The 288,358-nt window shown below is 37.1% G+C and overlaps 1 protein-coding gene across 2 annotated transcripts; it reads left to right on the top strand.

Moving 5' to 3' along the window:
- The first annotated feature begins 85,450 nt into the window (after positions 1-85,450).
- Positions 85,451-250,932, top strand: COL11A1 (collagen type XI alpha 1 chain). 2 transcript variants are annotated; one of them, XM_075156448.1, is made up of 68 exons: positions 85,503-85,884; positions 103,319-103,486; positions 107,838-108,051; positions 110,501-110,663; positions 128,249-128,377; positions 141,648-141,764; positions 142,034-142,180; positions 142,372-142,467; positions 144,666-144,911; positions 147,475-147,537; positions 149,063-149,104; positions 149,469-149,531; positions 152,307-152,381; positions 154,456-154,539; positions 154,792-154,848; positions 158,674-158,727; positions 160,100-160,153; positions 160,268-160,321; positions 160,909-160,962; positions 164,179-164,232; positions 164,345-164,389; positions 165,745-165,798; positions 165,887-165,931; positions 166,367-166,420; positions 166,889-166,933; positions 168,330-168,383; positions 171,273-171,317; positions 174,167-174,220; positions 174,302-174,346; positions 177,685-177,738; positions 178,670-178,777; positions 182,347-182,400; positions 185,499-185,552; positions 187,693-187,737; positions 187,868-187,921; positions 188,017-188,061; positions 192,067-192,120; positions 192,994-193,047; positions 197,226-197,279; positions 198,200-198,307; positions 199,082-199,171; positions 199,470-199,523; positions 206,094-206,201; positions 206,674-206,781; positions 207,846-207,899; positions 211,989-212,042; positions 212,778-212,885; positions 216,561-216,614; positions 217,552-217,605; positions 217,704-217,757; positions 225,481-225,534; positions 226,037-226,144; positions 226,334-226,387; positions 226,682-226,735; positions 227,934-227,987; positions 235,949-236,002; positions 236,429-236,536; positions 236,621-236,674; positions 241,301-241,354; positions 242,275-242,382; positions 242,954-243,007; positions 243,097-243,132; positions 243,242-243,295; positions 244,127-244,376; positions 246,614-246,726; positions 247,546-247,614; positions 248,282-248,515; positions 250,257-250,932. In XM_075156448.1, exons 1-68 carry the CDS (start codon positions 85,770-85,772, stop codon positions 250,401-250,403), a joined length of 5,571 nt encoding a protein of 1,856 aa, XP_075012549.1. In that variant the 5' UTR covers positions 85,503-85,769; the 3' UTR covers positions 250,404-250,932. The 2 variants fall into 2 exon arrangements, with proteins under 2 accessions (XP_075012551.1, XP_075012549.1); XM_075156450.1 differs by lacking the exon at positions 142,034-142,180 and having other exon boundaries at positions 85,451-85,884.
- The last annotated feature ends 37,426 nt before the right edge of the window (positions 250,933-288,358 follow it).

Here is a 288,358-nt window from a genome sequence, read left to right as displayed (position 1 = left end):
CTGTAAAGAAATATAACCTCTAAGCAAGCCTCCTCTTCTGGACAAAGCAAAAGTGCAGGAAGTAGACATAGCCTTCGGATTCCACTCCTCTCCAGGGCAGAGATAAAGTAAAGCTTGCTTTTAATGAGGTAAGCAGGAGAGTCTAGAAACAAGTGTTTCTATAGTCAAGTGATTTTGAAGTGTTTCCTCAGTTAAGGGTAGATTTCATCTAATTAGACTGTTCAGCCACTCCCAAGACCTACTTTTAACTTTTGCTTCTAATTCTACATGTTCCAGATAGACTTTCTGCAGAGCTAACGGGCACCATTGAGTTGTGGTCCTGCTTTTTAGCTCTTGTCTTACTTCACAAAAGTGTTGCCAGAAGTCCTGGCCACATGTTCTCTAGCATGTCCTTTCTGGACTCCATAGGAAGAGGATATGAAGAGCATGTCTCAAGGGTAAACCTAGATCCAGAAGATCAACTTTAGGGATTGCTGATTCACACAAAATTCCTGGATCATGCTTGCGACAGGTTTCATCAAGTAGCAAGCACTTCAACTTACCTAGCATGCTTATGACTGGAACTAATGGAGGTTACAGAGCCATCATATGGATTAATGACTGAACCCATGTAGAGATGGGTTGGTCGGTAGGCTCAACGTGTGTGGAATATGCTAGTTACCTATTCCAGTGGTTTATAGAAATGGCTCATTACAGGAAGGGATGGCATAAAATACAATGTGTATTTCATAATCCGTTCTGTGCTTAGTACTTAACAGAAGTAACAATTATATTCTTAGGTATTAAGAAAGGAACTAAGAATGAAACAGAAGCATTATAATGACAGTGTTTAATCCATGAGGCACACGTCTTGAATAATATGCATAGTTCTGGTTCCTCATCACAGAATAAACATGTACAGCCAAAGGTATATAGGACAGCAAGCATGCTGATACAAGACTGTCTCCATACAAGGAATGAATTAGAACTACACCCTGAAAAGAGGAAAAGGAGAAGGATTAAAATAAGTCATAAAATGAATAATGACATGGAGAAGGTGAATAAGAAATTTATATTCTCAGTCTCTCCTAGTACAAGATACAAGGAGCATCAAACAAGGCAATAGGATCAGACCAAATAAAAAAGCAATTCTTCACAAAATCCATAATTAAACAGTGGAACTCAGTGCCTCAGAGTGCTGTGGATTAAAAATACTTTATAGCTCACTCCTCTCTCTGTTAAAGAAAACCAAGTCATGTAAAAAAGGTTATTATCATGTAACTATTTCCTCAGAGCAAACCCCACGTTATGCTTCTGTAGCTACTCCATATGGCCCTTATTTTGGTGTTTTGGCTACTGTTTTCTGTTCTTCCCATCTGGTGACCTGATTCATTTGTGCTACCAGAAGATCTTGGGTAATTTTCCTCTTCAACTCTTCAGCTGCCTGACAAACAGGCAAGTGTTTCCTTCCTCCCCTACCTGTTCTTCTTGAAAGGATAGAAAGTGTGACAATTAAGTACAGTGGTGAACAAGAAGAAACTAAAGAAAAACATAGAATCATGGAATAGTTCAGGGAATAGTTCAGGGTGGAAGGGACCTTTAAAGGTCATCTAGTTGAAACCTCCTGCCATGGGCAGGGACATCTTCATCTAGATCAGATTACTCAGAGCCCCGTCCAACCTGACCTTGAATGTTTCCAGGGATGGGGCATCTACCACCTCTCTGGGCAACCTGTTCCAGTGTTCCATACTACTGTTCCATACTACTACTCAGTCTTCATTCAAGTCTTTTTCAGTCACATGGAATTTCAGAGAAGTGAGAACTGAATCTCAAAAGGAAAAAAATTATGAGGGAGAGCATCTAAAAGTTTCCTAAAGTACTTCATTCAGAATTACTAATGTTAAAACAGCAAACTGTAATTGGATAGTGTGAAAAAGCCCATTGTAAAATTAAATAGCTGTATTTTTTCCTCATATTCCTTTTCTGCCTTGGCTGTCCATCCACATTTGAGTGCTTCAGGGTGTTTGTTTTATACCTGGCACATTTCAGGAACACTATAGGCATAAACAGAATTATTGCTGTTATAGCGTAAGAAACCCTTGACTTCTCTCCGACGAATAACAGCTCTGTGACTCTGTCACTGCCTTATCGCTGGCCTGTGACGGGATCAGACGGTTCTCCTTTGGTTTAAATGATGAAGATCTTGGGAGAGCTTAAGTGGAAAGTTTGCTTTACCATTTTGCAGTTACACATAGGAAATCTCTGCCAGTCTGTATGTTAGACCACTGAGACAGAGTCTATGCAGCCAAGGAATCACTTCACCTCATCCCACTACTTACTGCATACAGTTTCCCACCCTGGATGATTAATAGTGTGCTGGCCCTACAAGGCAGCCTTGTTCTTCTCCAGAGTTGTTACACTTCAGTGGTTCTAAGTTTCTTTCAAAAGTGTCAGAACTAAAGACATGTTACAAATGCCCCATTTCGTTCTGTTTCAGGAGTCCATCCAGGTGCTATATTATCCAAGATGTACATAAAAGTTAAAAGACAAGCTGCTTTAGCCAGGATTCTTTTGCCCTTCCTTTCTGGCCTTCTCCATCAACATCCCTGATTTCTCCTTTCAGCACTGATGACTTGTAAACTAAATATATAGGTAAGTACAAGATTAGTCCAGACAGCTCCTTTAGCTGTTCAGTGTCTTTTATTTCATCCTCTCTCACCTAGTTCGTTGTTCAGTTTTATACTCCACTGGAAAAAAAAAAATCTTCTGACTGCTGTCTCTGTTACTGCTTTTGATTTTTTGTGCTGTTTTTAACAGTTGTGCATGGACATTCCTTCTACTGTCTTGCTGTTCAGGACTTGAAAAATGTTAAAGAAGCCCTGTTTCCCCTCTGATTTGCCCCCAGTCCCAGCTGTGCCTCAGATGAATTAGCTAAGTAAAGCCAAAAACTCAGAAATGCACACAACTTTCTGCTAGCACTAATACCCCAGTGTAATTTGCATCACACAATGATAGGAAAAAGGAACAAGAAATAAAAATCACTGAATGTAGAGAGAACACTGAACTTTTATGCAATATGTAGCATTAAAACTACTACATTGCAAGAAGTCTGTGTAAATTTGTTACGAAAAGAATTAATACATAGAATAATTAATAAAGCTCAAGTACAGGCAGTACTTTAATATCAAGGGAGCCTCTCATAATTTCAGCATTTACATTATTGTCTTCTAATTATGCTTTTTGAAAAATGCATACAGTAAGATTTTATAATTGTGCTTACAGTAAAATTTTTAAGTTACCTGGGAACAAAATATTATCGGTTTTCCTTTTAAATTAAAAATGAGCACCATTCTGGGGAAATACAATATTCATTAACACTGGGGTTCTTTTTCATAAAGGAAATCTGAGCTTATAAAGATTGTGGTTTGAAATATATCATAAAGAATGTTATCCCACTATGGTCTGCAGCTCTGATGCTGCTGTCTTGATTAAGATAATCTACAGCTTCTGTAAATTATCAGCTTCTCCCAGTCAATTTGGAGATGCTAGGGCTCCACATGATGCTGAGAAATAGGTGAGTGCAAAAAGTGACATTTCTTTCCATAGAAAAGCAGACATGAATATAAAGCAATAAATAATGCAAAGTGCATATATAGTGTATAGAGTTGATGATGATCCAAAAGACATTGCTGTTGAAGCCAGAGTTTTCTGAAAAATTGCAGTTAACTTCCTCTGATCATATAATGATCTAAGAGCAAATTTGAAAAGAGCATATAAATTCTTCATTGACAGCCCAGTTCAAATATATGAATATGGCACATGGGACAGCAATTAGTGAACAGAGTCACTATTATCCTCTGCAATCATTTCCAAACAAATGAAGAAAGAAGGCTGCAAAGCCATATGGTACATATATTATAAAGTAACCTGTTCCATTCTTTAGACTTACTATTACTGCTTTTGACACAGCTACAGGAAATAAAAAGCTACTGGAATGCAGACTGGGAAAATGTATTCCCAGAAGGCTTTGCAAAACTAGAGGCTGGAATCCTTGAGTGGAAACAGACTTTGCAAAGCAGTCTCCCATTCTCTGCAGCTTAGAGGATCTGCTCCAATGTAAAATACATTCTACAAATGTGGCCATATTTAGTAGCTGTGCTTTTAAGATGCTTATGGAAAGAAAGGAAAAGAAAGGAAAAAAGAAAAAGACTTTAAAAAAGGGGAAGTCTCCTCATGGAGGACTGGAATGTAGACTAGCAAAGAACTGTTTTCAAGAAAGGAAGCACAAAGTCAAACAATTCATACTTAGTATGCAAGATTTGATTATTTTCTTTCTCTATCATTCCTCTTAATGCACTGATAACCTTAATCAAGTATGTTCTCATTGGTAAAACTGATTTTTTTTTTTTTTGCCATCAGTGCTTTATAATTTTTGTTATTCAGCCTAAGCACTGGACAATATTATCACTTTGAGAATTTGGTAAATTTGCCTACTAGCAAACTAAAGTGGCATCTTTCCTCTCTTCTCTGAGACTTGGTGCCATAAAGATAGGATTTGTATGATGTTTCTAACAGCTACACCAAAAATACTAATATTAACAGTAAGAAGATTCTGGAAATTAACCTTTCAGAGCTTTTGTCAATCAAGTAGCATATGCATAAGAGAAAATCATAAAGTGCAGTGTTTAAAGTCACTTGGGTACTTAAGCACCCAAATATATGGGGAAAGAATATCTACAACCAAAGTTCCCTTTATTGATTTTTACTGTGTGCCTTTTCATACCTTTCATATATTGTACTGCCTCACCAGCTATAGTTAGCTGGACAATTTAAAGTAATATTAAGTCCACTGAAAAAAACCCCATGTCTGATAATGCCTTTGAAACACATTTTTCATCTCATCTGCCCAACTTTAGATATCTATTTCTTTTTCAGCAAAGTGAGACATGGAAAATATATTGCTGACACTTGATACCCAAACAACATTACATAGAGGCTTTTTTAATTTCGTAGAATTCCATTATGCAGGATTGCCTTTCCTGGACTGGCTTCTATAGAAGAGAAATTTAAAGAACAGATAAAAGAGTTATTTTCTCAAAGACCTATTCTAAAACCCTTTTTAAATTACATAACGCGTGCATTTCAAACCTATGTTTGTTGGTTTGAAGAAGCAGAACTTGGATGAGCTTGCTAAAGGAATTTATTTAGCCCCAGCATCATGTTACTACATATTAAAAACCTATGATCCACAAACCAGGTAAAAATTGCTTTTATAACATTGAAGAGTATGTTACACACACGCTGAGACACTTAAATCAATAATTCATTAGAAAAATATATTTTTAAATATGATTCTGCTTCAAGATACCTACCTTCAGTCTAACATCCTTGCTCTGAAATGGTAATAATTAAACTACAATGAAAGTATGCATACTATAAATGAAAGAAAGCTTGTGCAAAAAAATGATAGTTATACTTAATCTGCCATAATTCTGTATGTTGTGAAGAAATTAACAAAATCCTTACATCTTGTTATAAATATAGCCTAGAAACACCTAAGTCTTCATCAATAAAACAGCAATGGCCTGTGCATGACATTACATTTGTCATTTAGCTATATTTATCATACTGATAATTGATAGCATCGATATTGATAACATTGACAATACAATAAAGTTTGCCAAAAATTGCCATCTTGGCAAAATTAAGGTTCTTCATATGGTCTCACACCGAAGCGCATAGGCTTGTAAAAAACAGGTAATTTGCTGACTTATTTAAACACATCAGCAAATATTTATTGGAATCGTTTAAAGGTATCATGCTCTGCTGAACAGTCACACACGGCTGCGCTACACTTACAAGAACCAGTCCAAAAGAGGAGGTAGCTGTAGGATATTCTATAAACAGCTGTGTTGGCTGAAGAGAGCAGTATTCAGTGGTCAGTCCCAGCTACACTTTATCACCCTCTGCTAGAGGCTCCTACTCACCAGAATAGTGTTACCAAAGGTCTAAATTTCCCAGAATTGATCTTCTTTTTATGTCTGGAAATTCTGTCTCAGTACAAGCTATGGCCCTGCTGCTAATTACTATTTACTTCAGAAACAAAGGATCATGAAGTTGTTCTGACATAGGGAAAAATAGACAGACATTAAAATTTTCTGTATGTATTTTTTATCTTGTCAAGCTGGCTCAACAAGCTAAATGAAACTGGTTTGTTGTGGTTACTGTACAGAAAGAGCTAACCTCTCCCCTTGAAATATAAGATTAAACAGTGAAATACTGACAAAAGCAAGAGATCTCCAAGGTATTATATCAAAGATGTGGTCACATCCAGTTCTGCTGACACAGAAAATCATGAAAGGGGTTGCACCCCGAGCCCAAACCAAACTGGTTAAACACACAGTTGACCACCTGCTGGAAGGGCAGTGATCTCAGCTAGCAGGGGGCAATGAGCTTACAGGGTGTAAGCTCTCCTCCGAGATCATTTGCACCTGGAACAGGGGGTACGACCACAGACCACCTTTCCCCTAACCGCATCCCCAGCATCTCTTTAGTCATCTTACCGGAAACCAACATATCTTGATGTGAAAGGAAGGCAGGCCAGGCTCACTGCAGTGATGTCTTGGGAAATGAGATCAAGATGATCACCTGCTGAATTTTAACACTGGTATTTCTCTTTAGTCTGTCATCCCACATTCACTGCCTATGCTTTCAAGATGTCTGTGGTATCATAAATACACACAGAGCTATTCAGAATGTTAAAGCAAAGGTCCCAAAGATCCTACAACTAAGTTCACACAGGCCAGACAAAAAATGGGAAGTTCAGTTACTAGAGGGTGAAGAGTGACAACATTAGCTTTCCTTAGGAAGATTGTAAAAAAGAATTGAGTTTAAAAAGAAAAGTGATAGTTGTATACCAACAAAAAATTATGTTTTCTTCCCTCTATTTCATTGTATTTCCAAGAGACAGGGGTGGTAAGCAACAAAGCTAAGACAGGGAGGGGTAGGCAAAGGGAGCAGTAATGAGGGATATTAAGAAACAGAAAAGTAAATGGAAGAAAAAGAGGGTGTAGGCCAAAGCAAATTCTGTTTTGTGCAGCATCTTGAAGGTAAAAACAAGGAGAACGATGTGGGAAGTCAATAAATGCATTCAAGATGCTGAAAGGAAAAGTATTTAGAATAGAAGATTATGGTGATGATTTTGGCAGCAACACCTTAGACTGGAACGGGAAAGAACCTAGCCAGGGGAAGGAAAGAGTTGTCAAGGAGATGATGAGGATGAAGCAACAGCACAGGAAAACTAAAAAGAGTAGTAAGACTAAGTCTCCAGAAACCCATCACACTGGCCAGATTTGAATCTGCTTTACTGGGATGTACCATTTGACTGCTGTGGCTAATGTGGATCTATGTCAGGGCAAAAGACATTATTCTTTAGTATGACCCAGATTTATGCTTTTATAAAAGAAAAAAATCCTCTTTTGGTTGTGCCTCAACACTTCGTGAAAATGGAAACAAAGAACTGGAAAAGTGTATATTTTTTCAGTTAGTGGATAAATTTCCAATAGGACAGATGCTATTTGTTCAAAGGAATGAAATGTCACCATATTTACAACAAAATCACAGTTTGCAAAAAAGATGGTGAAGTTTCACTTGGTTGAAATTGAGGAATGCTAGTAACAACATTACCTTTTTTTGCAACTGCACCAAAATTAGTAGGTTAGAACAACTATTGCTGTCACCCATATTTCCTCCCTTATTTTAGTCACTGTGGTTCCAGAGATGCCAAATCAGCCCTTCTGGCTAAAAATTCAAAGCCTGCAAGAAGCAAAAACTATAAAGCCTTACAGCTAATAATGAATATCTTGGGTCTAATCCTACAAACATGCATGTAGGTAATTTTACTTGCACAGTGAATCCCATTTACTTTTCTGGGATTATTTCTGTTACTAAAATTCCCCATGTATATAGAAGTTTAAAAGCCTGGACCTGTTCTTCACTTTTTCTGCCATGTGCTGGCAGTGTTTTAGTAAGGGAGACACTTAAAAACGATCCCAGAAAGGAGCATACAGAAGTCCAAAGGGAGCAATTAAGAAATGGCCAAAGCACTGTAACAATTAGGATAGCAAGGTTTATTCTAACTAAAGCTGGTGACTTCTGCAGGAGCTATATAAATGCACTAAGAGCCATTTCAAAATTTTGCTCGGTCCTTTCCCTCCTTTTCACAAATAAATAGAGCTATTCATTTCAATGGAACTTTTGTCTGTGTGGGTCTGGAAAGCCGTCTGAGCAACTCGCACAACTCCAGGTAGCAAATGTTTGTAGAATCCCAAATGTTAGACAGCCTGTAATACTAATCTGGATGGCCTCAGCGCAAAATTAAGTGGCTCAGTAGAGATCACCCACTACAAAGACTAAAACAAACTAAATGATTGGCCATACCAAATAATTGGATACTTTTAATAGATTAGGAAAATGAATCAAAGAAGAATTGATCTTCCTTTGCCTAGGCCTAGGCCAATACAGCAGTATTGGCAGAGATGGAAAAAGGCACATGACTTCTAGGTGTTGATGTCAAGAAAGAAAATTAATGTAAGGAAGTCCATCATTAAAGATTCAATGTGGTCTTCACTAAAACAACAAAAACTAAGTGCTTACATGCTCTCAGATGCACACTCAAATTGAAAAATCTAACTCTTTTGCCACCATACGCACTTTATTTCTACAGCCTCCGATTCAGTTATAAGCAGGATCTGATGAAATACTCTTTAGCATCTGAAAAGACATGCCACGGATTAACATGACTAACTCATGCAGTGGAACACAGGACACCTGTAAATTTGTGACATTTATTGTTCTAATAGCTTCCTCCTCACACGCTTGGCCTGTCTCCCATCTAGTTAAGATTTCATCATGCTTTCAGAGCCATGAATAACTCCCTCTCATCTATCCATCATTGCCTCTATTCATTTTGTCCCTTTCTGGTCCCATCTCTTTTGGCAGCCTCTATACAATGTTTGCCACTTCAACTCAGGCTAGCCAGGGGGTTTGTTTTTCTTTTCTATGCAGCTCCCAATTCTTAGGAGTTATCCATGAAGATAGTTCCGCCCTGACATACCCTTCAGCAAAGCTGATAATTAGTGAAGAAGTAGAGAGACAACTAAGGAATAATTTTTAAATTGAAAAAAACCGTCCATAACAAATCATAACAAGGTCAATGCCTGCTTAATCATTCAACTTACACGTTGAATTAACCTTTTTTTCTTTCTGTTATCCCACGGTTTCCCTTCTGCCTGCATAGTGCCTAATACATTGCTGACCTTACCAGAGAAAAGTATTAAGAACGCATTTTGGAATTACTACATTTCTTGAGCTATTCCTTTGCATAGGAATAATTCCCCTGATATTTGGTTGCCCCCTAAGGAGGTGCATTTAAGACCCACGGAGCTCACAATTTGATATCTGCATGACAATAGCAAAAATAAATAAAAGATCTGTTTTCTTACTAGACCTTGGTTACACGGGTACTGTACGTGACCATCTCTTTCCAATATAGAAAGGTACCTGTTTGCAGTGAGAAATGATGCATTTTATTTACAGCTGGATTTTAATGGAGCAGGCTTAAGTAGCTTCCAGATGTCTTTATAAGGACTTGTCAGAACTTTCCTCTGAAAGGAATCTACAGATATTCAGGAAATAGCAATAGCTTTAATAAATCATAAACTGAAACCTGTGAAAGCTGAAACTACTTCAGTAGATGAGGTTGAAGAAGAAAGGGGAGAGAGAGAAAAGCAAGGGACAGAGTATGATTTGGGTTAAAAAAAGCATTTTGAAATATAACACCTCCTGTTGTGCAAAATGACACAGAAAGGCAACAATTATTTCAAAAATTGTGCTGGGGCACAAAGCTGATGACACAAAACATCCCTCCTTGCCGCAGGTGAGCAGGTTGTGTTTTGCCTGACACACCTCCCAGTGAATGCCTCTTTGGATGTGTACGTATACTTTCATACACAGCTGTATGTATTGGAGAAGATATAGGTATTTACAAAAAACATACTGTAAAAAACCCAGTCTTATAAAAAAATTCACTTATCTCTTTTAGAGATGTATTTTGCCTGAAGTTCTTGCTTTCAAATTTCCTCACTCTCTTGCTGGCTCAAGAACATCTTACAAAACAGGAAATATCTATAGTTCCTAGTGAGAGGCCAGAGCCAGCTCACAGGTACACACGAAGAAGTGTGAGTGCTACGGGCTTTTCTGGACTCTGCTGCAGTCCCATTTCCGCATTACTGAGGGAAAAGTGATTTGTTGCTGGGATACTCCAGAATATCTGATAAAATATCATTGCTTTATATCAACAACTTGCTTTTACGATTCTCTACTGGTATTCTCAGAATATGAATTAAGTTCCTAAGATGTAGCTTTAAAAAAACCTCGATAAAAATGGACTTTTATAAACCAAGTAAGAAAAGAAAATTCTTTTTCTGTTTATTATAATGACAGTCAGGAGGTCCGATTCAGTTATCCCCACATAACCCCACTGAACTTGCTCGATAGGGTCGCAGCGCTGCAAGCCAGGGCAGAGCTTCGCCCACTGCGTAAATTTCAGGAAGAACAAACCTTCGTTACAGAGCTGAAAAGAACCCTTGTGCTCTTCTGAAGGAAAGGTATAAAGGGGTGCTTGTTAATACTAGTCAACACAGTCCTCTTTCTGGAAAAAGAGGGGGGATCTTGGTAAGAACCTGTGGCGCTCATACCCAGCAAGGTGAAATTTCTCCAAGAGAAAAAATAGCCAACTAGAATTTTAAAAAACACTACGTGCTCTGTACATCTTTATAATTGTATGACACATTCCTACGGGATAGACTTTCTGCAGGAAAAATCAACAGCTCAGTAACTGACACGATCGTGTAGTGCTTTTAAATTTTCATCATGTTTTTCCTCTTTAATACAAAATTTGTTCTTTCCAGAACTCGACATGCAGGGTTTTGGGTTTTTTTAACCAAACCTTACATTGTGCAGTATTATCTCATTATCTGTGCAAGTCCTGTTTATTCCAAATCCTAGAAATTGCTTTAAACTGTCTCCTGGTATTACTCCAGAGGAGGAAAGAAGCAATGTGCTTGTGTGTGTGGAAGAGAGAAGAAGAGAAGAGAGATCTTTTATATGGCTTTGAGAGAAAATCAAATTTATTTAAAGAATATTGCAGTCATTTTATATCTGTAGGTGTCTGTAGGTCTGACATAAAACCAGGAGTGGATGGTACCCTATTTTATTTGGTATTTAGCCACCCTCACAAAGAAAGCTCATGCTCTCACCATGTCAGTCATTTGGTCTTGCTTACTGCCTGGAAAATATGCAGGTGAGATCCCTTCATAGGTTAAATAGTACAGCCCCTGGGCATGCCATACAGACCACGCAGGATGCTGGACCATGGATAGGGTTCCAGTTTGTCGCAGCTGCTGCCCTCGCTCCCATTTGCCTGAGAGGGCTTGTTGTCAGGAAACGGGCCGTCTCATTCCCTCCTCCTACCCATCAGCACCGAGTTAATAGGCTTCACGGTTTTGTGACAGGCAGAATGTGGATGGGTTTGTATGCCTGCATGGAGGGTCTTTTTTTTTTTGCCTCAGTGTAGACAAAACGTGACATTTACATTGTTTCTTGGGCTCTGCGTGCCTGCAGAGGGGGCCAGGGAATTTAGCAGTCTCTGCCTACCTAATCCCAGTGAATGTCTCATTTTAGCAAACCTGTGAAGTATATAGTACTTTGAACAGAGACAGTGGGAAGCACAATGCAACTCCATGTTCTAAGTATTGCCTTCTAAGGCAATCTGCTCATCACAGTTTTTACTTTAGTAATTCACTAGCCATTTTCAGTGCTCCTGACTCTTTGAAAAAAATACTAATTTTTCTTGTAATCAGTGGTTTATATTTTTCACTTTGGCTTTTCTGGAATGTGTACCAAAGTCTTAATGATCTTTGTATTTTTAAAGAATCTTGTCAGAAGTTAAATGCAATATGACTTTTCCAAAACAGTATGGAAAAAGAAAAGAGAAATCATGATCCATCTGTAAATTCTCCGTATACCACAGTCATTTATTACTTCATACTGAAATTTGAAATATGAGAACAAAGCAGAGGCAAAGCCAAAAAAAAAAAGCCACACCAGAAAGGAACATCTGCAAAATTCTATGAAAAAATGCACAAGTGTTATGAATTAAACCTTTTCTGGCTTTCCTTACAACTGTACAACTTCACACTCAGCAAGACAGGAAGGACTATCGAAATGTTTCCTATTCAATCTTAAGAAGCAGAAGTCCATACCATATCATTTATTGGAAACATTAAATAAAAGTCTGTGTGCTGGCATACTCAAGAAAATGTAACGGCTGATAAAGAATAAAAATGGGAATCATAAAATGCAATATAAAGTGCAAGTAATTTCAACTTTCATCTTTAACACAGTCTTTACTATGGCTGCAGTTAATTTTGCTAACAAGTGGTAAGGACCAGTGGAGAAGATGGTACATCTCACGTTGAGAGGGCATACAGAAACTTTTGCAAAAAACATTTTTTATTGGAAAACAGCAGCTTGTGGAAAATGAAAGTGCTCATAAGAACAGGCATGCTTCTGTGACTTTTAATTTTGGTAAAGAATCCTATGGAATTCCAAAAATAATGACATGTGCCTTTTCAAACACTTCATTTGACATACCAAGTCATTATTTTAGGGGGAAAAAGAGAAAAAAAAAAAAAAAAAAAAAAAAACAACAAAAAACACAACACCAAAAAAAACCAACACCACACCAAAAAAATCAACCAGGTTGAAATGGTAAAAATTCAGAAGTCATTTACACTCATCTGTAAACTCTTTCAGTCTGTTGGTTTATGGACCTCTTCCAAAGTTAAAGCTTGTCTTAATGTTTAGGAAAGGAAACCTCAAAAATCTGAAGAAATATCCCAGATAAACTGCTTCACAATCAGTAACTGGCTGCTTACACTGAAATACAGTCTGCACCACTGAAGTCAGTGTGAGAAGGATTGGGACTTAATATAAGGCAAAAATTTCTAGCCACAGAGCAGATACTACAGGGCAAAGCACATTTCAGGAAGATTTTTGGTGGTAAAATTCTAGATTACATACTTGCTGATTTATGGATTAGTGTAAGAAAATTAATACAGATATTTCTCTTATCAAGCATATAACATTCCTCAATGCACTTTCTAATATCAGCATAATAATTATTTTATTTTGACAAATATTAGTTTCAAATTCTTCTTGTCCAATATATTACCTACTGTACTGTAGGATTTTGCAGGCAGGTATTGTGTAAATGCATATGGCCACACTCTGCATCCAGAAGAAAGGAGTTTGAAAAGGAATATGATGTCTCTGAATCATGCTGTAAAACCTCTCTTTCTGCAGTGAAGAATGAAGAGTTGCTCATGCAAAGTCTTCTACCAAAGGACCCCTCAGACATCGCAGCTGTCACGGCATTTCTCATGTGAAATGCCCTGTGGAACTGCACTTTGAGTTTTCCTTCATTATACGTTGCTTTAGGGACCCTTAAGCAACAAAATATTTTGTTTCCAATAACGAGGTAGAAACTGGGTAGAAAGGATATCTACAATCTTTTTGGGTAGATGCACGATCTCCAAGGAAAGCTATAATGGAAAATAAACGCTGATGCTAGGGAGATGTTTACCAGTAGACAAAAACATTTCCTTATGCTTACGTATACTCTTACTTACAGTTTTGCAGGTGAAATCAGAATTTATTTATAAATAAAATACATCACTTTTCCCAAAAGCTAAAGCTATTCTAAAGATATTTGTGTTTCTAGAAGTGACACTGAAATGACAAGCAACAAGAAGAAAAAGTCCCAGCCATTAGATAAACTTTATACAAGGCGAACTTTATGTGTTTGTGTTAAACATTTTATACCTTTACCATTGCTATTAAATATAGTGAATGATGTATTTGTATGTAGGTTTATGCTTTTGACAAAAATAGATTTGTTTGTAAGCCAAAGGCTGGATATTACATTTACAAAGACTATGCTGTTACCAACACTGGAAGCACATGTCCATGTCAGAGAGTAAGAATCTTTCTTGAGAAATGAAACTGATGAAAGATTCATAAAAGCATGCATCAAGTGAAATCAAAGATTTGTAGGATCAAAATAATTAAATACAGAGAGAGCACACCAATTATTTTCCACAGCATATTAAAATCAGGCATAGAAATGAGCTGCCCGAGAGGACTGGATACAAACTAGGCTGTATCACTGTCCTTTTCATCACAGAAAGATGGGAGAGAATGTTCATAAGTGGTTATTCAACACATTCAAAAAACCAACACCCTGTTTCCTACCTCTGACTTACTCTTTCTTCAAATCTAAACTTACTGGGGTACAGCAGCACAGCAGTCCTCTGTCAGATAGCCCACAGCAGGAATGGAAACGCTAACTGACAATGGCAGTCATATTCAAGCCGATAAAGACCCATATATCAAAGCTGCAGATAGTAGTGACACCTTTGTCACCAGCTGTTAGTCGCATTCCAGCCTTTAAACCTTTATATATATAGCCAGGGTTGCAGTTTCATGATATTAAAATATTTCTAAAATCCTGGAGGAGAATTCTATATTACAAACATAAGAAAATGTGTATAGACTGCATAAATTGAAATGTTCACATTAATTTTCACAAATAGGGACTTCCCTTAGCTGGCTCAAGGGTTTATGTGCTTTGTGGTCAGGGTAAAGAGAATCGCTGTCTGTATTTGCAATTCAACTTGGCACTGAAGTAGCAAATAAACTTTGCTTGTGGCTGCTTTCCAAAGCAAACAGAACTTTTATCTCTACTTGAAACTTTTATTAAAACAATGAATATCACATCTAGTATTTATAAATTCCTTCTGTCCTGCACTTAAATGGACTATACAGAAGGATAATTTGGGTAATTAGCTCAAACTGAAACCCAGGACAGAGGAAAATTTGTGCGTAGTGCAATGTGTTAGGGTGGAGGGGTGATCAGATCTTGCGCTCCTCTGTTCACCCTCTTAACTCTACAGTCTCCAGAAAAAGAAACTTGACTCGGCTACAGTTCTCCTGGGAACCCTGCTCTGGCATGGCTCCTTTTCTTCCATTCACAGTGAACCTCCTTTTAAAAGTCATAATCTGCCCTGGAATCTGGTTTCGTATTTTGAGTCAGAAAAATACTAGCTCATTCTTCTATGTATTCCACAATATGTGATACACAATTTTTCTGACGGTATGAAGTATATTTAACACCCTAATAAAGGTATTGGGATCCACTTTTTGAATATGTAACTCTTATATAAAAGCTTAGACTTTTCTGTGTATAGAAAGAGCATTTACTTAAAGTTGGATCCTTGATATCTGACACTGGTAATATACCGTTCACTGTTTCCAGCCGTTCATGGATGGGCTCCAGATATTTCCCTGACACATAAAAGAATTTTATTTTATTTGAATACTCTTATAGTAGCTGGAAGCATTTTTCAACAAAGGACCTCACTCAGGGTGATATATTTGGTGAACAGACTTTCCACGTAATTCTTCATGAACCTGTACTGTACTACTGTATACTGATAATGTACATGTTAGAGCTGTTGCACTCAGCACAGGTGTTCCACCAACAGCAGTACTTCAAGTTGAGAAATTGCCATTAATCATACGTTATTAAAAAGAAACCCATTTTATCTACCAATCCACTGAAAACCAGTTTATATATCTACTGTTACTGTGAACAAGTAGCAAAACTGAAATAAATGTTACCATGTATGAAACTGAAGTAAAAAGCAAACTCCCAGTTTTGTGGACAAACAGCGGAAAGATTTTAAAGAATGCCAACTATAACGTCTTGGCTTCTGTTCCTTTAACAAAACAAAATCAGGCATTTCAAGTGCAGGCAGGCATCGATTTGCTTGGGGAGCTAGATTGTCTGAGCAATACTCAATTTTGTAGCACATGTGCTGCCTTTAACATGGCAGAGGAACTGCAGCGGGTCTATTCAGCAGCCCTGTCACACTGCAGCCATATCAGTCCCTGTCAAACCACAGTATCCAGGAAATTAGGGATGGAAAGATGCACTAGCTTTATTGGTTTGTCAGGGTATTTCCTTCATTCCTTGTCCAGGTCATTTGGAAGGACAAGAAAATTTCCAAAATCTCACATTTTTCTCCAGAATGCTCTACTGGTTTCATCTGTCACTATCACTTTTCTCCTATTTGTGCAAAAATCAGTACTTTTATTCCAGCACAGTGCATTCCCCGCTTACATCTGTGCTACCATTTCTGTTGCTGGAAGTCATCTGAGAAGAACACTATGTTACAGAAGATGAGAAGTAGGCAGAAGCACAGCCACACTCATCTGGGCATTACTGGCTATGTAGCCATGGCAAAACTCAAGAACCTACATAAAAAGCTAGTCAGATAATTGCATGTTAGCCTGAGGTGGTATCTGTGCTGCCATGACAGCAGAGGCAGCTCAAGACTGGCATTTGTCTTTCAAACATGACCTAATTGCCATTTCTTCCATTAGTGATAACACTGTTTTAACCAGTCCTTGTATATCAAGCTGTTCCTTATGTCAGTTGGATAATGTCTGCTCCCTGTTCATGAAGATGAAGCGTTTCAAGCTAGAGAAAATTTTCCTCATATAATGGTTCCTGTGAAGCATTTGCCTTGGTCTTTCTTTTCTGTGCACTGGGAAGAAGGGCAGCTTGCAGAAGCATGTGTTTTGCCTTGTCTACAGCCTGAGCAGATTCTCCAGGAGGAACCAAGAAGCAGAAAGGGACCCAGGGGTTACAGCAGCATCACTCAATATCCCCAGTGCCTCTCTGCATTAACACACTTGATTTCGGACCTCTGTTCAGGACTAGATTTATAGGGATGCTCCAGCCCTTTGGGTCTCAACTAAAAATAATTAAAAGATTCAGAGAATGCAACAGAAATAATACAGGAGTAACACAACTTCCATTAGAAAACTTTAACATAAAACAGTTTGTGAAGAGAGGGATTCTCCTTCCACTAACATGGAGAGAATCACACCTCTTTCACCATCTCATGATTAATGCAATCAGAAATTACCATTGAATGTCATGCATGGATATATAGAAAAAACAAAAGGCATTGGCTCAGTTCCCCTCTATTGTGCAGAATGTACTTCTGTTGTCTTTTTTCCTTTTTGTTATGGTATTGCCAATCCTGAATGAAAGAGCTTACAGATATATAAAAAGATTTGGATGGAAATATAAAACCTGCAGTTTTGTAATTTGTCATTTCTAAAAACCCAAAACACCCTGCTTAGCCTTTTTAAATTGAAATCTTCAGTTATGCCCCAACCACAAAAACAAGCCTATGCTATCATGTGGATCCCAGCAATTACAGTTTCTATGATCTTAACTATATAAAATCTGCAAACAGTTATTGTGGACAAAACATACTTCTATGTTGTTATTAAACCTTTTAAGATCACTTTCTATGAATTCTATTATTTCAATAAACAGGTTGGTATTTCAGAGGAGGTTAAAAAGTGGGTAATTTAAAGAACTTGATAGTACCTGATTGGCTTTGTTTTGAAGAATGCATTAGTAGGTGACAGTCTTAAACTAATGCAAGTATCTAAGTAAGGTCTGGCCAGCCTGTGGCTGTTTATGTCCCGCTCATATAGATATTGCCTCTCTAAGCTGCTCTAGAGGTGAATCCTCAGTACTATGGAGTATATCAAGCTCCACTGGATTCAGCTTGGATGCATTGGCGTTTGTCATGCTTCTGCCAGCTAAGATTAGAGACCTCTGTTATTAGGCATTTTTTTTCATGGTATATGTTATACTTCTTTGTCGCTTACTATTATTCCTTACACAAGGCTGAGTTCCTGCTGTAGTCTGGGTCATTAGAGGGATATTTGTTAATATATCTGCTTATATATACACCATACATTGATTTAACAAAACAGTAGTAAATTTTTTGCAAAACCTTCATTTAAAATTACATATGCTTCAAATCATGGCAGGATATATGAAAATTGGAAATAAGCCTTAGGAAAGTAGTTTAACAGGATGCTTGGGTACCTACCTAGCATTGTACACTGATGGTTTGGAAAAAAAAAAATATTATTTGAGAAAAAATTTAAGAAAACTAGAAAATTTTCTTTCATTCATGCAACCATGTTTTGCTAGGTGAGGATTCCAGGTAAAAACAGAATGAAAGTTAAAATTAGTATCATACTAACTCTAGATTAGTGTGGCATGGAACCAAAAGCAGAGAGTAGCAGGAATAGAGAAGATACCCAGTCTCTTTTCCAACAAAAATTACCTCTGCTAATATTTCTTATGAAATTTGTATCTACCCACCCCATTTTTCCCTGAGGGAACCTATTGGCTTGGAGATGACAGATTTGTTTAAAGAGATTTTACCTCAGTAAGCAAACATCATCTGCATTTGATAGGCATAATGCAAGAAAATAGGGAAGATTTTATTTTCTTGGTCTTGGCAATGACCTTTTTAGAGGAAAAATGCATATATTTTTCTTTGAATAGGGTGCTTGTATTATTATTGCTTACTCAAGCAAGTGCTTGCATAAACGTGAATATCAATGAACAAACTAGAATAAATATCAAGCTATGCTTTTTCATGCAGTAATATCAGTTCAATTGTTAACCTGTATTTTTTTTTTCCAGAGTTTAACTGTAAGCAGGTGTCCACATTTCATCCTAATCATTTTTTAACTTGTATTACCATAAACCAGCCTTGATGCGTTTATTCAAGCTAGAGTATTCCATAATGCCTTCTTATCAAACAATCTCTTCTTCAAACAGCAGGCCTGAATTTTGCTTCAGTATTGTAAATAAATTCAGCTCAGTGTTACATTTAAGCAGCATAAGATTCCATATACAAATAAAAAGCACGCAGCAACACATGACAGACAAGATTTTAGAATAGCAATGTATTCCTTCACATACCACTTTAGTAAAGATTAATACACTTTTTGTTTAAAGGTTTTTAACGTACTGCCTTCTGTTTGAAGTTGATTCCTGCAAAAATGAAATCAGTGTCTGTTTTGTTCTTTGTTGTATAGAAGATGATAGAGGCAGGATTCCACCTACCCCTGCAATTCCCATCCCATTAAAGACAGGCTACTGATTACCAGTGAAATCATTCAGATCACAGAATGTGTCTCAATCTCTTTTCTTGGGATGAAAAAGAAACAATAGATGTCTGTACAAAACTATGGCATCCTTTTTTGTGACTATTATTTTTAATTCCAGCTGAATTATGGATCCAAGTCTAGAAGCACAGTGTTCACACGTATAAGTGAAATAATGGAAGAAGATCTATGAAACTGGTTGAGTGACGCAGGACCATAAATGTATTTATATTCCAGTGTCAGAAAGCTCATCAAATAAAGGAGCATTCTGTTGGTATCTGATTCCATAAGTTTCTGAATTATGAGTAATTATATCTGATTTCTGGAGGCAATCATGTGTTTAAACATTACGAACTGCATTGATAAATAACTGAAAATAATAAATTCAAATGCAAATAGGAGGCAGTTGTTCAGAAATTTTGGTAGTTCTGACTCAGCTGGTTTTGGCTGAGACTTTTCTTGGCCTTGTTCTTTCAGCAACAAATTCTCATGAAAAATCAAATACCCCTGGGTATTTGAAAAGTGCAAGGATTTGGTGGCATTGGTCTTACATTTAATTGCCAGCCATGTTTGAGACAGAGATATAAATGTAACGGTCGTCCTGTGGTAGTGCAGCACGGTAATGACCTATGAGTGGTATGAGATCACTGTATGATAAAGTAAGCATAACAGATTAATTAGATCAGATCCTCAAATGCATTTTGCCTTTTAAGAAATGCCTCTGTCTTCCTCATAAAGCAATGCCAGGAGAAGCTATTTCAGATGGTAGTGTGGTTAACGCATACTTTCTCAATGTAGTAGCTGTTCTGACTTTCCTGTCATGAGGATATATGGATTTCATTTTGTCACTACTCAAGACTGAGAGCAGTAGGGATGTTCTATCTGTTCTCATGGAGGCAGAGCAAGGTCTTATGGGAAAAAGGAGCCTTATATTTGCACCTTTTAAAAAAAGTAATCTAAATAAATTGTAGAATAGAAAATTTTAGATAAATTCCTCTTAGCCTTTGACACTTAGTCTACATTTCCCTCATCTTCCAAGACAGATTTAATCAATAGTCCTCTTTACCGTGTACTGGTAAACGTCTGCATAACTTATAAGCCACAGGCATCCAGGACGGAGTGAAGGAACAAGCAGTACCTGGTTAAGACAGAAAATAGCAAGTGTTTATGAAAGGTACGATGAAGGTTTTCATGCGGCACAGTTTATCCAACTGTGAAAATATTATTTGGGATATTACTGAGCGGGTGCTCAGAGCTCTTTTGGCCGCTGACCAGGATAAATGGTCCAAGCAGAGGAGCTGACTGCAGATTAGTTGCATATAGAGAAGACACAAAGAAACAAGAGAAATGTGACTCAAGAGAGCAGCATGTGGGTTGAGAGATTAATCCAGCATTTCCCGAGTTATTTTTCCCTGAGCTCTACTCTTCTTCCCACCTTCTCAACTAATCCCAGCTTGCACTGTCCTATGGGTTTACAGCATCTACAGTTGCAAATGTTATCACATCCTTTTCTTCAGGATGCTCTCTGGTTTGAGACACAGTGGTATAATTGCTAGGGGAAAAAAATTATTGCAACACAAGGAGGGCACAGGGTTCAACTATATCACCACACCTTTTTGCTGAAAATATTATCTTAAAATCCCAGACAAAAACCCCAAATATGGTTTTTCTTCTTCATATGAGATCTCCCTCAATCACACTTCCACGACTTTTTCCACACACTGAACGCAATTCTCACATTTGATTCACTTGTGTGTAAGTTTGCATCCCAGATGGTCTTTCTGCACTCAGTACTTCAGACTCTCACTGAATACCTCTGAGACCTTGTCAGTCATCCCATTGCCGTTCTGCACTCTGCTCAAAGAACAATTTGAATGAGATTTATTTCAGACAAAGTGAGAATGAGTTTGTTTAGCTATCTTGACAGGCTGGAAAGATATCTATGTTCCAGGGTACTCCTTTGTATATTAGCTTTTCACCCTGTTTGGGTCTGGCTGAACACCTTTATACAAAGCCAGTATTTTGCCACAGTCTATAAAGCAATATTTAAAAATACTGTAACAAAATTATATCCTAAAACAAAAAGAAAGCTGACATATCCTGAAATCCATATGGAATTGGATGCTCTTGTTTGCTCTTGATTTTATAAGCAAACTGCTGAGATGCCATTCAAGGTACAACAACATGAAACATGAGGTATCTTTGGGTTATTTTCATTGTCATGTGTTAGAATGTTCTTTTCTTGCTGATAATTTCAGAAGCAAGCTGGAGATCATCCATTACTGTTTCCACTCCATCCAGCATCTCTAAAATATTAGGTATAGCATCTTTAACTGCTGAAGTAATATTGCACAGAAACCACTGAAATATAAGCCTACTACAGAGACAGCTGAAGTTTTGCAGCATTCAGGACATGCTCTGTTCAGCGCTTTTCATATCACAGAAATATACAACTGTAAAAGATCTTCCTTGCAGAACTCACACCTTAGTGCAATGAAGCGTTATCAGCTACACATAGAATAAGGTTTTGTCTGGCCTTATCCCCAAATGTGAAGGATTGCATAGCCTCGAAGGGTAGCCTGGTGTGTTTATTTCCTATTAAGGTATTCTTAATAGTTTTCCTAGTTGGGATTTCCTACTTAGTTTTCCTGACATATAAGCTAAATACTCCTGTTGTCAATTAGAGAGTTGTGTTCTTATGATTTTATAGTCAAAGGACATAGAGAATCAGCTCTCTAACAAACTTTTGTTATGTTACAGGGTGAGACCCTCCAGTGTATGTTTGATGACCTTTTTCACAAACCTTTAATTTTGACTTTGCCAACACATGATCACATTTTTAACTGTGCCACCTGCAATTTTTTCCTCAACAGCTTCTAATGTTCTCCTATGGAAAGTCTGATTTATGGTTTTTGTACACAGATAAACTGTATTTATTATTGCTAACAGTTGCATGTACATTAATGTTGCACTGGTGTCTCCATCAGTATGACATACTGTCTCTATGCTATCCCGTCTTTTAAATATTTCTATAAAGTAATTAGCGAAGTGCTAATACATACACCTCCACTTACATACCTGCATCATCACACACATTTCCACCTGTTACGCTCCAGCCTATACACAACCTTCTGCTCTGTAAAATGAACCTATCCTGTTCAAATCTACTGTGTCTATTTCTTTATGCTATTTAATTCTCAAAACAGTATGATTGACTATCAAGGATTTTCTATCATTCATTCTTGCTTTATTTGAATTGTATTTTAATTTGTAGAAACAAGTAAAGAACTCTCATTTTATTAGCAGCAGCACTCATTAGTGCTGCTTAATATGTTTTTCCAGGTAGTTCTGTATTTCACTGTTCACGCTTCAACACGTTTCTGTAGATGGTCGCTTTGCTATATGCATGCTGTGCTTCACACAACCATTTTAATGTGTTGTTTTTATTACAAACAAATCCGTTCTCTGCTGAGCATTTATCATTTGTTTTTATGATCAGTTCATATTTCTTAAGTAGATGCTCTTTTAACTCTCCAATTGCAAAATGCTATTTTAAGATACCCTTTAAATTCACATTTCTGCATTGCAGTAACGATGACAGAACACAAACGGAATTGTAATTGTGAGAAGGACAAGTACAAAGGAAAGGATTTCAGTAGGACTGTCACTATTAAAATTCCACTTTCATTCCCTTATTAGCCCATCCACTACTCTTCAAATTCAAATATTTGTTTTGCTCTGCAGATCTATACCATCATGGTTAATGTTCTCCTCTGTGGACCATTTTTAGTAGATATGTTATACCTTTCTCACATTATAATTTTGGGTGGCTTTCTCAAGTGATAGAAAAATTGCAACCCCCTATTCTCATTCTTTGCCAGGTTTCTGTTTAGATAGAATACTTTGATTACTCCATTCCTTCCAAACACTACATTTTTCATTTTCTAAAGATATTATAATAAAAATATGACTTCGTAGAAAACCGGTATGAGATAATCTTTCAGCTAGCCTAATTTCATAATATGTGCCAAAGCTATACAAAGTTATAATTCCAGCCTGGATAAAGGCCATATATCTTGGTCTTAACAAGTTTTAGGTATAACTATGTCAAATTCCTCTTTCATAAGTGAGTCTTTTTATTTGTTTGAAGACTTTTTTTTGGGGGGGATGGGGGGGTCCACAAAAATGCATGTCTACTTGGCATTATTTGGAAAGCTCATTTGAGAGGCCCAGAGGACCTTGAATTCCTTCAAGCTTATTTTCTGGCATTAAATCTCTCTTGCCAAATGCAAGTATAGAGTTGTATTTCTACTTAGTAAAGCATTTTAGGTATTAAATTATTGGTTACTAAATATTAAACTTGAAAAAGGAAGTGGTCCTTTACATTTAGCTAAGGTTAGTCGGTGAAAATTGTAGATTTGAAAGGTGTAGTTCTATATTTAAGTTAGATCCACTAAGCCACAAACAAATGGTTTTCTAGTCTCCTGCTTCTAGAAGATAAAACAGAAACTTGCAATTACCTGAACTGCGCACCATCTGCTACGACATATAACTGCATACTATCTTCAGGAAGAGACAGAGGAGCTAGAGGAATAGGTATGTCTGTGAAGTAGATTAGTATTCTTGAGGCTTAACTTATTTCAGAATAATTCTTCTTGTTAAAAATATTGTTCACAAGTGTTATAAATGAGGAATTGAGAAGCATTCGTGATGTGCTACTACTTGAGCTCCTACTGTCAAAAACTTCAGCACATAGCAATAACAAGGAATCCTTCAATTAATTTGTTTAATTTGGACAGGTCGGGGGGGGGGGCCGGATCATTTCTCAGTTCCCCATAGATTTTGAATTTTTATATGGTTGTAACAGTTTGTTTCTCTTTATCTGATTTAATGTCCATGGAAAGCTACTTAAACAGGTTCGTCAGTAACATAAGGCAAACCATATAAAATTTAGAACAAGCATTGGCATCTGTTAGCAGCTATTTTCTTAGCTTGGAAAGTTCAGAAAAGTAAGAGAAGCATAGAAACCAGAGAGTATTGAACATTTTGAGTAAGTCAGAGGAAACATTCTCAATGGCACAAAAAGGCAGCAAAATATCCCATCATCCCTTGAAAAGCAGTTGTATGCTTGTTTTCTGTTGGCCACTACTGAAAACCTTTCTTTGTATCTACTGTATAATCAGCTTCCAGTATGAAAACTGGAAAGAGCAACTTTTCTCTCTGTAAGGAATTTTTTTTTATCACAAAAATATTTTTACCCAAAAGTAAAATGTTTCAGCACCTTTTTGCAGACCCTTTAGATAAGTACAAGAAATTGATTACTAGAAACACTGTAGGCCAACATATTTTTTTAAATAAATACAAAATCCTGACATTGTCAAAGTGATTAAACACCCAATAAAGGCCTCAACTCAAAATTGCTTTGATTATTTAGTCTTCTTGATATATTTTTCTTAAGTTAACCTGTACTATATCTAATGGATAATTAATTCAGTCTGACATACCATTTGGGTATGTACTTATATTCAGATTTGTCTAGTGAAATAAAAACAAAGCCTGAGAAAAATAACAGATTTGGAAGAAAAATTAATGAAAGCTTTTTTCAGAATAGTCAACTATTAACATTCATGGAAGAATTAGTAGGGCATATTTCTATCACTTACCTCATGCTGGGTTTTCTTAAGTAATTGCTATGTTGAGTGCTCAAATTTATTTCCTTAAGTATTTCTTTTATTCTAAAAAACTCCTTTATTGTCAATTAGTTTATGAGCATATCCCATACAGATTCTGTCATAATGGTTGATGGAATTTGCATTTTCTTTAACTGAATTTTTGAGCTCTTGCATATTAGCAACAATGTTCAAAAATTGGAGATGAAGAATCTTTATCACCTGAGAAATTCCAGCATTTCAAAACCTAAATCGCTCCATCTCAATATAGATGATAGAAGAAAATAGTTTCAAAATGGTAATTCTGAAAAAATCAACTTCAAAATATGAGTCTTTTCATGTTACTTTTGTGATGTTTCTAGAACAGAATAGGGTTTTTTTCAGCTTGTGAAAATCACCTGAAATGTTTTGGTTTTATTAAATTAGTTTTAAAATTAATAAATTAAAACTGCACAATTATATCTGCAGTAGTACTGCGCTCCAGATCTTGCAAATCTTTTATAAGTTATGGGAACTATAGCCCACCGGCAAGTCCTATTTAAGATGATAAAGACTCAAAGCAATGTAGTGAGATAGCAGCACAGTTATGTAGTTTATAGGAGTGTTTTGAAATAAAACTTTAATTCAGATAAGAAATAATAAGTTCTGATCTGGGTAAAGCAGATTTTAAAGAGTTGAATTCATTTTGAGTTTCTTCATCTGAAAAAAAACTTTAAAAATTAACATCCATTAAAAAGTCTGGTTTGTAGAAACTGCATTATTGATTGAGATTATATTAGAATATATAGTCACATGAAATTTCCAACCATTTCTAGTTTAAACATTGTATAAAATGCTGCCTCTGACAATTAGACACGCATCAGTCCTTCAGCACAAAGCCATTTTACTATGTGATGTTCTAATGCAAAAGGCACAACATTCATTAAGAGCACAGAGTTTGCCAGAGAGAATATTTAGTTATTCTTTAGGTTGTCATTTGTGGGTTTATGAAAGAACAAATGTTAAAAAAGAGAGAAAGGCATTCTCTTGCAAGTAGAGGGTTACAGATGATTACAATACAAAGTACAACATAATCATATATTTACTGCACAAAACCAGCCACAGAAATATATAACAGAAATATATACATCCATTTTGAGAGTTACAGCAGATGTTCACCTATTTGAAGTGAAGGCCAACAGCTTTCCCCACCCCCTTAAAGCCCTGCCTAAGAAAAAAAAAAAAAAAAACAAACAAAAAACTCAAACAAAATCAAAACAGACACACAGACACTTTTACTATATATGGATCTCAGTTCCCCAGCTACTCAACTTGAGACTTTTGGGTTATAGAATGACCTAAAAGGCCTGAAAGTGTTCACAAGACGTAGGTAACTGCTTTATAACTTGTTTCAACCATTGCATTAAAAGAGTTTTGAAAATTGCCAAGCTGCAGTAAAAGCCACCCCCGCCCCACCTTCTTTTTAAATGTCACCTGCAAAGCAAAAAAAAAAGGAAGAAAAGTTGTTCCTCCCTTTTATTACCTAATGATTAGGTTATTTGCCCATGAAATTCCAAGCAGGTTCCTCTTCAGCCTGACAGGATTCAAATGTGTATTCCCAAGTGAGAGATGTGGATGTTGGAGCCCATTGCCATGACCAGCTGTGCATTTTCCATTAAACAGACATAGGCTAAAATTCAGAAAACCGTCTGGAGAGGGAAAAATAGAGGATGGACTGCACCAGCACAGAATAGGTTATGGACTGGCAGTGCATCCCCTGCGAGGCAGGCAAGGAGATGAACGCACTCAGGAAAAGAGGGGAAAAAGCACTCACTTCCTAGGCAAGTACTATTAACATTTCGCTCACCTGCAAAAAGGAACTAGACATGAGGTATCTATGCTTGAATGGCCAAGCTCTGGATTATAAAATCCTAAATCGCCCCAGGCATCTCCCTGCATCTCCGAGGAAACTGTTTGCAAGGCAGGAATTAAGATTTAAATCTGCCTTCTGCATTTGTTGTGAGCTAACTCCAAGCAGCTGCACACTGGGCTAATTCAGACAAAACATTCACAGATTTCAGTTGGAAAAAATAATCTTTAACCATATAAATTGACATATGATACACATTTACAAAAGGGTGCTTGAGCCTGAAATATATATAAAATATTAGAGAAGTCTGAGTCTCTGATTCTAACTCTAGTGAAATATACCACTAACATCGGTAGGGCTATTCATCTGAATGCTGCTACCACTAGAAATTGTCAGTGATGTATTTAGAGTCAGTATATGCCTCCAGAACCCATATCTAAATCAAACTCCTGAGGGAAGGAAGATTTGTGGTTTGGGGCAGAGCGAAAAATAGCAAGAACAGACTCTCAATCCTAGATGTGGCTACCATAAATTAAACAAATAAGAAAATAAATAGATTTTTAGAGCCTGTTATTTGATAGAACCTCATAATGGGCTTTTGAACTGTGATTCTGAAAAAAGTATTAATAGTCATACAAGAAATTGCAGAGATATTTGCAGTTAGGCATATGTGCGAGTGCCTTAGAGACAATTTATTGTACTCTTGCTCACGTTAAATAATTCCTTTACCTTTTAACTCTGCCTAGAAGAATATTCTTTTAGCTGATCTTTCTCCCACCTCAGTATTCTCTCAATATCAGCTCCATGATTAAGTATTTATTACTAATTAAAGAATGACTTTGGGGCAGACCATGCAGCAGTCATCACAGAAAAAAGCTTTTAACTTTGCCTATACTCTGGAAAAATATTCTATGCTGTACCTCAAGATACAGTTCTCCAGGGGTGCACTATTGCTTGATTCCCCAGCAGTGGGGGACAGCCCTCCTTTCCAGTCTGTATCTACCAAACTACACTAGATATCTCTGCTGCCTGTCCCTCTCTATTTCCTCTGAGAGGAAGCCAGGCTGGGCTCAGGGAATACTGCATGCCCAGATCTATAGATGTGAACAAAGATTAGCTCATCTGAATCACAGGGACTCACCCAAGGAAGTTACAACCTTGCTCTAGAATCACTTCAGAATTGTTTTATTCTTAGTATTTCCTTTTCCACATTTAATACTGATACGGAGTGTGGTATGAACAGCAAACAAGGGTTCCCTGGCCAAAAAGCTCTGAAGATGGTTGCTTTGAAAAATCTAATTATTCACAAAAGGAGGAGGTGACTTCTGCAGCAATTTAAGTGCTCTTCTACATGATCAAAGAGTATGTTTTTTGTTTCCGATTTAGAAAAAGGTCTGTTCATTAAGAATAGATTAAACTGCAAAAGGAACATTGATTTGACCTAAGGAAAAAAATTCATCTTTTTCCCCAAAATGAGATAGTAAGTCATACCAGTCTCTTTTTTAATGAAACCTTTGTGAGATGTGATATCAATGAACAGGCATTTTTAAATTAAAAACAAAGTATTAAAAGCTCCTGAACAGTTCAAAATACATATATTGTGCTATAGCTAAGGATTCTGAATCAATACCTCTCACTACAGTATTGAGAGCCAAAATAGTGAAACATTTCACAAGTTTACTCAGCTGTGATTAATGCATTTCCTAATCTCATGGCACTAGAGGAACAGGGGGAAAGGGATGAGTATTCAATTCTGAATTACCATTAAGTAGGAATGATACTTTTTTTCCTCCATGTTTCAATATTCGTTGAGCTCTATTCTGAATGAATATAGATTTTGGATTAGTCTGAAGGAAAAAAACCACAATAAAAGAGTAGATTTATTTTACCTTGTTATATTCTATAGTTATCACAATTTCCAACACCGCTAGCAGAGCTGGGCTACCTGACAGCTTCAGGAGAAAAATGTCTGCCTAGTTCTCTAGAAGATAAATACCAGCAGCTTTTAAGAATTAAGTCTAGTTATTCCAGGGTTACTGTGTGATAAAATAATAATTAAAGAGCCCATCAGTGTCTCATTTCCTGTCACTTTTTCCACTGAGTTGATCTCTTCCTTGTAAGAAGGAAGTCTTTCTGAAATTAGTGAGAGTATTTCAGAAATAAAGTACAATTTGACATACAGTGAGGATGCCAAAACTGGACCTTTTTCAAACAGGTAAATACATATTGTGTGCACACCATGGAAAACATGTGTTGATAATTTCCTTCATTCATCAGTTGTCCAAGCAAACTACAGGAGTTTGTGTTGTGGAAGTGCTACCTTCAAGGGACTCACCTTGCAAGTCTTCCATATCATGTATAGGACTCCGCTGCCTTTTGTGGGAGAAGCTTCACTATTAAAGGATGCTTGTGTGAGTAAAAGTGAAAAAAATATTCTATTTATCCTTTTGTTTTTCAGGACTAGACTTTACGTAAAGTCGTGAACAAGAAGGACCCCACAGGGTTTGTCACTGTGCAAACACAGAACAAAAATTTGGTCTTATATTTCAGAGTTTACAGCTCTAACTTTCTGCCACAAACAAAGTAAGTAGACCTGCATATATGTAAAACACACACATAAAATTGTAAAGGAAGCAAAATTAAAAGAAAGACTAGCATGGGGTCAATTCTGGTTTAAGCATGACTGCAAACTAGAAAAATTTTTGCTCGCTCTCTCAATAGGCAAACTGCAATTCACACACTGGCCTCATTCCTTAGTTCTGATTCATTAACTCATCAGTACAATTTCCCATGGCATGCAAGCAATATGTAGCAACTAAGAGAAAGCCTATTCTTCCCTGTCCCTGCCACTCTTACCCTAGCGCTCAGGTATGCTGAAGCAGGTTGCTCTGATGCCTGTTCATACCGAAGGCTGGCTATAGAAAGGACAAAACAGCTATCCACGTCACTTAGTCAATCCCCTCCAAATTTGCAGAGACAAAACACTTATTCTCCAAAAGCAATATATTCCTGTTAAAAAGTGTGATGAATTGAATAATTTTAGGGGTTTATTTGAGGGGGCTGTAAATAAAGGGTGAGGGCACTACTCCTGCCTTCCAACTACTGCTGTTGGCTTGATACTGCCAAGAGTGTTGCTAAGGCCTCAGCTTCTCATTGTTTGTGTCTATGTAGGAATATAAGAACAAGAATTTCTTTATGTTCTTTTTTACTTTTCCTGTTTGCCTTGATAGCTTTATTTCATTATTTTAAAGCCAGTGCATTACCACAAGTTTTTCCCATGTCTGCATTTATTTACTCCTTTTCCCATAAGAGGAGACATAAATAACTCTAGAAATGGATTGGACTCAGTTCATGTACTAATCATGATATATATACATACTGAAGAATTAAAAAAATGGCTTTGCTATTGCCAGTATCAACATAAACAATAAAGAGATTCTCAGATATGAAAATACAACATTTACCTGAAGGAGAAGAAAAAAAAAAGTTTTTTCATCTTTCTATTGTCCTTTTAACATACTCAAATTAAACAGCTTTGAGGGAGGAAAAAAAAATGCTCTAGAGATGCAATTGATGTTCTGGGCCAGCTAGTCACAATATGCTATGTAAGTCCCATTCCAGTCTTCCTTTTTTGCCCACCAAAAAAGCCTTCAATTTCTATAACTAAATACTGCTGTTCAATTTGTTCTTGGATACATAAAATGGTGTCTTCATTACTAAAAATTAATTCAGAGTTGCCAATTGCACCACCTGAAAATTCCATACTTAAAAATAATTTTCTCCTCTTGAATTGTTAAGAGCAATAAATTCATTCAGGAAAAAAAAGTAATTTTTTGAGATGTTGTTTTGGGAATACTAATGGAATCCTCTTATTAAACACAGATATATGTTTGCATTCACACTCAGCTAGATTCAGGTAGCTTGCCACAATGAATTATTTTAAAGGTCAAGGAGCAAGCAGTTACCATCTACAGAAGTGAATAATGATTGAATAATCTTTTTGGATGTTGCCAGTATTAAATATCTCCAGATTTTGGCTCATATATCTTTGCCTTAATGTCTAAGGTGACAAGTAAATTCAGCTTGAAAGGCATATGAAATACTAGTGCCAGCAAATAATGTCAGTAGACTCAGCACATCCATCAACACCACGTATTGGTCCTCAAAATTGGATTATGTATATTTTGTCCTTTAGGCCTCCTACTATGCATTTCTAAACAAAAGGAGTAAGAAACAAGATATTTCTCTGCCTTTTTTTTCTTTGCTTTAAAAAGCTGCTTCTTGTTCACCCACTTCACATAAGATTATTATCAAGTATGTACTCTGATGATAATGACCATATCATATCCTCCAGCAGTAATGAAAGGATTTTAAGCAATTGAGTGGTTCATGGGAACAGTAGGGATCCTGCCACCATGTATTTGCAGTTAAAGGAGACAACACACAGGCATGGATATAACAAAAAACCCAACATGTGTCCTTCAGTTTTGCTCTACCTTTTACACATATTTTATGTCTGGGTTATAATTATCAACCATTTTATGAATGCAACGCTTACTCTTCCAAGATGGGCTGGGGGGAATTTGGAGGTAAAAAGCATGTTTCAGGTAAGGACTTAAAAATTAAGACCATGTGCAGCGAGGCCTAATTTGAGAGGTCTAACATTAGGAAAGGCAAATGGAATTTTTTAAAATTAACATTACACATTTATTTGTCTCTAAACCTTAAATTTTCTGGTAGATATTAATTAGCCTTTGGAGGGTGTTTAGATGGAACCTGCCTTGTTTTAGCTCCCTGCAAGATCCCAGTCTGTAGATGAGTTTTTCTACAGATCAGTGCTGCCTGACCACATCGCAGTCTCTTCATTAGTATTTCTTAATTGGTATACGCTCTAATTAAATGTACATGAACTTCACAGAAAAGTACTACTAAAGGATTTATCATAATGAAAACTCTACCATAAAGGGAAAAGTGAGATACATACTTTCTTATTGACAAATAGGTTATACAATGAGTACAGTTTTGCTTAGGGAGGTAAATACACTTGTAATGTAAACTGTTAGGTCCAACAGCAAAATGAACATGTCTGGGTCTCTCTCATGACACTCTAGAGACACAAAAGAATACCCCCAGTAATACATAGTAGTCATTACACAGATAGTGATTGCTTAGCAGAAAATCTCAAACACATAAAACATTGCATTTGGACATAGGAAACATCCTACAGCAGGTAAATTGGAAGTTATTTTTACAGATCAGAAATATTTATTGTCAGTGTGCTACATGTCTATATAGATTTATTTTATTTCCCACCAGGATCAACATGGGATGCCAGGTAATAAGGTCTGCAAAGGCAAAATATTGTTACAGAATTCAGTGCAAGAGTTCCACATCTGAGTCTCTGTGCATTAACTATCAAAACTGCTGGCTACTACTTATTTCAGTTGCATCTGAAGTACTGCCTCTATCCAGAAATCTCTCAAATTTACTAAAATTAGTCTTTAAAACATGTAAAAATACACCATTACAATGTTTGTGAACTCACTTACATAGTTAATATGAATGAATCTAACAAAGAAAAGTTTACCAGATTACAATTAACAATGTATCAGTTTCATCAGGAAGTGATAAACACTTTATGTTGTACCTCAAAGCTGCTATTTTTTACAGAGGCAGAATGATCTTCAATAGAACCTAGGAACCACCCTACCAACCTATATATCCCTCAGACTCTACACTAATCAAAGCACCTCAGTGTTGAGAAATTGTCTCAAAGCAGTTAAATTAAACAGCTAAATTAATTTTAGTCTGGATACTGTCTAATTTTGGGCTAGCAATATCATCGTATTCTGTTATGGAACTGCAAGGTGCCTACCTCAGTGAGACACAGATTGGACAAAAGCCAATGGGAAATCTAAGTTTCACATCCTACTTTCACTTGAGATGAAATCCTGCCCCCTCTGGAAGTTAAGGGGAGTTTCACTCTTGACTTTAGTAGGAAGGATTTAATCTCTGTTAATAGAAGAAAACTTCTTTATTGAGCTCCTTTTATTTTGTATCCTGTTGGCTGATACCTTTTTAAAAAGGAAATGAGATCCCTGCAGTCACAGTCCTTAGTTTTGCAAAGCTCAGGGGGACCAATTAGAAGTAGAGAGAAATTTAAACAGCTGTATTTTGCCACTTAACCAAGGAAAACTATTTTGTACCAGACATATAAAAAGCACATTTAATCATGACAATGAATCTGCCAGCATGAAGGAAGTCAAAGTAGCATGGTTAAAAAGTAAATTCTCTAATACAGTACTGTTCAGTTTCATGGGCTTTTAAACTCTTATCTGAACTATTCACATTAGCTAACTGAACCATATAATAATTTATCATGATTTTCCTTAAGTAGGGCAAAACCAATGATATTTATTTATACTTGTTCTACCCATTTACTTGTTAGATTACTCTAATTGTGAAATCCAACAGAATTTCACTATTTAATGATTGACATCAAACACTGAAAAGCATTAATGATTCTTTCTGCTAGAGACATTCTAAATTACAAAAGGAAACAGGTTCAGTGCTGTTATTTAGTTACAGCCTAAGATGTTTTTTGAACTCTAATCATTTTATTCTCATAGACTGGATGATGTCTCCAGCATGACTAGTCCAGACTCTGGATGCACAGTCTCCTGACTTTATAACAAATACTGATCATCTGCCAAACTCAACTTGCTAGGGCTTCATCTACACTGTAATTGGAATAGAAAAAGCTAGGATCTCCAAGCAAAGAGTTTGCTACAGAAAAACAAAGAAACAAAACTCAGAAGGTAGCCAATAAAGGCACTTAAAAGATACCACAAACTTTTAGGGGGAAAGCTCAGCTGATAGAGTTCAGAATATGAGAAAAAGTTAAAAAGGAATCAAACATCTTGTTATCACTTGTCAAGTAGCTCTACTTGTAACATTCCTGTACCTGACAGATTGCTGTACTCCCAGGAGCAAAAAGACAATACAACCAATGTTAGAATTTACATTAAACAGGAAAAAATATCATGAACCACCATGATGGACAGGGGAGGAAGACCAGAGACTGATAAGCAGAAGCACTAAGCAAAGTAAGTTTTTGGACATGATCACTAGCACAGTCCACTTCCCTCAGATCCTCCTGGTGCTAGTGTTCTTTACTTTAATCAGGTCAGTTTAGGAAAGTCAAATATCCAATGTGTGGAAATAATTGTGTCCAAAGTATCTTTTTGGCAGTTCACTTTTCCTCAGAATGATCCCTCCAGAGTTTTTGAACCCCATCATTCACCTCTTATCATCTACTTTTACTGGTTTGTTCTCTCTCTGCTATAAAAGCTTCTTCAACCGTTTTGCCATAGTGCAGTCCAACAAATGTTATGGTGATTCCTGAAGTGTGTGACAATTTATGTGGAATGTTTCATGTTGATTAATTTAATTATTTTTTTTTAAATAAGAAAACTGGGGACTAGTGTGGGATGTTTTCTGCCAAGAAAGAATCTGACTCCCCGGAGTAAATTTTCATGAGAAAAACAGTGGCCAGCTCAGACTCAAGCATTAGACGAAAACAGATAACCTCTCAAGTAGAAAAATTTTAAAACCTTTCTATCGCTTCCTTTATGAAACATTAATTAAGACAAGTAAAATATGTCAAAACGAAGAGCTGGAAATAAGCAACGCTAAGCACAGTGGCCAAGTGTGTAATTTTTAGTATAGACTGTTGAACTGTTACTTTTGCACTTCTCTCAGCAGTCTGATCTGGACAAAGCATAACAGCTAAGTGTGCAGTGTTGGGACAAAGCAGAAATAATGAAGTGCTACAACCCAATAGGGAATGTAGGTTAAGGATTTAAACAGGCAAAAAAGCAAAATGGGAAGGGCTGATGCAGAACAGTTTGTCTGCCAGAAAAAGGAGTAGTCAAGAGGGAAGGGCTCCTACAGTAGTCATATCAGAAGAGGCTAGCCAGGCCTCCAGTCAGGATGGTGGCCAATCATTTATTAGTATTTTGAAATCTGATTTCAGTTTAAACTTCAGTAAAGCCAACCTAACAAATCCTGTTCACTGGATTGAACAGTGAATTTGAAAAACTGACGCGATCTGGAAAAGAAAAAGACAATGTGGAGCTGTGGATATCCCACGGGGAACTTTCAATGATGGCAGTACAATAATGAAAAAAACAATAAGATACACCAATGTATGTTCTATAAAACCACAGAAGAGGTCTGCAAAAGGTAATGACCTAAAATTATTCAAGCATCTATAATAATAATTATGCAGATCCAGTATAGGATAGTTAAAAGGATGAAAAACTGTTTACAATAACATCTATAAATGTAGCAACATGAGGGGTATGAAAATGTTTTTCTTTGGATCATTTAATCTGCAGGTTTATTTCCTTTCTTCCTGTTAGAAATATAATACTGAACTGAATGAAGCCCTGATGCAGAACTGAAAGCAAAGGAAGCAGGAAGGAAATTAAAATCCCGAAGGTAAATAGGTGCAATATGGAGAGAAAAATATAAGATTTAGATCTACAGTCTTACTCTCCAGCCAACTAAAGAAAATGCAGCCTTTTTTTCTACCTTACGCTTCCCCCAGCCCTAAGATTTTAACTGGGTTCCTGATAAGCACAAAAATGTTTGATGCATTTGAAGAATGCATTGAAGAATCTGAAGTTATTGAAACTAGGCATTAAAAAGGCAAGTGCTTTTGCCTGAGAGTGGCAGCTGTTAAATATACTAAAAAACATCACACAAAAGTTTAGGAATAAACAGAGAGGATGGCATGCAAGCATGAGAAAGACTGCAAGTGTGGCACTACAAAATTCTCTTGCCTCATTTCATGAGTGTAACGACCCAAAGTCGGAGACCAATGTCAGGTTTTGGGCACCAGAGTGGCACTGGCTAAACACATCGTAAAATTGCTATTCTCAGGCTTTAGACAGCTCAGCTATGCTAGATCAGCATATTCTGCTGTGAAGTCCAGGAGAAAAAAAAAATGGTATCTGCTGCAGAGGTAACAAGAAGGCAGCTTGCCAGAATAAGTTTTAGAAAAGCTGGGGAAAAATTAAACAAGGCAACAAAAAAGCTATATGTAATTGTGTATGAAAGCTGGGATCTTGTAATGATGTAATTAAAGTGCTTGGGATTTGTGAGCCTAGCAGTGTGCTAGAAAAATACTCTCTCGTTACAGTACAGCTAAGGATGGAATTGGTTCAATTGGCTGCTGTAAGGGCTTATCAAGAAATTTTTTTGTAACCGGCATTATTTTCATAAGTTGGCTTGCTGCAGTTGTATCTCCTAAAATGAACAGGGTAGGGTCATACGGACATACAAGAAATCAATTACTCTAATTAGAAGGGTACCCTGTGATTAAAAGTTTAATAACAGAAAAAGAACATAAATATCCAGCTGTTGAGAGCAGCCCAAGAGGTAGGTATCATCACAGGAGTAACCCAAACATTTTGCTACTCTACTGGAACATCAGAGGTGTGAGCTCTTTCTGTTCAACAGCCCAGCATACAGAAATTGTCTGCTTTTAACATTGTTTCCAGATGTACTCTTGGCCAGCTTTCTTCTTCTATTTGGACTGATCTGAATGACTTGAACCTTGGGAACACAATTATACTCTGGGATAAAAATATTATTCTCTGCTAATAAAGAACAAAATGTTGCAAGGCAAAGATATGTGGTAACTTAACATCTAAGCTGCTTTTCATCCCAGAATAAAGAGCAGCAGGAATTTTGATTACTCCACCCATACTTGAATTTCTATGCATGAACACACTCCAAAATATTCAGGAGGTTAATTAGGCAGCTTCTGATTCAGTCTTACAGCAATGAGTGTCCACTGAAGCACAGATTAGCAATTGTATTATTACGATACTGTATTTTCTTGGAGAAAAATAGACTAATTGGAAAAAATACAACCAAAGCAAATAATTAAATCAAAGCTATAGACTCTGTCTTTCAACAATGATAACTAATCTTTCTGGTAGGGCAGGCAGGACATATTAATATTATTAGTATGTGGACTATAACCCTAGTATGACACTAGTGCGTGTGACACACAGAGGCTGGAAATGGGCTGCAAGAGCCAAGACAATTAAACATGACCAGCTCCCAACAGCTGTCATTCCCCAGAGCCCCATGACTGCCTCCTCTGTAAAGCCAGACCTGCAGCCAGTGCTTGACAGGAGGGGACTGCTGGCTTCCCAGGAAAAGGCATCACTATTAGTGTATCACGGATCCGAGGAATTATCCCACTGACCCACAAAGACTCCACAAGCTGTAGTTTAAGCAATGTTGCTTTTGACTATTCAAATTTCAAGCAGCTGGGTTCCATCTTCCAATGAACCACTAAGCTAAGAAATCTACATTAGTCCAGTGGGAGAATATTTCTTTGGACCAAATGGACAAATGACTAGCCAGTTATAGTACGAGGAATTCTCTGACCTCACGTCACATACCAGGTACATATCTATCATCTCATAAAAAGTATATTTCATCACTATACAAGAAGCCATGTCAATAAAGAGAACAGCACAATACCAACTGCTAACCAGTTTTATGTCAGTCAGTCCAGCCCAATAAAGTAGTGAAATCTAGACAACACAACACTGCTCATTTAGCAGTGCCCCAAGCCTTACCAGTGTCTACTTTCATTATTGAGTTTATTTCTACCATTCGTATTTCAGTTGCCATTTTACAACTACTTTTATTTTAGATCTTTTACTGTATTGATTTAGGCAATCTATTCCAAACAAATTTCATTCAATCTACACTACCTACGGATGAACTTAATTTGAGCCACTTAGTGTATTAGAGGAATAAAATGCTGAGAAAGGGCTTCATCTTGCTGGTGGATACCAGGCTGTTTTTCAGAGTGAGTGTTCACTGGGAAGAAAGCAGTCCCTGTTTACACTGGAACCAGCAATCCTGCAGTGAGCTGAGAGGCAGTTTGACTCTCTTCTCTATAAGAATTGTTCTTATAAACCAAAATTTCTTCCTACTTTTGATGCTGGAGTCTGTGGGTCTGTTCTTTGTGGAAAAGCCATTCACGTGCAGCTCACAGAAAATCACAACTATTTAGATCATTGCCTGCAACTACCAGCTTCCCTTATATATGACTAAGTACGAATTCAGTGTTACCTAAACATCTAAAATGAACCCTCCTCAGCATTCACAAGTAGCATATTAAAATCACTTGACATTTTAAATTTAAGGTGCGATACACTAGTTTTTTGAAAATTAACTGAAAAGGTACAGCATTTTTTACTGTAAATACATCTAATTTGGTTATTCAAACAATTATCGTAAGTATCATTGATTTTCATTTATTCAAACAAAAATGTTGCTCCTTCCAGTGGAAGGCCACTATGAGGTCAAATATATTTCACACCTCCTTTTAATAATTGTTGTTTTCTTTTCCCTAAGGAACACCATTCGAACACCATAAAGTTAGTTTCCAAGCACTATTACTATTTAGCTCACTAGGAAAATGCACAGAATTTGCTTTTCCAAGCACTTGAAAAATCAATTCAGATAATATAGCTGCTGAAAGTGAGCATCATTATTCAAATTCCTATTACAAATACAGGTAGTGTTGCATTGCTTGGGTAGAATTTGAGAATAGCTTCCCTCTTAATGTCCAATTTCTGCAGCACAATTTTTTTTCCTTCTTGAGAAGGTAAAGCTGAAAAAACATGAGCTCTCCTGCCAGTGGGAATCTCTGTCCCATCAAGAAAGAGGTCAGCAGTTTACAGCTGTGGAGTCAAATATGTCTCTTTCAGAAATACTTCCCCAAAAAAACTCTTTTTTGTTTGTTGGTTGGCTTGTTAGTTGTTGGCATGGGGAACAATATTTTCAAAAGTCAAGAAAGAAATAATTGCACCACCATAAGGAGTTGTACATACTAGGAACTACAGTCTTTGTCTCATTTTCTTGATATCTATTAAGACAACCTTTCACATCCACCACACCCCTGCTCCAAGAAAAGTTCAGCAAGTATTTGAGAGGGTATGAAGATTTGTCATACCACTGCACTTCTGACCAGACACAGAGACTGATGATAACTGAGGTCATGCATCAGCCAGCTCCCACAGCATTTTACCTGGCTGTCTGAATTACTGTTGCCAAAAATAAAAGCATGAAAGAGAAGCAGAGAGCAGTGCTTTAAGTTGATTGTTTCCTGCCCATGCAGCTAGAGTGCTTATTTTGGTTTGTCTTTAGAAATGAAATAGGCTGATATGTTTTCAGTAGGCGGAGAATCAAACACACTAGACCAAAAAGTTAAAGTGAGTTGGATAAGTAAACAAAATATATCAAGGGAACTTAACTCCTTGGCAGTGGTACCAGTGGATTCCAGTGGAGCTTGTGTCTGGAAAATTGGACTCCAAGGCCCAAAGGGATTAGTTTTTCATATTTATTTTACTTTCCTGTTGCAGATATGGAACTTTGTGCTGTTAGGTCTCTCACTCATTTTCTCTCTTCCTCTAACTGGATGGCAGGTCAGGGAAAAAATTTGAAAATATGTACTAAATATGCAGTAGGTTGGAAGACTTCCTTTCAGCTTGCTACTATAAATAGGACAACAAGCAGATCTATTGACATTATTCACTATCAGAAAGGAAATTATTTCTGTGATTATTCCACATATACTGTTTTTCTAAAGTTGTATTTTAAATGCATAGTTACTACAATATATAATGAGTTAATAATTCTGTCACGTTACTGTGAAGAAATGTCATTTCACAGCATTTAAGACTACTTACAAACACTCCTAAAAAGAAAATGTGAGCACTTACATACAGTAAGGCCATTTACTAACAAGGACTGATAACAACGTCCTTCTGGGACACAGCCCATTGTTTTGGGAAACTAGTAATCTTAAATTCAAACTATAAATTACAATGACTGTTGGCATTCCATCAAAGCGAAGTCTTTGTTTGCAAGCACAGCTATTTTAGTTTTGTCTATTGGATTATCAGAAGAAACGAACTCTGGATCCTCTGTGCAAAAGTTAATCGGAAGAAACATGACAACTTTCAGACTGACAGCCTTTAGAGAAATATGTAAGGCTTGCAGCATGCTTTTTAATCTTTTATTTGAATGTCTGATTTTTAGGGCCTAAGCAAGTCTCATGTTTGAAGTGGACTTTTACTGCTAAAAATCCTTTCTAGTCATTTTATAGAATCATAGAATGGTTTGGGTTGGAAGAGACCTTAAAGACCATCTAGTTCCAACCCCCCTGCCATAGGCAGGGATACATTCCACTAGATCAGGTTTTTTGTGTGCAAAACCAGATAAAGTAACTAGAACCCCAAAATAAATGTTTAAGGACTTAATTCAGCTCATCTAAAGCAAAGGGAAAGATCTTCATTTACTTCATTATATCCTGAATGTAGCTCTAAATGAGTGCAAGCTAGCAGATAAAAGTTGGATACTATTACCTCATGGTAAGAACAGTCAAAACAAAATCCTATGGATGACTCACATGCATATTTGTATTGTTTTAACTAAAGTACGATTTTTAAGCTAAGTTCAGTGAAATTGGTCTTCTATTTGTAGACAGGTCCTTCATCATTAAGAGGTATTTTAAGGCAATACACATTATTAATTATGCCAGTTCTCTGTCACCAACATGACTTGTTCTGATTTGGCTGAAATTTTAATCAGCTGCTAGGAAAGCAAGTCCTTCCAGCTCTAATACCCAAGCTGCCTTGGGAATTAGAATTTACATTATTGTTATAGCTCTGAACACAAACACAATGCATTTTTGTCTTGCACAGCTGAAGATGCCAGTTTTCTATGCCTTGAAAATTAAGAGATGTTAATCTTAAGAAATAACTTCAAACTGTATTTACATTTAAATGGATAAAGTGCTACATGTAGATGCAGATAAGCAACAACTTGAACTGAGCTGAGAGGCTTTCAGAACAGCAATTACACTAAAAATCACAGATTGAACCTAAATCAAAAAGTTTGAGAAAGTTTTATTTGAAGATCACATATCTTATTTGGAGTATAGACAGGGATGCTGGACAAACATAAAATGAAATCCTTCCATTCTACAGAGCATAGGTAAAGACTTTGCCAGAAGGTCATATCACACTCTGGGCATCCCACTTCTTGAAAGATGTGTGGAGAGAATCCAGAAGGGAGAAAAAGTACAAGCTTTTCAGGTGTGCAGAAAGCTTGAAAGAACTAGATTTATTCTCCAAAGAGAAGACTAAGGAAAAGGTGCAATAAACCACTCTGAAACATGCTGAAAAAGCAAGGGAGTAACTTGCTCTTCATATCCACAATAAGACCAGATAACTCATTTTTAATCTGCAGCAAGGGAACTTTCTAGCTGTAAAGCCAATGACACTGACAAAAGAGAAGATTGCATGGTACATTCAGAACTTGTAGTTTTCCCTCCCTTGGGACAGAGAGGGAAACTACATTCTAGGTCCCTCGAGCCTTATTTGTCACAGACCTCATAATAAAACAAGATTGGACTCAAACATGTGCAAGCCTTAGATAACACATATAAATACAGATGTATATATAGGTATGGAAAGTATTCTCCTGAACAGAAATCAACAGTCACAAAGCTAGTATATAGCTACTTCTTCACAGAACATGACTTGCAACTCGCACCTCAGTAGGGCTTCATCAGCTTAAGACTTGCAGTCCCTCAGCACTATCACAGTAGTTGCTAACTTACCCCCTGCTTGAAGTGTTACTCAGTAAGAAGAGTGAATTACTCTGCTTTTAGGTCTGTATTCCCTTAAGTCTAAGATAATAGCATAATTTAGTTTGGAAGGGACCTCCACAGATCAAGTCCAACCCCATGCTCAAAACAGGTCTAATTAGATCAGGTTGCTCAAAGCCTTGTACAGTTGGATCTTGACTATCTTCAAAGATAAAGATCCCACCACCACTCTGGGCAGCATATTCCAGTATTTAACCACCCTCATGGTAAAACTTTTTTGCTTAATATTTAACTGGAACTCCCCGTGTTCCAGCTTGTGCTCATTGCCTCTCATCCTATTACTGTGCACCTCTGAGAAGAGTCTAGCTCCATCGTTTCTATATTCCAACTTAACAACCACAATCAAAATACATAAGCAGGAAGATAATGATCTTGAGTGCTAATCCAGTCCGTGGGGCATGGTAGTTTATTCTGGACCGAGAGACCACTAGAATTGCACCATTTCATTCTGGTAAGTAACAGAATATAACTAACCTTGCTGTTAAGTAAACATATATCTGCTTTTATTCACATATTAACATTATGTAGAGAGGGAATTTTACAGGACATAGTTCCTCTTCTGAAAGCTTCTCCACTGACAGTCTTCTCCAATAAATTCACCCTCTCTTTTATAACAACCAGTTTTTTCAAGCCTTCCTGACAAATTGGGGCTAGACCTTTAACTATTATAGGGCTTTTTATGAGTTTCACTTGCTTTTCTTACTTTGAGAGAGGTTACAAAACAGTATATATATATTCTTAAACTTACCTTCAGAGGAGTTAACACTGAATATCAAGAGATGTGCAAAAAAGCCATCACTACATTTAGCAACACTGCTAATGAGGTAGTTTTACTAGGCCCATTATAACATTATTACAATAAAAACTGCAGATGACTGATGAATTATTCATAAATGGTGTTTCAATGGGTAAGTATGACTAAGCTTGTTCTGCAGTAAGAATCATATGTTAAGCTTTTCTGGATTTTACAAGTTTAATTTTTAAAAAAATATTGCTTTTAATACATTTATTAGTCAATGTTACTAAAGTGTTCTAGAAGCAATTGGATATTCTCTCACATACTAAATACATTTATTTTTCTCAGCATTTATCAGGTCTATTTGGGTACTGTTTATTATGATTTATTAGATCATACAGTTACCCCCAAACTGGATTATGGAATCCTTAAACATTGCATGAAAGATGCAATCCAACTTCCAGTCAGAGTCTGGCATGAAATTGGTAAAGTCTGGGAATTGTAAATCTAAGCTTTTATACTGCACAACCAGAGAATTTGTGAAACAAAATTCAGCTTTGTTTCCAAATCTTACATCTGAAACTTCTGCTTGATTATTTCAGATGATCGTAATAAGTTTCCTGTGTATGCATCTGTGGCTTATTACCAGAAGTTAGCAGGGCTGAGTTAGCATGACACATATCCTGTTTCTTTGCCTGGTTAAGATATTTCACACCTCCCGCCCATGCACAAGCACAGCCTGGATATTCTATAACTAGTGATATTCATGTCCGCCACCTGCCTATGTCCAGCCATACTCTTAACTATAGAGATGTTTTCTGCTTTGTCTCTGAATTCTTATCTTTCTATAGCCTAAAAAAAGTAGAATCCTGTAAAGGTAAAAATAAGCATTTTGTAAAATATACACTGACTTCACTGTTGTCAACTTTATGGACCAATATATTCATTAGTAAAGCAAAATAAAAAAAGTTAAGTCCTGATAAGATTTTGTCACTAAGTTTATTCTGTACCAAATGCATTATAGAGGCATTCTAAAAGGGAAAGTAGGGATTCTCCTGGGTTCTCACAATTAGGAAATGACAGGAGCATATGTGAAGGAACTAAACAACCTTCATTCCTGGAATTCTTAAGTCTTTAATCATGTTCTAAAGAGAAAAATGAAGAACAATTAAGGTCATATGCTTTGTCTTCCTAAAATGTCTAGCTTAGTGCTTGTGAAATGAGGTACACTATACTCTTAGATGTACCTGAAATAGCTATGCAGCAAACCATGGAAATTGATTTTTAAGTACCAGATTTCGTTCATACGTTTTTCTTTCAGTGATTTATTTAAAGCAGTTGAAAGATACAGCAGTGGTTTTGCACTAATGAAAATTCCACTTCTTGTAGCACTTGTGTCTTGGCTCAATATTTGCTGATTTGCTCCAAAATGTATTACATAATAAAATGGAATTTCCAGACAGAAGTCAGTACTTTATAGCTAGATATGTATCAGGGGAAACCTCTTTTACACTTTGGCTGCTAATTATATGCTATTGGTTCTTGACAGAAATACTTTCTGGGTTACATTTATTTTTTGTTCCCATGAAGACATTTAGAGAAGGCTTTATAGGATACTTTCATTTTATTTTTCACACAGTTGTTAATGCAAAATCTATCTATCATCTTTTACTGGGACAAAGTGAGAATTTATAATGAGCAAGTAAATTCAGAGTCTAGACATCTTTTTTCACATTTTTTCCTAAAGTTGACAATTTGGGGGTTAAAAGGTGATTTCTGAGGAAGGCATACATCAGAAACAGCAGAAGCAGCATGCTTAGCAGCCAGAACAATCTAATAGTTGATAGTGGAGCAAGGAAGAACAATCTAATAAGTTGATGGTGGAGCAAGGAAGAACCACCATTTCTGAGTTGTAGTATTCAAATGTAAATATTGGATCCATATGAAATTCAAGATTATAAAGAAAATCCACAAAGAATTAGAAGAACTTAATTTAATCAAACTTTGTATATGGAATACATCTAAGAAATTCAGGGGAGGAAGTGGAGGCAAATCCCAATTTTATTTAATGTGAAAAAAACAATTAAATTTTCAACAAACAGTTGTATTGATCACAGAAAGTATCACTCCATTTTCAAAATATGTCCCAGTGGATAATCTAACAAGTAACCTGGAAAAGCTTGAACAAATTAGAATAATGTCAGCATAAACCATTATGTGATGATCTACTTAACTGTATGAAATATGAAGGTAAAAATATAGTAGCCTGAACATAGTCTAGTGAAGTCACAGATGTTCCAAACTGAGAGGAAGACTGAGTAATTAGTAGTTAGACCCAATTAACTTGGGTAATCAGACTGCCATAATGCATATAAAATGCAAATAAATCTACTATAAAATGCTCAGGTTCAGTGCATGGCAAAAGTTACCAAAAAATGCAATCTATCATATATCAAAGTCTATAGACCTAGAATATTTCGTAAAAGAAAATTAACCAGCAGCACTTGAATCTTCCACATCAACCTTTAAAATTTTTAAGTTACATCTGCTGTTACATCTTGCTTAAAGTCTAAGCAAGCAATAGATTTATTTGGAAAAAAGTCCCTCTCAGACATCAGTTAATAATAAAAATAAGAGATTAATTTTAACTGAAATTGAAAATTTTCTACAGAAATTGTGACCTTTTGATTAAAAGCTGTAAACTAATACGAATCAGGTTTTGTCAAAAGTAGCATGATTTACTTTTCACTGAAGACCCTTCAAAAAAATAAAAGTACTTTCTTCAACAGTAATATCACCAAAAGCTCTAATTTTTCCCACCAAAGAAAAATCCATGAAATGCAGAAGTTTCTCAACAAATAGGTTGTGATTACCACCAAAAAAAGACAAAATAGCTGTCCTCTGCAATGATCCTGTCAGAAAGCCAATTAAATAAAAACTTAACAATAAAGGCATCAGAGCCAATTTTATTATATTGTGAAATAAAAACTAAATGAAATGAAAGGATATTTGTAAAAAGGCACTAATAATTAATTGTTCACAAGTTTTCATCAAGTAGTTACCTCTGTACAAATATTAAAATAGTGAAAAATTTAAGTGATGTGCACCTGGTAGAAAGGAAGCCAAGATATCTACATCTCCAACAGAAACAAAGCAGTGTTGGGTGGAAGAAAAACATGAATGTTAAAGTTTTAAGTCATCTTGCTTTATGACAGAACTTCATAAATGCTTTGCCTCATGAATATTTGTCAATCATGTATGACATTTATTATTTCAACTTTTCTAGTATTTAAAAACAATTATGTTTTCATGGGTTCAGTATTTGTATCAGGGCTGTTTTACTTTATTAGCTCTAAACTTAGAGGAAAAAAATAGAAGAGAAAGTATTCATCAGCAAGTGATATCATTAGCAAAATTGGTTCTCCTTGCTTACATTTTCTTCAGGAAATGAATTTGTTCCCTCTCCTATCCTTTCAAGTTAAAATAAATACATTGTCATAATCTTACATCAGCTTCTTTTTTCTAGACAGAAAACCTCAGAGATGTCTTTCAGGAGATTCCTCCTGTGCGAGATACAAGCCTGGCATCACATGTTACCCTTAGTTTACTAAGGGGACAAGATGCTGGAATGCTGAAAAGTGAATAAAGAACTCCTACATATATCCAGTCCACTCCTTTGTACTTCTCAGTAAATGCAGATAAATCAGACTATTTTAGCCAGGTCTTGTCTAACAACTGAGTTAAAATGTACTTTCAAAATTAATTTAGAAGGCAACTGTGTATTGATCAATATTCATTCATCCATGTTTTTGACCATTAGTTTAAATTAAACCTCCAGCTGTTCTAAATATAGAGAGATTGGATCAATTGCTATCTCTTGGACTAAGGTATTTTATCAAGTTAAAATAATCTCCCTCCTTTCACTTGTATTTGGTAAAGAAGAAAGCTCCATCCCATTTGTCTGAAATAATACCACTTGAAATTCCATATAAATCCCAGGCATAAGATGCAATATAAACACATTTAATGTAATACATCTCATTTTTAGGAGGAACTTTTAAGTTACATTTAATTTTTGTGAAAAGAAAATAATAAGAAATGCTAGTATTGCAATGCAGGGAATAATCTGGTAAAACTGGGCAAAACATATTATTCAAGTGATCTCATACACAAAGGATACAGTTCTTGAATACTTTAGTGCTTTGTCTTCACCTGTATTAAGCCAGAACCACAGTGTTACCAGCACCACAGGCAGCATAGGTGCTTTGCCACACCACCAGGCAGGGTCAGGCTGTGGAGGATGGTGAGGGCCAGGGGAACATAGCCCTCCTGCAGCCCAGGGCTCTGCTCACACAGCTGCTACAACAGCCCCAAAGCAAGTCAGCCCAGGCTCATGCTGGTGCTCAGAAACCATAGCTCCAACAACACAGTTAATATCTCCAGAAAACTTGGGCTCCGCTAAGGAACTTCTAACACTGGGCATTTATTTCACTCTCCATTAAAAGGTGAACCTTGAAGAAGAAATTTAAAAAGCTTGGAAAGGTTGTTTGTTAGTTGGGTTTCGGTGGGGTTTGTTTGGTTGTTTGTTTGTTTTTTTTTTTTTTTTATTAAAGGCTCTTAAAAAAAAATCAAATTCTTTCCAACAAATGCCAGAGGAAACCATTTGTCCTTCCCAGACTCCTTCCTTCAGTCTTCTCACTCTCTTCCACCTTTCAGTTAGTTCTTCAGATACCATCCTCACCACAGGCAACTCCTAGCTCTCCTGCCTTGCACTGTGATACTGATACCTACAATTTAATTAAGAGATCTAGCTACAGTTGGATGTTCATGGTGGCTTTGAAACAAATGAGGAGGATATTCTTTCAGCTATCATTTTTCACACACACTAAGTTTACTTTTGCAATCCTTCCTGGAGGATTTTCCATAAACATAGAGTACCTTGAGGTCTATGTATGAAACTAAGGCATGATATTCTGAAAAACTCTATTTTCACTAATAATTAAACTTAACAGATCTACTAGCACTCTGTTTTTGGAAAGCTTCCCTTTTTATAACCAGAATCCTGGATCTCCTTTCCCCTAAAGTGTGAACCAAGTGGAAAGACTTATTTTTAACCTATCCCAAATCCAATCCCCACCTCACATCTGAGAAAGCTATCAAGCAGTCTACATGGTGTTCCCTGAAAAAAGTGAACTTTAAACATTTGGGTCCTATAAAGATGTTTCATTCAAAATAGTATTAAAAATGAAAAAAAAAAAAAAAAAAACCTAGAGATTTTCCATACATGTTCCCAAGCTCTCTTATTCTCTCTTCTTCCACCATAAAGCCCCACTGGAAGAGCAGTCATGCTGACAACAGTGCACAGAATAATAAAAGTGCATATACTTAGTATTTGGTCATGAACTTAAAATCTGAACTGAGCAAGCAGCATCACATTTTATGAAATCTCTGAATATCCCAGAAGGAAGAAGAGCCACCATTCTCTCTTAGGCCTTTTTTATTTTCCTGTCCCCCAGAGTCCACTCTGTAGACCTCCAATCTACAGCTGGCATAATGTTCCTTTGTCAGAAGTAGGTAAAGGCATTTCAGATGTAGTGAAAATAAAATTTTGCTTCCCTGTGAATGAGCCAGAGGTGATCTTGCCAGTAGATGAGGTAGAGGGAGCTATTGCTGCAAGATTAAACTCTTATTGCAACAGCTACTGCAAGTGCACACCTTTACATCCTTTACCTGCAACAGCAATGAGCATGGCTTTACAGGAATCTGGACTAGACACAGGTGTTTTGTCTGAGGTAGGTATCTACTTAGACCTCACCTGAAGTCAGTCCTCACCTCTGTTATCTCTGGCACTTAAGCTGGCTGGACATTACAAGGGAAGTCAACAGCCTGTATATGCTCCAATCACCTGGCAAAAATGAGTAAACAAAAGGAGCAAAAGAATAGTGCTTTAAGAATATTTTCAAAGCAGTTACAAAATCATCACTGGGCAAACGTTTTCAGCTAAAGTATTTCCTTGGTAAAATATAAGTTTGGATCAAACAGAACTCATGATAGTTTTTGAGATTCCACAGCTAGATGGCCAAATGGCCCACAAAGCAAGCTATAAATATAAATGGGGGAACAAGGAAAATTGACATCTGTGGGAAAAGGAGGAAGATCTCCTAGATATCGAAGGAGAGGCAAAAATATAAGACACCCTTATTTTCTAACTTAAGAAACAATAAGATTGGGCATCCAAGAATGTGTAACTGAAGACGTTCACTCATGACTCCATAGTTTTTCCCCCAACACTATACAAAGCCTCCTTCTGAGCGAGTTGCAGGACCTTTCTTGAACCTCGGGAGTAATTAACTTTTGATAGGTCTGATTTTAAAACAGAAGTAGAACTTCTTTAAGATTCCAACAGTAAATATCTATTGATCTTTACACCTAAGTGTTGTGGACTTTGTCCAAATTCTTGGAAGAATCTACTTTGTTTCATTTCCTTGGTGGCACAGAATACTTCCTCATTTGCAGAGATTTGTTTCCCTTTTCACTCAAGCAAGATGTCATATTTCTAGAGAACTTTTGGATTTCATAGGTTGTAAGTGACACATCAGCCAAGGTTTTGGATAAACAGTTCACATCAGGATACATATGAGCAGTATCCTACAAAAATTAAGAATATTTTGTCTTTAAGGAATGATTTCTCAAATGATATTCAAACATTTCTTTAAACTGCTGTGAATTAAAAATCTCGTTTACTTCCTGCTACTTCACAGTTCTTCCAGAGCAAAATGAGCCCAGTAGAAGAGTACCAGCTGGTCCACTCCTGCTTGACCATTAGGCAATGTTGGTGCTAGGCTGGCAGGAATCATGGAAGGACCGATGTCATGAGACTTACCCTGACTGCACCTAGAAGTTGGGTAACATTCACTGTTATCTAGCTTGCAGGTCTCAGGCAACTCTGCTGATCACTTATCCCTAATATTACCCATGACTGTTTCCTATTAAGCCATTCCTATTGCCCATTCCCTTTCTGAGGTCTCCCAGCTAAAGGAACAGAAGCAGTTGTCAAACCACTTAGTATTGTTTAAAAAAATTTCAGCCAAAGCCTCCTGTCTATTCCAATGAATTAGCTAGATTTTAGCATGCCCCACTGGGTTCATATCTCATTCTAAATTTCTAAATATGGCCAAAGTTTTCTGAAGAAACAAAAACCCAAACTCAACACACTAAATTCTCTGTTCACCTCTGCTTCTATTAGCCAGCGTCCCAAACTGCATCTTCTCACTTGGATTACATACATTTAATGGCAAACTTCCAGCCTTCCAATATAGGAAGAGACTTAGCAAATATTGCACTAGATAGCATTTCTAAGATTACAGAGCTTATATATCTGTAAGATCGCCTCCACAAAAGGAACTGGTTTAAAAGATTCTATACCTCTGTGTTATTGAAATATTGAAACAAACAAAAAATCAATTTACCAGAATTACTAATAAAAATATCGAATTCTAGAATATTTATGACTTGATCCTTTTCCCCCATTTATCCCACCTACTTGAAAGGTCAACAGTAATCCCAGGCAAGATGTTAAATATTTTAGATGGCCTGTAGTTTTTGCAAGCACATTTTATATTATACCTGAACTTAAACATGTGCCTCACCTAAATTTTGCAATATAGTCAAATGGTTAAGTCTTTGCAGCACTGTGACTACTACAGTCATGAAGCACTTTGCTGCCAAAATTAAACATCACTAGAAGATGAAAGAGTGGTTTTGGATTACCTTCAAAATCAGGGACTGAGAATTATGTGGCCCATACACAACTCATTCAACAATTTTTCCTCTCAGCCAAGTAAGAGATAAGGCTAAGATAACTTCTTCCTATAGTGTTACCTGTTGGTTTTTTTAAGTACCAGTTGTTTGGTTTGTTTAAGTAGAGCAACAGATTCCACAGATTTTGTTTAGTCTACAGGTCATCTTCTGGGCAACTGTTTCAAGAACATATGCCAATAGTTAGCTGAATAACTACTGTATGCCAGAGGCTGTAAGGAAAAAAAAAATCCTTCCACTTACTGTGATGAACAGAATAATAATATGAAACAGAAAACTATACAATAATATTCTTAAATAGATATTTTATGGCTACGAATCAACATTTTTTGCATTCTGAATTTGTCATGTCAAATATTTCACAAGTTGCCCCAAAGGCAAAATATTCAAAGTGCCTAAGGAACATAGGTGCCTTAATCAGGTTTTAACATGTGACTCAAGTTAGTTGGTTAGCTGGATACTTTTCAAAATTGTATTCTATCCTATATATTTAAGGCACATCATGTTAGTGACTGTATTAACATTTTATAATTCAAGTAAAACCACTTTGGTTAAGTGGCCAAATTCCCTCATATTCTGTAATGTCCAGAAGACACCTCAAATCTTTGTGATTTCATGTGCTTCAAAAGATTGAGTGCATGCAGGAAAGTTCACTCAAACGTACCACCAGTAGAACACAGATTCTACAAAATGCAGAAACAAGTTATCATGGGTACCCCCAAACTCTGGTTTCATATTAACACCTGCTTAGTGATATCCCAACTGCACAGGTCAGGTTGAGTCCTGTTCATGCTGTAACTTCCAGGAACTCATCTACAAAGTTCTCATTTTGGCTTCACTTAATACTTAGAATTTTGTTACTCAGAATGAGTCAAGCAAATGCATGCATAAACCATATAATTTGCTGATTGCTCTTCCCATTTCCCCTTTTTCCCCTTCCCATTTCCTCCCACCCCACCCCACCCCTTTTTGCTAACTCTGACCCAGCCTGTTTGTCCTCCTTTTGTCTTTTCAGACTTGCACTTATAAGCCACACCAAAAATCAACAATACCATCACCATCTTCCTCGTGTCATAATGGTAATAATTCTAATTTCAGTTCTTAGGTAGAAGTCCCTTTTCCAACATACATGCTTTACTTAAGATGTAATTAGAAGCATGAGGCAGCTTTTCTCACTTAATTCTGAAGCATCTGGCATTGACCACTATTTGCCTTCTGTATGTCAATGTATATGTTCCCAAAATTAAAACCAGACTAAGATAATCCTTGACCAAGCAAAATGCAAAAAATTAATTCCAGAATCCATAACAAATCTACATCCACTTAATGGCATAGGCACCCTCATCTCCTTATGAACCTCTGCCTCTATTATAATAAAAAAGAAGTTAAACCAAAGGCAACAAGTAATAAAAACAGTGGATAAGTGACAGAGCAGCCTGCTAGTGGAAGCATTTCTTTGCCTCCCCTTCATTCTTTTTTCTGTCACATTAATTTGTGCAAGCAGTAACAAGAAGTAGAAGAAAAAGCATAAAATCAGCATCCGCCACATCTTATGCAAGTGTTTCTAGTTATATTAGGCACAGAAAGAGAGAATTTACAAACTTAGAGTATATTTTGAAGTTATATCTGTTTCGCTGTGAAGTATATCCCAAAGAAAATAGTTTACCCCACCAGATAGCACATCATGCAGATCTGAAGTCAATTCATACCACCACATTTTCACCATTAATTCTTAAATCAGTTAATGAGTTCTACCTAAGAGGCCGCCAAAAATACACAAGGGCAGGTGACACTAGTCCAGGGCACAGAGTCCAGGCCCAGGCCTAACCAGAGACAGCTATGACTGCCCACTGCTGTCTATCTCATGTCTGCCGGCGCTGTGGAAAGCTGGCACAGCAGCTCTTGCTGTCCCAGAGGGGATCAGACAGTCCCGTTCAGGAGGGCTTCCTCTGCCCCAGCCCACCTCGACTGCCGGCAGCATGCCGCCACCACCTCCTCCCCAGCAGCCTTGCCTGGTCAGCTAAGAAAACTTGAGGTGGGTCTCCAGTTTCATGAAAGAAACTGAATCATAAATATGCAAAAGGACAAGAGAAATCATAAACTGCTAGGCTTTGGTTCATATTCGGTTATAGGGGGAGTCTTGCCAAAAGTTACTCACAGACATTATTCTCCTAGACTTGGTTCTATTCATCCTAGTTGTACAACAAAAAGACAAACCAATTTTCATTGCCTGTCTCATCCATTCCCTTCTCCATTGATATCTACAAGTTCTATTTAGCTCTCAGGAGGATTTTATTACCAGGAATTTAAGATGTTCCTAGGAAAGTTCCAAGTTCACATTTGTACCAGGTGTCTGTGGCAAGGTGCTGGCAGTGAGGGGCTGCAGGAGCAGCCTCTGTGAGGAGAGGCTGGGGCTGGACACAGCCGGTTCCAGCCGGTTCCAGCCAGTTCCACCAGCCACACAGCAGGGCACAGCCAGGGCCCTCAGCCAAGCTGGTAGCACCTCTATGAAAGCATATTTAAGAAAGAGCAAAACGCCAAAGGTAGTGAGGAAAGAAGTGTGAGAAACAGCCCTGTGACCCCCAAGGTTGGAGAAGAAGGGGGAAGAGGAGACGCTCGAGGCACCGGAGGAGGTATTTCCCTGCAGTCCAGGGAGGACCCCTCACCAGTGCAGCTAGGTATTTGATTCTTTACAGGCACTGCTTTTGCCAGTGACTGATAATATATTAGGAAGAAAACAGAGTGTGTTTGCCAGCATCCCTGCAAAGTGCTAAGGAGGCAATATCAGAGAAACCACCTGCCTCTTTATTAAAGCACTGGCCTTTGGCAGACTGCCCTAGAGCTCTGTTTCCACCTCCATCCATGTAAAACTCCAGCACAAAAATTCCTGCACATCAGGCCCTGTCCCCTGTGTACATTCCTCTTATAATCCAAACCTCAGTCTCCCTCTCATGTACCATCCACTCTCACTCATCTCCTCTGTGGGTGGTGGCGTCAGCATGTTGAGATGCCTCAATTAATAAATTACAAGTTTAATTCTGACATTTCAAATATGGCTTGCCTTGCAGATATTACCATGTGCATGCATCTGTGTGTGTGCACTCACACGAACACAAAGTTTGGCGTTTGTGGTAACTGATTGTTCAGCAGAGGAACATACAAAAAAGGAACCTAGAGCAAACTTCCAGAAAAGGATCACACATAAACCTTTTCTCAGTATAAACTGTTAAATTCTTCATTAAAAAACCCAAAAAATTCATTTTCTCTCAGGAAGGTTTGTTGTATCAAATACAGAGATTGAATTCAATTACTGAGAATTAAAAAAATAAATCTATAATATAAATAATGTATTTTTGAACAGCAGATTATCTAATGATATTTCTATAACCTGAACTATACATACCATAAAACTTTCAATCGCATATAAACACTTACAGTTTTTCTTTTTAAATTAATGTTATCGTTTTTTCGTGAGATAAAATGTTAAGACTATCTTGATAAGCAAATTCTGTGATATAATGTTATGAGGTAAATAACTAGCCGGTCCAATTGTGGCACATTTCTTAGCTAGACCACAAGTAAACTACAACTTCTGTTTTTTTCAGATGTGCCAAAGTGGATACCAGGTGTCCAAAACCATTAGTCTACTGTTGTATAAACAGCAAAACCATCTGAAAGTCTGACTGGAATTAAAGGTCAGTCTGCTGTAAAGAAGCTTGCTTGTGAGTACCTTCATAGTTATTGTTTCCATAACTAATAATTAAATAATCAGGTTAGTGTTTTATATGTTTATTTCTCTAAAGACAAGGCATGCTTTCAGTTGAAGATTAGACTTTTAAAGAAGTTTTCTTTTTCAGTATCATTTGAGAGCATAATTTACTGCAAAATACCAGCTTGTTACAAGTATATTCAAAATATATAATTTGATAACATTGGCTTTTAAACCCAAATTCTGACTGGCTGCACAGCTGCATGTATGCAAGCAAACTATAACATTCACAGCTGTTTAACAAGTTTATATACCAAGCCAGACAATTCACCACCTCACTGGGAATTACATTTACAGGAGTTTCCACATGGTATGCCTCTACATAGGTTTTTTGCTGCTTTTCTCATGGATAACTTGGATTGTACAATAATACTGTCTTGATGCTAGTTTTCTCACCTAGAACTGATGTTTAATTTTTATGGTAGAGACTGGGATCAACTGCCATTTGTTTCTTTTTCCTATCTTTGACATCCATATGGTGTTCAAAGATTTGACCTGTGTTCTGAAGGCTAAGAAACTCCCCATTAAGGTTTTTTTAATGGTAGCCTACTAGGACACCTGCTGAAACTGTTACATATAAAGTTTTCAATTTATCCATTTTGAATTAAATCATTAAACACTGTTTATTTCTAATGTTAATTCTTAATGAAGCAGAAAGTGAGCATAAAGGAGCTGGGTCCATAAATCATACATCTCCTCTGCTGGAGACATAACCAATCTTTCTATATGGTTCCAAGCACAGGCTATTCATTTCAATGTAGAAGTAACAAGTTTCACTAGAAATTAATCTGAGATCTCTATCCTATGCTCTTTGCTTAAAAGTTATTACATTTTTATCTTTGAATTCTACGGAATGTCTGTTCACTGAAGAGTCAGCCTCATGGCAAGTAATAAAGAAATAGGCACACGTGTATAGCATCCTTGTAGAAATTACCTGCATTAACTTCAACTTAAAGTTGTGTATCATTACGTTTATCTGTGTGGCATTCTGTTTGTTTATCCTTGTGGGAGATATGGTATCTGCCATCTATGCTTGTCTGTCAAATCCTCTCAGCTGCTACTTGTATGCACTTGCCAGAGACATCTTACAGGCTGTGCCCTGGGGAGGCTCACTCCCCTTTCTCCAGACAGGCTTCCAACTTTTGCCTCACTATCCCAACTAGAGATCTGCCTATGCAGCTCTGTCTTGTTACTGGTCAGTGTCCATTAATAATACTACTTCACATCATCTCGCTAATCCAAAACCCATCATTACTTAAATAAAACACAATCAAAACCTAATAGCATGCCACCCTTACGCTGTTAGACACAAAGGCAAGTCAAGAAAAACACATCAACTTAAGAAAAGAAACCCACAGAAATACCTACAAATAGAATTTACTAATGTTCTGATATTAGAAACATGAAATAAACCTAGCAGGATAAATATGCAGTCCTTCATAATGAAGTTTCTAAGGCCAAATTTTAGTTTTATTCATGCTGATGTGAATCTTCAGCAATTCTACTGTTTTCACAGATAGCTGCTCTGGATTTGCCCTGCTGTAGCCAAGATCAGCATGTGGCCTTTGAACTCCATTCTCTTGCTTAAAAGCAGCTGATAGGAAGCATGTACTTATTTTATTCTAAGCCTTCCAGCCTTCTATTAACTCTTTGTCTTTTGGGGGAATTTATTCCTTGGATATCACTTAAGTTACTATTACTCCTTTCCTTGGTAATTAAGATTTATATCTAGCAAGGGAAATAAGCAGTGTGCTGAAACAACTCTGAACAGTACTGAAGGTATTTTCTTAAATGTTTAATTTTTATAGGCTCAAGAGTACAAATGTTGCCCTTTCTAGTGTTTGCCTGACATTCCTGTTGGGTCTAGCACAATATTATCCAGCCTTTTACCCTACACAGAGATATCTACTGAAGCTGACAGTTACTATTACTGAAGAAGCCTTTAGTAAAAAAAAAACCTCCATCTGGGACCACTTTGCTATTTTCAGTTTTCCAGCTCTTCACTAGAATCAGAAAGACTCAGTTGCAAGAAAGAATTTTCCTTCTCTTGTTGAAATTCAGAAATGTATAGGTCAGCACCACTGTGGTTCTAAACTCAGCTTTCTGCTTGAGGAGCTGAACTGTGGTCACTTGTTCTCTGTAACTACCAGAGAATTCAGGAAAACTGTTAAGATCAAATTATGCCTTTTCAAGGGCAGGCAACTCACATGCTAGTGTGCTGAGCCACCACCAAGGAATGCTCTGGATTCTATTAATACAGGGGCAATTTTGTAGCATTTTCTCCAAATATGAGGCCTTACAAAAAAGGCTTATTTTCGTGTAGCTAACAGTGGAAAATGTGGCTAGAAGCTTTCTAGTTAAGCGTAGTAACTTTGGCTTGAGTAAAAGGAGAATTATTGTAAAGCTTATAATTCAGGAATTAGATCATAAAGTAGGCTACTAGTAAACATTAAGTATTAAGGATTACAATAATACATATTTCTTTGTTACTGACACCAAGAGACTAATTCACTAACTGTAGTATGTATGCATAAAATTATTAGACTAGAATTCAGTTTTGATGCATGATGATGATGTTTCATGAACTGGGTCTTCATTTACATCTTCATTTTTTCTAAAAATTGGGTCTTTCTTACATGAATGTGTGACAAATATGGAAAAAAGGATGTAATATCATATTACTTTTAAGATAGCAACACCTAGCAAGCTCTTGAAGAAAGAAGACTTTATAAGCATGTGTCAGTTCATAGTAAATGCTTTGACAGAAAGCTTCCAAACTGATTTCTCAACAGCTTTCTCTCACACAAAAATTCTGTTATATATACTGAAATATTTTAGATAACCTGGGAGGAGTATTAAATTTCTTAACTGCATATTACACCAATACATCTTTTCCATGGCTAATCAAAACTAGAAAGCAGTTGTAGTAAATCTGCAGTCAGTATGAGGGGTTTCAGACTGTTCATCTAGAAAAACATAGTTCCCATTTGCAATCCAAATTCTGCAGTGCTCACAAGAACTGCGACCTGTGAGATCTGCTCAACCCTCCCCTGCTACAGACACAGAGTTATGGTGTGATTTCACTGTGTAAAGGTGGCAGAACACTTAAGCCTTTGTAAAGAGACTTGTGTTCCTTAGACCAAATATACTACTTTAAATATGCACATAACACGTTGGGATCCAAACTATTACCAGAAATTTAATAGATCTTAGAATTACTCTGAATAATTTTCTGAAAACTATAGTTCAGTACTCAGATGCTGACAAAAAGACAAATACAAGTTAAAAATTAATAGGAATGAGATAACACGAACAAGAAAGAGATCATTAAACACTGACTAAATCCCCTAACACACACATCTGAGCACTGCTACTAGCGATCACCTTTCACAAAAGGATGTTTCAACATCACACTAAGTAGATGCAAGGTAACCAGTTTAAGCAGAATTATGGAATGGTTCCTAGACAATGATAGATTTAAAAGATCAAGACTCTTCAGCTTTGATATGACTGCTCTAGACAAAAAATTAGAAATTATAATAGAGAAAGTTGTCAGGAATTATTTCTTACTGTTTCTTATCATTCAAAAAACAGTCAATTACCTGAAGAAATTATCCATCAGTAGATTCAAAGTTAAAAATAGGAAATATTTTTTCACATATTGCATCTCGAAATGGTAGCATTTGTATCTGCAATATTTTGAATGCCAAATGTATAAGTAGATTCAAAAAACAGTTAAGCAAATTGGTGTAAAATAGGTTTGTCAGTAGCTTTCAGATGTGATGGTGAAGACGTTTCCACTTTAGAACAGTTTTAATAGTAGATCCCTAGAAGCTGGGACAGCACACTGAGATATTATTACACCCCTGTAAGCTTCCACTCCTGGCCAGTCTCTGGGACAGGATACTGGGTTAGATGGATCTTGGATCTGACACAGTGTAGCCATGCTTATTTTTGTTTAACTGCATGTGAATGCTACAAAACCATTCTAGTGCTTTCTAAAGCTAGTAAAAAAGGAATTTGCATGATCCAGCTGTTTCAATGATCATCAGTATTTAAATTGTAAGTCTTTACCTTAAGTTGTTCTGGCTACTGTATGCTTCCTCAATAGACAGGAAGTCTTCTCTAGTTCCTGAGTAGACACAAGAAGGGTCCTGGGAGTAGATAGAGTTTCAGAATGGAAAAAACTGAGAATTACCAATTCAAACAATCAGTTTCCTGTCTTTCAGGAGCCTCGTGCCTGGCTGTATAATACAATATAAACAGGACCTCTGTTTCCTCTTAGCATTTTCATTTCAGTTCATAGTAAAATCAGTCTCCTTATTCATAAAAAAATCCAATTAAAATGAAGTTAACACATTACTTTGGAAGTGAGTTTTATGCCAGTGATAAAAATGGATTACATTATTTAAAAGAACCAGTATTGGCCTATCATTTGTTTTAACCACAGCCTCCAACATGTAAAACTGACATTACAGAAACTGACAGAAATTAGTTATTTCTGAACTGGAGTTTTAGTCTGTAGCCTGTTCTCTCCCATCTCACATACTGTGCCTGCTGCCCCAGATGATGACTGGAGCCATCAGCATAGCTGCAGAGAGCCTCAGAAAAATCCTGCTAGCGGCCTGGGGCTTGGGTGTTGCTAAGAGGAGTCCTACCAATTCAGACTGCTGGAAAATAGAAGAGGAGTTGGCAACATAAGATCTCTGGCACTGTCTGGGCTAGGAATCAGGAATACAGTATTTTTCAGCTGATTTCCTATGGAAGGACTACATGGTCATGCTACATATCTGTGTGTCCATCAGATAGGTTTTGCTCAATTGCTCCTGGCCCTGGGAATGATGACCGAAGGTTTTATAGGCAGCTCTAGAATGCAAAGCCATAACAGGACATTTTATGAAATTGCTACAGGCCAAAGAAGGAGATGGTTCTTAGGAGCTGGCTGAAGGGAAGATGTTTTCTATATTCTGAAACCTGAACTTTAAAAAAAAGACAAGACTTGGAGTTTTAGTAGTCGTAACTCCCATCAGTCTACCCTGAGAAGCTTCTGTTAGAGAGGAGTTCAAACTCCTCCTTCTCATCTCTCTCTCCTATCCTGTGAGTGGGAGTTTCTCCTCCCTCGTTCTTCATTCTCTCCTAACCTTGTCTAGAGAGACTACCCCTTCCCTGCAGGGACAATTCCAGCTTAACAGCTTGCTTTCTGTCTATTGTGGCTGTTCTAGTGACTTGTGCTCATCACCACTAGAGCAACATGAAGTATTGCTTCCTCCAAAAACTGGAGGTGGGACTAGAAAATGGGATAAGCCACCTCATGCTTTAAAATTTTAAAACCCTTTAAAGGATTTGTGGATTTAATGTGTTTGCATTCCTTTGCAGATACAGTTAAATATCAGAAGTAGATGATGGTTAGGAGCCATCTATGCTTCAGAGTTTCTTTTAGTAGGACTTACTGCTAGTAAACATTTCTCTTAAATTGTACAGTTCACTTATATCTTAAGGATATAAAGCCCTGAATACTTTTATTCTCCTTTCAATGTTTCTTTCATAAGTTTTTTCAGTTTGTATTGTGTGTGATTTACACTGCAAATGCTGGAGCTATGCCAAGACAGTTTCTTCTTTTCCTTAAAATGAATGCTTCTATCTTAGTTTGTTTTTTTTTTTTTTTTCCCCTGTTTGTTTGGTTGGGTTTTTTGGGGTTTTTGTTGGGTTTTGTTTGTTGTTTTTTTGGTTTTGTGGGTTGTTTTTGGTGTTTTTGTTTGTTGTGGGTTTTTTTTTTTTTTTAAATCAAATTACTTCAACATATTCAGGCTGTCACTAAAAGAGCTAAGCACCCCTAGGACTATAATGCTTGCCCAGACAAATGCACATTCCTGTCTGTAAAGACCTAGCTGGAATGTCTAGCATCAGAATTTCACATTTTGTGCAGTCAATTCTATTTCGCATACTAAGCCACAAACCCATTATAGTTGAAAACAGCTGAAAGTCTGTTTTAAATTAGGTGACGCAAATACAGTAGTAACAGAAACCACAGAAAAAGCACAGATGTATAGAATATATGTACATGCAAGGCAACCAAGTATGAAAGGCAGGTATCAGTTAAAATGCTTTCTAAAGGATGAAGTCACAGTTTTTAGCAAATAGTACTAATGAATAAAGCAATATATTAACTGAACAAAGAGGTAATGCAGTGTTTTTACATTTCCCATTTACTGAAGTTCTACCAAATACGAAAGCAACAGAAACAAGTAGTCCCAGAATGTCTTCTATAAAGACATGCTATATTAAAGCAAGGGGTGTATTACTTTGAATGTACAACTGGAAGAAACAGTACAATACAAACTGCTAAAGAAAGCAAGCCTTGCAAAGCAAGTCATTTAGACTCACAGAGCCACAATCATTTACCACAAATAAAGCAGGACAAAAAAATGATGAAGGCACAAAATTAGACACTACTGCATTTTATACCATAAATCTAACTCCTTAAAAGAGCAAGATGCCTGCCTGCATCAATCTCATTTTTTACGAACAGAAATACCCGAATGGATCTAGCTTTCATGTGGAAACAGAACCAAATGGCTCACAATACTTTTTTTATAGAAGTGTTCTATTCTCTAAATAAGATTATGATTGATGTTGTGATTTGACGTAAAAAACCATTTGTTTACATGATGAGACTAAATCCATACCAGTAAATCAGTGGGTTAAAATAATTCAGTCACCTTTTAATACAGAAGTGCATGAAATTAATTATTTCTATTAATAATCTAATAATTTATTTTAATATTGAGAGTATTTGAAATGACTTGTCATTTGTCCAGCTCAGTTCTAGCCAGCTATGGTTCTAGCCATAGTACATTGTTCAGGGACAAAGGAAGTTATTCCTAACAGGTTAGTGTCTGCAGAATCTACATGTCTGCTGTAGTTTCAGATATTTTAGGCCAAGAAAAATTGCTTGTTGAGGTGATAAAGCCTTGACTTATATTAAGGAAGTTCAGTAATTCAAGAGGAGCTGGCACAAAGACTAAAGCAGCTGTAGCTATTCACAAAAAAGTCCTGAAGAAATATTGAAGAAAATAGTATTTGCAGTTTTTAAATCAACTTTGAAAACCCTGCAGAAATACTCTACATTGAAGAATGAAAGCAACTGAATCATGCACATTATGAAGTACTAAGTTAAATACTAATGATGCAACAGTTATGCAAAATTACTGTTGTACAATTACCAGTTGGCTCAGAACCAACTGAGAAACTAGAGTCTTTTCTGTTGAAAGATTGGCTACATAAAGCAAGTATCTCCTCCACTCCTTGAAAGGCACCACAGGGTATTTGTCTTGCATCAGTATTGACACTAGAGACAGATAGTACACTTTGCTTTAACGTCTTTTTTGCATCCCACTAAGGAAAAGAAGTCAAAGGATGTCTAAAATGGCTCATTTTTTGTTCTGTATCTATTATCCAGCTCTTTCCTTTTTCCCATGTCAGTCTCTTCCAGAAATTTATTTTACTTGTATTCATTTATTTTCCCTCCCCTATTTTTCTATAGTATTTGCTTCTCCTTTACATTACACACAATGTATATTTAAAAATCAATTCTTCTCATAGAAATTACTCTCGCAGATTCTCCAAATCCATGTGTCAATGTAGTTTTTATTTTAAATTCATGTGACACTTTAAAGATAGTCAAATATCATAAGACAGGCTAAGATGAGTCAACATAGCAAAAGAGGCAATAACATATTATTCTTAAAACTTACATACTTTTTGATAAATCAAAAATATTTCCTCTTCAAATATCACTGTAGCATGGTCACTACATAGTTCATCCTCGCTCATTATTCATTTTACCAAAGTAAATATTGAAGAATAATGTGGGTGAAGCTAGAAGTTAAGAATAATTAGTCTTTGATGTTAAAAAGAACATTTCAGTAGTAAGTTTATGGGGCCTAGCCTGACAGTCAGCCCATGATTCAAAAAATGAAGTGTATAGCATAGAACAGGACTGACAGAATAATTAAGTAGATTTTTACCATCTGTCATTTTTGTACCTGTCTTTGCACTTGGTTTCTGTGAGCTGTCTCAAATTGTCAGCTGGGGTAGGTTGGAAATGACATGGATGAAGGGGTTTCTCCCTCCCACTTTTAAAGTATCAACCATTCAGTGTTCTTATATTCAGACTTAATACATAGCTAATAAATGTCTTCCCAGCTGCACCTGTAAATAATCATTGAAATTAAATCAGATCTGTGTAATTTTTTTTCTTAACACAGCAAAGCAGGCATCCTTATATCAGGAAGTTTCCTAAAAAAATCCTAAATCTTTTAAATAGGTACTTCCCAGTGAAAGGAATTGATGAGATTTAAGCCTAAAGCAAGGTCTTTAGGTCTAGTTTATTATTATGTCCAGAGGCATGTGGGTCTTTCGGAAGCTTGGTTCAATTTTTTTGCATTTTCTTCACATTTTAATTAATTTCTGCATTTTAATGAAGCTGAAGTATAAACCCAATGGGATTACAGTTTTATCATCTATGCATTTGAAAAATATAGTGCAAACTGAGAACAAATCTTAGTAAATATGGAATAATACACATTTTGGGAACCTGTTGCATAGCTACCTCCTTCACACCTGTAAGGCGTGGGACCAAACTGTGGACTCTGGTATACTTTGTCAACCCACAAAAAAAATTTGCTAAGGGCAGCAAAAGTATGCAAGACTTGCATTGCACCAGGAAATTTGGTTCAAGACAATTCACTTCCTTTGAAACCAGATGTTACAGTAGGCTATGAATTTTTTAATGCATTCTGAAGGATGTTTCATAACAAAAATAAGAAAAAATACCACAAGCAGTATATATTATCAAACTATCTATAAGGCACAAGTATTCCAGGTAAAGTCTTTTACCTAAAGACCCTAAGCATTTATTTTAAAAGATGCATTCAAAATGAAATGGATGCAAAGAAGTATCAGGGAAAATGAGACTCTTTTTACAAGAAGTGACTAAAAATACAACCTGATTCCGTCCACCCAAGCTGATGTTAACAGAGAATATCATAACTTTCTATCAATATACCAGGTGAATGAGTGGCTGGAGGCAAGAAGAGTAATCGTGCATTCGCATAAAAAAATAGGTATAAATTAGCCATAACTAAATATAGTCAGCAAACTAGATGATTTTTTTTTAACATCAGAGGATGGATTTCTGTAACTGAAAGATTGTTCCGGAAACAACTGAACTCATCTGAGAGGAAACTTGATAAATCCACAAAAGAGACAGCATTTTAAGAGTTGCCTGAAATACCAGAGGATTAGACTTTGGGAAGTCTCTTCTCATAATCCTGTGGCTTTATTTCCATATTATTTGATCCCTACACATTCAAACATTCTGCTTGCTTTTTGAAGCTGGCTGGACTTTGAGCAAAGGACTTGATTGTACTAGAGCTAGCTAATAACTGCATATACTTTTAAAAAAGAACAGAAAAAAAGGCACTTTATAAATTATTTTAACTGTACAAAACCAAATGCCAACACTTCTTCACACCTCAAACTACTAAGGAGATGCCTATAGCAGCTGGAGGAAACAATTCTCTCCAAAAATGGAAGGACAGTAAGAGGGCTATTCTGTAGTTGTCAATTGTTGTCCCAGATTTGATGCAGCTGTGACAATTAGATCCTTTCGTAGCACAGACAGTGAGGGGAGATGAAGGAGTTTTTGCCCCCTCATGTTTCCACATACCAGTTTCCCCTCATGTGACACCAGCTCAAAATGCAGCCTGGGAAAACCACACTGAATCTCATTTGGTTCCTTTAACACGTGAAAAGTTGCTATCTTGAAGCCTCTGTGGATAGCTTCCATACTCTTTCTCCCACATTACACTTCTGCATGATAGGGCTATATCAAAATACATCAGAGGGGGAAGGAATAGAAAATGGCCTTATTGTGTGATTAATAAGAACACATGCCAGTGTAGGAGAGTATCTAAGCCCTTCTGCTCACACTGATGTGTGATCTGTTCCCATGTCCTCAGCTAGATTGAGAAATACAGGGAATCACTTGTCACCTATCTTAGTTACAACTCTTGTGTAAAGTTGCTTTATTTTCACGCCAGGCATTACATATATTTAATTTGGTATAGATTAACCCTGCTTAATTCTCATTCTACAAATAGAAATTAGCATTTTAAAGAAAAAAGTTAAAAATATCTATGAAACTTAAGATTTTTTGAGGTTTTACAAATTTATTAACCTCTCAAGTTCAGGAATACTTTCCTAATGTTTTTCTTGGTTATTCTTGGTTAATCTATGTTTTGTAGCATCCATTTTATGTTTCATGACAGCATAAAGAAAATGCAGGAAACTGTACATAATGATATGATTCTGGCACTGTAATTTTGGTCTTGTGCATCTCAATGATCACATTCCTTTGATATGCCATAGTAAGTTTTAAAATACTGCATTTAACAGCAAGTCTGGTAAGCCAGAATTGTAGAGCTTAGTAATGCTTGTTTTGGATTTGTAAAGTGAGATATCAAAGTGGTATAAGAACAACTTGCCATACTTGGCACCATCAAGTTTAAGTTAAACTTCTATCCTAGGTGAATGGATAGTCAAACAAAACCATCCCTCTGGAAATAGCAGGGTACTGTATACAAGCTACAAGAATTATTGGTTGTAAAGCACTCTGGACTGAATATAACAAACTCAGCTGGCTTGAGCTCAGGGAGCTGTTTCTTTTGCTTCATAACAGAGCTTTTGTTTCAGAAGCTGGAGACCTTATGTTTAGCCCAGCAACAAATTCTTAAATGAATCAACTATGTGTAGGTTTGATAGTGTGTTTACCAAGACTTCCAGACTTTGGTCTTTTTGTCCATGTACCTTATACAGTATGGTGTGGCTGTCTGTGTACTACCCTACACTAAAAATTTAAAATAAACCAAAGTCTTCCCTTTAAAATATCCAAAATCAATCGTGCCGTAAAAACACATTTCTAATCATCCAGAAGACAGACCTACTATCATACTAGCTCTCACAAAATGGCTGGTCTAGCCCATTCTAAAGCAATTCATCATGGGGTTTCCTTCTTTCTTGTTGGTAAATGGGTCATACTCTCTATGACCAATTTTTAGTTCCATATTTCACTTACCAACATTTTCCTTCTCCCATTGCCATTTTAATCTTCTTTCATAGCCTAAACTTACTTTATACAATCCAAGCTTCCCATTTCAGGTGATTACTATTATTTTAAGTCAATTTCCAACTTAAATACATACCCACCCTGGGCATAAATATAACTAGTTGAATGTGGAAGTACAAGTCAGTGTGAGGAAAGGTTATAGAAACAGTCCTTTGTACATTCAAATTTCAGACAGTGTCTTCCACAAAAATAACATTTGTGAAATCATTACTTCGGAGATGAAATAGCACAATGCTTGAAGCATTCAGCTAATTCAGTCTTGCAGCCCAAATTTATGATTTCTAATAATTACTTAAGAACATTGCTCAGGGACAGAATAAGAAAGACAGAAAGCAGCAAACTGTATCTATTTTATTTAAAATGCTTTTAAGTCAGCCATGACTTCATGTTCTTCACAATACCAGGAAGGGCTGGGAAGCTTTACCTAGAGATACTGACAACTGTAACTGGGGTTTAAAAATATGGTTAGATGGATGCCTGCCTGACAGCAAATAAAAGAAATTTTATTTGTATTGACAGACACAATTGTGACTTGTATTCTATACACTCCCAAGGGAGTTATGTACTCTGCTTTCTTGAGAATCACAGCATGAGTCAGTCTTCAAAACCTGTGCAGGTGAACAGAAAGACCAAGCACGAAGTCACAATGTTTACATGCAACATGGTGGCTGAAATATTTTTCAGCCCTGAGAAGGAAATCCAGTTAGGGTTTAGAAAAGGGAGTAAATAACTTGTCCAGTTTGTTAGGCAGGTTTTACAACAATCCATAATCTTGATTTTATCCATTTATGAGGTATTGGGCATTTTACTAAAATACAAGTTTATTGTATCACTCACTTTATTGCTTTGAATGAAAGCCTGGTGAGCTCCACTACCCAGTCTTACTTGCTTTCACCACTTCTGAACAAGGCAAGAATCTACTATTTTATTCCTTATCATATTACTGTAAACACCTATAGGGAATAACTCATCAAATGCAGACTACTATTTTACCTTAGAAAATATTCAGTGTCAGCCTATGGCTATATGGTTTGCTATGGTTTCACTTAATCTATACATTTCAAATCTCTTCTCAGCTTTCATCACCCCTTTCTTTCCCACAAACATGACAGCAAAAAGTTAAAGTTCTAAAATACTTGGAAAGTGCCTCTGGATTAATTATTTTATATATTTTCATGCGTAATTATAACAGGGTACTACTGCTACAGCAAGCATTTGCTTACCTCTCTTCTGATATTATAACATTACAGAGATAAACAATGTCGTGATAATGATTCCTTTGCTGCTTGTTCACCAAACCCATACTACCAGCTAATATCAAATGGTACATTTGTTACTGTGAAATGATTTTCCTAATGTTTCAAGTTATTTATTAATATCATATTTTATAGGATCATTAACACCACTATCTCAGTTATTTTCAGACATGAAATTGAACCTTTTCTTTGCAGAACAAAAAAGTTACAGATTCTACTGTGGATAGGTCACAGAGAACGCCCATTTTATATACCACTCAAATAATAGGAATAAACTAGCAATTAAGGACTACATCTAAGTCAATCTTTACAGGGTCACTTGGGAAAACAATTCAAATTAAATTTCAAAATTGCATTGCAAACATCATATCAAAAGGCTGACTAGACACATTTATTCAGAATTAGTCTCCACGATTAAGTGTAATTTAACTCACTTTCCTTGTAAAGCACATCAGAGTTATGCACACAGTTTAATTCTGAATGAGACCAGAGACCATTTTCTGGGAATAGATTTTATTTTTAACTTGTATCTTCAATAAATCTGAACTCATTTTTCCTCTCATTTTACAGATAAATTAAAAAATGCTTTTTTAACATGCAATTCAGTGTTAGTAACTGAAGAATACTAGAAAAGGAGGAAACTGATACTAGTAAATCTACATGGATGTTCTACACTGAAAACCATCTGGAATAGAAATAGCATCTCTGCCTAAATATTATTTAGGTAGGTTTTTTTTGTTTCCTTTTCCCTTCCTCCACCACAAGTGAGAAATGGGAAAAACACAACCAAAAATAGAAAAGAGCCCAGGAACAACTTCCATTTTCTCACTAAATCTTTTCTTTCTTCATGATTTTGGAAAAAAATGGTGATAAAGTTTATATATCATTGTGTTTGAGAACTCAAGCTTGTCATTAGCAGTCGTCTTTACCATCAATTCCTGAATACTTATTTACAGTATATATCTAGATATGATATGATTCTAGAGTGGAAGGGAAGTTAAGTCTATATAATTACATGAGATAACTCAATGATGAGTGATGAAAACTTCATGGTAAACCACACAGATATATATTCTTTTAGAGCAAGCATATAGTATTTTTAGGTATTTTCCTCACCCTAAAACATTTAGATTTAGTTATATTTTAAAATTCCTGTCATTGCAAAATAGACTGTCTTAGTCTGATGAGTCTCATTTTGCAGACTTTGGAAGAAGACAAATAGTATAACTGAAGTTGTATTTATTGGTTGCTTTTAAAAGCAACCAAATCTGTTTTATTTTACATAGGAATGTTAGGCTTTAAGTTCTGGCATCTCAGGACTCGTTAACTCAGTGTAATTTCTCCTTTTTAATGATATCAGTCTCCTAGTTCTAGCTCTCACTGCTTGTTTCTTGCTCTAACAGATTGCCTCAAAGCAATTCAACATTGGTCAAAAATGGATTATTGCCCTTCTAGGCTTCAGGTTAGCATAACTGTGAGATGAAACTCCATAGCTAGCACAGGGAAGGTTGGAAAGGTACATTTTTGTGGCAGTTTCTTTAAAGAAAGAAAAAGTCAGCTGACTGAGACTGCTCAAAGATTTGGAATGTTACAGGCATGTTGTGAGAGGCTGGCTGAAGAGGCAAATGCAGGTGAAATCATTAAAGACACATGATAAGTGAAGTTTATCATATGACTCCATAATTCATCATAGGGATACCAACAGCCATATGCTAACAAGCAGGCAAAGAGACAGTTCCAGCTTAGCTTCACCACAAGAATCAATATATTTGCCTTAGAGGAGACTGCTTTTATAACCCTGTGTGATAGGGTAGTAAGCAAGCCAGGACTTTAAGGCAGAATTCTCTGCACCTTTTCCTTAGAATTAGCACTTCAAAAGCAGTTAAAGGTTTTCAATTCCTAAGCTAGGTTTTAGTAGAACCCAAAGTGGAACAAGGTAGCTTTTCAAACAGAGGAAACGCAAATCTAGTGAAAGAGACAGGTTTAAATACAACATTTTGTAAACAATCTCCTCCCCACCCTTGGTACCTGTACATCCAAATACCTGCTCCCAGGTCCAGCAGTTTTCAATTCCTGGTGTAGCTACAAACTCAGCATTCCTTTTCAAAGCATAAGGAGACTTTCCTCTTCCCTTCTTGTGTAGCTATATGGTTGCCCCCTGCCTCTTATAAGAATTTGCCAGGTCCTCTGCAAACTCCCCAGCTGCTTGCACTGAGCTGCGGAAGCTTCACCAGCTGAGCATGGCCAGTAACACTCAGAAACTAATTTCAGGGAAGCCCCACCATCCCCTTCCTTTGGAAAAGTTCACCTGAACTGAATAAATCCCTCATCAGGCATATTTTCACTTTTTTATAAAATGTAGCACAGAATAAGCTGTGATCAAACAAGTGACACAATACACCTTCCATCACACCATGGATGAAAGACAGTGCTCAACTGTTAGTTGTTAACTTAAAAATTATGCAACTGCTGAATTTAGCTTGCCTACTTTCACAGTGCAGCAGGATGTTCTGTACCACTCAGCCCTCCCTGGTTGTGCTTCCTGGCAGTACCACAACAGTGGAAAATCCTTAGATGTTCTCATATGTGGTGCTCTACAAGGCTTTTCTTCAACATGTGCTTAATCAAGCAGAGCTCACTGATCTCTGTTCTTTTCACTTAAAATGAGACTTTTTAATTTCACACGCAAATATTTGCTGGATGGATATAAAAGCATAATTCTCTTGCAGGCAACAATGCTTTACTGGTGAAGGAACAGCAGGGCAGAGTTTGTTTTTTGAGACAGGTCATCTTTTCCCATGAAATGGCTTTTACTGGTATTAAGACAATTTGCTGTTTTGTTTTCTTTTTTTTAAACTCCCCAAACATAGGTTTGGCATAGACCTATAGAAGGCTGGCATAGGCTTTAATTTTTATTAACTCTTGAGACTTAACTTTTCTCCAAACAAATTATTAAAACTTGGATCTGAGTTATCTACCAAATTATAACCCTCAGAATACACAGTTTTAATCTGATTAAATAAAAGCAGCAAGTTTTTAAGAAATGAGGATGAACACATTTTTTAAGGTGAGAGACCTAACAAGTGAGAAAGGAAGCAAAGCACTGAACATCTATTTTTAAGAATTTTTCAGAAACAAAAGAATTCCTGCATTTCTTCCTGCTGTCATCTGCATAGAAAGAAGCCACTGTTTTACAGGCCAGACCATTTTGCCTTTGGGAAGGGGAAGTCAGGAACAGGGAAACTCCCTGTTGAAGGGACAGCAACAGCATTCCCATGCCTGCAGCCCATTCCTGTGGCTCCCACAGCTGGAAATTAAACAGAAAAAGTGGGTAATGCAAACTTGTGGTCAGGTTTCGAAGTTAGTAGACTGTACTAGCTTGACATGTTTGAAATCAAACTGTGCATTCTTTCATTCCATTTTTTATTATCTGATCAATGTAGGTGTTTGAAATTTTATGAATATCTGCTGTGACAGCGTACTATTGCTCTCTCAACCATCACAATTTTTAAAACATTGTGTTCCTCTTTCTCAATGCAGTATTAGATTAAATTTCACAATGTGACTAACAGTGTAAGGGCAACCAATATTAAATAAGTTAGCAGCTTCATTTTGTGGGGTAATTTCATGGGTCTTTCTAACTTATTTGTCTCAAAAACAGTAAGTCCAGTGAGTTACAGAAACATATCATAAAGATACGCTATCAAAAATTATGTTTCTAAACAAATAACCGGGATGACAAGCTACCATCTCTTTCCCATTACTTTTTATAATAAAGAAACAGCTCCAGAGTTTTCTTGAGAATTTAAGACATATTCAAAGCAGATAATAACACGTAAATTCCTTACGGGCTACAGTAAGCCATCAGGGAAATGACACCTTGGAGACAAAGTAGTTCTGAAAAATCAACCCCGACAGAGACGAACAAAGTGACAGACCCACAGGCAACTCTGAAGCCAGCAGCTCTATTGCTTGTGAAGTCTGCCAAAAAGCATAACATGCCCAGGTATTTCCAGCTGCCTGTTCAATATTCTCATTCCTGTCAAAATGCATCTTTCTTGCAACAGTCATTCACAAAACATTCACTTCAGGCTCCAAAGGCAAACAGGCCAAATTCAGAGCTCTAATAATCTGACATGAGTCCACTGAAGTCAATTGTTATGCTTGCTTATATTCATGAAGAAATTTGTCTCAATATCTTAAAATTCATGAAATTCTGATCCTATTCAATTAGGTGCAATTTACCATGGGTTTTTAGGAATTAAAGGGATTATTTCAAAAGTTAAAACTGCAAGACTGGAGCTTATCTTAGATACTATCTGAGATTGTTCTACTGGGTTTTAGCATCAGTATTTCATCAATTTCTTTCCCTGGGCATTAGCAGCATAGGCATCACTGAATGATGAAGACAATGTCCATTTTCATTTAGTGGTTCTTCTCTCTGCAGAGCACTGCAAATAAGCCTTTCTCACTCCCCTCTTCCTATAGGTATTTCCAGGTTTTTCAATACCATAATCATTTTGGGTCCAACAGAAGAGTACCTACAGTGAACTAATCACCCTTTTTTTTTCCTTTTTTCATCCACTTCAACTCTCCTCTAACTCAAAAGAATAGTAACATCAGCCCGGTTTATCTGTGTCTTAGCCACCATGCAGATGCCCAAGAAATATATATTGATTCTACTTTTCATATAAAAAACCCCACCGCTTACATACAATGATTTTAGAAATGTCTAGCTACCTTGTAGTAGTTGGAACTAGTCCTGCAGAGAAAAAGATATCTATATATAGATAGGTATGTATATATATATATACACACGCATGTACCCCAACGGGGTACACAGATATACTTACATACTTAAAAAGTAAGCCCCTGCTTAATACTAGAAGGATCAGTTGGCTTGCAGATGTGGGAAAAAATAAAGAATAGCCACAGTATTTATGGTTAAGATACGTTGGATGTTCTTACCTAGGGGAAAGTAAAAGACAAGATTGCTATCTGGAATGAATTTTGAGCTTTTTATGTACCTAAAAATAAAAACAGATGTATAAAATCCTATTGGCATAACAAAGCCCGATTTTGAAAAGGCTATTGTCTGCAAATGTGATGATCCTTAAGGTCTATCTTTAGGAGGACTGAAGGATTCTGAGCAATCTGGGGATGATAGTAAGGCAGCTAAATAATCAATATTTGGAGTCAAAGATATATTTTTTTCTCTCAATTTCTCAGTCTCGCTCTCATATCTGATTATAATTTGGTAGAGAATTAGAAGACTAAACCACATAATAAATTTTGAAAAATTACTGCAGTCATCACCTGGAATCAATCTGGATACAATAAATTAATCCTTAGCATATAATAGAGTAAACATAGCCTCCTACACTTCAGAATCTGCAAACATACACTGTACGTGCTATAAGCATATCTGAATCTTGATTTCTCCGAACATTGAGAATCTACACTAACACTGCACCTGGCACAGAGAAGTGACCTCTGGTTTCGATGTCTGACAGCAGTACAAATAAATAGGCATATTTCAACCTTCATTATTTTGCCCACTGTATTTCAGAAATTTTGCAACTTGTTTTATAGTCATTTGACAGTACTACATTCTGGAATGTACAGATTTTATTCTGATTGATATTTTGCTTTAACAATCTAATCTCAAGGCATTATGTATAAATTAATCCAAATTTTTTTCATTATACTTATAGAACTTGAGGTACATAAATAAGCAAAATATTTACATTCTCATAAACTAAGTGAAAATTGCCAGAATAAATTTAATTTTGAAATAATAGAATTCTGGACTCACTAGCATCTACTGAAGATTGTTATCGAGTATAAAATTTACTTATTACTATGATAAATTAATAATCAGTAGCCTAGTACTTTAATCTTGAGTGTCATGATCACATAACTCAAAATAATCTAGTAGTGGAAGAAGCAATGTAATGGAACTTGCATTTCTTTAACTAAGAATCCAAATATGAACTTTCATATTCCTATCTTTTTATTGCCTATTTTATAGTATGTCATGAAATTAATATTAATAAATTAAGATAGATTTTAATCTAGAGTTTTACATTCTGTTTCTAAGAATCTATTATATCTTTTTCTAGTTTACTGTTTTCATCTTCCTTAACTATCACTACGCTAATAGACCTCATTATTTTTTGCTTCAGTCCAGACAGGCTACAAATAAATCTAACTATTTTATAGTTTGGGCAATGTACCTGGCAGATAGCAGGGCTTGGACACCCACTGCTGCTTTGAAGATACATGTTGAAAGAAAAACTTGACATTTTTCTGATAGAGTTAATAATTTTCATGGTATTGACTAAAAAAACAATCACTTTCTGGGAAAAAAATCAAAATATGGGCAGTTGAGATTATTACAGACTGCAGTAGAGTTATTGAAGCATTGTGAGCACCTGTTTGATATGTTTTTTAAACTGTTAAGGGGAGATGAATACCACTAAGAGTAAATGAAGTAGCAATCAACATATTGATCATTTAGTATAACACACATTATAGAGAAAAAAGATATTTCAAGATATCATCAAATAGGATAAAGTGTATGCAAAGATGTTCTGCTGGTCCTGCATTTACTTATTCTTTTGTGATTCTCACAGAGCTGCTATATTCTCCTCTGTTTGTCCTAATATCCGATGCAAATATTCACATTTTATTACATTAAACAATGATTAAAATAATATTTTCAAGAGACTTGCCTTTTCAACATCCATACAAATGCACAAAAACATGTAAATACACTGCCTTTGAGAGAGGAATTACGTGTTCTGCAGATATCCATGTCCATGGATAGGAAGCTCAAGGCACATGCCTATGGACAGGAAGCTCAAGGCAATTTGGCAGTTTTAGTGCCATCCTTGTTTCATTATTCCCTGTCACTATTCAATGCCTTCTGGGAACTGCTGTTAACACACACAGCCCACTGGCCTCCTGGGACTGGTTCCCAAGACTTTGATAGGGCTTATGTATTGAAGGCTGCCTCACATTTCAAAAGGGCATGGTCAGTCCTAAACAGAGTTTTCAAATCTTAAACAATTAAAAGGCACCAAATCAAATTAAAAGCTTTGCTGTATCTTAATTTTAAAGCTACTACACATAACTCAACAATTTTCGTCAAAGGGGTTTCTTTTTTTTTTGTGATAAATATAGAATTATGTCTAACAAAGAATTATTACATGGCTTGATAATGCATGTGATTCAGTTTTCATCAGCTAGTACTATTAAAATGACCATTATTTTACGAACTGAGGTGGATAATGAGAAATATTTGAACAACGGTGCCAGCACTCTCATATTCCAAGGCAGTTGTCATTTGAAAACCCCTGTGAGTCCTTTGACAGGACGTGTTATTTTGGAGGAATATGAGTTAAATATAACGGAACTTAAATATTTATTGAATGGTAAACTGCTAATGCATTTTTTCTTTTATTTTTATTTATTTATATGCACATTATGTTTTGGTCCTCCTCTTCTCAAACTTGGGCAAGCGAGAGCGCAGGCATGAGACAGAGAGCTACCTGAGGCAGGAGACCTCCCTGAAATGTTACCTTTGTTTTCTCAGTGCTCTTTCTTCTAGAACAGGATAAACTTTTATTCTTCTCCGAAGTATTTTAACAAGTGATTCAGTTGCGAGGTGTCTATGCATAGGAAGAGGAAGTACAGGACTATTATGACTAGACATAAATTAATTTGCTGTTAGGTATTCACCTTCTTAGTTCAATCCCTGTCTTAATTTCCCCCAGTTAAAAGGAGCTGTGAGTAGCATTAGTGCTGCCAGAAACTAATAAACATGTTACAAGTGTGTGACACATGCAGACCATTAGTCTGTGCCTGCACTGCCTCCTTGTGTATTAGATAGGCCACCAGTACTCCCCCAATACAAAACAATGCCACAAAACAATGCAGAACAGGGACTGTAAGAGGCATTTTATACTTAAACATCTGCGTTCTTAATTTGTCACAATTCATAATTAAAAATGGACTGTGGTATGTAGATATTGGCCCACTACTTCAAGAACAAAACTGATTAAAGCAGAACTGGTCAGGGAGATTCTGTCTGATAATAACATAAACAGTTGGCAATGAGAGTAACTGAGCCTGTCCAAACTGTCCCCTCTTGGCTGCCCCAGCCCACGTATCTGGTCTGAAGCAAAAGGAAGTCTCAGATAAATCATAAAAACAAATGAATGAAGGAATCAATTAGATACCAACAATTAAAGGCAAATATTTGAAAGTGTTGTGTTGCAAAACCAGAACAGGCTTATAATTACAGGTAAGTTTTTGTTAGCCATTGAATAAATTCAGAAACGGCAATCAAAATGTAGATTTTTGACAGTTCTGGCGTGTAATGGCAGTATCTAAAAACTAGACAGAAACTGAGAAACTAACCCCTACATCAAATATGTATGTCGCATTTTCTGTTGTCTTAAATGAGGAAAATTCTGGTATCCTTAATATGCCATGTTTTCGGGATGTACTACACATTACACTATTGCTCTTTTTTTTTTTCTCTTGAATTAAGTATAATTATGATTACAACAGGTTATGATCCCAAGAAGAAATCCACACAAATGTAAAAAGAATGGTGGGTTGCTGTATCAATTACACTGTGCTGTGCTATAAAGTATCAGTAGGTGAACCTTGAAAGATTAGGGAGTTTGGCTGAAATAAGCCCCAAAAACTTCAACCGAATTATCAAGCTGAGCTGGCAATGCTGCATGATACTTGATACTTCCTGCTGCTCGCTGAACAGGATAGAAATGTTGTGCTGTTTATATGCTATTTCAGCAATATTTTTCTCTCTACTGAGGGAGGTGCAGGAAGATCAGACTATTCTACAAGACAGTCGTGATTAAGATCCAACAAAGTCAATGAGACCAGGAAGGATAGTGATTGCTGCTTTTCTTCAATAAACTGCATAGGTTGACAGAGTTTCAACATTCTCTTTTAACCTGAGGCCAATCACATTCCCAGAACAATTCCAGTCACAAAATCTTCCACTCACAAACATGTGGTCCTACAGATCCACAATCCACAGAGAAACTAACATCCCAGTCATACCATATGCTGTAGCTCCTCAAATAGGTCATCTGTATCAGCATCACAACAGTGCTTACTTTTGTGTGTGTTAAGGTTATGTAAAGCAAGAAAGGAAGAACTTCATAGAGAATTACAAATTTGTCAGACTACATCTATCAATGAAAAGAAAAAAGTTAATGAAAAAATTGTTCTCCTTAATTGTGGCAAGAATTTATGTAAATGCAGTTAGTTACTTTTCCTCTCATATAACAATATAGATGCACACTGATAAAGAGGGCTGGGGAGTAGAATACATGAAGGAAGATGACTGTGTGAAATGGAGGTGTGCATCAAAGTAGCAAGGGGGTAGGGAACTCAAGGAAAGAATACATGCCCTCATCTTGTCTGCACAGACAGGTCAGAATCTAGCAATAAACAAGTTTTTTCCAAACAACCCTGATCTCCATTATGACTAAGTATATAAAACCAACAGAAAAACTGAAAATAATGCATTAGCTTCTGCTAACAGTTTCTTTCCTCTCCCTTTGACGCACAGAGAATCCACATGGGGAGGGTTCTTCATCCTTCTTTTCCTAAATCACAACCATAATCAGAACAATAACCACAGCAAACATGAAACTAAGAGACTGACCCCTATTACTATCTCTGTGGCTCACACAAGATCAACTGATAATTCAGGCTCTCCAAGTGAATTCTTCTCAAGCCCAACAGTAATACATAGCTAGGTAACCAGCACTTACAACAAAACAAAAGATGATGCATTCTCATAACACTAGCAAGCCCTGCAGTGTCTGGGAAAAGCAAGACTCTTGAATTTTTATTGCCTTAAGCACTAAACATAACCCCAATCCTAAACATTACTTTCATTGCAGCAAGGTGGTGGATCTGTACAAACCATGCTAAGTTGTAACTTTAGGTGTCGTCTGTTGGCAACACTTACGCCATATCTGAGCTGAGACAACGGCCCATGAAAACATCAGAGCTGTTCTTATCTCAATGAGCTGTGCAGAATCCAACAATTATCCAGCATGCTCAAGTTTTCATTTCCCAAATGATACCTCCAAACACTACCTCAACCCCTAATTTTTATATGGATATATATGGTTATCAAAAAGAATACAAGATCATGATGATTCCATACAATATCCTATTCCTCCAAGCTTTGCAGAATCTGGCTAAAAGTGTGGGTCTTGAAAATATTCTTTTTCTACCCTAATCTTCAAGCCAATCTTATCCTAACCTTCACTGTACCCTGAAAACAAGGCATTGGCCACTGATAGCAATAAGTTTCTTGATATTCCCCAGCAAAAACCCAGTCTCCTGAAGTCATCTTTTGTAGTGTAACCTTAATGACAACTGTATATAGGCTTGGCAGATGAAAAAGATAGTAAACTGAAAATAAGATGCTGGATCTTGACGATACCAGACCACTTTGTATCTCTAGATCCAATCAGTTGGGTTGTCTATGAATTATGTTGTTGAGCCCTCACCTAAACCTCTCCTCCTGTTGACAGCAACCTTCCTAACTCTTCAGATCTGTAAGAACTGATGGTGAACTGGGGTCTTGACACTTCCCTAATCTTAATCTGAAAGATAGCAAATCATTACTGAAAGAGAACAAATGGCATCAGTTGTAGCATCACTGGTCTCTTTCCTGCCCCTAAGAACCTTCCAGAGACCAGCAACAAATTGAATTCTAGATAGTAAATCTAATCTCAACCCTATCCACAAGACCAGACACCTCAGGCTCACAGAACAGTCCCTGGCCCATTTTATTTAGTAGATTCAGTCTAAAGATTCCCAAACATTAATCTTAAATTCCTATACCTCCAATTCTAACTCTTGCAGTAGTAATAACTACAGGATCAATTACTAGAAGAAAAGCCAACCGCTTCTATTCATATGAGCTGAGTCTTATTAATTCTTATTTCTGGGAACACTGTAGATTTTACCATAAGGTATGCTCTTTATACTTAGTCATCCATTTCCAAAACTCTGCCCTTAACCTGTTTTAAACACTAACAACACTCTCCTAGGGCAAGTATTCCTACAGAGACTGACAGAGGAAAAGACAATATAAGGCTTCTAGCAGTATCTGCCCAATTTTCACCTCTGTAGCCTCTGCAGAGCCCAATACTAATTTGTAATTTATACATAGGAACCTACTGATGTAATATGAGACAATATCAGTCTCTGGTTTTCATTGGTACTGTTTCTATGCTTACCTGCAGGGGACCCTGTAGAATAGAACATTACTCAGGGATGCAGACACCTTATATTAAAAAACCTAACCTAAAATCTACCAAAAGCCTTGTTCAGATCTAGAGAACGAATTCCAACTGTAAAACAAAATATAGACCCTTAGCTTATTTCTCCATCTGGTGTAGAAATATTATTTTCAATTGAGGAAGAAAACGACAAAAAGCTTTGGCTGCTAGCTACATTAGCACAAAGCTTGCTGCCAAGATTTTTGCATTTATGAGAAATGAATTTACCTTTGATGCTTTATTTTCCTAAGCCTTAAACCCTCTGCCTAACACTAGACTTATTCTCAGCCTACAGGAGACTAAGGCATTCATTTCTGTCAATTGGTATAAGGCACTGGCTTCTGACAATGCCTACCTCCTTCTTATCTCCTTGTTTCCCACAGGTTCAAAATGCAAGTGGAAACTGTGACAATTTAGAATGCAAGTATCAGCATTAAACTAATTTCTAATAGTAGTTTTATTTTTAGGAAGGGCACCAATTTCTACAGGGAATTGCAACACAGTATATCACATTCTATTAATACCTCCCTGCTACTCATCTTTGGCAGTCTTGCATAGTTGAACATTACTCAGGGTTTCGAACAGTTTTGATTCTCAAACCCTAACACTATTACTAAAACACTAACTTGAATTAACCAGCACATAAGGGAGTAACTCCCATAGTTGAAAGACAATATTAGTCAATGGTTTCTACCAACACTCTTAACTTTGGCGGAACTTGTAGAAAGGTATCATACCCTGAGCTCTTTGCTAAAACCTTCAGCCTAAACCTAACTGTCATATCTACCTCCTAAACAGATAGTCTACCAGACTGTAGTAGACTGATACAGCTCAAGGCACAGGCTTCTGTCAACACAATTACTATCTCCAAGGGTCAGCAGGGTCCAGGAACAATCTGGTTTCTTAAGACTTCAAAATCCTCAGCCCTAACCCTGTGCCAAATCTTTTCCCTTTTCTTATTGTTAACAGTGACATGAATGCCTACAGGGAGAGACTTCATCAGGTATTGGTTTCTATCAACAGCAATCTCTGCCAAGTCTACAAAATTCAAATTAAAAACAAAAGAAAATTTCCCAGACTGTGACCAAACCCCATATATAACCTCTCATATATAAATTATAGAAAGACAAGGGCTAATCACTATAGTATAAAACTGTAAGGAGTAATGGGTTTTCTGACCCAGGCCCCTTCAAGCTTCTGGGGGGACTGTCAGATCCACATTAGAGTTCTTGATAATTTCATTTCCAAACTCTCTCCTATTTTAACATCCTACAATAAACTAGTATCTTTACACTTCATATTCCAAAACCCTGACTTAAACCTATCCTAACCCTAATTTTATGAAACCTGGCAGCTGAGTCCTAAAACTGAAGAAAAACACCATACCATAGAGTTCTCTCCCAGAGAACTCTAGAGGGGAGCAGGAAGTGATGCCAGAAGCAGAAAGAGAGGAGGATGTAGGAGCAGACAATGGGAAAGGAAGAAATGGTTACTGGGACCAGAAAGACAAGCAGCTACCAGAAAAGAGGCAGCTCCAAATAGGACCAGTAGCAGCTTGAATCTGGCCTTGCTATACAGAAAGGTTTGACAATCCTACATTGTAAGCTACATGTTACTGCAAAAGGAGGAAGCAATCAAATGGCCTAGAATTTGCCTCACTGGAGAAGACTGTGAAAAGGTTATAGTTAGGAATTTTGTATCACATGTTATTCTGCTTATCTTCTTTGTACCTATCTGCAATTCACTTTCAGAGCACAAAAGAAGGTAAATTTTCCTGGTTTTCTAGGTGAGGGCTTGAGCCTTTGTTTTATTACAAAACTCCCTTAAATACAAAAATATCCCTTGTTTCTGTCAACAAAGTTCTGGCAGAAGGATTATACTTATTTATTTATGAGGGATCATCCCTAAAGTAAAAGACAACACAGGCTATTTTCTTGCTTTTACCCAAACTTGTTCTTATCTTCATGATCCTGAAGAACAGGATGCAATTTTGATAGTTTACATTTTTAACTCCATTAACCATATCAACAAAAAGGGAATAAAAGCCTGCAGCAAAAGAGAGGTATAAGCTCCTACCAACTACAGCCCCCTTCCCAAATCAACAGATCGTCTGTTTCAAACAGCAGTCATGTCACTTAATCCTTTAAATCCCTAACTCTAACCTTAACACCAACTTTATTCCTTACACAGGCCTAGAAGTTTTAATCTCTCGTATTGGTGTTTCTGGTAGCAACTCCAATTAGTGCACATATAGTTTAAAAATGTGTCCTGGTTTCGTCTGGGATAGAGTTAATTTTCTTCCTAGTAGCTGGCATAGTGCTGTGTTTTGGATTTAGTATGAGAATAATGTTAATAACACACTGATGTTTTAGTTGTTGCTAAGTAGTGTTTACATAGTCAAGGACTTTTCAGCTTCCCATGCTCTGCCAGTGAGGAGATGCACAAGAAGCTGGGAGGGAGCACAGCCAGGACAGCTGCCCCAAACCGGCCAAAGGGATATTCCATACCATATGATGTCATGCTCAGTATATAAACTGAGGGGAGTTGGCCAGGGGGTAGCAATCACTGCTCTGCTGGGCATCAGTCGGTGGGTGGTGAGCAATTGCATCATGTATCACTTGCTTTATATATTCTATTATTATTATTATTATTACTACTACTACTATTACTATTTAACTTTATTTTATTTCAATTATTAAACTGTTCTTATGTCAACCCACGAGTTTTCTTACTTTTACCCTCCCAATTCTCTCCCCCATCCCACCGGAAGCGGAGGGAGTGAGCAAGCAGCTGTGTGGTGTTTAGTTGCTGGCTAGGGTTAAACCACAACAAAATATAGGGAATTTTTCATCAGAAACTGTACAAATTCAACCTTCAATATACATACAGCAACAAATACATATCCAATTTGCAGCCACATCACAGCCCTGCCTTTGGAGCTTTGTCAATGATCTGGATGAGGGGATCGAGTGCTCCCTCAGTAAGTTTGCAGACGACACCAAGTTGGGTGGGAGTGTTGATCTGCTCGAGGGTAGGAAGGCTCTGCAGAGGGACCTGGACAGGCTGGATCGATGGGCTGAGGTCAACTGTATGAGGTTCAACAAGGCCAAGTGCCGGGTCCTGCACTTCGGCCACAACAACCCCCATGCAACACTACAGGCTTGGGGAAGAGCGGCTGGAAAGCTGCCCAGAGGCAAAGGGCCTGGGAGTGCTGGTTGACAGCCGGCTGAACATGAGCCGGCAGTGTGCCCAGGTGGCCAAGAAGGCCAATGGCATCCTGGCCTGTATCAGAAATAGTGTGGCCAGCAGGAGCAGGGAGGTGATCGTGCCCCTGTACTCAGCACTGGTGAGGCCGCACCTCGAATACTGTGTTCAGTTTTGGGCCGCTCACTACAAGAAAGACATGGAGGTGCTGGAGCGTGTCCAGAGAAGGGCAACGAAGCTGGTGAAGGGTCTGGAGCACAAGTCTTATGAGGAGCAGCTGAGGGAACTGGGGCTGTTTAGTCTGGAGAAGAGGAGGCTGAGGGGAGACCTCATTGCGCTCTACAACTACCTGAAAGGAGGTTGTAGCGAGGTGGGTGTTGGTCTCTTCTCCCAAGTAACTAGCGATAAGACGAGAGGAAATGGCCTCAAGTTGTGCCAAGGGACGTTTAGATTGGACATTAGGAGAAATTTCTTTACTGACAGAGTGGTCAGGTGTTGGAACAGGCTGCCCAGGGAAGTGGTGGAGTCACCATCCCTGGAAGTATTTAAAAGACGTGTAGATGAGGTGCTTAGGGACATGGTGTAGTGGGTATGGTGGTGTTGGGTTGATGGTTGGACTCGATGATCTTAGAGGTCTTTTCCAACCTTAATGATTCTATGATTCTATGATTCTATAATGTTGCACAGTGCAGCTACATCCAGCCCCTCCAGCTTGGCCTGTGTCAACTGAAGAGGCTTCTTTACATTCTCACTAGAAAAAAAAATTAGTAATGCTAATGTTTCTGTAGTCTTTTGGTACCTGAGCTAATGAGTACCGAACTATGCTGTTTTGTATCAATTTTTTTTTTTACTGTCATCTGTCCTCCCTAATTCTTGGGCATCTGAAAGAAAGAATCAATGGACAGTGAGCCATTCCCTAGCCCAAAGAGTGTGGTGAAGCACAGAGAAAGCCTTGGCTTCATCCTTCGAAACCTTAGATAATGGAACTAGGGGAGCTCAGCGAAGCTGTAAGCTATTACTGGTAGTAGCAAATGGTATATTACACTTCTTGAAGATAGAATCATGGAAAGAAATACTGTCATTTATTTTGTCTATATGCATGCGTTCATATATTTCTCTCTCTTTAAAACTACAAAAAGAAGTCCATTAACATTGCACCTAGCAGAGATCGTTCCACCAATCTCCCTTTGTAAGACAACTTTTTTTACAAAGATTCACTTCACTGAAGCAGTGTAACTCACTTTTCTTCCGAGTATTAATCATACAACAGAAAACTCTTAGAAAACATGTATCTGCACCAGAAGTGAGACAAGGATTAAATACCCACCTACATAAATCAAAAGAATTAAAGTCACAGAGAAGGCAGTGGGTGATGACTTTTAAGACAGCCATTTATTTTGCAATATTCACTTCTGTGCTTGAAGAAAGAAGTTCAAGTTTTAGAAGGCATCAACATCAATGTGAAGCTAGAAACAAAGTAGTTTAACCAAGTCAATGTCCCTGAGATACATGGAAACCAACAATAAAAGCATACTCTTCCTTACAGTGCATTAGTTATTCCCAGTGAAATGACCCCTTTATATACAGAGAGAAGTCTCTTGCTTTTGGTGATGTTGAGGAATATGCTAGGAAAAACACGGTATGATTGCAAGACAAAGAAACCACATTTACAGTTACATTTCATTACAGTGCCTATAGTCTGAAGAATGTGAAAGTGGTGCTGCTGCGAGTTTCTTGTAAGCTATAGTGGTCCAAGGAAACATATTCTCTTCTCCATAGTTCCTATCCCCTCCCCCTCTCTGCCCCAAAACACAACAATGACCCATCTGTGCACATACAAGAGAGCAATTCCTAATATTTAAATATGGACTAATCTGCCAACGCTGATATATCAGGGACAGACATAATGAATGTCACAGTGCTTAGTCTTTCTTTTCACTAAAACTGTCTTGAAGAGTAATGAGGAATAAGAAAGCCGATGGAAAGAACAAACCACTGTGGATCACAGTTGATTTAAAAAATAACATTATTCACTTCTCTTCTGTTTTTCTCTGAAAACATTTTCATGTTTTAACCCTCTTTCAGATTCAAGAAAGAAAATATTTCTCCTGAAATTACATCTAAGTGCTGAAATTTTCTACCAAAAATCTTTTAAGAATAATTTTATGGTGCTCTTAACCTCATCTATGCTTTAAATCATTATCTATTCTTTGACATATTTTCATTGCACCCAGGCTGCAATTACTTCACTCTGGAACACCATCATGGCAATTAAGAAGATTACAAACAATAACTAAGAAAATCAGTTAAATGAAAATCAATAGTCCTTAAATACTGAATTTGACAGGCTGCAAGATGTGGTTCTTCACCTAAATGGCATGTAACTTTTCTCTTGTAACCGCAGAATCTGATGGTAATTTATTACAAGTCTGTGTGACTTGATATGCTGGCATGCAAAAATAACTGAGCTAGCTCTAAAAAAAAATATGGTTCTGGTGCTAGAATTAATATAGAATTATACAGAGATATACATTAATATAAGCATGCTACCTCACCTGGATTAATTTTTTTAATTTTCCTTCTAATGCCTTGTGGGGATCTAAAATTCTGCTAAATACTCAGCATTTTGTCCTATTTGTTCTGCTTTGGATTGATGGAGGACCACAAAAATCAGTGGGTATCTTTTCACTGACACTTTGGGGGCTGAACCACATCTCCTGAAATTTAAATAACTGTAAATTATTATTCTTTACACTGTGAGAATACCTGCTCTTTTTCACCATCTATCTGAAATGCTTCCATTTCCTCTCTTGGGCAGAGACAGAATTTTTTTTTTTTACTAGGATACGGTTTAGCTGTATGCATTTAGGCTAATAGGAAGGCCCAAAAAAAATGTCAGAGAGGCAATGTGTGATAAGAGACTAGAAGTAGCAAGAATGCTGGTGACAGAAAGACGTGTAAATTATAAGCATCAAGAGGAAACTTGAAACTTCATAGCATACGAGATTTTCCAATGACAAAGTATTAAGTAAAAATATAAATTGCCATTGGGAGTACCTACTGACATTGTAACAAAGGAGGATGAAACATTAAGGAATTAACTTGATCTGTTCTAGGAAGCATCTAGTAAATGACCGAGAACAACACAGACCCGTAGGGCAACAATAGTAGTACTAATAATTGGTTCCTGACTTTTGGGGATCTGTAGGTATTTAGGGTTTAAGACAGGCAATTGTAAGACCAGTTCCGAAGGAGTAAGCTTTGATACAGAAAAGCGGGATAGACGTGGCATTTTGGTGCTCCACAGCTGTATTGTGGCTAACTACCTGAAGTGTCAGAATAACCTTGTGTATCTCTTCACAGAATGGCACCCAATGCACAGCGTTTCAGGGAGCTTAGATGTCTGACAGTGCTATGCACCTCAGCCCCCTCATTTGTAAATCTAATGACAATGATACCTACTCTTTCAGAAAATGAAGGACAGAAAGAGCTAGGTGTATTAATACAGTGCAGTAAAATTAAAATATTGTAGGAAAGGATAATACACTTCTGAATTTTGACATATAAAAGTAACATGTATTTTGTGGCTAAACAGTATATTTATTAATTGCTGTAAGGCGTTCAAGTAGAAAGATCTCAATCAAGGCAAATTTAAAAAAATTTGTATACACTTCTGCTAAAATGTGAGCATAGTTTTCTCTCATTTCCCAGAAGAGCCAGGGCAGAACGTGATCCCTCCGGAGGATCTCGACCGGACCTGCTGCACGACTCAGCTCTGCCGGAGGTTTCCACTACCTACAGGTCGGTCCCCGTCACCGACTGCTGCACAAGTGCGATAGCAGGACATGAGTGAGAACGGGAGGTTTTCGGGGAGGAGCTGTGAAACCTTGCTCCTCGATTTCCAGGATATGGTGAGGCGGGAATGGGGACGGCTGTTTGGTGGCGGGCTCTTCCTTCATGACTCCGCGCCCTCCTTTCTTACAGCGTTCCTATAGCGAAGTCCCCGGAGGTCCCCCAAGGGTGTGTGAGAACAAGTTGCGCCTGGGAGCGGGTGTGAGGGCGTACGGGCCGCCGGGGCCGGACCTGCCGCCGCACCAACGCCAGCAGGCAGAGTTTTGGGGTGCCCGAAGGCCACCCCACAGTAGGCCTTCACCTCAGCGCCCCGGTGCCTCTCACGCACATTTCTCCCCTCAAACATCCGCCCCCCGCTCCCTCCCCACCCGGCGTCCGCCTCCCCCTGCTTTCCGCTTGTCCCCAGTGTCGCCCCCCTGCCCACCCCTCCGCATCCCCGTTTCGCGCTGCCCGCCCCTCCCCTCCGAGGGGAGCCGCCGCCAGGGCGGCCGGCACTGCGCATGCTCCGGGCGCGCGGGGCCCGGGGCGCGGTGCTGGGACGGGCGGGGGGCGGCGGCGGGACTGAGGGGGCAGCGCTGGCTCGGTGACGCGACACCCCAGCGGCGCCCTCCGGCTCGCTCCCGCCTCGCCGTTCCCCGTTCCCCAAGCGCCTTCGAGAGGGCCGCTCTCCGCCGTCCCGGGGGCCGGCTGCGCCGCGGGCGGCTGGCATCCGCAGAGCGGACGGTGTGCCGCCGCCGCGGCGGAGGGCGGTGCTGTGGGCGGCCGCGGGAGCCGCGCGATTGGCCTCCGCCCGACGGCTGGCTTGTCAGTTGGGCTCCAGGGGTGGCCCTGGGAGCCTCTCGCCCAGCCCTCTGACGGGATGAAGCCTTTAGGGGGATGCGGCGCTCTTTGCATTTTGATTAAAGCCCCTCATCTCCCTTCAGTTTGAAGGCAGGGCACCAGGGAGGACGGGTCGGAGGGGCCCGCGCAAGGCCGGGCAGAGAGAGAGAGAGAGAGGGAGGGAGGGAGGGGGAGGGGGGGGAAGGAGGTGAGAGAGAGAAAACCCCTCTTCGTATATCACATATGGCTCTATAGGAGAAATCATCTCTGGGAATATAGTGGAAAGGACGGGGCTGGTATAAACTGAAGGCGCCCGGGTTTAATTCACACTTGTGGGTGCCCAGCATGGAGATGCAGAGATGGTCCACAAGGTGGAAAACGAGAAGGTGGCCCAGGGACTCGGCTGTAAGCGTGCTCATCACCTTCACTATCCTTCTCCGGGCTGCAGAGGTCAGAGGAGGTAAGAAAGCAAAGGGAAGCCGGGGAGTCCCGTCGCCTCTTTTCCCCGCCTCGGGGAGAAGGACCTAGGGCACGGCTAGGGCCGCGTTTCAGAGGAATCCTGTCAGAGGGGCTTCCGATGCTGGGGAGGCAAGAGGGCACGAAGGGGCTTGGGGCCGGCTCGGGGCGCGGAGACCCGCTGAGAGCCCCTGGCAGCGCGGGCAGGGGACGTCCCTCCCAGGTGCTGCGGAGGGATGGCTCCCGTTCAGCCTCAGTGTTTAACTTTGGATGCGGTTTTAATGCAGTGAAGGGGATGCACTGGCGGGGTGGGAAGATGAAATAAATACTTGTTGAACAGAGTGATTCTCCTCTTCCAGCACTAAACTCAGTTTTGTGGAGTGTGTGTACGATTTTCAGTTTTGTTGAACTTACAGAGTCGTTACTCTGCTAAAGTTCACCAAGTTGTGGCTGAAATGGAGCGGCAAGTATCTGCCTTCTCCTCGGAGGGGCGAGGAAAGGGAAAGTTGGGGGATGGAGGCCCTCCGCTCTGATTTTCTCCATTCTCCGCTTTTTTTATTTTTCCCTTTGCAAAGGGTTACAGTGGGCAAAAAGTTTTCCAGGACGCGAGGGGAGGAGAAAATATATTCGAAGGGGCCCTTTGCCAGACGTTGAGGAGAGCAGCTCCCGGCGGTAGCGGCGCCCCGCAGGTGGTGTGCGCAGCGCCGGGTCCGGAGATGCCCCGGCGGGGGGGGGACAAGGGGGGGGGACTCGGGGGGCTTGGCCTGACGGTCGCTAGGCTCCACAGGGGCGGTGTCAGCGCCGGGGCGCCGTCCCCAGCCTCCTTCCGCCTTTGCAGCCTGCCCGAGGGGATCGAGTGGTCCCTTAGGTGTCCGTGGACCTGGTGGGCAGGGTGCAGCCCGGGGGGGACTTGCAGTGGGAATAAGAGCCAGGCAGCAGCGCAGCAGCTTCAGCAGAAAGGATTCGCTGCCCCCCCGCCCCCGCACCACCTCTCTCGTCCCCCGCACTTCTCCCGTCCGCACCGCTCCCCGGCACGGCTCAGCCCTCGGCCGCCCGGCGCCGGCGAGGCGCTCCGGTTTTTTGAGATGTGCTGGCACGTTCGCGGAGCTGCAGTGTGTAATCTCCGGTGGCGGGAGCGCTTTCCTCTCCTACCGGGGATGGAAATGCTGCCTCTTCCTCCCTCCATCCCTCCCTCTCTCCCACCGGAGCCCGCAGGCACTTATCTGAGAGCCAATCTGGCTGGCATTGAGGTTTTTATTTTTCTGTGGGTCTGACATCCACGAAGGGGCTTAGCTCTCCGAAAAGAAAGGTTTAATTTTCATGCATTTATTATTTTAACGTGGTATTTCTCGATCTGAATTTCCACTTTCTGAATCAACAGGCGTCCTAGAGGAAGCACAGTAAGGTGATCAGTTTCCATTCAAGCCCTTTATACCTGGGCACAACCTTGACGCTGTCAGATCAATCAGGGCTTCTGCCCCCTGCCGGCCCCGTTTCTGACAGGGATTGGGAAGGGTCAAATTTCATGCCTGTTGCAATTCCACGGACTCCAGTGGAGTTACACCCAGGGTGAATTAACCTCGCAGAGCTTCAAAGATTCGGCTCCTCATTACTATGTCAGAACAAAATTTCTTCAAGAAGCAATACTGTCTGCAAAGGCATGATAGATTTGTTATGCCACTTTTCACGTGACCATTCACAGTAGAACTGACTTAATTAAGTAGGATTTATGTAGATTATCTTTACATAATGGGTTGGATGCAAATGAAAATTTAAAAGAAAATCTAAACCCAAGCAGCCCAGGAAAAATCAACAGAAGTTATCTGGTACTTACTGGAATATATTCAGCAACATTAGGCAGACTAATTTGGTTTTGGTAACTTAAAAATTGAAAAGCTGTATTAAAAATCTTTTCCTTTGGTCTTCTGTATAAAGGACATTTTGGAAACAAAACTACAGGCTTCTCATCTTTGTAGAAGCATTCTGAAAAGAACTTAGTTCTTGAACTTTTCTGAAATACAGTGTGCCATTTGCTTAGCAACTACAGGGAGCTGTGTGTTTAGGGCTTGATCTGTTATTGAAGTCAATAAGAGTTTTTCCATTGACTACAGAGGGAGTAGAATTTGACCTAATTTCCCTAATGGAGTACAAGGGAGGTATTTCTGAGTCGTCTTTTATGTATTCTAATCTTATTTAAAGTAGTTAAAAGATAAAATAGGACATAATGATTCATATTTGAAAGTAGGAGAGGGAAAATACCGAGGAATAAAATAAAATAGCATACTACAACAGGTAAACAATATGACTAAGTGAAAATGCTGGGTAAAATATGAATCATTGCCCTTATAAACTCTGCTAAATTAAATCCTATATTCTTCAGTTGTCTTTTCATAAACTACCCTTATGTAACGAAAATTACATGGTGTGTTCATATAAAGTGTTAATCATATAGCAGTTACTTTTTTTTAAGACAACAGAATCCATTCCATGTAGAGAAACCTCAAGAGATTCCTAAAATTCTTGACTTTTTCTCAAGTTTCTTTATTTAACACAAAAAGAAAGAGAAGTAGGAGGTGTCTTTCATAGTACCAAGAAAGGGGGGTGTGTGAAGATCTGATTGGGCTCTTGAGTTATTTCTTCTTTAGACAGAAAAAGTTACAGAAGTGAGAAGCAACTGAATGAGAAAACTAGTGACTCATATTTGGTCAGCTCAGTGCCCACCAGCTCTTAAGCAGCTCTTTTTAGAAAATATTTTGCTTTATGACTTGGCTAAAGTAAACAAAATCCAGTATTTTAAAAGACATCCTTTGATTTCCTTTCCCCTTCCTCACCTTTAATACTAAATCTGTTCGTAATGTGTTTGGAATGAATAAACTCATTTAGTCGAAATGGCATGGCTTCAACACTATAAATTTTTGTAAGGGCCTGGCATCAATGCACTATTGTGATGCTGATTTAAATTTCATGGGCAAGAAATGAAAAATCAGTCTTTTTATTATTTATAAGCTTTTTCAAGCAAATGGAAATCCAGCTCTTAATCGCAGTGCAAAAAGATTTAAGAATCCTTACTGAAAATGAGGCTATGAAGCTATATATAGAAAATACACTTTGGACCTTCTGTGTAAGTGACAAGCAGGTTTGTTTCTAATATAGAATAGATACTTTTTACAGTCATCTTAGGAAATACAAAGGTTCCTTGTGCTTCCCCCACACAGGCTTGGAAACTAGTGGGAGTTCTAGGTGCAGAAGGAATGCAGAACTGGGCCCACTAGTGATGGCAAAAGGAGAGTTTTCTTTGTGGACGTACACTTAACACTGTTACTTATTTGTAATTGCTTAGTAAGTTACACTGGGAAGATAAGGATCTGTTTCTTGAATGAAAACTGTATCCGGCTAGTCTAAACCTGTACAAAAAGATGTTTTAAACTAGAAAAGTATCTCTTCTCAGAACTGTTAATGTGGTAAAGCACTTTTGTTTTTAACCGATCAATTCACTTTTAAGGTTGAAAAAGAATATAAACATTTTCATTGTTCCTTTATTTTACAGTGAAATAGTCTTGTGTGTTAATTTTAGTTTAACAAAATGCCATTAACCTTCAGAAGCAGAGGATGTATAGGGGTTTCTCAGATAATTATTCACAAAGTGAGCAAAAGTGATTAAATCAAAGGGCGGTTTCACTAGGTTCAGCTGATGGTCCTAGCTGAAGTTTTTCTGAGTCCCAGGGATCAGCAGGTGAAATGGTCCATTCTTCCCAGCATACTGCAAGAGAGACTTGCGTGTATATGTCTGTTTTGCTACATAATTTAGATTTTTAAAATTGTTTCTAAGGTAAAATAATTATTTCAACTTCAACAGCAGACATCTGGCAGAGAAAAATGACTGGTATGTGTTGTAGATTCTCTAGAGCGTGAATCTTTGCATTTAATTTAGAAGGAGACTTCACAAGGATCCCAGAAAGCACTATTCAGGCTGTAGGAAACTATGTCTTTTTTACTTTACTCTGCAGAAAAGACATTTCTCAACTTCAGTTTTGTGTATATCTTAACAAATGTAACTGTATATTAGTACATATAGGATACCCACAAATATTCAGTGGTTTTGGCTTGAAATAATCTCTGTGCGTAGCACCTATTACTGGAATGTCACTAGAAAAAATATTTTTTGCTATAAAACCTTTCCTGGTGCTATGGTGTTTTCTGATTACCAAAAAAAAAAAAAAAGTTGTAAATTGTAGGAAAGGAGTTGTGATACTCAGTTTTACAATTGTCTTGCCCAAAGTAGGGCAAATAGGGCCCTTCATTCTAACAAGGTTGCAGCATAATAAAAGAGCCATGACATTACTACTGGAGTGAAGTTATACCTAAAACACACTGGAGCAATTATGTCTCTCCCGGATTTGTTTTGTACAGTGGTGAACAGTAGGGTTTCCATCTGCCAGCAAGATTAAGACATTGCTTTGCTTTTTTCTGTAGAGCTTTCTGCTTCTTTTCAGAAGAAATCCTCCCAGCATTGGTTAATTTATTGTTGTTCTGAGTATTTGTTGATAATAGGGAGGAATAAATTAAGCAGAGCTTGGGAGAAATCTCTAATGTTCTAAGAATGTGAAGTCTCATGCAGTGATAAAGATTTGCCCACTGGATGGACACAATAGAGAGCGGTGGCTTAAAAGGAATTAGGTGAACACACATGCCTGTTGCGAGGGCTTATAACTGTACTACTCAGTATTAAATACCAAGTTTACAGACTATGAATGTAAGGATTAATTGTTGACCCTGTTATTACAATAGTAGTAGAATCTGGCAGAACTTAAATTCTTTTTAGCACATTATCACACATAAGGGGTTGTAAAAACCTTTGTAAATTCTAGGTCTGGGACTTCACTGTATGTCAAAGTGTTAATGCATACAGTATGTGAAATAGAAGTTATTTGGCAGAGCTGATATTATGGAAGCAAAGTGTTTGCTGCAAAGCAAATTGAAAGATGTATTATAAAATATGATTAAAAAAACGAAGATCCCGATCCTGCTATGAATAGTCACTGGTAGCTAAGCTTTGTCTATAATATGAATTAACTTGGTTCTTAGTCAAATTATAGTCACATTGTTAAAGTATTACTGTAGTCTAAGTTTTACCTACTCTGTCCCTTACCTGTGTATTTACTCAAGTTATCATAGTAATCTCATAGGTTATCAAACATTCCTAGTTTATAAAAAATTAAAATTCAAGGTTTTATAACCTTGCTGTCTGCTTCAGTGGAATTCCTGCTAATATCAGTAGGATACAGAATTGGTCTGAGTTCCTTGCATTGCTCTCAGAAGGGAGATAATACCTTTGACATTAGTGAAAGTATGGTGAAAATTTTTAGTTGTATGATTTAAAAAAATCATTTAGTTGCTTCTCTATCAAATTAAATAGGGTTACTTTAAATGGCACCATTTGTAAATTTTGTCCTTAGCTGTGTTTTGCTTTTTTTCTATGCCTATAGCTGAAAACTGTACAAATGTTCCATATTTGAAAACTCCCATTTATTAGAAGATATTTTTGAAGTCTATTGGGATTATTTCTGAATAAATACCTTGATCAACAAAGCTTTTAAGTGGGCTCGATTTCTTTCATGTTTAATTGCTGAGGGAACACCTTGTCTCTTCCTGTAGCAGTGACCATTTTTAGACTGTGTCTTTTTTTGGTATGGTAACAGAAACAGGATACTCCAAGAATTTAATACTTGTTTTGCTGATTTTCACAGTTGGAAGTACTGTCTCCACTGTCTGTACAAAAAGAACTTTTTTAATCTTTAGCAGAGGCCTCAACATAGTTAGACACTTGGACTGCAGTTCTGATAAAATCTGCTGTGGTGTAAAATAGAAGTAACTCCACACAAGTATTGAGACAGATGTTAAAATATTGTAAACTGATGGATCAATATAGGTCTGCACCAGATGATGAACTAGCCCAATCTTTTGTGGGTAACAAGTGAAACATTTTATGGAATCAGGATCAGGTCTTTAGTGCTTGACTGTAGTCAATGTTGCTGAACAAGTGATACAAGTACAACCTATCTAGTCTCAAAGAAGGTTTTAAGCAATAAAAAATCATGTTTTGTGGTGAAATACATAAAGAAAATATGAACTATCAGTTTCAAAATCTAGCTTTCACTCCAGAATTGTGCAAAGTAACAAAAACCAGAAAGAACTATTCTTATTTTTTGCTGAATATTTCCGGTAAATAAATAAGCCTGCAAGCTAACCTTATTAAATATCTGACTGTGTACTTGTATATAGGCAAGTTTTCCACTGGTTTCAATATGGGATTTAAGTGGTTTTTTGGTGTTTGTTTTTCTTTTTCACTGTATGAGTGTTAGAGATTGGTCTTTAAAAAGAGATATAGTTAGTAGTTGGTGAATATAAAAAATGCGTCCCATATATGCATAGACTGTCTTTATTGTCTTTGAAATACTATTATGTATTTAGTAGATTTTGCAGCATAGGAAGTCAATGAAAACATTTCCAAATAACTGGTGTGGAAACAGAAGTAGCCAGTTCTTAGCAGTTTCACACAAGCCCTCTGTTGATGAAGTAGTCCTTCATAGGTCGTTTAGAGCATTCCTGTACGCATCTGGATAATCTCTAGTTCTTGTAATCTTTAAATATGAAAGCACTGCAATAACACCGTCTTCTAAAAATGTCACCAACCAAGATCCCAATTAAATAATTCATCTAAAAACTAACACGTAGGAAAATTTTTAACAGGTAAAACAACCTTGAAGTATGTCTCTAGAAATATATACATGCGCAATATATATTCAGTTAATCTTATAAATTTATATTTAGGTACCTAGAAAAAAAACAGCTTGATTTTCAGGAGCGCTATGTAATTAATTTAGGCAGCTTATTTGGTTTCATTTTTGTACCTGGAAGATGCTCTGTAACTCAGTTTCACAGCCCACAAAACAGTTCATATTATTGAGTTCTGTAAAGTCCTCTGGTTAACATCTATGAAAAGTATTGGAACCTTCACAACGGACACTGCAGAACTGATGCTTTTGGTGCTTGCTCCCGGAACAGTCTTCTGTTACATGTCTGGGCTTTCAGTAGAGAGTTGGGAGGCATGCGATTCTCAGACTGCCAATCCCAAAAGCCTCTGAGGAAGTGCAGATCTGCCCAGACCTAGCCAGTAGGAAACGGTAAGGACAGAAGTGTGTCTGATGCTTTTCTGGTGCTTACACACCTACGGCAGAACTGCAGGGAATCATTGCTTGAGATGCAGAGACTAGAGCCTGCAGTGGGAAGGTAATAAAGTCCTTTCTAAGAACTGGGAATCTCAGTGAAGCATTTTGGGCATAACATGCTTCTGAATTCCTGCTCTTGCATGTTTATTCCTGTATTAATTCTTAGCAGATGAAGAACACAGTAAATTAATAAGTACAGATAATAATAATGATTTTAAAAGATACCCATCATAACTACCCACAATAAGTAAAAGTGTATAAGGGTAAAAATAAGAACAAAAATATTCCTACCACATTAGAAATAGCATAGATTTCTAGTAATAGATGGCTTTTGTGCTGTGTCCTAAAGGTCAACAAACTAACAGTTTAACAAATCCAGATTCTAACACTGCTAGTAAAGACTTCCATATTGATAATTTGGCAAAGTGGCAGCATTTATTACTTTTTCTGCTCTAACAAACTTAGGTCTAGCTGGTAAACTAAACTGCTTGTTAATTGTTGATAGAATCAGAAACTGGACTAATAATCTGGGAGAAGGAATGCAAGGAGGGGAAGAGTTACCAGGTTTCACAGTAGGAGAACTGCTGAAACAGCTTGACAGATGGTAGCTAAAATAAACCTATGTAGAAGAACTTTGACACAATCTGTATTTAAGACTGTTTTTAAAAGAAAAACATTTTTCCCTTTTTCTGGCCTGACAGCACTGTTCTGAGAAGTCAACAGCAGAAACTGAAGACTAGTTACCCCTTCATATGAGTTCTTCTTGTTCATGAAAATATTTTTATCTCTTACATTCATTAAGCCTTGGACCACCTAATGAGTGTCAGTTAGAAACCCTCATCGTAGTAGTTTTTATCTTTACCCACCTATAGAATACATGGAGAGTCCTTAGAATGAGCACTTATAGTTATGAAGATTCAAAATTTTAAGAAAAGTAAATAAACTAAATAACTGCAGGCTATTATGCCTTTAATAGGTAGCATAGTTTCAAAAAACTGTGAAGCAGCCAGTACCTTCTATTTAAGTTCCTAAATATGTTGAAATCTAACCATAGGTAGCCTGTTTTGAAAGTCTTGTCCACAAATATAAGGAGTCCCTTCATCAGTACCCACCAAATACACATATTTTAGCTTACCACGTTATAATAGCTTCTACTCTTTAAATGATCTGTCACGGTGAAATAAAACTGGACTAAACTTTAAAAAACCACTCCATTTAGAATTGAAGATTAATGTTTTGATGCTCTTAAGTTTTAGTTTTGCGGTGGTTCCATTGGAACAGATTACTGGCAGCATGAAACATTTTTCCATGGGAAAATATGAAGTAAAATAATAGTAATTTAGAAACATTAGTCTTCCTAAATTTCTTAGATAATTCTTTTTACTGGAACAAATTAAGCTCTTTTCTACTCCAGGATTGTATCTCACCAATTACAAGTTATTGATTGTAACTCTTACAGGCCATTTGTGGAGTCATCACTGATAAATTTTCACTTTCACATTAATCAAAAGAAGGACATTGCTGAAGAATTATGGTAACTCGAGAAGTTATCTGTCTATTATATCTGAAAAATATATAATACTGTTTATTATAAAAATACTCTTATTATATCTGAAAAAGGAAAAGCCACAGTTACCAAAGTTATTAACAGTATAGCAAACAGTTGCACACTCTGTTTGCTAAGGTATATCTGTAAAGTAAAGAATACTGGCTCTTTTTTTCCCTTGAGTTTTGTTGTTATTTGCATTTAAAGTATGCCCCCCAATCTGGGAGCATCTTGTAAATTATGTAGGTGAACATAGCCTTTAAATAGGGAAGGATCATTGTGCCTGAGCGCTCTCATAAAATTAAGAAACTAAGACCCAGGAGTTACCAGACCAAAATCTAAAGATAATAGGATTTCAACTTCTATGCTTTATTAGGCATTTGAACAGAAAGAAAAACTTTTTAGTCTAAATGAGTCAGCCCCTGAACAATTTCTTATGGGAATGAATTTTGTAGCCAGAAGTTGCCACCACAGTCACTTTCCTGTCAGTCCTGGAGAGTTTCACTTTGAGGCCAGACAGCGAAGTCCTTCCTTCTGAAAATGCAGATGATTGTTTCCTCTGCATACCCTATCTTCAATAAAAGTCTATCTTGAACTGTTTGGTCCTTAGTTACCAGCAGTTACCTTTAACTGCAGCTAAAAATGCTTTGCTGTACAGTTCATAGAAAGAAAACAGATGTCAAGTTTGGTATAGCCTATCTAAAAAGGTTCAGGGCTATATTCATTTCTCACTGCAACTTCTAAGTGGCTTGCAGTATGTTCTGTGTAGAACAGAAGAAAACTCAGGGTGTGGGACCTTCTAGATTAGAAGGACAGTTGTCCATTCTGACTTCCTTGGTTATCTCTTAAGGAATAATCAAATTCACTCAAAAGAACTCTCAATTCGATGAATAATATCTTTTCAATCTGCACATATTCCAAGTCTACTGAGGACCACTGCATGCATCTGTGATAGGATCACTCTAGATGTTTGACCACTTAAGACCTGATTAAGATGTGAAATACTGAGTAAGATCCACAGTATTGGGGAATTGCAGCCACTCATGGAATTGACCCATAAACTGCTTCTCAGTACAGCTTTATGTAGGAAAGGATGGTTAGAAACCTATCTGATAACCAATTAGCCTACGTAAGTCAAAAAGAATTTCTGAGGAAGCACTTACAAGCAGAAAATTTTTTCTTCTGCAAATAAAAAAATTTCTAGTAATAGAGCATTCAGGTCATTTTCTATCAATGAAATGAATCCGACACTGAATTTGTCAATTGATTTGTGACAGCAACAGACTTAAATTACTAGTAAGATACTGTGAGTGGAAGCTGATATGTATGCTAAGAAACAGGAGCTCAAGTGTTTCATATGCTTAAGTGTAAATTTATTGACACATACACATTAGCTGCTTAGAGTGATACGAGACAGAACATTCTACTTAGGTGAAACAATACAGCTCTGTTTTCAGTGTGTGTTAATGGCCTAACATTTACATACCTAGCATTTACATTAATGTCACTCACTAGATTGATTTGAGTAAACCTATGCGATTTGAGTAAGCCTATATGGAGAACTTCTTTCGGTTTTGGATCATCACATCAGTTGGTCAGTAGCTAAAAAATTGTAAAAAAGCATCTGTTGTAAATCAAAACATTTTCATAAATGCAAAGTCATTAAAATAAAGATAATTAACCTTAGAACGTGATTGTAGCTAGAAATATAATATATATAGATTTTACACTTTTATCCAAAAGATTGCTGCTGGTGTAATTCCAAGGATGACATTGCTGCCATTAGATGCACTGTTGATCCATCTTTTTTGTGTTCTGTACAGTTTGCCTTTGCGGGGTCAGATGGGCTTTATTGCAATGCAGAATTTTAATGGTGACTGCTGAAGCACAAACAAGAAATTTTATTGCCTATCACTAAGATATTAAGTTTGCCATGATCTCAGTTATAGACAGGATACATGTTTTATAAACTATGAAGATATGATTAAATACCATTCATTTAATTACCATCTGCATTTAAATAAATCCAAATGTTATGAACCAGACCTGACCATTCCAATGTAAATTTTCTTGCATCTGATACAACTTGTCCCTGTCATGTAATGTATATCCTTTTACCTAGGGCTATGTGGTCACCTACAAGAAGATGTGGAAATGCTAAGCATTTATACTGAAAACTGAGGTCATCCTTAAGACAAGGAGGCTTGATGTCACATATTGAATAAGTCATCAGCACATTCTGTGTGTCCAAAGGACTTCAGTTTCTGCATTTTTATACAGTTTCTCAGGCCCTCATTTCTCTGATATCATAACCTGTATTGTTATGGTACCTGGGACCTCCTCCATGGGCAGTTTCCACCAAGAGAAAGGGAGAGCCATATTATGTAATAGATTCCACCTCAAATGTATCAGGAAGTCAGTGTGAAGGAAGCAAGTCCTCTGATCTTGTATAATAAGTGCTGTTTATGTTTATGACATTATAACACATCAGAAATGAATCTACTGTTTTCACCAGCTTCTACTTAACTCCAGAAGAAACCACATTGAACAATGGCAGTAGTTATTAGGTATAATGCAATATAAAGGCATCAGAATTTGATCCTTATGTGTAGTATCAATATCAGTATTAATAGGAATGATATATCACAAATTTTATTTCATTTTAGAGATTGTGGAATGAAATGAAAGCGATGATATTTTTAACTGTGAATATATGATCAAAATGTAGTCTAGATTTTTACAGAGGTTCTTTTTCAATCTATAATTGCATTATATTTTTAAAAGGTGTGGTTATTAATTCATTGAATAGAATGCATTGTCATAGCCTTTAAAATAAATGTATCATTGTATATATAGGAAGTCTGGCTTGAAAATGCTAACCAAAATTGGAAGTCAGTTTTTATATACATTTTCACCTCTCCAAACAAACAGAAAACACATGAAGTTTCCCTCATGTAATTCATTCCTGATATTCCGTCCTGACCTGGCAGTGTAAAAGTGTGATCTAGTATCCAGTTTACAACTACTTAACTCCACTGAATCCTTTTAATTGCCAGCAGAGATATGCTGACAGAAGTTTTTTTTTCTTCCTTCTTTTTAGTTAACATGCTTTTACACATATTTTACTACCATTTAAACTAGCTTAGAAGACTTTATATTTCTGTCAATCTGTCTATTTTTCTCCCTAAGGTTCCTATTTAGTTCCTATGGAAGAAAGCTAAAGGGAAAGCAATGGAAGATTAAATATGGCTTTGGAGTTATATTTAATATGAAATGCTCTGGATGAAATGTTCTTATCCATACCATTATAAATACGGAAAGCTCATTGAGTGAATGGATGTACTTCAGTCATACCACTAGTAATGAAGACCAGAATTTGGCTCTACAATTTGAAATATTGCAAGCTGCAAGTTATTTCAGTACTTGAGATGTTACACCGCTAATTTTTTGGGGGGGGATTTACCTTCTTTATTTTTGAAAACCAGAAACTTATGCTGGAGCTAAATGATTAACAGTTTGGTATCTTGAAAGATATTAGGACACTCAGGTTCCCATCTCACACAATTCTGTCTTCTAAAAAGGGATTTTTGAAGAATTCTCTTTTGCTATTCCAGAAATCCCAGCACATTTAAACCCTTCTCCTCTGGCTACTACTGTATAGTCTGTTAGTGGTAGTGAACGTGTCTCTCTGAACTTCTTTGAATCAAGGACATGTGCTGTTGAACTTTGCACTATAATATTTAGTGAGAAGAATGATCCCCTGCAGTTGGTTCTCTTTCAGTGGAAAATTAGCACAGAGGAAACTTGCTTTTTGATTGAGTCTGAAACTAAGGAAAGCTTAATATGAAAAATGCAGGCTTGCCCTGATGAACACAGGCCTCTTTTCAAAGGATTATCTTGTGGCTTTGTCTGGCTTGCCTGCAGGAGGTGGCCTTCAAGCAGCAGTGCCGTGTGGCCATAAACATCTGCATGAAGGGACTCACTTTCAGGGTCTGGATCTTGTATTTTGTCAGATTTGCCATGGCAAACAGAGTTGAGTTTTCAAAGCAGACGCCTAAGTTTCATAAGGAGAATTAACTGCAGCCCAAGAACTGGTGAACAGAGCTGTTTGCATGATGCTTATTTGTTGGTTATTCCCTTGCCATCTTAAATCTTAGCACCGAATTGGAAAGATGCAAAAGCATTACATCATATATCATTAATTTGCAGTTTTCTTTACTTCTCTTATGAAAAAACTATCCAAGGAAATTAGACTAGAAGGTAAAATCGTTTAGGCAAGCTGCTTTATGCACTGTAAGGAAGTTCTTGTGAGAGACCCTAGATCTGCCAATGTATCGGTTACATTAATGTTGCCCCATATAAATACAAGCTGTAATCTTAATTTGTGGACCATGCAAACAGGCAAACTGCATGGCCTTAGCACTGGGGCTGTTTCTGGCTATTTCTTGCCGTTCCCAGAAAGCATGTGGAGCAGAATGCTAGAGAAGAGGCAGTTTTCAGGCAGAGCTGAAGCTACCAGGATACAGTGACACTGAGCACTGCAGAACCTACAGAAACTGGCAGAGAGAAGCCACAGTTTCAGCTGATAGCTTCCAGACTATGCTGTTCACTGACTCTGTGGGTTGTCTTCCTACCTCTCTACCCTGGTCTTCAAAGCAAGCCAGCGTTGGCTGTGCAAGGACTTCTTGTCATCCTTTGCACATCAAACAGGTTACCTCTAACCAGTTAGGATTTAAGTGCTGCTGTTTTTCAAGAGCTGTTTATTTTTGACTGGATTCCTACATGTGTGTGCTCTGTGGCATATTGAGAGCAACTGTGTCTAGTGCTTTCTGTAGAGGCATTGAGCAGATATCTGAACATGCACAGTGAGCTCACCAAGAATTTTGAGACTAATGTCATAGCAGAGGGCTACTGAACACTGGCTCCAACTAGGTTGCCATAGTTCCAGAAAATGTAAAAGAATCCTGAAATTCACCGAGACAAAATTTCCACTAGCAAAAAGAGGGTGTTTCTGCAGAAACCGTAATATATGGTAGCCCTATGCATGACACAGGAAGAGTGTAGGGGAGAAGTGTTTCACACAGTGAGCCCTGTTTTTAGGTGGGAGATGGCAGTAACAGCCATGAGGAGACTTCCAGGCCTGCTACCTCCCAGCTGAAATATAGGATTGGTTGCATCCTAATCTGGGTATTTGATGAGATTCAAGCCCAGGTTAAATAATGACACACACAAGAATGTTGCAAAAACATGGAAAAGGTGTTGCAAAAACATGGGAAAAAATGGAAGAGGCACAGACTCAGGCTGTTTATTTCACAGACTGAATGCTATGTAGGTTTCTATCAAAAGCAAATTTTTGTAACGACGCATATTAAATCTTATACATTCCTGCCTGGTTTATCTAAAGACTTCTAAAGGACTTCTTTACTTTTTAACTATTGGTCAAAATGGCTACCTGAAATCTTTTACATAAATTAGGGAAGCAGTTTCTGTTTCTTGTGATCTGTAAGTATTTAGTAAGTCAGCCATGTTATCATTGGAGATAGACTTATTACCTTTTTTGCGTAAGTTATGTCATATAACTTGTCATTTCTATGACAAGTTATATTTCTAGAAATCCTTGTAAACTAACTAGTGTTTTTGATATTTATGTTTTGTGAATCACAGTTTGCAGAAATAAATGTCATCTATGGACTATTAACAAAATGTTAGTTCTAATTATTTGGAATTTGTGGTTTGAAGATCGTTCTCTTCTATTATTATTCTGTTTCTTGTCTGGAAGTTTTTTAGCAGCAGAACTAGTGGGGAGTAATGAATAATCTTGTTTATGGATGAATACTCTCCCAGTCAGCCAGGCAAAAACCAGCCATTATTCTAAAAAATAATGAAGAATCTGGTACAAATTATAGAAAAGAGCAAAGGAAAAAGGAATATAGCAGTGGTTGACTTATACAGTGACTTGGAATTTTTACTAATATTTCCAGTGCCTGGTTCTACATTACTTTACTGGTTCAAATTATTATAGGTACTGCAAAACCAGCCATCAGTTACCAGAAAAAAAGTGTGGCAGTTCCTTCAGTATGGTAGCAACTTTAGAATTGTGTGGAATACCTATAGAAAATACATTATATCCATATAAAATTATTTAGTCAGTACTTAACAGAGAGGTAAGACTAATGTTTCAGAATTTGCACACTATTTGCACTATTGCAAACATTTCTTTTGAGAATGTTTAAATATAATTTCTTGAATCTTCAGGATATGTAGATTTTAAGTAAATTCAGGTGTGTACTGTAGCATTCATTCAAAATATATTAGCTTGCAACAAACATTGGCTATTGGATTTATATTTGGTAGCACAATCTGATGGAAAAAGGAAATGAGAAGTTGCATGATGTGAAAAAAAATTAAAGAAGCTCACAAGCATTTTCTTGTGAATATATTTTAAGACAGAAGAAGTTATGTGCATTCTAGGCTGATTGAGAAAACCTCAGATTTTGTTTTTAAAGAATATACTTTTGGTGTTATTCAAAGATAGGTGTCATGGTTTAACCCCAGCCGGCAACTAAGCCACTGCACAGCCACTCGCTCACTCCCCTCACAGTGGGATGGGGGAAAGAATCAGAAGGGTGAAAGTGAGAAAATTCATGGGTTGAGATAAAGACAGTTTAATAGGTAAAGCAAAAGCCACACGCACAAGCAAAGCAAAACAAGGAATTCATTCACTACTTTCCATCGGCAGGCAGGGGTTCAGCCATCTCCAGGAAAGCAGGGCTCCATCACACCTAACGGTTACTTGGGAAGACGAACGCCACCACTCTGAATGTCCCCCCTTCCTTCTTCTTCCCCCAGCTTTATATGCTGAGCATGACGTCATATGGTATGGAATATCCCTTTGGTCAGTTGGGGTCAGCTGTCCCAGTTTGTCCCCTCCCAGCTTCTTGTGCACCCCCAGCCTCCTCGCTGGTGGAGTGGGGTGAGGAGCAGAAAAGGCCTTGACTCTGTGTAAGCACTGCCCAGCAGTAACGAAAACATCCCTGTGTTATCAAGGCTGTTTTCAGCACAAATCCAAAACATAGCCCCATACGAGCTACTATAAAGAAAAATAACTCTGTCCCAGCCAAAACCAGCACAATGGTTAATCACAAAGTTGAGTTCTTTATATTTGGTAATGCCAGGAGATGAGTAGGATGCACTAGTTAAACTTAACTTTGTTCACATCTGTTATTGATAGTGAATATACTAAAGTGACTTCTGAGATACTACAGTGACAGAAAAATAGTAACACTGCCTAGAACTGTACAAATAGTAAGAAAAGAAGGTAGAGATGTTTCCATCAGTGACTCTAATTATAATATCACTTTGCCTATGTTTTTACACTCTTTCACTTGTTGTTTGCAAATAGTTGTTCAAATAATTGAATATTTGCACACAGTGAATTTTGGGCCTTAAGCTGATATTTGTTGACACATGAATAATGAATACATGTTGAATGAATAATGACACATGTTGAAATGAATAATAACAGGGAATAAATTAGCTATAATTAATGACAGTGCAGTTCAAAGACATGAAGAAGAGTCAGATTTACGAAATACATTTCTCAGCTTTAACAGTGAAAGTCATGTAAAACTTTGTCTTTTCAGATAAAGTGGTTATGAGTTTGCCAACATAAAAACTGCAAACAGTGAAAAAATGGTCTGTTGAAATTCTGTTTCCACTCAAAAAAACAAATTTGTGAAGCCGTGATCTGTAGGGAGTATGAGAATGAACACCTTAATTTTTTCTAAGAGAAAAGATTTGCAGTGGGCAAACTATATTCTCTCACTCCCTCTGTTGAAGTGCTTGTCCATTCAGTACTTGGCCCTTTTGCCATGGTGAACTTTTATAGATTAAAGCTTTGTTGTTGGCTTTTTTTTTCAATATATCTATATATACAAAAATATATATATATAAAAAATTTTCTATCTATATCAGTGCAGTAGCCACGCTGGATTTCAACTTTAAATTGTTAGACACTGAGCATAAATGCAACCTGATTGTACCTGGGTTCTAAAGTACAAAACAAGTCAATTTGAATTTAACTTGGAAATAATGAAAGACTGTGATCCAGTCCGTTCACTCCTTGCAGGCAAAGCAGGTACCTTTTTCTTTCTCTAACTGCATGAGAAATGCAGTTCCTTCCTTATCACTTTGTGTCTGAGAAAGCAGTCATGTCTCATTAGAATATATTTTAATGTTAGCAACAGATGAGTTTCTGATAGCAGATTATTAGTAGCTGAATGCTTTCGAAACTTCTGTGCAAACTTTTAAAATCAGTTCCACTTCTTAGAAATCACTCATTAAAAGAATGTGTTGTAAGTTTCAATCGCCGAGATTCTCTGTGTTTGGGAAACAGTGATTTTCAATGTGTAGTCAAGTAGTTTGAAAACCTGATCATAACAATTACATTGGATGGGATGAACTCTTATATATTTAAAAATAAATAATCCTGTTAGAATAATATTCTGGTGTAGGAGTAATCTGCAATAAATCAAAATAGGATGCAGCTACTGCTATGATTACACATATGCTATTGCAATGAAATTAATATACTTTTTAGAGGCCGCATACTGTAGAGATGCAAGATGAGTAATTCTTTTTGTTGGTTTGTTTTTCTTTGTCAGCTGAACCTGTTGATGTGCTAAAAGCATTAGAATTTCATAATTCACCAGAAGGAGTATCAAGAGCAGCAGGATTTTGCACAAACAGAAGGGATTCAAAAGGATCGGATGTCGCCTACAGAGTTTCAAAAACTGCACAGCTGAGTGCCCCAACAAAGCAGCTGTACCCAGGTAAGACTATCAGAAAGCTATTACTTTGGTAAATTATCTTACTGACTATGCTTTTATGGTATCTAAAGCACAGCATGTAGTCCATCATCAGTACCACAAAACACTTCTGTTATCCTTAGAGTTGGGCGTACATACAAATGACAGAGCATGCTCTTTATCCACTGAATGAATCAGCTTTTATTGGCTTCAGTTATAAAGCTCTTCATCAAATTCTGTGTCACTGACAGAATTGGCCTGTAAGTCATATTACCTGTTCTTTCATGATGCAGTCTATCTGATGGAAAGCTTATTTGGTGGCTTTGGCAAGTTTCCTCCAGTTTCAGTAGTCCATTTAAAAGCAGTACTTCCTGGAGTAATGCTGCAGTGGTAGAAATGAGTTGTGGTTGGTCACTGCAAAATCGTTCCCGGAAGTACCATTTGTTAAGAATTACGTGAGAGTATCTGGGTATCTGGGGGACTAAACAAGGCTAGTTGTGGATAGCAGGGAATGTGATTCCATCTTCTCTCAAATTTCTCTGAAATGAAATAATCACATTTTGGAAAAAATTCTTTGGATGTTGAGGAGACTTTTATTCCATTATTTTGCTGTCACTTGTCACTTGACTCAAACTGTTGAGGAAAACGATAATAAGAATATTAAAACCCAAAATCGTGGAACATGTAATTTTTCTGCTTTGATACATCACGCAGAGTTTGAACAACTCTGTCTATAAACATACAGATTAGATGTTGGCAAAGAAAAATACTTTTTTTTTTTGTCTTTCAATGTAGCGATCATATAGATATCATCCAAGATCTATAAAAGGGGAAAACATACATTATTTTGTAGTAATGCTGGGTTCCCAGAGCAACATGGGAAACAGCTATACACAGTTCAAGCCTAACTTACATGTTCACTTAACTCATTAGTTTACTTTTTTATTCATGGAGGAAGATCAAAGGAAAATTCACTACAGTTATAATATTTTTTTTTTTAACACAATTTTTCAGTTTTTAATATATCCTCTCAACTAAGTTGCATATAGTTAACAGAGCTATCCAGCTGAAAATACCATTCACTGAATGGCACATTATAGTCTACAATATCTTGCTGATATTAGTGTGACTATGTGTGTAATTAATTACTACTTCACCTAAGTAAGGTTTGCAGAATATGGGCTGCTCTTTCTTTAAAAAATGCAAAAATGAACCATTGTGTTGAAAAACTGCACAAGTTGCACAATGTAATAAGTTGGTACCTTTATATTCTGAGTTTTACAATGTGTGTCATTGAAGCAAAGTGGTACAACAAAAAACTTTAAGTGAGCATTCAAATACAACTGGACAGAAGATTAAACTGACTTGGAATCACTGATATTTTTTAAAGTTCAGAAGAGTAACAGCACCTTCTGCTAAATCAAAGCTTGAGAGTCTAGAGCTGGAAGTCTGAGAGCTTGGGTTGACTTGCACTTATCCATGAATCAAATCATAGCATAAAGAGGAGATCTGGCAGCTGCAGTAATAACTGTTCATATGATTCTTGAATGCCAGAATAAATAAGTATCTCATGTTGTTGGCTGATATCTAAATTTCTATAGCCTTTGACTGCCTTAATTTAGGTACTCTCCTTAATGCTTTCAGTTTCTATTTTACAACTAGAATGAGTTTGCTTGATTTTACCAATCTGTTGCAACACTTCTGTGTGCAGGAGACAAATAAAAAGCATTGCTCACTCACAGTATAAAAAGAAGCCACCACAAAACTTTGCTTAATACAGGAAAATGTCATGCTATCCTCTCCTTCAGTAAAGAACCTAGAAACAATTTTTTGGAGGTGAGTATCATAAATACTTCCTTTTGAGTCTTGAAGAACAGGCATCCTCTCCCCACCACAAGAAAAACTTCTTTTTTAGAGATTATTCTTAAAGATATTTGATCATGTCCCTTTTTCTTAGTGCTCTAGTAGTGGAAAGGCTACAAAAAATATCCAAGACAAGACCGAGTTGCTAAACAATACCAGGTGTAATGCTTGCTTTCAGCTAACTGCTATAACTCATCGGGAAGTATAGGTATCTTTTATCTACTGTAGCTCAAAGGGAGCTATGAATGGCAAAAGCTGGGAGCATCAATATATCCATCTTTTAAAAATGGATCTAATAATATTTACCAACTTCCCAGAATATAATAGACATTGATTTCACTGACTGGAAGGCATTATATAATTGTGAAGATAACTGCTTAGATTTTTATTGTACTGTTTGTTTATATGCTCTTAGTTATCTTTTACAAAAGCATATAGGAATGACAGGAATGGCAACACAGATATATACAAAGATTTTTCTAGTGATTTTCCCTCTGATTGTTATTGTTATTTTTGGTTATTGTTCAAATAGAACCATATCAATAAACAAGAAATTTAAAAGTAGTTGAGAAGACTTTGATAACTATTCCAGATATGTGTCCAAGAACTATATATACATAGCAATACATAAAGTTTTACATGTTAGAATGTCATTCATGTTTTGACTTTTTCAATCAAAACGGTGTTCGGAGGAGATTTGCTTATAATTACACAATGTAGGTGCAAGATAAAACATTTGGGAATATTATGTGATAGCAGTGATAACAGAAACTACTGAACTGAGGCACATGACTTATTTTCAGTTACCTTTCTTAGAAAACTCACAGGTTTTTTTTCGTAAGATGTTATCTGTTTGAAGAGCACGTACCCAGACTAGCTGAATTAGTGCCACCTGCCTTAAGCATTTTCAACATATTTTTCAGATTAACAGGGCAAGTGTTCAGTGCTTTTCAAATAATTTCTTTGGCTTTCGTTGGGAGTCATCTTTTCTCTTTCTTTTCCTTTTTTGTTATCTTTTTACTCTGACGTTAAAAGGTATAATGTAAAGTTTAATTTAATCTGTAAACTAGAAGCTTTGCTTTGTCATTAAAAAGCTTCACCAAAGGCTCACCAGAGTAAATGAAATGCTTCCTATTTATTGAGCTCTGATCCCTTCAAAATAAGATGTCAAAACAGTGGTCTATATTACTACAGTGTTTCAACAACCTTCTACAAAAAAGTTAAAAAGATGGTAGAAAGCACATAAAACAACATTGCAGCAGACAATATAATAAGTGTAGGGATTTTCTGTTTTAAGAGAGTAGCATGTCATTTAAAGAGCAATGAAGATTTTATGCATTTTGTTTTCATATTGTAACTAAAGAGTTAATGCAATCTATAGCCTGTCACAGAAGACTGTAGAATCCTGAAAGAGTTTTTCCCACAAGACCTGTTTTGGAAACAATCTTATATTTTCTCCTTTGGAAGAAGATTCCTAAATCAGCTTTCAATGTTGAAGTCTTACATACTTTTGTTCATTAAAAAAATATAACTTGTATTATTTTATTAAAACTTATTGTATTGTATTATTAAAATTTAATAAACATTTTACACACTCTTATGCAAACAAAGTCACAGTTATATTCATTGCCAACATTACAATTAGATTCTAATCCCTCTATTTCTTGCATGTCAGATTGTAGCTGAAGCTACACAGATCCAATGTATATTCTGGACTTTAGAATCTCAGTCTTACACTTCATTTGATATTAAGCCTAATAGACTTTCATGTCAAGTGAAATGCAGATTTACCACCAGATTCAACAGAAGCAGTACTGAGTACAAACCTCAGTCCTTCCTTTATAAACAAGCTATATCTACTTTTAATTTTGTTTATTTTTAGCTGTAAAGGTTGAAACAATGATTGATATATAATCTGTACTTCAAAGAGAAAGCATCAGGGAATAAATGAAAATTAAATGTTCTTTGATTTTTGCCTAAAGCTCCTATTAAATAAAACTAGTTATGTATTTTTTCAATGTTGTGCACAGTATTACTCTAGGAAGACTCAAATATATATTGTGAGAGAGAAACTAAAACTAGTGGTTATCAAGGGAGATGAAGGACTTGGGAACATATTTGCTAAAATACAAATACTTATTTTGCTGAGTGAAATTTGTAGTGCACGCTTTTAAATTAGAAGATTGCTAAAAAGAAGATGAATAGAAAAAATAATGAATGTGAAACTATCATAGTTCTTGCATATATTGTATTATAACATAAATTCACAATAGATTTGTCATGTTTTTGAGAATCATTAAGGTATATCTTTCAGGAATTAAAGCGAGATCAGAAAGAAAAAAAAGAGATAAAAAATCTTCCTAGTGTAATTTTTTATGTATTCATTTTGGAGAATTAAAAAACCCCAACAGTTTGTATGTGGGATCCTCTGTGCTTATAAAAAAATGTAAACCTTTAAAGAATGGCTTCATCTTTTCTGAATTTGTAACTGTATATATCCCTTTGTTTACAGGTGGAGATTTTCCAGAAGATTTTTCAATATTAATGACAGTAAAACCTAAAAAGGGTATCCAGTCCTTCCTTCTGTCTGTCTACAATGAGCAAGGAATTCAGCAAGTAGGTGTTGAAGTTGGTAGATCCCCTGTTTTCCTGTTTGAAGACCAAAATGGAAAACCTGCCCCAGAAGACTATCCTCTTTTCAGAACAGTCAACATTGCTGATGGCAAGTAAGTATAAAATTTTAAGATGAAAAATAATACCACAGACCACTGTATAGGTGATTATGGTCTTTACAAACAGTTATCTTAAATATTTAAATAAATCAGTAACACAATTTCCAACTAGTTGGATTGCTGTGGTACAAAATCAGAGAACCTTTGCAGCAGAATACAGTTCCAGCTTCAAATGGTGTATACAGCTACAAATAAAGCCAAACCACCTTTCTTGTTTGCCATTTCTATAAATCAAAAGTGAAGAAATAGTCATGGAAGTTAAACTCACCAAAAATAAACATATGAAGATTTTTTCCTGTGCCATATAGAAGGAAACTGTTTTCAAAAAGATTCAAGGAATAGTCTCACTGGAAGGGCTGTCTTGTCCATTTGAAGGTGATAGGCAGAGTGAAGACAAGTTGACAGGACAGCACAGAATTTCTCCTATCCTGAACCAAAACAGCAGATAAATAAGATGGTTTGAGATGTCTATATATAAGGAAATCAGGGAAGAATAAGCTGGACAATTAGTCTGAAGTGCTGCAAGTACTTATACTGCACCCTCAGTAAAGGCAATTAATCTCGAACACCTATTGCGTTATTAATGCAGTTGTTAATTTTTTGTACCTAACTTCCCTTTGTAGACAAACAGTCATTCTCTGGGAATGTCATTCTAGGGCTTGTAAATGGACATTCATTCTTTCAGAGGTTTTTTATTTATTGTGCTGCAGTCCAGGAAGAACAGCCACAGTCTTCAGAGATACACAGAATGAAATTTTATTAAAGCAAAAGAAAACAAATCAGTAGAGAAGGACGGGCAAAAATTCAACTATAATGAAATACGTTTATAAAGCAATAAAGGATGAAAAAAGAAAAAAGTAATTGTCTTCTAGCCCTTGTATGACCAGAGAATGGAATTATACCATGAAACCTAAATCTGATGCATTTCTCTAGCAGGAGGAGTGATAAAATAAAGCAGCAAACTTTTTTTTTCATTGACTTCCTCTAAATAACAAAGCTTTGACATGGATTTCAGAATTTCACCCAAAATGTTGAAAAACTGATAAAAATGAAGAAATCAAAATGAACCTGGTTTGGTACAATTTCCTGCAGTGAGACTATACAACTTTTAAATCAACTGGAGTCAATCCTATCCACAGTGAACTATGTTTTCATGCTTTCAGCTTCTACATGCTTTCAAAAGACAGACCGACAATTTTCTTCTGACTCAGCTATTTTATGAAGAATCTAGGACAACAATCTTCACCTCAAAATGAGATATATTTAAAAAGTGTAAAGAGTGTAATGTGCCTGAGGATGCATGGACAGTTTGCTTTTATAATGATAACGTTCAACTGCGTTCCAGAGAAAACATGGAATTAGAGTTCTGGCTCAGTGATACTGTTTAGCAGTCAGATTCGATTAGCTTCGAGGTGTCCTTTTGATATACGGAAGCTCTTTGTATCAATGATCTAAGCTGTCTCTCTCTGATTTAGATAACCTTAGTGCCACAAATGCCAACTAAAATAATTCGATTCCAGCCTTCCTCTTACCACTTAGTAATATGACATACTTCGACACTTTTTGACCTCGTCTATCAAAGATTCTTTGATGTTTTGCTCCATGTTAGATTACAGAGTGGCTTGCTCTTGCTCTTAGATATTTAAGTTGTCATAGCAGGGAGAGTCACTAAATTAATGTGGTCTGTCATGATAATAAAGTCCCATAAAGAACATCGTATAGTTGGGCAAATTGTACAAAACTTTATTCTCAAATATCTTTTAAATAAAATCATTTGTCAGTATTCTGAATCACTTCATTCACTTTTTGGTGAATATTTATGTAGGCAAAGCTGTTGTTGCAGGGATACTGGCAAGCATTTGTAAGTGTACGTATCAGGAAAAGCATCTATGTTGGAATTGTTGTACATATCTGAAAAATCTCTATAGCTATGGGATACATTCAAATAAGCAAAAGAACATGGTAAAATTTTGGTGATTGATCACAGAGAACAAAGAATAAGCTGCTGGATTAACTATATTTGCACAAGTAATTACTTAAGTAATTTGGAAAATCAAACACATTCAGAAAAATAAAATCTGCTGTCAGATCATTCAATCTAATAAAATGTAAACAGTGCACTCACTTCTAATTTAAGTTTACCAATGTTCTCTGGGTAAAGCTTCAGAGAAGGTCAGCTTGAACTTCATCTTATGTAGGATATTCACAATGAGTTATGGATCAGATTCCTTTGTACTAAGGGACAGAAGTTATATAGCAAATAGACAAAACATTGTGTACATTTCTGTACGTATGAAAGAAGGAAATAAATGGAGACATTTAAAATTTTATCTATGACTTGATTGGTGCACAAACTGCAATAAACTGTCTTGATAAGAACACAATGACCTAGTTTTAAAAACATAAATTACAGTAGAATTATGTGTTTTTTTTTTTTTAATAGGTGGCATCGAGTAGCTATTAGTGTAGAGAAAAAAAGTGTTACAATGGTTGTTGACTGTAACAAAAAAACTACAAAACCACTTGAAAGAAGTGACAAAACAGTTGTGGACACCAATGGCATCACTGTCTTTGGAACCAGGATTCTGGATGAAGAAGTTTTTGAGGTAAAAATCAATACTGAACAAATGGAATTGCATGATTTTGTGTAGACTGAAGTGCTTAATGCAAATCAGAATAAAATTTTAGGGCAAAACCTGGTATAATGTAGAAACTTCGATTTATAGAACCTGTTAGGATAGGCTGAAACAAAAGAGAAGTAAAACAGGGAAGTGTCTCTATTGTTGGAAGATACGACGCGTTTTTCTGTTCTTTAGATTATGTTGTATCTGGAATGGGCTTGCTTTTTTTGTCTTTCTGCCTAATATTGAGATACCTGAGATATTTAGGAGAATTAATCTGGGAAAGTTGAGTAGTATGATATTGAATCATTTTAGTTCTGTCTTTCTTAAACATTTACAGATATTTGTTCATGCTAACAGTATTTGAGAGAGGGGGAGAAGGACCTGGAAAGTTTTCTTTGTAATATGAATCCATTATATTGTTTATCCCACTTATTAGTCTTTCCAGTAACTGGAACATACTTTGGCAATAAGGACATATATGTTTCCATCATTTACTGGCCAAGAAGTACATATAGGAAGGGTAAAATGCCTCTGAGGAAGTATGTGACTGCCAATCATGAGGCCTTTCTAGGTAGAATCCTTATGTGAACGATTATTTTTACAGGCTAATAGTGGAGCTTCTCTAAATCTACACTATTGAATTTCTTTTATAATAGCTATACAGCAGTCAAAACTGTCAAATTTAAATTAAAACTGAAAAATAAGAAAATACAGATCAGTAGTTAACTTACTTATGATACAGAACATCTGTGCTCTGTAAAAGTCCAGAGTTGTAATCCTAGCTTTAAGCAAAGCATATGCTTGAGAAGCTGCATAGGTATCAAGAGAGGAAATATGAATTTTGAGTGTAATGCTGCGGCATTGTTATCTTTCATTTCCATGGACATGACGAAACATGAGACTTTTGAATGGGGAAATTTCTGGGATGATTTAATGGGTCAACCAGTATGATATGTTTGGTATTCACAGCCTAATTTATCTGTAGTCCCCAATACAGTTTGCACATCTGAGGGACATTATTTTCCATTTGAAAATGAATTCCACAGATGCCTTATCTGTAGTAGGACAAGGATTTTTGGTCTCCACGTGGGATAATTACTTTCAATTTTCATTTGTATTTCTTTCTTAGGTCAGAAACCAAGTCCCACAATATGTGTATTTGGCAATAAATTGTCAAAACATGTGCAATGTTAATATATATAAGGAAAAAGAATTCAGCAAAAAAATGCAATAAAAGTAGATAAACTGATATTTTGTTAGTGTTTTACAAGTGATTTTAGATTCTAATAGAAACTAAGGCAACAGACCCTGGCTTGTTCTTGCAAAGTTTGTAGCCATTTAAAAAAATTGTCAAGGAGGGAAGTGCACAATAACTAAACATTGGTGTTTGGTTTGTTTTACTCAGTGCAGTTGCTAAATAAAAAGACCTGTCTGAAGTTTTAGAGGTGCTGAAATGATTGTACATAGCTGTTTGAAAATAAGTACAGTGGTTGATGATATGTGCATGAAGGAAGATATTTGTTTCAATCATTTGCATTAAGTAACATGTTGAATAAGAGAGAAGCATGCTAGGGGCCTTTTATCTCTGAAGTTGTTGACTATTATGATATTATGTCTGTCCTCTATATTTTAAACAGTTTTAAATATTAAGTCCTCCAAAAAAATTTTGTTAAAGAGAGATTAAGACCATTCCCATGGGAATACAAAAGGAGCATAGGCTATTTAAGGGGTAAAAAAAATGATAGTTCTGAAAATTTCCAGCTATGTCATTCTTCTGTTCCAAAGGTTATTAGCCACTCAGAAAGAAAAGTGAAAGTTTGAGTCATGACAAAGAGTAACTATTTTAAGGCAAAATAATTCCTACTCTAGCAGTTTCTCCTCAGTGACAGTTTCCTCCATCCGTACCTTTTGCAGTTCTATATACAATTTCCTCTACTCTTTCAAGCCCTATAGAGGAAGAAGGGATGGGAAGGGATGTGGTAGAATGCAATTATTTTTTGGTTAGCAACTGTTGGAAGAGTCAGTAAGGTTGGATGAAGACACACTTAGCAAATTGAAATTGGTACTTAAAAATCAGAATTAGCAGATTAATTGAAGAAACCCAAAAAATAACCCTACATTTTTCTTGAAGTCAAACTTATATGAAGTCAACACGGACATGAGGATAGAACTTTAACAGAATTTGCTACAATGACTTAAATAAAAATACTTTTCTCTGAGGGTTTTTGTCATGTGTTGAAGGATAAAAAAGGAAGCTAGTGATCCTCTGTCAAATTTTTCGATGAAATCTCCTGCATTGATGTGGCAAGTCAGTGCTTCAATTCCAGCTGAGACCCACTAAGAAGAAAGATGGCTTTGGACTCACAAAAGAATCATAGAATCATTTAGGTTGGAAAGGACCTTTAAGATCATCGAGTCCAACCGTTAACCTAACACTGCCAAGTCCACGACTAAACCATGTCCCTAAGCACCACATACATCTACATGTCTTTTAAATACCTCCGGGAATGGTGACTCCACCACTTCCCTGGGCAGCCTGTTCCAAGGCTTGACAACCCTTTAGGTGAAGAAATTTTTCCTAATATCCAATCTAAACCTCCCCCGGCACAACTTGAGGCCATTTCGTCTTGTCCTATCGCTAGTTACTTGGGAGAAGAGACCCACACCCACCTCACTACAACCTCCTTTCAGGTAGTTGTAGAATGCGATAAGGTCTCCCCTCAGCCTCCTTTTCTCCAGCCTAAACAACCCCAGTTCCCTCAGCCACTGTTCATAAGACTTGTGCTCCAGACCCTTCACCAGCTTCGTTGCCCTTCTTTGGACACACAAAGAAATTGTGCAGCTGTCTGTAAAGTCAGTTTACAGGCTGAATCTTAACATTCAGCACTGAGAACAGCAACATTTCTACCATTTGTAACATCACTGTACATTTCTGTATTCCTTCAGTGATTAAGTTTCCTTACTTAACTGATTGTACCCCCTTTCTCTTGCTTTATTCAGAGAAATCAGTTACATTCTTCTGAGGCTGTTCTTGTAATTGCTGGGGGTTTAGATTTAGTTTGAAGTCTCTTACTTAAATTAGAAGCTTACCATCTGTTTTTTTGAGATAGGTTTCTGCTTTCTCTTTTACAGTATAGCCACCATGGGTACATTTATACGAATGTTCAGTTATTTGAATCTTTAGCTAGAAATGTGCGTGTTGAAAATAGGCATTGAAAATAGAATGTCCCTCGAAGTTTAAACAAAGTACTGTGCCATATACAGTTTTAATGATATGTGTCCTTCAAAGTCTGGCCAAGCAAAAGATAATCTAGTTCTTTTTGAGTTTGTCTCATGTTTTTTTACTCGCTAAACAGCATTCTTTTTGTTTCATTAACAAGACTTTATCCATCCTTTAGATACTGCTGCGACAATTTCTAAAGTTTGGGGCTGTTCCATGAAATTTGTGTCCTGCTTGAGAGTCTCCTGGTCTTAAATGTTCTGTTTATCTCATTCGTGGTAGCACAGAGTGATGTTTGGTGGTTTCATGGCTCTCCTTGTTAGTATTTCTGTGTTGTGAACCCTGCTGTATCTTCAGACCACAACAGGCACTGAAGAAACACATAACACAATGTGTCTTATTCTGTGTGCAGGAAATTCCAGAAATGAACTTATTTAGCCATGACATTAGATTTAAGTGTTTAAGACTTAAAACTGTATAAGACAGACTTGCCGTATGACATTTGATGCCTTTATTAGCTTACATGTAGGAAGCACATAAAAAGAAATACCTATGTGTATAGTGACCTGTTGGAATTCACAGCATGTTGCATACATGCATCACAAAGGCTGTTTTATCTTGGGTAATAATGATGTTTTTAGTCATAGTAAGCCAATGATTTGATCACAGGAATTGTGGAGCACTCTTCAGTCTCCTCAAACTGAATGGAAATTCAAAATGTGGAAATAATGAACCTGTAGATAAATATAATGAAAATTTAGGCTTCAGTGACCTACTAGTTGAAGATGCCAGGGTTTCTTCTGGTCCTGAACCCATTCATACACCATAACACAACTGCACAAAAACCAGCTGCATCAATAAGATAATTGACTCCCATTGAAAGCAGAGTTCAGCACTGTCAGAATCAGTGCTGTAAACAATTATATACATCATATGTTCCTGTTCCGTTAGAGTGTACATGTAAACCTCTATGAATTCTTGCGTACACACAATTCTCATATTATTACTTGACAACTGACAACTTAATTGTATCTTTGGAAGAAAGAATTATTTCTTCAGTCATATTGCTTTAACATATTTGCATGGACCATTCATTTAGAATCCTCAGATTCTATGAGGAATATTTCACACTTATTTTAAAACAGTGTTACATCACAGTGGATCAAATATTCTTCTTTGTTTCTAACTGTGTTATTTTAAATTTGTAATACAACAAAATTTAATGAAATTAAATTCTTGGCTATTTCCTTTTCTTTTTTCTGTTCCTAATATTAACTTCTGTTTTCTAGGCAGTTCTCCCACCTTTGTTCTGATTCTGGCAGTCTGACTATTGCTAACACAACAGTATATTATAGTACACTGGGAAATTTTAAATGCTACATTTTAATCAGTTTGACATGTCTGCTTTGATGTAACTTTCCTATGCTGATGATCAATAATTTCTGACTAAGTAAGCATATTGGGTGTCCAGAGATCAGGTAGATAATCACTAAAAGAAGGAAAGGGCTGATTAGTGTCCTAAGAGCATGATAAATTGCTACCTAATTGCTATTTTCATATATTCAACAAGCATAATATTCCTTGGTAAGTTTACCTACCAATGCTAAAGCTAAGAGGCATTTTTTAGTAGTGCTCTCAGAAAAATCTTCTGTTTCAGCTTTAAAAGCAAGAAAACATTTATCTTAAGTATTTTCTAGATCTTGTGGGGGGGTTGTGCGTTTTATATGAGGAAATTCTAATTTGGAGTTGCCTGCTGCTCATTCCTGAATGTAAGTGTTAATCTGAGATTTTATGACATCGTACTCAATTAATATGGAAATCAATATGGTGTCACAAACAAGATATTGAATACAAGCAAGCATTAAGCATCAGGTGCCTACAAATGCTTGAGAAGCAAATTATAAACTGTGAATGTGTCTTAAAATAACAAAATTATGCTGTCAAGAAACTGTATTATTACTAACTGCCAAATTAGACCTTCATTTACACTGCTAAGCACTTGCTCACTGAAGTGGATCTATTGATATCAGTGGGATTAATTTGTAAATGCTAGTTTATGAAAGACTGACACAGTATACCTCAAACTTTTACATGTGTCATTTGAAATTAATCTCTTCTGTGTTTTCTAATACGTAGTGCAAGAAGGGCTGGTTTGTAAGTGCTTGCTGCAAAGAAGAGAATTCCTACAATAGCATACCAAAAAAAAAAAAAAATTAGTCAGATGCTGGTACATGGCACCTAGTAAAAGAATTTTGAATTGTATCCATTGAAATATGTTTGTAGCGTAAATGTTTGGTAAATAGCAGGGATCTTTTTATTCTTTGCCAGCTTTAAGGATTTGTCACTCCTCATTTAGTATTGTTGGTGTGAACAATAATTTTTTATAATAAGTATTTTATAGTAAGTTAATAACTAACAGAGTCTTTATGCAGATATTTCCCTATAGAGGCTTTTTTCCTTCAAAACTCCCCACATGTCAGATGAATACAATGATTTTTAGGCACTGTGCTGTAAACGAGTGTAACAACACAAAACCTGATGTATATAAGACTCTCACTTAAAGCCAATGAAAGCTTTAACTGCACACAGTTTATGAGATTAAATCCTTGCAGTAATCCTTGTTAATAAAGGGTTTAGATTTTGATACTAGGAATTAACCCATTTTCATGAAAAAAGCATTCATACACTTATGTACAACATAGGATTCCTTTAAATAGCCTGAGTGAGCAGCTGAAGATAGAGTGATAGTACCTTGACAGCAATATGATTTAATTTACAGATCCCTTCAGATGAGTAACCATCCCTTACATATCTGTAAGCATGGAAAGTCCAAGTGTGCAAGTGCAGAAAGGCCATTCATCTGTGTGCGTACTCCATGAAGAAGGTAGCAGTAGCAAATGGGTAGAGCTTTTACTTACTGACCAAAATTGCTGTATGGCTAAAGTAGAATAGGGAAGTAGCCCAAAGGCATGTAGCGTGAATGATGTGTCCTCAGTATCCTCTGTTTCATACTGTCCTGTTGAACTTGCACTACTAGCTAACGTAGACATAGCTAAAATGATTCCCATCATACATCACCTTTAGCAATTGCTAGTGACCCACTAAATGTTTAGTGTCAGTCAGACTAAAAAGTAATGTTTAACATAAATGGGACAGAAACCAAAAAATGCTATAGGTTCCAGGCAAAAATATTTAGAAGCAACCTTGTAGCTGTCAACACCAGAGAAGTGCCCAACTTCCAGTACTGGGAGGAAAAAAAACAACAAAAAAAATAAAAGCAAAGCAAACAATTTTTCCATTTCAGAGGCATCTAATAAAAAACAAGCATTTTTTACAAAAGCTTTCTATTTGGCTTGTTTTGTTTTGCCTTTTTTTTTTAAATCTGAAAAAATGGTGATTTGGGGTTTGTTATTTTTTCATAGTATTTCCAAACTTATGTTCAATGAACAAAAGTAAATAATTCTGTTTCCCTTCCCTATTTTTGAAAGCAGGAAAAAGAAAAAGAATCATAGAAAGAGAAAAAGAATCATAGAATCATTAAGGTTGGAAAAGACCTCTAAGATCATAGAGTCCAACCATCAACCCAACACCACCATACCCACTACACCATGTCCCTAAGCGCCTCATCTACATGTCTTTTAAATACTTCCAGGGATGGTGATTCCCTGGGCAGCCTGTTCCAAGGCCTGACCACTCTTTCAGTATAGAAATTTCTCCTAATGTCCAATCTAAACCTCCCTTGGCACAACTTGAGGCCATTTCGTCTTGTCCTATCACTTGTTACATGGGAGAAGAGACCAACACCCACCTCGCTACAACCTCCTTTCAGGTAGTTGTAGAGCGCGATGAGGTCTCCCCCCAGCCTCCTCTTCTCCAGACTAAACAACCCCAGTTCCCTCAGCTGCTCCTCATAAGACTTGTGCTCCAGACCCTTCACCAGCTTCGTTGCCCTTCTCTGGACACGCTCCAGCACCTCCATGTCTTTCTTGTAGTGAGGGGCCCAAAACTGAACACAGTATTCGAGGTGCGGCCTCACCAGTGCCGAGTACAAGGGCACAATCACCTCCCTGCTCCTGCTGGCCACACTATTTCTGATACAGGCCAGGATGCCATTGGCCTTCTTGGCCACCTGGGCACACTGCCGGCTCATGTTCAGCCGGCTGTCAACCAGCACCCCCAGGTCCTTTTCCTCTGGGCAGCTTTCCAGCCACTCTTCCCCAAGCCTGTAGCGTTGCATGAGGTTGTTGTGACCCAAGTGCAGGACCCAGCACTTGGCCTTGTTGAACCTCATACAGTTGGCCTCAGCCCATCGATCCAGCCTGTCCAGGTCCCTCTGCAGAGCCTTCCTACCCTCGAGCAGATCAACACTCCCACCCAACTTGGTGTTGTCTGCAAACTTACTGAGGGAGCACTCGATCCCCTCGTCCAGATCATTGATAAAGATATTGAACAGGACCGGCCCCAGTACTGAGCCCTGGGGAACACCGCTCATGACCGGCCGCCAACTGGATTTAACTCTGTTCACCACAACTCTCTGGGCCCGGCCGTCCAGCCAGTTTTTTACCCAGCGAAGAGTGCACCTGTCTAAGCCGTGAGCCGCCAGTTTCTCTAGGAGAATGCCGTGGGAGACAGTGTCAAAGGCTTTACTGAAGTCCAGGTAGACCACATCCACAGCCTTTCCCTCATCCACGAGGCGGGTCACCTGGTCATAGAAGGAGATCAGGTTGGTCATGCAGGACCTGCCTTCCATGAACCCGTGCTGGCTGGGCCTGATCCCCTGGTTGTCTCGGACATGGCTCATGAGCGCCCTCAAAACGAACCGCTCCATGATCTTCCCCGGCACCGAGGTCAGGCTGACCGGCCTGTAGTTCCCCAGATCCTCCTTCCGGCCCTTCTTGTAGATGGGTGTCACATTGGCAAGCCTGCAGTCATCCGGGACCTCCCCTGTTAACCAGGACTGCTGGTAAATGATGGAGAGTGGCTTGGCAAACTCCTCTGCCAGCTCCCTCAGTACCCTCGGGTGGATCCCATCTGGCCCCATAGACTTGTGAACGTCCAGGCGGCGTAGCAGGTCGTTAACTGCTTCCTCTTGGATTATGGGGGGTTTATCCTGCTCGCCGTCCCTGTCTTCCAGCTGAGGGGGCCGAGTACCCTGAGGATAACTGCTCTGACTATTAAAGACTGAGGCAAAGAAGGCGTTAAGTACCTCAGCCTTATCCTCGTCCTTGGTGGCAATGTTCCCCCCCGCATCCAATAGAGGATGGAGATTCTCCTTGGCTCTCCTTTTGTCATTAATATACTTGCAAAAGCATTTTTTGTTGTCTCTCACGACAGAAAGCAAAGCTCTGGTAATTCGTTGGAGTTCAAGTTCATTTTCAAGGAATATTCCCAAGAAACAAAGGAATGGTCATTTAACTAAACTGTAATTACATTTAAAATTAACATCCTGGGCTCAAAAAATGCTGTCTGTTATCAGCTCCAGCAAATTTTACAGATAGGATTTATTATCACCTCATTTAATATTGTGTGTAATACATTTAAGTTTTAAAGAACAACTTAAATGAGGTTTCAAAGATAAATGACTGTGTAACAGATTTGCAGGTCTCTTATCAAGAAAACAGGATGTCCTTGGTCACACGTGTGTGTCTGTGTGTGTTATGTACATGTGCTGTATATACAGGCATTGTAATAAAATCTAATATCTCAGCCAAGAATTGCAGTAGAATTTGGTCAGTGAACAGCTATGTTTTGAAGGTTAAAAATTATAATTGGTATATCGACCTATTTCTTAACCAAGCTGAATATATATTACTATAACCATAGAGTTTCAAAGAATCAAGAAGATATTGATTTCTATGGAAATTTTGACCTGTACAGAATTCTGCTTTCACAATTTATTGCTTTTACAGTACTTCAGTCTGGCAGGCTCTACATATCTTTCTCTAGCTATATTATGCAATGGGCCTGTGTTATGGAATATTATATTAGAGGCCCCTGGAATTCTTCAATCCCTCAAATCTTTGCAGGAAGATTAAATGAATTCTGCAGCAGGTTTTTCTAAATTCTATAGTAATAATATCCAGGCTGTCTAGACTTTTGTTCTTTGGAGTCTATAGTTGTACTGTCACATAACTAATTAGAGAAAGTTGGCACATATACACAGGTTAGGGTTTCTGCTGATTTACTGAAGAGTCCACTCTGTAATTCTTAGGCTTTAGCCATCATATGGAAAATGAAAGATATTGATGTTGTTCTCCTGAGTTGATGTAGTGCCTAGCACTGGTTTTGTTATGCTTTTATCACCATTCAGGTAGTCGTTAAAATCTAATTACCCTTATAAGAACATAAGAGGTACTCATTTTATCCAGAATATGAATCAGAAGGATGGTATTTTGCTAATACTAACCCTCCCACTCTAGTTGTGGAGTCTTTCTGAACTTCTAATATATAAATTAAACATTTAAGTAATTGCTGCATTATTTTTCATTAATTTTATTTTTGTCAAGCTAAAACCAAAAAAAACCCAATAAGCTTTCTCCTAATGAAATGATTCTAGAAAATCTCATTATTTTACAGTAAGAAACTACAACTTGAGTTCTCCACTCTGGTCCAGTCACATTGTTATGTAGCATCCTAGTTGTGCAACTACCAAGATCACTTGTTCTTTGAAATCTTTTTTTTTTAATGTTTTGAATAATTTGTGAAGTTTGCTTCTCTGGAGAGGGTCCTGCAGAGCTTCTCAAGTAATGCTTACCTGCTGTTCCCTGGACAAAGGTTACTTTCACCTGGCAGTGTTATTGTTTTATTAAGAATCTTGTGAAAGAGATATCCCAAAAATCTGTCTCTACAACTAAACTGTTTGAAGTTCTTGTAGAACTAGGGAACTAGATCATAAAATTTTAAATTTTGGAAAAAGCAGTAATTTCAGCACTGATTCCTTCAGATAGTGCCCTTATACAGCCTTGGAAGAATTCATACTTTTGCCTTTCTAACAATGCTGGCAGGTGATAGTAGAGATGTCTTTTATCAATGATAGAAATTTTTAGCTGATAAATAGGCTATAAATGGACTACTTTATGGTTGTACTTCTCTAATACAGCATATTTAGAAAGCATTAGTAAGATTACACAGTTAAAAGGAAAGAGAATGTTTCAGGAAGAGAGATAATATCTAAGACTTTTTATTAAGTCACTATTAAGATAATAGCCAGCCATTAACATTTATTGCTTATAATGATAAAATAATTCATTCCTTACTTCTCAGGCCCTCAATTTACATGATTTACATAATTGAGAAAATCTGACACGACATCTAACTGGAGATTTTCCTTATTCTGATTTCTGCTGTGATATTTAAGAAAAGCTCTAAAAAGGTGCAATCAGATATAGCGATTGCTATCATGAACCTAACTAAAGCAATAATTACATCAAGAGAAAGTTAGTAAAATTGGAAAGAGGACTTGGTAGTCTACTGCTTTCCTGCAAATTGTGCCTCCATTTTCTTCTTTTGTAAGTCAACATTGTATTTTTTCAGTGTTGCTGTTTTCATATCAAGAGGCTATGTTTTCAGTGCATTACTACTTAGTGAGGTGTGTTTTTCAGCAAATCCTGGAAGCGTACATACACATAAACTTTCTTATTTTAGAATGTCACTGTGGAATGTCTGTGAGATTCACAGAGGAATTTTCAATGACTGAATTCACCGCACACTTCTGATTCTTAGCTGGGCTATTCCTTGTTGTAGAAGTTAATTTGAGTGAATGTCTGTGCAGCTGTTCCAATAGGCAGGCATTCAACTGATTTGAACATATTCTCCTTGTAGCTCTGTAGCCTGGTTCTCCACATTTGCTGTGGCATGCCACAAAGAAGTGACTGTTTCCTCAGATCTAATTAACTCCTTTTAATAGTCTTGGAGGATTCTGCAAGGAGTAGCTTATTTGGCAGAGTACCTTTTAGGACAATGCTACAGAAGTAATCCTTCTGTACCATGTTTTCATGCTAGGCATAACTGGTGGGCAAGGTATTTTATGATTCTCAGGCAGCTTTTTTCATATAGCCATGAGGCTAAGTCAAAAGCCTCTGATTTTAATTATGAGCACATTCCTTGTTCTTGTGGGGGACTTCAACTTTCCGGATGTCTGCTGGAAATACCACACGGCAGAGAGGAAACAGTCGAGGAGGTTCCTGGAGTGTGTGGAGGATAACTTCCTGACGCAGCTGGTAAGCGAGCCCACCAGGGGAGATGCCTCGCTTGACCTGCTGTTCACGAACAGAGAAGGGCTGGTGGGAGATGTGGTGGTCGGAGGCCGGCTTGGGCTTAGCGACCATGAAATGGTAGAATTCTCGATACTTGGTGAAGTAAAGAGGGGGGCCAGCAAAACCGCTACCATGGACTTCCGGCGGGCGGACTTTGGCCTGCTCAGGACACTGGTCGAGAGGGTCCCTTGGGAGACGGTCCTGAAGGGCAAAGGGGTCCAAGAAGGCTGGACGTTCTTCAAGAAGGAAGTCTTAAAGGCGCAGGAGCGGGCTGTCCCCATGTGCCGCAAGAAGTACGGGCGGGGAAGGCGACCGGCCTGGCTGAACGGGGAGCTCTGGCTGGGACTCAGGGAAAAAAGGAGAGTTTATCACTTGTGGAGGAAGGGTCAGGCAACTCAGGAAGAGTACAGGGATCGCGTTAGGTCGTGCAGAGAGGAAATTAGAAAGGCAAAAGCCCAGCTAGAACTCCACCTGGCCACTGTCGTGAGAGACAACAAAAAATGCTTTTATAAGTATGTTAATGACAAAAGGAGAGCCAAGGAGAATCTCCATCCTCTATTGGATGCGGGGGGGAACGTTGCCACCAAGGATGAGGAAAAGGCTGAGGTACTCAACGCCTTCTTTGCCTCAGTCTTTAGTAGTCAGAATGGTTATCCTCAGGGTACTCAGCCCCCTGAGCTGGAAGACAGGGACGACAAGCAGGATAAACCCCCCATAATTCAAGAGGATGAAGTTCATGACCTGCTATGCCACCTGGATGTTCACAAGTCTATGGGGCCGGATGGGATCCACCCGAGGGTTCTGAGGGAGCTGGCGGAGGAGCTTGCCGAGCCGCTCTCCATCATTTACCAGCAGTCCTGGTTAACTGGGGAAGTCCCGGACGACTGGAGGCTCGGCAATGTGACTCCCATCTACAAGAAGGGCCGGAAGGAGGATCCGGGGAACTACAGGCCGGTCAGCCTGACCTCGGTGCCGGGGAAGATCATGGAGCGGTTGGTTTTGAGGGTGCTCACGAGCCATGTCCGGGACAACCAGGGGATCAGGCCCAGCCAGCACGGGTTCATGGAAGGCAGGTCCTGCTTGACCAACCTGATCTCCTTCTATGACCAGGTGACTCGCCTAGTGGATGAGGGAAAGGCAGTGGATGTGGTCTACTTGGACTTCAGTAAGGCCTTTGACACTGTCTCCCACAGCATTCTCCTAGAGAAGCTGGCGGCTCACGGCCTAGACAGGTACACTCTTCGCTGGGTAAAAAACTGGCTGGACGGCCGAGCCCAGAGAGTTGTGGTGAACGGAGTTAAATCCAGTTGGCGGCCGGTCACGAGCGGTGTTCCCCAGGGCTCAGTACTGGGGCCGGTCCTGTTTAATATCTTCATCAATGATCTGGACGAGGGGATCGAGTGCTCCCTCAGTAAGTTTGCAGACGACACCAAGTTGGGCGGGAGTGTTGATCTGCTGGAGGGTAGGAAGGCTCTGCAGAGGGACCTGGACAGGCTGGATCGATGGGCCGAGGCCAACTGTATGAGATTCAACAAGGCCAAGTGCCGGGTCCTGCACTTCGGCCACAACAACCCCAGGCAACGCTACAGGCTTGGGGAAGAGTGGCTGGAAAGCTGCCCAGAGGAAAAGGACCTGGGGGTACTGGTTGACAGCCGGCTGAACATGAGCCGGCAGTGTGCTCAGGTGGCCAAGAAGGCCAACGGCATCCTGGCCTGTATCAGAAATAGTGTGGCCAGCAGGAATAGGGAGGTGATCGTGCCCCTGTACTCGGCACTGGTGAGGCCGCACCTCGAATACTGTGTTCAGTTTTGGGCCCCTCACTACAAGAAGGACATGGAGGTGCTGGAGCGCGTCCAGAGGAGGGCAACGAAGCTGGTGAAGGGCCTGGAGCACAAGTCTTATGAGGAGCGGCTGAGGGAACTGGGACTGTTTAGCCTGGAGAAGAGGAGGCTGAGGGGAGACCTCATCGCACTCTACAACTACCTGAAAGGAGGGTGTAGCGAGGTGGGTGTTGGTCTCTTCTCCCAAGTAACTAGCGATAGGACAAGAGGAAATGGCCTCAAGTTGTGCCAAGGGAGGTTTAGATTGAACATTAGGAAAAATTTCTTTACTGAAAGAGTGGTCAGGCCTTGGAACAGGCTGCCCAGGGAAGTGGTGGAGTCACCATCCCTGGAGGTATTTAAAAGACGTGTAGATGAGGCCCTTAGGGACATGGTGTAGTGGGCATGGTGGTGTTGGGTTGACGGTTGGACACGATGATCTTAGAGGTCTTTTCCAACCTGTATGATTCTAAAATAGAGAGGAATTAAAACATTCATAGACTTTAAGTATTTTTATTCCATATTGAGATGAACTATGCATTGACTTTGTGAGTTATGTGTTGGCTTTGACAACAACTTAGTGCCTATTTCAATAAAGTATTTATGATCCAAACTAAATATTAAGACTCCAAACTGATCTGTTTTACTTACAAGCAGTACTTGTATGCTTAATGTTAGGTATGCTTGAATACCTTGCTGGATGTTCCCCTTCACTTCTGAGCAACTAAGGCAGAGACCTAGCTCTCAGCTTTCTCATCCCTAATATGCAAGTAATATTAAATATCTGATAAACACTGTTTAAAATACATTGTATTAAGTGTTATCCAGGATAAAAAATTGTTATAAGGCAGCAGATTTTTCTTCTTAAGTGCTAAATAGGCTTTTAGCACTTTTTGGGACAAGTTAAGCATGCACATTTTTACAAGTAATAAGATGAAAAAGTGGCTGTGTATATCTGTCTGATACCTCACCACAAGTTCTCTGCTTCTGCCTTCTACTGTCATCCCACTTATCTCTGACATCAAATCATGGTGGAAGACTGGCTCAGCAGAGACCTCAAACATTTGACTTGTATAACACACTATTTATCATCTATCAACTTTGTGAAATTGCCTGAGCAGTCTTTCACAACAAAGGTGGTCATGACAATTTCATAGGGAAGGAAATAAAACTAATCTATATAGATAGCTGCCTTTTGTACTTTTTTTTCTCTATGCACTTTTCAGAGTACTTCAAGGATGCTCTGGTGTATTTGAAATTTTACTCTGTTCTCCTGTCTCCTTCCCCATCTTTGTTCTCCCTCTCTTGCTTTCATTTTTCTAACCTGTGAGACTTCCTTTTTTCCTGCAATTTTCATATAAGAGTAACATCAGGCACATATGCATATGTTTAGATACCTCAGTGTTGTTTTAGAGGCCAACTATTAGAATTGTTAATAACTCATGACTCCATTTATCCATATTTTCATTTTAAGTACTTGGGACTTGTGCAGGTAGTGCCTAATTTATGACTCCAGGTCATGAAGTATGGCCTGATTAAGTATTTGTCGTTTATTTGCAGAGAACTTCATAAAATTCTATTTCAATCAAGTCAATTCAATTCAAGCAGTTAAAATCAAAGAATGTGTTTGTGAAGACTGAAGTCATTCTGTGAAAAATCTCAAAGAGAAAGAGTGTAGATTTGTCCAACAAATACCTTAAAAGGATAACTAAATCATAATAATGAAATCTGCAATAATGAATGTGGAATTTCATGTGCTGAGATGATTGACCTGATCCGAAATGAAAGCTCTTCACTGACTAGTGAAACTGCCAATACATCACATACAAATACTCAAAGAAACCATTCAATTAGCAAAGACAGAAAAATAAAAACAAAAAATAGAAAAAGAAAAACAATAATTTATTGGAGATATTTTTATAGCAAATGTTGAAGGAAAAAGAGGAAAATTAACATTTGAGATGCCAAATGTAAAATCAATCAGTTCCTTGGTAAACTTCTTGCACATGAATAGCCAGTAGCAATTTATGTATACTGTGCAAGACTCCCTCTATGTGGACCCATGACAGGCAGACAGGCGGGGCTGGGAAGTACAGTCAATGGATCAGGAACAGCTTTAACCAATTTAGGGACATTTAAGCCAAGTGGGTAACAGCATGCCGAGTGCTTCTTGCAAACACACAATCTGACAAAACCCAGTGCCAACATTCCATGACATTCAAGATCAGCACAAAGCAAGCTCCAGAATAGTGGCTATATTCCCCCACCTGGGTTCTCTTAGCATATCATACTAAACAGCAGTAGTTTCAGGAGCAGTTCTGGCATTACTCACACTAGCTGGCACACTGTATACATGGTAATCTGTATGGGCATCTCAGAAAGCCACATCTGTTCAGGAGTGTGTAGCAAGACACTAACCTGAGCTCAACAGGGTGAGGACAGGGGTTCTACACATCCATCTCTAATGGTTGCTCCAAAAGAGTTACCTCTTTTGTCTTTCAGTTGCTAATTCTCTGTAACTTACTCTGCTTCACTTAGTTTTAATTTGGCTGGTGAAAGAGGGAGGGGCAGGGCACCTGGAAACACTTTACTGGAAATGGGGGATGCATAGCCCAGGCTGACAATGACTGTTCAAAACCTCTCAAACCACTCAAACTCTTGAGGGAGTCATGTAAGGAATCAAAGGGGGAATTTCTCTGTATGTATAGCAGGTTTTGTAGGAAGATGTCCAAATCAGGAAGCATTAGTGAGGTAAGGAAAATAAAAGAGACAGTCCAGAACCACTGGTAGGGGAACTTCCAATGTTTCTGGAAGCTTAAAAAAATATATATTCCAACTCTAAATTAATCTGAGACACACATGAGTCTATAAAGTAAAATAAGTTGAGAGTATTGTAAAAAACAGATTTGTAATGTATAGCCATTATGTGCTAAGAAACTAAATATTTCATATTTTATGTTAAATAAGTTAGTAAAAAAATATTGTAGAACTAGGGAAATTGCAGAAGGTTGGTTGATTTTTTTTCAGTTTGAGGATTTTTTGCTTCTTTCTGTGACTTTTACTTTTGAAAGGAAGGAGCGTTAAAAATTATTCTTTACTATTTTAAAATATTCTCCAATTTTGTTAATTTGTTAAAGGCTACTGTTCTGAGAGATGTAAAGCCGTTTTGGAAATACTGAGATAATTGTGAATTTTCCCAGCTGTACATTTCCATCAGTTATGATATTTTCTCTTCAAAGACAAAACACGCACAGGTATACTAACAAAGTTATTCCTTTGCCCCCATTTTTGGCAAAAAAAAAGAAAAAAAAATTGTATTAGAAGTATATAAAAGCTTAAAAATCCCCCTTCTTGGGGAATAGTGAGAGATTGGAGTTAGTGGGTTTTGACCAGGAACATGTGCCGATTTTCAACCACCTTATTTTTATGACAGCATAAGAAGCTCCTGAATAAGGAAATTTATAGTGGAAATGTTGGCAGGAATTTACCTAATGCTGTTTAAATGGTACCACTATGTTAAGAAACGCACTGGATACCAGACAGCTTTCTGTGGAAAATGATAAACATACAAGGTCTCTGTAGGGGATCTCAGCAGAGCCATTTTTATTATCCAGAATAGTGGGTCTCTTTACTGTGATGTTGTTTTTACACGTGATATATGGGAATAGAGATGAAAATAACATTTGTTAGCTGTTAAAATTTTTATTTCAACGTATTCTATAGTGTGTATTTACATGGTGCATACTTAATTATTTTTTATTCCAATAACTGTGTCTCTGGTACAGTCTTTTTTATTTTATTTTATTTTCTTCCTTCTTTGAGAGTACAGATGTGATGCAAACTCTCAGAATTATACTGTTGATCACTTGCATGCTGAGCCGCATGCTGGTAATAGGAAGTGCCCTGAATTAAATCTTAGGAATTTAGACTGGTTCCCAGTGAAGAAGTAAACAAACAGCATGAAAATGACAAAGTAGGAGTTACACCTTCCCACCCTCTCCTTTCCAAACCAGACAGCGTTTTAAGCCAGAATTTTGCACCTAGTCCATTCGGTATTAATTTGCATTGTTTTGCCATGTGAACAATAGTTAGGAAGTTTTCCAGAATAGCAGCAGAAATTAGGTAGATATGTTATTTACAACCACAAATTTAATATAATATCTAATATAAGTATTATGTGCCTAGTTTTGTTTTCTGAATGAAAACTCTGTACTTCTGATGAACTGTAGACAATCTGGTTTTGTTATTTAATCTGCATATGCTTTCCTGCAGGGTGAGATCCAGCAGCTGTTGATTATAGCTGACCCCAGAGCTGCATATGACTATTGTGAGCATTATAGCCCAGACTGTGATTCCCCAGTGCCCAATGCTGCTCAGGCTCAAGATCCTCAAGTTGATGAGGTAAGTAATCAGTCATGTATTACTAGATTTATTGCACATTAGTGGTTGTGCTGGATACAAGTTACTCAAGGAGCATTTACAGCTAAATGGCATGCATTGTGCTAGGTATGAGGGAGGAAGGTTGCAGGAGCACATTCATTTTTGCTATCCACTCATTTATGCCAACCATTTGAAGGGACCTATCACTCTGGTATTTGAATAACCAGCATGCTCAACGAAGTTAAACTGTAATTCCTTAAAAGATGATAGCAATATGAGTTTGTTTAGTTGTACCTATTTGTTCTTCCTGTGTACGTTTATGATTTCACTGATGCTGAGTACCATCAAATACTACATTTGAAAGATATGGGAGCTATGAGTATTCTGCAATTGTAAACAACTTGTGCTAGAAATGCCATGTATTCTAATGAGCTGTGTCCAGTGTACAAATGCATGTACACACAAAATTATTTCAGCCAGCTCCATTCGTAGCAGGTAAATATCAACAGGGACAAAACAGAGTTGGATTTTTTTCCCAGAAACACAAAAAATGTTTACAGAAACCCTTTGTCACTATAGACAGTTCTCACAGCCATAAATTGAGTAATTCACCGAGGGCAGGATAGTTCCTCAGATTAGACCTCTGAGGGTAGCAGTTGTATGTGGTGTTGTACACATTCTAAATACTTGCATCAAACACTGTAAAGTGGAAAGCTTTTGCAAAATGTAACTAGTCTTAATTGAACTTGGCTCTGGACAGTTAGTTTGCACTCAGCTGTGTGTGATCAGACTGGTTATTGTTACTGATTGCTCAAGAGATCACCATTAAAAATTTGCTGAATTGCTCTCAGGTGCCTGCTTTGAGCCAATTTTGAGACAGAACTTTTCCTAAATACATGATAATTTTATTTGTTGTTACTATTTATTCTATCTGACTGAAAATTATGTCATCAAGTGACTAAGGTCCATAGGGCCCAGAACTTAGTTCAAAGGGACTCCCACATCCATTGCATCAGAGGTATAGTTCAAGATGTGTCAAGTCAATTACACATAGGCAGAGGCCTTTACACTATATTACAGTGTATGGAGTTTGGCCTCTTCATGAGGACCCTGTAGGGCCTTCTGTCTGTGTGCCTGGCTATGTGGATCTCCATGCACTATATTCCAAAGAAATTTGAAATTTTGCTTGGGAACTTTCCTGGGCTTTGCTGCTATGTGACTTAGCATTCTGATTCTTTTCCATTTCCTGTGTGAAGACCTGGAAGGTTTGAATAGGCTAGTGCTTTTCTACTTTGAAATAAGACTGAAGAATAGTCAATCTAATAAACTCATCTTTGTGGGAAGAGGTTGTTAAAATCATCCCTTGGTCTCTTTCTTAAAGAGGAATATATCTAAATACTTAAAATGCTTTAACTAAGTTGGGAGTACTGTCACCTCCAAACTCATATCAACTCCTAAGCAAGAGTTAACATGGCTTAGAGACATTGCAAATATTTGTTTTCTCTGGCCACCACTGATGGCAATGATGGCTCCTGTCCTTTAGTGTAATGCATGTGGACAAGGCTTGGAGTCCACAGAAATTAGTTGGCATCAGACTGTAGATTCAAAATCTATTCAAGATGAAGAAGAATGAGTACTTGTGCTTGATTATTAGCAATGGTGAATTATTAGAGTGTAATTCAATGTTTCTAAAGGATGTAGAATATGAATAAAATAGCCCAGAGATTACATTCCCTCCGTAATGGATGACTAGCTAAATCTCCTGCTGTCAAATATTATGTTTATACTATATCAAAGCTGTTTAACACTAGCATCAGTTGAGAGCACTCATTTGTAGATCAAATGAAAAATAAGCCTCATCATAATTATAAAAACTATGTGCACATATATAGTTATATGCTCATCATATAGAATTCCCAGTTATATGCTGCACATCTATTGAAACCAAACAAAGAAAGGGAACCATAAAATCAAACAATTGGCGCTGTTCTTGAGCACCCTGATGAGAGATCATCTGTAGCCTAATGCAACTGCCACTGGAGTCAGCGAGTATCTTATCATTAAATTCAGCAGCCATTGCAAAAATTCTCTTGGGGTTAGTGTTTTATTAATGTGTTTTTCTAAGGCCTATTTTTTTGCCCTGTGATAACACATATAGTTTGTGGGAGCACCTACAGAGAAAGAAGTAAAATCAAAGATCTTAATTTGTAATGTAACATTTTTAAATGAATTTGAAAAAATTTGAAAGGAGCTAAAAGATTAAAAAAATGGAGAGCTGCCATTTCTGTTTGCTTCCATTTATTGCTCTGAGTGGTGACTGAATCATTTTGCTTTCTGAACTAAGACACAATTTCCTTCTTGCTATCTGTGAGTTTACATGTGTAACTTTGTGTGAATATTCCCAGTGAAGTCAATGGATCTCTTTAACATGTTGTGTAATAGTAATCTGAAATAATCACATCAGCAATACTACCAGTGTAAAGAATATGCAATAGAATAAATGCCTGACTGAATTGCCCAGAATTATAGAATTGTCTGCTAAATTATAAAAAAGCAACTTGTTAAAGCAGGCTACTCTGTTATCTTTTGAGATGCAGCCTATCAAATCACATAGATAATTAATTTTAAGGAAATAAATGAAACAAGTCTTATTTAGGTACTGGAAGAAGTTATAGAAGATAGCAATGCTGATTTTTTTTTTAAACTGTTGATTGCAAAATTAAATAAGGTGTTAAAAGATAAAAATATAATTACAGCCGGTCTATATGGAAAACAATTATTTCAAAATGCCTGATTGCATATTTTGAGGAGATTACAAGTTTGATAGTGATATCTGATAGAATTTGTAGACTTAGACCTTCATAAAGCTTCTGATTTGTCAACATATGATATTTGAATGAAAAAAAAAGGCGTTGTATGGCAAAGATAAAGAATCTGAGGAACAGATTCAAATCTGGCTGCCTTATTTCAGAAATTACTATAAACTGAGAGCTATCACTGAATTAACTTTTTAATAGAGTTTCTTAGGAATTGTGCTAGCATTATAGAAATGAGTGTAAAATGGATGCTATTAAATTTTGTCAGAGTCATGATATTGTAGAGCAGTAAACAATGGTGATTAGACAACTAAAGGCAAAGTTACACACATACAAGAAAAAGAAAGAAATGCAGGGCAAACAGAGAACTAGGAAATACACACTGCAATACAGCCTGCTTGCATGTGTTAACAAAAAAACCTTTTGTGTGCAGCAGATTGTTCCCATCTGTGGGCTTCATCTGCCACTATAACAGTGAAAGCAATTTTGGGGGTACATGATTTACCAGACTGGGATACTAATCAAGCTGAAAGCCAACCAAAGATTATTGTTTAGCTAGATTGATTTCCTGGTTTGATCTCCCATGTGTTCACAAAAACTCTTGTGATAGAAAGAGAGAACACTGGGCTAAAGGCTAGGCAGGATCGTGTCTTTCAGTGTCAGCTTTGGCTTAAGCCAGCAGAAGCTGAAAATATTTGTTGGACAGTAGCCTCAAAAGATTCTGGTTATTAAAGTAAGGAAACAGGTTGTACATGAGCATTCCAAGCAAAACTGGCAAAAAAATGCAGTGCATGTCTTGGTTTGTAAACAAAGGAATAAGAATACAGATGCGATATTACTTGTCTGTATGCTGTTGGTTGAAACATATACTGGAACATCACATACTGTCTTGGTGTTTAGTCACTAAAACAAATACTGCAAAAATGGAAGTGATTCACATAAAAGCTATATAATTGTTGTAACTTTGGGAATAGGAAAACTTAATGTGTTTGACTTGTCCACAATAATGACAAAATCTAGAAATGTTGCTCAGTTTGCATCTGCAAAGAACCTGCTCAAAAAGAAAATACTGGCTGCAGACAAGTGGGGGAGGGGGAAGAAAAGAAAGAAATTTAGATAATTTCAGATAGGAAAAGATCTACTAAAATTTTTAGGACTGAAAGAACAAATGACCAAAATGGTGTATCTCTAGATATCTTCAAGCCAAGGCTAGATACCTTTCTAAAAGTTTTGGGAAATGTCATTTATACTTTAGTTGGCTCAGTTGCAGGGTGACTGTAAGAAGTTCTGAAGTCTGAAAGCATACAGGAGTTAGTCAAGGTGATCTAATAGTCCCTTCTGGCCTTATTTCTCTGAGCCTTTGAATAACTGCAAACCAGAATAAGAAACTGATACTAGGCTTAGAGGAAGGAGACAAATTATGTGATTACAGAGCCTATTAATGTGTGTTTCCAGCACTGACTACAAAACCCAAAGGAAGTGGTTGATTTTTGTCAGTGAAATAGTAAATTATGTTTGTGGAGTTGCACCTAGGAAGCTGAATAGGATTTCTCTTGATATTGCACACCTTTGTAGTCTCCTGGCAAGTTCACAGCCTGGGAATGGAGTTATTCTGAAAAGTTGGATGACTTTTAGACCCCTAAAGAAACATCTGGAGAGAAAGATTTGTCTAAGATGATGTAGGTTTAAAGGCAAAAGTACTTTGTTTAACTGAGTCTAATCCTCATTGCTCTAGGCAGTGTTTCTTTCTTAAAGGAGCAAACAATCAAATACCCAACATTGTAGGTTTTGGGGCATTTATTTCAATAGCAGTGCTGGCTTAAATGAGTCCTTTCCTTTTCTGTACTCATTTCCACCCTATGCCATCTTTCCAGTTCAGCTGGTAGAATTGTTTATGCATTTGTTGGGGGCAAAATCTGAGACTTCATCTAGACTAAAAATAACTTACCAACCATAAAATGGGAAAAATGATGGAATATATTGTAGTGATCTTCCATTAAATGAGCCTGAGGATGCATGTCACATCATTGCAACATCAGGAGTGCAATATTTGCCTTTAAAATGTTTGGGTTTGTCTCAAGACCTTAAGACCTTGACTTTGCTCTCCTATATAGGTTTACTGGACACTGATTTATAATCAAACTGTCTTTACTGATGATACCTTAAGTGCTGCATTGAGATTTTCTTCTTCTTGTTGCATTTTCTTTTTATCTTAGCATCAGATTCAAGTTGCGATTTGGGTGGTGCAACAGAGACGATTTCAATGCCTACTTTTTACTTGCAGGGTCCCTTCATCCCTGAATTAAGTGCTGAGGTTACCCTAAATAAAGCTCAGGAAGAATCAAGCATCTCACAATGGGATTCACAAAAACAGCAAGCTGTGAATAAAGACATAGACCTAGCCAGTCTACAAAGGGAGGACATATCCTAAATTCTACCCTTCTCTACAGGCTCACTCAGCTGTGCTATCCTGATCCCCATGCCATTCTCCTACCTAACCAAGGTCAACCTCCTGCATCCTGCTCCATCACCTCTCCCTTCCTATAGGGGGTTGGGTAGAAGTGACCTAAGGACTTCAAGATATAAGCTTTCGAGCTGGATGCTGTATTTCCACTTCCATTTTAATTATATCAGTCCCTTTGTGGAACCAAGTAACTGTGATATATGTCTAAGCAAGGTTTATTTAACTGGATAACCTTTAACTACCTTTTGTGTACAGGCTCTGTGAAATCTGTTGAATTTGGCTGTTTGCCAGAACTGTGGGGCTTTCTGTGGGCAGTTCGGGCTAAGCCATTAGAACAGAGATGCATGTGAGTGACACTCCTGTACAGAATGCTTTTATTCCTCTGTGTTTTGTTCCAACTTCACCAGACCTAAGTGTCATTCAGTCTGAAATTTGAAAATGGGAAAGCAAAAGATTAGTAGCAATATCCACACACTTTACTCTATTGTTTATTATCATTTATTTCCACCTTCACGAGATGCTTTAATTGAAGTATGCATCTGATGTCCTTGTTCTTGCTTGTAAATAGCTAGGTATAAATCTCTGTAACTTGTCAAGTACAGACCTCAGCAGTTGTCACTACACCAAAAAGGTGTTGCCTAGAAGTTGCTTAAAAAATTGTGCTGAATCTGTAGTTGCTTGTAGAGGAAAAAGAAAGGGTATCTGATTGCAGAAAATGTTCAAATTTGAACACAGCAGGGGAGATAGAGTATTTCCCAAATGGACCAAACCAAATCATTACTTGATGAGCACAACTCTCAGTTCTCAGAAATTCCGAGCAAAGAAAAGTCATTGTGTTTGATTTACAACAGGGAGGAGGTTGCTAGATCTTTTAGGGAACGTGCTGTATCCTGAAATATATTCATTAAGTGTTGCATGTTATTGTCTTATGTCAGAAGAGGGTTGTTAGAGAGTTTAGAATGTTTGGTGCAATTAAATAGCTTTTGGATAAAGAGAATTAAGTGGAGAACAAACTGCCCAGGAACTTTAGAAAGTAACTAGAATAGTGCATTAGCATGATTTCAGTCTACTGTCACAGTCATTTTGTCATGCAAAATCTTCCTATGGCCTGCAAACTTTGGAGGGTTTTTTTGTAGAGAAAGCAGTCAAACTAAGGGGCGAAGAGCTGCAAACAAGTAAACTGTAGGAAGTAGGGAGATGAAATGAGTGAGAGATGGGAGTTCTCTGTACTAGACTGTTATCCTTCCATCGTATAATTTTACAGAACAAAGTCTGATCATTAACAATATAGTATCTTCATGAACCCTGCAATGTATCCGAATGGCTAGCACCAGTGGCTCCATAGTAACTCATTGAATGTTAGAGTTAAATGATAGGATTAATTACTATAGAGCCACTGGTGCTAGCCATTCGGATACATTGCAGGGTTCATGAACATAGTGGCAAATTAGCCATTTGGCTGAATAGTGTCTTTGGGAGAAAAGGGTCTTTTATTTTGTTAATTTTATTTAAGCTTTTTGCTCTATTCTGCTATTTTTTTCAGAGTGTTTTTTTATACTGAGCTTTAAGATTAATTCAGTAATCATTACATTTGTTTCATGCTGAATGTATAATTAGGTTTTAAGGATCAAATGTGGGGATTAAATTATATTTTTAAATTGTCAAGATTACTTTTCCTAAGGAAGTTATGCACCTGTGCTTTTCTTATAAATACCTTGTGAATAGTCTGGCCTCTGTCTTGTTTTCAAAACCCTTTCTACTATAAATGGAAATGTATTAAATTCAGTTCCAGTTCAATCACATATGCTTGGCCAGCTCTCAGAAATTAGAGGAGGGAAAGACCTAGCCAGTCTTCATCTTCCCTGATGTTGGGCGGTATATTTTCTGGACTTTCATCAGGTCTAGTTTTCAATGGACCCAGCTATCAGGCTTTAAATCTTCTCTTGGAAGATTCTTCTGCAACTCAATAAATCACACTGTCTGACTTCTGCTGAAGAAATTGCTCCCTGAAGGAACTCTGCTTCATTTATTTTGGACCTATCCCAAACTAATGGATTACTTGAATAAAAATGAAATGTTTGCCTTTAATGAAATGAACTTGGTAAAGTAAAGGTGCAAATGGCTCCCAAAATATGTCAATTTGGAAGCCTCATGCATCCTTTCAGACCATGTTAATTTAGTGTCCTTTCAGGTGTTTGACTGATCAGAAAGACTAGCTTTCTGAAAAATACAGAAAGATGATTATTTTCATGTTTAATTTCATGTTTATGTCATGTTTAGAACTGCGGTTAGTTAACTTAGAAGGTGTTAAAAATAGTGATCTTCCTAGCTCTCTTTTTCTTTGTATAGATATATAGACTTTTTCTTTAAGCAATTAACGTAATAAAAAACCTGAAGTGTCTTGTTCTCCTTTTTACAGAGGCTGTCTTTGGAAATTGAAGGTTTTGTTCTTATGTCCTTTTATCTCCTTGCATTTATCACTTTTATGAACAATATAAGGACTATGTGGTAGAAGAGGCTGTCTTTTAAATCTTTTAACTTTCCTTCTGCCCTAAGATTGACATCTACTACCATTTATTTATTTATATTACTGCATCTGATTTTTAAAACTCTCATTTTGCTTGGCATCCTTTATTTTATTGCATTTTGTAAAGTGTTAGTGGGCCTAGAATGTTTCAAAGTCATCTTTGCCTCTTTAGCTAGCTAGATGATTTAGCGTAACCTTTAGGCAATGGAAAAAATGAGCTTATGACAGTTCTTTGGTTTAGGATTTAGATTGTTAGTTCCTTGTAATTTGGAAAGGTAAAGCAAAAATTGCTAAAATCTACATCTTGGAATGGAGGGGTAGGTTTTTAGAGTATGGATAGCAGAAGAATCTGTTTTCAAAGTAAGGCTGTCTTCAGAATATTTAAGTCATTCCACAGTTGAAATAGACCTTGCATGCTGCTGGTCTTCTGCTTCTAAAATTCATCTGATGGAGAAAACAGTTCAACTCTTTAATTGGAATTGCATGATGATCTGGTAGTGTAATATAATCACTCTGGTAAAGAAAGCATGAAGTCATAGTGGAAAGATTTTGTCCCATCAAGAAACAGCAGGTTTTATTCTTCCTTTCATTTGTAAGAAAACAGTCATATGCAATATTCATTACAAGAATGGCTGTTCTGTAACTATTGGTGGTCTTACAAGAGAAGAAAGAAAAACAACAGAAAAATGCATCACATTTGCAGTATGTGTTACCTGATGTCTCTTAGCTGAAATCCCTCACCAAGCTCCAGCTATTGTCCAAGTTGAAGATAAAATTTTGAGTCAATCTTTTTGATATTCATGTGAAATCACTGGGAAAGTTAATACAGTTGTATATATTTTGCTATTACTATGAGCACTTGGTGAATCTTATCTCTGTTGTCTCAGATCTGTAACCATCCCATTATCTAGCAGTATTAGGGTTTAGGTAAACTTTCATAGACAAATCTCTTGAACAGGATTGAAGTAATGCTGCACAGCTGTGGTAGGTATATTTTGCACTTGCCTAAGTCTGTATGCATAGAAGGATCATGAGAATGATCGACAAGCTGAATGCCCCTTTAAATCCCTTTCCAGCTTCTCAATTCTCTGGCTGCATTCCTGGCCAGTAATATCTTCCTTTGGTATACAGCTAACAAGACAAATGATGCTCTCTTCAACTACACTTTTCATCTCTGTCATACTTTCTTTCATTCCCTGCTTTGATTTCTTGCTAGAGTTAGTAGTCTTGACTGAATTTAGAAAGTGGCAGAAGATACTTTTCCATTTGCATTAATTTTGAAATTCTAGGTGCTTTCTCCTATATTTTCAAGAGACTACTTATTCTCTTTCCTTTGATGAGCAGTGCAACCATGACAGATTTCTGTGAACTCCCCAACTTCTATGAACTAATAGCAAGGCCTGAGATAGCATGGGTTTTGCACTGAGAAATGTTAGCATACAAAATGTGAAGGCACTTTTCTTAAGGTTTGCTGGGGCCTCAAACTGAGTGGGTCATACCTCTGTCTCTGATAAAGGTGACCTTATAGTTGTGTAGCTCTAGAAAAAGAAGGGATGAGCCACATATCCAATCTTGACTGTTAATGGCAGGGTAAGTGTAAGTTGCCAGGTTCACAGCAGGTGACTAAAGCCCCATTATTCACTCCATTAAATCTGTTCCTGGTGTTTGTCAATTTAGTCCTCATTTAACTGGCCAGTCCTTCACCAGTCCTGTTGTCTCATCTTAAAAATGGGGAATAGCCTTTATCAGGTTGAGTTGATAAAATCATGCTGTGGAGTAAATCATATTTCTAAAGTAAATCTTTACACCAGTTAGGGGTGTAGAGATGCATTCCTCCATCTGTACAGATTGTGCCTCAGGAAATACACCTGGAAGATTTTGCATCTATATTTCACTAGTTGCAACAGGACCTGTGCAGTACAGTAAAAAACATATTCTTTCTGTTTATTGGCTGGTGTGAAAGAGTAGGATTGCTGGTCTTTCAGAAAGAAACATCTGGAAAGGAAGGATTGCTAAGAATAAGGTCTTTCTATGTAGGAAGTTTAGGGCTACTGCATATTTCCACTTGTGCCTCTTGTACCAGGGGGACTACAAAGTACTGCCACTTAGAAACTACTTGAATATGGTTTCAGCATGGTGGCCACATGTCCTAGTTTGTAGGTTCAAGAATTTCCATAATACCCCTCTGATACTGTGCTCTTAAAAAGGAAGAATAAAAGTCCATGGAGAAGATCTTCACTTGCTTGGCAGTAATCCGATTCCAGCATGGAAACTGGCATTCCCGGCTTCTCATCCATTCCTGTTCTTTTTGTCTGTGCGCCTGCATATCATTGCAGCCCAAATGTACCACTGTATTTGTGATAATATTTTGCATATGTCAAGAAAGTTTCATTTTCTTGAATAGAAATGAGTGAAGCATAATACCCAAAAGTAAAGTATTTTCTGTGTGATTATGCATGATGCAATAGATCTCTCCACATACTCATGCTTTTTTGTATGAGAGTTTTCTAGTTCTCATTCATAAATGTCTGGCTTTCCAAACTATGCCTCTGGCAGATCTTAGCATAAATATCAATTTATTCACCACTTTCTTTTTTAATACTAACATACTTGGCATAGATGATTTTCCTTTCTTTTTTTTTCCAGTCAACATTTCTGTTTAGTTTATGGCCTCTGAAGAACTTTTTGTAACCCACTGTTGTAATTTTATTAGTCACATAGTTGGCACAATTCAGCACAGCCATTCAGCTTACTTTGAGGGAAGCCATACTACTGAGATTTGAAAACCAGTTACAATACTGAGCAATAGAGAGTTATATTTTAATTTTTAATTGGTCAAAATGAATGCTGGAATGAATGCTTCCAGTTTCAGAATAGATTCACGATGCTTACTAAAAGGGAATCTATGTGTCTGGAAGTTATTAAAACAAACTCCTAACAGCATATTTAAATTTAAATCCAGCTAATGAAGCAGTAATTATCTCCAAAATGTTCCTCCACTTATCCCTTATGATATTGGATAATATTTAACATGGATAGTGTCTATTGTTTTGGTACCAGTAAAAATTACATAGCAGAGTGTTTGATTCATGTTGTTCGGCTGAGGAAGCATTTAAAAGTATGTAATGGATTGTCACTGCTAGGGCAGAATGACTGAATTTGAAGAGGTATGTTCCATTAAAGACTTTTTTTTTTCTTGTAGATCACCCTAGTTTGCATAGACTTCTTGACAGAAGATAAGCAAATCAGATTTTATGCATTTGCACACACTTTTATAATTTCCAAAGAAATACAGCAATTTCAATGCTATTCTGTAACTATTTCAAAACGGCTGTTGTTATCCATGTGGTTATTCCTTTTCTTTACTTCGTTTATGTGGGTGCTTATGGTCTCCTAGAAACTTGTCACTGTGTTTTCTTTTCTGGATGTCAGTGGCATACTTCATTAGAAACAAGTTGTTTCTAATGTTTTTATACATTTACACATCTGTAAAAATGTGTCATCACTGCCCATGAGGCTCTTGGACAATACCATTTACAAGTGAAAGATGTTTCATTGACTTCACTGGGATTAGGACTGAATCTTAATATACTGAACAGGGAGAGAATAATCACATATTGCTTACGAAGTTTAAGTCGAAAATGCTGCTGGTTTTGAAAAGTATAAATAGAATCAACTTATTTCTGTAATGCCAATGATACCACTGATGAAATTAAAGCATTGCTTACTTTATATAGCAGGCAGATATAAAGCACCAGTATACTTCACAGAGAGGATATTGTCCACCTAAGATGATAAATGTTTTGTTATTTGAATGCAGTTTGACGTTCCCTTATTAATGTGCAGTATAGTTTTGGACAATTACAAGAAGTATGTTGCATTCTTTCTATATGTTTATCAAATCTCATGACTAACCAAGTTATATATGCATGGGTGTAGAAATAATCAAAAGGACAATCAAAAAGCATCCAACTTCTTAAAAAAATCTGTATCTTCTTTTTAAGAAAAGCTGTTGGTCATAGTAGGACTCTGAGGAGTCTCAGGAGTGAAGTAACAGAAACCCATGTAAAGGGATTTTTAAGTGATTAAGGCCTTTCAGTGTTAGTCTCATACTTCCTGAGGAAATCAACTCCTCCATATTTTCTGTGCACTAAAATCATAAGTACAAGAATTGTATCAAAAGGCTTTGCCAGAGAAAACAGTTAAACCAGTAATTTGGTCACATGGTAGAATATATTTTGGAATATGGAGATCTGTTTTAATCTCATTTATAATTGCTTCTAAAATGTCAATCTCTTGCTGATGCTGATGATATTTATGACTTCTGTGAATCCTCAGAATCATTTGGAAGTGTAATGTACTAATCCTCTCAGCAATCTAATGAAACAAACAGATATTGTCTTCATTTTACAGACAATGATGCTGACTTGTAACAGCAGAAAGGAGATTTCAGAAGTGGCTAGCTCTCATGAGGCACATTAGAGTATTTCTTCCTAAACAAGAGAAAGCAGACACTTGGCCAGATTCTGGCCACAATTCCACCTTCCTTTGGCTCCCTGGGGACGTAAAGAGAATTGGTAGCAGCCATGAGACTGCTTTAATTTACAGGACCAACCAGTTCCTGTAGTTTCAAGCATGACAGGAGTGGTAAGATAGTTTAAAGCTGCCCTTTCTTCTCAGCCGTGATGAGCAGTGCTCGGTGCACGTAATATCTAGACCAGTATCTTCATGGCACAGCCAAGATTACAGCTCAGGAGTTCCTGGCTCCCTAGATCATGTTCACAACATTACACAAGCCAATTCTAAACCCATTTTCTCCTGTAAAAGTTTTGTGGGCTGAATCTTCATTTGATACTAGTTATTATAGATACAGAGGTATTGAACAATTTACAGCAGCTGAGGATCTGACCTTTAAATGAAATTACACCAGTAGAGCATTTGCTTAGGCAATGTGTACCATGGAGCTGCCCTGGTTTTGAGAACCCTCCAGCAAACAAGAGGAGGATAGCCATGGTTATTTGTGAGTTGTGGCCTCTTTTCTGTATCTGAAATTATTTACTCTATTCATGTCAGATATTGGAATCTCTCCGCTCTTCTGGTCACCTGAAAAAAAACACAGGTAAAAGAGTATAGGTAGAAAGACGCATTATTTGCAATTTACAGATTAATTAAATATATGATTTCACAAAGGTTAGTTGGTGCTCCCAGTAATCCAAATTATAGTTGATTCTTCTGTGCAGTCCAATAAAAGAGAGTTTTTTCCTGGCACTACTACTTGCTTTTTTATTACTTTTGTATTGTGCTTTGAAAGAAATAAGAAATTGTATTTTTCCCCCAAATGAATAACTGTATTGAATTGTTCATACTACCTTAATTTTCTTAAGCTTTACTCCTAAGTAAAGGTTAAGATGCTTTCCAGTATTGCTAATCTAGTTCGCTACCACTAACATGGGAATGCCTGATATTTTTCCATTTGCAATGTAGTACACACCAGAAGATTTTATCGAATATGACTATGAGTATGGGGATGCAGATTATAAAGAAACTGATTCTGTAACAGAGGGACCCCCACTGTTTGAAGAGACAGTAGCACAAACAGAGGTAACAGAATCTGATCTGTTTGTTGTGTGGTGTCCAGCTGTCCCCTACCACATGGTTTGTCAATTTGTGTCTTCTGTATAAGCTTAATGTTTTCCTTTCACTCATTTCTTTACTCTATAGCTGTAACACTTGCTTTCAGTTAGAGGTGGAAGGTCTCACGGCTGACAGCATTCATCTTACATTTGGTTACCCTTCTTTCATCCGTGCTTTCTCAATTTTCTTTTCATTTTATTTATGTTTTCCCATTCCATCTTTCATAACGTTTGCAGAAAAAGAAAGCCATGGTCAAAAAGAAGAAGAGGACAGTGGCCACTAGCTCAAAGGACAAACCCCAAAAGGCCACAACAAAAAAAACTGAAAAATATGCATCCAAGAAGAAGAAAAGTTATCAAGCAGCAACAAAAGGCAAACTAGGGGTAAAGGTAGCCAAGAAATAATCAAGATCTTTCCCAGGCCAAGACTGGAAGATCTCTGATAATAAGAAAAAAATATACCTAACCCACTAGATGAATACGTCTGGCTAATACCATAACCTGAATAAAAGTGATACCTCTTGAATTTTTCCTACAGGATTTTTTTTAATAACGTACCTTTTCTTTAATACTAGGCAAACATTGTTGATGGATTTCAAGAGTATAGCATAGCTGAAAATGACTATGGGCCCCAGACAGATGCTCCCTCCAGAACTACTGAAGCAAATGAGGTAATAAGGACTCTTGAGAAAATGATTAGGCAAAAATAATTGCCTACCAGGTGTCAATGATTAAAAAAGCATAAACACATTTTAAAAGGGTGAATGTCCATTTGTGTAAATATACATATCTATACATAACAACAATTAATGCAATTTTATGCTTTCTCAGCCAATGTAAGAACCTACTGTTTTCTTGGGCAGAACTCCCATTAATTCTGTAGAGATCTGCTGAATCTTTAGACTGCAGAGTTCATGATTCTGGAAATCATTCAGTGATATATGCTGTGGAAATGCAGGGTTGTTCCATTCAGTGTGGATGTGAATGGAGCTATGTCTAGTATAAACTAGATGAAATACTAGACATAGTCCTCCTAATCTAAGAGGAAGTGAAGTCTCTAATTTTTCCTGTAACTTTTGAGATGCAGCATAAAATGAGCCTAACAGAAGACAAAGAATGGCTGCAACCATAGCAGCACATTGAAGTTGAGTCAGAAGCCATCATTTCCTTTTAATAGTTCTTCAGCTAACAAAACCAAATAATTTGCTTTTCACTGAGGTTCTATGAAACATTGTATTTTGCACTGTCAAAAAAGATAAAATTATTTTGACTTGTGTTGGAAACCACGTTTTTAGAAAGCCACAATGACAAGCCTAAACATTATTTTGTTAAGATTACTATACCTAAAGCCAGTATTGATTAATATGTCTGCATATTAATTAATGCTAATTTTAGAAAAATGATGGCTGATTATAAGAAATATTTTCATTTTTATTTTACATTTTCCTTTCAAAATGAAGATATGTTGCTTAAAAGATGTACAAAACTGCCCCCCCCCGCCCCCCAACATTTGAAAAGAGAAAAAGAGTCCCCATTTTTTTTTGTTTTCCTCCTATGTACCTTGGAAGGTGAAGCTGAATTAAGATCTATTTTACTCATTCTACTTTAAACTGTTCTTGTGTTAAATCTCATGTTTACTTCTCACAAGTTGATATGCCTCACAGAGGCATGTTTAAATCATTCTGTTTCTTGGGCGATTATAGGCCAATTATAAATAGTACAGTTGTTATGAGGTAGATCTAAAGTGCTTAATGCTTTCCTTAGTGAGAACAGTTCTGCATAAAGGCAAAATTTGGCTTAGAATTGGTTCAGATCTGCATTTACTCTAGCTGTAAGGCAAAAGTCATAGTCCCGTGGCTAATGGAATTAGGCACTGTTAAATTAGAATCTGGCCTTCTATTTTAATTGCAATATATTTCAATATCATGGTTAGATCAAGATATTTTTAATTACTCTGGATGTTGATTAGCATATTAATATATTTTTTAAGATCATACTAGTTCATCTTGTCTGACCATCTAGAATATCCATCTCCGATTAGCAATATCTGAACTTTGATTTCTTTCAAAATTATCCTTTCAAGAGATCTCTGAATAAAGCAATCCTCTTTTTTTTCACAAATGGTCTTGTACATCTCAAATATAGCTTTTAAACTGCTTTGGTGCTTGTAAGTTGGTTGCTTGGTTTGACAGTTTGCATACTTGAAGATGAAAGCTTAGATTTCAGAAATGTTAAAATTAATCTGAGTTTTGCAGGTGGAATTTGACTCAGCCAAAAAATATATAAATTGCCATGGAAGACATGAACCATGACTTTTTGATAAATAAACTGCAAAATCATTAATGAGAAAAGAAGTTGAAACTTTTAGCTCAGCATTGGTCTTTATAGACAAAAAATAATAAAGAAGGCTGGGCTTAACTAAGGTGATGCTTGCTCTTCCTGTACATTGTTATTGTAAAAAGGTCTGAATTTATTCACTGCTCATTGTGGTGCATATGTTCACTCATTAATGCTTGTAAGTGTGAAACCAAGCAGGGAAATTTAGCTATATTTGGCACTAAAGTAACATTAAGCAAGCAGTACACATAGCGTACTGGATATATTGAATTCAATGTTTTTGGAAATAAAAAAAGCACAGCGTATGAAAGCATTACTTCTTTGTACTACTTATACAAAGATCTTTTAATTACTCTGAAAGGCTGGACTTCCATTCCTTCAGACTCTAATTAAAAGACAATATGCTGTAGTTCTACTGTTCTTTCTTCTTTTGACAAGTCATCATGGTGGATCAGCATATGCTTACATTGCTTTACTAACAATAACTCACATATTCCTCCTGTTCCCGAATCTTTGCTACTGATATGAATAGCAAAATCCTGTTGAAGAAGTATTTGCTGAAGAATACATAACTGGAGAGGATTATGATAAAAAAACTGAGGAAACTGAATATGGAAGCAGAGGAGTAGACCTCAATGAATCTGATCTGCTGGTAGATGGAGATTTAGGCGAATATGATTTTTATGAATATAAAGAATATGAAGAGAAACCAACTGATTCCACTAATGAGGAGTTTGGTCCAGGTGTTCCTGCAGAAACCGATATCACAGAAACAAGCGTAAGTTGATAGAAGGCATAATGCAGATTAATTTAATTTAGCGATTCTTTTATAGTTGTACAGTCTCAGAACTATACAGAGCCTGATCCAGAGCTCCTTGTACATATTAGATCTATTCTCACTTTTGATAGGCTTTGGATCAAGCCCATCGTCTTGTTTTAGTAATCCTGAACTTTTTATTTTTATTAAATGCAGGCGTTTTGTCTCTTTTGGTGAAGGGAGTAAGGGAGGGTTGAAGATGGGAGGGAAAGTAAAGAAGAGGTGGAATTCCAAAAATAAATTATAAAATGAACTGTTTTAAAAATATTTCTAAACTAGAGCTAAAGCTGGAAAGAATGTAAGTTCTAATGCAGGTGCAAGTACTGTAATTAATATTTTTATATGATTACCCTAAGAAGTTGAAATGCATATAAGTGTCTAGAATCCTATGGCTTCTGCTACTTTCCAAAGAGAAAATTCATGAGTGCGAAAGTGAAGGTCCAAACCCTTTCATGAAAATAAGCTTAGTCAATGGTGACAGGTTTATGACCTTGCAGGAATGATTTAACAGCTCAGTATATATAAAGGAAGATAGGATGACATGGTGGATCCTGTGAATCATGCTCTTTTTTATGTGTTTTATAGCTCTCTCTTTCCCTCTGACTTGATTGCAGGCTTAACAGCAAGGCTTTAATTTTCCTTTAGTTGTGCCAAGATCCTCGTTTACCAGTTTACCGGACTGGGGAAGCTGCAAAGAAAACTAGACTGGAAACAAAATTAATTCCCACTTGGATTTTTAATTGGGAAGGCCCTGAATATATAGGAAAAGAGAATTTTGTTTGTAGCATTTGCTCAGTCTTATTTTTATTTTCTCCTCACAAACTCCAAACTTCAGTTTACAAAGGATCCAAGAAATAACAGCAAATGCTGTGAGGTTGCGTTTCTCTGCCAACCTTGAAACCCGTACTTCTGTATTTCATTTCTAAACCCTGTTGGGGTCATTGTATTTTTTAATGATCCTTATCTGTGCAATGTGATACAAGCTTACTTTTTTCCTTCTAGCACAGATGGGGACACTGTGGCAGAATGACACAGAAAAGGTCAGATTATCTGCAAAGCAAAGAGCCCATAAGGCACCATTTGTGTCTGCATTAAGCAAATGACTGTGTAGACTCTATCCGCAGTGTAAATTCAACTTAAAATGCCTTACTACAAAACTGAAGGAGTCAGGAAGCTTGAATTAGAACCCAGGCTCTGACCTGTGCCAGCGTTATTACAACTCTCATCTGCTGAACCAGATATATCATACCATTTTCCTTTGACATATGGATGTGGAACAAGTGAAGTTCTACCTTTGATAAAAAAGGCAAGATGAAAAGTACTCAGTACCTGGAAACTTTCAAAAAAGGAGCAATATTTCCAAAGATGGAGACTTGATGTAATTTTTTACAGCCAATTTTCATTAATATAATAAAACATATTTATCTATACCTCTTGCTACTTGATTTTTATGAACTATTGCATCGTTACTAGTGAGATCTGTGCCTTTATAAATCAATACGAAATGCACAAGCCATGAATCTATATCTCTGTTTTTCCTTTCCAAAATATTTCATATTGAAATACTGTAACATTATTCTTAACCTTTTCAAATCCCCAGCTATTTTAGTGTAAACGTGGAATCACTCTACTGAAATAAAAAAATCATTTCAAATTTTCATCTGATCAGAGCTGAATTTAATTTCTAGTTTGCAGTGGATATGTTAGTAATCAAGAGAGGTACTTCTGAAGAAAAATATATATCTCCTGGTTTGAAAAAAAAATCAGTTTCTTTTTCTTTGTTTGAAACTTGAATCTGTGTTCTGCTATTAGCATGTGTTATTGACCTATAGTTTTAGGTACTTCTGTTATCCTAATCCTGAACCCAAATCTTCCCATAGAGCTGCTCCTGAAAGAATTTTGCACTTGATGCTAATTCATGTAGTTAGGAGGCATAACTGGCTATCCGTGAAATATTATTTAATGTTTACAATGCCACTTAACTCCTTTCCCATTTATGCCATGAAGTCACAGATTCTTCTCAGACTAATCTACATGTTGTGGATGTCTAATGAATGAAATTAGGAGTTTGAAGGGTACTGTCCATATGGGACCAAGGGATCTTTCTTTCCAGCTTACTTTAGGCTTGCTTAACTCAGAAAGCCATGAAGAATCACTGTTAATTGCCAAGAATATGTCCATTCAGATAAGAAAAGAAACAACTTTGTGACTTGCACACCGAAGTTTTAGATTCTTAGTTCAAAGTCCTAATGCAAAACATGGGATGCAAACTATTGCATCTCATTGGAAAACTACAAATGGACAATATCCAATAATTTGAAAAGTATGCATGCGGTTTTTGCATTTTCCATTTCTCATGCATTACGTATTTTTTATTGATAAGGTTTGTGCCTGTGATGTGTTTTTCATAGCACAGATCAATTCCAGCTTTAGCTTTCAGTTACAGGTTGCTGCAGTTCTTTATTGTACCAGATCCTTAGACCTTCTGCTTATTTTAATTTTTGGGGCTGTTTTTACTGGCCAGGTGACTGGACATGGGGCTTATGGAGAAAAAGGTCAAAAGGGAGAACCAGCTGTGATTGAACCTGTAAGTACAGATGTGGGTGGGTTTTTCTTTCGCACTATATGACATATGTACATATGTTGATATATCATTATCAAACCATGTTGTTCATGATAGGATGACAGTAACCTTCCGTGATCTCTGAAACAATCACCTGCAGTGTGGACGGTGTAAAAGTGATAACAGACAGTAGCCTGTTCAGCCTTCTCTTTCGGTTACACAAAGGACTAACCACATGTTCCTTAAAACAAGGAGAATCTTCTTGTGCAGAGGAAAACAGAGCATAGATCTGCTCTTCAGGCCATTTAGTAACTACAGCTTGGACAGACCTACAGAGATAGCTTCCAGCTTAGACACAGGTAACACTGTAACTACAGGTTTCAACAAGGGCAAGGAAGTCCCTCTGAGAAGTTAAATAAATGTTTGTATGTTTAACCTGTGCTGGTGCAATCAAACTGCTAAAAGTTTAATTAAATACTTTCTTTGGAGGTTACAACTTGGTCATAAGCACAGTAGCTTACAGAATTTTTCTCACCTTTAAATAATAGTATAGTAACTAAGTGGCTTTTACAATAGGACAGAGTTATACTGTAGCGTCATGCTTGAGGTTTAGAAACTAAAATGTAACTGAATTTAAAAGAAGACATAGATTATACAAAAATAATCATTTTGTAATACCTACCAGGAGTTGAATGCCAGTGTGGTTTACTCTTCTAGAATTTTCAAGGACTGCTTTCAAATATGTATTTAACCCAAATAGAAATTAAAGTTTAATCTGTTTTTTATTTCGTAGAAAATTAGGTACAGAAATATCAAAGGAAAAAATTAGCTTAAGTTGAAGCCTGATAAAATACTGTGATGTGTCATTGTTACCAAAATATCAAAGGTCTAGATTCTGTGATTCAAAAGCTCCCTTTTAATTCTATCTTCCTATCCCAGGATTAGCATTTGATTAAGTTACTGATCACCAAAGTTAAAGGACTACAATAATGAACAAGTTACAACGTGAAGAAGCTCAGAGTGTGTTCGCTCATAAAATGCATGGCTTTTTTAAACCATTGCAAGATACATCCATTGGTATCCACTGCCGGTCTCCAACATTGTTGGAGCTTCAAGCTTGTTTGACTAGTCCTCTTTCCTATGGAAAGCCAAGTACAAGTGAGGATCATGTATTCGTAGATCTTACCATGACCTGGAATTTGGACTAGCATCTGCACTCAAAAAAAGGAACTAGGAGCTCCTATAAGACCCACAACATAGAAATAGCCAGAGCTATTCACATCAAATTCTTTAACAGCATTAAAAAAAAAAAAGTATTATTTTGAATCCAGTACTATGAGATCCCTCCAGCGTAGAAGTCTTCTCACTTTTAAAGCCACACAGCAATTCAGATTCCAATTCTAGTAACTGTGGAGAGAAGATCCCCAGGAAAGTTTATCAAAACACTAAGAAATATTAACTTTAGTAGTTCAGCTAAAAAGATGGTTTATATTTTTCTCCAAGACATAACCAATTTAGTATCTTTTTTCATCCCCCTCCCCCCACCCAGGGTATGCTCATTGAAGGACCACCGGGACCAAGAGGACCTGCTGTAAGTAGATTAATTACGATTTCCTTTTATTGCCTTTGATTTATCCACTGTACTTTGGTATTCATGAGTTAACACAATTAATATTGGTCTTATCACAGTGCCCAAGTGGTATATTGGACTTAGCGTTTTTAGAATGGAGTAAAAAAGGGTCATCTCCAGCATTTTCAGTGACAATATGCTACAAGCTGAGTCCACGTGAAAATCAAACTTTTGAATGTTGACTATAAATCTTTGTAAGAAAAAAAAGTATGCCGCCTTATAAATTATTTTATCCAAATATGTGTTCAACATAACTTTCCAGAGAAAAAATAGTACAAAAACGCTGCAAGCTGTCATTCAGCATAATGTCATTCATTTTCCATAGGGTCTTACAGGTCCCCCAGGTCTACAAGGTCCTGTTGGTCCTCCAGGTGACCCTGGTGAAAGGGTAAGTCAACACACAGATTATCCTGGGTATTCATGGTATGTCTTGCACTGATTGCTATAAGAGTAAGTGGGTTAGATCCTGATCTGAAATATATACACATAGGTTAAGAAACTTCAGTGGAACTGAGGCTGATTTACTCAGCTGAGCAAATACAGGAAAAAAGTTAAGTTCCTCTTTGTCTATATTTCTCTGTTTTAATGTGAATTATTTTAAAATATAATAAAGCAAAAGGTACAAACATGTCGTATGGATTTGAATGAGTTTTAAAAAAATCAGTATGACCTCAGCTATAACATGTAGAGATACAGAGAAAAACAAGCTCTGCAGAATCAGAATACAATGGAAATATCGAAAGTGATGGATAATATTTAGATGATTTAGGCAGAATTTATTGGCCATATTAAATAACATACTGCATGAGAACCCTATCCAGTCATGATTATAGTTGAAATGTAAGCTATTATTTTAGCCTGACGTGTTCTCACAAGCCTTTTCTTACTGCCACAACTAACACAATTTTGAAACAGCCTAAATATATATATTTGAGGAAAATATGCTACAAAAAACTTTCCTAAGTTTTATGAGTGATAGTTTACTGACGAGTCTAGCATGTTCATGCTCTATTTGTGTGTAGAAGATGTTGAGAAGATGCTATTGCTTCACTGAATAATGAAATAATGTTAAAATCCCAACAATGCTTCACCTTGATAGTAAGTAAGCATCCACACTTCTTTCGTATTTCTTTCCTGTAGATTAACTAAACAACATATTTTTGAATTTAAACTTATAAAATGGGAATTTTAATACATTGTAATGTAATAACTGCTGATAATACTCAGGTTTTTAACTAACTTCTTACATCATAAGGAAATTCTTGACTACACACATCATGTGCCTGTCATGGAACAGACTTCATGTTTTATATAAAAAAGGACACATTACACAAATAAATAATTGTAGAATGAGTTACCAAACTCAACAGAACAATACAGATTTCTGCAACCAGATTCTGCTGTCAGATTCCACCCTAATGAAATAAATTGTCTTACTTTAAATTTTAAGCATATATGGACAGTTTGGGGTTTTACTTAAACAACAATCAGTGTATATGAATAAAGTCTCTAGCTCTTGCTATAACTGTTCTGACTACTTTTCATCTTAGGCAAAAAATTTAGAAAAATAACATTATGAGAAAATTACCACTCAAGAAAAGCACATTGATTAATTTTAAAAAGCCTGCATTAATACCTAGAATAATTGAGAATGTTGTTTAAGCACAGAACTACAGAACAATTAATTGAGAAATCCACCACTCTTTGTAGTTGCCTATGGTGCTTCAAGTTTTGTACTAAATTATTATATCATTCTAATCCTAATACTGGGTATAAGACAATTGAGAAATGAATGAACATACCCTTCTGGAGAAGACCATAAGTGGTCCCACTTTTATTTACTGTAGGGATGAATTTCACTTGTATAAAATGGTGCAATGGAAGAAGAAAGTAAAAACTAATCTAATCTTCAGTTTCATTTTCAGTGATCTAATGTTCATCTTCTGATCTAATCTTTCAGTTCTAATCTTCACAAAGACTCGTAATCATATGGCATAAAGTCTCTGCAGGTCAGAGTGAAGGTTCTTTGAGTGCTTTGCAAATGCATTTAATTATTTTCCTATTTTTTAACCTTAATTCAAAATTGCCTGGATATATAATGGTTCTTTTTAAAAATTACAACATTTTATTCAATATTTTACATCTGAATTAGTAATAATTCTCAATTTAAGATTTATCTGTAGTCTATTATTAGTAGGGAATTATTTCTGATGCTTCAGGCTTTTTTGAAAAAAGAGCTCAAACAGACTCAGTAAGAGACTACTGATCTTAATTCTTGAAGAGGGAAAAAAACACCAAAATTTTTCGAATCAGCTTTCCCATTGTTTCGTTCAACTCCTGAGCAGCAGAAGGAACCAGTTAAGACAGTTTGATGTTTGTTGATTAGTCATTGCAACCCTGCAGAGAGTCATGCTGGTGAATGAGTACTTTGTTTGGCAGACATGCAGCAGGTAAATGAGCACTCCTGATGCGGGTCCTTCCTGCCCTTGACAGCTTCAGCTAGGAAAAATGCAGCATGCAAATTGCTGGGAGGGAAGGTGCAATTATAAATCTAACTGTTGTCACAACAGCAATATTTATCTATGCAGCATGTTGGATCAATAATCATGAGCATCATGTACACAGATTTGTACGTTTCTTCAACTCCGTCTTACACAAAAACTTTAGCTCTTTTTTAACTGTAAGGGAGAATTAGATTTCATAAAAAATGGATTTCAAGTCATAGCTGCAGGACTTATGTAGCCTTTGAAAATTAAGCCTACTCAAAGGGTTTAAAAAGAATCAGCAGTGTTAGTTCTCTATATCAAATAAAGCAACCACTGGAACACAATGCAAATCTCAGCTAAACCCAACCTATGAAATCATGAGCAGAGCCTCCGTAATTAGGTACTCTGTACTCCATTTTTTAATATAATTTGTAAGTAAAATAATTAAAGAGGATAGCTTTCTTCCATATTGCTGAATGTCTTCCCCAAAGTCAGTTCTTTAATTACCTCACTAATAATGGATAACATTCCCAAACCATTTGCAAAGAGAGTATTAAACCTCCAAGTGCGTCATTATGAATACGAGTGTAAGTGTGTGCGGGTGACCCAAAAGGTTTATCTTATATAACTATCTTTTTGTTCTCATCCCTTTTTCTCTCATCCCTTTGTTCTCTTAGGGTCCACCTGGTCGCCCTGGTCTCCCTGGTGCTGATGGTTTAGCAGGTCCCCCAGGTACCATGTTAATGTTGCCGGTAAGTTGTATTATGATTACAGGGTAGCCAGCCTCCAAAAAGAGGAAGTGTGTTTCAAGAAATGTATAGGTGTTTTCTTTTTTCATCTGATTTTGTCTTTGGAATGAGAGATGATACAGAGTTTCTTGTATGGAGTAAGCATTTGAAGATCATATGGTACCTTTTTTCCTCAAACAAAACATATGCTTTAGCTCCTGCATGGCTGCTGGATTGGAACCTATGTGAACGTATTACACTCACTGAAATCCTCCTTATATTTTCAACAGTAACTATTATTTGCTACTATATGTCCTAAACAAGGAGTTTGCTGTTGTACAAAGGGCATGTACTCCCAGCAGGCGTGTGTGCTTTCAAGTCTCCTTGACATGGAGAATTTTAAGCATTCCATGCTGAAAATTGGACTTCAGTGTCCTCTTTGAAGAGTCAGTGCATCCTTTGAATAGAAATATATACACATAGCCAGCTCTGCTCCCACTGGAGTCAAAGCAAAACACCATCTGTTTTAGCAGGTGGAGGAACAAGCCCAAAGCTGTTAAAGTATCTTGCAGCTTTGTGGTATGAAAAGTACTATATGCATGGAATTCATTATTCCTAAGTATATGTGTGTATGTGAAAGCTCTCATGAGTACTACCATCCCAGAGAATTGATAAACCAACTGTAAATGAAGGGGCAGTATTTTTGATAAGTAAAGCAAAGTAAGTAAAAAGTCTCGGAGCTGTAGTTGCTGCAGTTCTGATACAGGAGGCAGGACTCCATCAGTGAGGAAAGGATGATTTTGTAAAGTTTATTTTCTATTTATAAAACAATCAATGGAAGTTTATTAAAATAAGCTAATGTTTTGACCTCGTGGTTACACCAAGTTCTGTTATCGCAGCTGGCTGTGTAACAGAAATATTCGTTTACCAATAATTAGTTGATGGAAAAATGCCATTTACTCCTCAGGGGAATTATTCCCAAGTCATTCTTCCATTTGTAATTGCTGTATCAGTTTGCTCCATTAAAGGTAGTAAATGTGGACTAATACTTAACCTATCGGTCACTTTGGAAAATCTCACTAGCTTTATTTTTAGATGTTAATGAGTCTTACCACAAGTGATTTACCAAGTCAAACCTGAAATTTCTCAGGAAGGAAGAAATGGCTTCAAGTGTCCCAAATTCAAGCCTAGCAGTTTAACCACCATCCGGAATTCTTCTTGATTCCGTGTTATATGGATCCCTACAAACCACCTGGGCTCCTTTCAAATGATAGAAGGCTTGGTAGTTCTCTTCTCATTTTAGAAAAAGTCAGGTGCTCATTTGTGGGGGCTTAAAGCAATAAGTTTTCCATCACTTTCCAAAAAAATCCTTCCATTCTGATAATAATAAGATTGCAGGAGAAAGACCTCAGTTACCGTGCCAACTCTGGGTGTAGGCAAACTGAACAAACTGTTCTGTGCAGCGAAAGATTCATGGCCCTGATATCTAGTGTGCCTATGCCATACCTTTGGAAAGCCATGCTTCTTGTTGCAGCTTAGTGTCTCTGCAAAGCTTCTGCTAGGAGTTTCATGAGCAATAACAGTCCAGGAGTGCAGCAATGAGTACTTAAATTTTATTCTGTAATTTATTTTGAAATTGTCAGAAATGACACAAAACTGTTTCATTTTAGATACCAAACATTTTTCAAATTAAAGTCTGCCTTAAATTGAATTGCATTTTTCTGTGAGTAGCTACCAATGTACAGAGAGTTAATTTTGATACATATTTTTAATGAGGTTTTGCAGATAACTAGAGTCTATTTTGGCCTCTTTTTGAAACAAACAAACAAGCAAACAAAATGAAAACCCAAATCCTATGAAATCAAGAAAATGTTTGCTCATAAGGGATTAGATTTGCACTTCAGTTCTAAACCATTACCAATGACTTAATATTCATGCTGGATCCAGTGGCCTCAATGCAGCAGTCTTCTGAAGTTAGTGGAATGAACTAAAGACTGAGACCCTGTGTCTTTGAAGTGGTTTACAGAGTTGTAGTGAATAACAAGTACGGTTTTAATTTGATAAATTCTGAATCCTTTTCTTGTTTTGATACTTGCAGTTCCGCTTTGGTGGAGATGGTGAGAAGGGCCCAACAATCTCAGCTCAGGAAGCTCAAGCACAAGCTATTCTTCAGCAAGCTAGGGTGAGCACAAGGAGCCTGCAGACAAAACTGCCACAGGGGTAGAGCTCAAAAAAAATTTCCATTTTATATCATGCAGGATGTGAAGTAAAGAGCTCTAAGCATCATCTCATCACAGTATTATCTTTATTGACAACTAAGTCAGTGATGGGGGCTATTTGCTAATGCATTATGAAATTGTATTAATATAGAATTTGTATGCTGGCTGGCAGCTTTTTCTTCATACCTGTTGTTTTGTTCTGTTTGTTTTCTCAGATTGCTATGAGAGGTCCACCTGGTCCCATGGGACTCACTGGAAGACCAGGTCCTGTGGTATGTAAACAAAACAGGGGCACAGGTTTAAGAACATGGTAACACAAGTCCATGGATCTCATTCTGGCCTTGCCTATACCTCTGTATTTGTACTTATTTTACTTGAAAATAAACTGATATAATTAAAGCCATAGTTTGTATTCTTATTCAAGGTCTGTAATGCAATCTGAATACTAAATCAGTTTTTATTGTAGATTTTGGGGGGGGGTTGGATAGAGCACACGGGTAGACTTACAAAACTAGCGAATAGTTTTACATAAATAACTACATATGCCCCTACAGTCAGTCATCTCTGTAATAATATTTACAAAATTTCTTGTGGTAAATTTTTCACAACAGTTTTTCTGATGGCATGCAAAACAACTTTTTGATCACATATAGGTTTGCCTCTGTAATCCCTAGAAACACTTTAAAAGGATAATACTCGCAATGAAAGAATAAAACCAGGTAGGAAGCTCAGCAAGCCAAAACCACCTGATCAATCTTGCAGTTGTAATTTCCTCTTTTAGGAAATGGATACTTTTCAGACTCAATAGTCCACTAAATGGCGTAATTTAGCATTTACCATCTTTCAAAAAGCTATTCTAAAGTATCTGTACCGTGATATAAAATAACAAATGCTGCAGCCGAGATCATAAGCTTTGTAGAAGACTAGTCTTTTCTAAATTTCTCCCAGGTGATTGTATTTATCCTCTGATGTAGAGTGAAATTTTCTCTACAGCTAATACAGCATCCATATTTGAAAGATCCACTTAATTTGGAAACTGTTATATTGTCTACTGTGATGGCACAGCTAGATTGGCAAATATTTTGCCTCTTAAATTTTGATCTATGTCTGCTGTAATTTTTATTTGTATTGTCATTATGGTGATGGATGCAGAGAGTAATGTTAGCAGTTTTCATTAGATCAGACAAGCATGTAGTTGTAAAACACAGACAAGAATACAATTGTGCTATTGAGAAATGAAAACAAGTGATCACTGGGTAACCAAGAGAAAAGGATGAAGCAAGTTCCTATTGGTTTATTGTGTGAAGAAAAAGTGACTGCAGAGATATGTCAGTCACAACTGTAGTAGCACAGATAGAAGACAGCAACAGAAGTTGCTGGAAGCCACTTGGTTTTCTCCTTGCCTCAGAATGCAATAGCATTTTCCTCCAAAGTAGTTTCCTTCCACTCATTCCAGTTGTGGAGATTTGGTCATAACTTAGAAGTGGTGAGACTATAGAATAAGAAATATGATTCCTTTCCCTTCTTTTGCTCTTCTTTCCTTCTTTAATGCGATGCTTCAGCGACAGCCCATTACTGAACAGTAACAATCAAGTCCTCCCCTTCCAACCTCCTCTTTTTCCCTCTCATCCTCACCCCCTTTAATGTACAGTTAATTTGAAAGCAGCACATGTCTGTTAATTTGAAAGCAGGAGAGGCAGATGGACAAACATGACTATAGCATCCTACTACTACCAACAGAAAATACTGGCCAGGTTATTGTCCACCTCATTGTGTATAATTATAGCAGCACAATGCAACGGAAGGGGTGCCTCAGTGGCTCTTGCTTCTATTCCCTCCAGTGACCACTTCTATTAAAAAGAAAACCCAGGGGGACATAAGATAATTACATACTGTTGAAAGAATATTTTAGAGAGCATAAGAATACGCTGGATCGTGTTCTTCCCTGATCCTAGCAGCTTATCATTCTCTTCAGTGACTCTTGAAAGCTACATGATACTAAAACTGTTCTAAGTTGTATTCTCGGTTGGCTTGGTAGTGCTTTGCCTCATCTTCATATAGCATCAAAAAATCTGTTCCAGATTATGCTGTGCTCCAGACTGGCCAGTCTCATGAACCCGGTCTGTTTATCTAGGTAAATTTACAGTTTTCAGGTAAATTTTAGCTAAATATCCCACCAGAATCTCACTTGGTCCCCAGAAACAGAAATCACTGGGTTTTACTTATATTTTTAAGCAGACCTATACAAAAGCAATTCTTTTCTAGAGTAATTCTTCCAAAGTAAATAGTTGCTACCAAGCATAGAATTTGTCTCACGGATTCCTGATTGATCATGATTAGGTATGCAATATTTACAAACAGTCAAACATGTTGGGTCTATTTAACAAACTAATACACTATTTCCAGCAGTGTATTTAAATCAAGAGACCAGTCTATACAGACAAAATAACTATAGAGCTGCTGTAAGCAAAGAATTCGTTTGTAAAGTCTGGTATAATATTGACAGTGGGTTGTACACCTTTAGCTGAGGTATAACCTGGCGTCATACTCATGCTTTCATTTTTTAAAAGCCTTCATGAATTTCTGCATGCAAAGTTCAACAAATGAATAATATTAATAGTTGTTTTGCTTCTAAGCCACCAGGAGGCTCTAGAAATCCAACTCTTTGATCTGGCAACGTTTTTGGCCTACAGTTCCAGAAGCAACTACAGATTCTTGGTCTGTCAATTGTTTGTGTGCCCAGCTTATTTTAAGAATTAAATAGCTGGAGCTTTTACTCTTAATATGAATTGTATTTTGTTAAATTATTAGTAGCCAGTAAGATACATTTAGAAACATACCAGTTATTAAAAGTCTTAAACATAACACTGTCAAAGCCCCAGTCTAGCTTCAACTGAGTCTGGAGTTCACATGCTTAATTAACATAGACTACAAAATAAATTTCTGCCTACAGATATTAAATGTAATCAATTGTATTACTGAAAAGCAGAGCCAACATCAGGCAAAGCCAGAGACAGTCATCACCTACCAAAGCCACTGTTCTCTCTACTGCAAGTACTAGCTCAGGATCTCATTTTCAATTTGCTTAGGACTTGGTTCAATACCTGCACGGTCAGTGGGAATCTTTCCACTCCAGGATGCTAGACTCAGCACTAAGCCAAGCCATGAGACCACTTCTTTCTTTGGATGGCCACTATGTTGAATAAAGGAGGATTACCCGTTTTCTAAGGTCTGCAAGATTCGTTTCATATTAAATACATACATTTGGTCACGACCTGTTTCAGAGGTCAGAAATACAAAAATTCTTTTGCCCATAATAGTAAACTCCAGTATGTTCCTTCCCTGAGCCTGTATTCTACGTGAGCATGTAAAGATTTTTTGTTTTGTTTTGTTTTGTGAGACCACTATTAAGAAAACACAAACTTACTTTGACTACTTCTGCCCCAAATTCCATGTACAATATCTTACCCTGGATGAAGATCTGTTTTAGATCTGTTTATGACTAAAATTTACTCTGAAAATCTGTATCACCATTTAATGATAGTAAAGAGATTCAGTTATATTGATTTTCCACTTCTTCAGGGCCAGATGCACGAAGACCTTGATTAAAACATCACTGACGTTCATGATGAGATTAGGCAGGGTATTTTTCATTTACTATAGTGATCTTTGGATTGAACTCCAAGACTCCATTATTTTCTGTACAACACAGAAATAGATAAAGGTGAAAAGAGGTGGCTTTCATTTCTGTTGCCTTCCCTACAGCAGATGCACTTCTGTTGGCATGACTTATGTTCTTACTGTGCTCATATTTAGCTCTCAAATATTAATATACATCAAAGGGTTACATTTGATCCCATTCAAATTGATGGGAGTTTTCTTTGGTAATAAAAAGATTTTTGGCCCAGTTAGGCCCAGTGTTTAGACAATGATATAACAGGGTATATCTGCAGATTCAAATGGTGAATTCACACCTCCTAATGAATAGAAGATTGTTTGTTTTTTCTCCCTGTAATTAATGTGTAGAAATAGATAGTAACATTAATTTAAAGAGGTTTTTGTATATTAAAACAATATGTTTTGCTTTTTTCATCAAGGGTGGACCTGGAGCAGCAGGTGCTAAGGGTGAAAGTGGTGAACCAGGTCCCCAGGTACAATAATATTGCCTGTTATGTTTGAGCTTGTTTATCTGTAAGAAAATGCATTCATATCACTTAGAAGAAATCAATCAATGAAATGCTCTCCACGTGCAATTGAAGAAAAATAGCTTTTACAATACTATCCTAATTAAATGGAATAGCTTGATTGTTCATTTTGAAATATGAAAGTAACTATATAACAAAGAGCAATCACACGTAGAGTGCCATCACTTGAAGCCTGTTTTTGTCACTTCAGGCTCTTTTCTCTGTTAAATAATCATATGTCAGTCTCTAGTTGTATGACCTTGGGCTCTGATCTTATCAGATCTCATAAGGTGAGAGAGGTTGAATTTAGTTGGTAATTAAACAGGATATTTTCAAGACGTGACATAGCAAGAATAAGTCTTCAGGAATCAGTGCATGCTCTTCTTCTCAGCTTACTATTATATCAGCTCCTGTGCAGTGATGTTAGAGTACTGAAACACGCTGAAATCTTTCAGCTTAAACATAAAAGTAATAGGGCGTTCTTAAAGAAATCATGATAGGAGTCTCTGGAACAATGATTTTGCCAGATCTCAAGTGATATCATGGATTCGCTACATATTATTAAGTGCCTGTCTTAAAACTCCACACGAATACTTGCAGAAGAAAAATAAAGCAATTAAACAAAAAATCATTCTGAACAGCTAGTCAGTCTTCCAGTTTGCTTACTTACATTTTTAGTATTTTTTTTCCTCCTACTCAGTATTTTTGGATGGCTAGTCCTTACCATTGCTATTTTCACCTGAAGAAGTTGCATTTGGATGGGGGATGAGAAAGCTTCCATAGAAACATATGACCACACAGTTGTCAGTGAAAGTTACATGTATTTGAAAACTGGAATTAGGTTTTTCAGTTTGGGATAATTTGGTCTCCCTCTAGTTAAAACTGTCCTGTGTAAAGCTAAGAGCATGTGAGCTGTTTACCAGCACAACTCATGTTTGTGTATGTTAGGGATCTGAAATAAGTACTCTTTAGTTTTCATCAAATAATTATTATGTGACTAAAATAATTTTCGCATGAGAGGAAGAAGGGTTTTCAAACCACAGGACTCAAATCTTCAAAGCCATTAAAAGAGTGTAAGAAGCTTTTATGTTAAAAGGACCAATTATGCCATGTATAGTGCTATCTCCTGAAAACTAGTGTTAAAATTGGTAGTGCTAAGGGCAGTTTGGATGCCCACGTTCTATTAAAACTAATGGGAATTTGGAAACCAGAATCCATCTCCTGGGAAAAAATGCATCTTTGTGTATAAAAAAATCTTATCTTGTTCTTTAGGTGAGATGTTTAACTAGCTTTTTGCTGACATGAATGTGATTCTAAGAATTACACTCTTTAAATTCAGGGTCCTCGTGGTGTTCAAGGTGCCCCTGGTCCAAGTGGCAAAGCTGGCAAAAGGGTAGGTAGCGTATGGATCAATCCTGCTCTGGGTAAATAGTTTCTATATAAATATATTTAAATATTAACTGATTCCACTGCATTTTCAAATGTTTGCCCCTTTGGGTTTTTGCAGGGACGTCCTGGAGCTGACGGTGCCAGAGGAATGCCAGGAGAACCTGGTGCAAAGGTAAATAATAATGAGGCTTTATTTCAGTCTTCAAATGGGCTAGACAGATTTTGTGTAGGTACCACAGTTTCTTCCAGGCCAACCCAAAATTCTTCTCTCAAGTGAAAATACTGAGGTTTCAGGTAGCTGGGTCAGATGCAAAAGCTGAGAATGAATCATCCATTTAAAATATGGTAATTAATGGTAATGGCTAGCAGTCTGACCTTGAAATAACTTAATTTTGGGGGCATGATTCCTATCCCTCTCAGTCAGTTTCTAGTTACAGAGTATCAATAATAGTAAAGTCAGTTTTGCAACTACAAAGTGCAGCTAGAATCAAGCTTTTCATTTCAATGTAGACTTCTTTTTATAAATAGCATAATTACAGCACAGTCAAAAAGTTGGTGTGGCATCTTCTCTTACTTTAATGCATAGAAGCTAACTTTATTAGTTTGATCTATGTGCTCCCCTCCATGTGTTTAATTCAATAATAAAAGTGTACATATAACCAAGGGTAGAAATTAACTTCTAGAGGGAAGGCACAATTTATTCAGAGTAATACAGAATGTAATAGTCATTTACTAAAGCTGTGATTTCTTCTTTCCTAGGGTGACAGAGGATTTGATGGTCTTCCTGGCCTCCCTGGTGACAAAGGTAACAGGGTAAGAAAAACATATATTTATACAAGAACAAATTCATACCATCACAGAAATAATGCACTGTTCATTAAGAATAGCACTAAGGACTATGGGGAAAGTTAAAACAGAATGTCAGCTTTTCACACTACAGAATAATATCTATGTTGTCAGGTAATGTATTCCTCATGAAACATTTTAGTAATATCAATCAAGAGACAACAACTCATATATATATAAAAATGATTTAAATATATTTTCAGAATTCAGATCACATCTTCAGCTAGGTTTTGCTCTAATTTTTCTTAGTTAAGGAATTTGCCTGTTGGATTTAAAGTGATTGTTAAAGGAAATAGTAGTAGGAAAAGGAAATTAGCATGAAGTTTTTGTATCAGCAGCACGACAAATTTTAACCTGCTGAGAAGCTTGCTCAAAAAATGCATTTGAATATTTGAATTGCAAACTGAATTGTTTAGTGTGGCTTATTCCAACAACTGCAGCTTAAAGAAAGATCGGAGTCAGGTTAGATAAGTTAGGAAAACTTGAAGTAATATTTAAAACAACTAATGCACTTGCTCCTTCTGTCCAATCTGTAGGATGAGACTGCATCTTTCCCTACAAAGTGTAGAAATAATCACAGCAGAGGATTTCTGCTTTAAATTATACCTCTAATGTAGATGCTAGTAACAACATACTCTACCGAATGTACCTCCCTTACCTGTTGTCCTGGTAAATGCAATGCACCATAAAAGAAACAGTGAGTGGGAATGTCAACAGAACCATTCCCATATGTGCTAAAGTTTGATGACCAAGGAATGATTTAGCTCTCACCCTTCAATGGGTTAGCACAGTTGGTGCACTTCCCAGAAAATCTCAACTGTGTTGACTACTGGCCCATAATGTAGTTCTTTGTAATAGCATCTAAGGATACTCTTTTGAGTTCTGTTTGCAATGGGAAAAGAACTTCTAGTGTCATACAGAAATGTCTTGATCCTCTTTCATCATTCCCTTTTATTTAAAGAGTGTAAAGCAATCAGCGCATCACATAATTGAAAGCCCGCTTGATCAGCAGGTGACCAGCAGAGGGGGTTAGACATTAAGCTCTTGCAACTACTTCACTCTTTGAAGGCTGAGCAGAAATTGGTTCACTCGGGGAATGTGTGTCTGCTTTCCAATCTGGAATACTAGAATTGTCTGTCTGTGTGGCCTTCCAAGTCATAAAGAAATTAATTTTTTTTGCAAATATTCTATTTGTTTCATACTCCCTAAACAAATAAAAAAAATAAAGGAATAGGTTTGGGTTGAAATTTGCAAAATAGTAATAAAAGTAATGACTTCTTTTCATAATTTCTTTCATCCCACTATTTAAAAACCACTGCATTCTCGTGTTTCTATGGAAATCTTCTGTAAAAGTACAAACTACGATCTTTCTGAAAGCAGCTCAATTCAAAGCCAGATCAGAGAGCTGTAGCATATAATGCAAATATTCAGTTCTCTTTGGCTTGCAATAAAGAGCACAGAAAGAAAGACAAGAGAAACACTTTTTCTGTTGTACTTCTGTTTCAGCTGTAAGAGAATTGATGTTGAAAACCCATAACTCTGGAGTAGAAGTTTTAGGACTACTTTTAGAATTAGTCATATTTGAACTATGAGTTGCAAATAGGATGTATCTCTGAAGTTATGCCTCTGTCAAACACAAGTTGTCAGACAGGAGTTACTGGATGAGATTCTCTGATTTCCAATGTAGGAGAGATCAGACCACATGGTGTAGTATTCCTTTTAGCCTCAATATCTATGACTTTGAACTTTTCTTGTTTAGATTTGCTGGATACATAACCCTTCTCCAGTACAAAAGTAAGACACTATATACTAGAAGAAAAAGTCTAAGGAAAAAGAAATTCAGGCTTTAACAGAACATTTGAAGGAAAGAATTAGAGAATTGAAGAACTGAGAATGCTGATAATGATAGGAACTGAATGCAAGCTCCTAATCTAACTCTAAGTGCCGTGTGATCGCAAGACAAGAAAGGTAGCCCTTGAGGGTATGAACTATTTCAATATTTGAAAGCTTAAGTCAATCTTCACCTGGATATTAATTGGAAGCCAGAGCACAGATCATGTGTCTCGTGTCATCTTTCAGGAGTGTCATTTAGCATGTAGAAAAACACATCCGCTCTGTCAGCGGATCACATTGAGTAGTTCCAAAACTTAGCAAAATATAGAAATTGCTGTATTAATTCATCTTACAAGTATGGAAGTGCCGTTCATAGAATTTCATTCTCTCCCATGCCTACTCGAAGAGGACAGACAAGCAGTAGAATAAAATCCTGACATCCCTAATATTAGATAGCTCTGGAGTAAGAGAGCAAGTTACCTAAAATTCCCTAGGAAAGTTTGAAAGAGTAAAGAATGGAGCCACTAAGGAGTGACTCCATTTATCTCTGCTAGGATCCGCAGCAGTGGTCAGGCTCCTTGGAGACACTGATAAAATTACAGAAAACTGCATGAATACTTGGTTGTTGTCCAATGCCAGAAGGAAGTCACAGTTTAAAAACCCGCTGCCCAGAAAGGGGTCAGTCAGTAGTGTTTGAGCTATGCAGCACACTAGTTCTCTTTAGAAATGGGGAAAGAAAAATAAATCCTAAAAATATGGTCCAGAATCTACTGAGGCTCTGCATGTATAGGCTTGAAAAGTCCCAGCCTCTCCCTGAGGAGAAATGTGGAAGTCTGGCTGCCTTCCAAAGCCTCAGACAAATCAGTCCCAAGGCTCTCAAGGACTGGTGCCAGGGTGTGTGGTTCTGAAAGGTGGTCAGTGCACTTTACCGTGCATATCCCAGGGCCCAGCAATTGGTTTATTAACTTCTGACCCATGTACACATGTCTTATTTTACTGGCAGTAATACATTGTGTAGGGGGAGAGGGAAGGTGCCGATGAGACAAAGAAAAACGTGGGTAACACTGCCTTTTGTAGCAGTAGTTTGTGTATGTTCTGGGGCCAAGAATAGTTAGAGAGTGAAATTTAACAAAGACAAATAGTTCATTGTTTCAATAATGTTCATTTGTTTTTATACTAACGTAATAAAAGACTTTACTGATTACTATAACCTACAGATTAGTATCATTGGGTCAAGACATGTTTTGACACATCAGACTTCAGCTAACACATTTGTTTTCATTTCCCTTCTCATCCATTATTGTTTCCAGCAACAGATGTATTATTTTAATGACTTTCCTTATTCTACAGGGAGACCGTGGCCCACAGGGACCTCCTGGCTTACCTGGTGAAGATGGATCAAGAGTAAGTTACTATTTACACAGTAAAATCTAGAGTGAATCCTCATGTAATGGGAATATGGTCATAATACATGTTCTTTTTTTCTAAAAATTCTATTCCCTCTATACAAAAACAGGGAGAAGATGGGGAAGTGGGACCAAGAGGTCTCCCAGGTGAAGCTGTAAGCAATGCTTTCTTATTCTTCTCTTTCTGTTACAAAAAAAAAGTCACTCTCAGATTTTTTTCCTTTCTATTGAACTGTTCTGAATTCCAGGTATAAAAATTACTGCATGTATGTGTATATAGAGTACTGATTCTGGCTGAAAAGCAAACAAATGAACAGTTTTTTTAGGGGTGAAACACTACTTGCAGGTTTAGAATTAAGTCAGGGATATATCCAGCCAAGTATACACAACTTCCAGAATCACAAAGGCTATTTCCTATCCTATTGTGTAAAATCAGTCACTGAAATCCTTGATACATGAGAATATAACCAAGCCCCTGTAGCTCTGAAAATATTTTCCAAACATCTATTTATTAGAAAATAAGGCCTGGCTTCTCCTCTTTTTCACACTTCTGTGCTTCAATTGTATATTTTTACACTTGTTTCACATACAGAATTTCCACTGCTGTCAGTAGGGATTCTGCAGGTGCTGTCACTGCAGAGCAGAGTTCTGCATTGCAGGCAAGAAATCACGCTTCAGAAAGGGGAATTTTACCCTAAATGTATGATATACTGCTGCCTACTCGCAAAGTAGGAAGAAGTCGCTACAGAGTCAGAATGTTAGTGATTTGTGATTATATCATACATGAAGAGATTGGAGACTCAGTCCTGCCTACTTTAGCAGTGTGACATGAATGATGACACAAATTATGAAAACTAATATTCATTTACATAGTATAAAGCCAAAAGATTATGTTATAGACCAAATCTTACTCACCTTATTTAGGAGAATAGCCCTTGTCTTTTGTGGAAGTTTTTAGGGGTAAGAAGAAAAAATCTGATTTTGGTTTCCAGAATGCCTTGCATTTATCATAATAAAATTATTAGTATTTTTAATTATTTATTGGATCTTTATTACAGATAAAAGCATTGGTTTGCATTTAGAATAGTAGTATAGAGTATGACAGACCATCATGTTTTCTAAAGACAGGAATACAAACGTATGCTACTATTCAGGGCAGACCTTCAGGCCAAGACACAGCTGAAACTTTAGTGGAAGATGCTGTGCCAATGTTCTGCACCAGGAAATATAAATAGTTATCTCCTACCGTTCTCTGAAATGACCATACAGCAGCTAAATCAAAGCTTGCCCTTCCACTGACATCCTGTTCAGACATATGGTGGCCTTCAGGAGAATCTCTTATCAGTGATTTTTTTCCTTTTTTCGTTTTTTTCTTTATCCCTCAACAATCATGCTGCCTTCCCTTCATCCTTCCTATGCCTTATGACATTCCTTGCCCAGTCCTGCTCCTGGGCCTCTCTTTGTTCAGGAAAAATCATGCAGGTGTTAATAAGTGTTTCTTCTCTTACAGGGTCCACGGGGATTACTGGGCCCCAGAGGTACACCTGGTCCCCCTGGACAACCTGTACGTATGAACTGGTTTGTATTGGCAATTTCCACAAGAAAAATGGAAGTCCATTGAAAGTTGCTCATGTTTATATTGTTTGTTGTAGGGCATTGCAGGTGTTGATGGACCTTCAGGCCCAAAAGGAAACATGGTGAGTAAGCTGGAAATTAAAAAGGGAGTGGATTCTAAGAATCCTTTCCACATTCTATCGTCCCTGCCACTATGCTATCCCTTCCATTTAATTAAACTTTTCTGTCAAAATATTCAGATTTATTATGATTTTACGTAGAAAAGAGAAGCCTTCTATACTTAGTTTTCAGCCAAAAGGCCTAACCATGCTTTCTCTCAAGCTCCTTTAGCATCATGGACTCCAGTCCTTAAGTCCTATGTGTGGGCTGTTATTGTCTATTAAAGAAAAGGCCGTGATATTCATTAGCATGAAAAAATATCACGCTCGATAGAAAGTTGGTTGTAGACTTTAAAGAGGGAGGAACAAAGATGAGTTTGTATTCCTTTTAGTCCTGACAATGAAGATCTGTAGTGCAGAAATGCAAACCTAATGCCCTGGTATTTTTTTGCATGGTAGGGTCCTCAAGGGGAACCAGGACCTCCTGGTCAGCAAGGAATCCCAGGCCCACAAGTAAGTGTAAAATAACTCTCAAGAAATACGATGTAATGATGTGCAGCAAATGTTTAATAAATGGAAATTACTAAAAGGTTAGCTTTTCATGTGCAAAACTGATAAAGCTTCAAGGATTTTATAAATAATACTGCAAATGTGCCAAGGGCAGTGGGAGCAGAGTTTTCAAGTAAGCTTTCAGAGGGATTTTTCATTCAGGAGAAAAATGACTCATTCAGTGTTCCTGGAATGCAGCAGGAATGGCCACACCTGGAGGAGGGTTCTGAATAGGATCTTGTTACAGACCTACTGCCAGAATAGTGGCTTGTGCAAAAGGCTCACACAAAACTCTTGATCTAACTCGTAAGGGGGAAAAAAAGGCCACTTATATTTGCCAGTATGTTTAAACAGATTAATGAGGGACCTTTAGTAGGGTGAATGTATGTATATTGTTCTCCCTGGTTTCTCACACTAGTTTCTTTTTAATAGGGGCTTCCTGGTCCGCAAGGTCCTATTGGACCTCCTGGTGAAAAAGTAAGTTACAGCATTATTCTGGTATTTCACAGTCAGTTCTGTGCAACACCTTGCTTAGGTGCTTAAAGGCTTTGCTATGTTTTAAAGAATAGTAACCTAAGATCTAAAAATTAGCGGATCTTCCTGAAATCATCAAGTAAATGAATAACCAACTGAGGCCTGGCTTTCCTCTCACCCACTTTTTCACAAGCATAATTTCCTCCTTTTATTTTGGATTAATTTTCCGTTATTGGCTTCTGAATCCCATCCACAACATTAAACAGTGTGTACTTGTATGTTAATTAATTTCACTGCAAGCTGTGAAAATTATTTTTATTAATCTCTTTTTTACCACAAAGTTTTAGCTACTCAAGTCTGATTCTGTTTTCTTTTTTCAAGGATTATATTTTGACATAACTCTGCAGTGTAATTGGCATACTGTAGTGTCACTTGGTGTTTTTTCCTGATCTATCTGTTTGTACATGTTCTTGTGGTTTGAAACACGTCTTCTGTTAATTTCAAAAATGGCACTATTGAATTTTACGCTAATTTTACTTTTCTCCCCTTTTTGCTGAATTCCCGCGCTGTTGATTCTTCTTTGATTTTGCTCCCCTTCACTCTTTAGTATATACTTTAGAAGAAATTTAAGGAGATTTTAGGAAACAATATACATGCTTTTAACCTGCCTGTGTGTTTAAGAAATATTACTCTAGCAAATTGGGCTATGTCCACAATATACACATTCCAGAGGCTTTCACAAATATGTACCACGCCTTTCAGCTATGAGCACTGGGATTCTGTAACCTGTAGTCTTTGCCTCTTCATCTTGTTGGTATCTTTCATATGGTGAATCCTTTTATTCCTGAAATTCTAAATAATAGTTAATTTTGTACACTGGAGAATTCTTCCCCACCTTTTGTTGTGTGTGTGCATGTTCATAGGGTAATTCCTGAAGCCTGTTCTCAGACAGCGCCTCATTGAAAAATATGGGTGATTTGTATTGGCTAAAGATTGTAAGAACTGGCCTTGCGCTTATATATTGTATGATAGTATCTTTCTGGGTTTAGTTTTGTCATATTTTTGATTTATCCCTGATATCCATATCAACGGATTTAGGTATAACTACATTTTATATCCTTAGCTCTTGGAGTTAAATGTATTGATATGGATGGGTTTTTCTTCCTTTTTCTTTCCTGTTTTTTTTTTTTTAATTATTATTATTTTTCTTATAGCTACTCTACACCTGGGGTGGGTTTACCAGTTGTTTTAACAGAGATTAAAAGACTAAAAAGATTTAAGGTGGTTTTTAGCTGGTTTAGGACATACCAGTCCTCAGCAAGAATGATCCTCCATCATCCTAGCAAATGATGGAATGTTCACTGTTGTTCTTAAGATGTGTCTCTGTTACTGCATTTAGGGACCTCAAGGCAAGCCTGGCCTTCCTGGCCTTCCTGGTTCTGATGGGCCTCCTGTAAGTAACCAAATATTTCATGCCTTGAATGTTTAAATACTTTTACCAAGTAATAAATATTTCTGGGTACCTGTGTTGCAAAAAGAAAATGGAGAGTAAAAGCACTGGTAGTCCTATAACAGCATTATAAAATCCATCTAAACCCCCTGTATCATTTGAGCTGTTAAAACTAAGAGAATTACATTTTTGAAGCAGCTGCTAAAAATAGCTGTGAGCTTTTAAAATGTGGTCCCAGATGATGAAATGCATCTGAAACATCTGCAGGGATGTGTAAATAACCTAACTGACACACAAAGGGCCAGATACTGTTTCACTGTAGTCCTACTATGGCAGTATGGCAAAGCAAATCATCTGTAAAAATGCTCACCACTTGTTTTCTGAGGAAACATAGAGTAAACTAGATCTTTCTCTGCTTCCTGACCTGAGGTGCATATTACGTGTTTGGGCTTCTTCTTTCATTGTCTACACTGGGACAGACCTAAGGTAAACTTTAGAATCTTGTGATCACTAAGGAATTCAGCTTAACTCTGAGGATGCATTCACTCACGTGAACAGAGAGTGTAAGCACCTGAGTAGCATTGCTTACAGTTCAGGCATTAAACTTAAATGTAATCATTGTTCATAATGACATTCGTATACATTAGTTTTCCTGCATCAAAAACATCATCTTTTATACCACCAAGAGCCATTAAACAGTCAGTGTGACTTCTGAGACTATCTCTCTCCTCCCCATGACATTTTCCCTTACAATTTTTCTTTTAGGTTAAATCTGCGTTTCTTAAACCTGACTTTCAGCAGGGTTTTGCTAGGATAAGAACAACAGAACTGACTGTAGGGGTTTCACTGCATAGATGCTTATACTACAAATACCCAGGGCTCTCACAATATCTCTTTTACCCGCCAAAGTACCATTTTCATGGAGAATGTTAAATACGCAATGATAGTCCAGATGGAAGTCTATATCTTGAATCATTGTCTAAACATTTGAACTTTCCCCCTTATTCTTTTCTGCATGCTGGGAACGATATTAATTTCCAAACATAAGCATTATTTTAAAATTTGCACCTTGTTAAACCTTAAAAGCAGAGGGGAAATGCTGTCAGAGATAATCGGGTGTTAGCACAAGTCTGTACCTGATATACATCCCTACTGTGGTGGGTCCCAGCTGTGTCCCCTCCCAGCTTCTTGCCTACCCCTAGCCTTCTCACTGAGGGGTTAGAATGGGACAAAAAGAAAACCTCCACGCTGTACAAACACTGTTCAGCAATAGCCAAAACACTGGTGTGTTGTCAACACAGTTTTAGTCACAAATCCAAAACACAGCACCATATGGGCTGCTTTGAAGAAAATTAACTCCATCCCAGCCAGACCCAGTACACCTACCCAAAATTATCTCCCTCATGCACAAGTAGGTTTGTTAAGAGGACGGGCAGGAGAGGCAGGTGAAACTAAGTCCATTCTAATTGACATGACCTCTTTACAACCATAGAATTACACTAGTGATTGAAGGCAATGAACAGTACCTTCCTGACTGCAATGAGCTTTGTAACTGCTCCTGTGATATCTGTGTTAAGATCAGGTGAAAGCTCAAGAGCATTTTTTCAAGAGACCAGGAAAATTCTTGCTATGCTATTTCATTTCACTTCTATGTGAGGAAACGTCCTTCTATTTTGAAGGCGAGACATTGTTAAAAGTGATATATTATACTGGAGTTAATGGAAATCTGAAGGGATACAAATATGCTCTTTAATAGCAGCATTTTTAAAGTCATTTAATGTTATAGAGACCTCTGATACTGGATGGAGATTTAAAATTTTGTACAGAAGAAAGCATATTCTAGGAGATTAGGATTAAACAACTGACATACGTACGTTTTAAAAAACAAATAAGAAATATTCAATGTTAGTAAGACAAACTCTTTAAAGGAAAATTAACAATCACTGGTAAGCAAGTATCAAACACTTTTTGTTTTAATAATTCTTTTAATAAAGAACATATTTTAAACTGTTTTCCAAGGCCAGAAAATTGAATATAAGCACCAGGAATTTGTCATAAAAGATTAACAGCCACATCAAAGTCATATCATATTTGACACACCGAAAACATTTTGGGATGTCAATGACACCAGAACATGAATGGTTTTAGTAACTGGCTACAAGTTAGGTGGGACCATGTGCTTGGTAAAACTGGAGATTTACTATGCTCCTCTAATAAGACTGACGAACATCAATAGAAAAAAGATTCCTGACTCATTCTCATAAACAATAATCTTCTATTAACCTTTAGTTTCATTAAATTGCCTTTAAATTTTGCAGCATTTTAGTGTAAATTTTGTAAGAAAAAAAAACAATGGATTGGTTAATGTTTTGAGCTCTGCAGTATTAACGTCAGTGATATAGAACAAAGACTAAGACATAAACATATTTTGGTTTAAAAGCAAGTCAAGGTTTAAAAGCAAGTCACAGTTTAAAACAAAGATATAGAATGTTAAAACTAGATCAGCCTTCTATTGGCTTTGCAACAAATTCCATAATCTTTTAAATAATTTTAGGAATGTCTTCATGCTGTAATATTAATCACCCTACTTGTTTCAAAATCAAATTTGGGAATGTCTTGCATTAAAAACCTCTTACTGCTGAAATAGAAGGGGTGATCAGGATATTCCTAAAAACATTAACATAACTATTGTCCAGCTTTTCCTTGTTATGAAATTAAATCAGTATTGAAAGGAAAATCTTTCCTCAAAATTTTCTGTGTGTGTGTTCTAATACAGAAGAAGGGTGATTAGTGACCTGAAATTCAAGTGTTTAAATAAGTGTGTTTTTATAATAAAATTTCCCTACCGAAAAATGAGTATTTTCCGAATCAGATACATTTCTCTTAAATCAGGGTCATCCTGGCAAAGAGGGTCAGTCTGGAGATAAAGGTGCATTGGTGAGTTTTAAAACTTTTCCATTTATTTACATAGCTTTCAAGAAAACCTTTGGCAGTTTTTCAGCTTTATGACACATTTGTTGCTCCAAGAACTGTTTAGGAAGATAACAGAAAACCCATGACACATTCGAAGCATTTGTGTGCAGACAAACATATTTATTATATTCTACGTATTATAGAGCTTCTAAATAATATAGAGGTTACTCTTTTAAAGTAAAATTGATTGTGGAGTTGACAGAATGGCAATCAATAAAAGTTGCATGCATTTCATATAAATAACTTGCAAATAGTTTGAGTTTACAATTCCATTGTATAGGGTACCCACTAGGGTTCTTTATAACCTTGGTTTTTGAAGATTTAGAAATGCATGCATACACATTGTATTTTTAGGTCACCTTCAAGTCAGTGACAGTGAAAAGTAATTTCTTTATTTCTTTATGAAGCACTGAAGGGTCTTGGGGCTCTTTAAAGCACTCTGCTTGCTCAATATTGACCCTTATTTGTCCAGAATAGCACCCTTTACAGCACCTGATATCAGTTTCAGTCGCAGTATTGATTTCAGTGGCAATACTAAAAGGTTGTATTCTGGACAAATAGGATGAATGAATGAATAGGACATTTCAGAAAGTACAATTCCACTGACACCAGCATATAGAATCATAGAATCATAGAATCATTAAGGTTGGAAAAGACCTCTAAGATCATCGTGTCCAACCATCAACCCAACACACCATGCCCACTACACCATGTCCCTAAGCGCCTCATCTACACGTCTTTTAAATACTTCCAGGGATGGTGACTCCACCACTTCCCTGGGCAGCCTGTTCCAAGGCCTGACCACTCTGTCAGTAAAGAAATTTCTCCTAATATCCAATCTAAACCTCCCTTGGCGCAACTTGAGGCCATTTCCTCTCGTCCTATCACTAGTTACTTGGGAGAAGAGACCAACACCCACCTCACTACAACCTCCTTTCAGGTAGTTGTAGAGCGCGATGAGGTCTCCCCTCAGCCTCCTCTTCTCCAGGCTAAACAACCCCAGTTCCCTCAGCCCCTCCTCATAAGACTTGTGCTCCAGGCCCTTCACCAGCTTCGTTGCCCTCCTCTGGACACGCTCCAGCACCTCCATGTCCTTCTCGTAGTGAGGGGCCCAAAACTGAACACAGTATTCGAGGTGCGGCCTCACCAGTGCCGAGTACAGGGGCACGATCACCTCCCTGCTCCTGCTGGCCACACTATTCCTGATACAGGCCAGGATGCCATTGGCCTTCTTGGCCACCTGGGCACACTGCCGGCTCATGTTCAGCCGGCTGTCAATCAGCACCCCCAGGCCCTTTTCCTCTGGGCAGCTTTCCAGCCACTCCTCCCCAAGCTTGTAGCGTTTCCTGGGGTTGTTGTGGCCGAAGTGCAGGACCCAGCACTTGGCCTTGTTGAACCTCATACAGTTGACCTCAGCCCATCGATCCAGCCTGTCCAGGTCCCTCTGCAGAGCCTTCCTACCCTCGAGCAGATCAACACTCCTGCCCAGCTTGGTGTCGTCTGCAAACTTACTGAGGGAGCACTCGATGCCCTCGTCCAGATCATTGATAAAGATATTGAACAGGACCGGCCCCAGTACTGAGCCCTGGGGAACACCGCTCGTGACCAGCCGCCAACTGGATTTAACTCTGTTCACCACAACTCTTTGGCCCCAGCCGTCCAGCCAGTTTTTTACCCAGCGAAGACTGCACCTGTCTAGGCCGTGAGCCGCCAGCTTCTCCAGGAGAATGCTGTGGGAGACAGTGTCAAAGGCTTTACTGAAGTCCAAGTAGACCACATCCACAGCCTTTCCCTCATCCACTAGGCGGGTCACCTGGTCATAGAAGGAGATCAGGTTGGTCAAGCAGGAAAATAAATATTACTATTTATCCAAAATGTTGTTATCTGTTAGAGGCTTGTAGATTTTATCCTGATTTCTTAAGAAAATACAGCTTACACAGAGCATTTATGTTGTGAAAGTACAGGTACATGACCACCTGTCTGTTGTTCCTTATGCCTTTTGAATTTACTGATCAATTTCAGCCAAAATTGATAGAAAATTTTATTTCTCAGAGATGTTAACAGTCTAAAGATTTTGTGAAAAGACACAGTTGGAAAGGGGAAAAAGACCTTATCAATGGCCCCATGAGGGAAAGACTTTGTTACCTGTCCATCTCAGACGTTGGAGAATCAACAAAGCAGACACAGATGTGTATGTTTCCAGGCTTCCTTGCTTCCACTGTTTACAGAACTCAGTTTCTTTAGACACCGCCAGCGGACTGCATAGTATCAAAGTTAAGCATCTTTAAAATGCTCAGCAAACACTAAATAACAGCATCCACACACCGGTCAGTATTGATAGCATCATGAGCCTTTTAGCTTTCAGGTTTGGAATCTCTTTTTTTTTAAAGACCATGATTTTTATTGTTATCGTTATTTTGATGTCTACTTTTGCCTTGTGTCATCATCATAATTACCATATAAATTTTCTCCAGTAAGACACCACTGGTTTCTAATTGGTGTCTTTTTGTTTGTTTGGTTGGTTGTTTGTTACATTTTTCCAATTACCATTGTTTCAGATAATTTATATTGTGGATAGATGTTTCCCAAATATACAAGTACAACCAAGTTCATAATTTTATTAATAGTTTTATAGCAACATTGAAGGGTGCTTTGTGATGCCATGACTTTTCTTAGTGGCAGGCAACGCAGTGTTATTTTGATGTCTCACACAAGACTGCTGCATTATAATGAAAGAATAAGAGTTACACTCGGAAGAGAACTGCTTGCTAACCACATACTGTACAAAGGTTCTTTACTCCAATATGTTTTAGGGGCCTCCAGGTCCTCAGGGTCCCATTGGCTATCCAGGTCCTCGTGGTGTAAAGGTAAGATTTAACTACTGGATTCCCCCCCCCATCCCTTTTTGAATATATGCATGTGGGTAATTCTTTATATACTTTCTTTAGGGAGCTGATGGTGTCCGTGGTCTCAAGGGATCCAAAGGTGAAAAGGTAAATCTGACTGCATTTAATTCCTTTCCCTTTTTCTATGTTCCTTATTTCACTGCAACATCTTCTACCTCCTTCACTGCAGTGTGTTTTCTCTTGCAGCAGTGGGTTTATTTTTGCCTTACCCTAAGGACATAGCAAGCCCAGTTCATAAAGCAGTGACCTTCATGGTTATTTACACTGGTACAAAGTGAATATAAAACCTTCAGTTATTAAAATGGTTTTGGATCATCTTCACACCAATTTAAGTAACTTCTCTCTGAGGTGCTTTTAAGTAGAGAATTAGACATCCCCTCTCTTGTTAATAGATACTGTAGTGGATACTGAAAAGCTTGTGCATCAGAGAGATTTGTGGTGATAGAGTATTATCTTTCTAGTGCTGTAGGCTAGATTTTGTATTTTTTGTGTACATCTTCCAATGGCTTTCTAGGTTCCAGGTGGTTTTGTCCCAGATCTTTGGCTTTGCCAAAGTGATGAAGAGCCCCAATCAGATGCATATGTATGAACATGAAGAAAGCTTTTACATCCCCCTGATACCATTAATTCTGTATGTAGAGCTCTTACTAGAGCAAACACCAACTACTGCGATCTCTACTGACTTCTGATGGTCTACAGTGGCTGAAATTACATCCAGTATTGGTTTAAATTCCTATTTTCCTCAGCACTCAGAATGAGAGACATAACACACACCATCAGTCATACCTCCTGACCATAGAGGCAAATTCAGCCTTGTGGCTCTGGTGGCTACTGTGTATATATTTATAGCTATTTTTAAAGCAGAAGACTCACTCTTGCCAAAAAGCCTTGGTTTCAGCACTAGAGATCTGTCTTTCAGGCTCAGATGCCGAGAGCTGCTGTACATTTTCAGACTTTCCTAAACCACTGTTTGTCTAGTCTGCATACTCATTTTAGACTTGCTCATTAAATCTAAGCAGAAAAAGAGTGTGTTTAATTCCTGTGGAGACTGGACAGTTCAAAAAAACCAGATTTTCTTGTGCCTTATTAAGTGATTAATACCCAGCTAGGACAAAATACAGGACTCATGTATAAAGGAGCTTAATATATATGTGTATATATATGTGTGTATCAATGACTACTGATTAGCATAATCTCCACAATATTTCTGTGCTCCTAAAAATTGATCTCAGTTGCAGTAAGACACTGAACTCTCCTGAATACCTCAAAAGGTCATACAAAGATATTTCATAGGTTGTTCTCACAGTGCTTTAAAGGTCTGTTACACAGCCCTTTTTTACTGAAATTATTCAGATGCCATTACATGGGGGAAAGCACTGTAAGATAAATAAACTGATCATTCAGGAAAGCCTCTATAGATCTGGAATGATCCCAGGGATATCAGAGGAGGTCCATCTCTGTACTGACCGTAAATGTTACTAGAACTCTTTAGCTATTTTATTTTTTGTTAACAGCAGAAGAGGAAATAGAGCATTCAGCTCTCTCCTCCTACATGGAATAAAATCAACCTCTTGTAGATCTCACTAGCTGAAACCTCACTATGAAAGCTGAAGAAGAGTTTCAGTTCATTTGGCAACTATTTGGTCAGCAGTTGGCACATGGTCAGTCCTTGCTGATATGTTGCAAAGTGTTCTCATATAATTATTACTGTCCATGGCCATAACTGAGCAACTTTTACAACTAAAGCTTTTTTTCATGTACTCTGCACTCTACCTTTTTCACCTCTCTCTAAATTTTAAGAAAGACCACCTTGAAATTTTAATCTATGTGATATAAGATGACCATATAAAGCTTAGATTTACGATCTAGAAAGCATGGGAAACCTGCTTTTAGAATGGTTTTTAGTATATTTTTTTCAATAAATCACAATGGGTTACCTCATCTTTTTTTACATTAACACATACTATTGAGCAACTATATTTGCTTGTTTGATTTTTTTTTATTTTTATTTTAATGTCTCCTCACCTATTTTGAGCTGTTTACCACTAGCAAATCTATTTCTATCATCCTTTTTAGGGTTATTTCTTGCATGCAGCATGACTACTTCTGAACAGCGTCAACATGGCTTTAGCCTTGCAATGTCTCAATTGCTGATCAGGGAGAAGATAAAGCTTTTATGGGCCCAGGAATGCAAAATGCAAACTTTTCAAAGTGAGGATGAAATAGAAAGCCTTTCTTGGTTTTTTTCAGTAATGTGGAGCACAGTATCACTCTTTCCTGGCTTTATTGACAGTTCAAATATTACTCAGATTCTAAGTCAGCAATATTATTTCAGCATATAAAAAACATAACAGCATCATAGTTAAACATTTTACTATGTGCTTATTCATCACAAAGACCTTTGCTCCCAGGATATAACTAAGCATCAGATAAAAATGCAGTCAATAATCTTTGTTGTCTGGATATTGGAACAGTAGTTGTATGATGAGTTAGATTAAGAAAGAGAGAACCAAAACAAGGAACCAGTTGTGCTAGAGCAAGTCTTGAACAACTCCACTGAACAACTCTGAAGATTTCTGTTTGTATCTGAACTAACTCGTACAGGTGTAAATGAAATTTGTCTAAGTACTGTCTGCTTGTACTTCAGCATGGACACCTATTAAAATGCTTGGAGTAAACTCTCTGCCAGAATTTACTAGGCAGTAGATAAGTAATTCTCACTAGGAATAACAATAATGTGCACCTGTTTTGCCACTGTATATGGATTCAATCTTAATGTCCATTTGTTCTTCTACTTTCTTTCAATCACATCAGCCAATGGGAGTAGGCAGGGCTGAGTATTGCCAGACATCGAACTACTATATGGAAATGACTACTTCTTCTTTTAGGTTATGAACATTAATATGTCTTTTTTTTTTTTAAGATGTCACAACCAGCCAATTTTTTGATTCCTTTCATGATACTATTAAGACACTAATTTAAAAGAAAAATTAATTAAAAGGGAGGTTCTGCTATCAAAAAGAATAACACTGAATAATTTGCCTCCAATTTTTTAGTTAATTGAATGGATGACCTTATTAAAAAGAGTGATAATCAAAAAAAGCTTAGGAGTTAAGAAGGGGCTTTACACGATAATTCATAATAAAACAGAAGAATTATATTGTCTCTATTTTTAAACAGATTTTAAACAGCTTTGAACAGCTGTTATTAGGAACTTTCAAACTAAAAAGTCATTTTGTATAGTGCACTGATATACTTTCTCTAAAATAGCAATAGCCGTATTAGATTTTCTGGTGTCTGAAGTTCTCACTTTATCTATGGAAATTATTTTAATCTGTAGTGAATGTATTTTATTACTCTGTCTGCAGAAAAAAAATATCCTCTCTATTACTACAAGTTGTTACATGCATTTCTGCCTTTTTTAGGGTGAAGACGGTTTTCCAGGATTTAAGGGTGACATGGGCCTTAAAGGTGACCGGGTAAGCATTTTTTCATAGCCCATATGTTCTTAAAAAGTTTAAGTGTTATTATTTTGAAAGGATCACTGAAGTGAACAAATAAATTTAAACCAAAAATAAAATAAAAGCTAGTAGCTTAAATTATTTCTATTACCTGTGCATGCACAGATTTAAGCCAGAGACTTGGTTCTTGTGAATCAACAATGGCACAGTTATGAAGAGGAAGAGAACGTCAGTCTTTTCACTAAGCTTCTTCCTAGGGAATCTCCTTTTCCACATTCCAAGATCTCCAGTATTTGCCTGAGGAAAATAATCTATCCAGGATAAAGATGTTTCCATTCCAACCTAGCATCTTGCAAATCTCTGCCAAAATGTTGTTTATTTAGTCCAATGGGCACTTACTTCCTTTCATAGGAAGTGTTGTGGAAGTTCTAAAAAAATTTCTCACAAGAGGCTCCTGGCCTATATCTGTTGTCTGTGTACATGAATAACTGTAAAGATGGTATCCACATAAGTCCTTAGATGCAGACATTTTTCTTTCTGTGCACTGTCAGAGTGCCTTCACGAGAGTATAGGGAAGGAAAAATAAGAATATGCAATTTCCAAATGCAGCTCTCTTCAGACAAGGCAACTGGGCTCTTACACTTGTGAAAGTAATATTCAGTGCCTAATTTATATGTATTTGCATTTATATAATGAACATAAGCAGTGGTATTTTCCTAACTGGAAATTGGACAGGGCTTTGAGCAACCTGAAGTAGTTGAAGATGTCCCTGTGCATTGCAGGGGTGTTGGACTAGATGACCTTTAAAAGTCCCTTCCAACCCAAACCATTCTATGATTCTAATTTCTATTTACATTTACTCAAAACTTGGTTTCAAGTAATTGTAGGTAGTCTCTCTAATATATGCATAAAGGCAATTGTTCCATATTTATAAGGTGGTGTGTTTTAGGGAGAAGTTGGTCAGCCAGGTCCACGAGGAGAAGACGGTCCAGAAGGTCCAAAAGGTCGAGCAGGTCCATCTGGTGACCCAGGTGCTGTTGGTCCAGCTGGGGAAAAGGTCAGTAGCCAGATATCAACATAAACATGTCATTGCCCCATAACACAGGTAGAGCCCATGATGTTCATCACTAAAAAAACAAGCCTCCAGATCTGCAAAATCTTTAGTTACCTAACAGTAGCTTTTATGAGACACTACTACAGCAGACCACTGGAGTTCACATTTGAACAAGTATTGGGAATCATTATTTTGTAAGTATACAAAAAAGCTTTATAATACTTCATCTGCACGTAAGACAGCTAAATTCTTACCCCAAATTACACAGTGCATGCCAGCTAAGGAAAATACGATGCAAAGAAAATAGTTGGGCACAAAGGAGGATAAAGGTGCTGCTGGAGAGTGAATTAAAATTCACAGTCATATTATGACAAATTGTGACGTGAAGATTGTTTTAAACAGAAAACATATCCTGAATAAAAATCCAAAATAGGGTTGGCAAAAGTGAAAGGGGCTGTTAAAAGGGAGGACTGAAAAAAGGATGGTGATATGAAATACAGGAGAGTACAAGCACAAAGAATAAGTACAAATCTCTGTAGAATCCTAACCTCAACAAAAAACAGTTGAGATTGATAGAGAGGAGAAAAAGAGGCTGAGGAATGCGTATGCGGGTAACCATATTTCACTCGGTGATAGCATCAGAAAAGAAAGGTGATTTCAGTAGTAGCATTTTGGATAACTGGGAAAGAATGCTAAAAGAAAACAAAACAGAAATGATGGTTCAGAAATGTGTATACTATATTTCACAAAAGTGAGAAGATGCTGGTGAAAATATTTCCCTTTAAATTTTTTGGTAACTGTGGCTTTAATGCTAGTTCTGGCTTGAAAAGAATAGGACAGAAGGTGCATTTTACATTTCTTTCTCACTTTCACTGTCTTCAAAACAGGAACAGTTAGTATTTTCCAGCAACATCCCATCTGACATAATGATTAATTATTCTATCTGTCTTTTTATTTATATACAGTCTTTGAAGGTATACACTGAAATCTTAATAAGTATGTGGTACTACTAAAAAGGTAACAAGGTTCACAGCTAAGAGTTTTGCCAGGAAGAAAAAAACGTATTCAGCAAACTTGGGAACAAACTCTCTCTTCATCAAAAGTTGCTACTTTTTGCAAGTATGTTATTAGTAGAAGTTCAGAAAGATGCTAGGGTTATAATTTGAGCCTAATGTAATTCATAAACTCTTAGAAAAGGATATATCCAAAAACTCAGTTCACTCATTACAAAAAAGATTTATTTTCAGGTTTACTTAACTATTGGGAACTATTTATGAATTAATGTTCTTCACAATTTTGCAAGGTATCTCATCAGCTGTTAGGTCATTGAATTGATTCATTAGGTCATGAGTCAAAGAATATATAAAAAAAGAAACTCAGAACTATTCTCCTGCATGAACACAAGCTGAGTTCACACCAGAAAGACAGTGTACTCAGTTTTAACTAGATCAGCAAAACAATCTGGTGTAATAAGGGTCATATTATCTTCACCTACAATATATTTGCATTCTCCAGAAAGAACTGTATGTTTCATGGCAATGGTTGTTTTCAGGATCACTGACCTGACAAAAATGGAAGAATATTAGGAATCTTACAAAAATTTGTATTGTTGTCATGATATCTGCAGAATAATTAATTGACTGAGGACATCTACAAAATAGTCCATCTTTCTCAAGTCTTTATAACCTAAGTAAAAAAAAACAAAGTAAAACAAAACAAAGCAAACTTTGTTTTATAGTTGTCAGTTTTTAAATATGAATTTGAGTTATTTTTAATTCTTCTTATTCAAATTACTCAATGTGAATATAGGTTCACGTTCTCAAGCATTTCTTCTTCACTGACTCTCATAGTCTCACAAGTCCAGAGTCTGAAGCCCTAAATATCGGAAGATATTTGAAAAAAATATTGGTGTTGATAGCACTGTAAGCTGGGCTTGGAATTGGAGACCCAAAGTTTTCCCTTTTCTACAAATATTTATACCTTTTCTTTCCCATTGAAAGTCAAACATCTGTGGATATTCTGTGGGTACTTAGCCAGAATGGAGTGGGTCAGAGGAGAATTCTATGATGCTGGTCCTGTGACATTTATTTTAGCGCAAAGAATAATCTTTGTGAACGCTTAGATCTCCCCACAATATTAGGGAAGTGCCTGTAAAACCAATTATCAATGTCCTATTCCCTTGTCATTCCTATGACTTATTTAATGCAAATGTACTACTCTTCCATAGTAATAAAAGAACCAGAGTAGTCTCCTATTCTCTACGTTCAGCTGATCCCATGATAAGAAAACTCTCTTTCCCAAGTAGGTCTGGGGCTGGATTTGCTTAGTAAAGAAAGTGCCAAGTATGGTGCCCAAAAAATGAGGAACATATCAGAAAAGCGCTTATAATCAAAATACCATCCATATCCACACTCAAAACCTAGGCAGCTGGGCTTGCTTAATCATAAAATCAGGGACAAAACTTTCAGTGAATTTGGCAAGAGTTTGATGCACTGTCATGCTGCAAAACATTTCAATCATTATAATGTGTGCAGCTTGTTTCACTGTGGCACATAACTGGCAGCATTATAATTATTTTCATAAATCAAAGAATTCTTCTGTAATAATTTCTCAGCCAGACACATGCATTTACATGAATATGATAATACACAACAACTTTATTCATGTGCTGCATTTTTTAAGAACAGACATGTTTATTTTGGCAAATTTCCTTTCCCATACAAGCCCCTCCTTCCTCTTTTTCATTATCTAAGGTTACTGCAGAGTACCATATTATATTGTATAATCATATCTTTTCCATTGAGATCTTCTCCAAAATGTGATCGTCTGGAACATGGACTGTGTTTAGAATAGGCAAATAGGCAAATTCTTCTCCAGAGTTCCTATCTTTCAAAGATTGAAACTGCTTTCCCTTGTCTTTGAAAGTGACAAACCATCACTCACCCTCTAGAGGTCTGAAGAGACCAACTCAATAGGGTACGGTACTGTATTTCATTTGTAGGAATGGTTAATGTCAGTGTTGATCAGACTGCTCATCCTGTTGTCCTTTCTGAACATACCAAGTGATAATATTTGTTGACAAATCTATTGTCAGCAAATAGTCAGTGGGGTATGATTTATCACGGTCTCAAACAGTTTAGAACTACTCAAGAAAAAAGTTGATTCTTCAAATGCCTATTCATGAAAAATCTGTGGAAAACAAAGCAGCCATCACACAGTATAAATTGAAAAGGATTTCTTCTCACTTAAATCTATTAACACCCTGAGTTCTTAGAGAATATTAGTAGTTTAATGACCTCGGCCCCACATCACTTCACAGCACTTCATGAGAGAAAAAAAGAAGACACTGAGATATTGCCTTTGCTGAACTCATTCATTGGAGTAGGATTTTTATTTAAGTTTAGGGAACTAAGCCCACTGATGATTAATAGTTAAAATGAGAAATTTATTTAACTGAATATTATATTCCATGAAGTATCATCACTCTAAGTCGTGGAAAAATATTTTCTATGGAAGTTTGCTGAACCACTAAGGAGGATAAAATAAAATTTAACACTGCCTTCTTATTGCAGGGTAAGCTTGGTGTACCTGGATTGCCAGGATATCCAGGAAGACAAGGGCCAAAGGTGAGCTGTAAATGAGCTGTATATCTTGTGCTTTGACATGAGTCATGATGGCAGTTATTTTATTTGTGTGTTTGGGGAAGCAGGGTGTGGGCATCAAAGCAAGGGCTATTTTTCACATTTTCTTTCTTGACAATTATGTTCTCAACTGAAATCTTTAAAAACGTTGGATCCCTAAGGCAGTCTCTTTAAGGAGCACTATCTTTCCTCTTCTTAACTCTACTGCCTTCAAAACTTTGCCATCCTCTCATGATTTGTGTTTTTGTGTGAGTCAGACTGGCATGCATTAAACAATTTGAAAACAAAGGAACTGCTGATATGCCTGAAAGAGAATGAGCGCTATTTTGACCACTAAATGGATGCTGATAGTGATGGGAATTTTCCATGTAGTACACGGATTCCATTTGGGTCTTTACTGCTTCTTCCACAAAATAAGCCATATTTCTTTGAAACATGTAATTTACAATTTTTCATCATGTTTTCCTTTTGCTTCTGTTAAGACAAACATGATAAAACCCAACCCTTAGTTGATTTATGTGCTTACGTCTATCCTTCAACTATCTTTTATGTTTTGATTGCAATAGAAAACCATATAGGTGGCTTCTGGTTTAGATGAAGGCTTATATTTTTAAAACATTTTTATGAAACATATTTTTAAAAAGGTCATCCTAACACAGCTTTAGGAAATGGGCATGCTAAATTAATTACAAACTCTCTTTTCTGAGATTAGCAGGAAAGAAAAAATGAATAAAAACATAATTCTACAGACATTTCCCAGTGTAGAGGAGGCCATAAGGAGACACTGCGTCTCCAGTCTGTCTCAAAGATTACTCATTTAGGGAAATATCGCAAGTAAAAGAATCCCTTACCACTGCTACACAATTGAACAATCAACCTGCAGTAAAATCCTCAATTTTGCTCTACTTTGGGATCTATTTTTATTTTCAAATTATGATTTTTTGGAAGAAATACAACTTTCTGGCTGGCTAAGCAAAGTGTTTTTCTAACTCTGGCCTATACTTTGGCCCTTTTCAGTCAAGTGAATGAACTATCTGAAGAATGCTTATTCATTGAACACTCTGTGTTAGTAAAAAATATCAAAACCATCTATGGAAAGTATTCATGAAAACTATTCACCTTGAGAGACATGGTATCGTTTTTTGCTTTTGTTTCTTAACTCAGATGTCTGAGATTTTAGTCTCTCTTTTTGTTCTCCTTCAGAACTGTCTTTTGAAAAGTCTGAGATCAAAGAGGTTTTACATTATTCCGTTCTAAGAACAAAAATGATGTAACAATTCAAATAAAAGTTAATTGATTCTTTTTTCAGAAAAGACTTGATCAAGAATTTCATTACATTAAATTTTTGTCACATTAAAATTGAAAATAGTTCTCAAGCTGAATTCACTGTTTGCTCTTCTAATTTGTCACTTAAACTTCCAAGGAAAAGTAATAACAGTGACAATACATCAACTTACTAGAGACTTGTTTTGAAACTTATTCCCAGTCCAGTTCAAATTAACATAAGGGAGAGAGAAAAAAAGAAGCAGCAGAAAAACATATTAGCTGTGTAAAGCAAATAAGAAATCTTGTCTCAGTATTGTCAAGAAGGTTCACACCATTCTTTTTTGTTGTCACTTACTTGCTTTTCATTATCTTTCTTCAGAGAATTGTTCTTAGACTACTGCAATTACCTGATAATTTTCACTGTATTTTTTTCTCCTGTCCAGTCCCTCTTGATTAACACAATTGCAAAAAGTTCTGTATATATAAGATATTTACAACCAAGTCATGCCTATTAATGCCTGATCATTACAGTTGGTTTTTTCCTCTGGCCTTTTAATTATAAAGAACATGCTTGGGCTTCACAGAATAGAATTTTCAGAGTTTTATTCACATTTTAAGTTATAACTGGTGAAGAACTAAAAAGAAAGAAAGGAGGGAAGAAAGGAAGAAAGAAAAGAACATAAAATCTCTTACTTTTCTCCCACCAGTGAATATCAGTCCTGTTTTCATTAGAATTGGTGTCATTGAAGTTGTACTGCCCCTCAGTCATTAATGGATAATTGGAATGATTGTGTGAAACAAGATTCATTAAAAAGAAAACATAAGTAAGAAAAAGAGAAAAAAGGAAAAAAGTATTTATTGACATTTCAAAGAGCACCAAGAAATTCTAAGTTTTTGTTATATGCATTTTATTTGCCACTTAAAATACTAATAGCAGGCTGCACAGATATAGATGCATTATGACAGCAGGGAGTCTGGCCAGTAGTTTTAGTGGCTGACCAAGCCAAACACAGCTTTGATTTTCATCTCCAGCCACTTAAAAGTACATTTTATCAAGTCTATCACCTCTTTGACCCCAAGTCCCTTATGACAAATTAACACCTTGGCAGGTAACAAGTCTGCTGTCCCTCTGGACCTGTATACCAAAAATAAAGAAGAAAATAGTAGTTTTCAGATTAGACTGGGCAGTTAGCAGGAGGAAAGGGGACAAAAAAGGAGAAGCAGGATTAATGCCTGGAGGCAGTTTCTATATATAGAAATAAATTCTGCTTACGAGATGAGCATATAGGCACATGTACAAATTGCATGTATCAATTAAATGAAACAAGTGGTCAGCCTACAGTGAATAAAACACCTGAAGTAATTTACAGCTCAGTGAAGTGAATAGAGGACCACTGTTCAGATGTGGCAACACCTCACAATTATTTCGAATGAAGTTATTTTATAAAAGAATTATTATACTATGAGGCAACAAGGCCTTGTTTGTTCCTCTTCATTATGATACAGTTATTTCTAGTTCACTGTTACTGATAATTTCTTTCCTACTGTTAGAAATGGTGCAGATTTAATGAATACTTTATTGTCTAATAAGATGACAAATAATGTCCATTCTATACATTGATTTTTTTAATGCATTCTGGACATGAGGCATTATGGTAAGTTAATTTGCAGCTATGCATCAGAGCTGTCATACTTGCATGTTTGACATGTACAATGTACATGACTTTGGAGGTATGCTTTACATATAAATTAAATGTTGGCTGTACTACTGTTTTGCTATTGATATCCTCTGATATTTGCATTGATTTCTTACGCAGGGCTCAACTGGTTTCCCAGGATTTCCAGGTGCCAATGGAGAGAAAGGTGCAAGGGTATGATAATTCATGCTTGCATGACACTTAATTAACTTTTGGAACTCAGTGCTATGGGAAGTCACTGAAACCTAAGGGTACAAGCAACTATCTAAAGAACTACAAAAACAGGTTTTTCACACTTAAGATGAACCTTTACAGTTATGTAAAACAGGACATACTGAAACACTAGTTCTCATTCTTTAAGTTATTAATCTAAATATACAGGAACTCGGACACTTTCTCATTGCTTATGCTACCACAATTATATATTTGAAAAAGAGACAAGAAATCACCATTGCTGAAGCATCTTTTTGACAGTATACCTGACTGAGTTGGCAAGGACTATTTTCCTGTATCCCATGAATTATCCTGCTACCATGCAATTTACCCTCAAGGAAATTCAACTTGTATTTCACAAGTATTCTGATTTGCCACAAGCATTTTTGTAGGTTGAGCTTTGAAAATGCAAAATATACCAGACAAGCTGAAGAACATGCACTATTACATATATTAAAAAATAGATGTAAAATGACAGATTTTGCTGCTTTGTTTACTTGAAGCAGGTGAGGGAAAATCTGTTATGCATATTCTTCAAACTGTAAAAATGAAATATAGGTTAGAAAGAAGGTCACTGTGCTGTTGTCTCTAAAACTCAATTGAACATAGCAGAACATGTTGTTAGAAAGATGCTGAAATTAAGAGGATGAGTCAGAATTCATAGATGATAGCAACTTAAAGTCAAACAAGTAATGTATATCATTGTTCTTAAAAATCCATTTTAATTTGCAGCACAAAAACAAGCAGAAATTAATGATTTTAAGATTAAATATATGAAATCCAATTGCATTTGCATTGCTTATGTATGGTTTAAATTGTTCTTGTATTGTTTTAGCTAAGATAAAGATATGTTGTTATGGACAGACACAAGCAATAAAACAATGTTCAGTTCATCCTTGTTGGGGAAAAATGAGACATGACTGCTAATCAAGATATCAGATTAAAAAAACAAGCAAAATTATAACATCAAAGAGCAGACTTAAAATTATTAAAATCTAATTATATTGATCCATTATCGGGCCTTCATAAAGCTTTCAATTCAGCTAGGGTACTAACCACGTAATTAATACCATCAATACTTAAGTATCGATGCTGATACTTAAGTATTATGCTGATCATCAATGAGGCAATAACTGCTGGTTTTGTAATGTGAATCGGGTATTATTATTAATCTTGCCTAAAGGGATATCATTGTGCTTTATGCTACCACGCACACTGGTACTAGGAAAGACAGTCATTGTCCCTGAGAAGTTCACAAGCTGTGTAGCACTTTAAGGACAACACATCATTTTTATTTTGGTAAGTGAAATAAAATCAATATTAAAAAAAAACAAAACAAAACACAAGAAAACCCTCAAGAAAACAGGTGTGTGCATTTAATTGGTTTCCAATAAAAGCAACATTTATGCTAAAATATCTCTGCTGATTTTCTGTTGCTGTTGTGTTTACCTCAGAGATTAGAAAGTACCAGTCATCAGGTTCCTTTTTCTACCTGAAGAATACTCTATTGAATTTTAAGCTTCTTTGCATTAGAATGCACAGCAATACTAATGCTGAGCCTAAGGAAAGAAATATGTTGAGTATAATTAGGAGATATATTGAAGAAAAAAATTAAGGGCTAGTATTCTGGCAAGTTCCGTATCTCTGTGCAAGTGTGCAGAATCCTGGTAGGTATTACAGTCCCTATTTCTGTTTTAAAAAAAGAGAGGCTTGCCCTTTCTTTGCTCTGTTAACCTGTGGAGCTGTCCATGGGAAACTGGGAGCTTTGTTTTCAAGGCTATTATTACATTTAGACTACTGCAGAGGGACTCTGCTTGTTGTGTGCCATCTTGACTACTACTTTAAAGTAGTTTAAAATGTTCAACTGCCTATGACAGCATGTGACTCTGAGGCAAATTTAGCACATTTAGCTACGCGTCCCAGTGAACTCAGAAAGATAATCAATTTTATCAAGGACCGTGATTCTGTAAATTGAAAGGCAAAGTACATACTTAACATTGAAACCTAAGGGACTTGCACTCTGCCCCCACTTCAGTAAAAAAAAAACTTTGTCACAAATACAGTGTCTGCTAAGGTGATTTCTGTGAACTTTTCTCTACAGGGATTACATGGCAAACCAGGCCCCAGAGGACAGCGAGGACCAACAGTATGTACTTTTGTTTTGCAATTTCGAGGCTTTCCTATATTCATTGCCTCCACTATAGTGTGAAGAATTATTTTGATTTGATTATAGTATCCAATAATTATCCTCAAGTGCGTCTGTATTAAATTGACAGGGTCCAAGAGGCTCAAGAGGTCCCAGAGGTCCCACTGGCAAACCAGGTCCAAAGGTAATTGTCAAGCACACTGTATAGATTGACTACAGGCTGTTTCTTTTAAATAAAATAGAGGTCTAATCTTTGAACATATTGTCTTTTCTTTTTAGGGTACTGCAGGCAATGATGGTCCTCCTGGCCCACCAGGTGAAAGGGTATGTGAAAGCTAATTATGTACATGTTGTTTTTCCTACTATGTAGGAGTGTGATTTGAGGGTGGGAGAGTTGTTTTATTTTTTGTTGTCCCTCCAATGTCTTTGCCCTTCTTCGACCAGAGTAACGAGAACTAACAAAACCTCAATTCCAATGACGCTTTTCACAAAGTTATGAATGGGGTAGCTGAAGTTTGCTGAAAGCTTCCTCCATCTGTAGCTCAGTTTTGTACAAATAGGATACAGAATATATATACACACTTCGTATTATATCCATGCACTTTGTGTATATCCATGCAAATTATAATTGTACTTACCAGCCTATGCTCTTAAGAATGCCCCATTTACTGCAGCGTACTGCAGTTTATGGGATTTACAAATCACTCAAGCCATATCCAGAAGCTTCTGTGTTGAAGCAGTTGATTTTTTTTGTTCTGATCAGCTAAGAATTCCCTTCAACCTACTTTCTGCATGCTTGAGAAATCCTATTGTGCGTGCTAAAATAAAATTCTCTGCTTGCTATTATGTTACCAATCAATATACAAATCCAATATACAGTCAGCCCATAACATAGCAGTATACAGAAAAACAGTATTAATAAATCAGATTTATAATAGCAGCACTTGAAAACCAACTCAGATAGTTTAAGAGGATATGCTCTCTGCCAAAGTACTTTTGCAAAGCTTAAAAACAAACTTTTCTTTTGTAATCATACTTCATTAAACTGCTAACCTTTTTGATGTAGAGAATCTACAAATCCTTTCTCAGTACCCACCCCCAAGTCCCAGTGATCTCCAGAAGGCTTACTCCTCAGGAGGGAGTTCCTTGTGCATTTTCCACTGTTACATAATGTCACTTTGTTACGCTATTTGCTTGCTGAATACATGCACGCTTCGTATAACAATACTGGCAGAACAACAGCAAACTGTTTTTGCTAGAATGACTAAGCAAACTGAAAAAGAAAAAAAGGCCATAGGATCAGACCACATGGTTTGATTAAGTTGATTACTGGAGATAAGGACATCCATAAAAGTAATGATAACAAGAGTGAGTGTGTTCTAGAAATCTCAAATTTTCAGTTTGTGTGTCTGCAGAAAGCAATTAAGGTTAATTTTGTTTGGTTTATCCTTAGCAGTTGCAAGTAGAGTATTAATAAACATCTCTCTGCTATATACATGTAAAGGAATACATATGCCTACATATCTAATGTCACATTTTTCTGCTTAAGAAAAGGATTCCTTTCTTTTTGACTGAAAGCCATTAAAGCATATGCCAAAAAAATTAATACCAAGGACACTGGAAACAAAAGTTTTAGTTTACTAAAAACCTTTCATACTCATCGTTTTAGCTCTTTCATTCCTGAAGCAGAATATTACTTAACTATACAAGAGACTGGTTAGTGGAGCAGGACAGTGGTTCTTGCAGTAACGAGGAGAAGTAGGATAGAATGGAATGAAAGTTGAGGACTGGATGACTAGACTGTAGCCAGTACATATGGAAGACAGCACTCCAAGGGAGGCTGCACTAAGAAGTTGAAAGTACCTCTATATCAAGCAAAAGACGATGTACCAAGTGGAACATGGACATTAGGAACAAGTGGAAAGTTTGGGTGAATCAGGAATGATGTGGCAAGTAAGAGAGAGACACAGGGGCAGGAAGCTGGGTTCAAGAGAGGAATGAGTTAATTAGCATGTTGGATGGAGAGAACTAGTCACAGTCCAAGAAAGAAACTGTAGGTTGTTTTACACTGAGTGGGAACATCAGAGGCAGACTACCAGAAGGTGAATAGCAGAGCCTTGTGAAGGGGGAGTTTGCCGACAGCTCCAAGAGGTTATGAGGAAGAGAAACGGTGGGGGTACTGAAAACAATGAGCAAATCAATCCAAGATGAAGGCATCCCTGGAGAGAAATTGATCAGAGCAAAGAGATGAAGAATCGCAGAGCACCACATCTCAATATCACTTGTGTAATATAAGTGTGAGGTATCTATTTGCTTCCCAATAGGGGTGAATTTCAGTCAAAAAATAAAACAGTCATTTCTACTCCACTGAGACTATTTCAGGTACCAGACATGTAAACATTAAACAATCTGTCCTGTGTAGCTACTGTTAAAATGAAATTCAATGACAAAAAAGAAAATGTAATTTCGATAACATGCTCTTAGTATTCTAGTGCTTTTTCTCACACAATCCATCAGTGCAGTGGCTTGAAATCTGCAAGCCATATTGTGAATAAAAAAAAATGCAAATCTTTCCTTAAAAAGTCTCGAGATGTGAGGATCAAAGTACAGTGGAAATTTATGAGAAAGAAGGTGCAACTAACAGTAAAACTTTGAGTTGTGCTCTTATAACCCAACTCCTGAGAGAAACCAATTTCTTTCATATATTTTGTACAGTAGCTGAGTCAATTTTAATAGTTTTCCTCTATAAAACTCCTCCTTTTTTTGGAAACTTTATGCTTTATGTTCTACCCAGAAGCAAATGAGGAAAGGCCATTTGTTCACAGACAGCAGAATGAAAAAAAAACCCCAAACCCTCATATGGAACATACTTATGTGTTATGGAGGTTTCAGAAACAACCTTACACCTGTTTTGGAAGAGAAAATAAAAATGACAGATAGTGCAGTAAGATCATAAAGATTTCTTCCTGTACCTAGCGCTTCTTAATTGACTCAGATTTAGTATTACAGTATAATCAAGGTCTACGCTGGAATAAGATTCACTTAAGGGCAAGTTCTCCTAGGTTGGGCACAAGGGATCCTCTCCCACAGCTACATTTGCACACTGCTTCGCCTACTGCAGGAGGCAGCCATGCTCTGGAAGTGAGCCTGCGCTCTAATGAATGAGGCTTGTGTGGAACTCAGACAGTTAGCGCTTCATCAGAGGAGCAAAAGGGTAGCGTAATTTGGGAGATGTGGCCTCCTGCTTCAAGTCTTTTGCATCAAACTTCAAACCAACATTTCTAACATATTTTGACAGCTGATGTGTTAGCAAAACCAGACATCATATACCAAGTAGAATAGGATAAAGTCTTGCACTATGTGGCTAGGGTACATGGCTCTGCTGTGGGACCATGTAGAATAAATAAGGTTTTTCAGTTTGCTACTCTTTGATTTAGCACACTAAAAACTAAACAGGAAAAATTCTTTTAATAAGCTGACATAGGCCCTTTCAGCATATCAGCAATAAATTTTAAAAGCTGGCCTCTGTTTTGTTTGGTGACAACTTTAAAAACAGTCATGTAAGCTAGTACTTTGTGTAAATATCTATGTGTATAGATATATGTGGACATACATGTATGTACACATGTCTGTGTATATACTTGTACATATACATACACAATGCACTAGCTCACGTGATCATCTTTAACTAAATTTGTAAAACCATGCTGCATGAAAATTTTCTCTCTCCAGAAATATGTGTATATACAAAACTATATAAATAAATGGGGTTTTTTCAGCTATCTCAACTATTTTTCATGATAGCAATAATGTTGTATTTAGTCCCTGGTAACTCCGAAAGCTTATTCTATTTGGAAGTTTGTACTGCTGTACTGGCTTGAAATATTGTCAGAGTGTAAGAACTGACAAAGATGAATGTTGGACTCAAAGTTAAAAAGACCACCAGATTATTAATTAATTTTTTGCAACACAAAACACAACAGTTTTATGCAACACAACGTTTCTTACTCATAGTTGATTCCTACTTTATTATGCACAGTTTCAGGGGTCAGGTGCAAACATTCTTTATATAAGTAGTTTTTCTTTTTTCTTATTGCACTCCTACACAAGGGTTTCAGGAAATCCCCTCCAATGTCTATGCATGTGAATTGTTGCTATGAATATTTATGGCACTGGAGCTGGGGCTTTATACTTATAACCAGACATTATCTGCAGAGTTCATGTATTTTATAATTGAAGTTCATATATTTTATAATTGAAGCAAACTTTTCAATCCAGTGTCGTGGCAGCTAGAGTAAAACTTTATGTGTTTGGTTGCCTTTATACTAGGGACCACAAGGGCCTCAGGGACCTGTTGGATTCCCCGGACCAAAGGGACCTCCAGTAAGTATCTTTTTAATTAAGTATGTACAACGACGGCAATGTTATTTTTTATACAATGTTTCTGAAGTTAGTATTTGAAGATTTATTTAAGGGATGGTTTATGTATAGATTACAAATATGCTTATTGAGCTTTAAGGCTAAGACAAGAACTCACATATTCAAAATGATCATTGGTGCAGCTCATATGACATTCGGCATAATATACTAAACTGCAAATCTTCTAGTATGTTGATGCCAATGTCCAGGTGACAGACTGAGTTTAGGCAAAATATTACTCTGCTAGTGTATATTTTCTTTTAATGATTGATTCGTTGAGGAAAAAATGAAGAGGAAGGAGACATTCATTAGTAGGAGAAATGTATAGAAGTAATAGCACATTTGAGCTGCAACCTGAACTAGTTATACTGCTCTTCTAGTGTGTTTCTGCTCATGTGAAGTAAGTACAAAAGCATCAAACCACCTGATTTTTTTCACCCATGCATTTGTTATTTTTATTTCCAATGCCAAAAACTGAAATTTCATCAAATACTCCTGTAATGCTTAGTTTTGTGTTAACTGAGTCATTAAGTAAAGAAAAATGGAAGGGAAGTATAGGAACTTTCCATGATTTCTGAATTTACAGAAATCCATTTTGAATATGCATGCATTTGACAACCTAACAGTCACTCCCCAAGCAATTACATACATCAGGGAGGACACAAGGAAAATGTATTATTAAAATCATAGTTAGCTGATATAGGAGCAGTTAAGCTGTACTGAAGACTAGTCTAGAAAAAACAAAGAGATCAGAGATTCTTACAGCTAATTGCACACTTTTTTTCAGAATTAGAGATGGCTAAGAAATGCTTTGATTTATGTATTTTACAATTTCAGGGGCCACCTGGAAAAGACGGCTTGCCTGGGCACCCGGGACAGCGGGGTGAGACTGTAAGTAAATGTACTCTACAGTGTTAGTGTTGTAAACGTCCAAAGGCTGTGATTGTGTCATCAAGACTAAAGAAACAGAGATAACAGAGAAAAGGGGAAGAGGCTGGGACTAAGGGGTTATATAACTGTAGTTTTCTTATGGTTGTAGGTTAGGCATGAGAAAGCTTTATTTGGTTTCCATGCTACAAGAGTAAGGTTATTCTTTGCTGTGCCCAGTTAGTAACATCACAATGAGCTTATATAGTCAATAGAAGTAAAAGAAATTAATACTCAGATCTCAATTTTAATAAAGATTTGTCAGGCAATTACTATATGGTCCTTTTCTCACTTGAATGCTATGTAACATAAATAATAACATAATAAAAAAGTCTTATTAATGGTAAGCAGCTACAAAACTCAAAAGCCAACACCTTTGGAAAGTAGGATCAGGAATGATTCAACCTGTGAAAAAAATCTTAAATTTTGAAACTATTAATCCCCCTAAAAATCACAATGAGTAAATTCTGGCAGGAAAATGAAAAAATTAACATGTAACTGTTTTAATGGAATTCTTTAAAAAAACTCTCTACTTCTATATTGCCAAAACCTTACTCATATTCCACTGAAATAAAATAAAATTCTTACTTGGATTTTTCAGAGCTAGAGAAAGCCATAAATGAATTTAGAGAGAAATTTTCTCAGCATGTAGAATGTGTTTTGGGTTCCAACTTCACTGGAAATCTGTTAGTGACTGCTGAGTCACTTCCATTGCTGGAAGGGGGAGCCCAGAGCTTGCAGTAACACATCATTTATTTTCTTCCGCTAGTACTGTAACATTGTAATGCTTTGCAATGATAGTGGCTTTTTTGTGTGTGAAAGAAACATTATTGACTCCTTCTTTGTTCTTTTTCTTTGCAGTGATGCAAAGACTAGTCTTGTGTACCATAAGAATGAATTTGAATCATTGTTGAGAAAGCAGGAAGCTCAAAATTGTTCTTTAGTCTGATAAGAAAAAGCACAATTACTATTTTCCCTTTATTCTTACTCATTTGAACATGAGCCAGTAACGTGCCATTATGGCAAAGAATGCTAATAGTAACTTGGGCTGCAGTAGGGTCATCTTTCCCTTCTGTTCAGCCCTGCTGAGGCCAGGAGTATTGTGTCCAGTTCTGAGCTTCTCAGTACAAGAGAGAGACAACCACTGGAGAGAGGCCAGCAAAGGGTCACCAAGATGATTAAGGGACTGGAGCATCTCTCCTATGAGTAAAGACTGATAGAACTGGGACTGTTTAGCCTAGAGAAGAGAAGGTCCACGTCAAATCTTATCAAAGTATATAAATACCTGAAGGGAGGGTGTAAAGAAGATGGAGCCAGGCTCTTTTCAGTGGTGCCCGGTGGCAGGACAAGAAGCAATGGGCATAAACTAAAACACAGGAGGTTCCACCTGAACATCAGGAAACACTTTTTCACTGTGAGGGTGACCGAGCACTGGAACAGATTACCCAGAGAGGTTACAGAGTCTCCATCTTTGGAGATATTCAAAAGCCATCTGGACATATTCCTGGGCAACCACCTCTCAGTGGCCCTGCTTGAGCAGAGCAGTTGGACCAAATGACCTCCAGAGGTCCCTTCCAATCTCATCCATTCTATGATTCTATGATTTCTTGATTTCACTCATGACTAGAAATGAAAGATGCAAAATACAATGAAACTGTGGACTCTGCTACTGTGTGATGTTTGGACCAGGTCCCTCTGGGTTCAAGCAATACTATGGTTCTCTAATTTTGTATCTCCTTTGGTTTTAGTAGGGTTAGACTGATATAAAATTTGAGTAACTTGGGAGCAAATGCAGCTTTTCATTAGCATTGTTTTCTGCCCTGTATATATATATACTTGGGCCAGAATTATTTTTAAAATGTTTCCCCCCCATGGGTTCTCATGTATATGTTTTTGTAGAAAAACAGATTTTTTTAAAAACAAAAAGTAGACATTGACTTTTTTTATCGATGAACCTTTTCGTTTCAGAAAACTTTTATTGCACTCGCTGGTAAATCAGGGTCTTAAGAATTCTGTTTCTTATTTAGGCATATATCTCATTAAAGTTCAGTGGTGCATATGGACATTACAACAATAAGGGGATTAGCCTAAGAGACATACTCAAGCTTAACAAATTAGAGAGCCAGATTCCCAGATTACTCTGCAGCTTGCTTATGGAATAATAAGTATATGTTGATGGCAACTGAGGTAAGTATTAGTGGAGAAAAGGCTACAGCTTCTTCCCCCAGTAAGCCATATGCACTTTGAAGAACTGCCATTGTTTGCTGAAATTCTACACATAGGAACAGTAATATCATGATAAATAATTTGGAATATAAATGTAGGAATAAACTAGATACTGAAACCAATATTAAGCTAGCTCCTCCTTAGAAGTGATTATCAATTTCAGTGATATCATTCTTAGATTGGCAGGAGGCATCAGTTGCAGTGATTGTTAAATTGTCTGGTGTTATGCAAGAATTTAGTGTTTCATGCTTGTGAAAGGATAAAATAGAAATATACTAGCTGTTTCATCTATTAGAATTAATCAAGGACCTTCTTCTTACTACAATAAACTCAGTTTTATTAAATTGTCTTTCACAGAAAATAAAAAAAAATGGACGCTAATTAGGCACTTAGAAACACAGGCATGAGACATTAGTGTAATTTTTCTAATACTAAATATTTTAGATGAACCCATGGGACGTTCAGGTCATCTTGAGTATTTGCTGCTGAAATCTCCTTTGCTTATTACTTTTTTTAGAAATCTGTATCTGTAGGTATAGATAAGCTGGTCAGATAACAGAGAAAGCAGAGTAGTAAAACTATCATTAGCATCAAGTATCATTGAATATACTGCAAAGTATCAATGCATTCTGCAAACCTGAGAATAGCAGGTCTTCTCAAGGTACTTTCAGGAAATGGGTAATATTCAACATTCCTTTGTCTTTCCTTACAGAAAGCTTCAGAAGAAGCTTTGACTGTGTAAAGGAAGGGACACATGAATGATTCCATCTGTAGCAGTTCTGATTTTCAATCATTAGAGCAAAGGGGTACTTTTGTATTTGTTTTTAATCTGGATCATTTCAGAGGTCTGAGAGAGAGTGCCTAAACAGTTATGGGCCAAACTGAACCATGATAACGTCTGGCTGGCAGCAAGAAGAGAATCAGATTGAGGAAGGTAAAAAAAGCTTAAACCGGATGTGATGGAATGGGGCAACTGTCAGTGAGACTGTGCCCAGAGGAATGCTGAGCAGGGCCCAACATTTATAATATGGGCCAGATGACGCTTTGCTTTCACACAGGTGAGCAGAGTAGGAGGCAGATATAGGCTGTTAGGCAGGGGATAGTGGAACCCTAGAAGTGATACAGCAGCGAATGCACTCTCCTAACTTTATGCAGCAACACACTTCCAATATTTGAAAGAAATAATTTAGCATGTTTCAAAGATACATTAAACAGTGCTAATATAAAGTGAGTTTGTCATTTAGCTTATTGACTAATTTTGGGTGAAGTCTGGGGCCACTGATTAGAAAATGAAAATTCTGTAAACTTTGCCAGTGTTCTGAAAAACTCTCCCAAAAACATTTCCTTTCTATGCTCTGCTTCCCAGTTTTTGTCATCATATCAATTTCTCATTAACGTCATTCTTTTTGTGATAGTCATGCTGCCTTTTTTACCATCTCTATATAACCTTCGTCTTCCCTGGATGTCTATTTCTTTTCATTTTCTTTCTGTCTAACCTTCCCTTTATCTTTAAAGCCCTCCAACTTAATCCACTGTGTCTTTCTTTAAAAAGCATTTGTATGTCTGGCTTTATGATTCATAATGTATATATGTAAAAATGTATTTTCAGCTGTCTTTTAGCTGCATCACTTATGCATTCAGACTCACCCAATCAAGTTCACCTAGAGAGATCTGTAAAATTGACTGGAATTTTTACTGCTGTACACCTCAGATAGATTGGAACTGATAGAAATAAGAAAGATTAATCAGTATTTCCCTTCTAAGTATACAAAGGAAAAAAGAATTTCTCATTTTTATTTCCTGAAGAGAAGGAATGTGTGACATGGAATTTCTCTTTCTCCTCTTAAGCACAGATATGAATTTTGCTCTTCTGTATCTTGTCCTGGGTAACATAGTATTCTATAATTATTTCACAGGGTTTTCAAGGAAAAACTGGTCCTCCTGGTCCTGGTGGTGTTGTTGGCCCTCAGGTACATCATTTAATTTCATAGTTAACTTCATAAGACCAATGTTTAATGGTTATATTATGGCTATGGCATGGTTATATTATGCCTTTGTTGTATTAAAAGGACCGTATTGATGGTTATACTAACTTTTGTAACAAATAATGCATAACAATTTTAGAAAGGAATGTAATTAGTGATTCCACAAAATATGCAAATGTTGCATTTTTCGTGCATTTTCTTTACGTGGTTATGAAGTTGTCAGTTTACAGAAGTCAAGGAGGCAGAGTTCTCTACCATGAAATAGTTTAGAAAGAACAGTACAACATGTGACTTTCTTGTCAGAGGCCAAATATCAGTTACTTTTAGATTGTGGAGACATTCACTATCAGAATTTCATTTGATCTAATCTTACTTCTTTGCAACAAAATCAAGCATTTGGATTGCATGAGCTTTTTCAGGTAATTCCCTCAGTGAAAATTTTCTGCTAGTGAATCTGAAGAGATATCTTTCAACTCTCCTACCTTCCAATTCATATTATTCAGAAAAACAACAGTAAACAGACAGTGTTTCAAGACAAGCATAGTACATGGATTTCCCTCCCGTGTCCTTTTTGTAACTTCCTCCCATTCGTGGGTACACACTGTGTTTTAAAGCTTCATTGGTTTAAGGAGCAAGGTCAGGATTTCACTCTTTGGAAGCTGTACAGACGTGTCTGCAGGCAAGTCTGCAATCTGCAATGCAAGATTTATTTTATAGGACAAAGATATTTTGTAAGTCAGCTTTGCCTGGAAGGAAGGTGAGGAATGTAGGCTAACCAATGGTAATATTGTTTTGTAACAGATACTCATTAACAGCTGGATATTAAGAATCTGCTTATCCCCACCCCCATCTGCCCCAAGACATTAAATACCTTGAGGTGACTGAAGTTTTACTTTTGTGCTTAGGGTCCTACTGGTGAGACTGGCCCAATTGGTGAAAGAGGTCATCCAGGTCCTCCTGGCCCACCAGGTGAACAAGGCCTCCCAGGTGCTGCAGGAAAAGAAGGTGCTAAGGTATGATGTGGCTTTGGGGAACAAATTGGGAGGGACAGACAGTCTCACATTTCAAATCAATATGCAGAACATGCAGAATAAAATCAGAACATACAATATAAAATCACAATTAGCACGTTTCACCCAGAAGGATTTTGAAGACTGGAAGATTCCAATTTTAGATCTGTGTCTGCTTCCATTAAAATAATGAGAATTCTCTTGAGCCAATAATTAGTATTTTTGTAATAAAAAATACAAAACTAGTTTACATATACCACACATTCACTATGGAAAGACATAGTAATGACATGTTCACACCAAGGTGAAAAATTGTACGTTGGCATTTAAAGTAGGATGTGTAATACTGGCTACAAGGCAGAATGTCACTGACCAAATTTAGCTTTTTGCTTACTTTTTGGCCACCATTGGGGCACAAAAAAAATATTGCTTATCTAGTTACTACGTAATTCTATTCAGTCTTCCATTTTAAAAGGGCATTGTAAATTTTTAATGAATGTATCTTTAAACATATTTTTATGGCTGTCTGTGTTTTTCACTATTTATGTTCTATAACTAATACTGTATTTTGTCAAAGCTTGTTATAAATTTAACCATATTGATAAACTATTGTACTCAAAACCTTAAAAGAATTAGTGGGTGAATAGGTGGGGGCATACTCTTTTTTGTCATTACTGTAACTAGGATCTGGTATTTCATTTTCATCACTCGTTTAATGACTAACATAAGCGTTTTAAACGTTTTTTTTTTTTAATCAAAATGTAATATGTTTCCCAGGGTGACCCAGGCCCTCAAGGCATTCCTGGGAAAGATGGACCAGCAGGTCTTCGTGGTTTTCCTGGAGAGAGAGGCCTTCCAGGTGCTCAGGTATGATATAAGCACTAGAACAATTGACTTGATGTTTCTAATACAAGAAACAATGGATTAACTCTTTTATTTCATGGAACTTTCTACTGTGCTTAAAAATGAATGCAATAGGAGAACAGCCATCAAGCATCCAACATTGTTAAATATCATTGGCTCTATAAGCAAAAAGGAATTTATTCAATTTTTTGTCTTTGGTTTTTTACATTCTTCCTATTACATGTGTTGCAAAAATAAATGTTGAACTTTCTAGTGTAAGAGATAAGTTTTTTGGTTTGGTGTTTTTTTTTTAATTTTTTAGGGTCCAGCTGGTCTGAAAGGAGGGGAAGGCCCACAAGGCCCACCTGGCCCAGTTGTAAGTAAACATAATAATTTTATGGAAATACAAACAATATTACATAGTAACCTTTTTTCTTCTTTATATGCTGTGATGTTTTCATCAACGCAGTCTGTAAAACAGATCCTGTAGGAAAAGGGAAAAATTGTAGAGCAATACTTTGAGAAAGTATGATGAGCATTGTACAAAAGAATCTCATTTTGGAAAACAGTAACATGGAACTTGAAATCTTCCATTGAAATCCATGGGAAAATAGATCATGCCAGAATATAATAATGGCTTATTAACAATACCATTTTATGAATATGTAAAGAAATGATGCATTATACAATTACTTAAGAATTTTAGATGATAAGATGACCAAAAACCATCAATTGCTTTGAAGACTTTATCTTTACTGTACTACTTGTGTGGATCATGCCTATAGACAGGATCAGTGAAACTGTTACAAATTATGTTTGCTTGGCTAATAACAGCTATGTAAAATCATGTCATGCAGAAATATTCCTTCTCACCATTTTAAGTTCAACATAGGCATAAAAATGTATTTGCCAACTTTTTGTGGTGTTGTTTTTCTTTATGATTATGACAGAGAGAAAAGCAGTAATATGTACTCATTCCTCAAAAACAGTAAATTATTCTCCCTTGAGTAGTGTGACTAGGCTTTTTCTGGATGGTCCTGTGCTTAACAATTGTTTACATTTAGATTTTTGTTTCACGTTTGGACTTCTACTATTTATACCTTTGCTGCCTCTTTCACTTCAGTTTCTGGTAGCTATCCACTGAAAGGTATTTGAAGTAGGATATGCCTAAAGTAACCTCTGTTGTCATTTTTTATGCAAGGAAGTTCTACAAGGATGCACTGGTATTCAAAACATGGTACAGTTATTCCCAAATGTGAATTGTGTAGATTTTGACAGTCATCTTGTCAACTTACTTCTTGCATTCAGTGCAACTGAGGTAAAAAAAATATAAGCACAGCTATTTCTGTTAGACAAAAAAGTAATGGAAGAGTTGAAATTCTATGTATTTCAACAATAAAGCTCTCTGATGTCCCAGCAATTCATATTGAGATTAGAATGCATTAAACAGGGAGGGAAAAAAACCAACATAGTATAAAGGTTCTTGCTTTTGGATTATTTCTACATTATTGGAAAAGATCTGCTGTATCAGATCTTTTAAGCTTTACTTCTTGATTTCTTAATGTTTGGTACTTGAATTCTTAAAATTAATTATTGAATTCTTAATGCCTTTAATTCTATCCTTTAAATCAAGAACTTGCATTTGTGATTTACAATTCTTCTTAATACCATGCAGTACGTGTACATTCCCAAAAGGCACCAAAACAAGGTAGCTGGGAATGGAATGGAATGGAATGGAATGGAATGGAATGGAATGGAATGGAATGGAATGGAATGGAAGCTAGTAGGGAGAGTCAAAAGGGATACCATCCCACCCCATCTGAAAAACCTGACCTGTTAGAAGAAAAGATGAATCAAACTCAAGAAAGCATAGACCAGAATAGTCTCTTCAATCTAAAGGTCATGTCTTCATTTTTTGTTAATGGAGGCCCTAAGGCTGGACTAACCTCTCAAGCAGATAGTTAGTTCAGGTGCAATGAACCAGAACTCTTCTGAGCATGCACAGATCAGACAGCACAAGCATACTTGACATTTAACACACCCCACTTTCCCAGACAGGATACCCACACAGTAGCTGTGCCACTACTATCATAGTTTCTCATAAATATGCATCACATAAGGTTGTGAGGCAAAAGCACATATCTTATTTAGTGATGGTTGTCCATATTCTGAAATACACGTGTTTGAATTTAAATTCAGATGATCCATGTTTTTCTAGTTCTTATAGGGTGTGTATACGTTAGTGTTTTAGTTCAAAACATCAGAGCCTTTTTGAGGTGAATATCTTGATCATCTCCATTTACTATCCTTTGGTTCAAATCATGGAGCTCTCTTGGAGCTCATGAATGGTATTCCTTTCATGTGAAACTAAATTGGAAGAGAAATTCCAGGAGCACTTCTAATACACACCAGCTAATGGGAGTTCAGTGCCAGACTAGAATTATCATCAAGTATTGTCGAAAAATACACATAGTATGGGTGTCAGGAGCACAGGACCAACTGCTTCTTCACTTTATAAATCCATTCCTGTTGAGGCCACACTTCCTGCTACAGTAAACATAGTCATAGAAAGAATCACTTAGGAAGCTCAGAAATTTTTGCATATTGTTTTTCCGATCTTTGAGAAACAGATGGAGTGGTAGCAGGAATTGTGGGCAGAGTGGAAAGAGAGTTTGAAGGGTAAACATTTTTTTTAAATATACTTTGAGTTCACTGTAGTGCAGGCAGGCCACTTGAGACACAAAGAGGCCCAAGCTGACCTGAGAGTATTCCAGAAGTCCTCAGTGGGATTTCTTTTCTATTTCATCTTTAATTACTAACTCGGTATCTTGAAAGTGTTTTTCAGTAAAAAAAGATGCATAGGTGCCTTTAATACTGGGTTTCTGTGCATCTGCAAGGGCCACAATTAAACCACAATAGCTTGCTTTTTTTCACAGTAGCTCATAGCAGACCATGAGCATCAAATAGTCCTAAAATATTTTCCCATCTATTTTTAGCCAACAGAGGGTACACACAGAAGTGTAATTATAATGGAGTCTTCATTTGCCATTTATAATAGGAAGAGAATTCATGCCACTGGATGATTTTCCTCCAATTCCCTGCCAATACCAACTGCTTCTAACTAGCATACATAGAATCAATTATAAGCTTTATTTGACTAGTGCATACATCTGCAAGGATACCAAACAAATGACTGCTCCAAATACTGTGCATGCCAATTACTGTGCTTAGAGGGATTTGGACAAAAGAAAGAGATGCACGAGTGTACTCCAGAGCAAGGTTTTTTCCTGGGTTTTTTTATTGTGGGTTTTTTGTTTGTTTGTTTGGGTTTTTTTAACAGTTGTCTTTTACCTGCTTTGTCTTCTGTTTGTTTTCTTCCCTTCTCATACTACTGTGTGGAATGCTGAATGCTGATGAGGGAAAGCTCTTCGGAATGTCAATCCATCATTTTTCGTTAGCCCATTTAGGAATAAGATGCCCAAACTGGACTCAGAATAAACCAGCTGTAGACTACCCAATTATCAGTACTGAGTTATCTAGAGCTATCTTCCTCTATCTGATAACGTTTTTCAGTCATGGGGATCTTCACTTCTTGAGCATTTTGTTAACCATCAGTAAAAGTGTTGCTACTACTATGTTATGTATACAATAGCTATAATTACATATCTCTTCACAGAAAGAGAGATAAAAACAAGATTACTAATGAGTTTATAGTCTGTATAAGAGAAATACAAGACAAAGCATGACACTTCCATCCTGTAGAAAAGTTTTTTAAAACACCCACAAATTAATAAGAAGATTCCAGGATGCGAGTACCACTGCAAGACCACAGGTTAACAAGGAGTTTAGTAGTATAAGAGGATTGTTTCATAGTGGGACAGAGTGACAAAGAAAGATAATAGACATAGAAAGCGAGAACAGACTTAAGCAGCTGGCTAAAATGCTTTTCTGAGTTGTGACTATAATGTGTTCTGCTTTGATCAGACGCCATTCTCACAGATAAATGAGAGGATCCTTGAAAAAAGAAAGTGTACTTCCTATTCCGAACTCATGTGAAATTTAAGTATAACAAATAAAAATGATGCAAAGATAAACATGAAAAGTTGGCTGAGTAAAAAGAGCTACTAGAAATTAAGGCTACTGTTAGTGTCTGCTGTCTGATCTAGGAGTTACTTGGATTTTTTTTGCTCTCTATTCTTGCATCTTACTGATGAAATGACCTAAAATTGTTTAGCTTATGAGAGCTGACAAGATCAGAGACCACGGTAGTATGGCTGCAGGGTAGTGAATTTTTCTTGTTGAATTCACTGAAGTCTTAGGAAGTAAAATAACAGAAATAGGACTGAAACTTTGGCATCCACACAGACTTAAAAAAAACCCGCAACACCTGGAAGGATAAAGTCATCTATGATTCCTGCGCAAATACTTTTTTTGAACATTCATGCAAAATTAGATCTTACTGAGATAATTTGCAAAAATATTGGAGCAACCATTCAGCATTCTCTTCTGGCACAGTTACCTGGAGGGAAAAGCACTTTATTATGGAATTAGTACCAGTTATGCTAACAAGGTCAGGCCAGGAAAAGTACACCATGAATAAAAGCAAAAATTTGGGCCCTCATTGGTGAAAGCATCTTAAAATTCCAATGTTCCGAGAGCCAGCAAATTTGATCTTGCTTAAACATGGGAAAAAACCTGGCTATTCAGAGCCTCAAGCTACAACACCTATTACTTATCCATTCCATGGTGTATCACTGCACTTCAAGTGTATCAGTTGGAAAAGTGAAATTATCAACAACTTTAAAGTGTTACAAACTATCTTGTAGGTGTCAAGCTGAAAAGCTGGGGAAATATTACTGTACAGCAAACAAACCTTTAACAGGGCTCTATTGATGCAAAAATTGTAAATTATTTCAAAGACAGAAAACAAGGATGCTGTAAAAGTGTGAAAATATAGAAATTTAGAGGGAGAGGACAGCTCTCTGCTTCTCAGTTTCCAGTAAGTCCACAAATTTCGAGGTTAACTGTGCTGCTCTTAGTGAAATAGTTTTTCCCATTAGACTTGTAAGCGCAAGACTAGCTCGTATGTAGAATATAATGGAACAGAATACTCTGTTTTCTTTATTCCCATGCTGCCCTATCTACAGGACACAGGAAGGATGTACAGCATCTCGAATCCTCAGGAAGTAGCAGGACTGGCAAAGCTGGATTTCCTGTCAGAGTTCTCAGCTTGTGATGGTGCAAAAAAGCATAAAGAAGCTCCACCATTCTCCATGCTCTGCCTGTACCCAGGAGAGCATCATGCTTCTGTCTCCCTGCCCATGCTGACTCTTGTGGAGAGACAGGAAGAAGCAGGTTAGATGGCAGTTAGCCTGTGCATCAAGACACAGGAAGTTTTTGCCCTGTGCTATCATGAATCCCTCTCATAAATACAGAAGAATACTTGGTCAGAATCTGCCTGTGTGATCAAGGAGATATTAGGAATTTGAGTGTAATTGTCCTTTGCTCCTTGTCATTTCTTGCTGTGATGTGCCTCCAAACAGGTGCCCATTTCTTTGCTTATGAGTTACAGAACTTTGGTTATAGATCACTTTGGAAATTAACCCATCTTGCAAAAAGGATTTAAAATCAGTACTCCACATTGTGGCTTTTGACTAAATGATAAATAAATATGGATAGACCAAAATTTAACATTTTAATTCTGAAATTCCATGTATTTGAGTAGAAGTTCTAATCTATACTGTTATCTGTTCCCTTGTATCCTTTTAGGAAGGTTTTTTAGTACCAGAACACCTTGTTTCCTTTCCTTTTTCCCCTTCAGCACTATTTAAAAGTATATACCATCTGTATTCTTAGAAACTGCAATAAATAAGACAGGAAAAAATTTGTCCACCCTAGGTACCTCCTTGTTATTAAAGCACTGCAGATTTTTACATACCTAGTCATTCTCTCCATTTTGTCTAGTTAGCTCAATCCAGCAGAAACCATAAAGGCACAGCTCAAATTATGAAAGGTTGTGCAGCTTGGCTCTGTGGCAAATTGACATACTTAAAAGAAAGGTTGGCTTTTTATGGAACAGCCATAAGCCCTACACTGCTTCAAAAGAAAGAACTGACAGGGAAGGTAGAAACTAAATTTTGACTTATGGATGCTTTTGGTAGTTTCAGATAGAAAAAAAAAACTTATTTAGACAATTAAAGGAATACAGTAATGACAATTTTATGACTCATTTAAAAGTGAGGTTTACTGACATTAGAGTAAAAATTATTCCTCTCTGCTATTGTTCTCTGTAAAAATATATTCTAGAATACAGAATTCCAGTGTTTTTTCCACATACAGCACCTGTCTTTTCCCCTTTAATTTGCAATAACAGATTTTTTACTTCTTCTGTGCTTATCTAAAGATACCTGTACATCCAAGCCTCCTCTGTATGACACATCAAATTAGTCATTATACTTCAGTAGATTTTTACACAGGTGAATTGAAATGCAGAAACACACTGATCAACACAGCAATGTACAGCACAAAACTTGACCAAAAATTTGGGTTGTGGTGTGGGTTAGTTCTCTATTTTAATATGGTGAATATTCTTTCATCAAAGTGGTATGTTAATATATTTTGGAAACACAGAAGGAAAAAAGTTCTTGAAAACAGGCTGAAGCATACTCCTATTATGATGAACAAATACAGGAAGGGGTATTTATGGAAAAAAAAAAAGTTCAAATTAGTAATCGAATACAAACTACAAATTAGTAATTGAGTGTGAACTTCAGGTTAGTTCTTTCAGCCTTTTTCTTTACTTGTACACGTGCTGAATGTGTACCCTTCTACCAGCTGGAATCTCACTGAATAACAGGTATCTTCTCTGTTGACCTGGGTCATGAAAACCACTAACAGTTATCAGGGCTATATTGGAATTCTCTTAGAATTTTTTATTTCTTTCCAGGGTTCACCAGGGGAACGTGGAGCAGCAGGCACTGCTGGCCCAATTGGTCTACCAGGTCGTCCTGGACCTCAGGGTCCTCCAGGCCCCGCAGGGGAGAAGGGTGCTCCCGTAAGTAATCACAGAGCCAGATAAAACTATCACAGCACAGACTTTTCATTCCAAAATGTTACTTTTACCCACTCTAGTATTTGCCTATTAAACATATCCTCAAAATACCTACTCCTTTTATATTTACAATTAAGTAAATAGTAAAACATTTATTGTCATACCCTCTAACACCCAAGAAGGGTTAAACCCGGTACTATCACAGCAGGGAGTGAATATAATAAAAAAGTTTGTCAAATCAGTCTTTCATTAAAACTTTGTACCCAGCCATTGTGCATTAGAGTACAAGTGTCTCTGTCATCGGCTTCCATTACTACTTAGTATAATTTTCTGATACATTCTCTTCCCTTTATAGTTTCCTTTCTGTTGGTTTTTTTTTTTTTTTTTAATTTTGTATGGTAATGTGACTCCCTGTACTGAAATCTTCATTAGTCTCCTGTGATAATGTGGATCACTGCCTTTTCTTCAAAACCAGGGTGAAAAAGGTCCTCAAGGTCCAGCTGGACGTGATGGAGTACAGGGTCCTGTAGGACTTCCTGGTCCTGCTGGTCCTAGTGGCTCTCCCGGAGAAGATGGTGACAAGGTGAATCGTTACAATTGGTATTAGTGCATCGTGAGAAGGTCTGTCAGTACAGTTCTCTGGTTGTAGCTTTCCTCACAATAAATAGGATGACGGAGCAACTCTTAGCCCTGCTTCCCCCATACTCCCTCCACCCACTGGAAAAAAACTAAACCAACCTTCTATAATCAGATGTCTGAGGGACAGATGCCATGGGACATTGGGATTTGTGTTCAAGAACTAGTAGACTAACATTTATCCTGGCAAAGAAACAAGGATGAAAGTGTTGCGTAATAAATCAAGGCAGATGATGTCAAAATTGATTTTTGCCTATTTTAGAAACTTGGTTTGCTGAATGAGTAAGATAAAATCTTCTCAGTAATGTATAGTGATTTGGAACCACTGTTGATAGGTTGAGGGTATCAAATTAATATGTTCGCAGCAGAGATATTCTGTTGACTTCTGGCAGAATTGAGGATGCAGTACCTTTCAGGATCATCTTGCATGTTTGCTTGATCCAGCACTGTTCTGTTAGTTAGCATAGGGTAAAGGTAAAGACTTTGAGGTTTGTTTTTATGATGCATGAGTGTTATTTATCCCACAGAGAGTATTTTCTGTGATTCAATTTAATTGTCTTTTATTATTGTATAAAGAAAACATTTTTTTCTGACATGGTTTCTTGGTGATTTGAATAATTTTGAAGTTTTGAAATATTGTACACGACAGTGAGAAGCAGTTGTTCAGTCACATTAGTTAGATGAGTCTGTAAATCAGGGTGCTTTCATTATAAGTTCATGTTGAAGGTGACACGAGGAACACAGTTTCCTTAATTTAGAGCTCAATTGCACTATACTTCAAAGCCAGGTCTTGTTGCCCTTTACAGTATAGCAATCAATATCTGGATTAATATGACATACTATTGATCGATGCAGAATTGCCCCCTTTAGCCTTCACACTTGAAGCAGCAGCATAAAACACAGAATAATCATATCAAAGGGAACATTTAAAGACAATGTGATATTGACTTCAGCTAAGTGTGAAGGAGATCATTTTAAACAAGAAGTTTAACTTTTAATTTTCCATTACAGGGTGAAATTGGTGAACCGGGTCAGAAAGGTAGTAAAGGTGACAAGGGAGAAAACGTGAGTAGCAAAATCCTTTGTCCATTACATTCTTCATAAATAAGAAGTATTCATGCATGAAGTATGCAGGTAGCCTTGCTACATCAATGAACAGAAACAGACACACTTCAGGAACGTTTCTTCAAAATAATGTTGAGTTTTAACGCAACACTAGAGGTTTGTACTTGTAGAGCCATGCATGTATTTAGTATCATATTTCTTAAGCTTACAGAATCATTACAAAATAGATAGGTAAACTACATTCCTAAGCACCCTTCCTTCCATTCTACATTTGAACTGGGAGAGACCAGGAATATACATACATTCTCTTACTGTGTTTAAGTTAACTTCACTGACTGGATTGTGTGAACATACCCAGCTTTAGCTTCTTAGCCATAATGGTGAAGAATAGGAAGACTCAGCAGAGAAATCTGCTAATATAGTTTTTAAATTTTTAAAGAATATCTAATTCTTGGAGAGAACACTTAACTGATTGCAACATTTCAGAACAGCGAAGACCTCAGATGAAATAGTTTATACGAGTTTTCAGATATTATCACTAGGCCTAATAGTAAACTTAGGACTAATCAGGCTTCTACTGATTTAATTTGAAATGTTTTTGTCTTCAAAGCTATTTCTAAATTCAAGCACTTCCTCTTTTGATTGAGGCCAAAAATATAAAAATAAGCTTTTTCCACTGTAAAATTTGAAGCTAGAAAGAATAAAACTAGCTTTTGTTTGTTTGTTTGATTTCAGTTTCTTTCCCAAAAATGCAGAAAAGGTTTGTTTTCACTTCTGTTCAATTTCAAAATAAACTAGCATTTTATTTGAATAATTTTCCTTAAGAAAAATGGAGAAGTAATTGCAGAAAGATTTGTTATTATTATTATATTTCATCAATATTCACAGTTAGCAAAGTTCAGGACTCAACATAGGGGTATTCATAACTAAGCATATTTACTATCTTGAAAACACTGTATGCTTATTTTGATTAACAACTTATAGAGCATCATAAAAGTAGATTGCTTCTAAAAATTGCACCGAAAAATGATGTTTTATAGGAAGATACATACAAATTCAAGCAAATCACAGTTTTATGATAATTTCATAGGCAAAAATGTGGAGACAAAAAGTTCAAAAACATGACAAGGGTTTTTTTTGTTTTTAAGGATAAACTTGTCCTTTTCAATTATTTTGTGAGAAATATTTCTCCAGTTTCCAGTGCAGAAAACACACACTTTTCACAATCCTATTTTAATAGATCAAATCACGAGTGCTATAATAAACTATTTGTAATGCCCTGTTAACACAAGGAATGTAATATTATACATATGGATGAGAAAGCACTTCTATTATAAACCCCAGTTTTCCAAGAAACATACATGTAACCAAGTTGTAAACAGAATCTGCTTCAGACTAAAATTACTCTTGCATAATCTGAGCTGAATGCTTTAATTGACTTGGTAAAATTAATTTATCAAATTAAAACATTTTTCAAAGTCAGTTTTAAAACTATGGACTTGTTCCCAGTTAACTGAAAAACAATCTTAATCTATCTGCTGTTGTAGTTGTAAACCAGCTGTGGGGTACATAGACATATATGCAGCTCCTCTTTGTCCACCTGAAGAGGCTCATTACAGTACAGGCCCTGCGTACACAGAAAAATCTAGCATTTAAAGGAATGGGCAGAGGAAGTATATGAAGCAGGACATGGTCCAGTTCCACTTCGGGCTTTGCATGCGATCATACGCATATCCTTCTGTTTTCCCCTTTGATATGCCTCTTCATTAGAGATGCTTCTGCATCAGAGAAATTCAGAAAAAACACAAGCTGCACTTCTCTATTTCAGACTATTTTAGCATAGCTAGTTATGCTGAGCATTAGACTGTGACCACAGTTCCTATAGTGAGTACTAATCTATTTGGACATGTTCCAGCAGACCTGCTTTACAAATAAAGTGTCTGCAGCATAACCATTTGAGAACGTATCCTGTACTCTCAGTCTCAAGGTTTAAGGCGCGTTCGGGAATGTAATATGTTTTCCTTGAAATACAGGATTCAGTGTTCAGGCCTGCTTGGTTGAAGTGAATGTTACCCTATATGAAGTCATGTATTGAATCCTATTTGTGCTCAGTTGCAGTCATTCAACCCTGACAATTTCAGAATGTCTTTATTTCAAATGTGCTTTCCTTTCAACATGCTGACAGATGTATATTGGGGCAGGGAGGAAAGGCCTTGTTGGTCACCTCTGAAAGATTCCGAAGAGGAAGTAAGTACCTGGTTCTGAAATCACAGGACATAAGGAATAGATATTCACAATACCTAAACACCCACAAAAGCCTTGATGGGCATTTAGAGCCTAATCACAGCAACGACCCTGAGCAAAGAAGAATTGATCCCTCTTTCCTGTTTAAGAAGAGCTGGAAACATCTTCAATTCCCAGTTGAAACTAACAAGGATGTATGTTTGGGGGTTTAACTGTACTGTGCCTAACAGAAAATACTACGTTGCCATATCCTGGCTACGGACAGCACAATTTTATTGCTGATGTACATCCTCTCTTGAGCTTCAAAACCACAGGTGCTACCACAGGTGACTTTATTAACTGAAGATTCTCTCCCGATGATTCTGATCAGTTTTCTCCATTTGTCCTCCAGAGCTGTGGAAAAAAGGGTCTGGCCAGGTGTCCAAATAACTTCTCATTAATCAATTGCAAAGTACCTTCCAACAATAGTTTATATCTAAATGAGTATTTAAATGAGATTAAAAATGCATAGATCTCGTTCTGGGCCCTATAAAATGAAGGAGCAGGTAGAAGCATCCTACAGAGTGTGGAACCAATCCGTTCCAATATGATTTTTTTTTTTTTTTAAATTCATGCATGCTAATTCCCTTTCTCATGGTAACCCTCCCAGTCAACAGGAGCATTCCTAGGAGTCCTTTCATTTAGTTATGTCACCATAGAGGCTAAAAAGCTTTGCTTCACCTATTCCCATCAGGTGTGTGACGAAAAGAAAATTATGAAAGAGAAGAAATACATAGCTTGACACTTCAAACTCCCTCAAAAATAAGTTACTCTAAAATATACATAGAACCCAAAGAAAGAAATAGACTACAAGACTTAAGTATCCCTTTTCCTAATCTCCCTATAAAGGGCAGAATAATCTAATTTTAGCCCTGGCAAGGTCTTTATATCCAAGCATTATTCTGCACTAAATTAGAATTCCCAGCCTAGAACTGCAAACAACTTCGTCATCTGAAATAGCAGACTATTGCCAGGTGTAAGGTTTTATGCTTTCTTAGCTTCACTCTTTATCAGTCTGATCTCTCTAGCTGGTACAAAAACCAGATTCAACCTAGCACATAATTTTAACCCCATCATAAACTAGTATCTTGCATTCCCATACTCTCAGTGTAAGATATCTTCATTACATCATATCTGTATAACTGACTTCTAAATTATGCACAATATAACTTAGAAAGTTATTATTCTATAAGGAGACTGAAAAAATTAAGAAGTTCCTCTCAGAGACGTATTTCTTGCCATTCTGTTGAAAAGAGACTTAATATCAAAGAGAATGTGACTCCCAGTGCTCAACAAGAACTTAGCCTTTTTCATGTCTCCTGGAGGTCAAAATAAGTTTTGTGCTGTTGCAAAAACCATTTGCAATTTCATAAAAACTAATCCAAATAATAAGCATTCCATTTAAAGATAGATTATTAGATGATGCTTTAAAGGTTGACTTTTTCTGGTTAAATCTCATTGAAAGGTCTGATATTTTTAATTGTGAAAAAAAATTTTTCATTTTGATTCATGTTTGCATGGGAATCTATTTTAAATATTCTGAAACATTACAAATGTGCTTTCAATAAATGCCAGTATTAAGTCTACTATAGATGTGCAAATCTGAGTCTTTGAGAGATAAACAAATAATAATTATTGGTACTGAATGGAAAAGACTTGTGAATAATGCTACATTCTCTATGGAGAAATGGAGAAATGCTTAATAGACCTTGATCATGCAAATAGGGTTGTCTCTGTATTTGCTTTTAATCTCATTCCAGATGCCGTAATCACTAACTTTTCCTTTTGGATGTTTGTTTGTTGCAGGGTCCTCCGGGTCCACCAGGACTCCAGGGTCCTGTTGGTGCCCCTGGTATAGCTGTAAGTAGCTTATTCAGAGCAAACCCCAATCTTGCCATAACTCATCTGATACTTAGAAGTTCTTTGAACTGCATGCTCCTTACTCAGGAATATATTTCAAATCATTATTAACAGTTCCATCATTGTCCTCTTACATGCAGTTGTTTATTGTAAACAAGCCTGCATAGGTGTTACTTTATTTCAGATTTACAGCAGGGCAATAATTTGAAGGAATTATTAAAAATGAAATAGTGTAAACAGCAAATGGGGCCCATCCTTTCAGTGAACTTGTTTGATGGTTTGTATGACAGCCAGTGGTAAAATCGGTACCAGATGCATTTAAAAGAGACTATCTCTTTTTAAAATCCACCTGATACCAGGTGGATTGATTTTTATTTTTATTTAGAAGGCTTTGAATTCTTCTACCATGAAGACTGGTAGAACTATATGCTACTCATATTTACTAATATGTAGGTATTCAACAGCTAGAGTGTTTATGTCAATGTGAAAGAGAAGAGGTTTTCAGGGAAAATTTTTGTGAGATATGCAGTATTGTTCGACCTACATTAAATCAGGACATATGCTGGTATTTATTTGTGTAACAGATTTCATTCAATCAAGGCGGTGTACCTGCATTTGTAAAGACATTAGGAGTGATTCTGAGCCCTCTTGTAGATGTTTTCCAGTGATTTCAGTGGAGCTTTTTCTGTTATTATCAGACCTGTGATATTTTTGGGTTTTGCTGTTTCCAAACAGGGAGGTGACGGGGAGCCAGGCCCAAGAGGTCAGCAAGGGATGTTTGGGCAAAAAGGTGATGAAGGTCCTCGAGGCTTCCCTGGCCCTCCAGGCCCTATTGGCTTACAGGTAAATTCCTTTGTTATTTTACTCTCTACCTGTAAGAACCTTGATTTTCGTGTCAGAAACTGAATGAGTATTGTCTTCTATTAAATAAATGATAGCATTAGTTAATAAGAACTGAAAGATCCCATATTGCTAGAGTTCACGCATAAATAGCAGATTTCATGCTGAAGGAGATTGGTAAGATGCTCTGAAACTGAACTCCTGGCTACCATAGGCTTTAGAATTTCATTCAGTAACTCATTCATTTATAGAGTCCAACAATTTCTGTTTTAACAAGAGCACTTCTTTTTATTGGAGATACACATTTTTAAATAAAAGATTCAACCTGGAGGAGTATTTAACATGTCCTAGTCATTTACTGTATTTTCACAATAGGTTTTGGCAACATAGCGTGTTTCTCAATGATACCATCACAGACACTACTTGTGTTCTGAAAGATTAGCAGAACTCCATGATGCTTATACACTGCTGCCATCATTGGCAGGTTCCTATAGTTTCATGTTTCTTTCTTTTAAAATTGTTATTTTATGAGTCAAAAACCACAAAGCAAGCATATAGTAAAATGTGGGCTTCTCACTGCTGCATCCAGAGAATTACAGTGGAAAAATCCTACTTTTTCAAAAATTTAATTTGCTTAAATATAGCAAAACAAAGAACAAGACGTTCAGGACCTTTGATTCATTTCCATGTAATTAACATTAGAGGACAGAGCACTTTGAAACTATTTCTAATCCATGCATTAACCTGTAATATGAATCATATATACTCTCTCTTAAAAAATGGAAAATCATAGCAATAATGTTTAAATATATTAAACAGTATGTCTCCTTTCTATCCACCATGTGTGAACTGACTCATCTCTTTTGCTAAGCCGAACCTTAACCTGTACCTATCATTTTTAAAATTCTATTTCAATGCAGTTCACAAAACTTACAGTGAAGTTTTTAAAATATTGCAAACCTCCATGGAAGATAAACAGTTCATTACTGCACCAACACATATGTTTTGTGTAGATTCTTATTGCCTTTGAAATTGAAAACATCTTTATTTTCAGGAATAATAACTCAGAAAAAAAAGATTCCTAAATTTTATTATGAATTGTTAAGTTTTTTACTATTTTAAAGAGAGTGAAATAAAATTATCCTTGTAATTTTTCTCAGATCTAGGATACTGTTTCAATTGATGTTTTTCAATAAAGTCCACCTTAACATTTTAAATTTAATGAGCACTAAGCTACATAAATATCAAAATCAATTAGGTTGAGACTTATGCAAATGAAATATTTCAAATAAGGAATTTTATTTCTCTGATTAAGATTTTAATTTGAATATGTTGATCCATGGACCAAGATCCCATATATGCTAATGGTATTGAAGTACCATTGAGAAATCAGGAGCTGCTTTTATTCAGTAATGCAATTCTCATGGTAATTATGAACTGTTGGGGAGCAACAACTTTCTGTCTTATATATAATATTCCATGGTAACTATATCACACTTAGTCCAGTTAAATTCTACTGATATTTACACTGGACATTAAGTAAAAAGTATTTTTGTTCATAAAAGCGAACATTGGTAATTTTGAATATTTATTACCTTAATTATGAATTTCTTTGCTATTTAATTTTGATAGTATTTTTAAAAATAAGGAAGTTTCTTACAAAAAGAGTTGAAAGTAAAGAAAATCTGAAAAACTCTATGGGCCTATCTAGGTTATCTTATAGTCAATTTATGGCAATTTTACTTAAATTTTGAAATATTAAATTACAAACACCTCAATTAGTTCTTGCCAAAAGGAACTGAAAGGACTGCCAAAATACCATGTCCAATAATGCATGAAATACTGATTCAGTGAAATCAGCTGGAGTTTTTGAGTGTTGAAACAGGAGTTCACCGAATGGCTTTGGAAAGTCTTTTCAAAGACAGAAATCTCAAGTAAATGTTTCAAAGACAGAAATATCAAGTAAAGTTTCATAAATACCTCATCTGCAAGCAGTTGAATGAGCTGTTTAGGTCTATCATGACCATGCATCACAATGGATAAGGCATTCAACTTTTTAAGCTAAATGTCTTTTTATGTTCACGGGGTAGAACTTAGTGGACTGTTGGCAGCTGGAAGATCTAGTTTATTTGAGGTGGGATTCATCTCTCTAAAGATTAGTCATCTAGTCCAAGTCTAATCACTCTTTAGAACAATTTGCTACAAAATTGTTATTTAAAACTCCTCACAGTGAAGGAAACAGTTAAAGTCAAATCAAATTTCATTTGTTGAACTATTACAAGGTTACAAAAAGTAAACATGAAGAAAGTTAGAAAGTAATAAAACCACCTGTTATCATAACCCTGGCATTACTACTCAGTATGTACTGTAATCAATACATGTCACTGAATATAGTATTATCAGCTATGGGCTTCCATTTTAATAGAATACAGTCTAGTATCTTTTAAAATAAGCAAGGATTATATAGAAAAACTACTGTGTCACCACATGAACTAAAGCTGGCTTTTTTTCATGCTGATTATCTGATAGTAAACAGGCTTTCACAACAACCACAATGTACTAACAGGTCAGCCAAGTTTTCGCGGTAGTAGACAACAGAGACACTGTGGTGGTGCATTCATACCCCCCTTCTTCCCTGGGCCACTTGTTGATCTGGGCCGCTTGTTGATCTCTTTAAGCGGCCTCTAAACCACTCATTCGCGACAGACACACATCATTTTTAGAAAAGTATTATCTTTGAATTTTGACAAATCCTTCTACTGTTCAGATTGTGTCAAAGTAGGAGGGCAGCTGAGGAATGGATATAGTGCTGGCTAAATTTATACTTCATACTTTTTTATACAGCTTTGTAGCAAAGATGGCAAATTGTACTTTCCAATCTGGTTAGCTATAGTTTGATACATACTTTGAAAGTAGCAGAACCCAAGAGGTGAGTCTTAGAACCAGATTGTAATATAATGTAAATCAATATAATGCTATTGACTCCAGATCCAGGGGATCTGCTTTTTGTAGAAGCCAAGCTTTGATCCTACATTTAGGAATTCCCAGCTTAGTGGTGATAGTGCTTCTAGCTGGGGTAACATTATACTAGATATCAGTATTAGCATCAGCTACAGTTTTTTCCTTCTCTTGGTATTTGTTACTAGTCAAACTTGGACACTTTGCTTCTAAGGATATGTTTGCATAACCCAATGCAATGCCCCTCAGCAGGATTTACCACCTCCACTGTACACCGTATTAAAGCAGTTATACAGCTTCCAGTACTCAGGTAGTTTAGACATCTTTGCATACCACTTCATTGTACTGCACTGATCACGTTTTCTTCACATATATATGTATCATAGCAAAAATCAAATTATCCAAATGCCCACCTGGGGTCTGGATAATGATGGCAGTGTTTTTTAAGTCAGCCACCCTAGCATTTCTGTGTCCATTTTTTTTCAAAAATTTTCTACCTCACCTGCTTTAAACATCCTAGGATTACCTATATATTTGCTGTAATATAAAAAACTCCTCTTCTTTTTTGTTTTAATGCAAATAGGTTTTGTTTTCTTGTTCCCCCTGCCCAAGTTTCCAAGTTTCACATGTAGATCTGATTTATATTGTTTCATATTGATTTATAACTCAGCATTCCAGGTACCCTACTAATAGTTTTCTTTATTCTTCCATGTGTTTTAGGGTCTGCCTGGCCCACCAGGTGAAAAGGGTGAAAATGGTGATGTGGGCCCAATGGTAAGACTTCTTCTCCATAGGTCACTCTGGGGCCCATAAATATCATCCATGTGTTATTGTCTTTCCTCTGTAGCTCACAATTTGATAAGCTACTTCTGAATTTGGTGCCTGACCATGAAACATTTTGTGTAACGTAAACTCTCTCTGGGCTTTACTTTGCTTTCCCACATCTATCTCCTCATCTTTAATATCAAAATTTGTGTAATGTAAGAAAATACTCTGAAGAGTAGGTAGCAAAGCAGATGCTATGTGTGTCTGAGACAGGACAGTGGCAAGCAGTTTCAGGAAAGAAAGAGAAAAAGGAGAGACCACTGCACCAGAGAGTTGGAAGCTGCTTTTCTGAAATTCAGGGCATTGTACCTTAGCTTCGGGTAATTGCAGGCCAGAAGATGGTAAACACTACTTAGCTATGTTTTCTCTGTTTCTCTGGGTAATCTTGAGACTACATTTTCCAACTATTTATACTGTTGACAGAATGCCTTCTGGGCTGGTCCTGACTGAAATGCAAGCTATCTACAGTACACATTTGCCTCCAACACCCTATGCCAAGCCTGGATGCTTTATTATTGCCCATCTGTAGGCACCATGGTGCAGTACTGTCACATGGCTGTTACCAGACGGATAAGCTACTCCAGGGTCTTTGTACAGTGGAAGGGATATGCAGGTAACCTGCAGGGAAAATACAATGCAGGAAACCAATCCTCAGGAGTCCTAAGCATCAGATCATTTCCAGCTCAGGTACTGTGTAATATAGCCCGGATCCCCTGTCACCTTGTGAACTCACGCACTGGGCAGCAATCTGGCCCTGCTGTTTCCGTAGCACTGCGAAGATTAAAAGTCCTCTCCGGATTGAGTATATTATTTTTATGGGCCAAAAAAGCCCTGCTGGACTTAATCTTTATGATTGTAACTATATCAAATTGTCTCTTTGATACAGGGTCCACCTGGCCCTCCAGGTCCAAGAGGTCCCCAGGGTCCTAATGGAGCTGATGTAAGAATTAACCTATTTTTTTCTCTCAGTAATTCAGTAATAAGTACTATATTTGTGATAACTATATTTGGGATAACTAACATCTTTTATCATTGTAGGGTCCTCAAGGCCCCCCAGGCTCAATCGGCTCTGTTGGAGGTGTTGGTGAAAAGGTGAGTGTTGATAATATCCTCCTAGAAAGAGAAAACATTGGAATAGGAATATAAATATACATTTTGATTCTTCTTTGGAGCTATATAGCTATATTACAGTTCCCAAATATCCTTCATTGACATAGTAATTGTTAATAGTGATCTAGCTATACTCCTAATGGCTGACTTACCATAGTTGGTCTTTTTATTTCACATTTTACATCACAAAAATATTTAACAATCAGAGGAAAGAGCTTTGGAGCAGAAGAGGTAGTTTTCAGGTGAAGGATTAAAGTAAGGTTATGGTGATTTCCTTAACTACATAATTTGATGCCTACAGTGACATTATTGGCTTCAAGTGATTTTCATTTTATACTAGTGTAGCTTAGAATATCATGTAGCCCTCTATCTGGAATGTTAAGAATATAAGCTATTATCTAATGTATAAGTGAGGTGAAGCAGACCTGAAGCATCAATACGTATCTGTTCCTCATACAGCTAGATACAGTTCCAATAAAGTCAAAGGCTGGAGGATGATTTGTGTTGGTTGAAAACCTGACTTAAGACTGATGCTATACAACATTCATTCATCAAAATTATTTTCATTGCTATTTTCAGTTCTCTATTCAGAAAATTTCCTACCTGTATATGGGGTAGTGTTTTTCTCAAATTTCATATCTTAACTGAAGAACATGTCAGATAATATCTTCCTTTTTCTTAAAGGAAAAATATTGTATGCAATAGACGTAATGGCTTATTTTGTGTGATTTATTTGAATCACCAGTGTAAACTATTATAAAATCTGAGCAAACACAAGATTCAAAAGTCTCTCTTGAAATTCTTATTTATGTTTATTTTAACAAGTTCGACGACCTTAGCCGTATCATGCGTGTAAGCCTAAAAGCATTTTGCTGTAATGTTACAGATTTAATACAATTTTTTGCTTTAACTTTGGATTTGGAAAGAAGATTTTGAAAGGAGCAAAAAGTGAAGGAAACAGAATAGAAATATATTCCAGGCCACTGTGTAAATAACTTATTGAGAAACTATGTAGATTGCTCTTGAGTATTTAAGTATTTGCTACAGAATATCATATATATTCAATGAAACACTGATGTCAATGAATTCTAGAAAAGACATCCCTAGGAATGTCTGTATTGGTAGTTTTTCAGAAAGCTCACAGTATTGATAACTTTTCAGAATGTGAAGCAAGTTCTCCCTTTTTCTTCCTGTCCCATCAGATAATTAAATGCACGGGTACCTTTTCCCTCATCTTCCTCATACACCATTACTGAAATTCAGCACTTCAGAAGTCCTAACTTTTGCTCCCTTTCATTTATCCACATATTCTCTTTGACACAGTGTACCAGTATTGTGCCTTTAGGTACAAATCCATCCCATCTATGAATTTACAAATAATGACTTAAGTACCAGGTCAATCAACATCACTTATATTTGTCATGATCCTCCTCTTGATCACTGTCCAAAAGCATGTCACTCTGCTTCACAGAGCTTTTAGGTATTCTTTCTTTTCACAAGATAAGAAAGTTGCCATTGTTTTCCCAGGATCATTTGTATGACTCATAATAAAAAAAAAAAAAAGAAAATCTGCAGTTCATCCTAAAGTATCTCACAAGCTTCTTGTTCCTCTGTGATAACAAAAGATCTTTTTTATGATGCTCTTCAATATTGTTGACATCTACCATAAAATTTTGGTTGTGTGTCTAGTTTTTTTTCACTAAAATGTCTTTTCTTTAAATAACCCTTCACTTATATTAGGGCCATGCCAAAAGGAATCACCAACTTCTAATCAGTATGACCAAACTATTCTTTCAATAGAATCTTCAGATGTTTCATGATTTTTTTCTACATGCCCATCAAATAAATCACTTACCAGTGCTCTGGGATGTGGTGAAGAGAGTACTAGAATAATGTAATATAATATATGCCTTGATGGAAAAATATCCTACTTTGTCCCCCTTCTTTGTCTTTTGAGATCAAAGGGTACTGAGCCCAAGCAGATGAAGATATTAACTTTATACTGTAGTTTTTTCATGGTAGCACTGCCATGTCTTAAGCTGACAGTGCTTCATTGCATTCCCTGTTTCTTAGGATGTGGCTCTAAGCATCAATCCACCTCTTGGTAGCAGTGGCATTCTTGTGTCTTCAATCTTTTTTACCCGTAATTGCATAAGATATACAAATATGATGTCCCCCCGCTTGATTTAATTATTAATAAGGATATTCCCTCTACTCTCCCAATTTTGTGACATTGTTCCTCCAGCCTATCTTAAAAGAGAGTTTGGCCTCATGAAGAGCTGCAGGATTTGTTTTTTCTCTCTGGGAAGAGAACCAAAAACATGTCTGAATGTAACAGTTGGTAGAGATGGCAAAAAAAGTTATTGAAAAAAGAGAGTCTGTATGTCAACAGAACACAGAAAAAAATGGGCACTGTGGGAAGAAAAATTCTTCCTGTGAGCACTAGGGTACAGAGAAAAATGTTTATTATGAGAACACTACATCCAGAGTAGCACCCATTATATTCACTGCTTTAAAAAAAAACAAATTACTTGTATAATATTGTGGCCCATTGAAGTCAACAGGAATTTCACCATTGGTTTCAATCACCTCTGTAATTTTTACTGTTTCATGATCAAATTACATTCCGATCATTTTGTAAAAACATTGACTTACATTGAACTCCTTTCTCCTTTGCTTCTCCCTGTGACTTTTCTATGTGATTTAGAATCCCTATTTGTCATAATCAGCCCACCAAATTTAATTCAAGAATATGAAATTTAGACTGTTCATCACCGGTTGTCATTTTTATTTTCTCTTGCTTATTTCCCATATTCTCTGCATTCACACGAAGAAGTTTCCAAGTTTATTATTTTGGAAGTTTTTATTTCTTCTAATTAGTTTCCTCCTCCTTCTCAAGTTTTAGTACATGCCAGTTTTTCTCCTACTTAGGACATCTTCCTTCTTAATTTCAGTTCCATTTAATGACTACTGCAAGCTCAGAAATCATGAAGAGTTGTTTTTTCAGGAGAAGTTCCCACAATGGGAGGACAGTTCACATTTTTAAACAAACATACATTTTTCTCTTTTTCTTTTTTTCCCACATAATTTTTCCCCAGTATGTTTTTCTTACTATATCAGCATGCTTTGGCCTCTGCATCCCTTTCAGGAAAGACGTATCATACTACAGATAATGCAATGCAGTGCTGATTGTAGAGTGTGGAAAAACATTTTGGTGTCCTCCCTGACACTATTGGGGAGTGAAATAGATTTGTTCACTTTCATGTTTGAATGGTTAGACTAGGAGATACTTTGTCATTAATACCAGGGTTTCAAAGCTCCCTTATCTTTTGGCAAATTATAAAAAATTTTTGTCACAGTGACATGTATTTTTAAACTAGCTTGTATTTCCTCTGCTGTACACACAAAGGCCTAAATGTTCAAAGATATCTGCAGCACAAATGTGCATGTAGCCTTGCATTATTAATGCCTGTAGCCTCCATGGAGCGGTCTAGAAGTCTTGAGACTTACACTCAACTAGAAGCACTTAAATCCAGCTTCCACCCAGAGATTCTTCTCTTTGATGTGCTTATAATTAAGAAAAAGCGGAAAAACAAAATGTACGAACATATGCTTATCTCTAATTTGATATCAAAGGCCTACCATGCAGATATTCTACATACCCATTAAGTTGCTTGTGACTTCTCAAAACTGGGCCTTAGATGTTTTAAAACATCTAACAATTTACAACACAGAGAGGAAACAGAACAAGTAACATTAACCTCACACTTCTCTTCCACAAAGCCTAATAAAATAAATTTGCCTTTTTAATTTGGGCTAATCTGTGATAACTGCACTGAGTACTGTGCCATTCTTCCACCCTTTCTCCCTTCCACAGCATGCGTTAAACTGGGAGAGTCAATGAGTAATGCAAAATGAGTGTCTGCAGAACCTATGCTTAGGTTCTTTCTGTAGCCTCTCAGAATTTAAATCTGCTTTACTATATGGAAAAGTCTGATGTTAGAAAACCACTACACACATCTGGGTTTATACTCCTTCCTATTATATCATTCTAAAATAATTTTTAAAATAGTACACTAATAAGGAGTCCAACACAGTAAACAAGTGAAATCAATAGTTTACATGTTTAATCAGTCATTGATTTATACTGCAGATGGAAGTGAGAGGACAAAATCAATTGAGTATTCTGGCCCTAAGTTTAAAAACATGTCTGAAAATTTTGCTCAGACATCTTTATGTGTGCATATCATTTTTCCACACACCTCTGTGTAGGCAATTGCTAAGGTACTTAATCAAGATGTGTCAATGACAGTTTATCCTACCTGAATATCTGTCCTAACAAATTACTTCTAATAACTTTACTCACTTACTGTGATCTCTTCTCATCCTTCTCCATCTCTCCAACATGCTTGTAAACATAAGCATTCCCAGAAAATATAGCACAGCTTTAGAATTTCTCTCTTGATTAAATTTATCTCTCCACAGAGCCATAATATATGTAACACAGTCACATATGCATACCTATGTGAAAAGGGATTGTCTTCTAGAGTCACAGTTCTTCTCTTTTCTTCTACCTTGTGAGGATGGCAAAAAGGAGCAAAAGTGTAACTTGAATCCTTTTCACAACCCATTCAGTTGCAAAGTTGCCTCTCATTCTTACAAAATAAATCACCACATCCCAGAATTTAACCAAAAGGTAGCAGCCTTCCATCCACTATGCCTCTGTCTCTGTGCTTTGTATGGACAGTTCTCTAAAACTGGTCATAATAAGGAAAACAAAGGACTTTTAAACTACTGTCCTTAGCCTGATTCAAATCATTCTGCTTGCTTAATCCAAGGAGGTTTTCAGAATTAAACATGTCCATGATATGACATGACTCCGTGTAGTTCAGAATTTCTGTCTTTGCTTGCTGAAATCCTGTCAGAGGAAGGCTATGCCTAAGAAAGACCACACTAACTTTTAAAAGACCTGACCTGATAACAAAAGAGGAGAAAAATTCCAGAGGCAGAATAAATCTATTATTAGATCATAAAATCTATTTCCCAAAAGAACATGAGATATTTCCGATGGAGAAGGTGCATCAGATTCTGAATTAATACCATCCTTACCAAAAATGTGAAGAAAGACAAGGGCAAACAATAACCTACAGATTGCAGTTTTTAGTGGCTATAAATATGCACTCTGTAAATATATATCAGTTACAATCTTCTCTATCAAAACATTGTTTAACTCCCTTAACAGCTGTCTAAAACAAGTACAACCTTCCATAGTACCTAATATTTGGAATATAAAAATCAGTGTCAGAAAAAACAAGGACTGCATACAGGCAAGAGTCACATTTTTTAATAGAGCAATGATTTAGATGTATTAATGTGAGATGAAATTTTAACTGGTCTCATCTTTCACAGATGCCCTTTAAGGGGAACATCTTGACATTTTCTAGCCCTTCCAATTTTGCTATCTTCCACACTGCTGCTTATTGGGGAGTTACTATGCACAGAGCTCATATAGGCTGCCTGCATCTGCCAATTTCAACATGCGTGCTATAGCAGGATCCCCAAGATCGCAGGAGCACAGTGTTCCCCCTTTGTCCCCAAGTATAGGTCAATAGGTCAGAGAAAGCCCATCGTCTCTCTTGTTGCATGGTATCATAAAATGAAGATGTGTTTGTCAACAAGAAGGGTAAAGAGTGGATTACAAATAAAATGTGAATCATCATAAATTACAATAACATTTGGCAGAAAGGCAGAAGACGAACTTAATCTCTGAGAAGCTTAGAAGGGGATTATACTGGCACAGGTACTTGTCAGGCAAGACTTGGCACAATTGGCACTAACACTCACTTGGTTAGTCCTGCAATGGGGACACCTCTTGAAGGGGTCTATATTGTGGACTCTGTTAGATATAATCTATCTACTAACTTGAATAACACCAATTTGTTTGCTAATTCCAGACCTCATTCTCTGTTGCTACATAGATCTAATTTGATTGATAGTAGGCATGGACAAAAAAACAATACTAATGATGCTGCAGATTCAGTAAACCCTATGCAGAGGATAAGGAAATAAAGATTATGAATTTTCCTAGAAAACATACTTAATGCTTATTGACCTGAAGTATCCACTAGCCTTTTTTTTAAAAATAATGAATGCTATATCATAGAAGCAAATGAATATTAAGTACTAAAAGGGATCATTAATTTTTAAGATTACTGCAAATTTAAGAACGTCTAATAAAACATACCACAGTTTCTAAAGGCAAATTCATCCTTTAAAAGTGCCCTTTCTAAAGGACATTTTAATATTGCTCCTAAAATTGTGGTAATCTGTTAATTATCCAATTCTGGAATTCAGTTGGGTACTCAGATCTTCTTCCATTCATCTAATGTAATATTTACATTGGGCCAAATTCTGGACTCAGTGAGGTCATCGTGCTGCCATTAGCTTCTATGAAAAGAAGTTCAGTATCTACACCATAAGATTTGTTTAAAATTCATATTTTATGATTTATACTTTTATACTGTCTGCGTGGAAATGACAGACATGCATGTTGTACTAATTGAATTGTCATAGAATAAAGAGGGGCGTGCAGGTCATACAGGATATGAAGAATACACAAATTTATTCCAAATCTGTGTTTGAGTTCAGTAGAGGGGATTGGGTGAAATGCATTTTCAGCACTGAAATACTCTTGTTTATAGGCATAATTATTGGCGAGGCTCATTTGGTTTGGAAAAAGAATATGTATGGGGGAAAATCCCCCCGTTAGCAGTTACATTGAGAAATCCTTTGGAATAAAAATATATAGTTCTTATCTCAGCACTCCATGACAATCACAAAGCAGATTCTGTTATCCTTTCACAGATTTGTGTGTCTGTGATGCTAATAGCTAAATATTCTAATAACAGAGTACTTTTCTATAAAGGTTTATTTATCAGACCACTGAGCTAGAAAATAATCAGTCATAATAAACTTTAAAATTAACAATTGCAAAGACAGCCTTTGAGCCAATACTGTGTATTAGCTCAAAAAGAGACTGAATTAACTTAAACATTCACTTAATAGTGTATAATCTTTGACTTGCACAGATTTTCTTCACATGGTGTCGTCCTCAAAGCCATCTGCTTTACTTAACAATTTCCATCACCAGTAAAAACATAGTGTACACCTTTGTGGCCTGTGATGAAAGTTTTACTAACTGTTATGCTATTATTTTATCCTTATGTTTTTCTTTATATAATTTTTTATTTGAACAGTAGCTATATTAATAATATCTTCACTCCATTGACATTAATTTCCAATCCATATTCTCTTATTTGTACAAACTCACTTCCAGGCAAAATGTAGCTTCTAGAGAAAAAACCAGTCAATATACTTCTTTGGCTTTTCTGTGACTAGAAAGAAAGATGACAAACAGGAAATTTGCAATACGTGGTATAACAAAGGGGAAGATCTTTCAAAGCCCAAAGGGAAGGTTAGTCTCCCTGGCTCACTAAAAGCTTAGTTTGATATATTCTCTCTAAAATTTCAGATTCCAGTTCTGCAAAACCATATGTAACTCAACCCGCTTTAGGTAGATCAAACAAAAGACAGTTTCTGTAAGCTGTTCACATGAATAAGCATGAGAAGAATATGCAATAATAGAAGTAAATTCATAGAAATATTCTCCCTAATGGCTCATCAATTTATCCTCACACATTTACAGGGTGAACCTGGAGAAGCTGGTAACCCTGGACCTCCTGGAGAATCTGGAACATCTGTGAGTATTTTGGTTTTGTCTTTACTATTAACCTTTATTATGGTGAACTAAGGTATCTGGTAGTGCTTGCTTTAGAAAGCATTTAATCAGATCACTTGAGTACTTGTGTATGTTTTCTTTAAATTTTCAGTGAAGAACTTACACCTTTAAAGTGCAGTTTGTTCCCTTATAATTATAGCCACATCTTGTATTAACACCTAGAGGACAAAGCTGAAGACTTCCTAAGAGAGTACCTATTTGTTCTTCCAAAAGTATTAACTTTGACATGCATGTTTTTCTCTCTGAGGGCAGTTCATTCATGCAAACTGGGTGCAGATGTTGGCACTCAACCTGAGATTCACAGGTTTTCCAATCTGAGGCTGAGGTCCTAATTTCCCATTCACATGCCAGCATTTATTGATGAGTAACATTGCCCAGGTCTGAAAAAAAGTTTTGCCATTGTAATCTTTTTTTAGACATTCAATTTCCAGATGACATTTTCATGTTCATATGTTTTCTACAGGGTCCAAAAGGTGAAAGGGGAGAAAAAGGTGAGGCTGGTCCACCTGGAGCAGCTGGACCGCCAGGTGCTAAAGGACCTCCAGGTGATGATGGGCCTAAGGGTAACCCAGTAAGTGAGCTTAATAATTTTAATACAAAGCACTGTGAAGCACTGCTGAAGTTGTGCTACATATAGAACTGTACATAATTTTCTACATTTGAACTAAAGTCATTATACGCTTCATAAAATATTTGTGATGATTGCTACCTGCTTGTCAATGGATGACACATTCCTTGGTTTTTTTCCTGATTTATCTAGGGCCCAGTTGGTTTTCCTGGAGATCCTGGCCCCCCTGGGGAACCTGGTCCAGCTGTAAGTATACTTAAAAAAAGGTTTTAGGTCCTAATCTTGGTTTGCACTAAATTCTAGTTAACCCTGCCTCTTCCTTGTCTGGGGATGAGGTCTTGCCTGTAAGATCTGTTGCTTTTCTGTTCATGTATTTCTTAAGGCTTAAAAAAGGTTTAGAAATCTTTAAAAAGTTTTGAAAACTAGTGTCCTTAGGAAAATGCTCTGTAGAAAAATAGTGCTCTTATATTTGTATATGAAACTAAATTACTTAATTTAGCTGAATTTTGTATTTTGTTTATTTTCCCATGAATTCTGTAGGGTCAAGATGGTGTTGGTGGAGAGAAGGGTGAAGATGGTGATCCTGGTCAACCTGTGAGTTGTTTCTGTCATTTTATTTCAGCTGCATGTCCTCTCCTATGCTAAGAAAGTATCTTTTGCTGAATCAGTGGTTTCTATACATTCATAGTGTTAAAAATATTTTCTAAATGGATGCTTTTTCTATTATACTGAAAAATATCTATTTATTTTCTTGTAGAGATAGAACTGCCCATATTATAATCACAATCAGAAGCTCAATTTCTTTTAGAAGTAGAAACAAATGATGTGTTAAGGATTTGTGCTGGAGCTGCTGAGAAGCACTAAAAATAGAGCAACTCTGAGCATAAGAAAGGAATGCTGCAGCCAAATAATCTTCATTAGCTGACCTGATGAAATGAAGCAAAAACCTTGGTGTTTCTGTTTTAAGAAAGTTAAGAAGTATCTGAGCAATACCCATATTAAGCATCAAAGTTCTTATATTTCTGTAATTCCCATATTAAAACATCATTAATTTAATTTTTTATTGCAAAAAGATAGGGTTTCCATTTTGGAAAGTCTCTTTCTAGCTCTGGAAGTTCTGATTATCAGGGAATTATCCTATACAGTACGGTTTGAAAATAAAAAATGCTAGTACATTGAACATATGGTTGGAAGTAAGTCATAAACTGGGGTTTACCTGCAAACTTCAGGAAATTAGTATCTGTACGTCTTAACAGTAAGTACTTTTAGAGTGTTGTGTTCCTGAAGAAAAACTTATCAAACTGTTCAGCAACCCTGAAATATTTAAGAGTATCACAGCTTACCAAGATGGAGTAGCCAAATGGCTATCAGTGCACAAAAGATTTTTCAAGAGAAAGCCACCCACGGGGCAGCTAACTCACAGATGTAAGTGAAAAATTTTAGCAAAAATAACAACTTCAGCACCTGAGAAAGCAAGAAACTTCTTAATGGAGTTAGGCAGTAGGCTAAGACTGTATGTTACTTCTGTGCAGCCACTTTCTGCTCTGAAATGTTTTGTTGCAAACGAGAAAAAAAAGGATTGCATTTTGTACAGTAACAAAAGCTGTTAAAAATTTCAAAAGACCACCCTAAGAAAGGATTTGTGGAATAAGCAGGTATACTTCTCTATGTATTTATGGTACTTACTTTCTGTCCATTGCAAGGGGCCAACATATTGCAGATGTTTGTGGCATTTTATAAAGATAATAACTTCATCCTTTGTTACCACTGAGTTTATCATTTTCCACTGCAGGGCCCGCCCGGTCCTTCAGGTGAAGCTGGCCCACCTGGTCCACCTGGAAAAAGAGTAAGTAATTTCTTGTTTTCTCTTGTACATTTCTCTTTCTGAGACACTACGTTTTAGAGAATTTCAGCTACTTGTTTTCCATGTTGTGACACTCATATATAACGTTTGAAGTTTCTTTTAAGTAATGTAATGAGAGAAATGAAAAAATACAAACAGCAGAGAAAACCCTTTAATATGGGTTACATGGAAGATGGGAACAAAAATACATAGGGAAGAATGCATTCCTTATCTATAAATGCATCTTTTCATCCAAGTTAATTCAGTGTCCACTGTGGTAAGAATTCAGTGTCTGCTGAATTAGTTTGCTAACAGGAGTGAGTGATTATGGGTAATACAAGACATCATCCTTAGGCACATGACTGCTGGCAGGGAGCAGGAAGAATGTGTCTGCTTTGGTGTCTTTAGCCTCTGAAATAAAATATTTTCAATGCAGCTTTTGTGCAAACCTACGTCATCCCCTCTGCATACAAAATTAACAAGCAGACATTTCTGTAACTTATGAAGTCATTCCATTATTTCTAAAGTCTTTGAAGCTTCACAGGCCTTACAAATGTAGCTAATCAAAACCAGTAAATAACGTTACACTTACAGAACTATAGTAGATGCACCAACCTTTAGGTCTGCTTCAGAGAGCAATTAGCTGCCGTTTTTACACTTTAAAAAACAAGGGAGGGGGCATCATTAAATGTAAGCTGAGAGCTATTTAACAAAATGTGTTAAATTGCTCCGTTTAATAGGCTTGAGTGAACTGACATGCCTAATTAGTTTTATCTATTTTACACAATAATCTATTTGCTCCACCAACTTGCAAAACATTTATAATACTGTAAATGATTATGGTAGCATTAGCAACCTTATCACTAGAACTGAAATACAGCCCGATTGAATATTAGCAATTAGTATGTTTGTTCGACATCAAATTAGAACTTCCTGCTTTATTATACAGAAAGGCAGTAGCTCGTTCCTAACAGATTGGATATATTGCATCTGATTGTACCTAGACAAAAAACGCTTTAGAAATACAAATATCACATCACCTGTGGTTTGACACATTTCCAATTTAGGGAAAATGTATGGCTAGATATTGCCAAGTAATCCCATTCCTGAATTCTGAAGAAAACATTTTGTTGACTCAGATTCTACATTATTTGAGTACCTGAATGTTTCAAGCTTGTAGAGAGTCTGCATTGTATTGATACTACACCAGAGAGAAACAGTGAAGGATTGAAAGCTTCATACTTTGCTGGCAGAATGAACATACAACTGATAAAAACTAATGAAGAACATTTTTTATGGTAGAATCAATTTCAACAAAAACCCCTAACAAGTGTCCTTTCATCCAGAGTAAGACGGACATATCATTTCAGTAGTAACACTGCTGTCTATTGAGGTGTAGCTCTGGCTATACTACTAGAAAGCAACATTCCACCCCATTTTTTGTTTTTCTGTCTCTGAAATGACAAGCTGGCAGAGCTCAAGATTCATATTTTTAAATCTAGTCCCTTGAACTCCTCAACTGTAGTCTCCATATTTTGGTATTCATTTTCATTCCCCTCTTCCCCTGTATTTTGGAACTGACCTGAACTCAGTTTCACTGCCTGGTCTTAGGAAATTATGTTTATTACCAGGTTTCAGAGTTTTGAGCAATCTGTGTCTAGTATTGCCAGTTACAAAGAGGTTTCCCCAGCTTTCCCTGTGAAACAAATTCTAGTGAAAGACATGGACATAAATAGAGTTTTCCCATTTTATCTAAGAGACTTCAGCTAGAGATACACACTTACAGTGACATTCAACTAGCAAGTGAAGGTCAAGAATAAACTATTTTTCCTAGTTATTGGTGGGTAACGGTAATAGGATTGCTGTCAGTTGCTGAGATATGCCAATACCAAAACTGTTTTACTGTGGTGCTCTAAAGGCTTTGACAATAAGTACCAGAACCGTGCAGACTCAGCAAGGGTCTCATGGTCAAGAAGTATAGTGAATTTCTTTTAAGAAATACCACTTAGGAAGTACATGTCAGAACAATAAGCCTGTTCCAGATTCCTACTTTGAAGAGGTAAAATTGACTAGCATGCTAATGACCAGTTAGCTCAAGTCTAAACCAAAATACAAGGTTAAATCTATGGATGAAACAAAAATGGATCATTAGAGCATCCACAAAATGTGTACCCTAATTAATATATTACTTTTCAGACCTAACAATTGGTCTTCCAGAAGATATTTCCACCACTGCCTTTCAGAAAGTCCTAATACCACAGACACACTGGTCTATCCCTTATAAAACTGAAAGTATCTTCAGAACGAAATCCTATATTCAGATGAATGACTAGATTAAATATATATATTTATAGGTCAAAACCATAACCTATGAAGGGCAAACCTTGTGACATAGTCATTGATAAAGTCTCTCAAAGTGATTACATATATTCTTGATTTTTTTTAATCTTCATTAAATCATAATTAATATTTTACAGATCCTAACTTCTGAAATGATACGTGCATGTACCAGATCAGATAAATACATGCTCAGAAGGCTTTACACATCTATGTAGTTATGGTGCAAGTAATTATAGTACTTGTGCGTGCAAATCTGGCATGGATTTGTGCACATACTGTTTAGAAAATTAGAGCTATAAAATCTATCAAGGGAAACATATACCTGAAGTGATTTTATCATTAACAAATGGAAGGCCAAATTCTTTAGCTCAATGCAAGAGGGGATCAATGCCCAAAACACCAACTGATTTAAAAATATATATTCATTGGATCAGACTTTCAGGGACTAGTTTAGTATTGGCTAAAGTCTATTTTTGAATTCAATGATAAAATGCCCTGTAACGAATTAAAAAAATAGTAATTCTTTTAAAGAGTATCTTGTCCATGAAGTAAAAGACTATGCTCAATATTTCCTATACTACAAGAATATATATACACCTTGCTTTACTTGGATAGTCAAGACAGGTTTTTATTCTGTATAAATTTTATCTTGGTTTATAACTTTTAATAAGAGAAGATACTAACAATAAAAATACAGGAGTAAATGTTGGAAATATTTTGAGGAAAAAATATTGCCCTTGGTTTAAAACATTTTTTTTATACTTGATAACCCCCAAAAAGGATATCGTTCTAAAATAAAAGGAATGTACTCAGAAGCATTTGCTACCCTTTCTTAGGCAGAAATAGTCAGCTAATGGAATACTGATGGCAGAATGTGAATGAGAATAGTGTAGAAGTAAAAGCATGTCATAATTGTTATTGAAGTCAAACAGAAAACAAAGTTATCAATTGCATAATATACATTTTTTATATATATGTTCTTTCATAATTATAGATGGGAAAACTTGAGCAATTAAACTACAATATTTTAGTGCTAAACTTAGCGTTCTAGCTGGCCAGTGCTAACAGTTTTGTATCACCTTTCTGAAGAATGTTCAGCAGCAGTTAAATATAACATTTCCAAAACCCATATTTTTATGTTAAGCCATCAAAGCCTTACGATGCAAATGAAAGAACTTTTAAAGTAAACTTATACTATTTAAAGAAATCTGTTATAGGTACTTGAAAAATTGATCAACTTTCCTAGTATTCCTGATTCAACATAGCATACCAGCTTGCTAGGAAACATGCATTTGTTTCAGTTTGCAGATTTCAGTGCCCATTTAAGCATCTTGCCCAATCAAGACCTCAGAGACTAGACGCAATGGCTACCACTTCATCAGATGTCATATTTACTTTACATTTATAAAAATATCCAGCACAATAAGCAGTTTGGTAGAGGTGGCCCACAGCAGATCGCTGACTTGACTTCTTAGCTATCCAGGACCCAACTCTAGCCTTACCAGTTCTGTCTGATTTAAGAATGGCTGCTCTTCATCAGGACATCTTCCTCTCACTGTGGGCTTTCCATCATCAAATCCCTTGACAAGTTCTCCACTGATGGAAATCAGCCTAGATTCTCTACAAAACTTGAGGCATTACATGTATGTATATTACACTCCAAGCTGAACAGACAAATAGTCTAATACAGCTTTGGGACTAGGAACCCCTTTTCTAATCCTTTTCCCATTATATGCATTAAACATTTGTAATATTGCCATTTGAATTTCTCTATCTGCAAAAAGAGAAAAATGAAACTTGCCAACCTCACAGAAGGATGTGGCTTCTGAAGCGTTCTTAAATGTTCTGAAGGCAAAAACTGCGTTATAAAGTTAACTTTATTGTTGGAGCAATCTAAAGACAACCAAGGAGTTCACAAATTGCTATGGGCTTGTCAGTGAGAGTTCTCGGCTGTAAGCTTTCCTGTTGCTCATAATAGCATCAGCTTTGACCAACAGCATACTGTGTGAAGACTGTTTTTCTGAAGAGGTGTAATGTTTTCCAGCTTCTCCTTCCAATGTAGCAAATAAGTGAGTTGTGATCAATGAGAAGTGGAACATCTCGAAAGGCCTCCTGATCCAATGCCTGCTTATCTAGAAATGTAGATACAAAGACCGGATTACTCTACAGTTATGTTATTACTATTTTTTTCTGAAACTTAATTCTTTGCACATACTTTTGGGACTTTTTTTTGGTGTTTTGCCATAGAGTACTGGGTAATATCTCTAGTTTGAATTAATTGATTTCTATCTGACAAATGTTAAAAATAGCACAAGGAAAAGACACCACCAAACAACATTCATTCTTAAAACAAGTAATATATACAATCAATAAAAATCAACACATGCTTATGTTCCTCTCAACCTTTCAGTCTGCTAGGCCCTTCAGCTGTGTTTTCTGCTGTTTGGCTGTTTTCTTTATTAGAGTCAATTAGATGTCTAGATCACATACACATAAGGCTCCATATATCAATCTAAAAATGTTAGAATTTAAAGTGCAAGACTAAGATACATTTTTGTTCTAAACTGGAGGGCATACTGTCTGCTTTCAATAACAGAACAGATGTCAATACTGCAACAAAGCCAGCCTCTAAATTTTGAGAAGCAAAAGTTTATTTGGTTAGTTGCCTTTATATAGAGTTGCATAACTTAGAAAAAAAGGAGTTGTTTCTAGGAAGGAGATTTTTTTCTATTTTGGCCTCAGCATCTTGCTGCCTCAGCAGGGTGCACACACCACTTAAAAATTAAGCCCATTTTCTCTCTTGACTGAAAATGCACAGAACACTAACAATACACCAGGTTCCTATCTTAATAGACTGATGAAATGTCATAATGGTTTTCTGTGTTGGAAATCATGTTTTTAGTCAGATGACAGACAGCTATAAACAACAGTTTAAATTATCTTAATGAAATTATGAAATGTGGAAGAGCAGACAAAAATGTCAAATAGGTTCATGTAACAAAAACTGAGGACAAGTTTGTTTCTGTATGAGTTCTTTTGTCTTCTCAGTTCTGCATAAAATGTATCAGGCAATACGTCCAAACTTGAAGTGTAATGATCATAAAAATCACCATGGTAGCTGGGGTGGTGAGGGTGGGGAGCCATGCATTAATTTAAAATTATTGCTATTGAGATCTTTCCTGTCAGTTAAAATTTACCAGACACTCCAACAACTCAAGTGTAGGAAGGTAAGATAAATAATAATTAGCAGTCTTCCTCTGTAGAAGCACCATCTGTGCCATGCCAGCAATCACAGCCCGTTAGAAAGAGCATTTAGCTGCTTTGCGCTTGGTGCAGCATTGGCACTGTTTGATAATGAATGCACCCCCTTTGTTTAGCAATCATGATTCATTGTATTTGTAATTTATCGATCACAGTGTTTTTAGCCCTGCTAATTCATGTTGCAGCTGCATTTCTAGATTATGCAGAGACCATATTTCTCAAATACAAACTACCACACTCAACCCTTTTCAGTTTCTTAGGTAGGGTAGATTATCATCCATAAGGGAACTTGAGTAAATGGAATTTTCAAGCAGTAAAGACAATGGGCATGTAAATTAATTCACGTAAGAAAAAAAAGTCCTGTTTCTAAAATGTTCCTGAGTTTATTTATATACCTGCTAATCGTTTTTCTAGTTATCGCTGCAAACTGCGATCCACCCAACCGATTACAACCTACACAAAGGGGTATATGCATCAGAGATTATTATTGGAACAGTAGTGATTTAAATTATTCTTCCTGTTTTAGAGAGTCAGCAATTGGACTACACTGCCCAGGGCTTTTTAGCTTCTCTGTCTTTTGAAGAGATAAAACTAAGTCCTTTACCACTTACAGGTCTTAAAAATACCAAAGAGAACAACTTGTAGATAACCACAACAAATGACCAAAGTCCACTGTGGGTAATTTAATTCATTTTGCATTACCTTTGATAGAAAGCCCGAACTATCTCTGTTGGCCAAAAGGTTCATACAGTAGTGCAGATGTTCAGTTCCACCCTGGAGAAAGCTTAATTTCAGAAGCAAATGAATGATCTTAATATACTTCTATGTAAATAGTTACAAAATGTAAATTTCCAGGAATTAAAATAAAACTGGTGGCGTTGCTCAAGGTATGTGCCAATAGTAGTAGATGGTGAAATATATCAGGCTATAAAAAATTCGGGCTAAATTCAGCTCTAGTATAAAAAATTGCTATTAGGTCAAGCTCTGGTCTAAAGCCCTGAGCTCACAAAGCATACAGGTAGATGCTTGACTGGAAGAACAGTTCTTGTCTGTAAAATTAAGAATGTGTTTTAGTGCTTTACTTCTAAGGGCCTGCATTTTTTTGTCTATTGTTATGAAGTAAAAAGCAGTAAATAAATGGAAGTGATTGAATTTTTCTTGTTGCTCGTCCTTAGAACATTTTTTTTAATTTCTACATAACAAACTGCTTGTTGCATTAAAGAACACATGAGTCTTAGGGAGTAAGTTTTATAGATTCAGAAAATCACCTTATATTTGATCATAGTCCCTTTTTTTTCCCTTTGCTTTAAGCTGCTCATTGCTTGGCAAGAAATATCTACTTGTAATAAAGACATTTCCCAGGCTAAAAATTAACCTTGTAGGAAAACAGTTGGTCCATTATGTGAGTGCCTCTTTTCTAAGCTAAGTGCATATATTAGAGAACCATTTTCAAAGAGTACATTAGATTGTACATACTGCTTCTGTTCATAACTGAAGCTATGAATATTAATTCCCTGACCTGAAAATCAGCCTTTGATGTTCTGGAGGAGAAAAATGTCTTTTTATTTTTCACTGGAACCGTAAGAAAATGAAAGATGGGTGACATCAGCAATAGGTAGTCACAGTGCTGCTGCGACTCCTGTTTTGTGGCCTTCCCCTGAACCTTATCCCATCTCTCATCCTCCTGCAGTACCGAGTTCTATCTGCTTAGTCAAAAAGAACTTTTGTAGAGCAATAGCAGGAAACCCGGTACCAAGAGCTATTTGTAGTCAGTGTCATTATTTCATTTCTTACAACCTCTAGTCGTGATTTTTTTTTTTCCTTTCATATTTACTGGATAATATTAAGTCATGTATCGATTTTTGGCTGTCCAAATGTAATCAAAAGGCTTACAGAGCCTATCCCTGACTTAGAGAATAAAGAAGTATATGCCATTCTGTGCACTGTAGAACGACAGGCCCTTTTGGAATCAGTGGATAAACTACAGTGAATAGATAGAAGCCAATGCAAAGCAAGTTTCAAACTGTTATTGTATATATAAATTATTATTGTTCTTTTCCTTTTACTTTTATATCCTGTTTTGATTTTTTCCAAGCTATTTATTTGTTTTTAACCTCATCATATCAGAGGTGTTATATATTCTTTTAGATATTCTAAAATCCCAGAAAATTTTATAAAGGGAAAAAGCTGATATGACAGATTGGGATTTTTATCCTGTGAATAAAATGTCAAGAAAGAAATGTAACGTCCTTTTGTTAGCATTTACTAATTATTAATACAGTGGAAATTACACACTCAGAATTTTTTTCACTGGTAATATTTTAGAAGACTGAGATTATGAGCTCAGTCTCCATCTTTTACAGGGACCTCCTGGAGCAACTGGTGCTGAAGGCAGACAAGGTGAAAAAGGTGCAAAGGTAATACGTTCCAGATTTTTTTCAGGAGCATGGAAATGTAAACTATATATAAATGAAAAGTAAATTGCTTATCATGCACTGTGTGTGAAACTTATCAAAGTAATAATAGGTAAACTGTAAAATCCAAATTCAGACCCAGAATTAGTAGCAATACATAACGGAGTACATGGTGGACTCTCACCGGTGCAGGCCCAACTTAGCTCACCCCTGCGGAAAAGGAAGATGAGCATGCTTTGTTGACACCGCATCTTTATATGAAGCTATCAAAATTTTGTTCAGAAAACCATCCTGCGCAGAACACTGTTTTAGAGTAGCTTTTAAAAAATGGAGTGGGGAAACTCTGCTCTCACTTTGCAGCTTGCGTATCATACAGTGCCAAGCTTAGTCAGCTCTGCCTCTTTGACCTGTTGCTTATGTTCTTTCTAGGGTGAACCTGGTGCAGAAGGGGCTCCTGGAAAAACAGGTCCAGTTGGTCCACAGGGACCTGCAGGAAAACCTGGCCCAGAGGGTCTCCGGGGCATTCCTGGCCCAGTGGTAAGTAAGCAGAGCATATAATAATATTTTAAATGTTGCATTTCTTGATATCCTCTGGTAAAGCAAACTTTATGTTTTTTCTAGGGAGAACAAGGTCTACCTGGAGCGCCAGGTCAGGATGGCCCTCCTGGGCCTCTGGTGAGTACCCTTCCTTTCAGTGCCAAAACAGAAAAAGCACCCTTTAAAATATACCATTAATGTGTCTGTGCATTTACAGAAAAATGATTGTACAAGTCAGTTCTTAGCACAAAGTCACTATTTTTCTATGCTGGTAAAATCTGATACACGACTGCCTTCATTTTACTTTAGTAGGCAGCTGTGCTGAACTGCTGTACTCAGTAAAAAGTGGAATAAGGTAGTGTAAAACCAAATTCTTGAAATCCCCTGAATAGAATTAAAAATAAAAATAAAATGAATGAAGCTTGCAATCAAAAAATCTACTTCCGTCCCTACATCAGCAAAGCTTAATATCTTAAACCATTTTGTTTCCTTAGCAGTGGTAAATTTTGTACATCCATTGATTTTAATGACTGCTAGTTTAGGAAAACATTATTCATAGGGTAAAAGTTTAGATCAGATCTATTCCTTAGAGAAAGAAAAAATAAATCAGAAGTAGGGCCAAAAGGGGACTTCTACCAAAGAAGAAAAAAAGCTAGTTTTATAAAAATGAAGAGCAGCATCATGTCTGTTGTTCACTGGGGCATTCCCAGGAAATATAATCCATGACCGAAGTGTTTAAAAGGGTCTGAATGAACCAAGCTCCTAGTTTCTAGGGCATCTAAGGCATACTACAGTTCTGCTCTGCGTTAATAATATGATTAAAGCAAGGGAACCGTATAGATGACATATTATCAAATTATATCATTGCTTCTATTTACACTTGTTATTTTAGTGCATTTTTTCTAACAAGCTGAAAAAACAACACTGTGAGCACAAATTGCACAATATTGGTGTTCTTATTCAGCATTATGTGCAGAAATTCAAATCTAAACTATATGGCCAGCAGGTTAATTCTTCACATGTCAAGCAAAGGTGATCCAATTTAGTGGAAAGATCTCATATCCCTTGCTCTCCAAACTCACTGAAGTAGAGTTCCACTCTATTATCACAGCTGAGTGACACATTGGGAATAAAAAGCTTCGAAACAGAACATGGACTGTTACAGTTTGGTGGAAAAAAAATAAACAAGTGTTACAGTCTCAAGGCATTTTACAGTTTGCAAGCAGTGTTATCACATCCTAAGTAAAATCCACTCGGTTATTTTGGCCAGAAGAATAACTATGCCAATATATAAAAGCAGGTTACTTTAGGAGAATAGGACAACAAGGAGCTATCCTTCAGAAATGATGCGGTTCTTCAAGGGGAAAAGGAAGGCTGTGAGTAGGAAGGGTAGGAAGGAAATCCTCTGTTCCTTTTCCTATACAGATTTAGAGGATACAAAGGATACAGGTCCTTGGGTAGCCCTAATACTGAAAGTTTTTGCGCTTAAGCTATATACATGAACTCAAAATCTTTCCAAAGAGCATTCCTGCCTCCCCAGTGAGAACTCAGGGTCTGAACATCAGCTATAAAATTCCCGTATCAGACTTCTGCAGTATATAAAAATGAAAGTGGAAAAAATGGGGAATTTAAACTGAAATGCTGCATAAATTAAGACTTTTACCCTAAACCAATCTTTCATGTTCATGTGCACATGTGAACATGAGCAATTGCCTTTTCTTTCATTGACTAAAACACTTTCATGGGTGAAAGTATTTGGATAACTATTTGCATTTCCAAAAAAGTTCCAAACACAGAACTTCTTAACCTATAAGCAAAGAGTTTCAGAACATATATTTTTACGCCCCACACACTAGAAAGATTTTTTTCTTTTTTTTTTTTTTCCCTCCCATGAACAGTGATCTGGTGCATAGGTGTATCTATCGATCACTTCTGTGTATATAATTATAGATGGTATTACAATGGCACCTACATGATTTCTTTTTTCTCTGTCCATTAGAAAACAATAAATAGCAAATAATGTGCTCATTACAGCTCTTTGTTGCCCTTCATTTTAACATTCTAATTTTGTCTAAAGTCTCATGGATAACATATTGCTTGTAAGTCAGAGGTTGGGACCAACGAATTAGAAGCTGCAAGGAAAAGGACTCCCCTGTGCGAAGCCCATTGTAAAAACCTCCTCTCCAATGAGCTTATGATGGGATCACCACCATAGTTTTTAAATGATGTGCCCAATTTACAAATAAAATGCATGGGGGACAAATCAGGGAACTGAAAAGTGATCTCCTCAGTTACAATTCCGTGACGAAATCTAAAAGCCAATGAACAATTATTCAGCCATAATAAGCATCCCTTTCTCACATGTCAGTCACCAGAAGCCTCCAAATACATCATCAAAAGATCTCTCTTCCAACATTTGAGAGCTCAAATAATTCAAATCTGAAGCTGAGTGTATTAATGAACTATATACTCCCAAATGCACAGGCTTCCTGTCAGCCCAACAAGAACCTGCAGTATTGCTGTAACTTAAACTTTATTTTGTATTTCAAGAAAGTAAAGTTTATATGTAAAAGTTGCTGAGGTTAGGTCTCCCTCCTTACCCTCCCTCCCTCCGCAGTAGATTGCTATCAGGAGAAGAATATGAAATCAGATTTGCAGTAGAGCACAACACACTGCAGGTGAAAATGTCTGATTCTGTATTCCAAAAGCTTAAAAATTTCATTCATGAATTATGTATTTGCCTAGACTTTTGCATCTAATGATATCCTGAAGTAAAGATGGAAAGGATACGCACGAAATAATATTTTGTACATGAAGTGTTATGGCACTTTTGAATCTGTGCCAGGTTGAAAAGGTCACTTATTACTGCTATCCATATCATAACTTCACAGATGTCCCCTACCAGCAGGAGACTAGCAGTGATGAGATACTGACTTAGTCTAGCAGCTCTTCGCCTAATGCATACATGTTCAGTGTGAGATTAATAGCCTCTAAGAAATGAATGCCTTTTCTCTGCTTGCATATGTACTGCATGGCCTGAATTTTTCACCTTATTCTGTACAAATTACACAAAACCAGCACTGCCATTCTTATGAACCTCAGAAGATTTCTCAAATCACTCAAAATTCTTCTAAAATTATAAATAAGGATTAAAATAATTAAAAAAAAAGCTGGAGAAAAAAAAAAAAGATTTTAACAAGCTTCGTATATAATCTTTTTCTGTGCCATCTATCCGGCTATATTTTTGACTATTGGTAAAATAGTAGCTTTAATGGATTGCTCTTATGACCCCAATAAAGATAAAAAAAGCACTGTCAGGGAAAAGAAGCTTGTGTAAAGTTATAACACGATTATTCAGTGTTTTTTGAAAGAAAGTGTGCAGAAAGTAAGACCTATCCATGTGAATGTGTTTATCCTTCGCAGTAGATTCCCAGGTAGCAAGACTGCAATGGAGTTTTCCAATAGATTCTCTAAGCATCAGCTTACATTGGAACTACCTGAAAAAAAAGGAGTGTTTTGGATTGTCCCCTCCCCACACCCACCCCAAAAATATGGAAGGGCTTCTAGAATGATTCTGTTGACCCTATGTTGGTTGTTCACAGCTCTGCCTCCTGCCCCAGCATATTTCTGTTTACAGAAATCTAGCTGCATGGAGTAATGTTTAGGGACAACTGCAAATAAAACTTAGAATAAAAAGCATTTTTTATTCAGTTTCATAAAGTAACATCTGTCTTTACTGTGCTGCAGAAAGGACGGCTTGTAAATACAAATTAAAAATTGTAAGTTGCTTATATGATATGAACCATGTAAGTACCTAAAAACAGTTTAACACCCCTATAAGGTAGGGGTATTATCCCTATCCAACAAATGAGGAGTGGAGGCCCAAAGAGACTAAGGCAGTTCCTAAAAGCATTTAGGATTGCCCAGACTAGTATTGCAAAACCTAAGTAATTTCTGTAACTAATCACATTTACAAAAGTGACAAAGCTTGTACATGTCAGTGGAGCTAGCACACCTAGATCACCTTAAGTAAGCTTGCAATGTTGAGCAGAAAAGACTTGAATATTTAGAAAATATAGATTTAAATGTATTATTCATGGTCATAAAGGAATTTCAGGTGGCAAGTCAAGGAAACCATAATCCTAAGACAACACCCCAAGTGCTGAAACAAAATATGAGGTAGTTCTCCAAGAAAACAATATTGAGGAGCAGTTATTATAGGCATTATAAGCATTTATATTCTGCAAAAATCTTACTGAGCTGTAGTAAACTGGGAGAAAATAAATTAAGAGGATACTTTCCACTGTCTTATGAAAGAAAGGGCTAAAACAAGCAACTAAAATAAGGTACAACAGTTAAGGTGGAAGTAATAACTGAAAGCATGTAATGTAACCACAAGCAAAATTAGGCTAATCAACAAAAAGTTATTTGAATATTTTTTTAAATATCACTTGCTTCACTGGATGCTTTCAGTGCTGTTTAAGAATTTAGTTGACCCTCTGCTTCATAGATTTCTAATCATACAATCCTTTATAGATTTCTAATTATGGAGTGATTTAAACGCTACAGTGGCATCATTATGCCTTTTTAAACATACATTTCAACTTTATCTTGGGCCCTAAATCACATGCCATTAATTACAACCATCAACCACTGAATGACTCTGTACTTTGACTTACACTGCTTTTAATAATATTTCAAGAAAACATGATCTGTGCGGTATGTTAAAACTTATTTTAACCTTACTTCCCCTGATTTATTTAGGGTCCACCTGGCTTGCCTGGCCTGAAAGGAGACCCAGGTTCCAAAGGAGAGAAGGTATACTTTATTCGTTGTTTGTGCCTTTGTAATTTTGATCCAGTCTAAAAGTCTGTATAAAATTAGCAGGAAGAAACACTAGGGGTTTTGTATCAGAAAGCAAGACAACTTACTGTGTCTATCAGTCAGCTTCCCATACCCTTGAGAGTTATGAAGTTTTAAGGCACATCTGATATCCTGGAGATACATAGAAAGAAAAAGATTACTGCCTGTGTGGTAATCAATTGACCAGGTGATTCTTCCTTGCAATGAAAATCCCAAAGACACTGATGTAAAGAGAACTGTTCTACAAAAACAAAATAAGTAGAAATAAGCATTCAAGATTTTTATTTTAAGACAACAAAATGTAAATATTTAACAGCTATAATACTTTCTTTTGAAATAATGGATTGAGACATCCAGGATAGTATTTTCTACATCCAGGATAGTATTTTCTAATGCAGTCCCTACAATTTATTGATTGCTTGTGTATCAGAGAAAAACTGTATAGAGAAAGGGATACAAATATGATTATATCTTGTGAATTTCAGGGTTTTTTTATGTGCTTGGATCAGCTGTTTATACAGCTATATTACACTTGGGAAAAAATGTGCAACTCTGTAATATGCTTATAGCATCTAAATGTGAAAGTTGGTATGAAATTTGTACCCACAGGTGTTGTTATTGCTGTATCAGTTTCAGTAAGGACTATGTTGCACTTAGATCTCTTCCACTGAATAAGCAGTCAGAGCTTGCAAATAATCTCCAAGTCTAAAGGCCAACTAATAATAATGAACATGCTTTCAGAATAATTTGTTTTCAGGTTAATTGTTGTCTAGCAACAGTGATGACATTTGAAAGCTCCAATTTGTGTGTTTGCAAAGCACATTTACTTAATATATACATTGAGTTTTAACTATATTTTCTTCTATCTTGTTTAGGGTCATCCTGGTTTGATTGGCCTGATTGGACCTCCAGGAGAACAGGGTGAAAAGGGTGATAGGGGTCTTCCTGGCCCACAGGGATCTCCTGGAGCCAAGGGTGATGCAGTGAGTAAAACATACTTGTGTTTTCATTCAAGTTCTGTGCAAGCAAAGAGTATGTATTCCAGTCTTTCTTTCGAGAGACATAAAGTTGCTATAAACACGTAACACCCAGAGCCTCCTGCTAGAGGTTAAAACTTTCCTAGGCATTGTACAAACACAGTGACGTTAAACAGCTTAAAACGAGATCATAGAGTGTTTCAGAAGATGAAGGAAACACATACACCTAAGTTAGGGACGAGATAAAACTAGCAGCACCAATCTCATCATGTTTATTAACTTCCTTTCTCCTAGTTATTAAGCCATGTTTTAAGGCACTATGTAAAAAGTGAGGTTTCCAAGACAAACTGAAGGGGAACACAGTCGTGACTATAAGTACTGCAATGTAAACAACTCAAGCTGTCAGATAGTATTTTAAACGTATAAACTATTTTGGACTCTAACAAATGGCCTAAATCAAAACTTGTCAGGGTTGGACGCTTAGCAGGATTACCTTTTTCATAGATACGGATTTTTTTAATCCAGTCCAGTATGTAGAATACTTTAGTTCTGTACTTATTCTCTTCTTCTTTCTTAGGGAATTTCTGGTCCTGCTGGTCCTCTCGGACCCCCTGGTCCTCCTGGTTTACCTGTAAGTAATTTCATCCAGTCCTCCTGTTCAAAACACTCCCCTGTTGTGTGGCATATACTCCAACTATATTTATATGTTCTTGCCCGTAGGGTCCCCAAGGTCCAAAAGGTTCCAAAGGATCCAGCGTGAGTAATTCTCCTCCATATTTTTGGTTCTTTTACTTAACTTCTGTGTGTGTTTTTTTTTTACATTGTGTAGCACGGTCAACACTGCATTTCTTTCTTTGCTTTATAGGGTCCTGCTGGACAAAAGGGTGACAGTGGGTTACCCGGTCCACCTGGTCCTCCAGTAAGTAAGAACTCTTATTTAACATGCATGCACATTACACTGACACGATGATCCTATTTTGACACGAGTAGAAAACACCATTTGTGAACTTGCAGATAAGGAAAGTATTAATGATTGTTTGAAAATTCAGTTTTCAGGAAACACAGATCCACCAGACACAGAAATACATTGTCTGCACTGAAAAAGCCATTAGAAACTTAAAAAAAAAAAACCAAAAAAAACCCCCACAAACAAATAAATCCCCCCCCCGCAATAATTTTTTAATGTCTTATATTAAAGCGCAGGAAATGGAATGATTTTGGTTTCCCCCTGTTAATACTCTTCTGTTTCTACTATTTCTTTTTCATATCGTAACAATCTAAAATGAAAACAGTCCAAATCTGAATGAAGTGTTTCAATTTCTTGAAATTAAATATTGCTTTATAGACCCCAAGTGGAATCTTAAAGTTTTATCATAGGAAACATCCACCGTTTTCATTTGTCATAGGCTATGCCTGTGCTTGAGGGAATTGCCAGGGATAAAGAGACAATTGCAAGTCAGTTCAGCACACTTAACTTATGTGAGGGCAGCACACTCTTCCCCAAACAGCAATGTAGTGGGCGGAGTTTAGAGCACAACAATGGTTTGGCCTTCTACAATCATCTTTTTCTGCAAGTAAATCAAAGCACATAGGCATAAATCTGAAGAAAATAAGTGAAATAAAGAAATAAAGAATTTGAAGAAAGCCTATTCAAAGCATCTCCAAGTCACATTCTGTGGTCTTCCTCTGTGTATTTATGCAGCTGAAAAACAAACAGAAAAGATAACCATATATGTTGTTTTCCACTCAGGGCCCTCCAGGTGAGGTAATCCAGCCGCTGCCAATCCAGTCACCCAAAAAGACAAGAAGATCTCCTGACTACATGTTATCTGATGCTGGTGATAATATTCTGGATTATTCCGATGGCATGGAAGAGATCTTTGGTTCACTGAATTCACTGAAGCAAGACATTGAGCATATGAAGTATCCAATGGGCACTCAAAATAACCCAGCCCGAACTTGCAAAGACTTGCAACTCTGCCACCCAGACTTCCCAGATGGTATGTTAATATTGCATGACAAAGACAAACGAGGCTGAAGTTATGATCTGCTAAGATACTTTGGCAGAATAATTAATTAATGGTAGATGGTTAATATAGTTACCCAATAAATAGTCTCATTAAATCCATTTTTGCAGGTATAAAAGTTTATAAAATGTAAGTAAAAGATGTTGTCTTGGTAAAAGACAAAATTCTTTAAATACATAACCTAATCTGATTTTAGATTTAAAACTTCTAAAAGTGCTAAATAAAAAAACAGTTATTGTTTTGAAAGGTGGGCCTTGCATTTCCAGAACTATCCAAACAGGAGAGGGATGAAAGATTGATGCTATTTAGATCAATGGAAAGTAAAATCACAAATGTCAGCATGCTGGGATAGCTAATAGCTTCTTTTAAAAGAAACAAGAATTATTTTAGTAGATGTATACTTCAGCTTACCATAATAATAAAAAATAGCATTGGTATTATATAAGATTTAGTATTGATTATGACTCTCAAAAAATTTACTATTATTTTACCCTTAGAAACAGTAATTTATTCTACTGCATGACCACTGTTCTATATCATTCAGCAAATAGACATGCAAGTTTCTCTGATACTGTTTAATGCTACTAAGTACTAGCTTAATAAAACGCAGAGTAGTATGAACAAGACACTGTGTTCTGAAGAACTATCTTGATTTAATTATTTTTCATTGTTTTCTTCTTTTTTTCTAACGAAGCTTACCCCTCTGGAAAGGTTTAAATGAAAGCCAGCCTTCACAGAGTTTTCATCCTTTCATATTTTTTTCGATTGCAATGGATATTTTTCCCAGTTCAAAGCAATATTTTTCTGGTTTTAAATGGGAGGAAGAATAGATTTTGACAGTTAATGATATTTTACTGCTTTCACTCTAGCTAGATAAAAACAGATGGTTGCCCTGAGGAGTAGTTAAGCAGTGTATGTGCTATATGAAAAGTACGTATTTTACTATTCAGTACCTCTACAATAATGAATGGTTTTTATAGAACACAGTCACCTTCTTCATTTACCAGTATTTGCTTATTATTTGGCGCTTTCTTCATATCAAAGTAATCTTTTTTTGGTTAAAATAAAAGTAAATGCATTCATTAAAATACAGAATTTTCCAGGGACAAGATTTACAGGTAGGAAAGACTGTTCTCAGTAAACAGAGCCTGAATCAATAGAATTTTAAAATACCATAAATGCTTTGTCTATGCGCTGTATTCAGAAGACAGAACCGGTGAAAGGATTTGTCATGCCTCTTTAAAACCTTCACTATTTGCTTGAAACTGGATTAGAACAGTAGTGTCAGAAAATCATTGGCTGTCCTGCTGTGAAACTAGCTGGAGATAAGGACCCACATCACAGAAATCATCATTATAATTAAAATGGCAGATTTTAAAAAGCGCTGCTTTTTAATGGACCTTGGATTGACTGCAGCTCTCTCTCATCCCCTGCCTTCATTCACCCTAGCATTGTAGGGCCTAAATTCTCAATCATGCCAGTCTGGTAGGACTGCTGAAACTATGGGAAGCCTCATGCCAGTTTTAACTGTCTTTCCCACTATGTCACCTAACCAAGCATTAGTTAAGGTGTTTTTATCAACTAAAGCAGCCTGAAGTTTCACTAGTGTTGCAGCTTCATAACCCCATAGTAAAAAACATCTTTGCTTCAGGTATATCTCTCTCAATGGAAGCTTTAGGTACTTGTGCCAGCTACAACCTCACCAAGCCTTGGGTGATCACCTTGTTATGTAGATAGGTATGCAAATGACTCCAGATTTTGCCCTCTGACCTAAGCCATAGCTTATTTCTGCCTAAGACTGCCTCTGCTCTGTTTTTGAGAGTGCTATCACCACAGGCACAAATTATCCTTCTAGCTGAAATGGCCAAATTGTTGAGACCTGCAATGTGTGTTTCACACATAATGTCCTTCTTCCTCTAGATTGAGGTCTCTGCAGTTCCTCCAAAACCTCAGCAGTATCCTGCAATACATTCATGGTTTGAAGTAAAATTAAAAAGGACGCAGATAAAAATAGACTTTGATCCTGGTGTTATCTTTCATAAACAATAACAGCAAAAAAATCACAAGGCAGAAAAGAAAGGGTTGCTTTCTCATCATTCAGATAAAATAACTTTGCTACAAACTTTGGAGGACCATTAGGTAGCAGTAAAACCTGGATCTTCAAATACCATTTCTACTATATAAGGCAAATATTTTCTCATTTGTTTTAGGGGAATATTGGATTGATCCTAACCAGGGCTGTTCTGGAGACTCCTTCAAAGTATACTGCAATTTCACAGCAGGTGGGGAAACTTGCATCTACCCAGATAAGAAATCTGAAGGAGTAAGTACCAATCTGTGTTTTCAGTTGGCTGTAGACAGATCCTACTATGCTGTTGCAATGTTGAACTAAACAGGATAATTATACTGTCACATTTTCATATATCTGTCTTTCTGATTACATTGAAATTTGCATAAATCTGAATGAAGTGATAAAATGGTACATAGAGTTAACAAACAGCATTTTCACTCTTTAGCTTAGGTAGGGAATTGATGCACCTGCTTGCTAACCTTTCACTGCATTTCAGAATGCAAAATAGCTGTGCAGCCAGTTGAAGTGCATAATCTAGCGTTTGACACATAAAAGCTAAACTCTTACTGTGTTTCTCTTGTAGGTTCATTTATATCTATTCATTTATACCTATGCAAAGTAGATGTAAAACACTACGTATTAACAGTGTCCTCACTCATGTTATAAATTACCTCTGATGGGGCATATGGTGTAGAGGAAGGCTTTCTAAAAGCTTGCCTAAATGAGAGAGATCTACCAGCATCAACACCAGTGAAAACTTTAATTTAGACACTCTTCACAGGAACAATTTATACCAGCAGTTTACCTGAATCTTAACAGATGACAACAGTCTCCCTTAAATAGAACTAGCTCTCTTTATAAGCAATCACCTTGGATTCCATTTAAAGTCACTAATTTGAAGGCATTCTATACAAGAAAAACATCCTATTTTAGAGCTTTAATGAGGCTCAGCTGTCAGAAGGAAGAACCATTCTTTACTATCTGACGTGAAATTTGTCTCAGGTAACGTAAAACCTTCATATCTGTTAACATATGTTTTAAATACTCTATCTCTGCTGTTTTACCACACAGGTTAGAATTTCATCATGGCCAAAGGAGAATCCAGGATCTTGGTTTAGTGAATTTAAGCGAGGCAAACTTGTAAGTTGTCACCGCAACATAACAGTTATTCACAAATCAAGTACATATTATCAGTGATTAACAGATCCCAAGGAATTTTATAAATATTTAGCTAATAAAAAGACTTTTCAGCCCCAGTCTTCTTTCCCTAAATATCAGTGCAGCTTTATACGGCCTCTTGCCACTGAACAGCAGGAGCCCACTCTGTATTGTCCCACAATGATCCCAATGCATAGATGATGGTGAGGATCTGGCTTCTGGCAGACCACACATCACCACTGAACCTTAGTAAAGCAGCTGGAGCACAGATCCCCTGCCCCGTTCTAGGTAACTGCAAATATACTGAGTGTGCAAAGATGAGGCTGCAGGCTGACATAACTTTATAATTAACTAAAAACAAATTCCCAAAGAGATTCTGCTGTTTTACACTATATGGTAGGAGTAATTCTGTTTTCCCCATTAGAATGAAGGTAAAATGTGTAGCTCCTCATCCTAAATATATTCCTACAACATGAAAATCTATTTACTGAGTCATAGCTTTATTGAACTTTAGAAGACCATAAAATGTTATATCTTGGTTGATTTTTTATTAAGGACAGTTATGTGGTTCTTTTGCATTTTAACAAAGGAAATAGATAAATATTCATTTAACTTGTAAATATTCCACGTAACTTCCTATATTTTCCAGCTTTCCTATTTGGACGTTGAAGGCAATTCCATTAATATGGTCCAAATGACATTCCTTAAACTACTGAGTGCCTCTGCCAGACAAAATTTCACTTACAACTGTCATCAGTCCGTAGCTTGGCATGATGCATCATCTGACAGCTACGACAAAGCGCTAAGGTTCTTAGGATCGAATGATGAAGAAATGTCTTATGACAACAATCCTTACATCAAAGCTCTTCACGACGGCTGTGCAGTAAGTAGAGGTTCAGAAGAGTCTTTACGAAACCAACCTGTCAATTAAAGTAGAAATCAAACAAATTCACTTTTTCACAGCTTTCTTCTGAGAAAAGCTTTCTAAACACGTTATTTTTAATAGACTGCCTTTTAGTAGATTTTTAGCTACAGTTCACTAGTCCCTTATTTAATTTTCATACAGGTACCAAAAAAAAAACCATAAGCCAAGCAACAGAAATGGAACAAACCTGGCATGGATACAGGCTGTCAGCACCAATGTGCTGAAACTAGACTATCTGCTAGTATGAGCACAGAATAAGAGAAGAACAGAAGCAAAAAAGCATAATCAGGGGAGGCAACCCATCAGCAGAATATATTTATACTCAAAATCAAGGCATACGTAGACAGAATACTTAGTGAAAACAGTAAAAACATGTATGAACTAAGCCATACGTATGTACCCAAACATAGTGAATTAATTGCATAGTTTGATATGTGACTTTGTATTTCCTTTCCTCATTTTTTGATAGTCAAAGCCAGGCGAAGTTTGTGGATTGTACCTTTCAGAATCCTCTCTTAGCTCGGCTAAAATCCCTGGAGCTGTCCAAACATGCATCAGCTCTCTGACTACCTCTCCAGCAGGGTCTTTGTAGGCATAGCAACTGTTACCTCTTTTCAGAAACAGAATGATTTGCACCGAACACTTTGAAACAAAGACATCAAAGGAGCAAGTGACAGTTGAAGCCTCGTTAATTACTTTGGGTTTTGATATGGGAGCATTTTGAAGGCAGTTCCTGAGAAGTCAGTGATAGAGAATCAGAGACCCAAAAGTGCCAGGATACATACCTGGCTCTGAGACAGAGATGTAGCTCAGGTAGATGCAGAATCTCCTCCCCTCAGTAATGAGATTCTAATACATAACTGCATCATGTCAGCCCTTCTGTATGTCCTGTATATTTATTTTGCTTTTGTTATCCACAGTGGGTGAGTGTAGAACTCCAGAGAGGGCTGGAAGTGATTAGGGTGCAACCCCATCACTAAACTGAGAACACTTAGACCTACCAATTTGGATGCTCATCTAAACTCCAAGACCCTGGCATAGCTGAAAGGGGTCTCAGCAAGATATAACAAACCATCTGAACGAAGTGCAGTCCTATAACTAACATGAAGACTTGGCGGGATGATATTTAGAAAAGGGAGAGAGCTCTCTCCTAACGAAGGAGAGCGCCTTTATAAGGAAGTAAGGGTGTGCCTTCAAACCTGGTTTCTAAGTGCATCAGTTGGCAGTCCTGTCAGACTGCCTTCTTTCATGTCCAAACAACTGCTGTAATATTTTGTGAGACGGTTACAGTCTTTCTTCTTAGAAGTGGATCTTTCTTCTGTCTTTCAGAACTAATTAGTGATTTCTTCACAAGGAAGACATGCACACTGCTATGAGAATATTGTTATTATTTATTAAATAGTATAGATGCGAACTCAGAATTCTCTAAGAAACATTAAATGTCTTAGATAATTTTTCATTTGTAGGCCTGTTCTAGTAAGTCAAAAAGCTATGGGCCAATCTCTTTCTAAAATCAAAAACATTCCATGTCACATAAAATAAAATCCTAAGAAAACATAAATTTTAGAGTTTGTAGTATCTTGTGCATGAGGGGGCAATAATTTATAAATTCTACACTTCAGAGATAACCTGTGAAGATCTACAGCACATGCTTGCTGCTCTGATATATAACCATGTTTTTTTGCTTCTTTTTTAACAGTCAAGAAAGGGCTATGCAAAGACGGTGATCGAAATCAACACACCCAAAATAGACCAAGTGCCTATAGTTGATGTGATGATCAATGACTTTGGTGATCAGAACCAGAAGTTTGGATTTGAGGTCGGTCCTGTCTGCTTCCTTGGTTAAGCTTAAGACAAAATCAGATCAACAAAAATGTTGCACTTTGGTGCTACCAACCCACTTCATGCCACATGCAAGTTTTGAATGAGGATGGCATAGAAAATATGTCTTGCTGTGTACGTATGTCTTATCTAGAAAGTAATTGTTGCCCTTGTAGGGCCAGAATCACATGACTTAAACTTATTTTGCAAAGATGCTGTGGCACAGACAGACAACATAGGGCTCACTTTAGGAACACCCCCCCTTTGGATTCCTTTGGTGCTGTAAAAAAACGAATGACATGGTGCTCCTTCCATTACAACAAAGAGGTGTTAAGAAAGTGTTTAATAAACTGTAATTATTCTATGTACAGTACTATACTGTTATTTCTCTGTCCATTTCCAAAACTTGCATGTGTCTCTGAATTAAATCTGGCTCTTATTTTATAATCACAAAACTAAATTGTCAATACTGTGTATGTATTCTGAAAAAGTAAAGCTGTAATTGCCAGTGAAGCCAACTCCATTTCTGATTATTAATAAAATCCCTTTGTATATATTGTTGTTGAAGAGCTTTGTTATTTGAAGTCGCCAACAAAACTTAAGGTGACAAAACTGGAAGATCTTGAGCAGCATACTCAAACAACTCTTTTCTGCTGATATCACTCTGTGGTGATGAATTTCAATAGTGAAAGCACCTTCAAAGATGCTGTGTTCCATGGTGCTATACCTCAGACTTTTTCTTTTCTAATTCCAGAATTTCATAAGATGCATGTATATACCTAAAATAAACAGGTTTATATTTTTGGGTGGGGAAAACGTGTAAGAAAAAAAACAACTACTGTGTAAGAGATCTGTTAAAAATCTGTGTGAAATAAATTAGTCATATAGCTTTTCTTTTTTTTTTTAAATCTCATCTGAATTCGTTTCCATTGTGCTTATTTGGTCTGCATAAATATTAAAACTGGATTCTAAACAGTTATTTATGGATTTTTGCAGTGTTTACATAGATTTTTTGTGTAAGCAATGATGGATGTTTGCTTCCTGAACTCGATACTAGAAGTTCCACAGAATGGTCCTATAAAATATTTGCCCATCCCATTAATATGAACTACTTTTTCCTGTTATTTCACCTGAAGGCCAAGGATGCAATATGTCTAGGTCATGTGATTCTAAATAGTTGCTAAGCAACATACGAGGGGACTGCTTCCTACAGAGCTGTCTTTGACCCAAACTGTTACAATTTGCTATTCAAATCTCACCAAAAAAAAGTTGGTTTGGCCTTCCCTCTGAACATTTTATTCAGGTAGTTGGAAGTAGAAATTACATTTTAGCTTTACAACACAAACCCTTTTGTAATTATTTTTCATAATATATGTAAGACTTGAAAAGAAATGTTTGTTTCTATTTCTTATAAATTGTTAAATTAAATAGTACTAGTTTCTGCTGGCTCATTTCCAACTGGTATTTTCTTATGCACGTTTATACCTGTAAAAGTGAGATTTCAAAAGTCATCTTCTTGCTGTTCATATTTTCTTTTACTTTTGAACCAAAGTTTGTCACCTCAAAGAGGAAAATACAAATTTTATTAATAAAATCAAGTCTTGTCTACCTGGGTTGGTCATTCTCTTTTTTCAATGTACAAAACTCACCCACTGTTATTACTGTAACTGCACTCTGCTTCCAGACCATCCAGACTCAAAAAAAAGTGATCTTACTACACGTCCTGGCAAGCACTGGGCAGCAGCACTGGAAAGGGAAGTGTTAATAGGAAAGATGCTGATCTGGCCATTGGCAGTATGCAGCAAGGCTGATAATTTCACATTTCGTTTGTATGGATTTGTAGCTGCAGCAGTCCACATAATACTATCAAATACAAGATAGGAACCCAATATTCTTTCCCCAGCCACTCTCTTACAACCTGTAATGTCCGAGTGCTTCACAATCTCGTGCTTATCCTTGTAGGATCCCATAAGGTAGGCAAATGACCCTATTTATTGATGGGAAATGGAAGACAAGAACTAGACCAAGACCTAGAAAATACTCGAACACAAAATTTCCAGTACCTTGTTTTAGATAGTGGAACCAGAACTGGTGATGGGTCCAAGCTAGATACATGACATATGTCACCTGGGGCCTCCTCCAAAACGGAGGAGGAGGATTTTTTTAATCTGCTAACTGTTCTTTATGAACTCTGGTTACGTCCACAATAGCTGTGAAAGCAGCTCCAATAAGTTTGGCAGAGGAGCAGCTACTTTCTGCTGCTCAAGTGGGCTAGGTTAGGTTAGGTGCTGAGCTGTTCAACCCTATCGAAAAAAAACCCACTTCTGGGTCAGGTGCTTTAGGGTGATTCGGGTAAAAAACTAGAGATGGCTGTGATTTTGCAGAGTCAGGATTAGGCTGCAAAAGTATGGTGTTTCTAAGAGTGCAATGGTGTATACAAGAAACCAAATGAACACAGGTCTTTCCAGAATTAGTCAAACTATCTTGCCAAGGTTCATGCTGACAACATCCCAAAGGAGGAAACGAACTTGAGTCTTCTACACCTCTCAGGCAAGGACTCATCAGGTTTATTCTTTAGCCTTTCTTAAGGCCTTAGCCAGGTACCTTACTATTTATCCTTGTCATGAAAGCAACACACCACCGCTAGTTATTTTAACTCCTCTTTGTCCATTCTCTGTTTCAATGTGCTGTTCTTGTTCTCTCAAAGTTTCTGATTAAAGGGGAAAAATTGCCATTATATATCCTTGCCTTCAAACAAAAATTATGCTATTTAGTTTTTCCTTCAACAGAAGTCTCGTATTAGCAGTGCTTAAAAAAAAAAAAACACACCAAAAAGAGCACTCCTCAGAACAGAAAAATTTCACATCTAAAGTCACACATTAGTCTTTCTGTGAAATAAACTTCAGATTCTGTAGTCAAATCCTACTAGCCATAAAAGCATAAAACCTCAGATTCATCATACACTGTTATAAAAAAGAAATACCCATTCCAAAACTATGCCAGCTACATTCCATACTCAACCAAGCCCATAAGAAAACAAGCATCAATATTTTTCATGCCACAAATTAAAAACTTGTGTAATCACAAAAAGATTGAAATTGCTATACAACATCTGGATTTACCTCTAGAAGCTGACAGAACTGAACTTGGATGTTCTGTGATCTTGAGGTTTCACACTACCTCAGAGCAGACTGGGCAGTTTTTCTTGGAAGTTTGCTTCGAGCCTCTCTCTAAACAGAAAAGCCATACTGGAGATGGTGTACGGTTTCTTCACTGCAAATACAGATGTTGCTGTCATGCTGCATGGAAATGGAGTAAGTAGGCACACAACAAACACAAGCCAACAAATATTACAGATTGAGGCAATGTTCTGTCCAGAATAACATGGACATACGACAGAGATTTAAATGACAAGCTACAACTATAGAGGTATAAACTGTCCTGTGTGTGTAGGTGTAGTTTCTTCTCTCTCTCCTTTCTTCTTTCTAATCCAGGATAGGACAATACCAATTCATCATGATTGGCACATCTCTTGGAAGACTTCATGAAATGTAACGAAGGGGTTTTTTTCAGTCTAAGTGGGCAGTCATTATGGCTAACATCAACAGTCACCTTGTGACACAAAAAGCTACCGTTTCAAAAAATAAGCACAGTTATTTGCTTAAGAGTCCTCCCCTTGGGAACAGCTTTGTTAATGTTAAAATGAAGCTTCACATGCTAATGACTGGTAGGAGATGCCTTAACAGCAATTGATTTTCTACTACAAGCACACTCATTTTTCTGTGAAAGAACATCTTCTATTGTACATGCACCAAAAATAACTTGAAAATGACAAAGACAGGATATTAAATGTCATGTCTATTATATGTACCTGGAAAGGTGTCTTATTTGTGTTCCTTTTCTAAGCATATAAATTATCAAGGAGGCTCATTGTTAGCTTGGTAAAAAGCAATGCCAAGATTATTGCAAAGGAGTAGACTACTCTAAAGCTATTTATTCATTTTGTTTTTAATAAGGACATCAAAGATTATTACAGTGAAGAAGGGTGCAAGCATACAGGTATTCAGACATGCTGCTCTAGCCAAAACTGGGCTTGTTTTATTCTCAGCTATGTGAATGAAGGCTCTGTTCTAATGAGAGAGGATGGAGCCAAAGCCCACAATGCTACCATGGACATGTTTTGTCTAGGTTCTCACAGGAGCTTTGCCAGACCTTGACTTTGTTTCCAGTTTCTTAAGGGCGGAGAAGTGATCTCCATCAAAACACATCTAACTTCAGTAAGACAGACAGGACTTGTTAAGAATTCAGCAGCGGGACTGAGATCTAAGTGTCTTCTCTGCTTCCTGGTATGATCTGAGAATTTTTTTTTTTTTAACATTAAAAAGACATTGTAGCTAAATCTTGCTGAAGCATAAAAGAACTCCAGCTTGCACAGTGATTAAAATGCGGATGAAAATTAAAATTCAGTCCATCCAATATGCTGCCATTACATTATACACTACTAAAACATAATTTATATAAATAGGAGATGACCAAGGGCCCAGTCATCTGATAAAATCCACAAATAAGAAGTCAATGCATCTGTTTTCTCTTCCCTTTGTTAATGGTGCCAGTTGTTCTGTTCAAGTCCAGAGTTTACTCTCCAGGAAAAACCTTGAGTCTGTTATCTGATTTCCTTTCATCATCATTTGGTAATTTGCATTTTGGTGAATGATGCTGACTACTTGATTGCCTTTCAATGTCTAGTACACATTTCATGAGCTATTACAACCTAATAGTAGCAGTAGTTTTCAGTTTCCTGATTGTCAGCCATTCTATACCCAAGTACTAACGTTACTGCTTTTTCTCATACTCAGCTGGTATTTTCAGAGCAACATAAGGCTCAGCAAGGATAATCATTCAACCTCCTTCATGATTTTAAAACAAAAAACATCTGCCACAAACAGTATCAATAAACCCTCAACAGATAACAAGAAAATGGGAAATTAATCACTTTCCAAACGATACAGTAAGCAGAATAACTGATGGTACATTTATCATAATTTCTTCTTCTGTGTACATTAAAGAAGACTGGATATAAGTACCTGTCAGAGTTCTTTAACAGCTTGCAAGGCCATCTTCTAATTTTGTGCTCTGACCTTTGCTTTATGCCTTAAATGGTGGTCAGTAAAATTAATTGCAAGAAGAAAACCAAACTAATTCTTCTCTAGCCCCAGAAGTTCTCTAAACTGGATCTTCTGCTGTGTTTCCACTGTAGTAAGGATGTAATGGGTAATAAAATGAACCTTTCCGAATGCACAGGGCTGGGTCAACAAGGCTGCCCAGAGTCCCAAGGTCATCCTAATGAGCAGGAATGAATACAGAAGCCTCCCGCTCAGTTCCCATCTCACCCTATGAGAAATACCTCATAGCCAGAGATCTTGAAAATGGCCACAGCACACCACGCGCTGCAGCAACACTACGCCATAGTGTTGTGTGGCCTGCGGACACCCAGCCTGCAAGCTCCGCAGTTCCCTAGCGCAAGTAAAAAGTAAACATAGCTACAGCAGAGCCATAAACCTGTGTTTTCAAATGGTAAATATTAACTAAATGTTGAAATTGTGAACTGAACACAGGATCTGACTAACAAATAACAATAACAACATTCCAATGCAATTAGTGTTTCTGAAACGGAGGTACGAATTTGTTATTTGTTAGTTTACCCAGAATTTTACACAGTAAGCCCAGTGAAGTCAGCTAGGGTATTATTACTGACCTGAATGACTTCTAGAGCAGGCACTGTTCATTACAGCACAGAAAGTATGTTAAGTGAATGAGAAGTGGAGAGATTTAGAATGAAGTTATTCTTACTGACAAAGCTTCTTTCTGTCAAATATTAACAAAAAAATAGGTAAGGTTTTATATTCTGTTCACACAGTTTCTTGAGCCTATGCCTTTTTTTATTAGAATATCATCTCAATGGCAGCTCAGGTGAGAAAGTAGCTCTGCTTTGTGGTCCTGTTGCCCAAATTGGCTCACAAGATAACACAGCATGATGCAAAGGCTCAGGCTCTGGAGAATGCATAAATATGTAATCTTCAAAACATTCACTATTCAGTAACTTTCTGATTTGGATGTATAGGGATCACTTATCCCTTTGTTATTCCTCAGAAGGATTTTAGAAATACCCACTTTGCTCTAGGCCTGCAGACTTGCTCAATGCACAGATATTGAGATCAAAGCTGTTTACTGTCAGAGAGGGCCAAAACTGGACTTCTAGTTCGTAAAAAATTTCCACAGAACTCCCATTTCCAAACAGAACAAAGTATGTTTTGCCTCCCCGCCTCTCCCCTTTTTTTAATTGTGATGTTTCCATTTAAAATTATAAGGTGTTTTTCTTCAAACTGACTGAAAATATGTGACTGGTAGGAGGAAGCCCACTGAAATTGCTTCCCTGCGTGCTGGGGGACAGGAGATGAGTACAATACTGACAGCTGAATAAAGGCATCTCTATAAAAGAAAGGCACAATAAAACCAAGCAGAAATAGTTCTCAGCGTACAACAGAAAGGAGAAAAATGTAAGGGAAAAAAGGGAATAAGGAAGCAGTGAGGAAATATATGGGAAAAGGATGATGGGAGCAGAACTTGGCTCCCTCCTCTCCTCAAGCCAGGGCAGGAGGGTCAGAAATCTTTATGGCCCAGTCTGGGAGCATCCTATGTGACTGCTGGTATACAGCAGTGGTCAAGGTTTGTTTCTCATAGACACTGCAATGTGGGGTGGTGCACCAGCCCCCTAGTTAGGAGGCAACAGCAAAACCAGTTTATAAAAACGGCACCTAAGAAGAGCAGCAAACACTGCAGGCTTCTGTGGGAAACAACAGTGCCACTAATACCTGCAGCACTGGCTGCAGCCATGTCCCTGTCCCTTGCTCTCCCTCCCCACCCTTCCCAAGCACACCCATCTCAAACAGACATTCCCGAAGTTGATTCCTCTGCAAGAGCTCTATTCTCATGGAGCAGCCACATTTTATTGTGGCACTGAAAAGTACAGGACATCTGAATAGGGGGACAAGAGGCTTAACTTTTAAGGTCAGGTACTTGAAGGAAGGAGAAAGGACAACAGGGGAGGGTGAGCAGGCTGGGAAATCAACATATAGCCACACTAACATGCTGCCAGACTCACAAAACTTAACGCCTGTCTGGGCCACCCAGACTAGGAATAGGCAATGACATGGGCTACTCAATTTGTGTCCTTTTCCAACCACAGAGAAGCATACGGGTCAGGCAGCACTACAGTCCTGACGGCTGTCTCTACAACAAAAGTCAGATGAAAACAATAGGGAGATCAGTTCACATTGATGACTGTGTGAAACCTCCCTCTACACATTAAAGTTGGTCTATTTTATTTTCTAAACATATTAACCTCAAAACAAAGCCATAATATCTTGAGAAACCATTTGAACTAGTGTCACATCTTTCCATGACAATTTTCCTGGAGAAAGCAATTAAAAAACTAAAAAAAGGACAGTACACATGAACTGACGATACCTGAAAAATTTCCTGATTAAATGATTCTTGACTATTTCAAGGCATTATGCAGTTTTGCACGTGTGCATTCATTTCTCATGTTTTGCATAATCTTTCTGATGACTATATGCACAAGTATACCATGTAGAAACAGCAGCTAGCCAGTGTGATTACTCATTAAATTTAATGAGTAGGTTAGAATTATCTACTATAAAACTAAGATGTAAGCAAAATCACAATTTGAAAGCCAACTAAGGACTGAAACATATGCAAGCGCAGTTAGTTAATACCCTCTTAATATGCACAACGATAAATACTTCATATAGATAAACAGCAAATTTGGATGCACGTTACCCAAGTGGAACTCAGCTGTGCTGGTGTATGAAATGATGCATTTAACTCTAATAAGACGCTTAACTCAGAGGAAGCAAAAACACCGAAGTACTTCAGGGCTCTCTTGCTCTTGCAACACTGGAATATTTTCATTACATAAGAAGTCATAGCCAGATAGCATTCAGCCCTTTTCTGTTTAAACACAATGAAGGAATACAGTTTGATGCATGCTTTCTGTAAATAAACTCCCACACACGGAGGACAGGGCTGTAACAAGGCAAAAGCAGAAAAGGGTAAAGCCCGGGGCCTGCAAACACTATGCACATGACAAAAGAGGATTACAAAGGAAGAGAAAGATGACCAAGTACAGCTAAGGAAATATTTACACTCAAGCCCTCTTTTAACAGGTGGTAGTAAGGGCACTTACTTGGATGGTTTTTCTGAGCAAAACTTCCACCTCTACCAAGGAGGGAGTTTGGGTTGAAACTGGTAGAAAGGGTTCGTTGTGGGCCAAGAAGCCGGTTGCCTTGGCTCAGCTCCAGCAGGAGGGGGGAGGCAGCGCTAAGGCTGGCCACCCGGGCTGGCTCGCAGCCGCCTGCAAGGGGCTGTGCCCCGGGCCGGGCCGGGCCGGTGGGGGCGCGGGGCCTCCCCGGGCAGTCGGCACCCCCCGCCTGCGCCCCAGGCTGGAGCTCGGCACCGCCAAGGGCGTGCAGAGCGGTCTGATGAGCCCGCAGCCGAGAGAACAGCAAGCCCGAAATGACTGGGGTGAAACGCCTGCAGAACGCTCTTCACGTGGAGAAAACCCCGAACCCAACCACCGGCCGTTCCCCCCGGCAGGCGGACGCCCGCAGGCCGCCGAGGGCAGCGCGCTCTCAGAGCCACCCCTTCCCCCGCAGCGCCCCTCAGCGACGGCCGGCGCGGGCCGCCGCGCAGGCGCAGGACGGCGGCGCGCGGCCCGGCAGCTGCAGCTGCGGGGCCGTTACCCGCGAGCGTTGGGACCGTTAGCTGCAGGGCCTGTCTGCCCAGCGACAGGGCCCGTGGGCCCGTCGTGTTTCCCGCCGCTTCATGGGAGGGGGCTGAGCCCAGCTCAGGGGCGACTGCTTTAAAGCTTGTAAGGTAACTTCTGAGCCCACGTGCATGTGTGTAAAAGAGATGTACCTCTGCTTATCTCTGGCCAAAAAATCCTGATTTTTTTTTTGTCAGTTTTTTCTTCCCTCAATTGTTATTTCTCCTAAAAATGTCCCATTAGGAACGTACCAGTTGCAGAGCCTCTGATTTTTATATCTCTGCATGTGGAAGAGGTGGATTCAAGTTTAGTTATTACCTCTGCAGAGGCGTAAGTAAGGTAAAAAAACCCAAAATACAAAACTTGCCTTCTCCCCCTTCAGACACATGAACCCATCACATGTCTTCCGACTCCCTGTCCATGGTGTACAGAGTTCAGTGCCACCTCCCACTCACTTGAGTTTTCTCCCCTGTCATGCCATGCGAACGCTTCCCATGAGTTAGCATCAATCTGGGGATTATTCTCTGAAGAGCTGGATGAGGCGAGAAACCTTTTATAAAGAGTAAAGGGAAGAAAAGGGGTTATTTGTTTTCTTTACCCAGGTGTTCTGTGATAGAAAGGGCTGCACAGTTCTGCAAAACCTGAGTAGCTGTGGGACTTCTGACAGCAGGTATGCAAACACTGACAATATTTAAACAACTCTATAAACTAACTAGGGATTTGTGTCATTAGTATTGAAACACCATTTAAAGAGTTTTTACACTGAAAACTCTTTCATTGAGACATGAGTCATATTAAGCAGCTTTGTGGCGGATGTGATAGCTCCTCTTTCATGTAATCTCTTCCTCTGAAAGCTTTGATTGAAAACTAAGCCACATTCAGGGTTTTGTGGTTGAGCCTGGGAGCTTCCTTCAGTAAACCCATCCCTGAATTAACTGCTGCTGGAGCTCATCACCCATAATAATGCTTCCAGAATCTTTCCCTTATTATCTTCATCTGTCAGGTTAAATTCATCTTTTTGACATGACACCCATTAAACAGTGTAAAAGAGAACTATAAGCTTCATTAGTCAAAAGGGAGAAGCAGCACACAGTGCAGTTACTGTCCACAGGTCTGCTTTTGCGCTTGCTGAAATGAAATTACATTTTATTGCAACTTTTAAGATAAACAGTTGAAAATAAGGAATCCTCTTGTCCACAGTCCATCATCTTTAAGGACCATGGCAAGGATTCTTCTACATTCCCAGTTTTATGATGTTTCTACGTAATATGTACAACAAAGTAAGAGACCAGCACCAGTCTAGACACATAGACCAGCAGCAAATTATTAGTTATTGTCTAGCCTGGGCTCTTCCCCTCAGTTCTCCTTAGCTATGAATTGTCTTGGGCTGAGGTTGTCCTAGGCAAAGAAATGGAATGAGAATTCTTGCTCAAAGTATTCAGTTGCCAGATGAGCAGGTGGGGATTGTAAGTTAAAACATTCCTGAGTAGAGGAGAACTCCAGACCATGGTAATTCTTAAATTAACACAGTTGCAAACCATGCATTCTCCTTGTTACCGCTGTTCCTAACTGGATTGCAAAAAAAAAGTCTTACCCTTAATGAGCTAGGATCCAGTTATGCAGGAAATGCAAGGACACATTTGAAACACCTAGAGATGAAAGGAGAGAAAGGTTAAGATAGTTTTGAGCTGTATCCCTCCTGAAAATAAATGCAAATTCTCCGTCTGTTAGATGCTTTCAGAACATCTGAAAAAAATACACAAAAAGGAAAAAAAAACCTTAATTTTCTGTGTATGCTTTCATGAAAGCACTACTGAATTGAAAAATATTGTTTGTGCAGTAAATATAAAGCTTGATGTATTTTACAAGTCTCCAAAAGTTTTAAAGTAAATCCAAAGAAACTGTTTCAGTAGGCTTAGGTTTCTTGCACACGGGTGCAATACGTTTAATATTTTAGTTTATTAAAAGCTTTTAGCTGATTCTTGGAAAAAATGTCCCTTCAGTCAGTAACTCATCATAAACATATGCCAGTATAAAACATATAAAGATACTTTTATAGAAGTCATTCTTCTTTATATAAGTTCATATAAAGATAAAAACACATTCACTCTTCACTGTGGTGATATCAACTACTTATAAAGATTTTTGGTCTAATTTCACATCATTTCCATGTTTTGTGTTGGTATCAAACCAAGACTGCAGAGATCTACTAAAGTCTGATACCAGAGTAAGTGAAAGGGGAATCCTCACAAGAGACAATTCTGCTTATTCTGACTGCTGTTACGGTAATGCGATCAGTACCTTGACAGATGCTAAGAAGAATCATTTTGCTGATTGACTTTTCTTCAAACCTAAGGCTGTGGGCAATCAAAGAAAATATGAACATCTGGCTGAGCTTTTGATTGCCATGCTCACTGATATAGTGCACCCAAATAAGCAACAATTAGTCAGAACAGCTTGTGTCAAAAGACCCATCAAGTTAATTCAAATTAAGTCAGGATAAATTGCATCCAATTGGCATTCATGCATATTTGTATGCATAGTTTAAATAAGCTGCTTCTGCACTACATTATCTTTTATTTACAAGCAAAACACATGCAAAGTTTTGTGTTTTAAGTAAATATTTTCAAAAACTTTTTGACTTCTTAAAGCCAAACTTCTGGGAAAAATCTGTGTTCTTCAGAAGGGCATTTCCAGACTCATAAAGATAAAAATTTGTTGGCTTTCTCAAGTTCATATTTCTCACTTGCTAATAAATTTCACAAATTTGGAGAAGCTATTCATAAGCATTTTGCCAGTAACAGTTACAATAATACTTGATTGGTATATGGGTAAACTTAATAGCTAAGAAGGTGGTCAAGATAACTACCAGACTGTAGTAAGAAAGGAAAGTCCTAAAACTGAAGACTAATTTCCTTATGTTTTCACTTGTCTCTGAGTGTAGAGCCCTGGGAATGTGTATTTTCTTTCCAAAAAACTAGCATTCTTGTTTGGATTCTGTTTATTGCAACAGTAAGTTAGGTTGCATGAGAACCTGAGATTAAAACTAATCAAAGACAGGAGACAAAACTGAAGTTGTGTGCTTGATTTTTTAAAAAGAGAAATTTAGAAAAAGTCAATTTGATTTTTTAAATTCTAGCTCCTTGCAGTAAATAAATTTTAGTCTTTGCTTGGCAGATATAGATATCGTTGTTTCCAAGTTAACCTTTTAAAATTTTATTTGTAACTTGGTGGTGGAAATCTGTTCTTGCTAGCAAAATAGTGACAGACTCTCTGGCTGAGGTGCTATCAGTGCTCAACTAACTAGAGATGAAATTTACTGTAATCTCACCTAAATTTCAGTTAACTCAATATGACCTGATTCTAAAATCCTGTTACAAAATCCCAAAATGCAACACATTCAGATGCGTTCACCTAAAGCCTAATGCACACTACATGATGGGAAGGGGTCACACACACAGCCCCAGCTGCAGCATTGCTTGTGGGTTGGGTACCTCACTCTGCATGTAGCCCTGAGTTCCCAGTGTCATTAGAGCCAGTGAGCTTCAGAGCTGTGGTGGGAATATTTAAAACGCAGACACAACAGAGGAAGGACCATATCAGAAGAGAAGGTTGGGTGAGTCACTCTGTGAGCATGGGACTCGACATTCTGCGTTATCAGCTGCCACAGGTGCAATAAATGTGGCCAAGCAGCTGTTACATTCTTTCTTCTGAGAGTCCACTTTGTTTGGGAGCCAAGAAATAGGTTTTTGCTATTTATTGACTCCTGTGAATATTAGGAATCCAACACCCTTGAGAACAATCAGATCAATTAATTAGAAAACTTTACTGTGCTGCCTTCATAAATCAGAGGATTAGCTTGTGATCCATAACTTCAAACAGCCTTTTAGCAGCTGTTTTCTTGAAGTTCTTTCCTTTAAAATACTAACCCCTCTTACACATCCATCTTCTGATTTAGAGTTTAAGAGTTCTTCTATTAGTGTTACCTTTAGAAATATATTTGGTGAAAAATCCCTTACATAGTCTAATGATATGGTCCAGTTGCTGTCAGGTGCACAGGTCCTTTACAAGTGCTATTGAAAAATCAATACCAATCCTTCAATGCCTTCAAAGGATGTGGAATCAGGGCAATAATAATAGTGATTGCCTCCAGCAAATGACTGTGCAGTGATCATTCTGCAGTGGCCTGGAAGTCCAAATCCCCCTCAATAACTTTCAAAATTGACGCATGCTAGGAAATGTAAAAGCATCCCTAGCAAACAGGCCAGTAGCTGCACATTCTGGCTAGTCAAGTACCTACTTATTTACTCCATTGCTTGCTCATTATTGGCCTAAGATTTTGGAGAAGAAAGTCTGCTAAAAAATCTAAGTTCCAAAACAGTAGGTCAGCATTTCAGACGTGTTTAGCACACAAAGCAATACTATGCACCACAGTAGAAACAGCTGGCAGCTCCTCACTTTGCCTGTTTTATTTAGGGATTTGAAAGCAGACTAAGGAGAATAAATCTTCAAAGACTGGTCGTAGGGAAAAAAATAATTCCAAATCATAAACAGCAAAACAGCATTCGTAGTTATGGTCTCTGATATTTATTCTCTGGGTAAAGCAGCCTGCTTGCTTGGAATCAGTAGCAGGAACAGGGGAATATTTAGCAAAGCTTGAAGTAATGTGGCAATTACTTCATCGATAAGACTCTGACTGTAATATGTTACATGGACCATTTTTTAATGCATTTGCAGCAGCATGTGATAAATAAACACAATAAAAATATCAAAATGTACTTGAAATTTCTTTTTTTCAAAGCTCACTCTTATTTTTACTGTGACACAAACCAGTACTGATTGTGCAAAAGAGATTTTCAACTCTCAAATCTACATCAGTGAGAAAAATAATCTGAATGTGACAGTCTTCCATTTATTGACATACATGCAAACCCTTCATTAAATTGTATGTCCCTGTCTAGCTACTATTGATTTTCTTTTGCATCAGTTTATCAATAAGTTGCAGTATATAAGATGTTAGCCATGTGTCCTGGTTTCGGCTGGGATAGAGTTAATTTTCTTCCTAGCAGCTGGCATAGTGCTGTGTTTTGGATTTAGTATGAGAATAATGTGGTAACACACTGATGTTTTAGTTGTTGCTAAGTAGTTGTAGTGTTTATACTAAGTCAAGGACTTTTCAGCTTCCCATGCTCTGCCAGGTGCACAAGAAGTTAGAAGGAGGCACAGCCAAGACAGCTGATCCAAACTGGCCAACGGGATATTCCATACCATACGACGTCATGCTCAGTATATAGGCTGGGGAGAGTTGGCCAGGGGCAGTGATCGCTGTTTGGGGACTGGCTGGCGTCGGTCGGCTGGTTGTGAGCGGTTGCCTCACTTGTTTTTCCTGCGTTTTGTTCCTCTCTCTTTCTTGTTGTTTTCATTTTCATTACAATTTTTTTTTTTAATTATTAAACTGTTATCTCAACCCACAAGTTTCCTTACTTTTGCTCTTCAGATTCTCTCCCCCAACCCACCAGGGGCAGGGAGGGTGAGCAAGTGGCTGTGGGGTGCTTGGTTCCCGGCTGGGGTTAAACCATGACACCATGAAATATAGCAGTTTATTACTTCTGATTAAAAGCAACAAGAATTTCATATTAAAATTTCCTAATTGATGATTGAAACTTTTCTACTAGACTTATGTAAATAAGGGCCAATAAAAATTAGAACACAACTCCACAGAAATGTTGAACGTATTTTTCAAAAATTCTTGCTACAATAAATTAGTTTATGATATGAGTTATCATCTGTCAGAGAATCAAACTTGCAAAGGTTTTCAGAGATTCTGATTTTCTGATTGGCACTGTGATTGATTTTACAGCCAAAAAATTGCACATTTTGTTATTTTTTCTAAGGAAATTTCATTTATGCGAGCTTACTTTTCTCATTTTTATGGAGAGCTTGGAAAGGAGAGTAGGCGATACCTCACAATACATGGGGGAAAAAAATCTGAAGGAATTAACTATAGAGAAGGTCAGAAATAAAGATGGATAAAATCCAAAATCTGAGGTCTGAGGAGGCTGCTGGGACTCCACTTTGGGGCATAGCAGTGCTAGTTTTGTAGAGAATTCTGTCTCCCATAGCAGGTCCATTTTGGCATGCAGGGGCCTTTCTCCTCTTTTCCCTGTGTCCACACATTTAGTCTGTTCTCCTGCCTGGTGGCAAAGGGGACGTATGAGGGTGTGAGCAAAGGGTGTTAATGGGGATATAGTTGAGAAGGAAGAGAGAGGTTCTCTAAATACCTTCTTAACAGCAATTTGCAGGGTAGGAATTTATGTTATTGTATTGCAAGCCTATGCCGAGAGAATGGATGGAGAATTGCCTGCTTGCCTGCATCTCTGCATTTAACCAGAGATTTTCCTTCTCATCCTAGGGCAGGGGCTGACACACTGCCAGCATGAGTGCCGACGCAGCATGCGCTACAGCAGTGAAAGCCTTGTGGGGGTGGGGACATGAGCTCTTTTCCTACTGCCTCTGTGAAGTTTGTTGTCCATGTTGTGCAGTGACAATCACTGTGAAGTCCTCGGTGGCCTAGAGCTTGTCATGCTTATTTGCTATTCACAGTCTGATCAGAGTTCATACTAATGAGTTCACTCATTAGTATAGGCTGTATCTGTGGTCGTTATTCTGTCAACATGTCAGATCCTGCTGCTTTCTACTAGGATTAGACTGCATATATATTTTTCTCTCTCTGCAATGGAAGCTAACATAATATTTTCATTTTTCAAGTATTTTTTTTAAAGCTTTGCTTGGACCATATTTGTCCTTTGTAGCTGCAGAATGTTGCTGTCTAATCTTTGACAGTAAGAACACAGCAATTAAAAGGCGTTCTCAGGGCTAGAATTTTTAATATCTGTGTGTGTTGTACATGCATGTACAGGTTTTCTCTGTTCTGCTGGTTGCACATTAGCATTATTATAACTTGCAGCAAGTTCCCCATTTTCAAAAATACTTGTGTCTATTAGCTAGTGATGCTCTCTTTCCTCTGAGGTTTGAATGTCTACTAATGTCAAAGAGGATATTTCTTTCAGTCTCAGTGGATGCTATCCAACCACAGCAAGTATGACTTACACTTGGTATTATCTTATGCAATATCCAGAGATTTCATTTCCCTGAAACAATTTGAAGCCGACTGAAATCACTTCAGCATTTCCTCATAGAAGTGTTCTTAATCTTGTTCTCATTATACTCTTCTGGATTCTCTTTAATTAGTCCACATCCCTTTTTTAAAAACAACGTGGTACCAGAATTAGCTAGCTGAGACCTCACCTGTACTGAACAGAGAGGAAAAATTACTTCCTAGGCTTTATATATGACAGTCTCTTTCTTGCAACAGCCTCACATTCTAAACCCATATTCAGTCCATAACTCATTATAAGCTCCAATCCTTTTCTACCTTGCTGAAGCATGGATGGTGAGACCGCTTGTATTGCACTTTAATTTCTTTTTCCACAAGTAGGACTTTTGCACTTATTGCTGAGTTCTGTCTTACAGCCTTCAGACCAAATCCACCCCTCTGTCTAGATGATTTTGAACTCCAGTTGCTTTCTGTCTTCCTTCTTACTTTTCCCAACTCAGTGCCAAACACACAGTAAGTCTGGCTCTAAGCAGTATTTTCTTTAACAAAGCAGGAGATGGCACGAGGAATTTGCCTAGAAAATCTGAGGCCCATCTAGCCTTCACCTCAGCATCTTGCCCCTTGGAGAATGAACCACTGAAAGCTGTTTCAAATAGGACCTTTCAGCCACTGTGCACCCACTTAAGGCGTTTCCCTGGAGTTCAGGTTTCCATGGTTTGCATATGAGAAAGTCATAGTGGACAGTATCAAAAGCCTCAGCACATTCAAGATGTAACAGCCATTGCTTTGACTATCCGCTGAGGTAGCTGCACCGTTGAAGTAAAAGATTGGCTAGACTTTTCAAGAGCAAGTCATGTCAAGCCAGTGTTGCCTGTTCCTTACTATCTTATTATCTTCTGCATGCTTATAATGTATCAAAAACAAACAAACAAAAAAATGATTCTTTCCACTTCTGATCTGCTTTCCTCTTTTTAAATTAAATGAATAACCAATCTCTCATAATTAACCTTTATGAAGAATGATATAAAAATGCATTGAATGCATGAGCCTACTCCCTGTTATCTGCTATTCCTCTCTTTATCCATTCAGCATCAGATTTACATTTTCTGTTTTCCTCTTTCCTTTTGAATGGAGTTATGGAAAAAAAAAAACCACCTTATTGTCCTTCAGTTCTACATTAATCAGTTGAAGTTAACCTTGAGACTTAATATTTCCAGGGTCTGTTGCCACATGTGTATGCCATTCCTCTCTGTTCCTTCTCAAGTGTGCTTCTACTTTTTATAGAATGTCTTTATTTTCAGACCAGGCAAGAGTTCCTTGCTTGGTACTATTGATACTAAGGTACCAAGTACCTTGCTTGGTACTTTGCATAAAACATAGCGCACACAAGCTGCTTCGGACCAAAAGGGTCTTATGACTGCTAGTCACAGGTAACATGAATTCTAGCAGTGTGTATCCACTTCATTGGGCTTCACTACCATAGCAGTCCTAGAAGGTAACATTTGTGACTGGATGAAAAAGGAGTTCATTTTACATCTTTAATGTCATTTGTCTTAAATTATTGACATTCCCAGGATCTGAATAATATTCCATGTTCACTGCCAAACTGACAGAAAGTTCCAGTCATGGTTACAAGGGTCTTATCACTTCTAATATTCGCACTTTATACACAATACAAGAAGCCATTTAAAAGTACAGTCAACGTGCCACAGAAAGTGGTCCAATGTATTTCCTTTAGACTTGTTGCCTTGAATTATTTGCCCATTCTCAAAGATACACAAAGGAGTGGTTTTCAGTATCTCGTACGTTTACTAGAAGATCAGGCTTTTCTTAAAGTCTCCTCCTTGGTTGAATCAATGCTTGCCCAACACATACAATTCACTGTCAAAAATGAAAGTCAAGACAAAGTCCTGTCTCTCCATGGAATTCTTGGAAAATAGGTGTCCCAACTTTCATAAGAAAGTTCTTGGGATACGGAATAGACATTCTTGCTACATTTATGCTTCACCTTATCAAAACTCTTGAGAAAAAATTGGAAAAAATTGTCCATATACATACATAGATCTACTCCCAGTGATGTCACTTGCTAGAAAACACAACAAAGTAATGATAGAATAAGAAAAATATCTTTGGAAATATAAAGTCAGTGGTGGTTTTGTATGTTAGCAGTAGAAGTACAAAATAAAGATCGGAGAACTTCCTACTGTTTTTTAATGCTGCCTTGGATTTAAAGTATTTTTATTTCAACCATCTCTCAAGTATTAAAGTTTATTTCCTACTAGTATCCCTTCCAAATTAACTGTCTTAGCAAGTTTAAAAAATGAAAAACCTTTGTGCAGACATGCCGTACCACCATGTTGAACTCTACTGCTCCATTAACCATGATAAAATCATTATCATTATTTTTTTCTTTGTACGTAATATAGTGTTTGTATGAATGCTTGTTGCAACTGGAAGTATATTGTGCCATCTAGCAGCTGACAGTTTAAGTTATGCAATGCATAAAGATTAGACTAGAGAAAATCTTACTGTGATTTCACAGCCAGTTTCACTGAAAACAATTCTCTGAACTGGCCACTCTCTTTGTGACATCTGTTCTTATAGGACATTCTGGTAGCTTCGGGGTTTTTTTATTTCAAAGTACTTAAGGAACAAATGTTATGCCCAAATATATTCTCTGCAATAAGCATATGTTAGTGAAATAAATTAGACTAACTACCTACCCAGGAGTAAAATTAGGTTTTACAGGCATGAGTGCTACCAGAGCTATCAGACTCAGGGAACCCTTTACCATGTAGATCTTAGTGATACGGTAATAATATGGTACCTTAAGCAAGCTGTTGGCTGAATCAGTCAAGTCCATCTCGACTGTATGTTAGTGAAGTCATTTCATCCTCATAAGCTGATTTCAGGCCATTAAGACAGCCTTTTTTCTTCGCAATGTGTGTAGTCATTACATTTTCCCTCCATTCATTTGTCTTCATTCAAAGCAGCACTCAGGCACGTTGGTGCTTATTATTGTTAACAAGAATGTGGTCTACTTAATACAGTGTCAAATGAAATCAGAAAGAGTCATGTGGATGATAGCAAGAGAAACTGCATCAGCGTGCATGACGTTATCATGTAGATGAGAAATATAAATGAGGGATGAGATGCAATTTAAGTGAACATTCAGATGGAAAACAAATGTGCCATTGCAGACAAACAATTTCTGAAGCAGCTGCTTAGGAATCCTTCTTCACTTGTAATTCTTGTTATGAGATTGAAAATCAGAAGAAATCAGAATTGTTAAGCAATCAGGAAATAGCAGATATTTTCACTAAAAGTGGTTCTAGTATAATGAAATCCTTATCTTTCACTGACAAGACAAGCATTATAAAACACACTGGGTTAACTGCATGAGCATCCTGAAAGCTTGCCTATTAAAGCTGTTCATTTGGCAGAGAGACTAATAGGCCTGAACGCTTTCTAGCTTATTTTATCACCTTCTGTTTTTCTCATTAATGCTGGCACTGATGTTCAGTTATTATTGTAGGAGCTGATCATATTTACAAAACCGTGCTACTTTTCCTCTTTAGAGACCACATCTGAATCACTTTTGAATACCTAGCAGATGTTCAAGATATTCAGTTCTTGGAAAGATGCAACATAGCCTTTAAACACAAGGCCATCTGAAGCACCTCTACAATCTCTAGCTACTGTGCCTAAAAAAGAGAAGTTTTCTTGAAGATACTGTTTCATATAACTACCAGCTGCTGGCTTTATCCTCTGAATCAGCTTGTGCTGATCATTGAGGAGTTAGGATCCTAGACTAGACTAATCCCATACAGCATTACAAAGTTCATATGTTAAATTTGTCCTGAATAATTATCATGCTCAACATTTCCAGTACTGATTTTGACATTAGTCGTCTTTTACTATCAGTCCTTGGCTTCCAACCTTTGGTAATAGAAGAAATGTAACTGAGGCCTAAGAGTATGAATGGGAGAGGATAGTTTTGCCTTTTACAGCACTGAGCTTAATAAGTTTAAAAATGCACACTCAAGGAAATATGTTAATTTGACTGAATATTCCTCACTTCACTAAAGAATCAACATTTATCAGCATCTCAGGTTTGCTCCTCAGCTCTCATATACAATGAATTCATGGGATCTGTGCATAGATGACAAGGTTAATGCTCTTTTGGAAGCAAAGTGGTTTGTCACCATGCAGCAGCAGGTGGGCTTGAGGAATCAAAGGACCTGCTGAGATCAGATCGGATGCAGGTGTGTTTTAGAAACACTTATCATTTTCTTTTTCTCTGAAATACATTTAAAACTTAAAATGTCTGCAGGATGGATGCACTTATAAAGGATTAATGCATTAAGGATGCATGCACTCATTTCCTTTCTGTATGCCTTACTCTCCTTCCGCATTAGCCACAGGGGAGTTAATAAGATGCTCAAAGTGAACTTCATGAGAACATGCATAAGCAGCGGGTAGGCTAGAAGAAATTACTCATCTCTCACTGGCATAGCAGTCACATATCTGTACATGGAGATGATCGCAGATACGGAGCTGAGAGTAACAAGAGTGATGCTACTCAAACTCAGAATGCCTCAGTCCATCATCTGGGTCAAATCACAACTAGTTCCCAACCAACAAGAGAGACAATCCCGGCTACAACAACCACAAACTCTGATTTTGTGAGTAAGCAACATTGTCCAGTACATGATATATCTATGTCCTTGTATGGCAACCAAGCTCTTATAGTCTATGTTTCTGATACTAACAGACATCTTTCCTAATGTTTTTGATATGGCCAGCTTTGGAACCAGCTGTCTTTTTGGAGAGCTTCTCAATTCTCTTCCCTGCCTGCCTCTCCACACCCCTTTTCCAGAAATATACTCCCAAGTATTCATATTTGCTGTTTTGAGCCCAAGGTGGGACTACATAAATCAAATCTAATCTGCTAAACTGCTAACTGCTGAACTAATCTGTTCTTTCTATGTACGTCTATATGTACCTGCCTTTTTAGATTCCTTGACCAACGAATGTTACCGATAGCTCACCCCAGTATTCGCACTGGAGCTACATCTCTTGAGTATCTTGGCCTATTCTGCTCTCTGAGGAGAGAGGAAAAGCATCAACCTGACATTCCTTGTAATCTCACCAAATCAGGAACAAGTTCATGCAGGACAGCATGCTCTGATTCTGTTAGCATTTACACTTAAAACAAAAATGGGGCTGGCTCTGATGACTAATGGTACAAGAATGCTAACGTGTGAAACTTTGTTTCAATTTTTAAAAAAACACATTTATTTTAAAACCTCAAACAGAATTATAATCAGAAATCTGAAAACCCTTTTTGTTCTTCCCAAATTAGATTACACACATATCATTATAGTCATCATTTTATAAATACATGGAAAAAGGACGTATGACTGACCTTCAAATCAGCCCTCAGCTTGACAGACTAGATCAATGTATTATCCAATGTATTTCAACAGTCAAATAGAATTTGTTTGTTATGATAAATAAGAACTCTCCGATAACAACAGAAAATAAGATACGTGCAGCTAGCTTGCCATGTACCTGTTCTCAAAATTCTCTTTGTTTTTTTAAAGAACTGCAAGTTTCCAAGCTGCTTGCATGAATAATATCCTCATTTCTCAAAGGCACACTAGAGTATTCATAATGAAGTAAAATGAAGTAACACTTATTATTACATGGGGAGCTGATGTATTTTAATATACGTCATTCAATCACGTAAGTGGTTATTAGGATTTTACAGCCTTCACATACCGAAATCAACTGTTTACAGTGTTTCCTGGACATTAGTTGCAGATTAATGACCATTGTGTTCTCTGTGTGTGAAGATCATAAGAGATTTCAGATCATAGGGGGTCTCAGCTTCAACAAAAATGTAAACCAGAGACAGAAACTTCTGGACACAGACTCTATAACTGAACTGCAAAACAAGCACCCACTTGGTGAAGCCCATTTTGGTTCTAATGATGTGTTAAAAAAAGAGTCTTGACTGGAAGTTTCTTCTAATTTGTCTTTATGGATATAGAATGATTGAGAATTTGTAAAAAAATTCTCTTAAACTACATGTTCAGATGGTCAGGATTTTAACAAACGAAATTATTTTAAACCCAAAGTACCTTTCAAAGCCATAAATATCATTGAGATTACCTTGTTTTGAAGACAAGTAAGAAGTGGGTTTCTGAAATCATTTGTATGCCTTAATAAGCTTGCATTCATTGTCATGAAATAAGTCAGCCAGATACACTCCTTTGTTGAAGTACATAAGTAAGTTTTGGGAAAGAACACATGCTGTGAGGAGGTCTCCTTAGGCCACCAGTAATTAGTTCCCATAACAATACTGTACCCACAAGATGCAGTTAGGATTAGTTAATGTACTGCACTTTGAATACGTAAAAAGATTTCAAAGAGCTAATTGGTACTAGATTATCCACTACATTGGGATTTCTGTATTACCATTTTCAACTATTTTACTCTAAACACAAAGTGATTCAGACCAATTTGTATGTTATTTTTGGCAACTATTTATTTATTGCATCTATTACTTGAAAACACAAAACATAAGTTTTCACTATGAATGTCCCTTGCATATAAGGACAGAAAAGCTTGTTTTCCATTTAGAAAGGAGCCTGCAAATCTGTTTGTTTTCCTTTTTCTGCTTGTTTATTCCCTAAAAAAGTTTGTGGTCTATATAAAAGAACAGAATTCTTAGAAGTAACTAATTTTTCCTTCCCTGATTATACTACAAGATTCACTGAAAGAAAAAAAAATACAACAACACAACAGGATTTTGTCAGCTTTTTGGTAACAGGGCAACAGAACTGAAATGTAAACAGCGAGAGGCTCTTTTTTCCTCCAAAAGCTCCAGATTAATATGAAATTGATAACAGAAAAACAAGTTGAAGGAGAGTCACATAGACATCAGAAGAAAACTTTTTCTCGAGGAAGGTAATGCCATACAGGGACAGGTTGCTCAGTGAGAACACCTTGGACATGTTCAAGACTCAGCAAAACAAGGCCAGGGCTGGCTGGACCAAGTTCTAGTAATAGTACCACCTCAAACACGGGCCTGCAGTTGATGACTCCCAGAAGTCCTTTCCAAGCAATAGTTCTGTGATTGGTGACCTCTTACTGCAATTATTGAAATTACCCAAGAATCATCCAAGAAAAGAGATTATAGGGTCTTAGTAAAAAAGTTAAATATGGTAAAACCCCCAAATACTGAAATAAACCCAAATACTGAAATGCTAATGCAAAAAAAAAGAGAAGATTCAAATAAGGAAACATATGCAATCCTCAAAGCTACATTATAATTTCAGGCCAAGATACTGATACTTTACTCTGTCAGCCTGAGAGCACACCTTAACATAAACAAGCTGAAGAGAGAATCCAGCATGAAACCCAGCTTTCCTCCCTCATAAGCATGTGTGCAACCAGCTTATAAGCATGTTCTACTTCAATGAATAAATAGATCATGAGTCCAGCACAGTTTCAGCTACAGCAATTCCAAGGGACTTAGTTTCTTTACAGGAGGAAGAATTGGCTCAGGCTGCAACTGTTCATATTTTTAAAATCTGGAGATTTATGGTTCAACTTGTGTACTGGCCAATGTCAAAGGTATTACATGTGTAGCACTAATCTTATTCTTGCCCAGGGATTTTCCCATGTTTTTGGACTGGAACCTCAAAGAGAATGATGTTTGAATCATGGTGATTTCACTATTGAACAAGAAAGTGGGAGCTATATTAACCAGACTCAGAATTTAGTGACTATATCAACTCCCTGCATGAAACAAGTGACCATCTGCTCCACTTGTCCATAAGCAATACTAACAACTTCTTCCCATGCCTCCTTATTTCCTCCCCTTTATCTTTAAATCCTTCTCCTTCATATACCACTATCCACATATTTTTAATTTATGTCTTTCAAATTACTGGTTGGCTGCTTATCTCATCAACACATGGTAGCTCTGCTGGTTGGTGGCACAGACCTCATATCTGGGGACCGATTATCTATCACCTTGTAGCTGGCATGTCTTAAAGGCAATTACAAAATATTGCCTCTTCAGAATATCCTCAACAATGAAAAAGTTTTATCCAGATCTACTTAAAGCACTTGATCTTAAATTTTTTTCACTCTGTAGTCGATCATAATTTCAAAAGTTAAAATAAAGCTCGATGCTAAGTCTGGCATTATCATTCTAATCCTCACATTCTGATCTTGAATCTTCCATCCTATCTGGAAATTTCTCTTATATTCAAAAGTAGGGATTTGTGAGATAAAAAAAATCCTATTAAATACTTATATTTTTTCGCTCCAAAAAAAAGAGGAAAGGTACCTTTCTACTCTTACTTTATTTGGAATACTAGATTACCTCTTTCAGATGCCCAGTGAGAAAAGTGCACAGAACGAGCATTCTCCTATCGAGAACAAAATCTAAGGATGTTTCCAAGCTTGGAGGATCTTTCTTGCTGAAGTTTGAGTCTCTAGTGATCATCTCACAGCTGTGCAATAATGATGCTGGGTTTTGTATAAATGTGTAAAGTCCTTCATGTACATAAGCCAAGAAACAATGCAGAGCTGCTCATCTGAACTTTTCTAATTGTTCTTATACTAGCAGCTTAGGAATTCTTGCAGAGAGGTTTGTCATAATACTTTGTTGGCATTTTTTATAACTGCTGCCTCTTCAAGCTAAGCAAATCCTGGAGAAGAATAAAGCTGTGGTGAATACAGATGCAATGTTAATTAACAGACACTCTAAATGTGAATGTTTTAGTAAGAATTTAAAATTAAAAAATAGTGTCTTGACTTGTCAAGCAGCCAGGAAATATTTTGAAAATCATGTTTTATTTCCCTGAAAATTTGACTCTCTGCATTAGAATATATTGAGCTGAAATGCTAGGCAGCAAATTAAAAGCAAAGGCTTTGTGTGTGCGCCTATGCATTATTTCTTTGGTGATGATGTCTACCTCAGCTGCCCTTTGGGTGGACTGCAGAATTTGGACAACTTTATAATCTCACTGATAATTTGAAGGCTCTAAAATACTACAATACAAAGTATTAGCAGCATTCTTCTGGGAGAGATTTCCTAATTAGGCAGCCCAAGTTAATTATTAAAGACATAGTAGTTTTTACACTGCTGTCTGTCTCATATCTGTAAGCAAAACAAAGGAAACAACATCAGCAATGAGTATACTTTGCTATGTTCTACTACTTCGAAGAATGCCAAACCATCTGTATATAAGAACTGTATAGAGAAACTCATGTGAGCTCTTCTGCAAAAAAAAAAAAAACCACGAACCAGTTAATAAAATCAAGAGATAAATGAAAACAACTGGTTCCATTACAATATTGTCTTTGGAGACATCTGATATTGTTGTGCTCAAGTAACTAGCAGTGCTAATATGTAATGTTTAAACTAATCCTGTCTCAGAGGTGAGGTCTGGAGGTAGATTTTATTAATCCTCCACTAGAATCAATTTTACTATGCTAATACTAGTTCTTTTTCTCCATCTTGTGCTGTCCTTAGGGTCAGGCTGTACCTAAAACAAATATCACCTAAAACGGAAGCAATAATAGAGATGATTGGTTTGGTTTGTCTTCATCAAGTTAATTACTTTAGCCTGCACTCGCTTTCCCCTTTCCTTTTTCAATTTCCTGGACCAAGAGAATGAATTGTTATTGCCAAAGGAAAAGGAGAAAGAGGAAGGGAGGGGTGGAGAGAGAGAAGAAGAGAGAGTCTTCATTTGGCTGTATTTCTCTGTATCTCTTAACTTATGCTTTGCATTTGGATAGTTTCAGTGCTAAAAAGTTCTCATTAGTAAATAAAAGCAACCTTCTAACTCTGTATTGCCTTTGGACCCAAAGAAAATCAAAAGATTGTGCAAACCTAAAATAAAATGCAATTAATTATCAACCTCTGGGGATCATTTTACCAAAGCAATTGATTTCACTTCACCACTGCAGCCACCTATCATTGGAAACATATCAGCTGTTTAACAGGACACTCAAACAAGTTAACAAATTACCTCAACATTTCCTAGGGAATAACCTTTCAGTCTTTCACTAGAAGAAGACAGGTAAAAAATTACTTTTTTTCTTTTTTTTTTAACTTCAGTTCATATGATCTCTAGTATACCTACAAGAAACGTTATAAAAAGAAGGGAATCCAGCTGAAGATTTCATACACTAGAATGTATGGCTTAAGTTTTAGTAAATATATGATGGGATCTTCAATGACTGCAGACAACAAGGATTTGGAGTTGTCGCATCAAATGGCATTTCTACTTAACAGCATGCTAGGAAATAGATTTCAGTAAGATACAGGACTTGATTCATATGTGCAGGGCTTCCATCAGTGAAGATATTCTATCCAAGTGTGATCCCAGTAGAAGTATATGCTGGACTTAGAGGACTCTGACAATTTATCTTGACACAATAGAGAGTTCTGAGCTTGACAAAGGGCACTCCTTACCTAAGAGGGGAAGGAGACACTGTCTAAAATATCTTATCTAAAATAACGAGTTCATTTTCTAGTCTTGCCACACATTTTTTGTTTTGTCTTTAACAAAGCTTTGAGTTTCTCTTTGCTCCATTTCTCCATGTGTTGAACAGGAGACTGATCCCTTTTCTTTGTCCCTCCGCTCTCTTTGACTAGGGCCACATCTTACTTTCACTATGTACCTAAAGAGACAAAATTCTCTGTTGATATTGATGCCCTTCAGACACTTCCCATACTGGTAATTAGCAAATCAGTTTAGCTTTTTTCCAAAAGTGCTGAAAAAATCGGGAATTGCCATTACCACCCAGCAAGCGACTCAGTGATGTTTTCCCACTGTGTCGCTGGTTTTGGAGAGTTATATAACATCATACAGAAATGGAATAATTAACCTTTAATTTGAACCACTTATTCCCTCTTTTTAGCATGATTCAGTGTGTGGATCATCTGTTTTGTATTCCCATGATCAGATATTCAACCTTACATTTAAAACTTAACTTTTCTGAGAAACCGTAATGCCAGGGACTAGAATCTTTGTCATGACACATGGGTTCTGGCAGAGAAATCCAGCAAGGTGAATTCATTCAAGCAAACATAGTACATAGAGGAGCACAAAAAAGCATAATATACCCAGCTGGACAATACAGGAGCCCCAAGCACTGAGTAGCAGCTGCCATTCTGATTGGAGTGCTTATTAAAAGCTGCCAGCTTTCATGTAATAAGCCAGAAATGCCTGACTCTAGGAATATAATAGGCCAGAAATTGCCAAGTATTAAGGACACAAAGCGCAGACCACTGCCAGTGCTTTAAAGCTCCTGTAATTCACGCAGATCTGTTTTGAATGGTATTCCACTTGAAGTCTGTTAGCCCATGGGCCCGCCTGACCTCCCTTGCTGCTTGTGTGGAGACAGCTCTAATAGCATGCAGGTGTGAAACACAGAATTTCCCTTCCTTGTAACCACTCAGTCAGAATAAAAAAGAGTTATAAATATTGAAATAGATTCCCAGATCCCAATGTCTCAGGACAGGTAGGTACACAACAGTGCACAAGTCTGTCTTGTAGAAGCGCACAAGGACTGTACATTTGACAGGACTTCTCTGAATACCAGTTGTCACTGGCCTTAGCAACAATGACCCACTGAGCTTTTATTCCCGGCCCCCCCCAACCTTGTAATACAGTACTGGTATTTAATCATCTTCAGAGATGAAAAATTTTTCATCCTCATTCTTGAAAAATCAAAAAATTATGCTGATGTGTAGGCTAGATACCTTGTGCTTTAAAGAAGAAATTTAGCATTCATGACTGATATTTTTTTACTTTTCTGATGATACCACATTTTCATATAGCAGCTAATGCCTTATAAATATATAGGACATATCCAAGCACTTACAAAATTAAAAGGTAGTCTATGTTATAAGTAGAAATCTTAATTTCTTAAAAAGTATGACAAACTAGTGACAAAGACTCACTGAAAGACATTTGGCAGCATTGGTTATGTCTGAAAATCATTTCAGCTACCATCTTATTTTAGTCACAGGAATCCAACTGACTTTGATCTAAGAAGCTGTCATCAAAGCAATCTGAAAGCTTGATAAAATACAGAGAAATCAATTTTTGAAACCTGGCCAAACTTCAGCTTGAATACTTGGGACACACAGCAGAATAATTGATTGGCATAAAGGAACGAGAAAAGTTAAATTATCTTAATTCGTCTAGATATGATTGGATTTTTCTATTTGTTCTGTTATGCAGTTTGCACACATGAATATTTTGCTCACTGTACTGTTATTCACTTCTTTCCAATTAACAGATAAAATGGGCTCAGCACCTCCACCTTTGGAATATCACTTTTCCTCATTTACAGACATTGTATTTACAAAATAATTGCTTCATTATGATGCTGTACCTTCCCATTATTCCTCACTTCAGGCATTATTTTCCCCATGTAAGAAGTTGCCTGGAACCCTGTTTGTATTTGAGATACAGATAATAAGGAAATATTCAAGAACACTGAAGTATCCTTAGGTCCAAGTTGCTTTCAAAAATAAAATGGTATCTTTCCAAGAAAAAAGGAGCAATTAGGTGCCACCTGTCAAAAGAAAATGAAATATTGCTAAATTTCCATTTTTGCTGTTAAACATCTCCACCTCCCAGTACCATTTATATTTAAATGTATTCAAGTATCTAACTTCTGCTGAAAGTCAATAGACTCTTCAGAAAAAATTACATCTATTTTATGGAAAATACCTCTGAATATACAGTCCAAAAGCCTTACATCACTTCTGGGACTGAGAGACAATATTTTTGTCTCATGTTTTCTTTATGGCTGTTTCCTAATTATTGATGTCATGGTGCCAATGTCTCTAAGTCATTTACATAGCTTTGAAAATGTAACCTGAGATCTCCTATCCATATTATAAATATGGATAAAGAATTCTCTATCTTTTCATGTAACGTTTTCTTTATTCTATGACCTTCAATTCAACTACTACTAAACAAGTTTACAAAACATACAGTTGCTTTGAAATTATTGGATTTCTCTTTTTGCTTCATGCCCCCTCAAAGAATGTTTTAAAGGGTGTACTTACATATAAAATTTTGCAATTTCTTAGGAATGTTGGGTTTTAAAAGCAATCAGATTTCAATTACCAATAATAGTCTTGCAGGACCTCAACAATTACGCCAATGCTCACAGTGGGCTTACTGTGTCTTTAGTGTTTTTCCCTCTTATTTAAAAATTTTATTCCTTTTGGGACAAAAAAAAACCTTGCTAGATTATTTTAAGAGGACAACATTTACACCTAAAGCTACGTACTGATGATAAAAAAAGAGTAGTACTGTTCGCTCATATGTTATTTTTCCATATTTGCAGCTATTTAATATTCTGCCCTACCCTGCTATGTACTAAATACTTAGCAGTTTTTAGATGCTTCATTTTTAACAGTTCTTATATTCCTTTCTAGCCACATCAGATTTAATTTTTATCCTTATTTTTATTGAAGTAAGTATGATTTTTTCTCCCTGTATCATAATCACTTCTAACATCCCACAGTAAACAGCAGGTGGTTCTAATCAATCTCTTTCCATCCATTATTTATTCCTTCAAAGTTTGTCTTTTAAAAGTTCAATATTTTTGGTGCTATATATGTTATAATATCCTCACGTAATTTTCCTATTTGATGATACCATTATGACAAGATACCAGATGTTCAGTACTTCTCTCTTAACTATCATACTTAGGGCTTTTGTTTTAGAACTAATTGAGATAATCTTTGAGATAATCTTTGATCTGGGTATTTGCTTCCAACACTGGAAGGACACAATACTACATTACCTCAAGATAGAGTCATGCAATATTTAGTAATTGCTCATAAGAACAGCAATTTGAATGTTTGAGCTCCAAAAAGAAGTCTGCAATAGCTGCTTTTCCCACACATTCCTCAACCTCCTGTAGTCCGTAGGACTACTCAAGCGCTTAATGCTATGCATGTTGAAGAACTATCTTCTTAAACTGGGGAAAACAAGTTTTTGTCAGGTAGGAAAAATATACATACAAGAAAATATATTACTTAAGAGTCCTGAATGATATCTTCTTTTAAATATTGATTCTTCTCTCCTAGCACCTCACAGCTGTTAGCAGAAATTACAGAATTTCTGTAATTTGTGAACTGAAGTTCCAGTGATGGAATAACCTGCCTGTTGTCCAAAAAAAAACATTTTAAAAAAATAATTAAAATTAAGATAATTTGTTTTAAATTTTAAATTTAATTTTTCTTCCAAAAAGTATTTCTCAAAATAGTAAACATTTGTAACCAGCATGTTACTTATAACCTGATTTACTAAGCCCATGCTGCCCTTTTCACACTACAAAAAGCCGTCTTTCTAGAAAGTATTGATATCTATCTTGATAGCCTGGGAAAGAGGTGTTTAACAAGACCCTAATGGATTCTACAGCTCACAGGTCATTAAAACCAAAGTCTCTCACAATGATCACTTTCTCTTCCAAGAGTTGCAGTGAATTTTGAGAATAGCACTCCACAGCAGTGTTAATGTTATGTGTTAAAAAAACTTACAGTTTGAAGCAGATTTAAGGAATTAAAAGCAGATTCAGCAGTGCTATTTTTACATTGCCATAAGTAAGCATAAAATTCTGTTTTAACTTCTGAGGAAAAGCAGTAAAGAGAAGAGCTTATCTTCAATGGAAGAGAGCTTATCTTCAATGTCTCTAGAGACATTGCTGCTTCATCTAAAGCCATCCAGAAAACAGTGTGTGCCAATCAGTTCAGTTCCACCGAGTGCTAAAAAGAAGATGAATAAGCAGGTTTATATTACAAACTGGTACTGAACCTGGGAGTCTGGAAGCCTCACTTCCCTTCCTTGCCAAGCTCTCTCTAACCTCACTTAGCTGTGAGCTCATTTACTAGTCCTTAGGTTTTGTCTTACTTTCTATTATTGTTTTGAATGGCATTAATACAGGAGCGCACACAGTGGAAGCTTCCGAGAAAACTTTTGAAGTATTTAATCAGTAAAAATAATAAAGATTTCATTGTTTGCTTTAATATTTGACCCACTGCAAACAAAACATACTTTTGTTTTCTGCAGGTATGTTATGTCAACTATGAACTCAGTTGTCTGTGACATAGGGACGTACCCTAGGGTTTGCTTTTGTGATTCTATTTGCTATGCAACTTTTTTAGTAGGGCACTTAAATTATAGTTAGAAAAGTTGAAGGGACTGTATTTGACAGATACGAAAAAGGATAGGATGGAAAGCATTTTAAAAGGCCAGAGTTAAATTTTCAAAGAAGTTTCAAAGGAAATAGGATGAGGAAGAGAAACCATATGACCAAGACAAAAGAGAGAGCAGCTGCTTAGGCAACAGTACTACAAAAAATATGGGAGACAGTGCATCACAAGCTGAAAGTAAGTCAACAATGACAACCTCCTAAAAAAGGTGTGGAAGAATCAATATTTAAAAGGTGTGTGGAAGGAAGGAAGTTAGCTATCTTACAGTCTGTAATGTAATTATTCCTATGTACTTACCGTTGTAGTAAGGTCTCAGCTAGCACGTTGTATCCTTACTAAGACAGACATGAACAAGAGTAGGCCAGAGCATGGCTCCCAGAGCACAGCAAGCCAACAGAGTCAAAGCAATTAGCTGTGCAACAGCAGAAAAAAGCCCAGAATTTCTCCCATACAGCAATGATAGTGATGTCCCATATTTCATGGTGTCCAATACAGGCAAAATAGGTGATTGACAGGGCCTTTGCAGAGACCCTACAGAGCCAAGACTCCAAACCCTGAATTGCAAGGAAGGAGGGAAATCTAGAGACCACCCTCAAAAGAGCAGCGGATGGAAAATGTAAGCAAGATGATGATCAGTTATTGGAACAGCCCAAGAAAAATTGGAAAGTTATTGGAAAGTTATTTTCCATTGGAACAGCCCAAGAAAAAAATCAATTTAGTTTCAGTAGACAAAATATGAGTTAGATGCTAGAAACAACTTTGCAACTTTGAAAATAAGCACTAAAAAAAACCTGTCAGAGTAAGCTACGGAATCTCTTCACTAATAGGTTCTAAGAATAGGAGTTCTTGTTCCAGCCTCAGTACAAGCAGATGAAGCAGATGATCTCAGGAGGTCACTTCCAATCAAGCAGATCTACGATTCTGTGAACTATTTATATTATAAAAGAAGCCTGTGTTAAATGCTTACTGTTACTGTGAATTCAGTGATTGAAGAAAACATGTCAAGAAGCTGTACTCTTGAACAACTGGCAGCCAGGTCTTAAAGGCCAGAAGTTCCGAAGTTCCCAGTTAGAAGTCAGAAATATGTTTGTCTGCGAGAATTCAGGTGAATAGTAAAAGATTACGCAGAAGTAAAAGTTTTAGAATAACTAGCACAGAAAATAATTTTTTAATATTTTTTCTTCCAAAAATCACCTATTCAATTAGCTTTTCTTTTAGTATAAATAAAATAGTCTTGGCCATAAGCCACTCTATTTTTGTTGGATTACCATATAAATAAAGCTTCAGCCAATTACTTAGAAAGATGTATCTGTTCCTTAATTTTGGTTCTGTATGTAAATAAGGTTCAATGATACATTCCCAGGGAAAATTAACTCTGTCTAAAAGCATAAACAGCTCCAGTAGAATTTAGCTGAAATCAAAAATGTTAACACATCTGCCTTCTGATTCCTTTCTTACAGGCTATTGTTGGACCATTCATCTTAATGTCATCAGATATGGCTATGCTTCTCATGTATCTATGTTTCTACAGTTGTCAAGATGATTGTCCTTATTTTCTTAGACTGGCACTAGTTTAAAAGGGGCAATTTCTTTGGTCTGAAAAGATTGTTTCACTTAGAACCCATCTTTTGGCTATAAAAGATGAACACAGGGTTGAAGTCCGTGATCTTCATATGCTATAGCACCTTTAAAAAAATTAAAAGGCAGCTCATTTCCAAAATAAGTATCACTGACTAGATTTATTCCATGATTTCAGGACTGTGCATTTCTACCACTATGCTAAACATTAAGTTCTCTGGTGTAGATTTATTGCTGGTGTCTGAGACAGTATCAACAATCACTTAGAAATATAAGATACTATCATAGCTGTCTGAATTCTTTCAGGCATTGTTCTTGAAGATATCTTTTGCTACAACATGCTTAAAAAAATAATCATTTTATTTTCTCAGGTATTTGATATGAGACTGTTTCTCAAGTGTTTGGCATCTGTCCTGATGACACTGTACTTGTAATGTATTGCTGGTGTTTCTAAATAGCATAGCTTCTATTCAACATCCTTAAAGCAAATTTGTCAGGTAGTGTAAATTGATATGGCTTCACTGAAACCAGTATGCTTTGCAAGTCTACAAGCTGAAGATCATAGAATCATTTAGGTTGGAAAAGACCTTTAAGATCATCAAGTCCAACCATTAACCTAGCACTGCCAAGTCCACCACTAAACCATGTCCCTAAGCACCACATCTACACATCTTTTAAATACTTCCAGGGGCGGCGACTCAACCACTTCCCTGGGCAGCCTGTTCCAATGCTTGATAACCCTTTCAATGAAGATTTTTTTCCTAACATCCAATCTAAACCTCCCTGGTGCAACTTGAGGCCGTTTCCTCTCATCCCATCACTTGTTACTTGGGAAAAGAGACTGACACTCACCTCGCTACAACCTCCTTTCAGGTAGTTGCAGAGAGCGATAAGGTCTCCCCTCCTTTTCTCCAGATTAAACAACCCCAGCTCCCTCATCCACTCCTCATAAGACTTGTGCTCCAGACCTTCACCAGCTTCATTGGCGACGCTCCAGCACCTCAGTGTCTTTCTTGTAGTGAGGGGCCCAAAACTGAACACAGTATTCGAGATGCAGCCTCACCAGTGCCGAGTACAGAGGGACGATCACCTCCCTGCTCCTGCTGGCCACACTGTTTCTGATACAAGCCAGGATGCCATTGGCCTTCTTGGCCATCTGGGCACACTGCTGGCTCATGTTCAGCCGGCTGTCAACCAGCACCCCCAGGTCCTTTTCCTTTGGGCAGCTTTCCAGCCCCTCTTCCCCAAGCCTGTAGCATTGCATGAGGTTGTTGTGACCCAAGTGCAGGACTCGGCACTTGGCCTTGTTGAACCTCATACAGTTGGCCTCAGCCCATCGATCCAGCCTGTCCAGGTCCCTCTGCAGAGCCTTCCTACCCTCGAGCAGATCAACACTCCCGCCCAGCTTGGTGTTGTCTGCAAACTTACTGAGGGAGCACTCAATCCCCTCATCCAGATCATTGATAAAGATATTGAACAGGACCGGCCTCAGTACTGAGCCCTGGGGAACATGGCTCGTGACCAGCTGCCAACTGGATTTCACTCCATTCAGCACAACTCTTTGGACCCAGCCATTCAGCCAGTTTTTTACCCAGCAAAGAGTACACCCATCCAAGCTATGAGCAGCCAGTTTCTCCAGGAGAATGCTGTGGGAAAGAGTGTCAAAGGCTTTACTAAAAGTCCAATCCTTCATTATCTGAGTGACTTCTTAGTACAATTTTACTCCCGTTGTATGGTTCTGAATCATTATTTTTCATGTATTCAGTCAGAGACTCTCACAATTCAATGGCTTCCAGCCATTCTAATAGCTCTAATTTCATGACAATTCTTCAAAATTTGATCCCAAATTAGTCAAACATGCACAAAACTATCATTTGTGTTTACATTTTAGAATCTGCGCACCAAGTTCCACCCTGATTTATGTACTTTTTAATTTTACTGCAGATACCTGAGACCTAAGTCTGCTGTAGTTTGCACTAATATGTATGATCTCACCAGATCATTCACATACAGATTCTTTAACAGCTTAAACAGGCACTGTCATAGTTTCTAGTCTTGCAACATGAACCGTTCTGCTATTCTCATCTTTACACAGTTGTAAGTTTAAGTATTTATACTTTATGGGATGGATTATTCCGAATCAATTCTTCTTTGTAGTAATAATAGATCAGTATCATTCAATGACACAGACAGTTCTATCCTGTATGTCTGAAGCCATCAATACTGTTCTCCTGGGGTGAGGGTTTTGTTCATCACTTTCAGCTAAGTAAAATGATTGGTTTGGCATAAAGTACTGGTAAGTCACAGGTGGGCCTCTAAAGAGTGCCTCACAAACACTGCATAAAGGGACATGCCTGAGACAAGCCTGTAAATGGGACAGGTTTTTCAAAAACAGGACTGTACCAGATAGAGCTGCAGAGAACTGGGTAGAATGCTGGCCTGTAGGCAGAGACAGATTGCACTAATAGCAATAGATAGCTCTTTGGGGCTTTCAAAATTATGCCATGGGCCACTCCATGGGTGTGAGTTACAAGCTGCAGCACTTTGAAGAACAGCATTGAATTTCACCCTGATTATAGGCTCTGCAGCCTGATATATATCATGTTGACAGTGTCACTTCTTTCATATCAGAGCTCTGTTGTTCAAGTCAGTGAATTCAGAGCTTATTCAGGTTAGTATCTGGGGTTAGTCCCTAATTTTCTGAATTCAGTAGGCATATCTAATATACTTCAGATTAAGCTCTTATTCAGACTTCTATCCTTTTATGTCTTATGCTTCTTATATTTTTATGTTTCAACCACATGGTAAATTACCTATTTTAAAGAAAAATCCTACTGATGGATTTATTACTTAGCGTGCACAAATGACACTCAATTCTAGCAGGTGAATATTCAGGACTAGATAGTGAACAAGCCTCAGCAGGCAGAAAAAAGAGGATGAGGTAGAATTCTTCTTTCCCTGACATGTTACACTAGCCTCCTTCTGCATGTTTTAGCTTTTCATTTCTCCCTCCTTCCATTTTATTTTTTTTATTCCCTCATATTTGTTTTTTTTTCTCCTGTCTTGTACACTGATCAAACACTCACAGTTTGTCTTTCATACAGAATGATATCGTGGTCACATTTTCCATCAAACCATTGCCATTGGGATAAGCAATGACGATTTCTGTTACTAGAGCATGTTACAGTTAATATCAGAAAACATTAAATAATGAACCCAAGGCATAACCAAGTTACCATCAGATTAGATTTCGGTATAAAACATTGTCTTCTGGGCCAAAATATTCTTTCAGATTGTATTTAAGGTGTTTAAAGATTTCTCTAGATGACCTTCACATCATTAAAAAAAATCAATATTTCTCCTACCAACCAACTTTCATTAAGGATAGAATACATTATAGTTTGATACAAATGCAGTAGTCAAAGAACCGAGGAGAGAGACTGCAAGGCATTCTGGACAACAGTAGTCACAATTCCATAATTTCTTGCTAATTATGGACTTGGCACCAAGATTTCCCAAAAGGAAAAAACTGAGGGGCTGCATCCTTGTCTAGCTTGGCCTTCAGAGTGAGAAGTCCTAAGAGGAAGATAAGAGGCTCAAAGGCACTTAGTAGCTTAGCTAATTCTTCAGGGGAGCCAGTAGAAGAGAGCCTACACAGAGTACATTGCCATCTTCCCAACCACCTTCAAAAAGACCTTCCAGGAAAAGTGTGGAAATGAATGTTTTTGCACAGGCATCACCAATATTTTGCAGAAATTTTCACGTCCTGTACCTTAGTCCAATTCCCCAACAAATTTGGATCTGCAACTATCCACTCCCAGATCACTCCTGCAAAAAACGTCCACATTTGCATTCCTGGTGTTAAGCAGCCTAAACACTTTGTGTATTCCGGAAACCAAAAACCAAGACTTGGACTGTACAAAGAGAAGTTCTTTTTCACCTTTCACCATTGCCAATCAGCCACACTTAGCAAAAAGATGAAGTCTCTAATTTATCATTATTCTTCAAAGAGGTTTATTTCCCCTCCCAATTTTTCAAGTTTCACAGGGCTTTGAAAAAGAAAAGCCATACTTTGAGTTCCCATGTCCTCCACAGAAATTGAAAATTTGGCCTGAAACACAACACCAGACACTTAATATTCCAGGATACTGGTTTGTGGAATGTGTTATAAGGCAGATGCACTATTTCTCAATATCTTTTCTCACCTTTTGCTTCATTTTACATGGTACTTCCCTAGGCTTTAAGTCAGCATTTTTCCCCTTTCTTCTTTTGCATTTTGGGAAACTGGGATAAAGTTAATTAAGAACATGTGCAGCTACCAGAATTGATTTTATTAAGGTTTATGTAGACAATTTGCAAATACTGCTATTGTTATGAGTTATTTCTTCTGCTTTACCTCTTACTGAAGTATTGTAATTACTTTAGTGTACAAATCAGCTACTAGATTAATATACCAGAGTAAGACTACAGCAACTATTACAAAATTAATAATTTGTGGACTTGGTTTAGTATTATATATCATCTGGCTGCTATAGAATTTTGTTAGCTGTTATATTTTTGCTACCAAGACTATAGTCTGATAAATGTCCTGTCCCCCATGCCTCCCCAAGAAATGAGTTTATGTTCCAATTAATGTAACTGGTTCTTAACAGCACAAAAAAAAAGCTTTCCGGAAAGAATAATAATTCATTGAAACTAAAAGTTTACTAATACCTGCAAAACTCCATCCTTTCTAAGTTCAAAATAGTGAAAATACAGTTCAGTATGTGAAGTCTATTCAAACACACATTTTCCTGGAAAACTTCTCTTTTATTCCTTCCATTTCTCCAATTGCTGTATATAACAACTAAAATCCGAGGTAGGACTAGAGCAAAACCACTTTGATCGTACTTTAATACTCCTCAAAGAAATTTTGTCAGACAAAACTTTTTATTCAGTTTCCTCTTCTCTCCTTGCAAATCAATAATAGAATTGGCAGTATTCAAAGCACAGAAGGATTGGAAATTGGCTTTCTTGGCAAAAATATGCTTCTGAATCAGCCCTCAACATCTCTTTTTGAGACAATGCTCTTTTGCTTCACGTACTGTATTCTGCCACTTCCAGAGCAGTGGCTTCCTGCTCAATCCATCTCCTACCATAGCATGTATTCAACCCCTACATCTTCATTTG

This window comes from Calonectris borealis, chromosome 8 (assembly GCF_964195595.1).
Source record: "Calonectris borealis chromosome 8, bCalBor7.hap1.2, whole genome shotgun sequence".
Taxonomy (NCBI): Eukaryota; Metazoa; Chordata; class Aves; order Procellariiformes; family Procellariidae; genus Calonectris; species Calonectris borealis.
This window is presented reverse-complemented; position numbering and strand designations above follow the sequence as displayed.

Bases quoted from the DNA above. Each gene is read 5' to 3' on its own strand.
- COL11A1 (XM_075156448.1), top strand. From the start codon at position 85,770: ATGGAGATGCAGAGATGGTCCACAAGGTGGAAAACGAGAAGGTGGCCC. The intron at 152,382-154,455 runs GTAAGTTGTATT...TGATACTTGCAG, and splicing joins GTACCATGTTAATGTTGCCG to TTCCGCTTTGGTGGAGATGG. The intron at 164,233-164,344 runs GTAAGTTACTAT...ATACAAAAACAG, and splicing joins CTGGTGAAGATGGATCAAGA to GGAGAAGATGGGGAAGTGGG.